General features: G+C 35.5%; 4 protein-coding genes, 1 non-coding gene and 1 pseudogene across 10 annotated transcripts; 3 read left to right on the top strand and 3 right to left on the bottom strand.

Moving 5' to 3' along the window:
* Positions 1 to 12,424: 12,424 nt before the first annotated feature.
* Positions 12,425 to 13,254, bottom strand: LOC106661946 (annotated as a pseudogene).
* A 10,123-nt stretch (positions 13,255 to 23,377) lies between these two features.
* LOC106661945 lies at positions 23,378 to 48,158 on the top strand. The gene is made up of 21 exons (XM_014385713.2): positions 23,378 to 23,487; positions 28,273 to 28,353; positions 28,429 to 28,539; positions 28,900 to 29,050; positions 30,552 to 30,673; positions 30,773 to 30,857; positions 30,924 to 31,199; positions 31,277 to 31,452; positions 31,527 to 31,696; positions 31,949 to 32,222; positions 34,563 to 34,616; positions 36,931 to 36,988; positions 37,057 to 37,133; positions 38,147 to 38,215; positions 38,273 to 38,423; positions 38,491 to 38,615; positions 43,839 to 43,923; positions 44,044 to 44,319; positions 44,380 to 44,555; positions 47,207 to 47,376; positions 47,446 to 48,158. Exons 1-21 carry the CDS (start codon positions 23,432 to 23,434, stop codon positions 47,685 to 47,687), a joined length of 2,985 nt encoding a protein of 994 aa, XP_014241199.2. The 5' UTR covers positions 23,378 to 23,431; the 3' UTR covers positions 47,688 to 48,158.
* Positions 48,159 to 48,224: 66 nt separating this feature from the next.
* On the bottom strand, positions 48,225 to 55,170 carry LOC106661940. Its single transcript, XM_014385707.2, has 6 exons — positions 54,409 to 55,170; positions 52,410 to 52,450; positions 52,176 to 52,345; positions 51,679 to 52,108; positions 48,845 to 48,935; positions 48,225 to 48,783 (listed from the first exon to the last, which is right to left on the bottom strand). Exons 1-6 carry the CDS (start codon positions 55,047 to 55,049, stop codon positions 48,306 to 48,308), a joined length of 1,851 nt encoding a protein of 616 aa, XP_014241193.1. The 5' UTR covers positions 55,050 to 55,170; the 3' UTR covers positions 48,225 to 48,305.
* Positions 55,171 to 57,025: 1,855 nt separating this feature from the next.
* LOC106661999 (proton-coupled amino acid transporter-like protein pathetic) lies at positions 57,026 to 82,860 on the top strand. 2 transcript variants are annotated; one of them, XM_014385796.2, is made up of 10 exons: positions 57,026 to 57,127; positions 73,043 to 73,192; positions 80,500 to 80,586; positions 80,645 to 80,795; positions 80,889 to 81,013; positions 81,073 to 81,157; positions 81,228 to 81,503; positions 81,557 to 81,732; positions 82,169 to 82,338; positions 82,396 to 82,860. In XM_014385796.2, the coding sequence occupies exons 2-10, from the start codon at positions 73,116 to 73,118 to the stop codon at positions 82,635 to 82,637; spliced, it is 1,389 nt and encodes a 462-aa protein (XP_014241282.1). In that variant the 5' UTR covers positions 57,026 to 57,127; positions 73,043 to 73,115; the 3' UTR covers positions 82,638 to 82,860. The 2 variants fall into 2 exon arrangements, with proteins under 2 accessions (XP_014241282.1, XP_014241281.1); XM_014385795.1 differs by lacking the exon at positions 57,026 to 57,127 and adding an exon at positions 66,591 to 67,046.
* Positions 82,861 to 84,195: 1,335 nt separating this feature from the next.
* Positions 84,196 to 240,980, bottom strand: LOC106662035 (LIM domain only protein 3-like). Of its 5 annotated transcripts, none has more exons than XM_024228676.1 (7): positions 240,805 to 240,980; positions 173,288 to 173,341; positions 123,013 to 123,079; positions 105,967 to 106,107; positions 105,767 to 105,892; positions 84,755 to 84,899; positions 84,196 to 84,640 (listed from the first exon to the last, which is right to left on the bottom strand). In XM_024228676.1, exons 3-7 carry the CDS (start codon positions 123,069 to 123,071, stop codon positions 84,539 to 84,541), a joined length of 573 nt encoding a protein of 190 aa, XP_024084444.1. In that variant the 5' UTR covers positions 123,072 to 123,079; positions 173,288 to 173,341; positions 240,805 to 240,980; the 3' UTR covers positions 84,196 to 84,538. The 5 variants fall into 5 exon arrangements, with proteins under 5 accessions (XP_024084444.1, XP_024084445.1, XP_014241320.1 ...); XM_024228677.1 differs by having other exon boundaries at positions 105,967 to 106,104; positions 240,805 to 240,976; XM_014385834.2 differs by lacking the exon at positions 173,288 to 173,341 and having other exon boundaries at positions 240,805 to 240,978.
* Positions 184,604 to 184,676, top strand: Trnaa-agc. The gene has a single exon. It is a non-coding gene; the product is annotated as a tRNA-Ala (tRNA).
* Positions 240,981 to 288,358: the final 47,378 nt, after the last annotated feature.

The raw sequence follows: 288,358 nt of genomic DNA, 5'->3' as shown, positions 1-288,358 counted from the left end.
TCGTCGAGACGCGAGGTTTCTGATGTGCTGATTTACGATAGTCGGGAGGTTTTTATGAAATTTACCGTAACAGGAACGGATTTCATCTTGAACGAAAGAGATATGCAAGTCTGTGTGTGTAGTTAGGTTCGATACATAAAATGGCGTATCTAGTATTTTTCGTAGCATTAAGGACTGGGACGTTTGAGTACGGTGGATGTTGGAATGTTCGGCTGAACCCCACACTTCCAGTCCTTAAGTCCATACCGGCATAAGTATGGTGTTGTAAAACGGACTTTTATTTTTGAGAGGTAAATTAGAGCGTTTGTCAAGAAGTCGTGCAAGAGCTCTATATCTGTCATAACCTCCTGACGTTTCAGACGTGTGTGAGGATTTCACGTCATGCGTTTGTCAATGTACGGTCCGAGGTACGGCACCTTGTCCGCAGTTGGGAGGGGAATATTATTTAAGAAAACAAGGGGGGGAAGATCTTTTGCGGAGAGTGAAGCTAATGTGGGTGGATTTGTCTGTGCTAAATTTTATCCTTTTCTTTTTACACCAAGACTCTAGTAGTATGAGGTGTGATTGGAAGTTTCGAGTGGAAATGACAAGGTCAGAGTAGTTAGAGAGAATTGCTGTATCGTCTGCAAATGTGAATGTAGTGGTTTGGGATGTGATGGCTTGTCAGCTGTGAACACCTAGTTCTGGTGGGTGGCCAGAACGCTCCCCTGAGGAAACCAACATTGAAATATGCAGAGAAGGAATGGCCTTCGATGACTTGGAAGAATCGGTCAGTGAGGTAACGCAGTATGAAATAGTAGGTGGATGGAAGGATGCCCTTGAGCCATGAACAGCAGTCCCGGTTGCAAAATTCGATCAAAAGCTTGGTTTACGTCAAGAACCCTTAGAACAGTGAACCCATCTCAAGGGAGGAGGAAATAATGCCTACCACTCGGTGGCACTATTGGATAGTTAAGTGATGGTTGCTAAAACCAAATTGATGGTCTGGGACTATGTTTTGTGAATTTAGAATCGGAAGAATTCTTTTCAATGGGAGTTTTGCTAAAATTTTACCCATTGTGGGTAGTAGACTTATTGGCCTGTATGAAATAGTACAATACACCGGAAATTAATTTACAATAAGGCAGGCGCTGAGGATCACTCACCACGGTCTTAACCATCCAACCACCAACGTTGGGCTCCGGGTCAACAGCTAGGTCAATTCAACAACTAACAAGTTCCTAAATCCATTCACATCCCACTCCGCCTTAAATACATTCTCTGTTATTTACACACCATTCACTCAAGTATTCTTCCATCACCCTTTTACAACTATTGTGTAACTAGCTTAATTGAGGGTCCATGGGGTACTTAATTTCCGTCGTCGTCCCTGTAACACTTCCACGATAATAAAAACATTTACTCTCAACACATGCTAGGGACACAAACTACTCGTTGTCTTGCTCAGGTTCAATTCTCATATCGAGTGACAATGGTCTCAACATGTAGCCAAAGTATTGCACCCTTCAATCAGGTCAATTCGAGCAACCTTGTTCCGAATCCCGGACATTACGAGAGTAAAACCAGTTAATATTGTTGCACTTATTAATTTTATTTATTTCAGTAGTAATGGTAAAGCATCGGAGTATCTTTCGTCGTGAGTTCGAGCCCCGGCCATGACACTAACTTTTCATCTCAACTTTTTTCGTAATTTCCTTCGTTTCCTTCCACTAAATACCAAACTGCTGCAATTGGTAATGATGCGGTTTTATTTATTTGATTATTTAAAATTGGTTTTTGATGGATAATATCCAAGTTCTACATAAATATACGTTTCATCCGAGGAGGAGATTAAATTGTTATAAAAATTCTTTAAGTTTTTCATAGTTTAGATTGTAAAAGGCGACCAACTTGTGCAATGTGTAATCAATCAATGGTACAGTCATCAATCTAGTACTCTTTGATAATCTCTAGATGCAATTTAGAAGACTAATTTTCAAATTCATTCATAACCGCTTTGAAAGCTTCATTCAACGTTGTTCCCTTTATAGGAAATTTAGTATTTTTATATTTAAATAAACAACAAAAAGCTAGATATGCGATAAATTGTCTGTATTGTATCCAAAGAAATTAAGGTTCTCATGAAATCATAAAGTATTATTGGTCATTATTTTTATTAATATCCTTTTAACACTAAACAGAAAATAATCAAACCTTTTACTTATTCAATTCTGTTTCTTATTTGTTTATAATCGCATTAATTATTCGGGCGCTTTGCACTACAGATGTACACAGGTGGGTTTTTCTGTCCAAAACGGATTCTCGACGTGGTCGTGCTGCCGTTCAGCATTTATTTAGAGTTAATTTATTTAAATTCTCAACCATGTGTCACATTGAATGCACCCAGTGAGAATAGGGGAATTAGAGGAAAAAACGATTTGTTCAGCCTTGGCCTTGACTTTGTGCAAGTGTAACTGTTCAAAAAGTCTGAAATATTATTTAGCTTTACAATAGAACCGTCTATTGTTTGGGCAGATTTTATTCAGAATTCACATTTAGGCAATCCAGGCCTAGTGCGTGTCGTGAACAATTTTTTGTTCTCTCTTGCTGGTTTTCATAGGGCTAAAAATTACAATCCTAGAATCCTATCGTAATCGACTTTGTGTGTGTCTGTTCTCAAGAAATATATTACACTATTGTAAGACACAAAATAATAAACTATTGATTATTTGGAAATCGTGAGATGCGGTCTGGTGTGATGTAGGTTTCAGAAAAACATTTTCTTTATCGTGCCAACGTTTCGATCTTTATTGAGATCATCTTCAGGGCCTGGGATTTACAAACGTCGTTTAAATTTAACAAATACATGTAGGATGTGGAAAAAAAGTGAATTTATGCAATGCAAAAAAATATTCTTTTTAAATTATTAAATTCACTAATTTCGTGGTCCGCTTGACCAATTCATATATTACAATTAATTAAGGTTTTTAGTTGAGATAAAAAATCGAATCCCGCTCGTGACATTGACTTTTTTATCTCAACTAAAAACCTTAATAATTTTAAAATTATATTCAATCAAAATATTTCTACTCAAATAATTTGATTGAATATAATTTTTAAAAAATATATTTTTTGCATTGTATAAATTCACTTTTTTCCACATCCTACATGTATTTGTTAAATTTAAACAATTTTTGCAAATCCCAGACCCTGAAGATGATCTCAATAAAGATCGAAACGTTGGCACGATAAAGAAAATGTTTTTTTGAAACCTACATCACACCAGATCGCATCTGACGATTTCCGAATAATCATCGACTAACAGTCACTAATCACCACACATAATAAACTATGGAAACTTTTAAATTCTCTTTGAATTAAAAAAAATACATTCGAGAAGATCAGATGGTGTGAGGACGTGGCTTAACCGTCTGTTAAAGAAATACACAAATCATTGGCTAACATAAAAAAACTAATAAAAACTGCGATAACTAATATTCTGGCGTGAATCGCCTGACAGTTGGAATAATGAAAATTGTACTGACATTAACTTGTGAAAATTAAAACCGGATCACCGACCGTGTCCTTTTCCATTTTCCGCGGTTTTCCCTGGCAAGGTTACCCCGTTGAGCAGTTAACCATCAACCCAAGTGATGTTAAACTGGTAAATTGTTGTTTTTGCCTATATCTGGCCGTCGGATCTGCCAAAACATATAATAACGTTTAACTACAAAAACTAAAAGGCTCAAACAACCAATTATTAGTTCACCGATCCTTCGCTCCCATTCATTATATTGTAATGCCAGCCTTGGATCTCGATCCGTTTTGGAGTGGACAATTTTCTCTCGAGGCCTACAAATTGTGGCAAATTTGGTTGACCTCGAGAAAGAAAAATTATATAGGATTTTCACCGTCTTATTGAGTGCGATTCTGAAATCTAAGCCATTCGCTCAGCCCGAGAACTTCGGAGTGGCAAGCCACTCCACGGCTCTGTCATCGTGTGAGCCGCAGTTTATTAGTCTCAAGGCAAACTGGATACTCGAGTTCACTTCCTTGGTGAATGGTCTTCTGTTTAGAATTGCATTGAGACGGGATTTCACAGAACACAATGCGTTAAATTGAAAACTTTACATGGCATCTATGAAATCAGTTCAATTAACTAACAATAAGTGTTGATGTTTAAACATTAAAAACGTTGAAAACATGTTTTTAATTTCATCATAGAAATCTATTTTGGGCTACAAAAACCGGAAAAAAACTCCTAAACAGGTTTTCGACAAAAGGATCTTTTCTTACAGTTCCATTATGATAAATAATATAAATAAATGAAACAAATGCTAAGAAAAACTTATATTATTTGTTTTCAGGTAATAAAAACCTAAAAATTGTCAATTCCTTCCCAATCCCATATCTTTCTACTGACCCTTTAGCCTTCTATCTGTGACTCTTTTAAAACGTTTAATATAACTCATTCTGGTTATAAAATCATTCCTTCTCAACAATTCAGACCTTGTCCCTGTCATTCCATGATCAGGCAAGGTTTCGGAGACGTTGACACCATTTCCTCCACTCTGCAGACCAGAGTGTTTCTTGTGTGGATTCGTGGATGTGGCCCAATCTGGCACCCAGTTCTTATTACCTTATCCTGGAATTAATACTATAAGTATACCAGACATCAGACCAATACGGACCGGCGTCCCACAAGAGAGCATTCTTGGTCTCAACTTATACCGTTTATACTGTTGATTTTCCTATACATCGCAACATTACCACTTTTGCAGATGACTTCGCAATTCTTTCTAACTCAAATCCTATTCAACAACCACGTCTTGAGCTTATCAAAGACCTACGCAAAAGTAGGATGTACACAATATATTTTTATATTGATAAAACGATTTCAACCTCTTCTGTACAGGTTTCGACTTCCCTTCTAATCAGATACTTAGGATTATACCGAAACAGCAGACTTACACACTGCTTGAGAGACAACAACTTAACAGAAGTCTTGATTTGAATAGCTGGGTACAATTTTAGTACCGAAATCACTTTTGACCGACAAAACTCAACTTTCGCTTTACATGACATTTACGCGATATACTTTGTACTAGGGATTAAAACCGTTTCAAAACAAAAGGCATTTCGGAATCTTCTCGTGTGTATAAATCTATACGACGAATATGCATATCTCCCTTTTTATGCCCAGTTAATAATTTTCAGTGAAGTATCGTCTTATCAATTTTTCTTACTAACAAACGACTCCCGTCTCACAAACCGTCTCCTATGCATAAATTTCTCAACAGCAAAACTTTGTATCCTGCTTTTAAGTGCAGTTCTCCAAGAGGGAAACCTGAATGTGTCATTGGTTGTGGATGATACTTAAACTTAAATTTTTATTGTCGGCTTTGTCACATGCTGTTCATTGTCTCATTCCAGTCTTTGACCATGCAGGACTCTTAGCTTTTAACGACCTGGAAACCTAAATAAACATCTTGAAAGTGTATAAATCCTGCAGGTTTCTTAAATATGCTCGAGCACTTTACATCTAGTGCCAGTTCTCTGTAAAGTGCTAATGTTTTCAGAAGTCACCGCTGTTGAACCTGTTCTTTTCCTCTTTATACACAATGATTATTCGGAGGTCATGAGATGCGGTCTGGTGTGACGTAGGTTTCTTCAGTTTCTTTGTCGTGCCAACGTTTCGATCTTTATTGAGATCATCTTCAGGGCCAGGGATTTATAAATATCGTTTAAATTTTACAAGTACATGTAGGATGTGAAAAAATAAATTTATACAATGCTAGAAATTTTAGTTTAAAAAAATGAATTTATACAATGCTAAACAATTTTAGATTAAAAAAATGAATTTATACAAGCCTAGAAAATTTTAGATAAAAAAAATTGAAATTATACAATGCTAAACAATTTTAGATTTAAAAAAATGAATTTATACAAGCCTAGAAAATTGTAGATTAAAAAAAATTGAATTTATACAATGCTAGAAGATTTTTTACATCTAAAATCTTCTAGCATTGTATAAATTCATTTTTTTAATCTAAAATATTCTAGCATTGTATAAAATCATTTTTTAAATCTAAAATGTTCTAGCCTTTTTGTATAAATTCATTTTTTTAATCTAAAATTTTTTAGCATTGGATAATTTTTTTTTTAATCTAAAATTTCTAGTATTGTATAAATTCATTCTTTCACATTCTACATGTATTTGTAAAATTTAAACAATGTTTATAAATCCAAGGCCGTGAAGATGATCTCAATAAAGATCGGAACGTTGGTACGATGAAGAAAATGTTTATCTAAACCTACGTTACACCAGACCGCATCTCACGATCTCCAAATAATCATTACACGGTTTCTTAAAGTTTAAGAACTCCTCCCTCTATATTTTTCTTTCTACACCGTTAAAATCGTATGGGTCCTTTTTCTTTCTCACACTCAGCCAAAACTTTTTTAATATTATAGACAGTTAATTTTTTTTTAAATTTTTTTTTACCCACGTAGAGTCGTATAATATATGTTAAAACATAAATGACTGAAGCAACTGTGTACACCAATTCCGAAAGCTGGACTGAAGCAACAATTTTGAATTGGTTTCAATTATAACACCGTAATTAATTAATCATATCCGCTCATTATAGAGTAAAAAAAGACCTTTGAAATTTATGTTCTAACAAACAATTTTTTTGACGTCAAACATTGATCTCGAATGGAATTTCAGATTAAAATATCATGTTCAGTTAAATAATGGAACTGAATATCTTTTTCCCTTGATTGTCGTAAAAACGTTAGCTTTTAAACAAATACATTTAGTGATATGTCTCAAACCGTCTAATTGCCAATATTTTTGTTCAATTAACCTTTGGTACGGGAGAATGGAACACATCACTCTAAAATTTATCACCGGACTATTTCATACCTTTCATCAATGGATCAACGTTTCTTCGCGCTTTTCTGTGAATAACTCTGGAATAGTTTTTCTCAATAAGTTTATTACTAGGACAACATAGGTAACATTGGATTAAAAACGTGAGTGAGCCACAAGGGCCTTCGTTGGTTCATCGGCATGCCGAACTTGTCCCAGAGGGTCCGAAATTGTGCCTCGTCCTAGACACAGATTGACACCGCCGTGGACGCGTTATGTATTTGGGTGGGGAGAAAGTTTTTATTGAAAAAAAATTCCGTCCACTATTTTAATTATTAGTGAAGCTTTCACCTATTGACAAACCTTCCGAAACCGAACGCAAAGTCGACTCCCAGAACCCGGCAGGTGAATTAGTTCAGCTCTGAAAATGCCGACGAGGAAATCAACGACCGTGCAAAACCCAAGGTCGAAACATCGCCGATTTCCTCCTATGCTTCTTCCAACAATAAAACAATAATTAAAGACGAAACAAATTATTTTAAATGATTTCTTTGAAAACTTGACTCGTCAAATGAATAAATCAAGTCTGAGGTTTTTGAGTCGACTCCAAGCATAAAACTGTGAACTAAGTGAAACGGAAGTGAATATCGAACAAGGACACATTGAAATAAAACGGAACAGAGAAATATTTACCACGTTTTGTGTTAATTGACCGGGAAACTTATAAAAACCTCTAATTTTAAAACAGGTAAAATTTGGTTCTAATGTTTCCTAAAGGGTTATGGTCAGTTTACGTCAAAATTTTAAGGAACTAATTATTCAGAACTCGTGAGAAGCGGTCTGGTACTCCATCCACTAATGTACTCCATACCCGCTTTATTCTTAATTTATTTAAATAAATAATGACGTCGTAGATGACAGGTTTGTCTTACAGGTGCATAAAAATGCCTTTAAAACTTCGTCCTTCAGTCTAGACTCTGGTGACTCTCCACTTATGAATTTTATGATGTGTATTTATGAAGTTATACTATAAGAAAACTCAAAATAAGGCATGAGATAAAAGTGATGAAACAGTGAACTTTCCTTCTTTCAAGGACAAAAAGCAAGGAAATTACAGTATGCGTCAGATAAGCAGGAAGACACACTTCAACAGGTTTCTTGACGGGGCACTGGAAACTCAATGGTATCTTGAAAAAGATTAGCGTCAACTTGAATAGATGGATTCTGCAGATAGGAAGAAAAACCGCAATACATTTGCATACTTGAGTATAGTATCACAATAATTAGCCTCAGGTTTGAGACCTTCAACACAACTGTGAATCTGTGCTACAGGTTAAACCAATGAAATTCCTAGAAGAATCACCTGTGTACTACAGCTATAATTACAGAAAAGAGGATATTACATAAAATAAACTTGAATTTTTATCAACCATTCAGCTACTCCAGCGTTGCCATGGCTGGGTTAGATATCGGTCTTGTCCGTCTTGGCCACAGAAGGTAGACACAATTTGATTTACTTACATTTATCTCGTACTTCAGGTTCTGGGCTGATGTCCAAACATCTGTGTGCCCTGAAACCAAGTTCGACTACTGGGCTGATGGCTAAAGACCTTTTTCCACTGCGTCCATCAGGTTCGACTACTGGGCTGATTGCTAAAGTTCTTTTTGAACTGCGACCATCAGGTTCGACTACTGGGCTGATGGCTAAAGATCATTTTGCAATGCGCCCATCAGGTTCGACTACTGGGCTGATGTCTAATGATCTTTTTGCACCTCAACCATCAGGTTCGACTACTGGGCTGTTGGCTAAAGATCTTTTTCCACTGCGATCATCAGGTACGACTCCTCTCTATGGCTACAACTCATTATCTAGCTTTAGGTTTTTTCTAGCATCCATAATATTGATAGTGGTTTCTCAGTTATGCTTACTGGATCGATCTTTTGTTCAATAACAGAACACGATGTATAAACCCAAAAGACATGCTCCTAAAATTTTAATTTTATGAATAATCAAACTTATTTTAAGCAAGATAAAATGATATATGTATTTTCTAAAGATAAAAAGTATCTAAAATACGAAATTTTTAATTTATTGCACCGACTTTCGAAACTAAAAAACAACAAAAAGATAACTCCAATGCCGACTTATCAATGAAAGATAATTTTTTCCCCATTTATGATGTTCATTGAAGCATCTAGGACATGACGATATCGTATCACAGGGTGATTTGTGCAGGTGACTTCATCATAAAGTGCACTGTGATCTTTATCTGAACATTACTGGGACGCTTGAATTATCAGATTGTTTATCATTCGGTTATTTTCGATTATCGTATGTCACTACGAAATTTTTTCATTTTTGGGTTGCAAAGGTTTATATTATCAAAAAACGTTTATAGCAATCATTTTATTGATTTTTTGCCTAGCATTTGAAAGATCTTTATCTAAAATCTTGAACGTTCTAACTCATGAAAGATATAAATTGACCATTTTAAAGACGTTTCCTTTTTCGGGGCTTAATCGAAAATCTGATCAGTATAACATTGTTATTTAGCAGATGAAATGTTGTTCATTTTAATAAAAAACTTGTTTACGCCAAAGAAAAGAGTAAAAAATAAATAAAACCAGTCGACATTGATCATTTCCGCACACTCCACGTTGATTTAACAAAAGCCATTTTTTTAGAGTTTCAGAGTTCTGAAATAACCATAAACGAAAGTCATTAACCAAATAAATTTATCCAGTGTTCATTCTGGCAGGCCAATAAAAAACAAAAACAATAAAAAACATGTTGTTTTGTTATTTCTTAATGCCGGAAAAAGTTTACTTTTTACCGGCTGGAATTGTTCGTTTTGTTGAACGACGGAGTAGGTTATTAGAACAAGTAGTTCGTGCCATGAACTGGACGAACGGCCGGGAAGCGGAACGGAGCGGGCCCCTTTGATCTTATAAGCAACAAGTAGACATACTGAAAACTATTTTTTACGCACAATATGACCGTTCTTCACCCAACTTTAAAACCCAATTAACCATAGAAGTCAGGCTGACAAGCCGAACGCTTTACTCTGAAATTTAACTGTGTACTTTCCAGTTTTTAATCAACAAAACTAAGTACGTATTACGAAAAGTACATCACAGAATCGATTTCAAAGTTTCTTAAAGAATATTTATGTAATTTGTCTACCAGTTTACGAAAATCTGTATCCAGCTTTTGATCCTACGTGTCTGTTTTTTTCTTTGTATTTTTCTGAAGTATTTTGTCAATGAATCAGGCAAAATAAGCTTCTGTTTAAAATGTTAGATGTAACGACCACTTTTTTTACTCAAGAATAATCTGGATATGGATGAGAAAACAAATTCAATTTTTACTGCCAAGCTTTCGGCCTATTTTATAAGGTCATCATCAGGGCAAAACAATCTTATATATGTCTACACATTGAGCTACAATTAAGCTTCTAAGAGATAAATTAAAAATTATCAGTTCCAAAATTGATAAGGACTGTAAAAATAGTGCATGTACACTGTGTTATGCTATAGTGTTACATGGGGTCGTGAGTGACCGCAATGGTTAAGTGGTTAATATGATTTTGAGGATAATTTGGTTGGAGGTTGATACGATCTCTAATGTTGCGACCCCTTGTAAAATAATCATTTAACAAAAAAAAACAGTGATTATAGTGCAATGTAAATAATGTTTTTATATTATTAATTATATTATTATTTAATCATACTGTTAGCCTAATTATTAAAATACAGAGTACGTACTAAAAACTTTACAACTGCGTTTTTATAACTAAGCAATTATCTGTTAAAACATTTTCTCCTTGAATATATTTAAGAAAGATAACGTGTTAACGACGTTCAAAAATTGTTTTCTTCTATTAGCACAACAATTCAGTTATCCTGGTAATAAAAACCAAATGAATCATTTTTATCGTTTCACACCGAAATAAAACAGAATTGTCTCAGTGTCCCATATGACACCCAATTTAATCGCGTTCGCTTCTGAGAGCTCTTCCTGTACATAAAATTGTAATATTTCGAAACATCCTTCCATTTTATTCGTTCTATTGTCAACAAGGATTACGGTTTCACTGGCCTCGATGGTTTAGAATGAAAATTTCAAATCCGGTTTTGTAATAGAAGAGTAGAATGACAATTATTTATCGTGGACGAATAATCGAGAAGGCAATATTTACCGATAATTAAAGCGTCAACACGCTAATAACATAAGTTCATTAGTGATACGACTAAGGCGAATGATTCCAATCCACTTTACGACCATGCTCTTGTTTCTTACATCTTAAAAAAAAAATCTTACAAAGAAATTCATGAACCATCCCGAGTTCCCTGTCTCGTAAAGCTATTACTTCTTTGGCCGGGAAAAGCATCCAGGGATTTCCGTGGATCACACAGCCTATAATCTTTACGCTTATTATGTAAGAAGACGATATTTTATTCAAACCACAACCGGCAATTTATTTGGTACAAGAAGACGGGTTTCATAATTTTTTTAGGAAAATCGATACTGTTGCTTTACGTTACGAACGTATGGAGTCGATATTTCACCATCCTCCTGCAATCGAACCAATCTTACGTATCATCAGAGCTTTATGAATGTCCCGACTATTTGCTTTCAGATTCGTGTAATTATTCTTATTATGCAACGTACGATAATAATATGCTATTCGTTATTAAGAGAGAAAACGTGCTTAAATTGGGCGTCTTTAATTCTTTAAAAATACAACAGAATTTGACCTAAGGCGGATCTTGCACTTTTCGCACAACTGGATTCTGTTTCCTGTATAATAATTCAATAATTAATAAGAATTCAATAAAACAAGATTTTTACCTATTTAGGTACAAAGCTATTTTACTACTTGGTAAATTTTTATAGGAATGCTTAATCTCTTTGAAAAGCCAACTCTGCCCCTTTTTCGATAATTACACACATTTAACTCACGTTTTGGACTTTCTCTTTTTCCACGAGGGCCCAACAGGAATGCCAAAAATAGATCATTTAAACCCCTTTTTTGCTAATCGGCGTCGTTAGTTGCTCTTGCTAAGTCGCTAAGATCAACTAAGCCTTTAACATTTCAATTAATTAAGGTTTTTAGTTGAGATGAAAAAAGTTAATGGCACGAGCGGGATTCGAGCCCACGATCTTCGGCAAGATACGCCGCTGCTCTGAATGAAAAATGGCAAAAAGGAGGGAAAACTCTTAAGGTGGGGTTGAGATGGGAAGTTGGTGTCCGAGTGGATCGAGGTGGTAGAGCAGCGGCGTATCTAGCCGAAAATCGTGGGTTCGAATCCCGCTCGTGCCATTAACTTTTTTTCATCTCAACTAAAAACCTTCCTTCAAACTTAATTGCACAATATATTATTTCGGTTGGAAATTATTACTGGTACTAAATTTTATCAGTTTGCATTTTTTATTGTCGTATCTTTTTTCATTATCAGTCTTTGTCGCTAGAAAGAACAGAAGTCACTATACATAGACGTATCATGAAATAAATTGATGGTTGTATGGGTTGGTCAGTTGTATTAAAAGAGAAAAATGTAAAAAAAAACTTTTGTTCGATTAAAAATGGAGATTTATTTACCCCTCAATGAGAATCAAGTGGAAATACACTGAGATACACAACACGGCCCACTCAATTTCTCCTTGTGGAAGAATAATTATTCGACGTCTTCTTCGACCATGACGTTATCGTTCCTTTCTGATATTCTCTGGTTTGGATTGGGAATGCGTTGGAGAAGAGTGAGGAACAAATTGGGAGGGAGTGTCTGTTGTAAGATTTCGAGTATTTGGCTGGGGTGGCCGCAAATGGTGACTGCGTTGCAAAGGTGGTCTATACCTCCGTCCAAGTCCCCTTGACCCAGAAGCTCTTCTCCAAGCTTGACTTGGTTGAGGAAGAATGCCTGGATGTCCTCCTGATCGGCCGTGACCGGGCACCTGGGCTGGCTCCTCTGGTGGCATTTCACCTTGGTCGCTTTCCTCCTGTCTTTGATCTTCTGCTTGAAGTCGACGTCCTTTAACTTCTGCTTGTCGACATAGACCCAGTAGCCGACGAAGAGGATGCCGAATATGCCGGCGACGATCCCCAGCGCCGCCTTTGGAGACACCATAGTCATCATGTTGCTATTTTTAATAGTCTCGAGTAAACCGAGTGTTAAATGGACAGGTCCTTTTTGTAACGTTTCTGAAACCGAAGACATTGATCCTGCTTTTTCATTACGCTTTCTCAAATCGACCAACGGCTATTTATGTTAAGCTTTATTGTAGTAACATGGAAAATCCGAAACTCACTTTTTTTCACAACTTTATATGAAATTCTGTACGAAACTTTAATTCATTTTTTTTGTTTTGATTTTGTTTGAATAAAATCAGTTGTTTACATAATTTCGTTATTTTTTGAGAAAAAAGAAACATATGAGCCTTAGGATTTTAACTTTGCCTTTTTCTTTAGACTATACTACTTAAGATTAGCTCAAATATATTCTTAAATTGGCAAAGTTTTTAAATAAATCTTACACATTTAGGTATACAAATGATTTATTAATTTACGGCAATATAAAAATTAAACCCAAATTGATTTTCTATATTTTACTCTATTTAAATTATGCTGATAAATAGACATTTGTCATTTATAGACATTTGACTTCGCTTTATTTATTTAATTAATTATCAACATACACTAAATTTGGAAATCGGAATTTTATTGATACAATAATAGGAAATTTGAAGAAATATCGTACCAGGAAGAAAACATCGTATATTTGTCCACGTGCCCTTCTTGAATAGCACAGATAACAGGCAGATAAACAAAATTGTCAGCAATATTTTTTTTAAATGATACTCTACGGATCCTCGGATCTGATCGATCCTCAGTAATCAATGCTTCAATTGAGTGTTTATTTTAAAACTTGGTCACGTCGGGTGAAAGGATTTTCGTCCAAGGCGAAATCCAAAATAATTAAATATGAGGGTTCACTGGAATTGCACCTATGGAGCAATCCAAGAACCTGTTTCACTGAACGACAGTAAAATAATAAACGAGAATAAAAACAAGGACGACGTCCGAATTAGCTGCAAATTGAAAAGCGAATAGACATTTATGAGAAGAGGAAGATAGCGAAATGCACACTGCTTATTACAAGCAAAAAACGGCAAGGATAGGTAACCAGAATGATCGAACACGACCAAACTTGATGGAGGGCATTGCTCCGTAAGTCGGTAGACACACGTTGAACCGGCACTGGGTCTATACACTCGCGGGTTTTTCAGTTCCTCACTGAAGATGGCGCAGAGCTAAAACGCGATTGAGTTACATCAAAACCCGCGAGGGTAGACGGACCGACAAACAAAGTAACTAGGTTCAGCAATCCGCAGACCTCAAGACTTCACTTTGCAGTTAAATTTTTGTTATGCTAATATTAAACAGAGCAAAATATACATGAAATCAGCTAATAAATCTGACTACCTGGCATCATCCGTCAGACACATTTCAGAATCTGACAGAAAACCAGCAGCAGTTGGTAGAACAGTCGTTAATGAAATGAAAGGAAAATGTACTTTATTCAATGTAATTAGTTACAAAAAAGTTAAGTTATAAAAATAAATAAAAACACACTATGGCTATAGTTGACCACCGTCTGCCGGAAAAACGAGCAAAAGGTTTTTTTTTAATTATTGTTACTTAATAATTTAATAAACAAGCATATGAAACGTATTATTATTAAACTGATTTACACTATATTTTAACGATTTGAGCAGGGCATCTCATTAGTAATCTCTAGGGGAAAAAAGACCTGTTAAATATAACATTAAGTGACATAAACACCTCTTTAATAATTACAATTAATTAAGGATTTTAGTTGAGATAAAAAGTCAATGGCACGAGCGGGATTCGAACCCACGATCTTCGGCTTGATACGCCGCTGCTCTACCACTTGAGCTATCGTGACCTCGATCCACTCGGACACTAACTTCCCATCTCAACCCCACCTTTTTGCCATTTTTCAAATGTGTAATCGGGTTGGATTCTCGACGACAAATGAAATGGCCATATTTCGAGGTCCCGTTGACCAAATAAACTCTTTCAATTAATGAATCTTTATGTAAGGTATTGGTTGAAATGAAAAAGTTAGTGTCACAAGCGGGATTCGAACCCACGACCTTCGGCTAAACACGCCGCTTCTCTACCACTTGAGCTATCCATCCACTCAGACACCAACTTCCCATCTCAACTGGTGTGTCTCAATCTGAATTCTGCCAGAATCGGACATTCTGCTAAGAAATGGAAGGTATCTTCTCTGGCCTTTCTATTGCATAGGGAACACGGGTCGAGGAAGTTATGTCTTGTTGGATTATAGTTGAGAGGAAGCAACTTACATCTAATTTTTAAAAAAACAGCAAGCAAACGGGACAGAAGACATTCTGGCATCCTCAGGCATATTAAATAATTATTGGGATATCGTGAGATGCGGTCTGGTGTGGCGTAGGTTTTAGAAAAAACATTTTCTTTATCGTGCCAACGTTTCGATCTTTATTGAGATCATCTTCAGGGCTCAATAAAGATCGAAACGTTGGCATGATAAAGAAAATGTTTTCTAAATCCCACTAAACACCACACACATATTAAATAAGTTTCCATCAAGCGCAAGTTCCCTATACAGTAGGAATCTGGATGACTTATGGGCCTGTGCTAGACATTTATCAATGTGTACGGTTGTTGTAAGCAAAACTGGCCAATCTTTGACGTTTTCCCGTGTAAATTCAATGTACGGGTTGAATTGCTGCGTCATGTCCCTCCGGGCGGAAAAACCACTATATTTTGTGGCTAATAATTTCTACTGCAGTTAGTTTAGGTAACCGGTTGATTGCGAAAATTTAGAACACTGTGAACGTAGGAAATATGAAGTTTGAAAGAATATATAAAGTTGAGGTCTGTCGAGGATTCCAGATAAATCATGTAGCTTGAGTTGTACGGCGGTATGCGATAGACTTTTCGAACAAAATAACGTTGAATGGACTCAATTATATCATACCGTCTGTAGACCCACGCCTGACCGGCATAACACACTAAAGAGTGACACACAGCTTGAACAGTTTGAAATTACTGTTGACAGGTATGGCATTGTGCGATACGAAGTTCTGCCATATTAAATTCACAGCAAATTTAGCTGTTTGTGTTTTCCTTTTGAAATGAAGGTTAAGGGAAAGTTGGCGGTGAAAATTATGCCGAGATATTCATATTTATTTACTATTTCGATGGGCGTCCCTTTGAAATTTCCAACTATCATGGTCAGAAAGTCTGCCGCGCCTGACAGACCAAAACTGAGAGGAAATACGGACCAAAACGATTAGATACAACCGAAATACATTCGGTTAAACNATAATGAGTAATAATATAAATAAATATAAATATCAAAATCCTTAATTTGTTAATCAAATGCTGGATCGCGCCTGATAGACCAAAACATCAAGGAAAGACTCACCAAAACGAATAGTAATATAGGTGCATTACCCCGCAGACCTCAATGAGATTTCCAAAACTTTTGCTTTGTCTAGCGGACTATTTCATGTCGTGTAGATAAAATATTTTATTGTTGTATTAATTAGAAAATTCAGACATTGAGTCCTTTTTTTAAATAAATTCACGGTTTTACGTTCCGTGTAAGGGCATATTATAGTCACAAAAAACCGTACTAGCATGCTTTAGATACATACGGAAACTGTCAGGTAAGTAATAATTAAGGCTGGACACCAATTTTTACAAGGCAGTGTTTAAGATTGCGGATTTCTATGGCGGGAGATAGGATGTGGAGCGACGATTACGATTTAATTGTCATCATTGATGCGCGGAATGCGGGCTGATGGGCTTATTAGTAGGGCATGGATATGTCGGGCGACGAGTAACTTCGTCTCGTGATTTAAGTTTCTATTTCTCCGACCGGTTCTCTTCCATTCCGAATGGAAAAAAGTCAACACTGTACGGTAGAACATCGGTTCGTCGAACGGGCTAACCCACGAGTAATTGGCATTCATTCTGCGACGGAGAATTTGCACTTCAGACCAAAAGATGGAATAATTTTTACAAATGAGCTCTTAGTCTTCCATCACGTCCGGACCGCGACTTGACATGCAGAGACTACGGCCTGCCGGTTGACACGTGGTATGTAGAATTTTTCAAACTTGACGAATGTTTCTTAAAACATTAGGGGATTAGCTTCGCTGTACGTTCGTTACGAAGTCACGATGAACACGCAGGAAGGAGAAATTTGAATGCTAATGGGAAAAGTATGAAATAAAGGTTCAGTCATCTCTTGACTAGACGCCTTGTGCATTTTATTAATTTATTACGCTGTACGTTTACATCGCAATATATTTTAACATTCAAACAGAGGAATAAGTTTTTATTCCTTTGAACAAACAGGATTAGTTTCAAGTATTTAAGTTCATCACTTGATAGAGATACTTTCGAATAATATTTTTTGTAACTAGGAAAGGATTTCCAGATTAGAAAAGAACATTTTGATATATTTTGGCAATTTCTAATATTTCTATTCAAATATTTGATCTACAAAACTTACGATAAGAAACCAGTTTTTTATCCCCTTATAAAAAAATATTAGAAAGATAAATAAAAATTAATGAATTTTACTAAATTAATTGGACTGATGTGATAAAATATATAACGGTCAAACAAAAAATATGGTTAACCGGTTAAAGAATCATAGCAATGTTATAAAATAAAAAAAATAACACAGCTCTTTCTCAACATACAAACCACCCAAAACATATACCAAATTTTAAAAAACCCACACATTTTGGATTTCGAACTCTTTTAAAAGACAAATTCTTAGAATGCATATACATTACAAAAATAGTGAAAAAAAATTTAAATAAAAAACTGATTACTAACAAATTTTTTTATTATATTCCGATATTTCATGACTTTTAAAAATATCTAATTTAAAAAACTAATTCCTAAAATACATAATAAAAAAGCCAATAGTTTAGATTTTGGCGCAAACTATTGCAATAATATTAATTAATTGTACATACTTTTTATCTACCTTAAGGTTTTGGTTGATACGAAAAAGCTAGTGTCATGGGCGGGATTCGAACCCACGACCTGCTTAATACGCCACTGCTCTAACTTGAGCTATCGTTACTTCGATTCACGCCTAGCTTTTTCATCTCAACCAAGACCTTACATAAAAAGAATAATTAATTAAAATAATTAATACGGTCAATTATTACTACTAAATACATATATGGATCTTAAAATAATATTAAGATTTCTAAAAAACTAGCTTGGTGTAAATTAAAAATGATGAAAAAGCGAAAATAAGTGAAAAATGCATATTATAAAAATAGTATAAATACACCAAAAAATCGTTTAACTAAACTGCACATTAAAAAAAACAACAATAGTAGTTAACGGGGGCGTCGCGCCGGTGGCCGCAACGGTTTAGGAGTGACACGGCGCTCATCACTGTAAGGTGAAGGTCCTGGGTTCGAGTCCAGCGGCCCTGTATTCCAACCCGGTATACTTGGACATATTAACCCGGTATACATTGNTTGTATAAGGCGTCGGCTTCTTTGAAGTGAAAAGAGCCGACGAAGGGAAAAAATGTGTTGGTAATGGTTCGGCCAGATTATCCTTTCAGGATTATATAGAAATATATAATCACTACACATAAACTTGAATATAAATAAACTTAAATTATTGGTGCAAAATGGTCATGTATCTTTTAAAACATACCATACATGCTACGTGTTCGACAAATAACCATGTGGAATACTTTCATAAGCACTATATGGCCAGATTAAGTTAAATCGAATTATGTAATTTAAAATACCCAAATCGAAAATCTATTCTTTATATGAGGAAAGTTCATCCCTAGATGTTTTAGATCTAAGATGTTTTAGAAGTGCTGCAAAAAAATCAAATTAAAAATTAAAAAATACAAGCACTCATTTACTGCATAGCACTGCCGTTTGCCTGATTGGAAAATTTTAGGTGTTTACTTTTCCTCTTAAAATTGTGCACCGTGTGAAAAATGCACTGAAAAAATGCTATATATGTAGGCGGTTATATCAAAAAATACTAACGTTGCAATTATAGCGTTGGTTTTGAACATGTTTTAAAAAAAGTTGTTTTGCCTACCAAGTTACACCCCTAATTACATTATTCTCTTGGAGACGGATGTTAATACTGTAGTTAGCACCATGAGCTTGCACTTGAATAACAGTTTAAAAGTGGCTAATCTTGCAGATTCACGCCCTCCTAAGACAGTGCCGACTGAAGCCATAAAGAGAACATTATCTGGGCAAAATATTATACTTCTCTGACTGAAAGTATGCTAGTTCTAATAATTTAGATTCTTCCAAACCGAAAGTGTTACAAGTAGATGTAGAAAAGGTTATTGTCGGACTTCAAAGAGGAAAAGAAGGCTTCTTCAGGTTCAAGACCGGTGACTTCTGAAAACTTCACACTTTAGAGAGGACTTGCTCCAGGTGTAAAATGTGAGAGCATATGAAGCGAACATTCAATGGATTTGTACACAGCAAGATATGCTTGTTTAGGTTTCATGGTGATCTTGTCATGTTGAACGCTAAGCCTTATTCAACTACTACAGATAAAGAGGAAGATTTTTTGACCAAAAGATTAGACTATACCTACTATTTGCTGAAAGTAGTCTAGTTCCAATAATTTCGATTGTTTCGAACCGAAAATGTTACAAGTAGTAAAAAAAGTTATTGTCGGAGTTCAAAGAGAAAAAGAAAGCTTCTTCAGGTTCAAGACCGGTGACTTCTGAAAACTTTACTCTTTATTCTTTACAGAGAGCTGGCACTAGATGTAAAGTACTCGAGCATATTAAAGGACTTGCAGGATTTATACACCTTCAAGATGTTTATTTAGGTTTCTCGGTCATTAAAAGCTAAGAGTCCTGGATGGTCAAAGGCTGATATGAGGTGACAATAGTACAAGTTGGCACCTCGTTATAGAGCTACGTTAATGACCAAAATCAACTTCTTACTACCGCTTATTCAATAAAAAAAAATCAAATAAATAAATACATCTTCTAGTTCACGTGTATCAATCAAAAGTTTCTACAGTTGTTTACACTGAATCATGTTTCAGAAGATTTCCTAGCCAGTTAAAGAGAATCCTCTGAAGTTTTCAAACTGTCACCTGTAAATCTTTTCAGCGATTCCAGGGCATCCTACTTAGCAAAGTGCAATAGAAAGGAACATTACACAATACGTTTTCATCAGATAGCTCCACTCTCACCCGGTCAAATATTAATTGTCGCTGGCTCATTAATTTCGACTAAATACTTGTGGAAAGATAAAGGTGAGATAAATCGCCGGCCGTCGATAAAAAGTTTCACCGCAACGGATGTGTAACGTACTGTTACAGTTCCTTCATCACAGGGGCATATTTCCGATGGGCGACGTGGCAAAACTTTTGACAGGCCTGTACGCTTGGAATGTGATGAAGGAAAATCGTCTGTTTATTAAAATCAGTGCGTAGCAAACATAGTCAGCATAGTTCAACGCTAGAGCACCAAGAGAAAGGGCAGACCACGCACAGGTCGATTCAAATATTTAAGAGGTCTCAGGAAAAATACACGGACAAATGGGTTATAAATAATCTTATAATTTACTTTAATTAAATTACTAACATAATCTATATTTAAATTTGGTCAAAATTATTTTTTCAAGGTTTGTTGTTGAATGATCTACCGAATACTAAGCTAGTTTGATCGTTCTTCTTCTTTCTTGTCCTGTGATAAACAACTCTCCTCGTGAAATGTCAAAACGTGCCTGACCAACAATAAACGAAATATTATGATTACAGATAAAAATATGACAATTTTAATTATTTATTATTAATTATTATTACAGAATAATTTTTTTCCTAATTCGAAGTGTTGTCTTGTTAGTTATCATTCAATCAGAATCGAAGTGAACACAAATTTAATAAAATACAAACCAATATACTTTTCTATTATTTACAATGAGTCCTATTGAGTTTTCACTTTTTCCGACTAATTGAAAATTAGAGTGAAAGAAAGTAACTTTAAAGTACTACCTCAGAATATCTTCTGGCTCTGTGGAAATACACTAGTCAACATTTCAAAATTTGTTTTGCTTACAGTAATTTATAAAATATAGCTGCTTAAACATAATTTTCAATTAGATAATTTTAAAATTCTACCTTTGCCATTAGTAATCATGTTGTGATCTACATACACAGACTAGCAGTGGTATTTATACAAATATCCTAGAACTGAATTATAGACAACTTTTACATATAGAAATTGTGCTTAGAAGAAAATTATCCGACGGATAGTTTGATTCAATGTGAAAGACGAGACAAAAATGACAGTATAATGCAGTTTGATCGTTGCCTATTATTTCCGTCGCATATTTAATACTGACGATGGCGAAAAAGCAAATCGCGTCTGAAAGACCACAAAAATAAGATAGGACTTCGCTGGTTGGCGTCGGTTAAAAAACCCAACAAAATTGACCAAATAACCCTTAGATCGACCACTAAAGATGGCTAAATGCAAAAACACGTCAGGCAAACAGACCAAAACAGCAAGCTAGCCGGACCAGAAAGATTGTAAGTGGACTAATTGTCGATGAAGAAACCTGATTGGGCCGTGTAAACCGGTATTTATTTATTTAACAAATCTAGCTGTTTTTCATGTTATTTTGCATCAAAAACATAGTTTTTTAAATCAAAACAGAGTGAAACATATTTTTTTTAAACATAAATAGAAAAACTTGCGTGGACCATGATGCTCTTGGAAAATGGTTGTGATTTTTTATGTGTTATTTTGTCAATCGTGTCCTTTTTACACATTGATTGACAGACCAAACGGAAGAGAGTAAAAAGACGGACAAAACCGATTAGAAATGACCGAAATACGTACGGTTAAACACGTCGTATAATAAAATCGGAAGAAATAAAGAGTAATAATAAAATTAAATAAAAAATTCAAAATCCTTACCTTAATCCTTAAGTTGACAGACGAAAACGAATAGAAACGACCGAAATATAGGTACAACACCCCGCTGACCTCAATGAGATTTCTAAAACTATTTTAATGAACAGTACAATTATTTCAATTAATTCATCTTTATGTAAGGTGTTGGTTGAAATGAAAAAGCTAGTGTCACAAGCCGGATTCGAACCCACGACCTTCGGCTAAATCGATCCACTCGGACACCAACTCTCCATCTCAACCTTTCGAATTTTTCCTCCTTTTTGCGATTTTTCAAGTGTCCGAATGGATAGTACGAAGTCACGGTAGTTCAAGTGGTTAGGGCAGCGGCGTATTGAGCCGGAGGTCATAGGTTCGAATCCCGCTCGTGACACTGACTTTTTTTATCTCAGCCAATACCTTACATAAAAATTAATTAATTGAAAGATGTTATTTGGTCAATCGGACCACGAAATATAATGGATTTAATAAGTAAAACGAAGTATATCTTCGCTAAAGCTCCCCGTAGCCATTTCTTTTGTGGCCGAGAATCGAATCCTGATGATACATTTGAAAAATGGAAAAAAGGAGGAAAATTGAAGGAGGGGTTGAGGAATCGAAAGGTAGGTTGAGTTGGGAAGTTGGTGCATGAGTGGATCGAAGTCACGCTAGCTCAAGTGGTTAGAGCAGCGCCGTATGTAGCCGAAGGTCGTGGGTTCGAATCCCGCTCGTGACAGTAGCTTTTTCATTTCAACCAATACCTTACATAAAGATTAATTAATTGGAAAAAGTTATCTGGTTAATCGGACCACGAAGTACAATTACTATTTTTTAAGGTTTGTAAGCTGGGCTAGACTCGAATGTTCACAAATCAACCAAAATTTTAACAGAAACGTTTTGAAATGAAAGCACCGCAAAACTTCCGTTGCTTAAATCAGTTAGTTCAGATGTCGAGTCCGATGGGTCAAACCACGGTACCACACTTTTGTTTCGCTTAATTTCACTTTCACATCGAAAACTCGAAAGCCGCATAGAAAATCGGACTTGATCCGGGGTACGTGAACTAGATTCCGACACCTGAGCCCTTCTCGTGGCCACGAGTGCCCTACATCATTCGGGCGCACGTTCCGTCTCATTTCCAAGCTGAAAAAGCGCAGACCATGATTGCGGGTTGCAAACAAACCGTCATTAAAATAAAAGGAAATTATTCTACGTAAATAAAGATGTTTTTGATATAATGGTTATTTAAATTCTCCTATGTTGAAGTAATTAATCAACACAATAATGAAGACTGAAATCTAAGGAACAAATTTGTTTTCACGTGCCGAAATTTTAATTACATTCTTTCATACAAGGGGAAAATCCCAAATGACGTCTATTTATGTTAAACATTTCGATAATAAGTAATAAAGGCTGTTTGATTTTCGTGAGAGGTTGCCCATTGATAAGTTATCCCCGCCACTTCAAACAAAAGGTATTTCCCTATTTAAGATATATATTAATTAAATATCTGTTTGTGTATTGTCATTCTTCTTGTGAATCAGTCGTGAATCAATCAACAGCTCGATGCCGACCAAATCCAAAACTAGTGGATACTCGAGCGAAAAAAATTGCTATATATTGTAAGTCGAAAATTCAAAGTATATATAATCGTTAATGTTGTATTAAAAAATGTAAAAATTGTATTATTTAATTTAGGTATTTATAGCAGGGTAATTCAATTCAAAAAAATACATTAATCGTTATATAATCATTTATATGCATTATAAATCATTAAAGTACAATTCGACTTATAAAAACGGAACTTTCTTACGTTCTAACCCACTTGAAAGCAGGAATTATTTCTTAATTTATACGCGCAATGAAATAATAATTTTATGTTAGCCACTTTTGAATTGAATATTGCTCAGGTTCCTTTTCCAGTCCCTGATTAAGGTGTAGCATTGTCATTGCAAGTGAAAGGTAGGGACAATTAGACTTTTTCAATGCAGTCGATCACAGTGTTACATGTACTAGAATGATTTTAGACAGGTACTTACGAAGACTGGTCGACTTATAGAAGAATGGAATTGTCCGGGTTCATAATTCAACTATGTAACTTACAAATTTAAAAATAATAAGTAAACGCTTGTCAACTTATTTTTTAAATAATATATTTAGTGAATATGAGAACGAGAAATGATCCAAAATTGTAAGATTTCTTCTTGAGGGGGGATGAATATGTCATTTAGTCGTTCAAACGATACCCACAAAAGGAAGGACTAGGAAAAGGCGACCCAACTATACTCGCAGAATTATTTCATCAAAACTTTAAAAAGAAAACCTTTTCCGAAACTCTTGCAAAATATATTGAACACATATACAGATACATTTATGACATACAGCATTAACAAAACTGAACATTATAAAATGAAACATCACCGCATAAAAACTGACAACTCCAGTTGGTGTGAAGGTTGATGGACCTGTAATTTGATCATTTCTGATAATTTTTGCTTGTCAGATACTTTTCGCCATCATCAGTCGGTGTCACTGGGATATTTGTTGAGTACAGGACATTATATGTTTTTTTTTTTTTTTAAATGATGGCTATCGATAATACCGTCATGTCAGCCTCCAATTCGCTGTGAGGGCCATTGGGGTACTCGATAATCCACAATCGGCCATTTTACTTATTTACTTAAACAGACACACAACTATATACATAAAATTACATACTTACAGTGTATGTATGCATTCATTCATACAATAATACAATATTTACACTCTAAATAACACCTCTGTTTCCTTTAAAAATCAGAACAGGGGACCCAACAACACACTCACAAACTGCCTTAATAATAGGTGCTGTGCCTACTCGCTCCCTATAAGGACACAAGGCTTGGCACTCCTCGACCAAGTGTGACACGCTGAGCAACCTTTCTCTACTAGCGGGACACATACGCGGGTTTGCCCCAAATGCATGTGTACGTTCAGTTGCGTGCCTGTCCTCAAACGGGTATTCCTTTCTTGCGTTTCAGGAAATCTGTAAGTTATCGCTCAGTCGTGCTCTTGACCGCAAGAGATTCTAGGACGATCTGGCTCATTGATGATTTTTATTCATTATTTATTTGTATTATGAGTTTATTACGTTCTTTATTGCTCGTATAGTATCACCGGGCCGGATCGCGGTGTTTGGTTGGAGGACGAGACGTCCCAGCTTTCGCCGCCTCGACTGCACGTTCGTTGTCCCTCCAGCAAAACGTGCCTAGGTACCCAGAAGACTACCACCGTTTTTCCGAGGCGCTACAATTCAGCCTATCTTTCTAATAAGAGCACGACAAGACTAGGTGTAATTGTCTTACCAAGAATTGGCGTTTGGCGGACTAGGTTGTTATTTGTGATGAATCCGACTCCCCCAAGGAAAGCGTCCGAACGAAACAGCGAGAATATGCAAACCGTTAGGTTTATGACCACACAAACCTTAAGAAGAAATCTCACAACTCTTTTTGTGTTTATATTTTATGTCTAAAGGGGTTTGATTGTTTTAAATCAAGTATGTATTCAGCATACTTGAAAATAGTACGTTTTAAAGCCATGAGTGAAAGGACAGTCTTGTTACGACACTCGTCGTTAAGTGCTTTTCCGTTTTCGTTCCAGTGTCGATTCGACGACCGATGAAGAATGGAATTGCGTTAATAATTAAGAAAGTCATAATTCCAGAGCTCTGCACGGGTTTCTCGATGTTGCTTAATATACTGGATAGGCCACGAAAACGACGACAGCTTCAAATGACAGTGTAATGTGGCCAGCATTCTGGAGATTGCACGTCCAATTTGGACCATCGTGTTCATCAGCTGTTGACGGTAAAATGTTACCTCATACGTGAAACCTAAACGTAGTTACAAGGAGGTTCACATCACAAACAGGCTAAGCACGAATTCATTTTTGACCCAGTTAACAACGAAACCGGGTTTAAAAAAAAATGCTGTACATTACATCTAGGATTTAAAGAAACATAAATAGAAAAATCTCGACCAATCCGAATTTCAAAGAATCAATCGAAATATTCAATTTATACAGGTTTCAAATCATCGAGGGTTCGATTTAACGAGAATATTGATAATAAGATTAGATTTATAGAAGATTTATTTTAAACTTCACTTGGAATTCCCACGGCGTTTTCCCTTCTACTATCGGATTTTCAGCACCAAATGATTTATATTTCTTTTGGAACACATAACTGAATTTTAAGCGTGGACATGCAAAAAGTCCACTGGCTATTAATATGTTTGATAAATAGTTTTGTTTCATCTATGTACATTCGGTGAAACATACAATAGAGCATCTAATAATTTTAATTTCAGATTAAACTTATGAATTTCATTATATTTCGTGGTCCGATTGACCAAATAACATCTTTCAATTAATTAATCTTTATGTAAGGTATTGGCTAAGATAAAAAAGCCAGTGTCACGAGCGGGATTCGAACCTATGACCTTCGGCTCAATACGCCGCTGCTCTACCAATTGAGCTATCGTGACCTCGATCCTCTCGGACACCAACTCTATTACACAATAAAACGGTTGCGTGAATACTTTAAATGTAAAATTGCTAATAAGGGGTAGCAAAACTGTTCAGCAAACCCGCGTAAGCCTGTAAATAATAATTAACATACCGTTGTATGTAGATAAAATTCTTTGTAATAAATTCGAATTAAAAATACTCTCTTTGTAAAAAAATTATACAGTGCGCGTTTTGCACTTAGTTATTTAGTTTTTAAGTACTATTTCCTTGAGCTATGGCAAATGGTTAGGGCAGCGACGTATTGAGCCGAAGGTCATAGGTTAGAATCCCGCTAGTGACACTGACTTTTTTATCTCAACCTATACCTTACATAAAAATTAATTAGTTGAAAGATGTTATGGTCAATAGGACCGCGATTAATTAATTAATTTAATAAGTTAAACGAAGTATATCTTCACTAAAGCTCTCCGTGGCCATTTTATTTGTCGCCGAGAATCAAATAGATTACACGGCATTTGAAAAAGAGGGACAATTCAAAAGGTTGGTTTGAGGTGGGAAGTTGGTGTCCGAGTGGATTGAAGACACGATAGTTCAAGTGGTAGAGCAGCGGCGTATTTAGCCGAAAGTCGAGGGTTCGAATCCCTCTCGTAACACTGACTTTTTTATCTCAACCAATACCTTACTTAAAGATTAATAAATTAAACTTATGGTTAAGAACTTCATAAAAATTATGATTTATCTACTTTTCTCTTTTGGAATTAACAATTTAAGGCTATTTAGTTTCCGATTTTTTTTTTTAAACGCGATAAACAGTCATGTCGTATTTTAAAATAGGAAGCGCACAGATAATAAAATAGGTAAATGAGTAAAAATTACAATTTGTAAAAATGTTTGAAAATAAGAAAGGTTTTTTTTGCAATGTTATAATCTTAATTTTTTTTATAGGTAGCAAGAATGTTGAGAATGCGTTATATCCTGCCATTTTTATATATATATTTTTTTTTAATGTAAACATGAATTTTACTCAAAGCCACACAAACAAAAAACGGTTAAAGATAAAGCTACAGATTATGTAATAACTTGTGTAATACTGAAACCAAAAAAATCGTTGTGATTGATTACTTCTGGCCGTCCACGATGCTTAATGGTACGTATTACCCCAGAACACTCGAAACGCTCAAGAGGCCAGTTCGAGTGTTTTCTACAAACCGACCCGCGTTTCGGGTATTGACATACGTGAGTGAATGTCGGACACTTTCTTCCAAATGATCTCCGTATGTCGATTAGCGTCGATTAGCGTCGATTTGCTCGGCACCCGTACGATTCGGACATTTAACAGCCGCACAGTCGGTTAGCTGCGATCGCCTGCTTTCCCTTTTTCGATTTCCGACGCCAAGAACCGACTCAGGATCTAATTTAAAAGTGACGATGAAATTATCGCAGACGTACTGCACTGAATTAATTCGGGTTTTTCCGTTTCCCGTAACGGAAAATGTTGCGGCCTGGAACGAATCGTACTTTCCTTTTTAGACGAGAAAGAAAATTAAACATTCTTGTAGCCTTATCTCAAGAGCAAAGACGGCCGCCGTCCGCAACTCGACCTTACAGTTCTTCCTGGTCCGCCTATCCTCGCTAGGTCACTGTTTAAATCTTATAAGTAGTTACTATACATATATGAAACCGGACAAACTAATATCTACAATACAATACCACCAACAATTCTATGTAAAACAAATTTGCTTTTGTTTCACCCTCTTGGTACATCATTCAAAGACAATCAGAAGGATCATTAGCAATGATCTATTCGACCTTTGTAAGAGTCGTAATATCCACTCATTAGTTTTATGTTTTATACTTTTATTTTTTGATCATGTTAATTATAGTTGTGTTTCCTTTTACAGAAACATGAATAAGGAGATGGCGATGGAAAAAATTCCATCTGTGATAAATATGAACGGCGACCACCTCAACACGTCCTCAACGTAAGCAGCCCTGTTTTTTTAATCAATTCTTTTATTAACAATAGTCACCCTTTATAAAATTTTGATGTGTTTCAGATTGAAACTAGCTGACAACGATGTCATTCAGAAAAAAGATCTTAGCATGAATAAGTCAGAGACAGATCTTTATGATCCTTTCAACAACAGAGACAAAACCAATGCAACCTCGTAAGTTCGAAAATATATATTTCTTATTATTTCCTGACCATCGAAGATTATCTGTATTTTCAAACAGATATCGCGGAAAAGATCGGCAGGGAAAGAATTCATACTTGAATGTCCTGCCTTTCTCGAATCTCGATTGACATTGATATTTGGGTCGGAAAGAGCATTCCACTTTCTTACGTTCACAAATCTCAGTTGAACTTATTTGATGGACGTTTTCAAGAAACGCGATTTTTTACCTACTTATTACTTGCTTATAAGTCAAGCTCTTGTACACCACCAGACCGTGTCCGATAGGTTATTACATGAAATAATCATTACGGTCTTGCATTTTGATTTTTAAACAACTGAATTTCTTCTCAGTGATTCGGGCGCGTTGCTGCATCTTTTGAAAAGCAGCCTTGGGTCTGGAATTCTCGCGATGCCTGGCGCTTTCAAGCACGGAGGGCTCCTCTTCAGCGTAGTCGGGACTTTCGTCGTCGGCTTCATTTGTACACACTGCGTTCATTTGTTGGTAAGTAAGAAATTCTAGAGTTGATCATGGGTATTGGTCTGCGAGTCGGTGAACTCATGCTGAACCTGGTTTTTTGACTAACGCGTTTTTTGAATAACTCAAAAGACACGCGAGTGGAGACAGACCCAATAAGTAACCCTGAGCCGGTTCAACATAACAAATTCTAGTTACTTTCCCTATAAAATATACATATATGTTAAAAAAATTAATTATGAAGTAGTTTCTATTAATGGTATTTATCCGTCTGGTGATTTAAAAGTCTTTGAGTTCAAATTCCCGTAATACGTGTTTGAGCAGTAGGTCGCTTTTAGTATAAAAAAAGCTGTTATCAAGGACACATAAAGAGTAAAGGCGCTCACTCCTTTGAAAAATGAACAAAGGAACCTTGGAAATAGTCTTCGCTACCATTCTTAGATTTAACAAATTAGTTTGATAGATTATTGATTGAAATTAAAATTTAAACCGATAATAACTCATTAATAAAGGAGACTTTTTGGGTCGGTGTCATTATCACTTAGTCACAATTGACCAGGCTAGGTTTTTAACGTTGCTCAAGCTCATCTTTCCAATTGAGGTGAGCTAATGTTGCTCAAAGAGGTTGCAGCAACATTTGAAGGATTTTATTCAATGTAATCGCCCAATCTATTGAATCATTCATAAATTATTGACCCTGATGCTGATCTGGGCCAATCTTGGAAATTTCGACATATTCAACACAGATCGGTTTATAACGGAATCCATAATTTTTCGCACCTTATTTAGGATAAACCTGTTTGTTGAAATTTGGTTAAATTCATACAGTTAAAGCATTTATGAAAATCGTCGACCTCTTAAAACTTTTTTTTTTATTTAGAAGTTTTTTAAAAATATTTTTCTATGAAGCTTTAATTGCTAGAACAGTTATACTATGTGATTTTTACCTACTCCTATAACGTTTTTCAAAATTCTGATTGTTGAGCCTGTTAAATAATAAAAAATACGAATGATTTGGAATGGCCTTTCACTGGACTTGGTGGGTGCTGATATGAAATCCAACTTTAAAATTTCTTGTATGGGGGTCGGTGGCCGCAATGGTTTAGATGCTGACACAGAATTCAACACTGTAAGTTAAAGGTCCTGGGTTCGAATCCAGCCCTGCATTCAAATCCTTCATACTTATAACTGGGATTTTTATTCCAAAGCCACCAGTGCTCCAAGGGTTAGTATAACCTCGTAATTGAAATAACCTCTTTTAAAAAAAAAATCTTGTATATATTATTGATGTTAATTTTCCTGCGATATTATTTATTTTCATGCTGCACCACCAATGAGTCACTTATTTAGTCTGCCTTCACTCATGGGTTGTTGTACTATTCAAACATTTGAGGAGTCAACAATCCCATGAGTGAAGACGGACCCAATGCTCAATCATTCACCGATTCGCAGACCAACACTCAATATCAACTCTTATTTATTTTATTCTACTGGAATATATTTTGAGAAATAACATATTCACCTGCAGGTATATTGTTCACAACTTTTGTCTACAAGAGTCAAAAGGCCGTCACTGGGGTTTGCCGAAACAGCAGAAGTCGCATTTCAAACCGGACCAGAAAGGATGAGGAAATATTCAAAAATTGCCAAGTAATTATTTATTTATGCTTGAATTTATACTCTAAACCCTTTCATAGACTGGTGACTAAATAATTAATTTAAATAAATAATAAAAATAATTTTTTTCAGGGAGTTTGTCCGAGCATCATTATTTGCAACATACTATTTTGGGAATACAGTATATGTTGTTTTTATAGCTGCTTCCTTCCAACAGGTAAACAATTTTGTTCAGTTTATAAGACAATTTTTAAAATATTAAACAATACTTTGTTTCATACAGGTTATAGAAAATCATTTAGGATGCACGGTAAACATAAGACTTTACATTCTTGTGCTCGCACTGCCTCTGATTCCTCTTGGTATCATAAGGTCGTTGAAATATCTGGTTCCGTTTTCTGCAATGGCGACCGCTTTTGTCATGTTTGGCCTCTCCATAACATTGTACTACACATTTGATAAAATACCAAGTTTGGACTCTGTTCATTATGTGACTAAAGCAGAACACTGGCCTCTGTTTTTCGCAACTGTTCTCTTTGCCATGGAAGGAATTGGCACTGTATGTACTTTTTTCCTGCTTGCAAGTTGAAAATTGACCCTTATTGAATTACCCTTATTGTAAATAATTTTTTGTAGGTCTTGCCAATAGAAAACTCCATGCATAACCCTCATCACTTCCTCGGCTGTCCTGGGGTCTTAAACATTGCTATGTCAGTGGTTGTTGTGCTCTATGCAACTGTTGGCTTCTTTGGCTATCTCCGCTTTGGTGAAGCAACTGACGGAAGTGTGACATTAAATCTTCCAACCACGTTGTAAGTTGAATATACAAAATTATTATAAAATATCAATTATTTAATTTGTTGACTAATTTCTCTTACTGCATCAGATTGGCTGAATCTGTCAAGATCCTGGTCGCTCTCTCAATTCTCTTCACCTACGGCCTTCAGTTTTCTGTACCATCTGAAATCGCATGGAACATCATTGGACCACACATCAAAGAAAAATATCACACTTTGGGCTATTATTTCATGCGTGGAACAATGATCATGGGAACAGGTAAATTATATTTTTTACTTTGTTGTGAATATGAATCTGCTGCATTTATGAAATATGACTCGATGCAGTAAGTGTTTAGATAGCTATCATTATATACACTAACAGTCCTTTAATTCTTAGAACAAATTTTTGTTTTGAACAAATTTTTACCACATGGAAGAGGACTGTATAGAAAAATATATTTTGTGAATCATCTTTCCATAAGAGTTATTGTTTATATTGAAGTTGCTAATATTAATATGTTTGTTTTAGTTCTTATTGCCATCATCGTTCCCAATTTGAGTCCATTCATCTCGCTAGTTGGTGCTGTTTGCTTCTCAATTCTTGGCTTGTTTTGCCCCGCATTTATCGAATTGATAGCACTTTACGACGAAGGCTACGGCAGGTACAACTGGAAAAAATGGAAAGACATTTTCATCATTGTGCTCGCTGCAGTCGCCCTCGTCTCTGGCGCTTATGGAAGCATACTCGAGATCATCGACAGCTATGAGAATCCAAAACAGGGAAATTTAACAGTCTCTTGTTTTTGATTATTTTTATATCAAAATTTTGTGATAAGAATAAGATTTTATAATTTTTTTTATAAAACATAATCATGTTCCTGGATTGTTTCCTAATTGATATTTGTAAAATTATTTATTTTTTTATCAATTTTACAAAAAGATTCATGCAAAATGTGATTAGGATAATTTTCCTCTACCTATCTCCCACTATTTTTTTCCCTTCAATTTCTTTTCCTCTATTAAAATGTTCACTCTATGTGAATTTAAATCTCAATTTGATTGTTACAATTTTAGTGGAGGTTCGGCCATCTTACCAGATTTTAATTTACTCTGTGATATTATAATAATAGAATAGAAGCTTAGATTTAAATATTATTGTATATTTTAATTAATTTAACATTTTCACTTCTTTCTTAAAATTAAAAATAATTTTAATTTATTTTTCTTTTAAAGGGTCAAGTAGATTATGATGTACTTATAAATATTTAGTTACCACATTATCAAGTTACTTATTTTATTTAATTTTTCTATTTGTATTTTTTATTTTATTGAATTGATTGTATAGTAAGAGTATTCCAATTGACCAAAAGTACTACCATCCCAGATTTTTAGGTTTTAAATTAAATTGTAAATAAGATAATCTCTTTCTACATGTACATATGTCAAACATGTAAATAAACACAATTTGTAGAATGTTTTTTGTTAAAAATATATATATTTATATATTATTGAGTTCGTGAAATATCGGCAAATTGTGATAAACAGTGCAGTAAAGAAAATTTAATAAACAGTTAATTGTAAATGCTATGTTTAATTAATTCATGTCCTACCCTCTGTAATTATTAGAAAAAAATCCTGAATCTTTTTAACAATTTATAAATCTCTTTATAAATCTAATTTCAACTATTTTTATTTCTCCTATTACCATAGAAGAAATGTTATATTTATGTCACATGAACTACAAGGAAATAAATATACAATTAGATGTACTAAAAAAGGTAAAAGTAATTGATAGCACAGTAAACAGGACAACCTTCCTTCTACGTTTCAAAATATCCTACAACCTGGCAATTTTTTATATCTAATAGAAATGCTTAATTATTGATTAAACTAAATGGAATAGAAAACAAAAACGAATACAATTATTGAAATCATATCAATAAGCACTTATTGTACAAGATGTGCATTGATTTAAGCGAACATGTCATATTGGTTATCTTTCTTGATTTATCTCAGTGCTTAAGCCATTTAGTAAAGCAAAATATGGTGCCAAAAAAATTAGGAACCAATTAAATCTTACAAAATCAGCCCTAGTGTGTACGTAATAATGTATGAGACTGTACCATCATCCTGAATAAATATCAGTTACTTCTACAACCTAAATTGTGTGTCTCGACAAGAGACTTACAGGAATGAGCACATAAAAGCTTTATTACTAATGTCTGCAATAAAATTGAGGCATATTATTAAGCATCTTCTGCAAAGAAGTCTATTCACTGATTTGGCCTATGAGACTTTACAGTGGTTCAGTCCTTGGTGCCAAGTGAAAAATTAAAACCACCCAAAATCTCATTTTAAGTTTCATAACCCAGCGCTCAAGAAAGATATGGATGTAAAGTGACCACAGTTATCAAATAACCTGCGGATAACCATAAACCATTCAAAACTAGCCAAACCCAAATCTCAGAGGCATAGATAAAATATATAATATTCATATCCTGTACTTTTACCAATTTTTTACGTTTATTTATTTTGAATATTTTTTTAATTTTATTAAAATTATTTCTCTTCAACTATTTTGTACATATTTAGTACATTAATACAAAAAATTATGATTTACTAGAAAAAGAAAAAAATGACCATGAAAAAAACTAATAAAAGTTGTTCTTTTTTTTTATGTGGTGTTCTTCTGCCACGTTACTTCTCTATGTTTAATAGTTGTTTCTTTTTACAATTTAACAACATGTAATGTAATTGAGTACAAATGAAGCTTCAAATAAATAATAAACTTACAATTTTGTGCACACGAATATTGAGCATTGAAAGGATTTGGCATATTACTAGGTTCGTGATTGTTTGGGGTTAGCTTGTTTTCTCAAAGAATTTATCAAAATTTTAAGTAAATATTATGAAAATAAACGGAAATAGCTAAGTACTTCAATACAAGTACTTCTTTGATCAATTCATAGTGAAGTAAATTCTGATTGTTGTGTAAACCAACCTTTGTTACATTTATATAAATAATGGAAAAACAGAAAAATCATAGACGCCAAGAGGAAATAATTTGTTTCCCTAGAGAATGCAGTTTTTATTATTATTATTTAAATTCATTGGAATAGAAAATCATTTTGATTTGTTTATAGGATTTCACCGAGCTTTTTAGCAAATTATGAAGGAGACATCTTGGACCAGCTACGGTAAAATAAAATTTCTCCCAGATCTCCCCCCCCCTAAGAATTGATTCAATATTCAACTAATTAGCGGTTAGCGGTGGTTATAAATGAGATTTTTTAAAATAATTAGATCTAGATAATGATAAAAAAGCTCAGTGGAACTCAGTCTTATTGAGAATTGAATTAAACAACAATCATTAAGGAGATCCATAAGCATGGTTATCCATTTGGGGAAATTGCTGTTTGTGAACTACAGGGCAATGCAACCTGCTCCACTACAGCAATGGAAATTGCACTCAATCTCCCACCCTTACATGTTTAGGTAAAAAAGGTGGCTTTTGAGCTTCAACAGACTCCTTAGATATAAGGAAATAAACCAGATCTAAAGAATAGTCACCACAAAATTCTACAAAGAATTAAAATAATTGAGATGGCTACAATGGTGTCTGACAAAATGGGAGAAAAGCTCAACTTTGACAGACCCTTCCAAGTGGACATAGGGATAGGCGATAGAGACTTTTGGAAGAAAGCTGGACCCAAGTTTCAATAATATAGTTATTATTATATTATAGTACCCCCCTTTATAGTACATATAGTACACAGATGGATAAAATGGAACAGGTAGTGGGCATAGGGTTAAAAGGGCCGAATTACCCCCTAGCGAAGCCCCTTGAACTAACCCCAACGATTTTCCAAACTAAAGTTCATGGATTACAACTATGTGCACGCGAGCAAATAAAAAATATAAAAGGTGCACTGATATACATACTCTCAGACAGCCAGGCAGCCATAAAGGCACTAAATGCGTATGCTATCAACTTCAAACTTGTCTGGGAATGCCAAAACTGCCTAATGACTGGGAAAGCAAAACAAGAAAACTTTGGTTCCCAACGGGAAAGTTGGTTCCCGGAATAGAAGGAAATGAACAGCAAACCAAATACCCAAAAAAGGGCAACCCTCTCACCCATCAGAACTAGGTACCCCGGAATGTGTGCTTAAGTTGGAATAGAAAAATGGATTGAGACAGAAAAATTCAAACACTCCACATATGAGACAAGAGAGCTTTATACAGCTAAGAGATTTATAACCATTTCAAAACGGAAGACAAAATAAGACCTCTGTCTCAGCAGATAGGATTTGAGGAGGTTTATAAGCCTCTATATCGGCCACTGTCCTCTTAACTATCCACCTTAAGAAGATGGACAAGGCTGGAACGAAAACATGCCTGATCTATCAGGAGGAGCCAGAGACATCGTCACATTTCCTTTCCGAATGTAAAGCCCGTTTACGGTACAGCCATTTCGATGGGATATTCGTCATACCCAAAAAGATCCATGAAGGCGCACCAAGGAAAGTGCTCAATTTTATAAGGAATAGCGCACTTTCCAAGGTATGAGCCATAGGGGTTCCACGATAGACCTATTTAGATCGCAATGGAGGAAGAAACTCAATCAAATCCCCCCCCCCCAAAAAAAAAAGTTTATGACCCGTTTTCTCAAAACTCAAATGATACCTGTGGCAAAATGTCCACAGCCGTTTATTATACAACATATCGAAGAAATAATAAAACTGTAAAAGTAAACAGAGGAGGATTGGCTTGTATGAACGTTAATTATTAGCAGTTGTTAAAAAAAAAATATTTTCATTAAATCTTAAAGCTGGTCGAGATTTTGAAACATAGTTTTAGATGTCACCTACAAAATGTGATAAAAAACTCGGTGGAACTCGGGGATATTTTTGAGTGTTTATAAATGACAATCATTAAAATTTATTATGAAAGAAATTAAATAACAAATTGCAAAAATTACTATGTACTAAATAAGCCCTTTATTTTGAGATACCTAAGTTAAATTTTTTCTGGAATAAATTCTATTATTGGAATAAATTTTATTCCAGAAAAAATTTAAGAGTAAACAAATTGTAATAATGTATTTTTTTAATTGTTAAATTGTGGGCTCAAAATTAAAATATATTAAAAATTGATTTATCCCTAATATTGTTACCTAAAGATAAAACTTTACCCAAAATTTCAGTTTTTTAGTAGAAGGTTTGATATTGTGTATTAACTCATAATAGCGCGATCTGGCCTATTGGCGGGCCAAATTTTTTGAATTTAGATGCTACGATGAAGTCAGGGTAGACTAAACGCGTTTATGTGCCATTAATCTGTTCGATTGTCAATGTACATAACAATATGTGTTCATTTTCAATTTGACACAAATTTCTTTATCCAAATTTATTTTATTATTCTTTATTCTGACCTTCAACGTGCTCTCTCAAATGTGAATTCACCTACCCTTATCGGCTTTCTCTGGGATGAATACGTCAAACCGTTCAGTTGGCGTCGGGTTCCTCGCTATGTCACGTTGTTTGAACCAAGTGGTAGCCTCGGCCAAGTTAACATAGATATTCATAACAAAAAAGAAATTTCGAAGTAGAAATAATTTAAAATATTCACTTCCAGACCCGACAGGGAAATAAAAAGGCCATGGAGAAAACGACAAACGGCAGGGACATAAAAAATGTCGAAAATTCGTTCACGTAAGTTAGATTTTTCAAATTAGTGTGAATTCTCTGTGGCAGCACAAATGCAATTAAAAGGAAAAATCTGATTATAACGACCTGAGAAAAGCTATATTTATGAAAGTATTCCATCGATTTTTTTTAAGTTTATTTTTTTAACGAGGGTTCGCAACAGCAGAGGTCATATAAACCCTCAGGGTGCCGGTGTTTTTGAGAAAAAGCCCATTTGTAAGAATGCAAGGCGCTGGATTCGAACCCGGGACCTTTACCTTACAGTGATGAGCGCCGTGTCAACGCCTAAACCGTTGCGGCCACCGACGCACCCGAAATCGAGTATTCCACCGACTAATCAGAATTGGTGCAATGCACATAAGTGTGAATGTATTTATTTGCGCCACTGTATTATGGATGTTAGTTTTAGGCTGGATTATAGCTTGCTCGTTGGGGGCTGAAATGACCTAAATTTCGAAAGCTCCCTTTGGAGCTTAATCCCATTGGTTGGGAAACGATGATAGCTAATTATGTTTCCTGAAGTCTGATGTGTAAGGTATCAATGGGTGAGCCTTGTGTGTGATTTATAAAAACTCATTTAAACTGATTTGTTTAATTGTAGTTCACCGAGTGTTTAATACAACATGGCTTACCATGAGAATCAGCTTACCATCTTTTTGTCAAAGAAAAATAATAGCATGGGCTTTATATGATATTTGATGATATTTTCTCATGTTAAGCGCTTGTTAGGAATAGCAATGCAATTTAAGAAGCAAGGTGTTATTTTTTTTTAACACGTAGTAAATGTTTTTATTGGTTCATTAAGCAATTAAAGTTAATCTTTTGTTAGTACAACGGCTTGACTGTGAATATCCTTTGACACACATAACAGATCTCGCCCATCATATGTTCTTTTTAATCCTATTGATCCAGGCGAATTATAGAATTGCCTCAGGTTAAATTGCTCAAAATTCGTGGTTTCGTAAAAACCTACTCGACACCGTTTAATCAGTTCTATTACAGATATCGTTGCATTGCAGGGTGATTTGTTATGACCTGCCAAAAGAAAATGTTGCGGAAACGGCCGAAAATGACAAGCGTAATATTTCGTAAGATATTCGAACGTTTAGTCAAGAAAGGAAGAATTTGTAACATTGTTGTTATAGTGATTTTGTCAGTCTTTTACACGTCCTGAAAAGCAGTTTGGGAACTGGAATTCTCGCGATACCGAACGGCTTCAAGAACGGAGGTATTGTGCTTGGCCTCTTCGGCACGGCCATCATCGGATTTTTATGCGCTCACTGCACTTGTTTGATGGTAAGAATGTCCATAGATGTTTATCTCGTCAGTCTGGATTTTCTTCCTCTATATTTTTTTTTTCAAGGTGCGAACCTCGCAAGAAATGTGCAAACGACTTGGTAAACCGTTTCTCAGCTATTCGGAGACGATCGAGGCCGTCTTTGAAAACTGCGCTAACAAACAGTACAGGAGATTGACCAAAATTGCTAAGTATGAAAACCATGCTAAATACAGCAAAATAAGGATGATCGATATTCATAGTGTTCTAACAATCACTGAATTTCAAATTAAAGAGGGGAACACACTTCCCCGATGCAACGCCATGCGACGCTATCCGATGCTAATCCAATGTCCATTTTTCTATAAGATAGTCTTAAGCCCGAAACACACTTACCCGATGCTACCCGACGCAAATCCAAACTCCGATTTTCCATAAGGTTGCATTACCCCCTTGCACATCTACCCGATGCTATGCCACTGCCACGCTAACCTACCCGACGCTCTGCGATCCCCACTGTCCAGATTTTCCTCGGGTCGCATCGAGTACAGGCGAAGACAAAAGAACCGGACACTCATATTTTTATTCAAACTACATCTGTGATTAAAAATTAATTAGTTTTTATTTAAAAAATTAATTTTAATGGTTTGGCAGAACATTAATCAAAACAACGGAATACGATTTTTTGATATAATGAATTTAACTAACAATTTATTGTACTCGCTTCGGCGGTAAATATACTAAAATTGGAACAATTTATTACACGGTTTTGCTCAAAAATTGAATTAACAATTTATTTCATAAGAAGTCTTTTCAGAGGATCTTCGGAAGAGGTCAAACAGAGAAAACTTCCTTACGGTTTTCGCCGAGCTTTTGACAGTTTTATACTGTCATCTTCAGGGCCTGTTTTATTATCATATAAACAAACAATTAAAACATGAAAAAACAATAATTACAACAATAATTGGATATCTTACTTTAAAACCTTAATAGGAAATTAAACAACATGGTGTTTTGGGCACAGAAGTACATTATGTTTTTTTCGGCTCAGCATCTAAATATTAATTTAAATGGAATACATTAACAATTAAAAATTATAGCTAAAATTACAGTAAAAATAAAGTTAAAAAACGTGGTCGAGAAAGGTTACCTCATATAAGTCTAAAAAACCAATAAAATCCACCTTTTTTTAGTTTTTTTAGAACCTAAACCTTTTTAACCTAACCTTTTTTTAGAACCTACGACCTTGTTGGATTATATTGGATTATATATTGAGAGGAAGCAACTCACATCTAATTTTTTAAAAACAGCAAACATACGGGACAGAAGAATTTCTGGCACCCTTAGATATACTAAATAACTATTTGGAGGTTGTGAGATGCGGTCTGGTGTGACGTAGGTTTTAGCAAAAAACATTTTCTTTGTCGTGCCAACGTTTCGATCTTTATTGAGATCATCTTCAGGGCTCAAAGTGTTTGTTTTCCGTATAGATGTGTCATTCTTGTCTGTCGTGTTGAGAGTGCGCCTCGGCCTGAAAATGGGACAGACAATCCCTGAAGATGATCTCAGTAAAGATCGAAACGTTGGCACGATAAAGAAAATGTTTTCTAAAACCTACGTCACAACCTCCAAATAATCATTAAGTAAGAGTCACTAAACACCACACACATATTAAATAAGTTTCCATCTAGCGCAAGTTCCCTTACAAGTACATTAGGAATCTGGGTAACTTATGGGTCTGTGCTAGGCATTTATCAATGTGTACGGTTGTTGTAACCATAACTGGCCAATTTTTGCTCAAAAAATTTAACTAACAATTTATTTCATGGTTTTGCTCAAAATAATGTATTAAGAACAAAAGAGACGTTGCGATTGTGATATACGCTGTGTGACTATACGTGGCGTGCGCTTGACGTCCCAAAGATGTGCACACCCTACCAACACGTGACAAGACGTCGGGTAGCATCGGGTAGCGTCTTATGACGTTGCATCGGGTGTGTTCCCCGCTCTAACCCAACAGCAACATTAGTATAAACTTCACAAATTTTTGAAATATTTAATGTGTAAGGTAATTGGAAATAATTTGTACGATCAGTTCATGTCCATGTTATAATTGTTTAGAAGTGACCGAGCCTAAACTGTTTTTATTCGATTGAAAACCGTTTAACGTTTTCCTCATTACAAATGCAAAGAAACGATTCTAACTTTTCTTATTTGATTTTGAATTATTTGAATTGGATGGTATTGAGAAAATATGATAATGGTTTTCTTCCTTTCTATATTAATGGGTGTACTTGTACCCTGGGGTATTTCGATACAACTAATTTATGCTTATTTCCCACTTCTACCTGGTCTATAAACGTAATATTTTGCTTTGGATTGTCATTTTCGTGCGTATTTCTCATACATTGTGTATATAATTAATTTTGATGAAGTTATGAAGGATTATTTTCCAAATATGCTGAGTTTGACCAACGAGTTTTTCATTCTTGAGACAAATTAGAAAGAAATCTCAGGAAAAAAAACAGTCGATTTATCGAGCAATACATTCTCTCCTTCAGGATTATGCAACTATAATTTCTGATGATTTAGAGATCGTGAGAAGCGGTCTGGTCTAATGTGGGTTTAGAAAATCATTTTCTTTATCTTGCCAACGTTTCGATCTTTATTGAGATCATCTTCAGGGCCTAGGATTTATAGACATTGTTTAAATTATACAAATACATGTAGGATGTGAAAATGAATTTGTACAATGATGTTCACAAAATAGAAATTTTAGGTTTAATCAAAGTATCTGTATTCACTCAAAGTGTGTTTTTCTGTGTAGATGTGTCATCGTTGTGGCCACTGAAGACGATGTCAATAAAGATCGAAACGTGGTACGATATAGAAAATGTTTTTCTAAACCCACGTCACACCAGACTACATCACACGATCTCTAAATAATCATTAACAAATCAACTGTAAATCAGATCAACTTGACCAGTACATTCTATAACAAATATATATTCACCTCATATTTGATAAATGTAGGACAAGAAAATTATATTTTTTCATCGAAAAAGGGTGTTTTTAATATTTAGCATATTTCCCAATAGTAACATTTCAATTACCGATCAGCAGATCATATTCTTTTAGCTGTTTCTTGATAGTTTCAAAAGTTCCAAACGTATTTTCTAAGGTTTTGTTTTTTTTGTGGGTGGGAGTCGTTAGGATTGTGTGTTCTTGCAGTTAAACATTCTCTAGTATATTCGAACTCTACTATACTGCAAGATTTTCGTTACTTTTGTAGTGGGAACCTACGGTTACCACGTTACCCATTAGGTGCCTCTACCGGTTCTGGCATGGTCTCGCCCTCCATTCTGCAGCGAATCAGAGCAGATCCAATGCGTATATAAGCAGGGGCACTCACTGCCCCACTGGCTTCAGACTCCTCAACCATACAAGGTCTCACCATACCTCCAGACTCGTAAACCCGACGTGGTCTCACTCATACCCTCAGACTGGTCAGCCCGACGAGGTTTCACCAATCACTAATCAACAACTATAGCAGACTCGTCAATCCGACGGGTTCTGGCTTATCACTAATGAAGCACTTACGTCGATGGCAGGGTACTCTCAGCGTTAGCCTCGAACTCTCCTTCTCAACATAGCCGGCTTGGCTACAGGCAAACCGCTGCGCTGGAGTCCATTCAACCGATGAAGTCAGCCGACTGACGGCTCCGGAGCTCAGCCAACTGCTCTCTGCTCTGTCTACAAGCAGAACACACGGTCCCGGCCTCGATACACGGTCTCAACGCCACGCTTCCGAACAACACCGGCCACCAAAAAACTCCCAGCCACTAAAATTTAATAAACGGTCGGATTATTCCAAGGGATTTTCCAGGATCCTTTTCCTTCCTGTTGCAGCGCAGTTATGATCGCTCTGCTTCCTTTACCTTCACTAATTTCGTGGTCCGCTTGACCAATTAATATATTACAGTTAATTAAGGTTTTTAGTTGAGATAAAAAAGGCAATGGCACGAGCGGGATTCGAACCCACGATCTTCGGCTAGATACGCCGCTGCTCTACCACTTGAGCTATCGTGACCTCGATCCACTCGGACACTTACTTTCCATGTCAACCCCACCTTTTGAATTTTTCCTGAAAAACGGCAAAAAGGAGGGAAAATTCAAAAGGTGAAAAGGCAAAGAAAGTGTAAAAAGGTCATTTTTTATGTGTTATGACATTGCAGAGATATACGATGTCAAACTGACTTTCAATTGGCCTTGTCAGTCGTCAAGTTGACCAAATCAAGGCCAATCTTGACAACAGGTACATAATACTCACAATTAACAGAAACTAATAGATTACAAGGTGCAGTGTGTTATGTTTACTATTCTTCCAAAAACTACCAATAATTCGGAATGATAGGTATTTGACGAACGAATTAATATACATATTCACGTTAAATAAAATACACAGCAGCGGAAATCAAGTTGAAACGCAAAGTAATCCAATTTGTAAGCAGTCCTGTAGAGGGCACCGAGACTTATGGAAGAGGAGGATGGTGCCACGAACCTCTGAACTCCCAGAAGCGGGATTTTATATTTTACCATTTTTCCACTTTTAGAGAAGAGAACGTGCCATAAATATGCAAGCAAATTAAACACTAAACAATTTTTATAATGCCGTTTTATAATTACCCACTCGAGTCTTTTTCTTCGATGCCTTTTCATCCTCCTCATAAAATGTACAATGCCTGCTGTACTGAAAAATTAGTACAAACTAAATAATACAAAAAACTAGGCATTTAAAACATTTTATTCTTTACCACAGTCGTATATTTGTGTAGGATTTAGAGGAAAACTGGAATATGAAGATGTTGTAAATACGTACTTAAATAAATTGAAAACAAGAAAAGCATGTCGTAGAATGACATTTGTTACAAACACTATTGCTGGTCATTTGAGTCTTAGCAACTCATAGATCCCTGTTCAAATTTTCTTGGCACCAGGCGGAGCAAAAAGATAAATTATAGCTATAATATGATCATTTATGATCATTTTGGTCTGATTATCCTAGTTGGTTTGTCTACTAGCTTATCGCCGTCATACCCACGACCGAAAACGAGGCAAAGCTGAAACGTCTAACGGACCGAAACAACGACGAAACGACCAAAAAACAGGTTCATCATTCCGCCCATCCCAAAAAGGAAACACACTGTTATGATTCGGTATATGACTTTGCATTTATCAAATTAATCTTTAGTTCTTCTGATGATTTTTTTAAAATCACATTAGTTATGTGTTTTATTACTTACGATTCTTTTCAGTTAATTAAACGATTAAACTGACAGAAACCTCTTACCTACTAATAACTAATCATAAGCAGAATGAACTTATTGCCAATCATTAATTTGTATAAGAAAACTAAAAATATTAATTTGTTTCAGGATATCGGTTGATGTTTTTATATTTTTCACGTATTACGGAACTAACAGTGCATATATAATCCTAGTTGCTCAATCGTACAAGGAGGTAATATGATAAGGACAATGAGGGATCTCAAAACGCGTATGTACTTTTGAGTTCCCTGAATCCTCGATCTCTTCTTTTAGGAAAAGTTGAAGTCTTTAAGTTCTATTGAAAACTTTTCAGATTATCGAGAACCACTTTGATCTGAACCTGGACATAAGGATATACATAATAATTATCGGGATCCCGATATATTTCGTCGGCATTGTCAAGAGCATGAAATACCTGGCCCCGTTTTCCTTCATCGCCAATATTCTGCTGACAGTCGGATTGGCCCTGATATTCCATTTCCTCGTCACAGATATGCCACCTTTGGACAGCCGGCCCTACATCGCGCCGATCAGCAGGATACCCGTCTTCGTCTGCACAGTGCTCTTCGGATTGGAAGGGATAGGAACGGTAAGCAGAATGAAAAAAAAAACACAATCTATTAGACCATGAGCTTTATTGTTATTTTAGATGCTGCCCATAGAAAATTCAATGAGGAATCCGAAACACTTTGTGGGATGCCCGGGTGTCCTGACGATTGCCATGACCATCGTCGTTGTGCTTTACGTGACCGTCGGGTTCTTCGGGTACTTGAAGTTCGGAGAGGAGACCACCGGCAGCATTACCCTCAATCTTCCTGGCGAAGGGTATATCCTCATGTTTTCTTATTTAATTAAAAAAGTTTATATGTTCCTTTTGAAGGTGTTCTAACCGGTGAACTTAACTTATTTTAATTTATTTTATATATAAAGGCGTCAACCGACATAAGGGTTAGTTACACCATGAAAGTCTGGCATGATGTCACTCTTATGGTTAGATTTCGAATTTATATTTTTGAAAATAGATGAGTTTTCTTTCGAAATGTTATCAGCCTGAGAGACAGTGTGGCATATTATAACTTTTCCTATTTTCTTATGCTCTGCAGGCTTTGAGAATATGTTTCACAGTAATGGGCACCAGTAGCCACATATAGTTACCACTTAGATGCCACTACCACTTATGGAATGTTTTCGCCCTCCACTACGCAGCCAATCAGAGTAGAGCCCTTCCGAATATAAGCAGGGGCACTGCCTGCAGACTTCAGGCACGTCAACCCGACGAGGTCTCAGTTGTACTCAAGACTCGTCAACCCAACGACATCTCACCCATGACTAATCAACAACGACAGCACTCGTCTGGCAGGCACCTTAAACAGTCCCATCTTCTCAACCCCATCCAATCTGGCTTCCCCAAGGTTATTCCACCCAATCAGCACTAATAAAAATTACCAGTGACCTCCACTTAGCAATGGACCGACGGAAAGTTACTATACTTGTCCTTCTTGATTTTTCTAAAGCCTTCGATTCTGTCCCTCACTCTTCTCTCCTCTCTAAACTCGAATCTTTTTCCTTCTCCGCCAGCACCATCCGTTGGTTCCACTCCTACCTTACCAATCGCCACCAAGCTGTCTCCCTTCCCAATGGCCTTACCTCCTCCTTCCTCCCTCTAAAATCTGGGGTGCCCCAAGGCTCTAGCATCTCTCCTATCCTTTTTTCCATTTATATCAATGATCTGCCCGACTCCATCCAGTCCTGTAACTATCACCTATATGCCGATGACTCCCAAATATACATATCCTTCCACCCTTCCGATCTTCACTCGGCCACTCTCAAGATCCAAAAAGACCTAAACTCCATCAACGAATGGGCCCATAAAAATTCCCTAGTCCTCAATCCGTCCAAATCCACCGCCATAATTATCGGGTTCAGGCAACTCCTCAATTCCCTCCCCAGCATCCCACCTCTCATGCTAAATAACCATCCCATCCCCTTCTGCTCTTCGGTTAAAAACCTAGGAGTAGTCTTTGACCAAAACTTTTCCTGGCATTCTCACATTTCCCAAATTTCACGCCATTCCATTGCCTCCCTCAGCCTGTTTCGTCGGTCCTCGCTTCTCTTACCTTTCTCCACCCGCCAACTCCTTGTATCTTCCCTTATACTTCCCTTCTTCGATTGTAGCTGTTTGGCATACGGTGGTCTCTCGGAGGGGGAGAACGCGCGATTGAAGCGTATTTTGAATTGTCGCGTAAGATTTGTGTACGGCACCCCACGGGGATCCCGGGTGTCGGGGTTGTATTCCCAACTTTCCTGGCTATTCCCCTCCTTCCGTGCACAGTATTTCCTAGCTTGCTTTCTTTTCCAGTCCATCCACACTCGTCGTCCTCAATCTCCTCAACGAGCTCTCACAAATCTCTAAGGAACGCCGACATCGATGACGACGACATCAAGGGTACTTACAGCATTAGCCTGATTCTTGCTTTCTCAACACAGCCGACTTGGCTATAAACGCCAACTGCTGCTCTCGGCTAATTGCTGCACTCGAGTACCTTCGGCCTCCGTTGAGTCAACGGTTTACTTGGTCACAGACCACTAACGGCACCACGCTCACGGTCTCGGCCTATATCCACCGTCTCGACGCTACGAAACAACACCGGCCCTTTTCAGGTTCACTAAACTCCCAGTCACTAAAGGCACGTTACACACTACCCAGGTAAAAGGATCGTCCTTGGCCACGAGATGGCTATGTGTCCTCTTCTTAAACGAGTTAGAATGGCCTCTTCATGCCTTGAGGATCAAAAAGAAGAACCCGAAGATTTGACTTGGGGTTTAACCTCTCTCTTTTTAGCATTTCTATTTCCAATATTTTCATATCAAACTCGTTGCCACGCTAGCCATATCATTTCTTTCAAGTGAGACATGAAATTCTCATGGGGAGTAAAGCCTGAATGCCATGTTCTATCGTCAGTTTTGTGTTTTTATCCGCTTCTTCATTCATAACCATTCAGGTACTGCTGGACATGCAATGCATATAAAATGTTGTGCACAAAAGGATGGGGGGAAGATGTGTTAATTAACTTTTACGTCAACGGGAGTAAAAATTCGCTTAGAACTGCGCTCTTTTGGAAAAAAATAATGTAAAAAGATCATATTTTGCTTTAAACCAGGTTTGATAAAGTCGGAAACAACCGAACTATACAACCTCTTCAACCTTGACCTGAGAAACAAAACTGCTAATTGAGTTTTATTTATACATACTACCATTTAGAATAACCTTTCTATCCGTGTATAAAGTTTTATTTTACAATGGAAGATTTATTTTGCATAAGTTTTCCTTTAGGAAAATACAATATAATTTTTTAATTTTTGTTTGTTTTTATTTACTTATTTTTTTACGAGGGTTCGCAACGTCATATCAACCCTCTGGATGTCGGTGTTTTTGAAAAAAGATATGTAATTAATTTCGAAGTCGTTAATTTTAGGTTGTCAGAATGGGTTAAGGCACTAGTAGCGATAGCTGTATTTTTTACTTACGGGCTGCAACTGACAGCTTCAGTCAGCATAGTCTGGAGAAGGCTGGAAGGGAAATTTTCGACCGAAAAGAAAACAACGGCCTATTTTATCGTAAGATCTGCAATGATCGTGGGGACAGGTACGACAAACCTATTATGAACTCGATTCGTTGATAATATTTTCTGCGTGAAATTCGTTTCAATTTCAGTTTTGGTCGCTGTCGCCATACCGAACCTCGGCCCTGTTATCTCCCTGATCGGCGCCTTTGGCCTTTCCATGTGCGGCGTGTTTTTTCCGGCTGTTATTGACATCCTCCTCCTCTGGGATACCGGCTACGGCTTCCTGAGATGGAAACTCTTTAAGGACGCTCTTTTGGTCCTGTTGGCGGTTTTCGCCCTATTGGCCGGCACGGTGACCTCTCTCCACGATATCGCGAGGACATACGCATGATCGAGGCTCATAGTTAAAATCGCAGTTCAAAACCAAAGTTACTTTATGACAAATCTATCCTATATCGATAAAAAATATGTATATGTTAATTAACATATCAAACAAGATGATCCGATTAGTTGATGTGTTCATCAAGAAGTTTGTGTATGTTGTCGCTGCATCTTTCCGATGTTCTTTTTAATATTCATTAAAAAGATAAGATCAATATTGAAGTTTGAACTGAACTTTTATTACTCAAGGTGACTAATAAAAGCACAGTTCAAATGCATATTAAACAAACATTAACCAACGAACAAACTGCGGTTAACTAGTAGGCTAGAACCAGTTCGTCAAAAAACCACAATCTCCAGTATAACCTGAGTCAGCCTCCAGCATCAATTAACCCACTTCGTTGAAATACAATTAAGTAACCATAATAAGAGTAGGTCGATCAGGAATGCACTGTACATTATTTTTTTGATATTCGGGAAGTTAGCGCAATTTTTAAATCTTAATAATAAATACAACTATGTAAATATATATCTGATATCAATAAGACAGGCTATCATCAATCTGAGTTTTATTTCCAGAAACCCTCCTTTACGGGATTGTTCTTTTCCTACACGATTCGAGACTACCCTATTGGATCTTGATTGTCGAAGGGGCACGAGGAACGAGAGGGACGGCGGCCGGACCGGCCTGTCCGGGATTGGAGTAAACGTGCTTGATCTCCACCAGACGAAAGGACTTGACGATGTTCGCGAACGGCTCGATGAAAAATCCGAATGCTTTGGCGATGGGGTTGACGATGTCGCGTATGGAGGCGACGACGTTGTAGAAGCAGACGGAGACAGGCTGGGTGAAACCGTTGTAAATGACCGTCAACAGGGGTTTGATGAAGTAGTCTGAAAAGAGCTGGACGAAACCTATCATGAGAGGGCGGACGATGGCCGTGAGTAAGAACTTAAAGAATTGGAGGACCATAGCGACTAAGAATGCTATCACGATGTTCACCATGCCGAAGACTTCAGCCCAGAAACGGGTCGCTATCGCCTCCGTCGTCTCCACAGCCACATCGGAAAATAGCGGAGGCGGGTGGTCGGACGTACGGAAAAACCTAAGAACAGATATAATTTTATTAACAATTGATTCTAAATTCGTTTTAATATTTTAATTACCCAGTATTTAACTGATCGAAGCAGTAAACGTCAACTCTTTCAGGGATCGTATTCACTGATATATAACCTTCTCCTTTTTCGCCGAGAAAAGCTGGAATAATCGCCCATAAGAGTGTAAAAATCAGTTATTTGTACTTTAATGTCGGTCTTTCTTTAACACAGAATTATTTAACACCTCATGGGCAATGATCATGTGAGCCAGTGCAATGATCCTTGATAAAACAAATCATATAACATAATTCTTCATTCGTTTTTGTTAATTATTCTACTAGAAATTAACCATCTGCCTGCTGATTTTAAACTTTCACTCATTCTTTTATGGCTATACACCATCGTGGAATAGCAGGACAGTAGTTCATACATAGCACATCAGGAGAAACCTCTCATTTTAATTTTAGTTTTACTACAAAGCACATAAACATAAAATGCCACTAGCTAATTTGGTTCTTAGAATTTTGGTTTCTTATTAGGAAAAATATTGTACAAATGGGTAGACGACTATCGACTATGCGACAGTGGACGGAACGGTTTAGGCGTTGACTTGGCGCACATCACTGTAAGGTCCTGGGTTCGAATCCAGCGGCCCTGCATTCGAACCCGACATACTTACAAATGCGGCGGCACCCGGAGAGTTCATATGACCTCATAAAACAAACTCTTTCTGTTTCTGTGTTATATATGAACTATATATAATAAGCGAATATGCTGTAATGTAAATATTTCATCGCGTGAAAAGAAAGAATAAGGCCCCCGTGGGTTACGGACGTTAGCTGACCATCTAATTGCTGGGACATTGCTGAATAAAATTTGGCTTGAAATTTGAAATTTTTGGATGTGGCACTAGGTCTGGGACATAGAGAGGTTCAATCGAGCTGTGGCCCCAAATATTTACTTTTGTACGAGTGGAGATATAGGAGTTTGGGTTTACCGTCCCGTAAAGCTATAGTCCATACCTTGCTTATGCATATTTCATAGCAATTAGTGCTGTCTTTTCATGTTTTCTATTAGTATGCAACGGCTGTCTAGAAGATGAGGTACTCCTGCATATCAGATTACAATCTGGACATACTTGTCGTCTATTCTAATTGATGCATATCAGCTTACATAAGTCCACTGGAGGTAGGAGTAGAGTGGAATTTTTTTTATTAACCCTGATTCTCCAAATGAACACTGAGCAATTAAGGAGTGATTCGTAGGATCAATTAAAGCAGTAAAAGAACATTGGACAACATATTTAACGATCTATAAATAGGATTTTAGAATGAGGCAGTATTCTTTGCGTTTCTACAGCACTTCCAAAGCAAATATTTGGGACCTTGATGACGGTGGCATTAATTCAAAGGTGGTAGGGGTGTCCTCAACACCTTCTGCTTAGGATATTTGTCAGAATTTATTGTTTAAATAGCAGCTCACACCAAACGCAACAAAACGATGTCTTAAGTCCGAATGGTTTTTTTCTTACACAGCTCTGTTTGATGTGAAGTGTCAGTTCGGAAGTCGCAAAAATGTTTTGTAATATGTAGTTAATACCTGCTTTTTTAGTCTAATAGATATTGTTAGCGACGATGTGCATTCTTCTGGGCATCGATAAAGGCAGGTTAGAAATTCAGAAGACCGACTAGCAGTAAGAACTGCTATATTTTTTAAAGCTTCACTTGTTGTTCATTTATTCCAGTCTCGAGCAGTCTAAGATTCAATTAATTAAGGTTTTTAGTTGAGATAAAAAAGTCAGTGTCACGAGCGGGATTCGAACCCACGATTTTTTGCTAGATACGCCGCTGCTCTACCACTTGAACTGTCGTGACCTCGATCCACTCGGACACTAACTTCCCATCTCAACCTCACCTTTTGAATTTTCCCGCCTTTTTGTCATTTTTCAATAGCTTTTTCAACGATAGCTCAAGTGGTAGAGCAGCTGCGCATCTAGCCGGAGGTACCGGGGGTTTTCCTCTAGTTTATCCTATTATAATGAGGGAACCATGCAAAATATTTTTCTCGTTTTCAGCTATGGTCTCTAGCTTTACTGTAACCTGCTCGATGGTTAGGAAATTGCACCTTTTTACGATAATTAACGTGTTTTGACGGTAGGGTAGCAGGACCGTTTGGAAAAGTGTGAATGCGTCGGGATGGGTAGGGAGGTCAGTCGTATAAGCTGAATACAGAATACAGATACGGATACTAAGCCTTAACAGGAGTAGTTATGTTATTAGAAACAGGATTAGAGAAAGATGTTAGCTGGTTGACCTGAAAGAAGCTGCCAATCAGGTATGATCGGAGGATGAAGTATGAAGGGAGGATGTTCTTCAGCAAACACCCATGCCATACCCTATCAAAGGCTTGAGCCACTTGAAAAAAAGTACCCGAGTAGTGGTTTTTTGGCAGGTCAAGAAAGGAAGAGCCTACAACAATGGCACTGGTTGACTGTGGAATGGTCACCGAAGTCAAACCGGTGAGATGGGATAATGTTTTGTTCATCTAAGATGGAAAGAATTCTTATCAGAAGGTGATTCTCGAGATTTTTTCCTTCTCTAGATAAGAGGCGGTTTGGGCGATTGGATTGAGGTTTATGGCAGCTTTAGGATCATATTTAGAGAAAGTGAGTAGTTCTTAGAACAGCATTATAAAGATATGTTAAGAAGAGGATTTTTTTTTGTAGAAGAGGTTTACGTTTTAGGGAAAAATATACTACTACTTTTTCAATTTTCAAGTTTTAGTAACATCAGCTAACAGTTCTCTACATAAATCATATGTTTTAATTTTTGAATTACAATCGTTTTGAATGCGAAGAAGAAGGGTATGGTGAGATTGCATTTTCAGCCGTTAAGCCGACTTACCTCTCGCTTTTTCAGGGTCGACTTCGTAATCGACGGAATTGGGTGCAGGCATGGCCATGGCCTTCGGGTCCAGGCCCATGTCCACCTTCTGGCAGTCGTCGCAGATCCTTTGAGTGACCGCCGGCTGACAGCCCGGGTAGGATGAAGAAGGAGGAGGAACGCCGAAGACAGGTCGGTGAATGCAGGTGGGGTTTTGCTTGTTTCCCTGCATGCTCGGCTCCCTCTGGCTTGGAGCGGAGCACGGCCCAGCTTTCACGAAGGGTGGCTGCGTGATGAGCCGAGGGTAATGCTGCATCTGGGGGGCCAGCAGGAACTGGGACTCGTAAGGGTCTCCCGCCGGATATCGCCTGGCTCCGCTCTTTTGGTACAAGTCGTACTCTCTCCCCGAGAAACGGTTCTGCGCTCCCGTAACAGCCCTAAACGTAAATCTCTAAACAGAAATACCGTCTATTATAAATTGACATTCACTTTTTTTTTATATTCTGTTTTCTAGTTACATTCGGATAAGATCCAGTTCCGACATGAGCTTTGTAAAGTTGCGGAATGGTTACCCCCGAGTCGTCAGATTCGTATTTTTTGAATGTGACTTTGCTTTTCTGCTCGCTTGACTTCGGGAGGCTCGCTGGAACGCTAGGGAAGCTAGGGAGATAGTTGCACCATTTGATTCCTAAATAAAGCATTTAAAATTATTGCTGCGTTGTTAACATTGCTTATAGACTTATGGTATTTACTTCTCTTGGAATGACCGTGAGATCCATGGTTGCAACTGTACCTGAAATTTAAGTCTTTTATTTAAGAACATAACACTTCTTTATATCATTCCAAAAACGTTATTAAACGTGCACCTTTTATTGTTTGCTTTGCAATCAAACTATCGTCAATATTATTATATATAAGGCCAAAAAAGTAAGCAGGCATGTAAACTATTAAACTATTATAATTGTACAATTAAAGTATTGTTCTACTCTTATTTTTTTAAGTAATCAGTATGCAAATATTTATTTTTTTAAATTAACAAAGTTTTCAAAAATACCATTATTCATGGAAATAATGGAGTACCGACAATCAAATACATCGACAATACATCGAAAATCTAAGATTGTCAGGCCAGCAGTTAGAATGGCGAAGCTTAATAATTTACTTTCAAAGTACGGCGGACGTCAGTCTGCGAGTCGGATTCATGGGGCCTGGGTTATTGGGTCCGTCTACACTCGCGGTATTTTTTTATACTATTCAAATGTGGTTTGGCTTTGAGCCTTCAGTCCTTACATACCCCATGGTAACTGTCAACGCCATGAACGCAAATTCTAACCACCCACACGAACACAAAATTGCATCACTACGGCACGTGACCCACAGACTAAAAACACTGCCAACGCAGAACTGCAAACGATAAGAAAAATAGCAATAAAAAATGGATACAAAACAAATATCATTCATAAAATATTCAAAAACTACGTAAAAATGCAACATAACAACGACAGGCTGGCAATACTCACGTACAAAAAAAATTGCAAACTAAAACTTTTAATCAACTGCAAAGAATAATACAGTACTAAGGACGCAAGTAAATATTAAAGACAACTATAGACAGAACTCACCCGCTAGACATTAACTGTGTTTTTATCATCACATGTCCGTGCAAAGACAAACATATAATACATTGGACAGAATGGAAAGAAACTAAAAATCTTTTGAAAGGAAATCGTTTAGAGACAACGACGGGAAATCAAAATGTCGCACAATTAATACATCACAATCACGAACCAACACAGTAGAATAAGCATACTTTTACATTCAGCATAACTTTAATACACAACGAACAAAAAGGGCGAAATTTAACTTACTGGAGTAGTGTGTGGTGTTTAGTGACAGTTAGTCAATGATTATTTGGAGATCGTGAGGCGCGGCCTGGTATGAGGTAGGTTTTTAGAAAGTCATTTTCTTTATCATGCCAACGTTTCGATCTTTATTGAGATCATCTTCAGGGCTCAAAGCGTTTGTTTTCCGTGTAGATGTCATTCTTGTCTGTACTACTCTCTGGCAGAGGCACTCTCAACACGACACACAAGAATGACACATCTACACGGAAATCAAACGCTTCGAGCCCTGAAGATGATCTCAATAAAGATCGAAACGTTGGCACGATAAAGAAAATGTTTTTCTAAAAACCTACCTCATACCAGGCCGCACCTCACGATCTTCAAATAATTAATGGAGTAGTTAGAGTTATTCAAACAAATAAACTTACAAATTGATACCTAACATTCACAAACTATCTAACATTCACACACTACTTTTCACATTAAAAACAACATATAACAAATAACGCTGTTCAGATGAAAACAAATTAAAAAATATAATAATAATGTGTGGTGATTAGAGACCGTTAATCGATAAGTACTCAGAAATTATCACGGTCACCAGAACGCATCTCATGATTTCTGAGTGATTATAATCATAATAACAGACAAAGGTACTAACCAGCATCATCGATGATCGGCAACCTACGGCAGCGCCTCTAGCGACAACTAATGGCATATAATGCATGAACGACAATCAGTTCCTCAGTCAAGTTGACGCAAAGCCGAAACAAAAACACATCGAGTATAGACGAACCCAATAAGTATGTGAACATCACTTTTAATTGCGAATAACAAACGTTAAAATTTGAGCTTTATATTGTCTGGATTATCAAAACGCAATATAAATAAAACGGGAAGGATGTACCTGCCAATATTGTCTTGGTGGCCTTGAGAACAAGGCAAGTTAGTAGCGGAAGGGCACGTCTTTTTGGCATCCGGTTCGAACATTTCTTGTGCATCCGTGTGCCTTTTAACCGGGTTGGCTTCAGGAGGTTCGCATGGCGGTGGTATACAGGTGCTCGAGGTACAAGGTACCCTGGGCAGGGTCAGACTGTTCGACTCATCCGTCTTGCTGGACATCATCTCGATCGACGTCTCATCGCTCGTGTACAAAGACGACCTCTGCGGTGTCTTCGGAACGCTTTCAGAGGACGAGACGTCCGTCGCCACCTGCTTGTACTTTTTATCGACGTCGTGAGCAGCCCTTCCCTTCCTTTCGGCCTGCCCTTCCGGCTTGATTTCCTTCATGGAAAAGCATTTCTCTTTGTCCTCGATGGGGACTTTGATCTCGACGGACGTTCCGCCCTTTTCGTACTTGACTTTGCGAGACTGGCCGGGCGGCAAAGGGCCCAAGAGAGGGCTCAGCTTGTTTATTATCGATTGGAGATCGGTTTCTAAAATCGATCCCTCGGTGGTCGCATCCGTCGTCGGTATTTCGCTTCCGCTCGCCGAATCGGTCGATGTTGGAATCTTCGTCGTTTTCATATTAAAACCCGGTCTGTCCATCTCGAAAAACCGGAAATCAATACGATTGAGTATATATGGCAAAGGGAAAAACAATAAAAAATATCCTGTATAAAAACACACACTCACACACAACTTAAAAATAAATATGGTTCATATGTTTCATAATTAGGTAACAACGTATGTTACGAAAATACACCTGATTTCTCTATGAAATAAATCGAAATGCAAGAATAATTAATTATCAATCTGAATCTATTTTTCATATTTTACGATTTATGCCATTGCAAAAATAAATCGCATACTCTCATTCCATACCATGCTTGCAATCATATGCTTTTTCAGTTGCACAATTAAATATTTATTTTTGTGTGGTGATTAGTGACCGTTAATCGATAATTATTAAACAGGGCCAAAGAATGGCACAATTAACAGAAGACAAACACTTTGAGCCCTGAAGATGATCTCATTAAAGATCGAAACGTTGGCCCGGTAAAGAAATTTTTTTTTCTGAAACCTACATCACACCAGACCGCATCTCACGATTTCTGAATAATTAAATATTTATTCTTATATTGTTATTGTAGTCGGGTCGTTCCTGGAAAGCGAGATTAGGCGGATCAAAAGGAACTGAAATGACGTGTTCAAATCCGCAGACCCCATGAGGAAATCTCACTACATTGTAAATTTGACAAATCTTTTGAAGATACGTGAATTTAATAATATAATTAAGAGTATAAATTTCTTAATACATTTTAAGGTTCGTTAATCAACAATTCATCACTCGCCATTCTCAAAGTTTAACTAAGTAACGGACTATTATAACAGTCAGACACATAATTTTGAAACTCTTCTTCTTTTGTGAAGATATAAGAAGCGAAAGATATAAATTTCTTGGTTCTTTTCTCTCTAGGAAATTTTTAAATTATTTTGAGAATTTTGCTACAATAGATTTCAAACTTTTTCATCTACAATAAGCAGCTCAGTAACTGTATTATATAATTTCCTTCGGTTTTGAGGNAAATGTCTATTGGCGATCTTTAGTCGTAGCAGAATGGTGGGACATAATGCTACTTTTTCTAGAAACATTACAATAGTAAAGAAAGCATTATTTACTGTTTAATTTGACTAAAATAGCTTCTTATTACCTATAACCAACGTAGACGTATAATGGATTTAATTTTAAACTAAATAAATTCAGTGGTACGTTAATATTGTCCATGAGTTTATATGGATGAATGGGGAGAAATTTGAAATCCCATTCTAAGACAATAATTTTGCACCCTTAGGGCAAAACTGGATAAGTCCAAAAATACAACTTTCAAGGATTTTAAGGTTTAGACCTTTGGTACAAATTTAATTTTTTTAATAACTTTTTTATTGTGCTTACATTTCATATGCCATAAATAGGTATATCAGCTATTTGAATTTATATATATAAAGTAGAATTATTGATATGTTGACGTAACTTCTCAGTCTAAAAAGGCACATTGGGTTTAAAAGGAAATGGTTTCCTTCTCGACTTTATCGATTACTGTCTGTCAGTCCTAAATACTTATCTCGTTTTGCCAAAATTTGACATATCCATTTTTTCCCCGAGGATTCAGAATTAAGCACATGCTACAATATTTATAAATTGTAATGTTCGTCTTGCATATTCCATCCGAAAATGATGAAATTTATCGATTGGTAGTTGTAAAAAATTTCAATCGTTTCTTCGTCCGTTGAGATTTGAAAACAGAATATATTTTATTTTAACTGCAAATAACAACTATACAATTTTTGAACCAAATTTGACACTATCAGTTAAAGTTTTCAAGCGTCATTAAATATGAACGTACTGCACAAATATTTTCGTTTTTCCATAGTATCTTATCAGAATGTTACGAAGTCCTCGTGGACCAATGCAACAAAAATCCCAGCCGACTAGCTTTCAAAGTGAATCAGATTATTTAATTAAACATACAATCGCCGATAATTGTCATTTGAATTTCCGCAAGTTGATCGCAGGACACGGCGAGGGAGGACGGAAAGAGTGATAGTGGAGCAAGGTCACACCTATATGCCACACTCGGGAACATTCAGTATCAACTCAGTGGTTGGAGTGTGCAAATCTTTCGGTTAGTAACCTACTTTTGATTTGTGCAGGCTTCTGCTGTATGTACCGCTTTAGTTCTAAGATCATTATATAAACATTTGTGAAGGCAGGTTAAAAAAATGATACGCTGAACGTTCCAAAGGTTTGGTCCTCTAGTGTTTTTTTCTAGTCTAACAAAATTAATGTTTTGAGAAATTCTATGAGCAAAACAAATTTAAAGAATGAGTTTTAAATAGTTGTTGATTATAAGAATCTTTTCCTCTTCTTTCATATACTTTGTAAAAACTAATTTATTTTGTCTAAACTTTTTAATCAACTCTGTCCGATTAAGAAGTAACATTATATACATTTGAAAGAAAAGGCGCCTTCGCTTTCTGATGCTGACTTGATCAGAATGTTACATATTTATCGTTTAAAAAATAAACTATCTTTTACACGGCAAGCGGATTTTTTAGTCATGCATGTACTCAATACAATTTCATAAAAATTATTAATCACAAATAATAGTGATGTGCGTTTAAATACGCTAAATAGGCTAGATAGACTGATTAATCACTGTTAGAAAAAACTAATTTACACGATACACTTTAATAATTTGATACCTATAGAAAATGATAATAATTACGTTATATTAAAATTGTTTAAAAATTTCGGTAAACAATTGTCAACATTAAAAGAGCGATGGTTAATTTTGACCGAAATAGTTTTGTTTCCCGCGTGAAATTGAAGAAATTTTTATAACCATTAGAAAAGGCACAGACATATCGACACAATAGGCAATAATTTAACTGTTAAAGAGAGAGAGAGAGAGAGAGAGAGAGAGAGAGAGAGAGATCGGCGATTCCGTATGAAAAAAATGATAAGCTGAAAACTTCTGAATCGTGGACGATAAATTTTAAAATAATTTGTTGAAGTCGTGAGGAGCGTAAAGAATGATGTAGTTTAGAAAAACACATTTTTCATTTTTTTTGCCGACGATTCGCCCTTTATTTGGGTCATCTTCAGGGCATAAAGTGTGGTGCTATTCTTGTGGTGTCATATTGGTTCGCACACAAAACCAATATGACAACACGAGAATAGCACCACACTTTATGCTCCGAAGATGACCCGAATAAAGGGCGAATCGTCGGAAAAAAAAATGAAAAAGTTTTTTTTTTCACACAAAACCAATATGACAACAGAAGAATAGTTCCACACTTTATGCCTGAAGATGACCCGAATAAAGGGCGAATCGTCGGAAAAAAAATTAAAAAGTTATTTTTTTTCACACAAAACCAATATGACAACACAAGAATAGCTCCACAATGCTCCGAAGATGACCCAAATAAAGGGCGAATCGTCGGGAAAAAAAATGTTTTTCTAAACTACCTCATTTTTTTTCCTCACGACTTTAACAAAATATGAAACAACCTAAACAACACACATAAATTTTAAATTTTAAAAACTCTGAAAGACGTTTTAGCAGAGTGCCCGATTTATGAGTATATATGAGACAGGTCGATGATTTTTTTTAGAGGTATAATTTTTGTTAGCTCAGCGGTTTGGAGTTTTATCTCAAAGTTGCCCTAATTTACGTTAATCTCGAACCAATATGACAACACAAGAATAGCCCCACACTTTATGCCCTGAAGATGACCCGAATCAAGAGCGAATCGTTAGCAAAAAAAAAATGAAAAAGGCGATTTTCTAAACTACTTCATTCTTGACCGCTCTTCACGACTTCAACAAATTATAAAACAACCGGTCGCTAAGAAACACGCGTAAATTTTAAATTTTAAAAACTCTGAAAGACTTTTTAGCAGAGTGCACGATTTATGAGCATGTATGAGACAGAGGTGATGATTTTTTTTTTCACAGGTATAATTTTTGTTAGCTTAGTGGTTTGGAGTTTTATCTCAAATCTGCCATAATTTACGTTAATCTCTAAAAAATAACAAGAAATGAAGATTTCAAAAGAAATTCTCTTGACGCTAATGCTAATCTTTTAAGGTGCGAGCGTTTCAATGACTGTCATTTACGATAATTGTTAATCCTGACATTCTCGTATATGTTAAGGAAAGTCATTGCGTTTGACAAAGTAAATAGTTAAAGTCAAATAACTAAATGCTTTAAAGAAAATGAAATGAAACGTTTACTAATTTACTAATATAACGATGTCAGCACTATTTTATATTTTTGCTTTCTGCATCTTCCTCTCTTATATTATAAGGATAATCTTTTATTATAAATATTTGAACGATAAAAAAATGCTAACAATATAAGAATGCTGACTTTGTCGGTCATTTTATGCACGAGCAATCAATTAATGACCCCTTGAACGAGTGTTTGTTCGTCGCGTAGACTTGCCGAAGATGAAACTGGGCCTGAAGAATTTGAAATTTTCGCACAATTTCGTTGGCAAGTGACTCAAGGTTAAAACTATTTTGCCCGATTTACATTAGAATTCCGCCAGAACATGCAATAATGCAGATAATGTCGAGGAGGTGACGTCAAAGAACCTAATTGCAAGTGGGCCGTCTACCAAATCGCACCGCTGTCACTGGAAAATGATAGTAAAACCTTAGGTTAAAATATAGTTATGATTTAAAACAAAATAAAAGAAAACGTAAGTTTTTGTTATACAAAAATCACTTTACTTTTTTGTCGGCTTTTATCTCACGTTTAACATGACCCAAGTTTTGGTAGTGAGGTGTATTGGCTATTTCCGTGGCGGTCAGGTGTTGATGCCCCTTTGTTTGCCGTTTAATATTTATTGCGTGTGGGTCAAGCTAAGATCCCAAGTTAGCATAATGACAATTTCATTGTTCTTGTGTCTAATTGGCAAATATGTGAAAATTGCGCCGGGATCTTTTGGTTTTCTTCTCCGAATATTTTTTAATAGGCATGACGTGTAGCCTGTTTTCCATTACATGTATGCATCGTGTTCTTGATTAAGAGGTTTTAAATCGCGGGCAAACCGACCTTCGATCTCAAACAAGGAAATTGACCACCTTCCCCACAAAAAATTGCCAATCCCATCCTATTTTAATTTCTGGAGCAAATTACATCAATGGGCAGGTACAAAATTACAATACGTCAAAGACTGAAGAAGTGGGATGAGGAAAGCCAAACTCCGTTAAAACGCACTCCGGCTGATCGAAATATACACAGCCCATTAAAAAAAAAAAATAAATAAAATAAGATAAAAAATAAACAAAAAACTAACGTCCTCGGAACTAAAGTTGTACAGTGTAAAATTTGAGAAATCATGATGGTTTAAAATTTATTTATTCTTGAAAATCGGGAGAGAGAGAGTGATGGGTTTTTTTCCATGAGCAAGTAAAATGACACGTTTCCCCCCCCCCAAAAATCAAGAATAACTAGAAAAAGATTGAGAAATCGGGCAAGTGGAAGGTGACCAATTGAAAGCTTATTCAAATTTCCTATCGATCGCTGTAGGGTGGCGCTCGAGAAGAAAGATTTCCTGGTTCCACAGCTCAATTTGAAGTTTTCGTAAAAAGTGCAAAAATTAACATGTTCCAAAATTTTAGAATTTACTGATGAATGAATACGGCTAGGAAAACATTTAACAAAACCATCTTGTTTAGCGTAAAATGTTGTAAAAATTGAGACTTAGCGCAGTTTTGTGACTTAAAAGGCTGAGAAAATATGCATTTCTGAAGATGGCCATATTTTCGTGCAAAAACCAGGTGTTAGTTTTTTTTGACGATAATATTTATTTATGTTACAATAATTGGCTGAACTGAGACGCCGTAATATTAAAATAAGGGTTGTTACAAATATTTTACAAAAGGATTGTTTTTTGGGGAACGTTAAGAATAAACTTAATTTCAAAATATTGTATGATACATAGCTAAGTTTCATAAGTAGCTAATTCATTACTAACATTGTATCAGATTACATTTTTTTACGAGCTTTTATATTTTACAATCTGTACTAGTAATGCAATATACTTTGTCAAAAATTACGTACTATTCTTGCACGTTTTTATCTATACTTGCAGCCATTTTTTTAAAAAACAATTTCAGTGGTATTGCTATATTCCACGTTTTTAGTAGTTAAAACTTTAGTAAGTAAAAAAAATTCAAAGACTAGTATTTCATTCGAACTGCTGTACATAGTTAATACAACTCTCCTTGCCTTTATTTTAAAAAAAAGTTACATGTNTTTCTCCCTTTCTCCATAGCTCTATAGACGGTTTTAAACGTAAACTGCTCAAAACTGAATAGGTATATTTTTATTTATTCTTATTCTAGTTATTTTAATTAAATTAACCGATCTATTCTAGTTGTTGGAAAAAACAAAATAGAAAATAAAAAACAAAAAAATTTTAATAACGGATTTACTTAAAAATAGTAAACATGAAGATTACTCATTTTCTAAGCAAACGCCTTTTCTCGTCTTTTCTACATTTTAATCTAGTTGTATTCTCTTTAACCGTGGAAAGCCATCATTTTGATCCAGAAGTTCACAATATTATTGTGAGAATAGCCATCGTGGTTACCGGGAAGTGGATAATCTCGGAGGCAATTGGCGTTTCTCAGAGCTTGGTCTCCGGCTTTAGCCCGATTCCGAGAGTCTGCAAGTGTCAATAGCAGGCCTGGTAGAGCATCTCAGCGCATTACAACGCTAAGGAGGAGAGAAATATTGTCGTTGCTACAAGACGGAACCCTTTCCATAGTGCACGCTAGATCCAAAATGAAGTGCAAGATGTTTTGGCAAGGCCTTCATCAAACAAACGATTGTGAGAAGTTGGCCCCACATCGTATTTCCCCTTGAGACGACCTGCAGCAACTGCCCGCCATCATCAACTTAGGAGAATATGGTGCAGCGAGCGTCTAGAAGAGGACACCAATTGGAATGCTGCTATGTTTATTGATGAGTCGCACTGTCTGAATAGTGATAGCAGGCGCCGAAGAATCTACAGGGGAGGCGTACAATGCCCAAGTTCGTCTCGCTTCAGTGCAGTTCGGAGGACGTGATGTAATGGTCTGGGATTTACACTGGAGGCCGTAGTAGACTCCATAGTGTTGAAGTCTAACCGCAGTCCGTTATGTCCAAAAATTTATCGAGGAATAAATACATCACCATCGGCAGCCAGTTCACATCTATGGAGACAAATTCCTTATGAAATTAGTGACAATCTTATTAACAGAATGCCTAACGGGTCCACAGAGGTTTTAGCTAACAGAGGTCATTATATACGGTATTAATTGTTTAAAAAAAATTATGTCAAATAAACAAAATTACGGAATAAAAACCTTTTTTAATTTTTTTTGTAACGAAGGTTTGCAACAGGTCATATAAACCCTGAAGGTGCCGGTGTTTTAAAGAAAAAACCCATTTGTATGTCGGGTTCGAATGAAGGGCCGCTGGATTCGAACCTGGGACCTTTACCTAATACGTCCGTTGCGGTCACTAACGAAAAAAAAAATTCAAAATCACTTAATTAAATTTCACTTCCGAAAAACTTTATTAATTTATAATAAGTTTTAATGAAATTTCTAATAAAAATAAAATAAAAATGCTCGGGAAAGTAAATACTACAAAATTTGCAATATCCCTATTTATTTTTGAGCAGCTTAAATTTACTGAGTTCACAACGTTTGTAAACATTTACGACGCCTCGGTGTTTTATTAACAACCTCCTTTTTATCATTTACATTCAGTTTAGTTGTAAAAATCATAAACAATTGTCCAACGAGTGTGAAAATGAAAGGTTGTTGTAACGCACCTTTTCAGAATATAGAAACGACTGAAATCGAGGCACTTCATCGTTGTTATTTCATAAATTATTGGACTATTTTATTCTAACTTTTTTAAGTTAGTCTATACATTTGTGTAATCTTTGATACTGCGAAGTACCATGTCCTACGTATAAACGGAGGCAGTGAATGAAAATCCAAAATGCTGCTTGAAATTGTTTTTCAAAAGGAACGGCAACGCACATAACAGAAGATCTGAGTTAAACCTTAGTGTTATGTAATCCCGATGTGGAGTGACTAAGTTCTTAATTTTATGTAGGACAATATTATAAAAGCAAGCGGTAAAGAAGTCCTTTACGGTAAACAGAATTCTTATCACACCATTTCCATGATTGCCATTAGATTTTCTTCAAATGTAATTTTTTATTTTATTTTGGCAATAAACCTTTATCAAACATGCCGCGTGCCGGCTTTTTACAATTATTTATTCCTTAGGAAATTTCCACTGTCTTACGTGGATTTAATTCGAAAAGTCGATATCCGGCCGAATTAAATGTTCTTCTTCTTTTGTGCTCATCGACGGCGTTAGGAAATTTTCCGCAACGCGCCGCGCGTTTGACGAAGCTTTTCCCTTTATCTCGGTAATCTCTGTTTTCGTATTGTGATTGCTCTCGGGCTATTAAATCTTTTTACGGCGGCCCTTTGTGCCATTATAATTACCAATTGTGAAAGAAAACACAATTTCAGGATTAATGCCGGTTCAACGAGATATGGTGGATGTTTAACTTATTTTTTATTGAGGAATTTTCATTTTAATTTTTACATTTTTACAATTTAACTAGGTACATCGCACGACACGATTTTAAAAACGTTAAAATAGGAATGTTTTTACAACAGATAACAAATATAAGCGATATTTTTGATTTTATAACATTATGTACTAATATAAATATTGAAATTAAACAAACGCAAAAATATTGTTTTTGTTGTAAACAGAAAACCCTCATGGAAACGGGGTGTAGGAGGAACGTCGATAAAACGCCTAACTCAGAAACACACAAACACACTCCCACCGCCGGTGTACAAATATGATTTGTTGAATTTTCCAAAAAATTTCCGACCATCGTTAACCATCTGGCAATTTTTATGAGGACCACGTGCGTCCGACACCGCCTCGGCCAATATTATTTCAGCACCAATTTGACCTTAAATAAAAAGATTAAATTAAATTATCCCCCACTCGACCCGAACCCCGATACTTGCCAAGCTGACAAAAATAATATTGTCCTGTATTGCCAATGGAAGCTCCACCTATCGGTCGGTTGGTAGACAATTTAAAATATCAACTACCAGACGGTTTTTTTAATCGTCTATTGGGTCATTTTTTTTTGGCACAATTTAAAAATCCGAAAAATTTGGATTTTACATTGTCGAAACAGTGTGCACATTATCTAAGAAAACCTTGAAGATTTGATATTTAAAAATTATTTTTTGCTTGTTTATATTATAATAGTGGTACGTTTGTCATAAATTCGTTGTGATTTCTTCTGAACCTTTAGTAGATATCGTAAACTTAACACTAATAAACTTAACCACATTTAACAAAGTTGCAAACAACTGCAAAAACGCAACATACAATCAGACAACCCAGAACTTTATACAAACAATAGACGTAGAACAGCAAAGCGAAAGACTAAAAATCAATTAGTCACACAAAACGAGGTCAAAATGGCGAAAATTGATCAAAAAGTTGAAAAATATAAAGTAAGGAATTCACCATAACAGCAGGCGAAAAGTAACGCAACATTAACAATGAAAAAATCAAAATACTTGGAAGAAACTAAAAATTTTCCCAAAACTTTGACTACCTAAAAAAGTTCATGAAGTTCCAAAAACACACACTAAATAACTCACGCCAAATTATAAAACCCAAACAACCATAACTTGTACACACACAAACTCAATCTCACAACTCTCCCCCCCCAAAAAAAAATAAAAAAAAATATATATATAAAATAAACCAAGGACGACATGCTGTACATAATGATAAGTAATGACAAAACTACAATAATTTTTTTGCGTATTATTTACATTATCCTAGAGTTCTAGTGGTACTATCTACTATTGAAAATTTAGTCACAATGGAAGTTATGAGAATAAATGTTTTAAATTTGGTGTTTTTGTGCTGAAGTTTTTTCGACCATAGGACAGTGTTTTTTTATTTGATTTGTTTATTGGAATTGATAACAAAATGTGTGAAGGATTGGTAAATTGTTTCTAGTAAGATTTAAATAGGTGATTGATTATGCAGGGTGGCCAGCTCGTCATGTTAAAAAATTTTTGAGGTAACAGTACATCTAAAGAGGCATAGAATGCCGGAAACCTCTGGTCTTCCTCAATCCGTTCAAAAGGTTACGATTTTTTTTAGTGTTTATGCCAGAAAAACACGTTTATTTAGATAAAATAGGAATTTTCTCCGCTCTAACGTAACTTTTGATCCAATTTTTTGATTTTGTACCAAATTTCCTTTTAGGTTAATTCACTTTTGTTCTAGAAATGGTATGGCTTATATGCAAAATAGCCGCACAAACGTCAATAAATTTGCGAAATACCAATTTGGATCAACGTCTTTAAAGTGTAGCTCTTTTGCATTACATTTTTAAAAATGTCAATACTGCTAGAAACTTCAACATTTTATGAGCTTTCCAGCTGCATATTCGAAACCTCGATTATTTTGATTTTTTGATTGGTAATTGTTGGAAGTTGGGAAACAGTAATCCGGGGTAAAATATCAGGTTAACTTTTTTTAATTATATTAATTAATTATTCTTTTTATCTAAGGTCTTTGTTGAGATGAAAAAGTTAGTGTTACCAATGGAATTCGAACCCACGACCTTCAGTTCAATGCACAGCTCCTCTAACCTTCTCTTTTTTAATGTTTGTGTCACATTATTTTGTTTTTATCAAACTAAAGTAAGGAGTTATTTTTTAACGTGTTAATTTTTATTGGGAAGAACAGTATGTTTCTTTTATTAATAAATTATTTCAGAATGTAGTTACTAATTATTAATTTACATCCCCATTCAATTCTTGGGAGAAGTATTTAATACCCAGGATACGTCCGCGTTTTCCCAACTTCCAACCGAAATTGCCCATCAAAAAATCGAAATAATCTTGCTTTTGAATAGACCGTTAGCAAGCTCATGAATAGTTAAGTTTTTAGGTGGTTTTAGATTTTTAAAAAAGGGACCTAAGGGAGTCGATCCAAAATTACCATTTCAAAAATTTCTTGATTTTTGTAAGTAGACTGGCGATATTTAAAACAAAAGTGAAATAATCTAACAGGAAATTCGGTGCTGACTCTAAAAATGGGGTCAAAAGTTGGGAAAAGTTACGTTAGAGTGGAGAAAATTCAGGTTTTAGGTAAAGAAACGTGTTTTTCTTAAATAAATACTAAAAAAAATCGTAATTTTTCAACGGATTGAGGTAAAACAATGAGGTTTACGGCATTCTACTCCACTTTAGATGTACTGTCACCGAATTCTTTTTTCTTACGACCAGCTGACCACTGTTGTCAAATTATATTTTCTGAGCCAACTTATATAATGTTATTTAAAAAAATATGTTTAATAATAGCTTGTGCTGCTTTTATTCGATGTGGTTTCATTCAAAGAAGAAAATAAATAATAGATGTTTATTATGCAGTTAGGCTTAATTTACTTGTAAACTGACTGAATATTGATGATAAAATCGAACCTTTGGCCTACTCCGAGCAATGCGTTATATTCATTTAGCACTGAAAAAAATAAGAGGGACAGAAACGACTCTGATATTTTGGACTTGTGCCATCCGGCGTGTTTAAGGTGTCCAAAAATCCGTGGAGGCGACGCGGCGGGCTATTGCTAAATCCGCCGGTTTTGTAATTTGAGGGGCGTCGTCCACAAATTTGATTCAAATTGTCTGACCCGGGTGTGCGACACGAGAACGTTGAGGGGGACGATTTTTTGGCACGTGCCGTGACACAAATAAACGTTAATTGTATTAATAAGCCCCGATTGTGCGCCCTGAAACGGCATCCGTCGCTGTTTTTGCAACGTTTCCGCCCCAGGTGACGGAAGGACGGACGGACTTTCGCGAGTTCTCGACTTCTTGAGGGTTCTCGCGAATCCAGCGGCACATGCTGAGTGGAATTCTGCTGAAATCCGATCACCGCACCACTGGCGAATGTCCATCGAGGTGAGTGTGAAAACTAGGTTTATTTTCAACTCCATTTTGTTGTGTTAACTGCGTAGTTTTAAATTTATACACGTGGACGTTGTCACCTATATCGATTTTCAAACACAGAATAAAAGTTCGAATATTTAAATAACCTGTTTAATAAAAAACAAAACAAAAAAACAATGACAATTTTGAGTATTTTCCCCCGACATAATCAAAACAACTTGGGTCCTTTACCTCAATAATAAGGTCACTGTTAATTAACTATCTTATGACATTGTTGTATAATGTAGTTTTTCATTATATATTAAAAAACGTTCAGAGATGAGTTTTAGAAAGAACCCAATTCTTTCCTTTGAAAATATTAGAGTTCCCTTCAGGACTATGAAACTTTAATTAAAAATTTAAAAGTTTAACGTGTATGAACATCATTCAACCTTTTATAACCTTTGTTGACTGAAATTAACTGAGATCGTATAGCGCCAGTTCAAAGGAAACCAGTACATTCTCAATTCTATAAATATATTGCAATGTTTCACACTATAACATCATATATATTTAGAAATATATTTTGTTTAGAATCTTTACTCTACATATAATAATCTCATAATCGACCTATTTTCAACTCATACTTTCTATGTAGACTTTTGAGCCTCTGTTCTCGAGCAATTTCCTCTTTAGAGCAATATGCTCTAATTGCAGGTCACTTTGATGTATCAATGAAAAGAGTTTTAAGCAATAAAGGCCGCCTAGAGATTTAATATAAAGCTTTCCTTCTGTTTTTTATTTTTTATTTATTGTTTTATTTATTATTGGTTATTTTTAAGAACAGTTAGTGTAGGCGAATTAGTAAAAATAAGCTCACTTCTTCGTGGAGCTTGAGGTCAATATATCTAGCTCATCTGGTCTATGAAACTATAAATTCTGATTTAAAAGGTTAAGAAATATGAACATTGAATAGATGGAAAGCAATAGCATTATTAATGTTCATCGGTCTCTTTAACTGGGACCCGGACAGGGAAAATATTCTCTCTAACTCCTTGTGAAAATATTTGACTCGTTGGTCTGCTCGAACTCGTTTTATGGTTGCATGGCCTATTCTTCAGTCCGAAAAACGCTCCTGCAGAGGCTCGGTAGGCTCTGCTGTCAGGGTCTTTGAGCGGTCTCCGACGCGTTTAGAACAAGCCTTTCATGTCAGCTGGGGGTGTTGCAGCCTGAACTTCGGAGAGAGAGAGAGAGAGAGAGAGAGAGAGAGAGAGAGAGAGAGAGAGAGAGAGAGAGANTCGGCGAAGCCTTAGGAAGGGCAGGAATGACACTGGGAATATCACACAAGCTGGATAACCCAGTGACTCCACCATAGGTTCTTCCGGCCGTACATCTTGCCCTATTATTCAAGTCGCCTATTCCGACATAGATTTGCCGAGCTAAACTATCGGTACATAGACTACATAGACCGAGGTTTTCGACTCGTCTTCACGGATGGGTCTAGGACCAGCGGGGGGTGTGTATCGCGAGTCGTGGTAGCGTTTACACAGCAGCATTGTACGCTATTTGGCACGCACTTGAGGTGATTCGAGACAATGGACGCTCTACCTACCTAGTCTGCACCGACTCTCTCAGCAGTTCCTGCTACGTGTGATAGGTTCTCCGTCGACTCTCTCTTTGTGGTCTTGTTGGGGAAATACCATGGAGTGGAGCGTTTCGGCAAAACGGTGATTGTTGACATAGCTCTGAGGGGTACAAAAAGACGGACGAGACCGCTAAAGCCGGGGCGTCCCAACCTCCGGACTTAACCAACGCGATCCTGCCCTCTGTCACTAAAACATTAAAACGTGATTAAAAGAAACTAACAGCACGGTTGGGCAGGATCGGCAGAGAAGCTCTCGCGTACCGAAAGCACTGTCGATATGGCACTTGAAGGATCTGACTCGTCCTGATCTAGAATAAGGGGTAGAAATTTTAGAATAAAATAAGGTAAGTACTTTCTACAGCATTGGAATTTTTTAAAATGGCCAATGAAAAATTGTCCAATAGAGGCTCTCTATGATGGAAATAAAATGGTATTGGTAATGAAAAAGGAAAAAAGAATATAAAAAAAATTTAAAGACATTTTTAGGTTAACATGAGCACATAAATTTAAAAAAGAAAAACTAGTAGTGTTATTTAAAAGCCTTATTGTCTATTTCATTAGGCCACCTTACGCCAATTATTAACTGTTTACCAATTCTTGTAAAAGTTACATTATGGACCTTAAAATAATGTACCTTTATCTTTCCCTCTCTTGTTTACCATAATTACTTTACAGATGATTTAGGCAGTTACATGACATTCTGAAAAGAGTCTAAAGATTAAAGCTGAAATAATCCTAAAATTATGTTTTGTTTACGCCTTATTTTCGAATGTCAAAAGACGATTTCGAAGTGAATTTTGGCATGGAAACTAATTTGGCAACAACATCCTCCTCCCCTCCGACCGAACAACAAGGGTATTCCTGCCTGTGGGGGTAGAGCACTGACATTCAAAAAAGCGTGAACGCCAATTCCCACGAAAGACGCGAGCTTTTTAATTAAAGCATTGAATGAGATCGTCTCAATTGTGCAAATTCCTTTTCTAATTGTGGACAAAGTTCGGGTACCCTGTTAAATCCTCGATCGTCTACCATTTAAAAAAAAAACACTTGTACAATTTTATAATGAAGTATTTCTTTGCTGTATAGTATTATGGTAACTTTTAAAAATTATATTACTTACATGGTATAACTTGTAAGTTGTTTGCACAATGTCCCAATTTTTAAAAAAAGCACCTTTTATTGTCATTTACATAGACAGTCGGATAACCCTTGACATGGTAGAAGATTCCGCTAATCGCATGCATTTTATGGAAAGCCTAGGTTTTTTTTTCAGACGAGGATGTTTGGTTGATTCAACTAAGTTGTCCGGTTGATTCTTAACTAGTTTACTGCCATGTGAAGTCTCTTTCTTTGCTGGTTTCACACCAAGCAACTAGTGGAATCAACTCTCTTCCCAAATGGAGGTCAGTACGATGTTAGAACCCGAGGAAGCAGGAGCACCTTTGGTGCTTGCTTGCTCTTCTGCAAAAAGGGAAGCCAAAAAGGAGGAAACCAGCAAAATAAAGAGTTGGTTTATCCATTGTTATAAACTGGAACGGGTGCTTTCCATCAAATGTACTACCCTTCAAGTTTCGCTTCTTTTAATTTTGTCGCTATAATCCTCACACCTCATGACCCATATCGCGGGTAATACGAATATCTTCAATGAACTGAATATTGAAACTTGCAATTGCAATGCTTTCCATGGTGAACTCAGTTGACTCAACTAGGCAATTTAAAGGCCCGAGCATTGTCTTTTGTGTCAATCAGTGGGGATGAGAACATGAGCGGCACTTATGCCTGCTGGTCACCCGCCTGGGCGGACGAGTTGACTGCGTGTGAAGGGGTTGGGGCGATGCCCAAACATTTTGCAACCTGCTTACACGCCTACGCTATATTTACATCATACATACAGAAGGCAGAAAATGTAAAAGGAAGCAGTTACCGACATCAAACATCCCATAAGTTACTACAAGGTGCCAAAATCACATTTGGTAGGTAACCTGCGACATGTGAGGCTAGGTTGGAAACGCTTTTGTCGAGAAATTCTCCACAACCGTAGGTTATATTTTCAACTTACTTGAAACCAATTATTAACGTGCCATTGAAAACAACGTGCATAATTGAAGCGCTTTCACATTCTACAAGATGAGATTTTCCCAGGCGATGTAAATGAACCGCCAACCTTTGACCAAATTATCTAACGCTGTACATACTATAAAATTGGCAGATTTAAATTGCAAGATACATAATTCTAGAGGGAGGATTACGGCCTCCATTGATGAAAGAATTCATAAGAAATATGTAACTAATTTTATAAACTTTAATACATTATAAAATTCAAAACAATGTCAGACAATAAAATAAAATTAAATTAAAAATTAAAATCAATAATAATAAATTAAAAATAAACAATCTGATTGTATCAATTTAACCACATAGGCCTAACCTTTATGTTAAGTTATTAAGTAATTAATATCGTTAAGTACCTGTTTACTTTACAAGTAATTGTGTCAAATTACACTTAAGTTTAGATATTATATACTCAAAATTACACTGACAGGCAAAACATTCCACCCACTTGTAATATAAATTGATTTGTGTACATTTTTATACATTAATCAAAGTTTCACGTTTTTTAACGTTTAATAATTGAAAATTTAAAAAAGTAAAAAAAAATATAAATTGCCAAGGACAATGAAAAACAGATAAAATTTGTTTTAATTTTGTTTCCGAATTTTAATTAACATTTCAATATCACGTATTTCCTCCTCTTGCTTAAAGGTCTCGAAGACGCCTCGCATACTTTCTACCAGTCTGGAAATGTCTCTTTGCTGGAGGTTAGCTCATTCTTCATAAAGGGTCCTTTCAAGATCGTGGAGTGAATGAGGAAGTGATGGACGTGCTCTTATTCGTCTATTGAGGTTATGCCATAAATGTTCGATGAGGGTTAAGTCGGGAGAACGGGCAGGCCGGGCTAAGTCCCTGACGTTATGCTGTTGAAGGTACGTTTGTGTTATGCGAGCGACATGTGGACGGGCATTATCGTGCATTAGCATAGGATTGTCGCTGATTTCATAGAGGATAGGCAACGCATGATGTTCCAAAATTTCATCCATGTAGCAAGTGACCGTCAAAGCCCACGAACAACAATCAACTCTGTGCGAATCTCCGTTGAAATTCCCGCCCACACCATCACTGAGCTACGTTGGAAATGTTGGCTCTGGGAAAAATTCCAGGCTTCCTACCTTTCATATATACTCTTTCACGCCCATCTGGAGATTGTAGAGCAAATCTACACTCATCTGTGACAGGTACAGCAAACCAATCGTCTAAAGACCAATGGCTGGGCTCTCGAGCAAATGCGAGCCGCCCAACTCCGCGTGCCTGGTCAATTCTGGTCCTCTTAAGGGCCGAAAAGCCATCAGTCCATACTAATTAAATCTTCTTCCAGCAGTGCGTTCAAAAGTTTGGACACTTCGAACTTCCTGGAGCTGACGAATAGCTTGAACAACAGTAAGGTGCCGGTTTCGCCAAATTCTCGAAATCAAAAAACGGGCATCCTGTGGTTCTATTGCCCCAGAGCGTCCAGAACCGGGCTTTCTAGATACCTGGAACGTCCATCATCAATAAGAACCACACCATGCGCAACATCCTCAGCTCTAAGTGGCAATGTTAAGTTTAAAATTGAAATTAAGAAAACAATGATGAAAACTAAATAGTTTATTGCTTCAGTATTCAAATGATACCGAATAAACATTTTAAATCCCGTAAAACGTAAACATTGAAAATTCCTTTATCCTTCTTTTGGATTAAGGATTAAGTGTGTTTACCTATAATTGATATTCCCAATTTAAAACAGCATAAACAATATTTATTTGTAAAAACAATAAGACAAATTAAGGGCAGAATTTTCTTTGATCGAGAAAATGAAAAAAAAAATTAGGTGAAATTTTTTGCCTGTCCTTATATCCTTATATAAATCGTGTAGTTTTAAGAACATCTGCAATGATGTAGAGGGCAGATAGGAAATAAACTCCCTCAGGAAAAAAGGAGCACGTTTGCATAATGCACTTTAGACAGTGTAGAGTACAAATACAATCAAAGTGATTCCTAACATTTTTATGCATACCTACAGCCAAATTCTTCGGTAAATAACAAATGTTAGACGAACAATACAATTGTTGTGAATCAAAACACAAATGTCCCAACAATAGCCCATTTTTTCACTGGAATAAATTAATTCTGTAAATAAGCCAAGCAAACGTCGTAAGAAGAAAGTTAGGTCATGCCTCTACGATCGAGAACGAAAAATTTTTCCATTCGAAAAGGAAAAAAAAATTCGATTTGTAATTAAATGCCTGAAACGTCGCTTGTACAACAATAACGTTTACTCTTGTTACAGATAAAAGGACATGATGGTGTAAAGTGCAGCAGAAAAGGTTTTTGTAACGCCGTTCTGGGGTAAATTTTACAAAATGCTGTCCGTGAAGCACCCCAACGGAGTGGAACTGGGCGCCTCGTTGAGGAGTTTGGAGACGAACACAGCATCAACGTGAGTAAAAAACAATCAACATTTCCTTTTTTATTAAGAGACCAAATATAATAAATTTGAATAACTTTGAAACCTTGAAATTGAAATACCTTCAGCGTATCGTAGAATGAGTTTAACATGGCCACGGAATAATAATAAACTGAGCAAATAAATATTGGCTTTTTTATGAGAAAACTTATAACAATAGCGTTCATTATTAGCGACTTTCCTTTGTTTAATTCGATTTGTGTAACTATATCAAACTGGACCGACAAGATTGGAACTTAAATTGAATTGAACTTTTCAACTGAACAAAACGACATTTTGACCCCCATTGGTTGTAAATAAATAAGTGTTGACATCCTGTAGGGCCTATCTCGAGGAGGCATTTCCTAAACGAATAAGGGGCTAACCGTGAACTTTTTGATAGAACCGCCACGACGAATTGAAAAGAAGGCCAGAGTAACGATCAGTTTGTTTTTTTCAACTGGGGGGCCCTTTAAAGCAGGAAAAAACATATAAAATATAAGTGGTTTTAAATTTTTATTAAATTGACATGCGGATATTTTGCGTCCTGGAATGGTGTGCGTTATAAGATTCCATCCAGGACTGAAGATAGGATTAAGTATATCTTTCGTCTCGAAACCCAGGTGGAAAATATCTTTCCAATCCATATATGTTTAGAGGTCATAATTGACCATATCAATTATTTCAATTAATTATTATTTTTCTCTAAGGTCTTGGTTGAGATGAAAAAGTTAGTGTCATGAGCTGGGTTCGAACCTACGTCCTTCGGCTCACTATCCCGTCACGATGACTCAAGTGGTTAGAGCAGCGGCGTATTGATCCGAAAGTCGTGGGTTCGAGTCCCGCTCGTTACACTAACTTTTTCATCTCAACCAAGACCTTAGAGAAAAACAAAAATTAATTGAAATTTCTTTATAATGGTCAATTAATTTATTTTATGACAATTAAATCAAACTTCAACTTAATTACAATTTGCATGCTGTAATTTTGCACCCCCAAGGATCCAAAATGGTAGATTACTGCCAGGTAAAATTTATTTTCAACAATTATTTGGACAGATTGAAATTAAGACAACTTGGGCTCGCCTGTACAACATTCTGGCGTTGTTGAGACTCGAGGTACGACGGCTTGCCATAATCAGTATTTACCAAGCATATATGATCAATCCTGACAAAACATTAAAATATACCACTTAACCATCTTATTAACTTTTTCGTATTTTTTTAAATTTTAGAAATAAATACCGCAATGAAAAAAACTGTCTTTTTGATACCCAAAATTCCATTGCGTCCTGATACCCAATATATCGTTAGGTTGTTGTGTTTCCCAATATTTTGGAAATTTTGGATACATTCACCGACTAATTTTGTTGTTGTTTTTTTTTCTCATGCTAATGCTTAATAGCCGCTTGGCTGTAAGATCTTATAAGGATTTGTTTTGTCAGTTTAACCTCTTATTCGATTTTCTAAGGCACAAGCGTTGATGGCAGGTATTTCATCTTGAAAGACAGAGGTGTGCCCAGTAATGGATTTGATTGCTCATGTTTTGGGTTTATACAGAAAACGTCTGACCTGGTTCAATCATTTGTTTTGGATCCATCTGTATACCATACCATTGTATCATTAGTAGTAGAATAGCGAGATGAGGCGGACCGGATCTTCACTGCCAGCTTTGGGACTCGCATACCATTTATTTTGCTTATAAGTTATGACGTCAACAAACCGCATATTTTCTTTCGAGGGTTGCGATGTTACGAACGTTTGGTTTGATCACAGACTGACGAACCGAAATAAGCAAGGAGAGGCAAACCAAAAAAGTAACAGTAAAAAGCTATCACAACTTAAATTTTAGTTGAATTTACATAACATTGCTTTTTCAAGTTTAGAAAGTTTTTTGTTGAGGTTGATCGGCTGTGACGGACTAAGGCTAACATATCAAGAAGGATCAAGATCAAAAGAGCAATGATGTTTTATATTTTTCTTCAGTTACAAAACTTTCCAATAAAATTCTTAATGAAAATAACCGAATGCAAATTTCCAAAGAGTTTCATTTTTAATTTATTTTTATAATAGAAGTAGAAAATACTTCAATTCTCACTAACAGAGTTTTTCAAGGTCTGACATAAATTGTTACTTATTCAGAAATCGTGAGATACAGTCTGGTGTGATGTAAGTTTCAGAAAAACATTTTCTTTATCGTGCCAACGTTTCGATCTTTATTGAGATCATCTTCAGGGTCAAAGTGTTTGTTTTCTGGGTAATTGTGCCATTCTTGCGTGTCGTGTTGAGAATGCCCCTTGTTGGGCAAGAATCGTGCCAACGTTTCGATCTTTATTGAGATCATCTTCAGGGTCAAAGTGTTTGTTTTCTGTGTAATTGTGCCATTCTTTCGTGTCGTGTTGAGAATGCCCCTTGTTGGGCAAAAATGGCACAATTGCATAGAAAACAAACACTTTGACTCTGAAGATGATCTCAATAAAGATCGAAACGTTGGCACGATAAAGAAAATGTTTTTCTGAAACCTACATCACACCAGACCGCATCTCACGATTTCTGAATAATCATCTGCTAACGGTCACTAATCACCACACAAATTCTTACATTTTTTTCCAGAAAATTTCAAATTACAAAAGTTAGTTTTGACTGAATTATCATTTGGCGTTTATTTAAAAAAAGCCCTTGTTTTTTTTATCATTATAAATTTTAAAAATTGGAATTGTGTTTTACAGTGAATATATCAAAGACCCTGTTCTGTTTGGAGTAGCAAACAAGCGAACCGTTTTATTTTACGAGAAAAAAAATCTTTTGGCACTGAATCTCTTAGGATTACAATCTATAATAGCAAAATTATATTCTTTTGTTGAAAACGGCCTTCGTGATAATAATCAAATGCAGCCAATTTCTTTGAAGTCAGGTCGCGAAACAAAACGGAAACCCACCTCACGTCGGTTCAAAGTTAAATTCGTTACATGCCCAATTTAAATTATTGTTTAATCGGGCGGAATTCATTCATTACAGTACTAGGTCAAGTTTAATCTCGAACGGCAAGGAGGTTGACCTAAAGATTAACAGAAATTGACGTCCTTCAAACTAGTCCCTTTTCGTTATTAGGGAACATGAGACTATCTGGTCATTTATATCGATACTTAATAAAATTAATAAAATCGTGTCAATAACTGGGTATTTTATAGGACTTTGGCTTATTAAGTTATGTTTTCATTTGTAACAGAACGAAGAATATTATCCATCTAATAACTAATCTTAACTAATCCGTCACTATGTCAATGTTATATTTGTCAGCTAGCCATTAGTATGGGTAGTGCATAATTCTGACCGAGGGTGGTTGCAAAGTAGTTAAATTTTTTTTTAGAGAAACCACGTTTATATTCGTTTTTCTTACCCCAAAAACACCTAAATATAAATTTTATTTTTACAAATTTATTTATTAAAAATGTTTTTATTTTCTTGCTTTACATGGATCGTCTTCTATTTTTGTAACTTTTCGTATAACTAATCCGGCTTATTTCCTTATTCAACATAAGAAAACAAACCTAATGATATATAATAACGTTTAAATATATGCACAACAAAGGCAGAAAGCCAGATTTTAAAATTTTATTTAAATTTAAAAACAAAATTCTATACACGAACTAACCAACTAAGAAACTTTTTTATTTACGTGTGGTGTTTAGTGACCGTTACTTAATTTGGAGGTCGTGAGGTCTGTTGTGACTTAGCTTTTAGAAAAAACCTTTTATTTATGGTGCCAACGTTTCGATCTTTATTGAGATCATCTTCAGGGCTCAAAGTGTTTAATCCATCTCTAACTCAAAGTGTTTGTCTTGTCACGGCTCAACACGACAGACAAGAATGAAGCATCTACACATAAAACAAACACTTTGAGCCCTGAAGATGATCTCAATAAAGATCGAAACGTTGGCACGATAAAGAAAATGTTTTTCTCAAACCTAAGTCACACCAGACCGCATCTCACTACCACCAAATAATCATTTTTTATTTACGTTTGAACTAGTTTACATTGATGCTTATTTTTTTTAAAGGTTTAAACTTAAGGTTAACTTTAAGGTTTAAAATAAGTTCACTAATTTCGTGGTCCGCTTGACCATTTAATTGTTTAAAGTAAGGTTTTTGTTTTTAAAATTTTTAGTTTTTTACACCATAATCAATATCTGTCAATAATATGGATCAAATCACATCTGGGATGTTTGTCTCGCCAAACGCAACGTAAAACGAAACACGTTTGCCATGTCAAATATTTGTCAATAAATATTGTTTATCTATCTATTTCCCTTGACGCTAGTCAAAGTCGTCCTCGGGAACATTTAACAAAATGCAAGATAAACATAAAACTAAAAAAGCCTCCTCTTAGTACGAAAATAAATGAAATTAACAATATTTTAAGGGTTGTCGGTGGCCGCAACGTTTTAGGCGTTGACACGGCGCTCATCACTGTAAGGTAAAGGTCCCAAGATCGAATCCAGCGGCCCTGCATTCGAACCCGACATAATTACAAATGGGCTTTTTTTTCAAAAACACCGGCACCCTGAGGGTTTATACGACCTCTGCTGTTGCGAACCCTCATATAAAATAAAGGAAAATTATTTTAAACAAAAGTAAGGTAATTATTGCCAGGGTTATCTTAAATCAGTCGTATTATTAACGTAGACCTTCTGAAACACAGCTTTGGTATGTTAAATAATTTTTCAAAAAGTTAATTAAAAAGGGAAAAACAATCCTTGTAAGGAAACGTCGAGAGAATCCCTTGTTTGGTGATGGTTTTCACCGTGGTCGATATTCCCACAATTATTGAAGAATTCGCTTTGTTAAAAAATTCCTTCCTCTATAATAATGCGGCGTGAATCATAAACCATTATAATAAATTACTAATCTTGTTACTAATTCATTTTAAACTGTTGGGATGCAAAGGACAAAAGAAAAAAAAATTTCGGGAAAAGGTTTTAAAATCATCCATGTCCGCCTGTTCTCGCTGGTTGGGTCAGCAAAGTATCGGCGTTTTGTCATTTTAGTGAAAATTTGTAAATAGTCCAGGATGTTTGGAAACGGCCAAATTGTATGTTCGCCGTCCCACAGACTTCAATGAAGAATTTATCAATTATTAATAACATAAAAATTCCACGATGCGATTCCACCAGCCTTCTGCTAGGATTGAATGGATACTTTCTTACCCTTGTTTCGCACACATGTTTTTTTCTTCCAGAACGAGTTTGCCACAAGAGGTTCTGGAAAAGTCACGAACCTGCTTGATGGACTTGTAAAAAACATCTAAGTCAGAGGGGTAAAATAAAGTTTAAAGCATTCTCACGAGAAAAGGAAATCAGACTTGCGTCGGACTTCTACTGCTAGTGCAATTTTAAGGGCCTGGAAGGATTTAACATTTATAAACATTATTATAACAAAATAATAAGTTTTCATCTCCCGATTTAAATAATTGAATGAAAAAATTAAGTTTTGTGTAATGGGACGGAATCGGTTAATTGGTGCATTTTTAGAAACAATTCTTACTCCGGACGTCCATGCCTTATATTTTCGAAGATGTTCAAGTGTGAATCCTATACATAAACATGAAATTAAATTGAGCAGAAATGCAGCTCGTGTGTCCGAGAGTTGGAATTTACAATTTGAAAATGAAATTTTTTGAGCGTGACGGCGAATTTGTCCTCGACGGTTAACAAGGTCGAAATAGCTTAAATTAAGCTCAGATATTAACAAAGAAAATTCACTTCAAATTTGAATTATGCTTGGAAGCATTCACCATGCAAATGCATCTTGAAGCATTGACTGAATAATTTTTCATCTTAATTTGCCATGATTGTGAAAAGTAAATGAAGTTCGTAAAGGCAGGAAAAATTTTTTGTTTGCAATATTAATAATAATACCTAATTAGTTTTATTAATTAAAATAATCCTAACAAGGCCGGACCCCCTGGTGGCCAAAAATACTGAACTAGGAGATACAGAACAAGCTAAAAGTCTACAAAGTCGTAATGTATAACATGGATAATGTATACTGGTCACACCACAGCAATGGAAACTGCATTCGACTTTCCACCCTTTATTTTCTAAATGAGGCTTTTAAGAGTGCTAACAGACTCCTGAGATACAAGGAAATAAAGCCTGATCTCAGGAGAAGCCATGACAAAATTTTGGAGAGAGTTAAAATAAATGAGATGATCATAAAAGTACAAAATGTGAGAAAAACTCAACTTTTATAGACCCTTCAAAAGGATCGTAGATAATAGAGATCTTTGAAAGAAAGAATTTTTCAATGGTATGGTACATTGATGGATCAAAGATGGAAGGGAATAAGATGTAGGGGAAAAAGAGCCTAACTATCCAATAATAAAACCCTTCGACTAATCCAACAATTTTCCAAGCTGAGGTCCATGCAATACTGTACACAGTAGTTAATAAACAAAAATAAGAAAGGTGCAAAAATTTACTTATTCTCAAACAGTCGGGCAGTTACAACATCATTAAGGCGTATGCTTTCAGCAATCAAAGCAATCAGCTTCAAAATTGCCTAATGGCTCTAGATAAACACAACAAGATTACTTTAAAGTGGGATATGGGACATAAATGTATAAAAGGAAATTAATAGGTTGATTACCTAAACTAGCTACAAAAAGGCCTTTTTACCCATGGGACCAGAACCACTGGGGGGGGGGACCAATGAACCAAAGAGGCAATGAGGAATATGCTTAAAAAAGTAATCATTGTATATCATTAAAACAAATTAAATTTCAAAACTATTTATAGGTAGAACGATGGATGATTACCCAGTCTCACAAAGACAAATCAATTATACAATTACACCAAGGATATACTTATTCAAGATGCTAAGGCCTTCTCGCATTTGTCTACCTCCTGCAATTATCTTTAACTTTGAAGCTCTCTTTGAAGTTTAACCATTCCACAAATGATTAAAATGTTCTAAGTCAATTAAAATACTCATTCATACTACCAAAGCGATTACCTAATTTGACATGGTCTTTCTATTTAGAAGTAGAACAGTTGTTACAAATGTGTGGTGTTTAGTCACCGTTAGCCAATGATTTGGAGATCGTGAGGTGCATTCTGGTGTGACGTAGGTGTACCTTGAAGATGATCTCAATAAAGATCGAAACGTTGGCACGATAAAGAAAATTTTTTCAAAAACCAACGTCACACCAGACCGCACCTCACAATCTCCAAATAATCAGTTGTTACAAAAATGAATAAATAATGCTATTTTTATGATATTAATACAATAAATTGGTTTTAGGATAGAGCTAACTGGTTACAATTCATCAAAATCAATCGAAGCAGGAGAAGATGATGACATTTCATTTGTTAAACAACACCCAACTTCGTAAGTATTTATAAATACAATTTTGAATTCTTTGAGAACTAATTTATTTCATTTACAGCGATTTAGAAGCGTTTTTGCATGTTGTAAAGAGCAGTTTGGGCACTGGAGTTCTAGCCATAGCAGATGGTTTCAAACATGCAGGAATGGTTATTGGTCTCCTTGGCACCATCATCGTCGGAGTCCTTTGTGCGCATTGTACTTATATTATGGTATTGTTTTTATTCGCTTTATTATATAACATTTGTGCATAAATTTAGCCTATTTTTACCTGATTTATAAAATGTGGACAATTATTGTTCTAGGTTAATTGTTCTCAAGGGATGTGTGAATTGTTAAATAAGCCATTTTTAGGTTATACAGAGACTGTTGAGACTTCACTCCTATATTGTGCGAATAAAAGATTTAGCCATTATGCTGGATTTGTTAAGTCAGTTAATTATAAATAGTCACTTTTTTCATTATAATTTAAATAATTTAAATTTATAGGAAAATAGCAGAAGGATTTATGTTTTTTACATATTATGGGGTTAACACTGTGTACATATTGCTTGTCGCAGAGACACTTAGTGAAGTAATTAAGTTTTTTATGTCTTAAATTGTATAAAGGATTTTTTTTTTCAATGAATAAAAAATTGTTTCAGATAATGGAACACCACTACCAGCTACATTTCAACATCAGGGTTTACATATTAATGACTGCTGTTCCGGTTTTTCTAGTTGGAATTGTCAGAAATATGAAGTACCTTGTGCCATTTTCAGCAGTAGCAAACGTTCTGCTTTTCACTGGTTTATGTCTGACATTTTATTTCCTATTTCAAGACTTGCCTGAAGTCTCGAGCAGGCCAAATTTTGCACCAATTAGTAAGCTGCCCTTGTTCTTTTCAACAGTGCTGTTCGGAATGGAAGGCATCGGCACAGTAAGTTGCAAATGGTAAATTAAAGACTTTTTCAATTCAAACGCAATATTTAGATGCTGCCGATTGAAAACTCAATGAAAAAGCCACAACATTTCTTGGGGTGTCCAGGGGTGCTGACTGTGGCCATGTCCGTTGTAGTAACCATGTTTATGATGGTTGGATTCTTTGGATTCCTTAAATATGGCGATGATGCTAAAGGAAGCATAACCCTCAATCTGCCAGAAGATGGGTATGTAAACATTTGTTATAAAAATGTTACTGCCTCTTTTTAATTACAGTTTGTAGTCATCATTATGAAAAGTTATTTTTCAAATTTAAACTAATAAGTGGCATAAATCTCCGGTTACAAGTTTAAAATGTATGTGTGGTGATTTTTTAAAATGTATATTATATAAAAATTTTCACTGAAGATGGCGCAAAGCTGAAACGATTTGAGTAACATCACACTCTGTGCCAGTTCAAAACTGTATGTCACACTCCATCGACCTTTAAGAATAAATTAAATATTAAAGTAATATTGAGTCATATCCTATCAACTTCAAATAAAAATAATAATGAATGAAAGATTTAACAGATAAAATGATGACTTACAAAATGATGAGAAGGTTAAATATACTATTTTAAACAGTTGTTCTTTACTGTTGCGAATTGATCATTAATTTCAGATTGGCAGAGGCAGTTAAGGCTTTAGTGGCGCTTGCAAATCTTTTTTCATATGGACTGCAGTTAACCGCATCCATGGATGTTGTCTGGAAAAGAGTCGAATGTAGGTTTCCAGAAGAGAGCCAAGGCAAAGCGTACTACATCGTCCGCACCTTGATGATATTCGGGACTAGTAAGTTGCTCGTGATCCTTCATAAAAATCATTCCTTTAATACATTTCTATTTTCAGTTCTATTGGCAATAGCTGTTCCAAATCTTGCTCCTGTCATCTCGCTTATTGGCGCAGTTGGTTTTTCAATGTGCGGCTTCTTCTTCCCGGCCCTAGTCGAAACTATAATGCTCTGGGAAGCTGGATTTGGCCGATTTCACTGGAAGCTCTGGAAAAACATCATGCTCGTACTAGTCACCATCGTAGCAGTCATCTCCGGGAGTTTCACCTCAATAATAGACATAATAGACCAATATTCATAACCATCGTTGTTCCCTTTTAAACCAATTGCACTGTATAATACAATAGTTTGTATTATTTACAAATTATGGATATTTAGATAGTTCTGTTCAAAGAACAATTATAATTATTGATAACTTTGTTATTTTGTAAATAAAATTTATTTACTTGTAAGACGTTTGTTAAATTAAATAATAAAGTTATAAGAATGTTATATAAATATCAGTATTAAAGTTTATACAGCCAGCCTGATTATTATTCTTAATACAAATCAAAATAGTAATTTCACGCACATTTAAAACAAATTTACCAATTTCTTTGGACATGTAGTGTTTTCCAACATTAGTTTTTCAATATTAATTTAAGTATCCAGGAAAAAAACGATTAGGGTACATGTTTTTATCATTTTGAAATTTATGCACCTTCTTTAGCGTGAAGGATGCAGTTAATAAATATCTATTTAAAAATGGGAAGAACACTATGATTCAATTAGGTAACAATTTTGGTGTTAATTAATTAAGGTTTTTAGTTGAGATTAAAAAAGTCAGTGTCACGAGCGGGATTCGAACCCACGATCTTCGGCTAGATATCGAACCACTCGGACACTAACTTTCTATCTCAACCTACCTTTCGAATTTTCGCTCCTTTTTGCCATTTTTCAATTCAAAAAATTCAAACAATAAAAATTACGATAAGACTTTACTCACAATCCACATTCAGGTGAGATATGAAATATTAATTTTTAAATGTAGGAGAGACTAAAAATTAAAAGCCCGTATTCACGTGGTCGACCCAAGAAGAAAAGAGAGAGAATCCTTTTTTCATCCGAGAGGTTTTTTCCCGCGAAAACTCTCTATCTTTTTGTGGCGCCCTCTTTCAGTCTGGCGCCCTTTTCCAAAACTCTCCAATATATACTATATGTTATACCTGTAAAATTTAAACCATTAGACCTACATCATTTTTCCCTTGGACCCATCAATTATGAAAGACTAAAATACATATCTATTTAAAAATTCAAAGCTATTTTCTGATGTGAGCATTGGTGATGACTTTAAGCTTGTTGTGAATTGTTGTTCGTCCGGTGTCTGAAGAAACTTTTCAAAGGATTAAGAAGAAAAAGGCAGGTATAGATGGCAGGCAAAGAGCATTTCACCACAGCATAACTTTCTTATGTTCTTCTTAAAGCAGTGATTTTAGTAAAACGTAGTTGGCAATTCCTGTCATTAGTTAAACAAATAAAGTAAAACGGTTTTGAAAAATGAAAGGTACAACAATTTGGGTAATATGAATTTGAGAATAATTAAAACCTATAATGGTTAACATTTATTTGAAAATGTAATTTTATAATGTTATTTACATAATTTAGGTGTAAAGCAAAATGAAATAGTTACAAATGATTTTCTTCTTGAGAGAGTATAACTTATATTTATTATATATACAAAATTATTGTTAGAAGCTGTCAGACATTAAATATCGCATTCATCTAACAATTCTTCAAACTACTGTTCTTTATTTTTACTTTTTCTTCTTCTTTTCTTGTTTAAACCAATATTGTAAAAATTTCCAAGCAATGTACAAATGTTTATTTACAAAATGTTGTAATGTTTTATAATTTTTGTAAAACTAAGACATATACTTTTTTTTCTAAAATTTAATACTTATGCTTGGAAGTAGGGAGGTGGTATTTTTTTGGCTCAGTACCCTAGAAACACTTAAAATTACTATTTACAACAATGTCAATAACTGCGGGAAATAAAACACAAACAAAAAACACTGATTTATCACTCCATAATCTTTGTGTTTGAGAGAAAAAAATAACTATCACAAATATATATGCATATATATCCACAATAACAACTGTACAGAGGTAACTCAAAGGTAGACTTTAGTTCCAGGGGTGAATGAAGCTTGGAGGATTCTGCTATCAGCTGTTTGGTGCTTTGATGGCAGTTTGTTGTTGCGACATGTTGTTGTTGAGGTCGCCTGAGCCTATACTCCTTACTTGCGCAGGCGGCAGAGAAGGCGACTGGAAAACAAAACATATTGACAACAAACAAGACAGAATCAAAATGTTGAATAATTTAATAACAATATAACCGTGTCAATTTTTAATTAAAATTTATCATGACTTTTCCCTTACAGGTATTTGACCGTTGGCCTGCCGTTTGAGTTGAGCCAGTTGGTTGGGGTTGTAGGCCATGTTGGCGAACACAAGCCTTTCCTCGTAGTCGTATTCACATAAGATTTTATTATCGCACAAGTAGAATCGATCACCGACACAAAATCTGAAAAAGAAAAAGATTCAAATGAAATTACAGCTCAAGGAAAATAAAGTGGTATTGCATTTAGGTCATTTCCAGTACAATTCACAGTCATATGATCAAGAGGTTGTCTTCAATCACACAATATTTTTATTTGTATTTGTATTTACAAATGATTTTATTTAATTTATAATAAATGAAGATTTAATAAATAACACAACAATTTACACAATTTATAAACAAATACAGTAAAATATACAATTTGCTCTCCTAAATATAGTAAAATCAGACGTTTTTATGAAATAAATGGCATTGATAAGAATCATGAAGGTTGGGTGAGTATGTATTCACTTTTTTTTTTTTTTTTTTTTAAATTATGATCCTAATCACAGATTTGTTCTTTACAACTATACATGACTTGTCGTGTGACACCCACCCGTAACGTCACAGTGCCGTGACCGGCATTTTGGTCATATTCGTCCGGCGCGCGACCGTGGCCGTGCCAACGGTGAACAGTGTTGTCGTTGTCACCGGACCGTGAATGTGGGATTTCTCTTTGACGACATTTTACAGTTTTCACGGCCGTACAACATGAAGGTAAACTCATTGTGTTTAACCACGGGAGAGAGCCAGACTCAGAATTGAAATAATCAGTGAATATTTCTCGTACACGAAATACATCTGTCGTTACGTTTCCTCCCCGTAAATGTAAATTTTGTATTGTTCGACTTTCACTCCCCGATCCGCTTGGGAAGTAACGTAATTAATTATACGTGCATATATCGTATTTCTTAATGTATTAAAAAGTTTAAGTCTTAAGTTATGCAGCAAGTAAAATTTTGTTTCATCGTCCACTAATTACTTACATTTTTTGCTTGTGTTTCTCACACTAAACATAATCTAAAGTTCATCATCAGAAAACATGCCATTTTGGCCACTCAAGCCCTCACGGATGAAACACTGACCGTACAGAGGCCCTATATGATCACATTGGCCGGGAATAAGGGCGGTCGCGTCACTGTCACGTCACTGATATGTGTGAATCAGCCAATAGTGAACCCGCCGATCCCTGCCAATGAGAAACCTTTTTCTATGCCGCTCAATTTTGAAGGTACATGTTTAAAATAGGAGGTAATCAAAAATCTATTATATTATTTATACATTTATCTCCATGTTAATAATTTTACATTTTTTATTTCAAATTTCGCAAACCAATCTAGTTCCCTCCCTTTATTGACACTGTGTAACAGTTGTATTTAAATTTAAATTGAACTTGGGTTTTGTTTAATTTAAATGGGCATTTAATTCAGAAAATGTGTTCGATTTAGGCAAGTGTTTTTTAATTCTCGTTTTAATTTCTCTGCTGCTTTATCCTATATGTTCAATATCACAATTATTACTTATTACTTCTACTTTACCAATCCAAATCCAATCGTTTATATAAAAATAATTTAAGTAGGTACTGATTACCTGTAGCCAGACAATACCGAATATAATTAATTTTTGAACAATCTATGTAATTTTCCACGTTTGCCAAATTGAAAAGCGAAACTTTTTGAATAATTTTCTATTTGAAATCTGGAAAAAGCTGAACTTTATGTACTTTTTCTTATTGAACGTGGATTTGTGATTACTTTCTGATCCGTCTCTTGAAATCTTCAAGCTCGGCCATATTCACCTCGTCTAATCAGGAAAGGGTTCAATAAAGATTCTAGTCCTTTTGTTTTCTTTTAGATTATTAAGAAGATAATCAGAGCTTTCTTCGATAGGGTTTCTCCTGCCTTGGTCTCTAGGGTTTCTTGTCCTCGAAATAATCCTCCTTAGGAACTATTCAGAGTATACGCTCGAAAATGTCACTGGTAAATATTATAACAATTGCTGATAATGTTTTACGCAATGTTGGCAATTGTGGCTCTATATGTAGATTTTTGGAGAAACTCATACTCGAAAATTAAGATCTAGTGTTTTGATTTTTTTTTTTTTGTGTTTGTGCAAAACTTTTTATTTTCAGTAATGTCAAGGGTGAAGAAGGGAAATTGGCCTTTTGAAGGATAGTGGGTTGGATAAAGAATAGAATGATAACAGAGGCTGGTGAATGTGTGTCGGCTGTATGTGACGGAGTGTAGTATCCACAGGGGAAAGTGCGAGGAGTGGGTGGCGTGTAATACAAGGGATATCGGGTGCCGAACTGCCTGGTTTTCAATTTGAAGGGTAGCGGGCACTTTCCCAGTGTCAGGACGGGACTTTTCCTTGAAGGGGGTGGAGGGTGCATGTATATTTCAGGGCTGAAGGAGATTGTTTCTCTCGGAATAAGAATATCTGAGGACTGACAAAAGTGATATTAAACATGACCGGGGCCCGGGGTTTTACCGTTCTCCTGGGAAATCACTCCAGGCCGAAGGGGACACCCGGAGGGAAGTGTCCGGCCCTCTCATTACCTACGCCTCCACGCGCGCCCTCGCGGACCCACACACACAAATACGACCTTTTTAATATTCTCCTGATCCCTTCAAATACCTACTTCTTGGTGAAAAATCACTTCTGATTCCCTGATCATATTAAGGCCTTTCAACGATTCTGGAAACGTTTTGGACCCAAGCGGTCCTCCACGGCACGAAATGAAAGATGTGCGTGAAGCCCTTATTACTTGATTATTTATTTTCATCCACAACCCGTAAACAATGAGATTTACCAAAACGAAAATACATATTTTTTAAACCTCCTTAACATAAAGTATGAAATTTTCCACAATTTCACTCCCACGATGTCCCATTTTACAACCGTTGTCGTGAAAATAAACGTGTGTCAAGAAATTATATTTGTTCGCTAAACTAATTGAACCATGGACTTTAATTAACTAACATAAAATATTTTTCATATATTTGGACGAATTCTTTAGCTGTATGACTTCGTACCTACAGTCTGAAGAACATGTTCCAAATTCAATTTATGAGATGTGGAGGTGAGCGGGTTGATGAACTTGTAGTTTATGTCAGACGATTATGCGTTATTGTATTCAGCCGAGTTTGATAACACGTAATGGTCGGCATGCAAGATCAAACATTTGGATCAAACAAGTGTATTTGCGCACACCCACGGATTGACAAGTTGCACACATAGATTGTTCAAATCTGTCAGAAGCGAAATTACTTGCGTAAACACGCTTCCTTTGCAATCGGGTTTGTACCATAGTGGTTTTGACCCAGAAAAGCCATTTCAATGAATATTGTGATAATTTCTAACGGCTTACAATTTTCCTTTATCCATTCGAACATTTTGTAATCTACTGCTAAACCTATTTCGTTCTCTGCTATATATGCCCATAGGTCCACCAGGCGTTTACTGTTGGGTTATATGCCACTTATTAGCTCTTATTAGCTTTAATTAGCCTCAATTATCGTGATCTCGAAATGCAACAAACTACTGCACAACGTCTCGTCCTGTATGTCTCCTCGCCTCATGGGGAAGATCCTTGCAAAACTCCTCATGCAACGTCTTTATCCCATACTTAATTCCCTTCGAATAAACCCTGATCAGCAATTTGTTTTCCGACAGCACTTTACATTTTAACAATGCCACCGTGGTGTAGACCCGGCTGTCTTTCTAGATCGGGTCTGGCATGCTGGGTTGCTGGGTAAATTCAAAGCTATCCTCCCTACTAGCTACAACCTTTTCCTAAAGTGCTACCTTACCGACTGTTAATTTAGGGTAACGTACGATTCTTCCCATTCGCACATCCGTCCTGTCTGTGCAGGAGTCCCCCAAGGTAGTGTGCTTGGCCCAATCCTTTATGTTATAATGTATACAGCTGACGAACCTAATCACCCAAATACTTCCTTTTTCACATTTTGAGATGGCAATCCTGTCTGCTCACAATGACCCTTGGCTTAAAAAGTGGAGAATAAAAATAAATGAAATTAAATGCCAGTATATTAATTTCACATTACGGCGAGCAATCCTTCCTCCTGTATACCTCAACCGTATACCTCTACCCACGTGAAACTTTGCGCGCTAATTACGACTATACATCGACAAACGCCTCACTTGGGATCCGCATACTAGACTTAAACGATAAGCACTCAACACACGAAACTTCTTTCTCGACTTTTATACGGACAATCCAAACAATCCCTAAACAGTAAAAATTACATCTACAATACTCAAACCGACATGGACTTACTGTATTGAAATATAAGGCTCACACACAGAACTTCCTAATCCCTTAGTAACTTAACTTTCCTCTACCACACGTCCCGATACTGCACACTGTCGACTGAAACGCCGATGGCCTCGTGATCTTAACTGGAGGATTAGCGAGTGACAAGTGTTTAACTTTGGTTTATCAACATCGGAGTGTCACTACTGAGTGACTTATCCGATCATGAAAATACAAGACAGTAATTCTTTTTCAACATTTTATTTGCTGGTTGTAGTTAATTCTACTGTTGTATTTAATTCTTCAGTTGTAAATTTCAATAAAACGAAAAATAACTGTAGGGTTAAAGAAACAATTATCACGACGTAAAGAATAACATAAAATAATACTAATTCAGATATCGTGAGATGCGGTCGGGTGTGATGTAGGTTTCAGAAAAACATTTTCTTTATCGTACCAACGTTTCGATCTTTTATTGAGATCATCTTCAGGGCTCAAAGTGTTTGTTTTCTGTGTAATTGTGCCATTCTTGCGTGTCGTGTTGAGATTGCCCCTTGTTGGGCAAAAATGGCACAATTACATAGAAAACAAACACTTTGACTCTGAAGATGATCTCAATAAAGATCGAAACGTTGGCACGATAAAAAAAAATGTTTTTCTGAAACCTACATCACACCCGACCGCATCACACGATATCTGAATTACTATCGATTAACGGTCACTAATCTCTACACATAAAATAATACAATAATAAAACATCCGAGAATTTTGTGGTTATTGTTTGTGCGTTAGTGTTTTGATGTGTTTTTAATTATATACATTAATAAGTTAACTTTTGTTTTAATGAATTACTATGTAGTTTGGTTGTTTCTGATCATTCTGGTCTCATATCCTCCCATTTTTGCTTCGACAGACATTTTTCTGCTTCTCGCTATCTTCAGTGGTAGATTTTTGCGTTATTTTCCTTAGTAGAGGCCTTTTTATACGTTATGTTATTCTTTTAGTGTGAGATTTTTTCTTGAGTTTACGAGTGATGACCTTGTAGTCCAGTCGTTTCTGATCATCCCCGTCTTTTTCATATCGAACAATTGTTAGGCTGTGGAACGTTTTTCAGAATTTTACCTCTTCAGTGGTTCGTTTTTACGTTATTTTATTCATTTTACTACTTTTATTCGTTTTGTTATCTATTTAATACGAGATGTTCGGGTGTGCGGGATAATGAGCCTGTATTTCAGTCATTTCAGATCTCTGAATCATCGTGCAATTTTTGATCTATGAAATGTTTTTCAGCATTTTACCATCTTCAGTGGCTGGTTTTTTGCCTTATTTTACTCAGTTGAGTTTTTATATATTTTGTTACGTTTTTATTGCGACATCTTTGGGTCTGCGGGAACCTGTAGTATGGTCGTTTAGGATCAATTTTGTATGCCTATGCTATTTTGGCTACTTGCCGTCATCATTATTAGTGTATAATTAGTTTATATTTTTTGTTATGTAGTTTTTAAAATAGAGGAAAGGAAGGATAAGTGAGTTGTTGAGTTCATGAGTTTCTTCTCGTTGGATATGTTCTGCTTGTACTTTCCTAGGTTTCATATATGACACTTTTTCTTCATTTTGTATGTCATGAGCCAATTTTAAACCTGTGATAATCTTCTATGTGTCATTTATTTTCTTTTGAGACTGTCGTATGTAATTTTCTCTGTATTCGCAAGTTATTGTATATACACAGTTGTTTTCTAGTGAGTGCCTCTCCCTCTGATATTGTGCCTTAGATGTTATTCAGTTGTATTTGCTATATTTATTGTGTGGTGATTAGTGACTGTTAATCGATAATTATTCAGAAATCGTGAGATGCGGTCTGGTGTGATGTAGGTTTCATAAAAACATTTTCTTTATCGTGCCAACGTTTCGATCTTTATTGAGATCATCTTCAGGGCCTGGGATTTACAAACATTGTTTACATTTAACAAATACATTTAGGATGTGGAAAAGTGAATTTATACAATGCAAAATATATTTTTTATATTCAATCAAGGTATTTCTATTTATATTTTGCATTGTATAAATTCACTTTTCCACATCCTAAATGTATTTGTTAAAAGTAAACAATGTTTGTAAATCTCAGGCTCTGAAGATGATCTCAATAAAGACCGAAACGTTGGCACGATAAAGAAAATGTTTTTCTGAAACCTACATCACACCAGACCGCATCTCACGATTTCTGAATAATTATATTTATTGTCTTTACGTCTCTGTTTTTACGTTACCTTGTGCGTTTTCCCCCAATGTAGTCTAACTATCGGTATGTTGTTTTGTTTTTGTTCCTATCTTAATTTTATTTGTTCGTTAAGTTCGCCGGTGCTTAGTAGATTCAAGCTGTTTAACCATTGATTTAGTTACTCTTGCGCAATGATTGAGCTAATTAAATATACATATTTTATTTTCCAATTAAACCTTTAATCAGCTCGTTAGACATGTATTAGAGTTAAAGGTACCATTTGTTTAAATCGATTGAAATATCAATTAAGTTCTCTTTTGATATCTTTTCCAATTACGGCCAACAGTTCGCGGTAGCATTACTTTATTAGTGAGGGAGGTTTATACATTCATTGTTTTATTCATACATTTACAACCACTTAATGACTTTTTAAATATTGTAAATTGTTTCAGTTAATTAATCTTTATGTAAGGTATTGGTTGAAATGAAAAAGTTAGTGTCACGAACGGGATTCGAACCCACGACCTTCGGCTAAATACGCCAATGCTCTTATCACTTGAGCTATCGTGACTTCGATCCACTCGTGAACCAACTTCCCAGCTGAACCTAATTTTCGATTCCTCAACTCCTCCTTCAATTTTCCTCCTTTTTGCCATTTTTCAAATGTCGTGTAATCAGGATTCGATTCTCGGCGAAAAAAAAAAAATAAATGGCCACGGAGAGCTTTAGTGAAGATATACTTCGTTTTACTTATTAAATCTATTATATTTCGTGGTCCGATTGACCAAATAACTCTTTTCAATTAATTAATCTTTATATAAGGTATTGGTTGAAATTAAAAAGCTAGTGTCACGAGCGGGATTCGAACCTTAGGCTAAACAGACGTTATTTGGTCAATCGGACCACGAAATATAATGGATTGTAAATTGTTTGTATGCAAGTAATTGATTGATTAAGACTTAGTTGAAATTTATTTTTATGTGCAGTATAGTTAATGTCGTCTATTTTTTTTGTCGTGAAACAAACAAATGTTTTGAACCGTACAAAAAAACAATAATTTTTGGAGCTTTCAATTTCTTAATGTTGCCCCAGTAGCAAAATAGCCAATAAAGAAGGATTTCCGCCGAAAAAATCTCATAAACGCACAAATCCCGCTTTTTTCTTTTTCTTTTTATTTGGGATGGGGCGTGTTTCGATTCGTAAACTAATAAATACCGTCTCGCGGAAATTATTGTTCAGTCCGGCGAACAATGGTTTGAGAGAGGCTTTTCATGTAATCAAGCCGGAGTTAAGTGGGAAGTTAGGTCAGTCAATTCAATAAGTGATGGATTTTGGTACTATTGTACGATTGAAGCGGCTTATTCAGTTTGTGATTAATGTTCGTTACCAGTCCAATAAATGGTAATGGATATACGGGATCCCTAATACAAATCATAAAGAGTTACTTTCAACTCTTCAATGCCGGATTTTTATCATTTTCCATTCATTTAAGTCGTTGTTATTCGGAGAAAAACCCCTTTTGTAACCTATATCCAATAGTCAATATTGGTGGAAAACTATATGAAATTACTATTACTAACCTATTTCTATTAATCAAATATATTATACAACAAATGGACAACATTCACATACATAGGAAAAGACAACTACAAAATAACAAATCTGTTCAACAAACTCGGACTGAAAACAGCACTAAGGACCAACACTAACACAGGTAAACTACTAAAAAGAAACATAGACACAACTAACATGTCAATGCGGATACAGTTATATCGGATAGACTGGAAGGAAACTAAGAGATCGATTCAAAGGATCTTAGATCCTTCAGAGACAATGACGGAAAATCAAATTACGCCACACACTTAATACACTACAACCACGAACCAAGCACAATACAAACAAGTATGACATTAATACACAACGCACAAAAAGAACGAAAACTAAACATACTGGAGAACCTGGAGATATACAAACAAATAACACTTAAAGTCGGAAACTTATAAATGCACAAACAAACTCACAATCACACACCACCTTTAAACCACTAAAAACACTTCATAACAAAAAACGAAAACGTTCAGAAGAACAAAACATCGCAACCAACACCAGGAAAAAACAAAAAACCAACAACGCTCAAATAATAACTGACAATGGAAATAACCGCCACCAAGACCGACCAACGAGCACGGAGACCACGCCTCCTAACGCAACGCCCCCAGCGACAAGCGACGGACGCAATACTATATAAACCCTACTCAGACTAAATGACAGACCGTTTTTCACTGATGATGGCGTAATGCCGAAACGCGTTTGAATAACTCAAACAAAAAAACCCGCGAGTGAAGACAGACCCAGTAGTGCCCGTGTGCCGGTTCAACATGAAATATATTATAGTTATTATTGGAGTAGCTTTAGGTTGAACATTTTGAAATAGTCTCCTCTTTTTTCTACTGTAACCTAAAAGATCTATTGTGTAATTGACCCTACTTTACATCAATTTCCAGAAAGTGCATTACGTTCCGCGATCCTCTTTGCTTATTTCTCTAGGCACTAGTGTCGTCTTTCCGAAGTGGCTGTACCTACGATTTGCTTTTATATAAAACTTGTTCAGAAGTCTGCAGTTTCCTGGCAGACAGGTTTCTGTCTCAGTTTTAAATGGGCAAAATTGGCAAAATGACTTGTTATTCATTAATTGAAATGGATGGTATTTTGTTAAAGGATGGTTTTGCTACAGTGATGTTTCGAGTAGTAAACGTTCATCAGACTTTTTATTTAGAAATCGTGAGATGCGGTTTGGTGTGATGTAGGTTTCATAAAAACATTTTCTTTATCGTGCCAACGTTTCGATCTTTATTGAGATCATCTTCAGGGCTCAACGTGTTTGTCTTCTGTGTAATTGTGCCATTCTTGCTTGTCGTGTCGAGAGTGCCCCTTTTTTATTTTTTATTTTTATTTTTATTTTTTTTTATTTTTTTTAGGAATGATAGTTTTGGTTAGGTTTAGGAACCATTTATTTGTGTTAACAGATGTTTGTTTGTTGATTAAGTGCATTTATTATATAGATTTATTTTTTTATCTAAAATTTTCTAGCATTGTATAAATCATTTTTTTATCTAAAATTGTCTATCATTGTATAAATTCATTTTTTGATCTCAAATTTTCTTGCATTGTATAAATTGATTTTTTTAATCTAAAAATTTCTAGCATTGTATAGATTAATTTTTTATCTAAAATATTCTATCATTGCATAAATTCATTTTTTTATCTAAAATTTTCTAGCATTGTATAAATTCATTTTTTTAATCTAAAATTTTCTAGTATTGTATAGATTCATTTTTTATTTAAAATTTTCTAGCGTTGTTTAAATTCATTTTTTTATCTAAAATTGTCTATCATTGTATAAATTCATTTTTTGATCTAAAATTGTCTAGTATTGTATACATTTTTTTCACATCCTACATGTGTTTGTAAAATTCAAACAATGTTTTCAAATCCCAAGCCCGGAAGATGATCTCAATAAAGATCGAAACGTTGGCACCATAAAGAAAATGCTTTTTACCTACCTCACACCAGACCGCATCTCACGATCTCCCAATAGTTATGTCTACATTTTTATAGTTTTAATCCCTCCGTAACAGAGAAATGCTTTTGAAAACAGAATCTGGTATGATTGTAATGAAGCAAATGCGTAAAATGTTATCTATGATCTTTTCAATACGTTCCGAGGAAAGCTGAAAATTACCTAAGCCATTGTTCATAACCTAAGAGGTTGTTCTATTTTGAACAACAGGCACAATGTTGCTATAGTTATCGATAGTCTAGCCAAAAACATAGGCCATCAGTAAATATTCTATCGTCTTTTTCTCAACTACTATATTGGACCACTATATTTTTCTCGATGTTTCGAATTCAGTTTCGAAAATATTCAACAAAACCGTGATCGTCGCGAATCACTTTTGGCTAAAAGTCGGCCGATATAGTTTTAAACGAAAGGTTAATACGTCAAAACGGGGTTTTCGCGACTCGTGGCGGCGAGGCGGAGGTGGGAATCGATAATTCCAATTAATGTTTTGTAGAACAAAGGGCGGTACAAGAGGGTAGTGATTAAAGCCACCCCTCCCCGAACGCTTGTTCTAGATTACACATATTTCACGTACCGTTCGAAATGATTGGACTTAATTAAATGAGTTGTCATTCGTACAATGGGCTTAATTGAAGCGCATTACACCCAGCTCGTCGGTTTCTGCTCATCATGCACCGCGTATATGTCACAACCGCCAATGTCGGTTATCTTTCATTTTTGCTTAAACAACTTCCTCGTATTTAAACATTTTTGGGTTTAACGGACAGAAATCTACGTAAAGAGAAAAGGTTCGTTCGATTCTGTGCAAACATTAAAAATATGTTTAACCACTGAGATAATCTTAAAAACCCTCTCTTATCAATCTTTCACACCTCTGGCTTCTGCAGTTTTAATTGCTTTAGGTAACTACTGTTCATAATCACATAGTTAAACGTAACTGAGAATGAACCAGTTCCTCATATTTATTGCGCCATTCCACAGAAATCCATTCTTATTTGCATATACTCTTACTATCTTGCTCTCCCTTCTGCTCAATTTTTATTATTTCCTGACGATCTGAAAATCTATTCCAAAATTACTTCTCCTTCTGATTGCTTTCAATTACAAAATTCTATCAATAATGTGCTTATCTGGTGTTCTAATAACAAACTTGCTCTCATAAGAAACCTTTTCTTTATCTGATTATTCGGAGATCGTGAGATGCGGTTTGGTGTGACGTAGTTTTTAGAAAAACATTTTCTTTATCGTGCCAACGTTTCGATCATTATTGAGATCATCTTCAGGGCTCAAAGTGTTTGGTTTCTGCGTAATTGTGCAATTGTGTGTGTAACTTTACACTATGCCACTAACACAACCCAGGGAACTCTCAACACGACACACACGAATGGCACAATTACGCAGAAAATAACTACTTTGAGCCCTGAAGATGATCTCAATAAAGATCGAAACGTTGGCATGATAAAGAAAATGTTTTTTCTAAAACCTACGTCACACCAGACCGCATCTCACTATCTCCGAATAATCATCGTTGAATATATATAATTTTATTATATTTTTCGATTATTATTAAACATATGGCCTTTGTATATCAATGTTAAAAATTCTACAAAGTAGGTCACACCAGGCCGCATCTCACTATCTCAGAATAATCATCGACTAACGGTCACTAATCTACTTTTCTTTATCACTGCACTCTCCACGATTCTCTTTTAACGCGAGTTGAGGTCGTAAAGGATCTTGGTGTACTTTTTGATCAAAAGCTCAAGTTTAAAGGACATATTTCTTCAATAAAAAATAGATCTATAAAGATGCTAGGTTTCATCATCCGGAACACCTATGAATTTAAAAATCCTCTATGTTTTGTCCATCTTTATAAAGCTTTTGTACAACCTATACTAGAATACGCTACTTTTGGAACCCATAGTATCTAAATTATCAAAAATTTCTTCAATCTGTAAATCTTTTAAATTTGTACAAAACAAATTTTAAAAAAACTTTCTTACATAACTTACATAAAGATTAATCAATTGAAATAATTAAAATGACTTCTTTATTAAAAAAAAGGTATTACTTAAAGTACATTTTTTATTACATGAATATTTTGCTCTTTTCTCAATTAATGGAAGAAAGATAAAATTCCAACAATGTTTTTTAATATAGCTATAGATAGCATGGACATTTTTTCAACAACTCATATAATTTCCTTCAAGACTTAAAATGAAGGTAAAATAAAAAATATTTTGACTAAAACTATTTTTCAGGAAGAAAATAAGTTTTCTTTGTTTTTCTAAAAACTGGAAAATCGGATGCTTAACCTTGTTAAACTCACCGATTCAATCGCAAACTCGTATAAAATTTCAATTTTTTCCATTGTCTTGCAAAAACAAAATTACTATTTATTTACGTTTTTTGTGATAAAAGAAATACGACCGATAAAACGGATGCGTTTGCTTTCGCTGTTCGCATCTAGACAGGTAGTTTCATATACTCAGTCAGTTTTTGAAGAGGGCGCGCGCTGAAAAGCAGAGTAGACATACACAGTAGAGTGATCAATTGCCGATCACTTTAACAGGCGCTCACCGACTCGCAGTACAACAATTACTACAAACTTCATTTACACGAGTGTAAATTACCATAATGTCATGTTTTTGAGTACAAATACGACACCTGTTGTAGTTACGAATTGAGGGAAAGACATTTCAAAGTTTAAATGAGATTCACATGGTATGCAATGGCGAGTTAATTTTAAACATACTATAGAACACAAATAAACAGCCAAAGAAAAAATAAAGAAAGAAAGAAAACCGACTTCATAAATGTAATAACAGCAAAGAAGACTTAAAAATAGAATTGGGCCGGCAACGTTGGTAGCATGAAAGAGCGATGGGTTAGTACTCGAATCCGATGAACACCAAAATCTTAACATGAACACCAGCAAACAAGATGGAGGAGGAGAGTCAAAGAGCAAATAAAAATGGCAAAGGATGTAACTGTCCCAGTCGACTTTGTAAAAAAAATTTAATTCGTATAATTAAAATGTCAAAATTTTTGTTATACTTAAAGACAATTTTTTTTAACGTCGCGATGGCCGGTGTACTGGGGGTTCAGTATTGCAATTCATGTCGAGAGACGTGGTAGTAGAGCTCCTTTAACCTGATGATGAGCTGTTGGCTCGAAATCCGGTCGTTGAAAACAACTTAATGTGAGTAGGAACTATCTTTTTAAAAAAGGATTGAACAACACACTCATTCCACCATTTATCTTTCCTATTCTCTTATGAACTTTGTACCTTGCTAATTGTTTTTCTTTCCTCCCGAACCGCGAGAGATTTGAATTCGGTCTCTCGTTGCCGTTGCTCTTACGTGTTCCCTGTGTGACCTATTCTTTCGTTTCTACGTCTTCCTTTCACTTCAAAATTCACTCTTTCTCCAAACCACCCTCTTCGGCATACCACGGCGCAGCAGCCTGCATATACACGTCGCCTGCCTACCCGGAGCCAGAAGGGTAAGTACCCTTAATCTTTCTTCCTTTATAATTCGTTTCTTTATAATTTTTTACCGTTACGCTATTAATTAAGGTTTTGTATTTTCTACGTTACATGAACTAGTTATTTGGATTATCTATTTATTATATCTCTGCGTTAACTTATTAAATTGCTTGAAAAAGTATGTTAAAACTTAAACCTCGGAAAAAGTGGAAGACTGCCGACTAGTTCAAAGCAGTTTTTTGTAAACACAACTGATATTGCCGTACATGCAAATGCCAGGAGTCAGTAGCTCCAAATATACTACAGACAGACAAAAGTAACATCCAATCAATAAAAGAAAAATACCTTCAAATCAAGTATAGTACCAACAGCCATGAATTCTTTAAAATAGAATTGGTGTATAGAAGAAGCAATGGATTAGTACTGAAATCCTCAAGTTAAAAAAAGAAAAGAAAAAAAAAGAATCTAAGCATAACTGATATTCGGAAAGTGTAGAGTACAATACAACTGAACTTAAAAAATGCAGTAACAGCCATGAAGTCTTTAAAATAGTAGGTTGTGTACTGGAGCGATGGAACAGTACTAAAAAACCTTAAATTCAGAAAAATGGAAGACACCGAACCACTTGGAGAAGGACTTCGGGCATTTTATTAGAAAGGCGGCGAATCGGGAAAGTGACCGAGAGGAAGGGTTTAGTTCGCAAATTAATTATTATTACTAATTATATATATTAATATATTATATAATATCCTCTATTAATATATTATAATTATATATATTGATAATTAATTATCATTATTATTTTTTTAATTACACGTGCACAAATTTATTTAAAGTTAAAAGAAAATAGTTATGTGACTTAAGGCTTTAAATAGTCTATAAATAAAGATACGATCACGCTGCGCAATAGAGGTAGTAGTTGTACCATCTATGGCTATAACCCACCACACGTGGTATATCCCCTATCCCCCCTATTTGTATGAATATATTTATTTGCGTGAATGTCGAAGTATGCATGGGTGTGGCTATGACGAAATATCAACTACTCACAGACCCACCAAATTAGTGTAGGTATGTATATATATTTGTAGTATGATGTGAGGGACGGGTCATTGGCATTTCGTTGGTACTATACTTCCGAAGTGTAGTGGCCTGTCCAGAATGAATGTATTTATTAGCGCGAGTGGTGATGCGTGAAAGGACGTGGCTGTCGAGGAAAATCGAGTACTCCACAGGCCCGTCAAACAATTTAGATTAGGATAGTTTAGTGTATGAGTGGAATTTGTAAATACCGTTTGAATGTTTTTATTAGTGTGAAAGAAAGGAGGCCGCAAGATCACGATAATCTTCCGACCTCCAATTTAGTTGAGTGTAGGTTAGTAAATTAATATGAATGTGAATTATCAAAATATGTGTAAATATTATATCTATTTATTTTAATTTATCACGTGTGGGAGGGCAACAACAAACAAGATAACGAATCTCCTATAAGGTGAATTAGGTGAATCGGAAGACAACAGTGAGTGGTTTTGTTGGAGCATAAGAAGACTTAAAAAAAGAATGTACATAGATAGCTAAGAAGACAAATGTGAGGAAGGCTATATATGTGAGGCGTCGGCGATGACCCTGGTAGTTAGCCGGCAAAAAAAAATTGTACTGACAATTGGATGTATCTAGTTTTATGGTAGTTATACAAGAAAAATGACAAAAAATCAACCCCGAAAAAGTGGAAGACAGTCAACCAACTTGTAAGACCTCGAAGATTTTCTGAAAGCATTGACGAATGACAAGGAGAAACGACGAAGCATTCAAGCATATAGAATGCTTAAAATTCACTAAAAAGTTTAGCAACTTATTTAAAGATAAATGCTAATTGTTCTTTGGTCAAATAACTGTCAAGAAAAAGGGAAACGATCATTTCGCGTTGAAATACGAGAGTGTTGGTTTTAAGTCCTACAAGTCGGTGATGGACATCTCGTTTGATTCATACATGATGATATATGCCAGATAAAGATCTATTTAGTATGGTTTCTACTCAGTTTAGTACTTATAAAAAGTCTTTATATCATTATATAAATATTTATTTTGCCGTTTTACATAACATGGCATGCCAGAAATTCCAAGGGATGCTTTTTACGGAGTTGCCTCCTGTCCCTTACGTTTTTAACTTATGGTCTTTCTCTAAAAATAAGTGCCTAATAAAAGTGGAAGGACCTAAAAGGAAATAGTGATGAATATGGAAGCTCCCCGTTTAAGAATCGGCTCTACTCGCAGATATAAACTACGGGCGGGAATAAATGGTATTTCGTTCTTATTATATCCTCTCAGGCCGGCGGGTCCCCCCTGGAGACGAAGTTTGGCCCAATCGCAAATCTTAGTATTTCCAGACCAATAGGGCGAGGCCATTCCTCAGCCGAGGGGGACGGGACGACCCTCTAAAAAATAAATTGTCCACAAGAGTTGTAGTCTGAGGGACTGACCCTTTCTCAAACACACATCCCAGTTTACGGCTGACACTCGCTTACAAAATGGAATTTCTAACGCGAACCGTAAATTCGAATGAAAAATACAAAGAGGCTCTCAAAGTAAAAAAGGGGTGGCTCTCGCCCAGCGAGACGTGAAGAGGCCCTTTCATATAATACGGGGGGGGGGTGCGTATTTTAATTTTGGAAATTCATCATCGCCCGAACTGGATCACGATGATGTTAAGTAACAAATATGTTAAAATATTCTCGAAGCTACTGCAGCCACTGTAATTTGAAAACCTCAAAAATCTACAAGTGAATAATAACAAATTTAAACATTTCATATGGGACATAAAATTTCTGACAATTCTTGACGTATCTAAAGAACAGTCATGTAAAATTTAGTAAAGTACAAACTAAGGTATTAGTAAACCTACTCCACTCATCAAACATAATTTGGCATTATAAACTCAAGAAAAAGAAACATTTTGAATTTAACGGACGAGTTTCCTTATTTTTTTCCTCAATATTTTTCACATAACTCTAAAGGAAAATTAAAGTTGGAAATATTTTGTACACATGTTTCATTGAACAATTAAACTATATACAACAATTAGTACACATTTTTAACAAAAGAAAGAATTATTTTTAAAATCATAGAAAACAACGAAAACAATGAAAAAAAATGTTATCTAACCTCACTTCATACAAATATTATTTATTGTTTAATCATAAATAATTAATCTTAAGACGCGTGAATCGCTATGATATTAAGGCTATATTTAATTATAGACAAATAATTTTCCGATAATTCACAACACATTCAGCACAAGTGGACAATATATCACTTTTTTATTTGCCAATAATACATCTTGCAAATATTGCATGTCTTCTTGAAGGGATTAATGATAATTCCACTGATAAGGAAAATTCTCGTTTTATTAACAGTTCAAACACAACGGTGCTTTTTATTTTAAAAAAAAATTGCCTCGATTATCATTTTCGTAAATGCTTAAGCTACAAACAAACAGCCTAACAAAATCAAGGAAAAAATATATCCGACGGTGCCGAGGCAATAAAAATTCCGCTAATCGTGTTAAATAAACAATTTGGCAAATGTTTTTTTAGTAGAGCGTTATAGGTGTTTTATGTTATCACACACAATATAGTTAAAAATGATATCGCAGTAATTTAATTTTGAAAAGTACCAGTATTACCATTCATGATAACCGACATATTCTTCAACTGTGAATACATTACTTGTCGCGATAGCTCAAATGGTTCGAGCAGCAGCGTATCGAGCCGAAGGTCGTGGGTTCGAATCCCGCTCGTTACACTAACTTTTTCATTTCAACCAAAACCTTATATAAAGATTAATTAATTGAAAGAAGTTATTTGGTCAATCGGACCACAAAACATAATATATTTAATTTGTATTAAAATTCGATGCCAATTTTAAAATTAACTAACTTTTTAATTTCATGCTATTCTTCATTAACGACAACCCAGCTCTACCGGTTTAAAGGCTAATTCCTTATGATTTTTAAATGCACTTCATAAATTAAATTTTAATTGTAAGAGAAGTAGTTGTTGACTAGCGTAGATTCAGAATATTTGAGGATGAGGGTTGGAATGGAAGATGTTATTTCTCCGCGAATCTTTTGACTGTTTCATTCTTCATCATGGCTGGATACGTTTCCAAAAAAGTGAATCAAAACGTTGCAATATTTAAATCATACTTGTTTTTTAATATAAAATTAAAATTTGTCGCCGAGAATCGAATCCTGATTACACGACATTTGAAAAATGGCAAAAAAGGAGGGAACATTCGAAAGGTAGGTTGGGGTGGGAAGTTGGTGTCCGAGGGGATCGAACTCACGATAGCTGGTAGAGGAGCTGCGCATTTAGCCGAAGGTCGTGGGTTCGAATCCCGCTCGTTACACTAACTTTTTCATTTCAACCAAAACCTTATATAAAGATTAGTTAATTGAAAGAAGTTATTTGGTCAATCGGACCACGAAACATAATGGATTTAATAGAGTTAAAATATGAACACAAATAAAAAACAGATTAAGGGGGTTTTTCTGAAAATACGTGGAAAAGTGGAACGAGATCCTTGATCCTCAAAAATGATCAATCTTTTAATTAGCTTATTTGCAAGAGAAATATTAGGCAAATGTACATCTTTCTATCAAAACGATCACATTAAATTTCACCAAGTCACTGAGCCATGTTTGTGTAAAAAAAAATTGGGTAATGATGATGGAAGGCTCATGCATTTTACTCAGGTACCCAAAACAAAACTGCACAGTTCGTATCTTTTAAATAGAAAATAAGCATTTTAAGTCTAAGTAATTGTTTAACGGTGGAAGTGATTTTTGGGACGACTGTCGTGCCCAGGATGGGCGATCATTTTTCTCCTCCAAATTGCCCATCGCATCAACGCGTCGTTAGCCATCGGGCGGGGGGCCGAGGCCGGTTAAATTTGCTGCTAGTTGTTCTACCGGCAATTTATCGCCAATTCATCCTTTTCCTCGGGAAATTGTTTTTAAATGCCATGATTAATTGAAAGGATCGCTCGATTATCTGTGGCGAGCCAGGAATAGTTCCCCGCCTCCCGCACGGCCGGGCCGAATATCGATTTCGACGGGGAAAATGAGTCGAGTGCCCCATCCCACGGGCACATCACCCTGCTAATTACTGGTTTGACATAAGGGAGCCTTTTAATTAAAGAGGACTCGAGATTACGTGGCCTTTCGACTGATGAGTAATAGCGGCTCGTCCCCATGGAAACCCAAGTAAATTCCCCGACATATCACCACCCTCATGCCCTTCTCACCTACCTTTAACGGCCAAATGCCACTTTTAGAAACCTTTCTTCCATTATTAATTCTTTCTTTTGTAAGACCTTTTTAATATGGGCCGAGAGGAGTCGATTGTTTTGACTTTTACCGCCGCCATAGCTTTCTTCACTTTTCACATTGGGATTTATAGACGTAAAACGCTAAAACTCGACCAATGAGAATGATTTCTTTAAACACAAAGAAGTAGCAAAACAGCGGAGACGATTTATGAAAATTACAAAAATAATTTTATGCGGAGGTCGTCTAATCACAGATAATTTATCCAAGACATGAAATAATTATTTCGAGATCGAGAGATGCAGTCTGGTGTGACGTAGGTTTTAGAAAAACATTTTCTTTAACGTGCCAACGTTTCGATCTTTATTGGGATCATCTTCAGGGCCTGGGATTTATAAACATATTTTGAATTTTACAAACACATGTAGGATGTGAAAAAAAATGTATACAATGCTAGAAAATTTTAGATAAAAAAATGAATTGATACAATGCGAGATAATTTTAGATTAAAAAAATGAATTTATACGATGCTAGCAAATTTTAGATTAAAAAAATGAATTCATACAATACTAGGGAATTTGAGATTTAAAAAAATAAAATTATACGATGCTAGAAAATTTTAGATAAAAAATGAATTTATACAATGCTAGAAAATTTTACATCAAAAAATGAATTTATACAATTCTAGAAAATTTTACATCAAAAAATGAATTTATACAATTCTAGAAAATTTTAGGTAAAAAAATGAATTCATACAATACTAGGGAATTTTAGATTTAAAAAAATAAATTTATACGATGCTAGAAAATTTTAGATTAAAAAAATGAATTTATACAATGCTAGAAAATTTTAGATTAAAAAAATGAATTTATACAATGCTAGAAAATTTTAGATTAAAAAAATGAATTCATACAATACTAGGGAATTTTAGATTTTAAAAAATAAATTCATACAATACTAGGGAATTTTAGATTAAAAAAAAATAAATCTATATAATGCTAGAAAATTTTAGATAAAAAAATTAATTTATACAATCCTAGAAAATTTTAGATTGAAAAATGAATTTATACAATGCTAGAAAATTTTAGATAAAACAATGAATTTATACAATGCTAGAAAATTTTAGATAAAACAATGAATTTATACAATGCTAGAGAATTTTAAATTCAATCAAAGTGTTTGTTTTCTGTGTAGGTTGTCATTCATGTCTGTCGTGTTGAGAGTGCCAGTGAGATATTGCTGTTTTAGGTTATATACGATGGATTTTGAAGGGGTGGGAAAGGAAGTCGGGAATAGAACTGCATTTTTATATGAGGAGTCGGCTTCTTTGAGGTGAAAGGAGCCGACAATAGGAAAAAATGGGGAATGGTTCGTCCTGATTATCTTTTGAGGATTATACAGACGGGGATAAGTAGGGAAAAGAAAGCCCAATTGGCAATTAATTTTTTTAATATAAAATTTTCTCGCATTGTGTAAATTATTTTTTCATATCCTACATGTATTTGTAACAATTGAACATTGTTTATAAATCCCAGGCCCTGAAGATCTGAAAAAAGATCGAAACGTTGGCACGATAAATAAAATGTTTTTCTAAAACCTACGTCACACCAGACCGCATCTCACGATCTCCAAATAATCATTAACTAACGGTCACTAAATACCACACATTGAAATAATTGGAACTCGTTCCGTCGTAAAAGATGTTGAAACTCCGTTGGATATTTTCAGAATCTCCCAGTGGCCGCTTTGAAAGGGCTACTAAGTGTAACTGGGCCCACGTGAGGAAGGGCGCTCTTATTGCATCGGCTAACGCCCCATCTCCTCGTCCTGTGCCGACTTGATTGTTCCGACTTGAAAGACGATTAATTGAGGAATTGGACCCGTCCAATAAAAAGGAATTGTGTGGACGTCCTCAGACTCCTCTAACGGACCTCATATTGTCCTCGCTCCCTTCATTCACTTCCTCTCTGTGGGATGTTCGGCGAAGTCAATTTCAGGCTGTCATCATATCAGCCGGACAATTATTTGGCCTGGATCCGACTCGTTTTATTGCGGTGCCAATCAAAACGGCCTGTAATCCGCGACAAATTCAATTTATTTTTAACAAATCCTTGTACCGACCTGTGATTGCACTGCTGGCAGGCGAAGCATTCCAAGTGGTAGACGTTCGTCCTCGCCCTCATTACCATTTCGAAGGCAGGTATCACTTTGGAGCAAGCCGAGCAGTAACCCGTGCTTCCGAACAGTCTGTAATGAGGGGAATCCGTCATTAGATGTTTCATGAGATTTTAACTAGAGCTTTTAAATTTTTTATTTTATACCTGAGATAGTCTCTCCGGCAGAGTATGAGATTCGCTTTGGTATACAGTGTGGAGCCTACTTCGCCGAGCCTGCAATCGCAGCAGCCGCATTTCAGACAGTCTTCGTGCCAGTAAAGGTCCAGCGCCTTCAGCATGTACCTGCAACAATTGCAGACAAAAACAATTGACAGCTTTAGAGTATTTACGAACTTGATGGTGAATATTCTAAATGGGAATGAGTAAACTTTAACATCTATTTTACGTCTGCAATTAGTCTAATTTGTGTGTTTTAATTTACGATTGTTTATAGTTTTGATTGTGATCTGTGAGTAATAGTGGTCCTTAAAACAATTTAATTACTTCGAACTGGTTGCTCGGATTGTAAATAATCACCTTGTAAAAACTTTGTTTTTTAATTATTTTTGGGGGAAAAGAGCTGATGAGAAAACAATTCAAAAGGAATGAAAACATTTAAGACAATTGATGTCTGTCAATTTAGTAGATACGCCAGAAAGTTTTTCTTCTTTATTTTCTAATTTCCGAAAACGTACTCCGACGATATGAGAAAAGATATCCCGTCGACCGGCGATTTATTGGGAATTGACATATCCAAAGCTCAAATCCTGCGACTTTCTGGCGACGGGAAACGAAAACTTTGTCACCGATATCAAGGGCGTCATCGGGAAAAAGGATTTGCCGTAGGCCGCTCCCCCCCCCGCCAACGAGCGACGTCAGTCGTATTTTTCAAGAACGTGAGATCCAAGTATAAGTTTGAAAAGTCCCATAGAGGAAAAAACATACATAAACATGACAGACAGAAGGGAAAGGCACATCCACTAATGAAAGCGATCTCCTGAGTATAGGGCACAATCGGTATATTGGCCGAGAGATTGAATGGAAGCACTCAGGAAGATGTGAGAGCACCCTCTTTGTTATGTTCAACGGCATCCGTCCCGATGGAAAGACGGAGAAAACAATCCGTTTATTATCTCCGAGCAATTATTTTTGTTTTTCCAACATACCACGTGCAACTTTTACAAACAAGTACTTCTCACAAAATAGATACATCTCTGATCCGACTTAATAAAATACTCAGTGCTAGCATGTTCGCAAAAAATCTTTTACACACAGAAGCTTTTTTTTCATATATAATTTGAAAATATCTTAATTACTTATCGCATGAAATACTGCGGTGTTAATTTTAACAAAGTTCAGTAATTGGACCTAATAATTCCTTTTACGATTACTTTACAGTCTGTTTTTTATCAGATCTAAACACGGAGCCCAATTTATTAAAAATTGTTGGATGCAAAGTTTCATAAAACGCGAATATAATGCAAACGAACGAATTATTTTCAATTTTCCAAGAACTGCCTATGAAATACAAGAGTACTTTAAATTTATTAATTTTTGTAATAAAAAGAAGAAAACGTAGAACATTAGACATCTTTATCAATCGATGATGACCCACTTAATAAATTTCTTACACTTATCCTCGCTCAATGAGGATACAATAATAAATCTAAATAAGAACTAGTAAGTTAGTAAAAAAGCATCACAAATTCATCTAATATATCAGTTATTTATTCTTTCCATGTAAGGACTTGGTTGAGATAAAAAAAAGTCAGTGTCACGAGCGGGATTCGAACCCACGACCTTCGGCTAAATACGCCGCTACTCTACCACTTGAGCTATCGTGACTTCGATCCTCTCGGACACTCTCCAACTCAACCTACAACCGTTCGAATTTTCGCTCTTTTTGCCATTCATAAGTCGTTGAGAATCCAATACACATTTGAAAATAGCAAAAAGAGGGAAAATTTGAATGGTTGTAGGTTGAGTTGGAGAGTGTCCGAGAGGATCGAAATCACGATAGCTCAAGTGGCAGAGTAGCGGCGTATTTAGCCGAAGGTCGTGGGTTCGAATCCCGCTCATGACACTGACTATTTTATCTCAACCAATACATTACATGGAACGAATAATTAATTGAAAGAAGTAACTTGGTCAATTGACCACTAAAACGTAAATGATTAATATTTAATAAGTAAAAGAAGTAATACATCACTAAACAGCACCCAATGGCCACTTCATAAGTCGCCGAGAATCCAATCCTGATTACAGAAATTTGAAAACGGCAAAAACAGGGAAAATTCGAACCCGTTCAAAACGAAAAATAAAGAACTATGAAGATCAGTAAAAAAAACTAAAATTGATGATTCATAGAAGTTTCAATTCTTAAAAATTTAATGATGGCTCAATGAACAAATTAATCAAAATAAACAATAATTTTAGTCGTCTTCCAATTCATTCTTTTTTTAGTATAATATAGCAAGTAATCTTTTGTAACCTTTTACATTTTTAAAGGTTTAATTTGCAAGTATGGTTCACGGAGAATGGGCCAAATAAGGAAAGGGCTACACTGACTACGCATAGGCCATACATGAATAACTCACGGGAACCTTTTATCCTTTTAAGCGACCGCGTAGGTGTCGTTCTGCAAGGATAGACTAACAGTCGGGCAGCTAATTGTACAATAATTGATAAATGTAGGCAATATTTTGGCATATCGTCAGACCTGTGCGTAGGTGAATGTGTGACGTCTGGAGAGTGTAATAGTAAGTTATTAGCGAGAATTGGATTGGACCCCCCGAGGAATATCGGGTATTCTCGGGGAGAGAATGCGACCAGACTTTTATGTTTTGGTGATGTATTTTATGTTTTACATCTATTATGTAGTTGACAACCGGAGGTACAAATGAGAGGCTACCATTGTAGAAAATCGACGTAGTTTTCATATACAATAGAAGTAGAGTCAGTAACAGATCGAGACGCACAACTAGCTCCAGGTTGAAAAATACGCGTGAAAGACCATATAAAGAAGAACAAACACGTACGGGACAAAGACGGCCATGACCTCAGCTGTTTTTTCGGCCAGTAAACTTCCCACACATTAGTATTAAATCGCAAATATGTTGTTGAATTTATGCTACATTATTTCATATTGATGAGTTCTCTTTCCTGGTTCCGGCCAAATAACAAAATACTAACAAATTTGTCAACTATCGTTTATTAATTTACGAACATGACATCAAACGTTCCAAATATTATAATACATTGTACTAAGCCACAATTGGGCAAGTTCCAATAAAACTGATTCTCTGTTCTATTAAATAATGAATAACTATTCTCGTTTTGTGACTGCCATCCAGAAATATTTACATAACAACCCTTTTTTTTTGTATTATTAAGGATCAGAACAAGTGGTCCTATTGAAATCTGCCAACTGTGACATTAAATGTTATCTTTTTCTTCTTCTTTTTTTTAAGGTTTTTTCCAAATTAATAATGGGACAATGTGTGGTGATTAGTGACCGTTAGTCGATGATTATTGAAAATCGTGAGTTGCGGTCTGATGTGATGTAGGTTTCAGAAAAACATTTTCTTTATCGTGCCAACGTTTCAACCTTTATAGAGATCATCTTCAGGGCCTGGGATTTACAAGCATTGCTTAAATTTAACAAATACATGTAGGATGTGGAAAAAAGTTAATTTACACAATACAAAAAATATTTTTTATATTCAATCAAAGTATTTCTAGCAGAAAACAAACACTTTGAGTGAGTAGAAATACTTTGATTGAATGTAAACAATATTTTTTGCATTGTATAACTTCACTTTTTTTCATATCCTACATGTATTTGTTAAATTTAAACAATGTTTGTGAATCCCAGGCCCTGAAGATGATCTCAATAAAGATCGAAACGTTGGCACGATAAAGAAAATGTTTTTTCTGAAACTTACATCACACCAGACCGCATCTCACGATTTCCGAATAATCAATGGAACAATTCTTAATCATATTTCCTTTATGAACTTATGGTTCGACTGACTAAACCCTCTATACAAGAGTAATAATATTTTGATGGTATTGTTTCATTTCTATGAAACCTGTCAAACAGGAATAGCCATGCAATGTCTGCATTTGTACAATTTTTCAATTGTTTTGTTTTTTATGATGTCTATATTTCGACAATGTCCATCAAACAAAAAACCGACCACCTGGTTTTTGCACGAAAAAATGGCCTATTTTGAAAATGCAAATTTTCTTAGCCTTTTAAGCCACAGACCTGCGCTAGGTCTCAATTTTTAGAAAATTTTACGCTAAACGAGTTGGCTTTTTAAACGTTTCCCTAGCTTCAGTTATTCATTTGTAATTTCAAAAATTCGGGAGCAAGTATTTTGCAATGCAAGGTTACCAATTGAAATCTTATCATAATTTCCTATCTATTGCTATAATGTACCAATCCAAAGACGATTTCCTGGCCCCACAGCTCAATTTGAAGTTTCCCTAAGAAGTGCAAAAATTAACATGTTCCAGAATTTTTGAAATTACTGATGAATGACTGAAGCTAGGAAAACGTTTAAAAAGCCATCTTGTTCAGCGTTAAATTTTCTAAAAAATGAGACTTAGCGCAGGTCTGTGGATTAATAGTCTGAGAAAATATGCATTTCTAAAAGTAGCCATTTTTTCGTGCAAAAACCAGGTAGTCGGTTTTTTGGCCAAAAATGGCGAATAACTCGAAAACGGTTGAGATTTCGGGCAAAGTGGAAGGTGACCAATTGAAATCTTATCATAATTGCTTTAGTGCGCAGCTCCAAGGATGTGCAGGTTCCACAGCTCAATTTGAAGTTTCCCTAAGAAGTGCAAAAATTAACATGTTCCAGAATTTTTGAAATTACTGATGAATGACTGAAGCTAGGAAAACGTTTANGGTTACCAATTGAAATCTTATCATAATTTCCTATCGATTGCTATAGTGCGCGGCTCCAAGGATTTCCAGGTTCCACAGTTAAATTTGAAGTTTCCCTAAGAAGTGCAAAAATTAACATGTTCCCAATTTTTGAAGTTACTGATGAATGACTGAAGCTAGAAAAACGTTTAAAAAGCCGTCTTGTTCAGCGTTAAATTTTCTAAAAAATGAGACCTAGCGCAGGTCTGTGACTTAATAGTCTGAAAAATAAACATTTCTAAATTTGGCCATTTTTTCGTGCTAAAACCAGGTTTTTTGGGCAATGTATTTCCATTATTAAGCTTTTGTGATTTCATTAATTACCTTTAACAATTTGAGTTGCTTTTTGTGTGCAATCATCATGTTAATAACTACGCTAAATGTGTGTTTTCATGGCTTATTTGTTTTTACGTTTAAAATGGTTCTAGATTGCACTTAATAGGGCGAGATAATTAAATAGCCAATTAATACCGTTATTTGGGCTATTGTAAACTAATTAAAACATGAACTTGTCGAGCCCATTTTGATGAAATCGCGTGATAGAGAGGGTTTAGGGTTATTTTCGTCTAGAAAGGGGAAGGCTGAACATCTGATAGAAATGTTAAACCAAAACAAGAGAAAAAAGAAAAAAAAGCAACGGTAAAGGCATTTCTCCATTACTCCCCTCGACTGAATTCTTACAAATGACAATTAGATTACATTTGAAAGCGTCCTACGTGAAATAGGCAATTTCCAGGGCTCGTCTTAATAGAAGGAGGGCGACTCTGGGACATATCTCCGAGATGGAATCTGAAAAAATAGATGCTTTTATCGAGGCCGTTAGTGAGGCAGTTTTAAATAAAACGCAATCACGGACTCTCTTCCACTGCGGAGAGTGCATCCGAGCTCGGCTCCAGATAAGATGGCTATTGCCTCAACTTTCCCTATCCCGTCAAGTTTTCATTTGCCTTCGCGGAAGCATCGAGACCAACACGACATGGAATTTCAAACTTATAAATAAATCTTTCTCTTTTGCCGTTAAATTGTACTTAGCGATCTAAAAAATCTCTTTCAGGAGGGAGGTACTACTGGTCATTCGATAATTTCGGTGAAGTATCAGAATGAGGTATAAAAACAACATAGAAACTAGGTTATTACAGCTATAGTAATAATAGCAGCGATGACAGAGATTCTGCTTCAAAATCGCCACTTGAGTAACCACAAAAATTATGCAAGTTACCAAAAGAAACCGGAGATATGCACTGTCCCTTTAAATTCATGACCTCGTTTCTCCAATAAAAACGGATCTGGGGTATACGAGCAATACTAAATTTAAAATAAATAAAATAACAAGGCGGTATTTTGTAAGGTTTCTTTATGAGGTCTGCAGCGTTATGCAATTGCTTGGTCTGATACCAAAACATCGAGGCTAGGCGGACTAAATGACCGGAAACCACGGTGCAGATTCCGCAAACCCTGTCAAAGCAAAAAGCCGGAGTTATTTCAACCAGAACGAAAAAAAGAATGACTTCAGAAACATTTAAGAAATTGTATTCTTGCGTACTGCAGTAAAAAACGAATCGGCAATTTGTAAATAATGCATGTTATTTTTTTAAAGCGGTTAATTTTCCATGCCAATTTGGCACGTTATTTTCATCGTAAATCAGCCATAAATCAGTAAGCTTGAAGATGTCCCACGTGCATCGTTTAAAAAGCCTCTAAACATTATTTCTTCAATAATAGCAATCATTATTCTGAAAATTTTGTTACAGTTTTGTATATATCCACTAGTTAAAACACTCATTAAAAAATACATAATGGGATTTCATATTAAGTTGTTTGTTAATACATTTATGTGAATAATTATTAAAAGTGTAGCAAAATCCGATATGATTCTTTTTTTCTGAATACAGTACTAGCGATCTCGTATAAATTTATGTTTCCGTATAACAAATTAACATTTCCTTAGTATAAAAAAAATTTAATTAAAAATGAGAAATGGTTACAAATTAAATATTACTTCCAAGTATTCCACAGCAATTCATTGGCTCCGATCCATCCTATTCTAGCAGGTGTCCCACAGGGCAGCGTACTCGATCCTTTCCTTTACTCAATCTACCTACTCAACCCTATCACCTTCACCTTTGCGGATGATACCGCAATCACCTACCCATTCTAGAATGATGGCTCCGACAGTGGAGAATCAAGATCGACGAAACCAACATAATATTTACCCTAAAAAAGAAACGCTCCCATCAGTGTACCTCGACAACGTTCCCAACCCAATTGCGAACCATGTACCTCGGACTCTACGTGGACACTCGACTGACGTTGAACCCCCATACACGTCTTGTATCATACAATTTTTCATGCTTAAACGACTACTCGACAGGCGATCAAAACTCTCACTAACAAACAAAAGAAAACCTTACCTTGCCCTCCTGGCCCCATTTGGACATACGGACTTGAACTTTACGGAAGTGCTAAGCTTTCCAACCTCAATCGAATCCAATCCCTTCAACCCAAAATCTTCAGAACAATAGTCAACGCCTATGTTTCCAATCATACCATCCATACCGACCTAAATGTCCCTCTTGTTACCGAGCTAGCTCAATCCCGCTACAAAACGTTCCATTCCAAACCACCCCATCATCCGAACACTTCGTCAACCTGTCATCCAGCACATTACACAATAATCCCAACATAAGACTGAAGTTTCAGTGGCCCCGCGACAACCTTAACACTTGACATCGGTCTCCTAGGACGGTGTCCATCTCACTCATCGTGTTGATGTACTAACGGCTACCATCACTTGATGGTAGCTGTTCAAGCTTTCATGCTACTGTTATTTTTGTTTATGTGTAAATATTATATATTTTACTTGTTGCGTGGAAGAATGCAGTCGTAAAAAAAATAGAAGAATTAAAAAATTAAAAATACCCTGCAATATTAGTGTTACAGAAATACGGATTTCTTGAAATTACCATGGTTTTGTTTAAATCAGCAAATGAGAAGTTTAGTTGACGCGACGTACCGTTAGAAAATAAAACGTCGAACCCTTGCAAGGATAGAAATTGACACAGGCGACTAATTTACATATCAAACAACACAACAAGGGTCAATATTTGAAAAGGCAAAACAGTTAATTGGTATTCAGCTCTCCAGAGCGGGAAAATAATTGAAATATTGACCGAATCGTGTTTTCCAGACGTTACCGCCACTAACTACCGTCAATTTTTCGCATTAACGTGTACACGGCTAAAAACGAAAAAGGCCTATTAAATGTCCCGTGGCAATCGTGAAACTGCCTTACACGACACTTTTAACAAAACTGGGTCGGCCGTCGTTTCCAGTGTCGCGTGAGTTATATTTCTACTATTAACATATTAATAACATTTCTCTTATCGCGGCGATCTGACGATTTAACATCTCCCAGTATGAAAACCTTTTTATTCCAAGTGTTTCTTTTAAGAAACGGCGGTTTACCTCTGTGAAAATTTTCAAGAATTTTTATTTCGACGATTTGACTCGTCTTGTTGTTGACGGTTGGTTATCGTCGATTGAAGATTTTCAGATTTCTCCACGGCGACAGAGTCTTGAAATACCTTCGTTTACACCACCTGTGTAAATAACGTAAGAGTATGATTGATTGAAGCAAACATGCAATGAAAATTGTTTATTTTAATGATTAAATATATTTAAATTAAGATGACGCTTAGATAAAACGTGGAAAAATATAAATTAATGATCATGATCAAACACATTATTAATGATCGTCGTCAATATCACTAAAGATACCAAAAATTTGAGCGAAATTATAGAAAAGAAACCAGGATTCTGGTTGGACTCCTGACAGGACATTGCCAACTAAGAAAGCACATGCACCGGATAGGAGTACAGACTGAAGAAACACTGTGCAGATACTGCCAGGAAAAGGAGGAGACCGCAGACCACAATTTATGTTTCTGTGAAGGTCTACGTAGGTACAGGTTCTTGCAATTAGGAAAGAAAAACCACAAGCAAGATCCTACACCAAGGAACCACTGGCAAAGCTGTGGAGGCTGGTTAATAGCCTGAAGCAATATAACAACAGCAATATAAATAACAGAGGAGTACAATAGATCTTTTTTAGGTCGAGGTGCAGTAGGCCTTGTGGCCGCCTTTCTTATCCCTATCCCTAGAAATCCCTACAAAAGAAAGAAATAATATTAGTATCGTTTTATTTCCACAATTTCAAATAAAACATATTTATGTACAATGAAATGACGGGTGTTTTTTTATAACATGGGAAAAAATTACACGTGGTTTTTATTAAAAAATATTCTTAATTACTTATTTAAACATTTATTTGACGTTTCGGAAATTTATATCCATCATCAGTATTTTCATTTTTAAAAGACAGAAAAGGCAACACTGACAAAAATGCGCATCCCATCGTCCAAACATGGACTCAGGGGCACCTTTTAGGCGGACAGCGATCTAGTAGGTGAGGTATTATTATTATTATTATTATTAGGTCGAGCACCTTTTTAATTGTCGAAGGCTTGATATATGTACACATTATTTTGGGATTTCGTCAGACCTGTGCGTAGGAATAGTAGGAGCACTTCGGCGTGCACAGATCGCTATATCCAGGCTATAGGGATTTTTTAAATGCATATAATTGTGTCTTTATGTTAATTTATCCAGATGAATGTAATTTATTAGCGGGAAAGGAAGGGCATTTTGACCGAGTGCTCTGGGGTGACTGTGTGTGATGACTGAGAGAAAAAGTAATTTATCAGCGTGAATGAAGTAGGTTCGACAAGTATCGAGTACTCTGGGGAGCGAATGTGACCAGATTTCTATGTTTGCGATGATGTATTGCATGTTTTATTATTATTCTGTAGTTGACAACCTGAGTTGAAATGAGCAGCTAGCATTTTGGGTTATTGACGTAGTTTTTCTATAAAAGCAAAGAATCAGTAACATATGAAGGCGCTCAAATAGCTGCTGTAGAAAAATAACGTGAAAGACCAGAAAAAGAAGTACAAACATGCAGAGGCCCAGCGATGGCCTCAGTTCGTCGGCCTTTAAAATTATTACTAAAGAATTTTTATTTCCGTCTTTGAAAATTAAATTTATACTTTCAAAAGATCTATTATTAATAGAATCTATGTTGTGAAATGATTTAGGGTATATTTGATGACATCTCCTTTGTCTGTCTGTTAATTCACTATTTAGATTTTCTTCCAATTCTAATTTGTTAATTAATTTTTCAAACTTCCACAAATTTATCATTAAAATCATTCAAATGTATATCGTGTTGGGTACGCAAACCTTTCAAGCTATTTTTGGTACCTTACAATCTGAGAGCTTTGATGACTTTAATATGTAATTTTCGGTATATATAAATATATATTATATCTATATAATATGTATATATTTTTCATTCCAGGGATAATTATAATACAGTTAGAAGTTGTAGTTTGTATCCACGGGCAGTAATTTTACACAAAGTTTTCAGCAATAAAAAAGTAGACATTTAGAAAATTATGGATTTGTATAAAAAGCTGAGCCTTTGTGAAGTTACCCCAAGTAAAACAATAGTTAGAAGTTTGACTTGACAGTCGAAATGATTTTGCATAATTTTGCCGATAATGCATTTATCTCGAAGGTGATTCGAGTACGTCAATTTTAAATGATAAGGTTTCGAATTTGAACCAAGAATCGGCAGGGTTTAACTGTATGCGCACTACCACTAATAAAACAATAAAAATCATTGTTAAGATTAAAACAACACAAATTTTGTTAACATACGCAAACAATTTTTGCTCTTGACTTTAATCACCTGTGAACATTTCGACGGTTCCTAAGGATCCAAAGGTGAACCTTATTGTTCTCTTTTAATAGAAGATGTAATAATCGGGCAACTATTTTAAATGGGCAACAATCGTCTTTGTTCGCTAGACAATCTGCGAAAGAATGCTCTAGTTAATTGTTTATTAACTAATAAGATCTATTATCTACTCAGTGCACAGGACAAACAATGTCCAACTTGTTAAAAACCAAAAGGTGCCGATTTCTAAGAATCAATTTGAACATTTTTCCGAAATAAAAACACTAAGACAATACGTAAAGTTTTTATGGGAAAATGACAGCTAAAAAATAACGCTTACTCTCATATTGATAACTGAATATTTTGAATTTAGTAATTATTAATAAAAAAATTATTATATAATTATAAATAAAATAAAACATATTCATTGAACAGTTTTGGTCATTATTGTTTCTGATTTAAAATAGTCAATTATTGATGTTAAGGTCTGAACCAATCACGTAAACTTAATTATTTCTAAGGCTTAAATTATTTACCGTCTGTGTAAGATAAATTTTGCATTTTGTGCGATCTTTGTGAAAAAGGATTCTTCATTAAAGGATTCTTGAAAATAGCTTGGAAATTAAAAATCCTTGCATATTCTAGATAATAAACATCCCTAAATTTGCATTCTTGGCTGTGTGATTTGATTTATATCAATATGATGATTAACAATTATTCTTATAATTGGTTTTAACATACAATTAATTAAGGTTTTTAGTTGAGATAAAAAAGTCAATGGCACGAGCGGGATTCGAACCCACGATCTTCGGCTTGATACGCCGCTGCTCTACTAATTGAGCTATCGTGACCTCGATCCACTCGGACACCAACTTCCCATCTCCTTTTAAATTTTCCCTCCTTTTTGCCATTTTTCAAATGTCGTGTAATCAATTTGATTCTCGGCGACAAAAGAAATGACCACGGAGGGCTTTAGTGAAGGTGAAACGCCGGTCACGGAACTAGTGAATTTAATAAGTTTAAAATGAAGTATCCAGGGGGAGTGGTAGAGCATGGCGTATCAAGCCGAAGATCGTGGGTTCGAATCCCGCTCGTGCCATTGACTTTTTTATCTCAACTAAAAACCTTAATTTATTGTATGATATTAATTGGTAAAGCGGACCACGAAACAAGTGAATTTAATTGGTTTTAACACGTTTTTGTTTTTTAACTAAATATTTATTTTATATTACAGCTAGTAATTTTGTCATTAACTTTGTTTTACAGCTTTGTGAGGAGTTGCAAAAGGTTTCAACATTTTATTTCAGTTATGCTGTGTACACTATTTCATTTCTTTTTTTTTTTAGTATTAATTTTGAGTAATCGCGTGGATCTGTTGATGCGGTAAGGTTTTTGAACTGAAAAAATTCGACAGATTGCTTGGTAATAGGTACCAGATAGTTTAAGCCACTTATTCCAGGTGGGCAAAAACTTTATCTTAAGCTTCTTTTTTACAGATGAAATATTAATCTTACACTTAATATGTTATTGATTTTATTAATTGACCACTCGGTAGTACCCACTGATGTCTCAGTTAGAGTAGTTTATCTGAACTTATTATAAATCATGATATTTAGATAACAGTATTAAATTTCCGATCGAAGGAAATTTTCAATCTTCTGATAAGTCATCATGACCGCTGAGTAATGAGCAGAGACCATGTTGTTAAGTCCTGGCTTGTGGTGGGACTTTAGTCCGACATTTTTTTAGAAATTTGCAATAGAATTTTTGTCACTTTAAATATGTTCCATAAAACCACACAGGTTATATGATTATAGATTTCATTTATGTATGTATTTTTATTTGAATCGATATATATGTTTTTAGATATTACAATACGTTTTTTCACACGGTCACAGCACTAGCACTAATGCCAGCCATGCACTCGACGCACACACATGCCATGAGAATCCTGACAATGCTGGCACTCAGTGTGAGTGAGTAAGAGGTAAGGAGGTCTTGACTCCATGTTGATTATGGCGGGTTTTCGGGACGGGAATGTGTAGAGAGGGCTCGAACAGTAGGTTGAGGATAGATAGAAAGGTTAGTATGAAATATTCGGAATCGGGTCCTAATCGGTTAGTTGACAAAAGGAATGTTGAGTTCGTTGTGGATAGTGAGGTTAGTGACGTGGCAAGGAGCTTTGACGATTTGTCTGAATACTTTTGATTGGAAGGATTGGATGCGTTGAATGTTAGATGGCTTGGCACATCCCAGTAGGTTATCCTAAGTGGTCGCAGTAAAGTCTTCTATAACGTTAGTCTACTATTGACTGCTGTCCTAGAAGTCTTCGTTGGGGGTTTCACGTCAGTTTGCTCTCTAGGTATAGTCCTAAGTATTTGACTGACTTGAATAGAAGACGGCAACTCTTTGTTCTTGATGTACAGTGGAGGGCAAGACTTTTTAATGTGAACATTTTACATTTTTCTTCATTCACTCTTGTCCTAAACTTTTTCCACCAGCTTTTGATAAGTTCTTAAACGTTAGAGGTAACTGATAAAATTCGTGCTAGAGGACAAAATTGAGGTATCGTCCTCGTAGGTGGTGATGAGAGTATTGGTTAGGTAGATCAGAAGTATAGATGATATAAAGGATGGGACTAAGCATGCTCCCTTGTGTGACGCCAGCTTGTATCGGGCTGATTTCCGAGAATTCGTTGACACACTTCACTCTAAAGCAGCGGTTGGTTCGGTAGGATTTCAGAATGAAAAGCATAATCAGGAGTAGGCAGGAAGCGTTATTTGGTTTTTTTTTTTTTGGCGTTATGAACTATGCATATTAGCCATGTGACAAATTCGTATATGTGTGTTCAAATTTGGGGGGTTATTGGGAAAAAAGGGCTAGGGGCAACGGTGGGAATCGAACCCACGACCGCGGCGTGAGAGTCTCTCATGCTAACCACTCGGCTACCGCGGTTCCCGTTATTTGGTTCAGTGCTACAAATGTGCTATAAATGCTAGAAATGGGTCACCGGCATGGGTGGCCAATTGTAGGTCTGGGTGGCAGAAAGTAGGCAGTGGAAAAATTCAGATACAGCAAAAATTAATTAAAATTGGATTGTTAAGGCAAAAAGGGAAAATCCCGTAAATTTGTCAAGTACTTATTCACAATTAATTTGACTCGAAACTTTATGTAACGTTTAGCACAAAGATGAAAAAATACTCTTGAGACTTTGGAAACCCTCTAGAAAATTAAATAATTTCGAAGATGTTTCGAAATTCGCTACGGGCCGGCAGATGTCAGTAGTTCTCAAGGAAATGGTATTGGATTGAATGAGTAGGAACGATAGAAAAGAGGATTTCGTTTTGCTGTGCGGTCGACGGAGGGAGGTGGTGCGAGCTAAAAAGGTTTGTTGGGGGCGATCATCTCCCAATAATATAGCTCTTTTAACAATCGGATGGCGGCGCGGGGTTTATTCCTTAGACATCATCCTCCTCGGGAAAAGGAGACCTCTCCAATTTCCTTTCAAATATCAACCTGTCATACCGGCTCATTATATACCTCAACATGCTTTCCCTGTCTTATACCTTCTGGGATTGCCTCGGAGGATATTGGCCAATTTAATGTTCCCCCGCATCGTCCTCTCTCATCCCATCATCTATCCACCCCTGCCGTCCGCTTCATCTCTCTCCTTCTTTCCCTCTCGTACACGCTCCTTCGTCTCTCTCCCTCGCTCATCCCTTCCAATTCAATATTGATTTATTTTATAGATAACTCGAGAATGGTCTGATCTCTTTTAGGGTTGGAGCCTCATTTATTTCACTCAGAAATATTGTCCCTCCCTTCGTTCAAGTCCATGCTCCTCGCCCGGCTGCCTTTTAGAAAACATCCTTTCCCATTTTCTCATCAATGTCGGCCGTCGAGATTTTTTCCCTCCCCGGCCTGATAGAAAGACATCCAAAACATATTATTTACAACCTATATTGACCGAGACGGCCGGGCGACCCGGAAAATCTCCCGAATCTTAAAGCTATCCGGCCTTGTCCGCTTGTAGGGTCTACAACTAAAGTCGTTCGGTGTCGACTATGATGAAGTTTTACTCTTCCGTTTGTCCGGATAACAAGTAAACAAGGAGATCGAATCTGCCCCAATGTGCTTCAATTTAAGGAAAATTCTGCCATAAATAAACAAGAAACAGCTTCATTTCCCAAATGTGGAAATAGTACTTAAAAACTAAATAACTAAGTGGAAAACGCGCACTTTATAATTTTTTTACAAAGAGAGTATTTTTAATTCGAATTTATTACAAAGAATTTTATCTACATACAATGGTATGTTAATTATTATTTACAGGCTTAAGCGGGTTTGCTGAACAGTTTTGCTACCCCTTATTAGCAATTTTACATTTAAAGTATTCACGCAACCGTTTTATTGTGTAATAGAGTTGGTGTCCGAGAGGATCGAAGTGACGATAGCTCAAGTGGTAGAGCCGCGGCGGATTTAGCAGAAGGTCATGGGTTCGAATCCCTCTCGTGACACTCGTGTCTCAACCAAGACCTTACATAAAAAGAATAATTAATTGAAAGAAGTGGCTTGGTCAATTAGACCACTAATCCTCTAAAACATAAATGGATTATTATTTCTAGGAAATATGCTTTATGAGTTCTTATATTTAATTAATAATAAGCTTTTTTTTTACTTTAAAAGATATTATAAAAAGCACACTTGAAATAACAATANTCACGGCCATGTTTCTTCCTTCGTGGAGATAGTAAGAGATTACAAGTTGAAGAAAGGCGTAGTGATAAAGAATTGAAGTGAACAGTTGCCGTGAAGCTTTTAGAGTAAGAATTGCAGGATTCCTTTCTTACGATGGAGTGGTTATTAGAAACCTGGAAAGATGGAACTTTGTTCGCAACGTGTACATTGGTTGTTAGTACCGCAGTGTTCAAGTTAGGGATGAGCATCCATAAAAAAAACATTGATGGATACCATCGATTAAATATCGGAACCTCACCATCGATGGTGGTACGACCATCAACTCTACAGTCTACATATCAATGTGTGGTTTTTTTGAGTACTCATAACTCAAACCACTAATTATTTTCATATGCATTCATTATTTTTATGCGCCACTTTAGAAACATAAACTATTTTTTCAAACTTCGCCATTTCTGAACCTTTATTAGGAACTTTATGTAAGGTATTGTCGAGTAATCTATTTGATTCTCGGCGACAAATGAAATGGCCACGGAGAGCATTAGTGACGATATACTTCATTTTACTTATTAAATCCATTAGAGTTCGTGGTCCGTTCGTCCAAATAACTTTTGTCTATTAATTAAACTTTATGTAAGGTATTGGTCGGCCATTTCATTTGTCGCCGAGAATCGAATAGATCACAGGACATTTGAAAAATGGCAAAAAGGAGAGGAAGGTCAAAAGGTAGGGTTGAGATGAGAGGTTGGTGTCCGAGTGGATAGAAGTCACGATACCTCAAGTGGTAGAGTAGCGGCGTATATAGCGAAGGTCGTGGGTTCGAATCCCGCTCGTGACATTGACTTTTTTATCTCAACCAATACCTTGGCATTGACAAAAGTTATTTGGTCGTTCGGACCACGAACTCTAATGGCTTTATTATGAACTTGATTAATAAATTATGTTTATTTTTTTGATAACATTTATTAGGAATTATTTTTGCATTTGGTTTCATTTATAGTTGTACATAGATCTATCGGTCCATTTTAAATAAAAGACGTCTATTGTTAAAGTATTTCGTTCATTTGAATTGTATTGATGATACCTCGCTTTTTTTCTTCGATACTTTTGAAAATATCCACAATCCACTCAAGCCCAATTCCTGTCCCTTGCTCAAAAAAAGTAAAGGTTTAGTAAGTAACTAAATTCAACCATATACTTAATTTAATGGAATTAATGAATCCAAATTTTACAATGAAACACTATCACATCTTTTCCGGACCGCAATTAAAAAAACTTAGCTTTAAAGCCAATTTATCCTGTAAGTGATTTCTGGTTTTACAAATAATCTGTCCAGCTATGGAAAATAATCGTTCACTGGGAACAGATGTGCTACTAAGACAACAAATTAAACAACCCCTAACAGGTTCTGATAGGGCACTTTCTTATCAGAAGAATATGGGTCATTCCCTACTCACAAAAATGGAAATTAGGAAAAACTGAAAAAGTTCATAGAAACATCGACAGCCCACCATCGATGTTCAAAAAACATCGACACAGTAACATGTTGAAAACATCGAACATCGGTCGCCTGCCTTCGATGTTTTCTAAACATCGACCATCGACGGTCATCCCAGTTCAAGTCCGTAAGTCGAGATGATTTTCTAAATGTTTTTTCTGTCGCAATTTTTTTAGTCAGTATAGATTATGTCTTTTTGAATTGTATGGAAAAAAATGGTAAAACGCTTGTGACAAATTTCATAATTTTTGTGACGTGAAAATGTGTTGTTAATTTAATTTTTACCTTTCTGAAATTGGTTTACCGCAGCCTGCGCACTCTTGGGTACCAGTCTTTGTTTCCATTTTGTGACCTGCAACAAAAGAAAAAGTTTGAGACTTCCACGAGCCGGTTTCTAAAACAACGAATTAACAACAGTAATTGATTTAGCATGCGCCAAATAAAATTACACTCATTAAAGGTAACTTCCATAAGTATAATTAAGGGTGCGGTGTGGAAGGGGTCGTGGAGATACGAAAAGGACAAAAGCCCTACCTGGAGACAGTCATTTGGATTTAGAACTGACAGTACTTTCAATTAAATAATGGTAACGTCGACTCAATAGCAGGGCCGGGCATTTGTCTCATCCCGCCCAAAGTATATTTTTCGAATAAAAAGAGCCGCCGGGACGGCGTTATTTAGAGCGAGAGGGCCAGACGAGAGGGAAAACTTTTATCCTCAATAAAATCTCAAGGAGCTCCCCTTACAAGATTTAAAAAGTTGAAATTGGATTTCTAATCGAAGCAGATACGTCGGCCGGCCGGAGGGGTGGTGCAATTTTGAACACGTTTGACTGATCACGGAAAAACAATAAAACGAAAAAGCGAAACCTTTAACAGATTGGAAGACACCACCCAATGATAATGTTGGTTTTACGCAAGTGATAAAACTTATTACATCCATGTCGAAAAAAATATTTATTAAGATATAAATAAGAAATTCTATATTTTAACATACACAATCTTTCGGGCTTAGAAAAAAAAAATTATATTCAAAACGCCAAAAATATTGCATACAAGCATTATAAAACGACCTGTCTGAATGGTTGAAGAATAATGTACAGTCCATTTAATTTGTCTGCCATTTCGTCTTTCCCAAGATGTGTGTTGGGAAAAATTGGCCAGAGTTATTCAAAAAGTTCTACCAGTTAGTTCAGTTAGTAGGGGTATTCACGATGTTTGTAAGATGTTAACTCGTGTTAATTCGAATACAGAAATGTCCAGTAAGATCGTAAATACCCTCTTCTTTTCTTAGCATTTTAAACGTTAATTTTTCCGCAATGCTGCGCGTGGCGATTGATAAAACCAAAAATAAAGCTATAACAGTCCTGGAAGGGGTGAAAGTCCAAGTGAACTTAACTGATTATTAAATCCATTAGATTTCGTGGTCCGATTGACAAAACTTTCAATTAATTAATCTTTATGTAAGGTATTAGTTGAGATAAAACCTTAACTGATTATACCAATTATAATCGATTAAGTTGATGTTTAAAAGTCCAAGAGAATTTACAATTAAATTGTACAAATAGATATAATATGGAGGAAATAAAGTTTCATAGTACATAGAAAGAAATTGACAACTGAATTAAGATGATGTTTCGATTAACCTACAAATCATTCGGGGTGAAAGTCCAAGTGACAACCGATTATATGAATAAAGCATTTTTGAATTTATGAAATTGTAGAAATAGATATAGTATGGAGAAAATATAGTTTTATAGTAGAAAGAAAATGACAACTGAATTAAGATGATGTTTCAACTAACCTACAAATCCTTCGGGGTGAAAGTCCAAGTGAACTTAACTGATTATATGAATAAAAATTTTTTGAATTTATTAAATTGTACCAATAGTTATAAAATGGAGGAAATAACGTTTTATAGTATAAAGAAAATGACAACTGAATTAAGATGATGTTTCAACTAACCTATAAATCCTTCGGGGTGAAGGATTTATAGGTTAGTTGAAACATCATCTTAATGAAAGTCCAGGCGAACTTAAATGATCGTATGAATAAAACATTTTTGATTTTCTCAAATTGTACAGATAGTTATAATGATTATTCAGAAATCGTGAGTTGCGGTCTGGTATGATGTAGGTTTCAGAAAAACATTTTCTTTATCGTGCCAACGTTTCGATCTTCATTGAGATCATCTTCAGAGCCTGGGATTTACAAACATTGTTTAAATTTAACAAATACATGTATGATGTGGAAAAAAGTGAATTTATACAATACAAAATATATTTTCTATCTTCAATCAAAGTATTTCTACTCACTCAAAGTGTTTGTTTTCTGTGTAATTGTGCCATTTTTGCGTGTCGTGTTACCTACATAACACTAGACCGCATCTCACGATTTCTGAATAATCATCGACTAACGGTTACTAATCACCACACAAAAATAGTTACAATATAGAGGAAATATAGTTTTATAGTAGAAAGAAAATGACAACTGAATTATGATGATGTTTCAACTAACTTACAAATCGTTTCAAACGTAGAAATCAAGGTAAAAATTTGACGCGAAAGGTTGGTGTAGAATATAATAATGAACTTCACACTTTTGCGTTTAATTTTGGCTTTCAATAGGCGTGAAGCACAAATAATTGGAAGATGAGAAATCAATTTGGACTAGATTGAACCTATCGATACGCGGCGATCCGAGGTTTCACACACACACACACACACACACACACACACACACACACACACACACACACACACACGCGCGCGCGCGCGCGCGCACGCACAATTAGGTAATACTTATAAGATAAGTCTATTAAGTTTAAGTCGGCCAATTTAAATAATTTTATGTTATAAATTAACAATGAGAGTATTGTTGGGATTTATATGAAATACAGTTCAAGAATAGTATAAAGTAGGTTTGTAATACAGAAAGGCGTGGAGGTCTGTTTGGATGGGGCAGCGGCGGTTGACAATTGGGGACGGAGGCGGAAAGGTAAGCCTTGGGGGGCGGGGGCCGCCTCTTATCCCAAATCAATTTCACGGGGAACTGAGCTTTGTACACGGAGCCAATTGAGCGGCCAAGTCGCTCTCAACTGTTTCAAACGGCGGTCGGCCCGGCCCAAAAACCCTCAACGCACCTACCAATGACTGACTATAACCACAAACGCTCTTTCTCCTAACTCACATTCCAATCGGAACGGAAAAAACCCCTTACCATTTCTTTTTACACTGCTTTCACTCTGTGGATAATTCAATAAAAAGTCTGACGTGTTTCGCAAAAAATTGCTATAAGTGAAACAATAGTTGAATAAACTCAGGGTGGGAAGGAAAGAATGCGATTTACTTGAATCGAAAGTCCCATAATCACAATTCTTTACATATTTTTCTAAAATTTTATACCAAACAAATAATACTACAATGATTAATTCTTAATTGAAAAGATAAAAATGAATTAATTTCACCCACCTTTAAAATTCATTTGTGTTGCTGAGGGTGAAGTTTAGTTGATAGCGAAGCGTCTAGCCTCACTTGAGAAATGATCGTGTTATAGTTAAGTTAAAAGTCAGTTGTAGAACTATATGAGTTAATTGGTAGAAAAAATAGATTACACAAGACAAAGTTATCAACAGGCCGATACTCCAGGGTATATGCAAGGGTTCTTAAACAGAACCAGCAGGACAGGAAACCTTCAGGAAAAGTCCAACTGCCTTAAAAAAAAGAGGGAATTGCCAAGTAGGCCAGGTTAAATTTCATACTCCAGGATAGAGACAAACAAAATACATCAAAAAATCCTCAAAAAGTCTTTTTTTTTAATTTGTGGTAAATACAACTACCTTAAAGTAGGTAATAAGTAACAGTGAGCAAGGTAATTAAAACAAGACAAAATTAAAACCAAGAGTGGAGAAAACACCCACTCGCATTACTCCAATGTTACAATAATATTGTTTGTTCAATTGATACGTGTGTCATTATCACTTTCACTGTCATCACCATCACTTCCTAGGACATCTCGCGGCCATTGTCTCTTTAGTCGGCGGACAGGGTTTGAGAGGATTCGTCGGGATGCGAGGTTTCTGATGTGCTGGTTTATGTTAGTTGGGAGGTTTTTATGAAATTTACGGTAACGGAAATGTATTTCATCTTGTACCAAAGGAATATGTAAATCTGTATGTGTAGTTTGGTTCGATATATAAAATGGAACATCTAGTATTTTTCGTAGTATTATAGAATGGGCAGTTTGAATGCGGTGGATGAAGGAATGATTAGCTGAACCCCACACTTCCAGTCCGTAAGTCCAAATCGGCTTAACTATACTAAGCAGCCTTTTGTTTTTGAGAGGTAAATTACATCGTTTGTCAAGAAGTCGTGCAAGAGCTCTAAATCGTGTCATAACCTCCTGACGTTTCAGTCGTGTGTGAGGATTCCACGTCAGGCGTTTGTCGATGTACCGTCCGAGGTACCGCACCTTGTCCGCATTTGGGAGGGGAATATTGTTTAAGAAAACAGGGCGGGAGATCATTTTACGAAGAGTGAAGGTAATGTGAATGTTCTAACCATCCTCAAAAAGTCAAAATTATAACTATACCAAAGCCGGAAAATATGATATTTACGGGCCTGTTAGCTGCATATTGACGACTTGGTAAGGATTTGACAAAATTGCGTGTGGCAGTATATAGAGAATAGTTCGTTCTACCAACAAGCCCAGGAACCCGCATTACATATACGTTAGTGGGGAAAACACCCAACGTAACACTACCCGATGCAAATCCAATGTCCAATTTTCCATAAGGCTGTATTATCCCCGTGCATATCTGCCCGATGCCATGCAACGCTACCCTACTCTACGCTCTGCGACCCCCCACTGACCAGATTTTCGTCGAGTAACATCGAGTACAGTCGAAGACAAAAGAACCGCACACTCATATTTTTATTTCAAGCTATATGTTTTATTGTCGTTATGTACATTACAACATATTTATTTTAACATAAACCAAATTAAATGAGATCAAAAATAGATTAGTTTTTATTTAAAAAAATTAATTTTTATGGTTTGGGAGAAAATTTGTCAAAACACCGGAATACGGATAGAATGAATGTTACTAACAACTTGTTACTTAGTTTTGCTCATAAATGTAACTAACAATTTATTACATGGTTGTGCTCATAAAATTTAACTAACAATTTATTATATGGTTGTGTTCATAAAATTTAACTAACAAGTTATTACATGGTTGTGCTCATAAAATTTAACTAACAATTTATGACATGATTGTGCTCATAAAATTTAACTAACAATTTATGATATGGTTGTGCTCACAAAATTTAACTAACACTTTATTACATGGTTTTGCTCATTCAATTTAACTAACACTTTAACATGACATCAAAAATTCATGAGTTTTTATAAAAATTATTTAATTGTCATAGTTTGGCAGAAAAAGTTATAACAATACCGGAATAACTTTATTTAAAACGTTTGAATTTAACTAACAATTTATTACATGGTTTTACTCAAAATAATGCAAAGAGGCGTTGCGATTGTGATAGTGAGTTGTGATACGCGCTGTGTGACTGTACGTGGCATGGCTTTGATGCCGAACAGATGTTCGCACCCTACCAAAACGAGACGAGGCGTCGGGAAACGTCAGGTCACGTCGCGTAGCGTTGCATCGGGTGTGTTCCCCGCTTTCTGTTGGCTTAATAAGAATGTTTCTATCCACTGGCAAAGAAAAGCGCAACCAGTCAAAGTTATTGATGTACGAAAGTAAAGCAATTCCTATCTTACATAAGGGCTTAACATCCAACTACCCGTTGGGTGTCGCGGTCGAAGGTAAAACCACATACATTCCCATATTATTCACGATTAAAAATCCATGGGCTATGCCGGGATTCGAACCCAGAACTGATAGGGTGACAAATACGAGTGGGACACCCTAACCACTCGACCACCGCGGTCCCATAAAGAGTTACTATCATAGCCATGGAGGCTAATAAAAAGTCAGAAGCTAAAAAATGAGGTATAGGCAATACCACCAGGAGCCCAATATCTACAAAGAAATAAAAAATACTAAGGATTGGAGTGAATATATAACTTCTCTATTTGAATAGTGTATTCTACTCATTATCATGATCATCAAACTCTGCAAGTAATCTAAAATTTGATAGATTTGCAAGTCTTGTTTAAATCTTCGCGGAAAACTAGACAACGTAGATGTACTTGCAGTCAGATAGTGAGCACTTAAAGTTGAAAATCCGGATCAGCGCAATGCCAGTTTGTGAGTAGAACAATCATTTTAACAAAGAGGTTAAAATTTCCTAATTAGGATTTCTCTGCCTCTTCATGTCAGGGTTGGCGAGTTTTTCAGTTTTTACTCGGTTTCTTCAGGTAATTTAATGGATCAGTGGAGAGCACCATGATCATCGACAATACCTCCTCTTCTGAGCAATAGGCAGATTTTTGTTTCCTTTTTTCGTATAATTATACTAAAACCACATGACTTGTCCTTTCTCCACATAATTATTTTGTTTCAATTTTAAGCATATTATATGGTCAGTGGTGATTCTGGTACAACAGATGCGAGTGGTCCTCTTCTATTGCCGTTCCTCATAAAGTCTCTGGCTTTATGAACTCTATTTCTTTTTTCCATTGTTTGTTATACTTTTCTTTCGGGCAAACTACTACTTCGTAAGACCGGAAGACAATAAACATTGCTCGTAATGCACACATTCACTTTGCACTACATGGACTTGGATTTAAGTTAAATTGAACAAGAATGTTTAATGCGTTTTTTCGTGATTTAAAATAAACAGTGACTAGAATGATCAATTAAAAAATAAATAAATAGACAAAAAATAAGACTGTAAAAATATTGCAGTTATAGTTATGTTTGTTTATATTCTCAGCTAAAGTTGTAACATTATTCAAAAACGAAATCTATAATATACTTTTTACTGATAAATTTATGTTTTTTTCTAGCAATTTTATTGTGGTCAAAATATTTTTAAAAACAGTAAAATGAAAACGACAATTTTGAGTTTTGCAACTGTACTAAACTTACGCGCTACGCAGGTTTACAAACAACATATTCATATTTTCTTAGAAATTGGCTAACTTTTTTCCGAAAGAAAGTTTAAAATGTTGAATAAAGAAGAATGTATAAAATAAAACATGGTCCCAAATTATATTAGCTTAAACAATCTACTGAGGGAATATTGATACAGTATCACACAATCGGATCTGCAGGCGAAGTATGTACTTTATTATGCTAAGCATTGAAACATACTCCGCATATCAATGGTTGAGATTAAAAATTCAGCGTCACGAGCGGGATTCGAACACACGACCTTCGGCTAAACACGCCGCTGCTCTACCACTTGGACTATCGCGACTTCGATCCGCTCGGACACCAACTTCCTATCTAACTCTCTCCTTTTTGCCGTTTTTCAATCAATTTTTCGAATCCCGCTTGTGACGCTGACTTTTTTATCTCAACCAATACCTTTCATAAATATTAATTATTTGATAAAAGTTAATTGGCCACTCGGACCACGAACTATAATTGGTTCACATGAATTATAACAAATTTGTTCAATGATTGTAAAATGTTCTATGTTAACATGCTAAATTATTTAACCAGAAACTGTTCTCATAACTTCACTGTGCGATTCCCAATCAACTATACATAGCAAACATAATATATTTGTTGAGATAGATCGAATGTGATCATCCTATCCAACCTATTCTTGTCACTATTTCAACGAAAATTTAAGTAGTATGAATGAATGAAGAAAGAACTTTATTTACAAAAAAGTTAAAGTTAAAAAAAGAAAACTTTCTTCGCTTTCGGAAGAGTTGCAGAGTGAACAGCGTTCAACAAAATTATCTCTCACTGGGGAGAAATTAAGGTAGATAGTTCGTAACTAAGGATGAAGATCCACTGTTTATTACATGAGGACATTAGATTATTATTCCTTATATCATTATTAGTAAAAAAAGCTTTTAAACAGTAATATTCAAACTATAAGATTTTTCCAGCTTGACAGGTTCACTCAAAAACTTGACAGCGAGGACAGGCAAACTGGGATGATCAGAGTTGATGAGGTTTTTTAAATCGTAGATTTTAAAATTTATTATATTTTTATATATTATGTAAGGAATATACTGGCACCATTATTAAGAAGCGACAAGGTGTGCAGACAGATAATAGGACAAAACTTGGGACGTAGACCAGACACTCTGGACGTACTCCATGATGGTGAGACCTATCCTCAGATACGGCAGATTTTCTGAGCCGTTTAAGTAAAAGATACAAAACAGAAAGAACTCACAAAAATACAGAGACTCGCATACCTGGAGCGATAAGAACAAATTCCACAGTGGTATGGAGAAGAATTGGGATTGATCGTTTCACCATACGATAACAGCAGAAAAACCTACTATTAACGTTATTAAATCGAAACCTAAACAAGGTTAAAACCTATATGGAGAGATAATAACAGCCAAATGAAAGAATATCCGATACTCATAGCATTTTTCAGCATAACAGGATGTTTGAATTCAAGCAAAATTTCCAGACAAATCTGAGCATCAAAAAAAAATTTGAAAGAGGGAGTTGAGACCGGCACCATCTGTTGTTCACTGATGGATCTAGAACGCAAGAAAGCGTGTTGGGTCCTGAAACCAAATACTCAGAACCCATGGGAAAATACACCGGTATAATTCAAGCTGAAGTTCATGCAATTTCTTGATGTACTCAGTTCAACCTGAACCAATGGTACAAAAACAAGAATATGGTTTGTCAGACAGTCAAAAGCCATCAAAGCACTATAGGTCATTACCTCAAAGATAGTGCTAAATTGCAAAACGTACATTAGGTACTAAACAAATTAGGTATGCAGAATAAAGTTATTCACTGCTGGGTTCCAGGGTTTGTAGAAGATAGGGAAAGGAGAGAAGTTTGGAAGGAAAGAAACATCAAAACGCAATAATAGAAGTAGGAAACAACATCAAATCCTAGCAAGATCTTTTGCAGTCTAAATGGGTATTTCAAGAAGATTAGTACAATCATATCATCATATATGTAGTATCATGCATATTCTGCAAGCAATCAGAGTAAACATTAACACACCTACTATTAAACTGTTGTGCCACACTGGCCAGCAGGAGAAAGAGTTGTCGAATGTACATTATAACAGTAGAAGAAAATCACTCACTGAAATCGGGCCTACTAATCCAATTTCTTGATGGACAAGGACTCACCGGTGTGCTAAAGCAGCGGAACATTTTACTGCACACCCCGAATATTACATCTTACATTTTATTTTTTTTCAAGTAAATTAGTTTGAAAACTGATCTGCAACGATAAAGTACTCATTGTACGTTAGTATACATTTTTACTGTAAAACCTTGTACATCATTTCGAACATGTTTTCTCTCAGTGAATCTTACATATGAGTGGGGGTTTAATTACAGGTTGGAATCTCACACGGTTGACACTAAAATTGAAAAGTGTTTATTACTCCAAGCGAACAACGTGGAAAAAGGGGTGGTCGTTTCTCCTGTAAAAACTAGCGGGGAGGATGCAATTGTCCGCACTAACCCAAGGGGTTTAACCGAGGTAACCCTAATTCACTTAATTTCACGGCTGTTAGACCGTCTCACTTTCTCACAGTTGAAATCTAAGAGAGCCCGCAAAAACCCCCTCGGCGGAAAAACGGCGTAAACACGGCAACTTCTTGACTTAACAATCGTTCACGAACTAAAGTTGGAAAATTGTTTCGACTTCAGGAAACTATATTAGTAATCACAGCTTGCCAGCCAGCGGTACTAAATTTGATAAGGATGTACATCTTCCGTTTCCGGATTAAATGGTTGGCGTCATGGCAAAAAAATAATTTCTAAAAATAGTTTTTTTATTCAATAAAATAAACAAAAATTGAATTGATCATAGCGTGTGGTCTAAAATATGTCTAGACTTCGGTGAGGAAAACGTCCCCCTTCAAACGATAACGTAGTGAGTAAACATGGGAACCTAAATATTTGATGCTTACAGATAAATCCGGTTGGTCTCGCTTTTTGTTTGCTTCAGACGTCTGTTCCCAGGGCGATGCCGGTTTCTTCTATGCCTCGTCGTGTCCTTAAAACTGTTTTCGATTTATCATTTCGGCACGCGTTTACTATTTATTGTTTATGCAGTGTTATCTACATTTAGTGTTTTTATCAATCTGAAAAGGATCGAAGTTTGATTAATATTTCAAGTCTAAATTTTAATTACTAGGTCATGTATTTATGTTTCGTTTTCTGATGTAAGTATAAATTCCTCTGATATGTGACATGAAGGACGGTATGACTGGTATATGAGCAATTGTCTATCGCCTGACAGTGTTGAAATCGTAAGCCGCGATGTGGCTGGCTGCGGTTAATGCGCAACTATTATTACACCGATTCCTACGGTCCATTAAACCAGCCTTGTAACCTGTGAATAATTGACAAACCAAACCATCAAACGTTACCGATGTCATGTAAGAATCATTGGTGGGTTTACAAACATTTCATCCAGAGCTATTTCCACTCTGTAACATAATCACCGTTTAACGTATTCCATTTCGTATGGAATTGTGAAAAAATACACTTCTACTCGATAGAATTTTTCTTCGCGTTTATTTTTTTAGGAAAGTGTATTTTCTGAGCAAGTTTGAAAATCTAAAATTTTACGTATCAAACATTTTTAAAATTAATTTCAGACCAGCTGAAAACACCCTTTTTAAGAGAGCCCAAAATATTCTCATTGTTTGGTACCATTTTTTGCAACCACCTATAGTAGTGACCATCTATTTCATCTTAAAAAAAGATCAATTTTCCTCACTACTGTATATTTTGTCAATAAATTGCTCGTTACGATTTTTAGCTTATTAATAATAATGTGTTCTATTTTGAAACAATATAGAAATAATTATCTATAAATTTTGTTTAAACACTATTGATCATAAACATAAAGCCCGTCTGCCAAGTTGACTATGATATCGTCGTAATATAAATGTAAGCAATTAATTTATAATTTACATTAAACTACTGATAAAAAATACAATAAACGTATTATAAATAAAATAATAATAAAAAAGAAACATAGTACCAATTAAATTAAATAAAATGCTTTTTTAAAATGAAACACTTATTTAAGTTGCACATGTAAACACAAATAACCGTTTAGAAGTGAAATTCGTACACAAGTATTTTTCCATTTCTCCAAGCTTCTACATAGAATTTGTATAAACATATCCAATCCTTAAGGTTCAGATATTCCATAATTTCATAATTATGCAATTACAATTTTTTAAGCCATCGAACCTTAAGGCGGCTCCAGACATGCGGTATTTGCCGAATGCCGATTACCGCCGAATATTTGCCAAGCCTCTAGATGCTAGTCTTTGCATTCGCAAAATAGCGTGCCGAATACACACATGCGTGTTTTGTATAACCTCCTGGTCGTTGCGGAAACAGGGAATACGTATTTTTCAAATGCCGTGGGATTCCTCTACGTACTACAAATCGTAATGGACAGTGAAACTGTCACTATTTACCGCATATACCGCATATNATGTACACAAATGTTGAAAAATGATGAAGAGTTTAGGGTTTTATCGTTTATGTGTTATATCGAAATGTGTATAAAGGTTTATCGAAATGTGAAGAAACTTTTCAGTAGAAGTTTGATACATAGTTTTAGTTGGAATTGCAGTTTTGAGACAGACCAAATATAAGTAAAAGACGAGAGTCCAACAGCGTAACTGATGGAAGATGGGAAAATTGACCAAGACAAAACACACCAGAACACGTGATTCTCAACATTCAAGAAAAGAACGGAAATTTTTATTTACAAATATATTCATTAAATACAGTGGTTTAGTGAAGTTTCTATTTACACACTTCCCTCCAGCCGGTTAAGTTCTAACTGAATTATTATTAATTATATGATATTATGTTTTTATTTTTCTACTACGGGAAAATAATTAGATTAAAACCTCCAGCAAAAATGACCATGTTATAGGAAAGAGTTCTTTATTCTCCTGTGCATGTACCTTCAAACAATAATTGACATTTGTACTGGTACTAGCTTCGCACTGATTACAAAATTTAATTTTATCAACATTTTGAAGTTTCGATATATGCCTGCACAATCTACACCCTGGCGACATTAGTCCTGCTGTGAGACTCCAGCAGGGGTACGCATACAGAAGCATCGGCCTGATCTATCTAGTACAGGTGAAGTTTATAGGCAGGAGACAGAGGGAAAAGTATGCGGTTAGCCGCTTTGCTCTTGTTTACTTTAAATTATTTGAAAAACTTCTAAAATTGGAACCTGGTGAGACCAATTTCACACTGCACAAAAAAAAAAAAAAACAATTAAATTTATATCCTCAATTTATAAAAATTGGCAGTTAACAGTAAATTTGAGCAAATTATTTATTTTAAACCCGTTAGGGAAAGGTCAGGCGAGTATGGAAGGTATGAACGAATCTTCATACCCAGTTTTAATAGTTTTTGGTCGGTCAACCTTGAAACAGGAAACCTATTCCCTTTTTGTTTTTAAACAAACTTGAGTAAAATGTACACGGATGGTAAAACAGTACAGAAGATTCAACCATATTCCAGCGAACTTCAATCTGTACTTTTTTTGGGGGGGTTAGGATATTTTCGGGATNATTTCCGGTTACCATTTACACTCACGTTTCATCACAGTTGACCAAATTAAAATAATTAAATGTATTAATTAATAAAAAAAATGATTTCAACAACAAAAACTGGAGCGAAAGGCAACTGGACCTCTGTCAATTCATGTTGAGTTCATGTTTCTAGCTATTTGATTTTCCAGCCCTTTGAGATTTGGAAATAATCGTGGTCATCGTTCAAACTTTGCTAATGATTACTGAGCAGTCTGAGAAGTAGAAGATTCGATCAAATCTTATTGCAACTTATTCTCTTGCTAACAAAAATCTTTTTCACAATGTTGAAATCATCTGATAGACATATTGTCAAACTTCCTTTAAATATAAACATCTATGGATATAAGATTTCGACTCATTTAGAAAACGTTGTGCACTCGACCAAACGTCCCTATTCCAAAAAGACCGTCGGTGCAGTCAAAGATCTTCGTAAAATAATCAAAATTCGTTTTTCAAATGCCTGATCCAATCTTGTTACACAAACTCGATACGCACACACGTCAAGTCCAAAAATTAGCCTCCTTAGAAAATTCACGTCGGCAGTGGCCAATGGTTCTATTGTCGACGTTTTCTTATATTTCGACCTCAACAGTTTAACTTATGATTTTTCCTTCTTGAAGGTGGGATAATAGGTCATCTAAAAAAAAACCAAAACCAGTTTTTATCCACAACGTTCGGATTTATTTTAATACTTCCTCAGTTGAGTTAATGCAATGGTTAAAACAGTGGTCGTCAGTCATTAATATTTTATAACAGTTTATTTAAAAAAAGAGCCAGTGTGGTACATATTTAAGTCTTTCAGACTCCAAACACTGTTTTAACCATTGCGTTAACTCACCTGAGGAAGGATTAAAATAAATCCGAAACGTTGTGGATAAAAACCGTTGTGGTTTCTTTTGAGATGTCCTATTTTCCCACCTTCAAGAAGAAAAATCATAAGTCTATTGTCGACATTTAAAAAATATTTTGGGGATGTCGGTGACCGCAATGGTTTAGGCGTTATCACAGCTCTCATCGCTGTACGGTAAAGGTCCCGGGTTCGAATCCAGCGGCCCTGCATTCGAACCCGACGTATTTATAAATGGTCTATTTCACAAAACTCTGACACCCCGAGTGTTCATATAACCTCTGCTGGTGCGAACTCTCATTAAAATATATATATTGAATAATTTTTTGCTAACTCATATATAATTTGTTTATTCCAATGGAGGCATAGATTCCATACAATAAAAAAATTCAGTCGAGTCATTAACGGATAAACTAATTTTAACACTGATTTTAAAAAAAGGGAATAAACACTCTTGAAAACGTAATGCATAATATTGATCTTTGTTAAAATGACCTAATTCTTAGAAGGGGGTACCATGAAAAATAATGGATTTTCATTAAAATTAGCGCTAACAAGTTATGTATTGTTTTATTTTGACTCAAATGGGTAAGAATAAGAGCCATTATATTAATGCTGCTAGTCACCTGGTATTCATAGAGAGAAATTTGATTCCTTTACATGGGCGACGATCTAAGATGTATAAAACAAATTTCCTAGATTATTATCAAAATTAATTAGCTATTCCAACCCGATGTGTTAAACAAAAAATTTACTGGTGATCCTTTTTCCGAGAGCGGTATTAAAAAACGTTTTGTACGCTTGGTCTCCGGCCAGGTTGGATATCATTATGAGCGGAGGGTATATTGATCGAGTAGTAAATATCTAATCTTCAATGGAAACGTTTACCCAAAGAGTCCCTTGCAAGTGATAACATCAGAGAAGCAAATAAGGGCCGGTAAGGTAGGATGTAAATACGTTTGGGGGAGGCCTCCTATACAAACTGATAGCCGGGTAATCTCTCCTCCCTCCGCCACTCTCACTCACACAGTCTCTCGCTCTTGTTGACAAACGCAGAAAACGTTTCGGTGGGCACACAGACGATTACCGTCCAGGAAGTTTTATTAACGGAGACAAACGAGTTCAAGTTGGAACATTTTTTTTTTTGTTCCGCCCGGCACGGCGTCGGGATGTCGCATTGAAACGGTTGACACGGAATCCACAGGTGTATGAATAAATACCCGACGTTTCGGGGCGATGAATGGCCTGGAATACGCTTGGCTTCATTTCGTTTTGTCGCCCTTTGTAACCTTTGTACAGTCAACTCCCCTGAAAAAACAAGCTACCAAAAGCAATTCGGCTTTAATTATCCCGTGTTCAAAACAGTTTGAACGCCTCTCGAACCGATCTGCTTTCATAAACAACGGAATTTAAACTCATTCCTTCGACTAAACTCCGGAAATTGCCTTTTCTGTTAACTTATATTAGGCAAATTAAAAAGGAAATTTCGATTGTATATTGATGTCCAGAAAATATGAAAAATGTATATTTTTTTAAAATCCGTTGGAAGATTCTGTATTTGGTTTTGTTATCCCAAGAATAGGTCTATGGCCGGGTATGGCCCATATGATCGTGCAGATCCTCCTCTGGCCTGTGTGTCTGCTTTTTCATTACCCAAATTCACCCAAGATATCATCACGTTGTTGTGATCCTCCAGGTTTTGGAGATTTTGGATGAGTACACTGATTAGTTTTGCTGTACGCTAATACTTTAATAGATGCTGGGATATCCCATCTTATGAGGATATTATGCGAGCGTAACCTCTTTTAAGAGTTTCTAGGAGCATTGATGGCATGTATTTCTGCTTAAAGACCTAAGTGAATTCCCTGATGAGATCGATTGCGCGTGTTTTGGGCTTGTACAAAAAACACCCGATCCTACGTTTGTTTTGTAGTTATTTACACCTTAATAATAGTATGCCAATGTATCTGATGCCATCCTGAGTTCTAACTCTCCTTTGTAAATTGTTGAGATTTTATAGGATGTTGTAAAGAATATCCCAACAAATCTAACCGTGAAAAAATGGTCAAGTCCGTTATTTTTTATTCCATAACCTGAGAGACCTCAAAAGAAAAGAATAAAGGTTCCAGACTCCCTCCCAAAAAAGTAAAAACCTCAGCCAATCGAAGTAGTGATATCTATATTGTAGCCAGCCACTCGTCACTTGTACTTTTATGAGCAACACAGTTGTTTTATTTTTATTGGTTAACACCTGGCCAGTTTCTGAATGAGCAATGAGTAGTCTGGGACTTTTTTCTTTTCTTGGGAGTTCTTTCCCTTCCTTTCACTCACCTCCCCAGTGTGAGAAGCAAACATGATCTTGATGTTTTAATCTTTATTCGGAAACTGGCCAAGAGTTAACCAATAAAAATAAAAGAACAGTGTTGCTCATAAAAATAGTAGTGACGTGGAGTTGGCCACAACATAAATATCACTACTTTGATAGGGTGACATTTTTACTTTTTTGGGAGGGAGTATAGAACTTTTATCTTGTATTGTGACCTCTCTCAGGTTTTAATGAAAATTGATTTTTTTTTAAATCGATGAATGCACATGATTGCACGCATTTAGAACTACCCTCCCCTCCATAAAGCGGCACAAGTTTCAAGAAACCTGTGAGTTTCAGGTTTTTCCCTTTACTTACGATATAAAAGCTACCTTTGTACCAAATGTCACGTTTTTGCCTATAATTTTGATTATGAGACTACCTTCTCCCAGCTACCCCTCAAACTGCACTAATTTTAGAACATTGCAATATTTGCTTGTTTTCTTATATCTATACTTACAATATCAGCCCACCCTTTCTATTAAATTTCAAGGTTCTACCTATATGGGAAGTGCGTTTTACTCACTTTTACGACAATTTTGACGATAAGACTAAACCCTCTAAAGTGGCAGTAATTTTAGGAAAATTGCAATTTTCAGATTCTTACTTTTACTTATAAGACCTACATATCAAATATCGGCGGCCGCGGTAGCCGAGTGGTTAAGGCGATATCCTGCGGTCGTGGGTTCGATCCCCAGCATCGCCTCTGGACTTTTTCTGACGCATAAGGGGACCGGTGACCGCAATTTAATTTAATTGATACAGCACTCATCAATGGAAGGAGCGGGATCAGAGCTCAGGGACCCTGAATTTGGTCCCAACTCCCTTCAAAAATGAGTTTCTTCGATGGAAGAACACGGGCACGCCGGGGGCTCAAATTCACACTTGTGTTGCGAGCCCCCAAAAATGGAGCCAGGGATAAAGTACAATAAGCTGTACAGCTGCAGTGCTCAGGAGGGAACTCCTCCAGTTCCTGGTATCCATTAAAAAAAAATCAAATTTCTATTTTCATTTGCTTTTCAGAGTTCTTTCTCTCCTTTATAGTCTGTTGAAACTTTATAGGATGTTGTAAAGAATATTTCCTGATCATATTGTCAGTCCCCACTTCTAAGAATGAGTATCGAATCGTTTAGTTCCCTTCCAAATTCATTGTTTTTGCGACTTAAATCGCTTTTCCTAGCTTGTACTTGTTGAATGTTTCTAGTAGAGGTAGGTTAGCAGAGTGCACTCATGGGGGGTTGTTCTCGACAGGCTTGCCTAGGGTTCTTTTCGTGATACTAACGATATTGTACTTTTTTTATGTTATTGTAAGCGGCGACGGCGCGACACAAACGACGCTCGCCGCGATTAGCGTTTACAGCATCCCCAGCGGCTTTCCGGTTTTTCGACCGTCGATTTGATTAGATGGGTTGCAACAGCCAATATCGTTGGCTCTGGCTGGATGAGTCCCCTTGTTGAATCCCAGGGATTGTTGCTGCTTCTGGCCCTGATCGACTGTTCCACGGCTGGGGGCGAGTCATCTGAATAGACAGAGGACAATCTGAAGTGACTACCTCGGGTGAGTCTTTGGTCTTGACTGACTTTTGATTTCCAAATCATCCCTTTTTACACCAGATTCTCTACCGGAGCCGGGATGGAAAAGAAAATCAAATGTTGGGGGTGTTCCCAAGCCGCGGGTTGACCGGCAAAGACGGGTGTCGCACACCTGGTTGACGCGACCCCAATTTACGACGTCCCACATCGCTACATATTTCTGGCTTTGTGGCAACCTTTCAGCACTAAATAACTCGACGTTAGTTATTTAATCGGTTGTCCAACTGTTGCAACTTAATGTTTTTCAGGTCTTGGGAATCATCACGTGGCTCTCGTCTGTGACACCCTTCGACGTTCTTATTTGTTTGTCCGACTGTCTAATTAATGCAGGGCTATTTTTCCCTGATTCGTGAGGAACGTCACGTCGCTGTGTGTCATTGTGAAGGCATGAATTCTATTCCGAACTGATTAACTATGCGCACGGGCATGCAAAAAATATGAAGAAGTTTATAAGAATTTTTAAATAGAATCTCTTATCGCAAAGATATCTTTATGTAATGTTTTGTTCAACCCGTGCAGTCGATCTATTTTGCCACCGTTTTTTTACATTACATAGTTGTACCATTGTTATAATGAACTAAATAGAGTGAAAGTGAATAGCAAAATAATGAGCAGTATCTGAAATTATATTTTGCACACGTTTAGATATCAGTTAAGCACCAGTGCCTCATTTTCTGATAAAACACTGATCAAGAATCAGTTTCGGAAATGTCGTAAAGCTTACTACTTATAAAGCTGACTATCTTGTGCACTTGTCAAAAGTCCATAAAACCATGCTCGATTAAGTTAAAAGATAGGTATGATTACAATTTTAATTCGAATATATTTGTAGAAGTAGAAAAATGATTGCGTGTATCTTAGCTGTTCTCCAGAAATGCTATAAAAGGGAATCGATTTGAAAAATAGGGCTCAATGTTTTAAAATGATCAAGTAGAACCTTTCAAACGGACGATAATAAAGGCCGTTCAAAAGAGAAATGAATGATGACCAAACGTGATTGATTACCGGCTACTGAGGGTGACGTGACTTTTGTCAGCGACTTTGTCCATGCACTAGAAACGACTTCGATTCTTGAAATTGTAAATTTTATGTATACTGAATTACAACTTTGCCCAGGGCCAATTTATCAACTGACCATGTATCCTAAGCCTTTAAAGAAAAGGCATGCAAACGTTTGAAAACATCCTCTCTTCTATGTTCGTTGTAAGTGTAGCTATAAAAGTGCTTATAAATGGGTTAAATTATTTATGTTAAATTTATATTTGCGCCTGATATAGCAAATATTGTGGCGTTTCTCTTTGTAGTCTGGGAGGTGATTAACCTGTAATTTGACCGTTATCCATCATCTTGGTCTGCCTGACCTGACGTCTCTCCGACGCGTTTTGGCATTTCATTGTCTTAGATGACAGGTAAAAGCAAATAGAAAATATTTACTTTAATTTTTAATATTCATTGTCCATAGGGTCTGAGAATATCCGTTCAATCAAATATTGCATGCCTTTTCATTATTAAATGCAATTGGTCTCAATGCCATTTGCTGTTGACTCTGAAATTCGACAAATTGAAGGTGGATTTTTAGAAAACCGAACATAAGTTATTGGGGTTACTGGAGAAAGAAAGAAATCAGAAAATTGGTAATGTCTAGCCTAAGCGATTGATCGAGTGAATGAAATCGGAGTACCATTGACCCTAAGACCTAACCAAAGTTCAAGCATCGTAAAAAGAGCGCAAATATACATTCAAATATATGCCATTTTGGTAAACCCTTTTGGTGGTTTACAAGTGCCAATCAATTGGTATAGTCGAAGGCATCGTACTTATTTCGGTATTTCATTTTTTACATCTTGAAACCACCATGACTTAGGGGAAAAGTCAAGTGTAAGATTGCCGAAGAAAGTATCGAGGATTTATTTCCGGACTACAAAATCGATCCACCCTCATAAGTACTCTTCTCTTCCCAAAATGGTTATGCATAGAATAAAGTAATAATTTAAATTAGCAAAGGCGAACATGTCGAAAACTGTTTTGTAAAAGTTCATCCTTTAGAGATGGGAAAGGTAAAATTCATTTCACAACTTTAATTTTAAATTAAGATGGGGTTCGTTAATCTGATCTGAAAGTACTACAGTACGAAACGTCCATAAAAACATGATAGATGTGTTCCTTCTACTCAGTTCTATGCTTTACTATAACTAATCAGAGAAGAAATATTCTCCTCGTTCAACTATGCTGAGAGATGCTAAAGAAGATGATAGGTGGATCGTTACATTAAACATGATGTAAGTTGAAATAAAAAAGAAAAATGTAGATTTCACTATTTGAGGTGTTAGACCGGGGCTTGCGATCCTTTTCAGTCTATCAGCTGTTAAAAGGAGGTGGTTTTTTGATATCCCTGGATCCTGTGTATCTCGGGGTCATTCTGTAGTGGAAATCTTTGTATGGCTTTGGATGGCAGTTGATACGAAATGGATGTTCAGATATGCATGGATGGGCAATATGCCCGTACCCCAGGGAGCTTTAGTGATCAGTACACGACTTTCAGTATGTTTTCTCTATCTTATAAATAAAATTTGTTTTCGCTTTTTAATGAAACTGTTACTTTTGCCGAGACAAAGTGTCGAAATGTGTAGTAACTAGTACTTTAGTATATATTTAAGGTTAAGTAAACAATGCTGAAATATGGGAAAGACAGTAGAATCGCAAAACTTCGCCAGTCATTTTTCCCAGACCGATCTATTTACGGTAAGTCATAATTTTCCCTCTCCGCGTTGTACACCTTCCCATATCGATTTATATCGAGGCCACTTTTAACTTGTACAAAGTTAGCCGATATCTGGGAAGAGTGGCCGGATGGGTTATAGAAAAAGTAGTTGCCTTAATCCACTCTTGGGAAGTGGCACTTTATTCGACGAGGGAGGAGGCCGCCCTCCTTCTCCATTGCCGCCTCCTTCTTCTTTAACCCCTTTCCCACCCTCCGAAACGGTCCTTGAAGAAAATCTGCCAAGGCGAGTACTTTAAATCGCTCGGAAAGGGGTAATCGTCTCTTAAGACCCGTCAACACATAAGTCAAATAAGTATACTTTTCTAAAGAACAGAAGATCAGAAAAGTTCACAAAATCACAACGAATGAATTAAATATAGCAATGTAACTTAACAATGTCCCTTATTCACCTGTACTGTAACTCAAGTTATAATTTCCAAGAATTGCTCACTAATTCTGAAATTCTTTCAAACATTAACGTAAAGTAATAATTTACTAAGTTAATCTCTGTACATTTGTTGAAGTGCAAGATGCTGGTAATTAATAAAGCTTTGACTGCCAGGCATAAAGGCATGTTATCAAAAATAACTCAACACAAGTTCGTCAATTACTTAATCACTCTAATTGTAATTATAAATCAAATTACATAATTAATTAATCTTAATTTAATTTTAGGGAACTTTAAGAACAATACCCGAACCTTTTTACTTATATATTTTTTTATATTTTTGTTCGTTTCGAGTTTATTTCCCCAAGCTCAGCAAATAAAGTATTTTACAACAGTAACAAATTTACAGAAATGATTGTTGCCGGAAAGTTGTGTTGTCCTGAAAGTTCCCTATAATCAAATTAAAAAGGAAACCTAATTCGTTAATATCAAACATGAATAAAAATATAATTAGTTAGAACAATAATTCTATACATAAAATATAAACAATTTTTAGTCTTGGTAATGGGAACTCGACTTTTCTTGCAGATTCACAGGTAACACAAGGTTCTAAACGGCTTAAGCGGGGAACAGTCTTACCCGATGCAACGCTATGCGTCGCTACCCCACGACTTGTCAGGTTTGGGTAGGGTGTGCTACGCGACGTCAAGCACTCGTCACGTACAGTCATCCAGCGTGTATCACAATAATCAGTATCGCAATCGCAACGCCTCTTTTGTTCGTAATGCATTATTTTGAGCTAAACCTTGTAATAAATTGTTAGTTAAATTTTATGAGCACAATCATGTAATAAATTGTTAGTTAAATTTTATGACCACAACCATGTAATAAACTGTTTGTTAAACTTAATTGTGTTAAATAAAGTTATTGCGGTGTTTTGATAAATTTTCTTCCTAACCATCATAATTAATCCGGTGTTTTGATCAATTTTCTACCAAACCATTAAAATAAATAAAAAATAAAAAATAAAAACATGAATTTTTGATCTCGGTTAATTTGGTTTATATTAAAATAAGTATTTAGTAATTAATTTAACGACAATAATACAGTTAGTAATGTGAATAAAAATATGAGTGTTCGGTTCGTTTGTGTTCGGCTGTACTCGATGCTACCCGACGAAAATCTGGACAGTGCGGATCGCAGAGCATAGAGTAGCGTAGCGTAAGTAGTAGCGCGCACGGGATTAATACAATCTTACGGAAAAATGGACTTTGGATTTGCGTCTGGTAAGTGTATTCTCGGCTTAACATGAAGTTAACATCATATCCTTGAGGCGACAACGATTCTAAGAATACACACGTTCACTAGCTACGGAGGATAAATTTCTTCGGACAACAGATCCTATCCTATAAATCTGCTCCTTCTCCTCTTCGTCGAGATTGCTCTTGGGAAACATCCGACGAAGAAAAATTAGACTTATTCGACTCTTATCTTTCTGGCGTTTTCACTCCTCACCTTGGCCTGAATGATCCCGATTCCTTAGTACCAGACCAGGACCTAATATCTCCTCTACCTCTCTCCTTTTTACCAAGACCATTCACACCCAATGAAGTATCCTACACCATAAGCCATATATCTCTCAAAGCTTCAGGTTTGGACCTATCACTGCAAAAACCCGTAAACACCTACCTAAAAAGCTGCAGTTTTCCTCACCTATCATTACACTCCTTACCTACGAACTAAATAATTTCCATTTTGGTTGAAATTTTCCCTCATCCAAATGATTAATGATCTAATAAGTCAGTTGCTTATAATGGGCAAAATCCTAGAAAAACTGTTTAACCATATTCTCTCCATCCTGTAAGTTTATTCCTGGTCATCAGACGTTCTCAATACACTATCCAGCAGTGCCATCGGTTGTATCCACAATCACTACCGATCTTGAGCAAAAGGAGTATTCCTAGAAGGATCGCGAGCCTTCGATCGGGTATGGTACTCCGGGAAGCTTTACAAAGTCTTCCCTTTTATATACCACCTGTTCCTAAAATCCTGCCTAACTGAAAGATACTTTCAAGTCGTCAGAGGCCCAGGTCTATCAGCCGACTGGTGCCAAGATGCAAGAGTACAACCGGTCAGCATCTATCCATCTATCCATCCTCTATACAGTTATACGCAAACATTCTTACCATTTCTGAAACTATCCTTACCATGCGGATGTACCGCCAGCCTTTGCTCTCATCAAGATCCTGTCATCTCAACCAGAAACCTGCAAACCAATGTCACTTTCCTCGAACAGTGGTTCAAGCGATGGAAGATGACAATAAACATATAAAAATGTGCACTTTCTCCCTTTGGAGAATAACCACTGCTCCTATCTACTACATAGTATCCCTCCCCCTCAAGCTAATGTAGTCCGCTACCTTGGGCTATACACTGACAAACGTATACGGGATCCTCACACGCCACTCAAAAGAGACAAGAACTAAACAGTTTTCTTAAAAGATTGCTGAAAACTATCAAAACTGACTCTACAAAATAAACGCCTCATTTATACTACTATTTTAAGACCCATTTAGACATACCGCATCAAACGGGTTTCAACGTTCCAATCTCCAACTCCAGCATATCGAGTACCTACAATCAAAAATCCATGGACCATGCTCCTTTCGATACAGCCAATTTTATACGACGAACTTAATATCCAATATTTCCTTGAAGTAGCGAACACTGCTTCAAGAAATTTCATAAACGATATCCATATTATTCTGCTACACAAACCATCATGACAGAAACCTTTCATCTCGCAACCTCCCAAGTAATCCTCTGAAGAAACACTGAAGCGAAACTAGTCGACATATTAAGTGACAGTGAATGCGATTAACATGGAAGTGAATATTAACTAGTAGTTCCTCTTTTTTTATTTGTATTTAGATATAATTTTTCATTGTTTTTTTTATTTCTAATATGTTATCAAATGTTTAATTAAATAACTAAATAAAATTAAACTTAAAATCATTATCTATCCAAACAAGACGGAGACCATAGCGTTCATAAACGCGAAAATAAATTATGAACTAGTCGTGTGTCATAGCTACTATCCGTAAGATACATTTGTCCAAATAGTTCGACAACTAACTTTATAAATAAGTACTATTTTACTTTTAGAATTCTTCTAATGAACCTGTACCTTGGTGGATTTCGAAATTATTATGTTTTTTGTTAGTACTAATACCTGACAGACCCAAACATCACCGATAGGATGAAAACCACATGATTCACAGACTTTTTGCTCAATGAAAATAAACAAATTTATTTAGTCCTGGGCTAACATATGATTGTGCCATTTGGTGTTTCTTATGCTTTACCAACAACAGTAACTTCTTTTTTTTCATAATTTCCCCATTGTTGTGTCACAGGATGACAAACAGATGCAATTCGTGTTTTCCTATAAACTAGTTTTTTCGTGGATTTCGTTAGAGTTTAATTTTTTCCTTGACGAACTTCTGCTCGTGTCGAATTGTGTTAGCCTCAGATCGGGTTCGCTTCTAAAGACCTTCTCGCCGACCGCAGACGATTTAACACTCGCCTTATTCACGCTTCGATTCATCGCGGTATTACGGAGGAGGTTTTTTCCCCGCCCCGAGAGAATTGCAATGGAAAACAACCTTCGGAAATCCAGGACAGTTGGCTCATTTAGACATTTCATTCGGGAGAGATAGAGAGAGAAAAAAAAAATAGAATTGGCGGAAGGTCAGGCGTTAGGAGGATTGGGACACTTTTTCGGAAACTGTTGAAAACATGAAGATTGTCTAAGCTGTNATCTCTATATATTACATAGAACTGAAGACGGCGAAGTTTAGACCAAATCTGATACAAAACCAGCTAAGATAAGAATATAAGAATGATCTGTATCGATCGAATGACTGGTTCATAACAAGAGAGAAATCTCACAAATTTAAATTGTGTAAGACAAAAGAAAAGGAAAAAAACTATAATTATGGGAAAGATTAATCCTTGTAAGTTGGAATTTATAATGTGAATCGTACCAAATTAGACTTGAGGATTTAGCTTTGTTTACATGACAAGCACCTGCGAAAATAAGCCACATTTTCAAAACCTGCATTAATTTTGCACAAATCTAATAATCAAATTTAAGAGTTACACATAAAACTAGGTATATAGACATGAAAGTTATCATAGTTAACCAAACTTTATATCTGCCAAAATTAACTTGTATTTTAGTGGACAGAGATAGTTGATAGTTTATTTATCATTTTTTTACATACACATTCCAACCTGACTTTTTTTTATTTACGTTAGAAGGGCGAAAGACTGGGCTTTATAATCTTCTGCAACCTTAAGAAAATGATCATTTTGTCTTTAGTTTTGCCTGGTACTGCTTTTGCGAAAAAAAGAACCCCTCTGTCAAATTGTGCAATATTTTTGTGGTTGTGCGTATCAACAGGAGCGGAAAGTGAATAGTGAAACCTCGTTTAAAAGTGTATGTATGTGTATACATTTAATAACGTAAAGATTGTGAGCGATGGTTGTAAGGTCAGTGATTTGATGAAACTTTATTTTGGCCTTCTTGGGCAGCGTAAAGATTATTTAGACACAAAATTCTTAGGAAATTGTTGAAAACATGAAGTTTGTCGACACTGCGTGTGTGGTGTTTAATCACCGTTACTTGATTATTGGGAGGTCGTGAAATGCGGTCTGGTGTGACGTAGGTTTTAGAAAAACATTTTCGTTATCGTGCCAACGTTTCGATCTTTATTGAGATCATCTTCAGAGCTCCATGTGTTTGTTTGCCGTGTAGATGTTGAGAGTTTTGTCGACTCTATCGAATCTAAACATCTTGATCCTCTAATGAAAAGGCCAACTGAAAAGGCGAATCAAGTCTGAGACAACACCAGTGTTGTATATGTAGACTCAGAAGTGAAGATGGTGAAATTCACCCAGACAAAACCAGCGATGTTTTGCAGATAAAAAAGGGTTGTAACGAAAATTAAGACGTGTTATAAACATAGTGAAGTTTTAACATGTATTTTTGGTCGACTTCGAGAATCTGCCTATCATAAACCCACCGAAGATGACGAATTGCCACCAAACCAACGAGAATAGACAGGTCCAAACTAAATTATTAAACATTTTTGAAACAAGAGAGGTGGAAAGAAAAGCAAAAGAATAATTTTAATAGCATAACAAAACCAATATTTTTGTTGGTTAGAAAGATATTACAATAATTTTCATGAATAAAATGAGGTATATTGAAGTGTTTTCTGAAATATCAATTACATAAATCGTTCATAATTGTGAACAAATTGAATGAATTGATTATTAAATCCGCGGCATCGTTTAATTGCCCCTTGGGGCCTGCGGGGGTGGTTTTGTTTGGCCGAGGGCGGCGTGGGCGGGTGCGGCCGCCGAACCCACTCCATTTGAGGATTTGTTACCTTGCGGCTCCCCAAAGACATTAGGGCCCATATCAGAAGTCACATTAGTGGATTTTTTATAACCCCTCGCACCGGCTTCTTCTGACTGAGTGAATGCCTTTGCCTTTATATTTCGTTATTGCAGCTCAGAAAGAGATCGTCGAAACCATTCTACGTCGAAAAAGGTGTACCGCTAGTTTCGGTCTATTTCATCATTCAGAATATTTTTTTTAAAGAAGAATATCTCACCATTTTTTATAAAAGGCCATAACGAAAAGGGTAAATGTTTGTGCATTTGTTAAAATACAAAGAAAGGTCAAAAAATTTGAAATAGATATTTCACCATGAAACCTCTTGGTTCAATTCAACAGATGGAACTATGACAGATTCCTCTTTTAATACTGATCAAACTGAATCTAAGTCAACTCCGAGCTCTTGGCTGGTTTATCTCCAAATGCGAGCTACAGGGTTAAGGTATGATGTGACTGACTATAAAACCTGTGTATGGCTCGTCTCAGAGGACTGCTCCTTTGTGGTGTGCTTGAGATGCATTATGCACAGGGTAAGTTCTTTAGATAAGAACCCGTTCAAAAGTGTATTAACAACCTTTATTGCAGTAGTGACTATAATTTGTAGTTAACAGCAATACCACTCGGATAATAACGACTTATTGTGACCTAGAAGAACCATCCTCAATTTGGTCAAGACTCTTAATACCTGTCTTTCCCTGCAACATGATGTCCTCACATACTTCTCCCTTCTTCAGTATTTGAACGCTGTTCAGGTGGTAACGCATGGTATGGTATAGTATGGTAAAAAGGAAAGGGAAGCGGGGTTTGCGCTCCCCAGGCACTGCAGCCTTTTGGCTTATTACTTCCTAGTTCCTTAGTTCAGTGCAATAGACTAAATCCTTTTCCTTAGAAAAATCAGGTCATTCAGGTCAATTTCTGTCGCTGCTGCAATTTGATTCCCTAAGTTTTTTCCATATGTTAGGTTCAATCTCCATTGAACTGTTGCTTCGCATTCGAAGATGATATGGATGGCTGTTTCCTCCTCCTCATTACATAATCTGCAGATGGGATCATCGTTGTGTTTACCCATGTTGTGTAGATGTTTTCTTAGGTGCCAGTGACCGGTTAGTAGTCCTACCGCTTCTCTGAGTTTGGCCCTCTCTAATTGCAGAAATGATTTTTGCCGCTAGAGTTTATCCACTTCTCCATTTGTTTTGTTTGGATGGTGACAACGCATAATGAATCACAATATAATTTTTTACATTATAATAAATTATTTTTTTCTTTTTTAGGTTTTATTATTTTTTTACTAAGATTTTTTTTCTGTGATGAAAGCGTAACAATGCAGATACGCTTTGGTTCAATATAATGCATGTAATGGTTACATATTTGGGGGTAAAAATAGTGTAAACATTTGACATTGTTATGAAAATATTTATAAAAACAGAAGATAAAAAGCTAATGTACGTTCTGCCAAGAAAAGAAAGAATCCAGAGGAGATAACGTATGTTTGTTGAGTGGGTCTAATAAGAGGAAAGATTGTCAAACTATTGAAGATAGCGAGAAGAAGCCGGATCAGCGATGAAAGGCAGCACAAATACTTCTAATGTTCTAACGCTTGCAGAACTTAACAATTTATTGTAAAACTGCTAATGTTTAAAGAAATGAGTTTGTCAATGAATGCAGCGTACTACACACTTTGTATGTGGTACTTGAGGAAAATAATTTTAGTTATCTTACGAATGGCACAAGGTTGTCTCGAACATATGTGACGGTCAGTTTCATTTATACGATTGATTTTTCTTTTGAAATGTATAGAGAAGACTATCCACTAAAAAATCTGCCTTCACATATGCGCCCAGCTATGTAGGCTTGTTAATACAATGCTTTATCAAATCAAACTAAAGAAAAGGGAATGTATAATAAAATAAAACGTAATAGCGAAATTAGAAATGAAATTAAAAATGTACTCCTTTAAGCAAAGAAAAAATGTATATATTTTTTCAAACAAAATTTTTTAACTTTGGTCAAAAATTATAATTTTGAAATTAACTGGCTTTGACAAAAATCAAGGTTAAAAATACGACTCTCAAAAGGCATCTCGTGTAGACTTGAATTTACGGGATCCCAGGTTTGCCGCCCCAAGATGGACGCAAAATTTCTTCTTGTTGGACAGTTGTTACCACTTATTAACTGGACCTCTGATTGGCTATATTTCGAAAACGCCTCACTAAGTCGGCTGAGGAATTTGTTTATCCTGCATATCCCTTCTTTCCTCCACACCGCCTCCAACACCACATCGCACCTCAAACCCTTTCTCAGGGCGAGACGATTTCCAAAAAATGAATAATAACACTGCCATAGGGAAAATCCAATTTCGAAATTTGCCGAAATCCACTCGTACATATTAAACTGTAGCCTTTCAAATACCCTCTACTAAATCCTTCAGTACCATGTGTCAGAACGGTATTTGCTTGTCCGAAAAAGATCGGTTTATTCCGAATGATGCTCTTTGGTTGCGGGAGTACTGTAGGGCATTTTGCATAGACCAATATTGTATATCCTTTATACAACAGACGTCCCAACTATACTTATCCTCCTCGCATCTACTAAACTATTAAAACGTTACCAACCCTAAATCTGACTACGTTCGTTACCTTGAGTTTCAACTAAACTCACGCATAACATGGAATCAGCATAAAAAGACATAAACACATGCTACGGTCTACTGAACAAACGTATAAGACGATCATCCAAGTTATGACTCAAAACAAACAATCTAAAAAACGCTACATCAACCGATTTGGACATACATGTAGAATTAAACATTCCAATAACCAACGTTTCCAATCCTTTTAATCCAAAGTCTTCAGAATCATTTAAATGCTCCCTATTATGTCTTCAATAATACCGACCACAACTTTCTTAAAATCTATTTATCCAAAAATTAATTACTCAAAAATGTACCAAGCCTCACCATGAACTGAACCTAATAGTCTTGCCCCAACCTTGTCCAATTGATTCCACCCCCTATAAACCGATAAGGTGTGTCTAGAGGAAATAGCCCTGCGACCTCTTTTTTAATGAATAGATAGTGAAGTTTAGTTAGTAAAGTGGATGGAATATTATTGGATATTTCCTCCTCTCAATACGACCATGTAAATATGTGAAATTGGTGGCATGAATACTAGGACTGCTCTGCCTGCTCCTATCGGATTTCAAAAATAGCTTGTGATGAGGTTAATAAATTAAATGGGTTTTACTTTCTACAAAGGAAGAGATTTTTTGTATGTAGATGTTAAAACTTGACCGACTGGAATGGCGGACAATCATCACAAATGTCCAGATAAACTGAAGCGGAAACGTGATGATAAACAAATCCCCATTGATAAAGGTGGCCGTTGACTAAAATAAATCATTGATATTATTTTAACGGTTGGCTACCCGACTATTGAAACTGGTTGGGGTGTCCGTGCTGACTGGCAACCGGAATAATGAGAGGATCCCCGCATTAGAACACAATCGGGGGGAGGAAGTGAGCTCTGGGATCGCGTTTACAGGGCTGGGGCGAGCACAAAGGCCGAGGTGTGGATATCCCGGGAGGGAGACACAATGCGTATTGCTTATGAATGGACAGTCAGAACGCAAAAAAATGATAAAACTTCCTAACGTCATTTCAAGAAGAATGGGCTTTCACAATGAAAAAGTTTTTAGATTTTCGGCTCGGGTTGAATTTCATTGGAGGCGACCATCTCCAGTTAAAACAGCTCCTTCGAATATAACTTTTCAACGGGCCGTTTCTACTTTTTCGAGTCAATATTATTTATTTGCGACACACCATTGCGAGAAGGGGGAGAACGAGCAGGAAGCAATTTTCGAATACAATGGCTAGCAATTTATCTGACCGTTTCTTTCTGATAGTGATATCTTTTGGGAAGGGGTACAAACAGTTGTTATTTTAATATATTTTTACCATTCAATAGAACCAGATCCGTCTTTTTTTTTTATGAACTCAAAACATGATCAATCAAACTCATTAGGGCAGTACATTTGGGTCATTCAAGCCATCATTGCTTGTGCCCTAGCTCTTCAAAAAGATTTCATTGGCAAAAATATCCCCATAAGAACGGATAGCCAACCAGCTAAAGCCAAACATTAAAAAATCAAAACTAGGCAGTGAATGCATTCAAAATCTCCAAAACTTGGGGAAAACCAATAATCTGATCATAACTTGCGTACTAAGACACAAAGGAATTTTGGGTAAGGGCAGACCCATTGGCCAAGGGAGAATCTGCAAGACCATAAAAACGCACTTAACCTATTCTTGGGACAAAATGGAATCGTCCATCACAAAATGGTTAAAATAATGCAAAAGTGGATAAAATCTAGGGTTACTGGACACAGTAAACTTATGCTAAAACTACCCTAACCAAGAATGACAAATTCATAGCTCCAGTTAGGGAGGGCTAAATTCAGAAGAGTGATAGGGCTATTGGTCACTGGCTCCGGAGAAAACATAACATGGACATATTCAATGATCATCCTATTTGGAAATTATTCAATGAGGAGGAAGAAACAGCCACCCATATCATCTTCAAATGGGAAGCAACCCCGCAACATAACCTGGAATACAAAGAAGCCCCAGGGAAAGGATTGTAGCAACGACTATCAATGACCTAGAACTTCTTAGGAGAAGGATTTAGTCTATTGAACTGAACTAAGGGACTGGGAATAAACCAGAAGGCTACAGTGCTTGGACCACAAAAACCCCCAATTCCGGTATATATTATCATCACCTTCATTCAAATATTTATACAATAAAAAATTGAAATAAAATCCTTCAAATAAAAAAGTTGAAAACAAACAGGAAAATGTGTAATTTAAGTATTGTTTCTTCAATGAGTATATTTTCATTTAAAATTATGGCCCTCTCCCAAGCTTTAAAAGCTCGGTCTAAAATCAAACATATCAGAGAAAGATAAAAGAATGTGTTTTGGCATGTAAATTTTTATTTTAGGATTAAACATAAATGTAACATAAAACAATACTCTATTTTTAATTTAAATATTTCAACTTTTTAATGATTATAGACGCTATATTGTTAACATTTACGACGACAGTATAAAAGGCGAATCAAATGATTATAGTCAAGGAAAAAATTATAATTTAGTTATATTATGCGCATTATATGATATAGAACAGGTAAGGTTAGAGATGACTTTAGCAGTTAAAACGTCCTTTAAATTTAATATCAATAATAATTTATTTTATAAAGTTCATATAACTAATGAAAGCTGGATTTTTATCATTTTCCCGGGTCGTCCATCCTTTAATTTTATTTCGCTATAAACTTTCTTCTTGCTAATTAGTGAAATCTCGACTCGCATCTCCTTCAGCACAATTTTCCTCGACTTTTTGATGACCTCTTTTCTCAACTTTGTTCAGTATTCTTTTCTTTTCAATCCGGCACCAATTGTTTTTCTATTAAATTGTCACACTTCGTGCCGCTGGCGTAATTTTACCGACATTTCGGATTTTTATTTGTAATAAAAAATGTCTTACTATTTTTTTCAGGATCAGATCTCTCGTTTTATATAGCCAATCGTTATTATTGCATTTTCTCTATGCTGTACTTGATTACTGATTAGTTGACATATAACTTATGATATACATTTGATACGTGGAAATATTACATTATTAATAAAATGGGCCAATGGAAAAACTGGGCTAAGACATATTATGCTGAACGAGCAGAAGGTTACTTTTTGGGTCCGTCATCACTCGCGGGTTTGTTGAATTACTCGAATGTTTTTTCGACATTGTGCAATCTTAAGTAAGGAACTGTTGTCCGAGTAGGGTGAATTGGGTGTTGCACACTGACATAAACACCCTACTCGGAAAGTGACATACAGTACCTTACTGAAGATGGCACAATGTCGAAACGTGTTTGGGTAATTCAAGAAATCCGCGGGTGAATACCCAATAAGTGACCCTATAGCCGGTTCAGTATGAATTCACCAACTCGCAGACCAACAGCCATCAACAAATCTAAGACAATAATCGTTAAGTAGAATAATTACTACGTCAAATTAATTTTTTTAGGACTTATATTAAACAATATTTTTCAATTAAAGTGTGCTCGCATAATTCTTTACAAAGCGTAATATAGAAAGCCTTAAAAGAGTAGATTGTTGTCTAGAAGATTAATTTCAAAAAGAGGATAAGCTTACAAATGAAATTTTCTACGAGGTTGAACCCAAGATAAGATATTTTAATGTCTATCGACAGGTGCCTTTTGGTAATTGGAACGGAGGGGATAACAAAAGACGTGGAAGAGACGAATGTTTAATCTTGTGATTATGTTTTAATCCAATATGGCGGGGTGTGGCTAAGGCAATCTACCCTTATTGCCATTAAACAAATTGAAACAAACCCGGGCTGCCCCCACCAAAGGGGAGCAATTTCCTTAAAAGGAACAACTCCATGAATTATAGAACAACCCTAGTGGGTTAAGGGAAAAGGTTTCTCAGCTCCCACTCCCCTACAGCCTACCCCACAATCTACTCTAGAAGAGCCGTATAAAATTGCTAACATCATTTCAATATTGATTGGCGGAGGAAGAAGGCCGGGTGGGTTATTACACGGCTAATACCATATTGATGCCATAACCTTAGTATCTGGCATTAAAGGGAAGGGCTGAGGGTACATTGTGACCGCACAACTCACAATATCTCCCTGTCGGTTCTTTCATTATTATCTTTTGTTCGCCGGGTAAACAAGGGAGGAGTGGTCGCCATTTTGATTTAATTAAAATCATTAATCATGGGAGAGGGTTCATTTGATTTTACCAGAGGATCGATTCCAACCCCCATTCAAATCCTGTTAATAATGTTATTTAACGTCTCTCAGCAAATCTATAATCGGGGTCTTTAATAGACAAAAAAAAGACCAAAATTGGACAAAACGCCGGTTCGGTCTGTACGTAATACCAAGACGAGGTTTGAATTCACGGAAATTGAGTTTGCACTGTTAAAAAAATCCTATGATAAACCAAGCTGCAGGGTACTAAGTCCCCTTCAGATAAAGCCCACCCTTTAATTTAGGCGAAACAAAACAAACACGTTAAAATAAATACAAAAAAAGTTACTGGATAAGTAATTAAAAATAAATTTTCCAGTGATACTCTATCAATAAAATGTAAAACGCCTTAAGTAGAAACCAATTCGCTAGCATATGATCGCAACTAAGGGTATGAACATTACTCCTCATGGATTTATTTAAAGAAAAATATACGATACGGCTAAATAAAAAATAAAAAAATTAAACTGAATAAAGCAATTTTTTCTAAAATGTTGCTGTGGAAACGATGAAGAAAATATTAATTACAGTATAGTTTTTCTACCCCTTTATCACCGCTTTATTCGATGTGGCATAGGTTTTATGAGGTTTTGAATGTAGTGATGTGGAATATTTTCGTACCCTTACAACTGCGCCATTCTTAATTCCTGCAAATTCTCTCGCATCACTGGGCTACTTTCTATCCTCTTTGACAACTCGACCCAAAGGTGTTCGATAAGTGATTATTTGGAGATCGTGAGATGCGGTCTGGTGTGACGTAGTTTTAGAAAAACATTTTCTTTATCGTGCCTTTATCGTTTTGATCTTTATTGAAATCACCTGATCATTAATTGGCACGATAAAGAAAATGTTTTTCTAAACCTACGTCACACCAGACCGCATCTCACAATCTCCAAATAATCATTAATTAACGGTCACTAAACACCACACACACACACACACACACACACACACACACACACACACACTTGTTCTATAAGGTTTATGTCAGCACTATATGCTGGCCACTCCAAACATTGAATTTAAGCACGTTTCAAGTAATCACCAACGACCCAACTTTGTTGGGCCTAGCAGTGTCATGCATAAAAAAAACCGTCACCGATGAATGGCATATTAGGAAAAACTTCTTCAGATAACTCATCCTCAATGTGGTGTTGTTAGGAACCCAAAATGAAGATCAAATTTCCATAGAATCGCCTGGCAAAATCATAACACTTCCAAGACTTCTCCGGAAGGAAAATGTCGCGGGGTATCTCGCTTTCCTGCTTTTCTCCAAACACTCTCTCCGGCGTTGGCTTGATTAAGCCAAAAACAAGATTTTAGGACAATCTTGCTCAGACCAATTGATGTGATTTCTTACAAAATTTAGCCGATATATTATGTGCCTTGTCGGAAATTCTCGACCAGTGGCAGGCCTCGCACGTAATCCAGCTTCTCTTCGCCTTACAGTGCGTAAACTGACATTTCTAATTCTGGAAGTCGTTGCTTTATCTCAACAGCGGTAAAATATCGATTAGGGAGTACATTCGAAACAATAAAACGATAATCTTCTTTGAGATGTGGCACGATCGATGCCTTCTTGAGTAAACTCTAGTATCTTGGATGGAAGACCCTTTGAGCAGTCGTTCTGGGGATGCTAAGCACCCTGACCACACCCACTTGACTTTCTTCCGTCTTCCAAAGCTATGATTCTAGCCGAAACTGTATTAACTTAAAACAAAAGTAAGTTAAAACCATTACTCAAACAACTTTGAAATTTAATGATACAACTTTAAAAAACCAAACCACCTGAGAGTTAGGAAGAAAATTTACAGAAAACCAACAAAGCGGAGATTGACTATTCAAAGATTTATTTATCTTGGAGATTTTATCTGTATTTTATTTACCTCTAATGCTTTAAAACAGATCAAATATAGTTGTAACATAATCAATTTTTCAAATTTATTTACTTATTATTAGATGTATTAGGGACTTTTGGTTGAACGGAAACATCCTTTTCATGTCCTACCTTGGGTTCTATGGTGATATTTACCTCAACATAAATATTAATTCTAATATTGAGTTCAATTTTGTTTTGGAATTGAACAAATGTGATGACTGAAAGGGAAACTTGTTTTTAGAGGGCGAAATTGTGGTACGAAAGCAATTGCAGATATCGCCCGATTTAAAAAGAGAATCGAAAATAAAGGGTTTTAATGTAATAAGAGTCGTCCGGACATATATCCCGATTTATCTTTATATTAAATCTCGGGCGGAGGCGAGATTTAATTAAACGGAATGGGAAATTTTTTCCCCGTGGCGAAGAGAGGGGCTTGAGCCGGTATCAATATGTGTTTGAGAGGATGTGTGGACCAGGGTAAACAGTTACCATGACTACAGACTACTCCTAATGGATTTCTTATCCCGTTCAATGTTGGCCCCAACTTTCCAGCCTTTAATATTCGACTGACGGCGACCCTCCTGACATTCCCTTAAACTACGATATTAAATAAAAGGACAGAAGGGCCGGCCCTTCCTTGTATTTCCCCCTTCTCCTTATCCCGTGCCATTCCCGTTCTCTCCTGAACCCGACCTGCTCTCCCTCCCCCCGACCACTCTCTTCCCTTAAAAGCTTGATACATAATTTATGTGGCTCAGAAGACACTCTTAGCTTTCTGTTTATAAGAGTCGGAGTGCTTCGCTCAAAGCTTTTTTTTTCAAACGCCCTTTCTCTCGCCCCTTTTATAAATCCTTGAAAAACACGCACCTCTTTTGTACTCAAATGAAGCACAAATAAAAATCCCACTTACCTAACTCGAACCGAATTGCCATTGTCATGACCTCGTCTCTCCTTCACACGAATTCGCCTTTTTCCTTTTATAAGTCCCGATTAGACTTGTTATCAAGCCTATTCACTAAATTTATTTAGCCAAATTGAAAAATATATTAAATAGGGTTAACGCATTTTTCCTCATATGAGCAAACCCAGGTAACGATTTACATTAGACAGTAACAAATTATGAATAAATGTAAATTCTATAATCATATAGTTTATAAAACCAGTAATAATAACAGTAAAGGGTAATTATCCCGGAAAAATTGAGCGAAAGCTACATGAAGTTCAAACCAGACAGCAAAAAAAGTACTCCTGGAAATCTCTGCGGTACGGAGAAAAATTGCTAAATGTGATCATGTAGAGGACAGATCCGTGTGAACAGCAACAGGTTTTCAATGAATGGCCACAACTTGCTGAGCCGTCTCTTGACAGAGAGCGAGCTGAAACACAGCTCTCGACTTAAAGAATAAACACTGATTTCACTCTCATTTATTTCAATCCTCCGGTCGAGCATTGTAAAGAAATTTGATACCTTAAATTGGTAACCTATGTTTTCAGTTAAGCCTTGCCAACCGTAATTTTCACCTTTTGATTATTCCAGAAAAATCAGATATAATCGATTTATCGTAACAAAACTCGAATAAATTCATGCTAGAAACAAAAAATAGATTATTAAATTTTTGTTGTCATATATTTAAAAAAAACTTCTTATTGGCTTAATCGAAAAAACTAATCCCTGAGATCAATTTTCAATCTTTTGAAATGTTTGGTCATAAAAAAATCCAAATCATTACCACTTTAAGGATTTCTTGTATGTATTTTTGAACATTTGTACATTTTAATATTAATGTGTGGTGATTAGTGACCGTTAATCGATATTTATTTAGAAACCGTGAGAAGACAAACACTTTGAGCCCTGAAGATGATCTCAATAAAGATCGAAACGTTGGCACGATAAAGAAAATGTTTTTCTGAAACCTACATCACACTAGACCGCATCTCACGATTTCTAAATAAATAAATTAAATATTAATTAATTCATCTTTATGTAAGGTTTTGATTAAGATAAAAAATTCAGTGTCACGAGCGGGATTCGAATACACGATCTTTGGCTAGATACGCCGCTGCTCTACCACTTGAGCTATGGTAACTTCGAATTTTCCCTCCTTTTTGCCATTTTTCAAATGTCGTGTAATCTATTTGATCTCGACGACAATTGACATGGCCACGGCTATTTTTATCTCGACCAATACGTTACATAAAGATTAATTAAATGAAAGATGTTATTTGGTCAATCGGACCACGAAATCTAATGAATTAAATAACTTAAATGAAGTATATCTTCACTAAACATATCCATGGCCATTTCATTTGTCGACGAAAATCAAACAGATTACAGGACAGTTGAAAAATGGCAAAAAGGAGAGAAAATTCAAACGTTGTGGTTGAGATGAGAAGTTAGTGTCCGAGTGGACCGAAATTACGACAGCGGTAGAACAGCGGCGTATTAAGCAGAAGGTTGTTGGTTCGAATCCCGCACGTGACACTGCCTTTTTATCTAAATACCTTACTTTAAGATTAATTAATTGAAAGATGTTATTTGGTCAATCGGACCACGAAATCTAATAGAATTAAATATTAACTTTTGATAAATTTGTCTGTTCTATTATTTAGCTGGATAAACATCCTTAACAAATTAATTATATTTTTTATCTAAGGTCTTTGTTGAGACGAAAACGCTAGTATCAAAAGCAGGATTCGAACCCACCACCTTCCGCTGAATAATTATATATGAATCACTAAAAAATGTTGCATCAGTCTAGAAACTGTTCTTGTTCTCATGAAATTTAAGCAAGTTCCGCTTTCTCTTATCTATTCAGTTTATTGAGCGTCAATAATTACTTTCTGTTTTCTATAATATGTACATATTGCATTGTTAATAAATTTATATAATTTTATAATAGAATACCGTTGGGTAGTTACAGTAAATAGTGTGTAACGAATGATGGAAAAATAGCGAGTACTTCACTACTATAGTCGCTAGATATGTATTGTGTTATTTTTGTTTATATTGAGAGTGATTGTATTTATTAGAGTGAATGTGTAGTCTGAGACGATGGCAGGATGCTGACTACCCTATCGAACTTTAATTAGATTAGTCACAAATTTATATGGTATCCTGTGTAGACGTCTCCTTCTCCACATACATCCTCCACCTTTCTCATCGAGCATCGCAGTAGGGGGCATTAGTAACACTGAACTGCTTCGTATTGCGATAAGCACAGTAACATAAAAAATTGTACGTCCTTACTTGATAATAACATGACAAAACTATGTGTATGTCTTTCTTATGATCATGAGGTATCTAAAAAACTATAATCAAAATCGGGCGAGTAGATTAATCCAGGTCATCACATTTCGAAACGACGTTTATTAACTTCTTAAAAACCACAAGAGAGTAACCTGAAGCCATACACTCCAAAACTCACTTTCTATAAAAACTGTAAAAAGGTGTAGCTTACTCGTCTCAATTTTTGCAACCAACAACTGTCACATTTAAAATGCAACTTCTAACTCATCACGGGGCACTGACCAGTAACCCAAAAACTGAAACTGATGCGTCAACCACTGACCAGTGTTACTCAACTCCACACAACTACTGACTACCCTTTTGGTAGCACCTTTTGCGAATTTCCCTGAGCTCTGCACAGAGCTTACTTTCTCGTGGCACTTACTACTCTCTGGTTTCACCATTTTTCATTTCCTGAACTTTCCTTTGGAGGGAATTCTCGACCATCCAAGGAAGACAAGAAACGTGTTGTCCTGACTGTAACGTATTCTCATTCTAATCGTTCAAGACAATTAATGCCATAATCTTTACACAATTTATTATAAATTAGTTACCCAACTAATTAGTTATAAAAAAGGTCTTCACACGGTGTTTTTAAACAACCAAACAATTATTGCAATTTTGCATAAAATATTCTTCATTTTTTGATTAACAAATCATTTAAAACGAATTCTTCTTCTTGAAAAGATGTTTGAACAAAAACTTGGGAATGGGCTAAAGAAGATCGTAAGTAAAAACAATTCTCGATACAATATCAAGGAGTCTAAAGGAAATAGTTTTTGATCAATTATTAAGGATAAACTTTAATATACAAACCTAAATCTCAAAGTTTATACGAGTTAGATTTGTTTCTCTAGCTATAAAATATGTAGTTAAAATAAATCGTAAGAAAATTTTAGAAAGGGTAAATTTTAAGAGAAGAATTGTCAAAGAAAGTGCTTCCGAAAAAGGAATAAATTCCATAAAAAATAAGGCAGTTAAAGTATGATAAACTGATGTCGAGGAGTTTAGAAGTTAAATCGTTTTTGAATGAATCAGACTAGACAAAAGTGAGTTACAAAGATAAAAACTACAAAGTCCAATAAACAAAAACGATACGACTAACAGCAGACTGTATTTTGAGACCTCGTACGTAAACCGTAAATGATAAAACGAAACTCATCACTAAATAATGGGAAGGTTGATATTATAGCTCGTGCTTTTAGTTGAGTCACGAGTGGATTTGCGGGTTAATCATCAGGGTTGAAAATCAAATGTGACAGGAAGCGGATCGTTGGTAATAAGAGAACGTTGGGCGAGGGGGGGCGGCGGGTGCACTGACGCACAATTATCCTAAATGTTAATTAACACCCGGCATCGATGTTGGGTTCCTAGCGGTCCTAATTAGTTTATTATTGATGGCCCCGGGATGTTGACTACTGTGCGATATGTCGCAAATAAAGGCCGTCACGAATCAAAAACACTCGACGAAACTGGATTTAATACACCAATCGCTGACAAGATTCTTGGGTCAAATTATGTACACAACGATTCAAACGGTATGAAATAATCAAGAGGACGACGTATTCGAAATTACATCGAAGTTTCAATTAATGGTAATTAAATTAACAGGCTGAAAAGCACTTACGCAACACACACCCCTTTAAATCAGAGTTGATTAGAGTTGAACGGGAATGTGTTTTATGCTTGTTCAAAGTAAAAGCACAACGTGAGTTCCTTGAATTATGTGCATCAATTATTAAAATGAAATATGACAATTTTAAATTGATGTTTCGACAGAAAATTGTTTGTTTTAAGTTTTTGCGTTGAAATATCTGCTTCCGCATTTTTCACTTATCTGTAGGGTGCCATTGTATTGCTTGTACCAGATGAAAGAAGAAAAAGTATCGATAATAAGTTTTTCGGGCTTTTGTAAAATTTTGCTCTGTATGAATTTATTTATTAGCGTGCATGATAAGAGGTTGAGGTTATGAGCCGGCTTTCCAACTTTAGTTTTCTAAATATGTAATATGATGTATATTTTATATGTATTAGCTTGTTTTTTTTCCCATCCACCTCCCCGCCGTACCTAAGGGAGACCCCATACCGGCGGCATATGTATTAGCTTGAAGAGTTAGGCCATTTGTTGCAACAGCAAGAATGTGAATCGTACTCATGTACGAAATATTGAATTAGGTCCTATAGCCACCTGTGGAAATGTTGAATATAAATTACAGTAAGGACAATACACTAACAGCAGAAACTAGTTAAAAGTAAAAAACACGAGATGGAAAATATATGAAGAGCCAACAATGGCCTCAGCAGTTAGTCAAGAAAAAAAGGTAGTGCGACATTACATTTTTATGTGGTCATTTTAGGAATTTCTACAAAAGCAATAATTTTCTACAATACTTTCATAATCGAAAATCTAGATCCTCTACATCTAATTTTAGGAAATGTTGAAATATACTGAAAAATTTATACTTTACAATTTACAAAAGTGAATCGAAACATAGGTGCTACCATACTGACAGTTGATTCTTCAAAGAAGGTAGAATTGACGGTGGATTGCGAGAAGTGATAAACTCAACTTTGAACAAGTGCGTATGTCTGTACGTACAAGTGCAGATTTGAGCTTATATAACTGAGTAATTATTAAACCGAAATAACTGAAGGAGCACTGCATATTTGTTTTTATGTAGTTGGCATGTATCTGGACATTACCAGTTTTTTCGATTCAATAGACAATGGTCTTCTGATTAATATGTTGATGGTTAGTGACTTGTTTGGATCTAAACTAATTGAAAGTTTTACTAAATCTTATTTGATGGCATATTAAGAAGTAAAAAAACCCCTCTAAGCTGCTAAGTTCTTGTAAATGCAGGAGTTCCTCAGGGAACTGTTTTTGGTCAGTTTGGTTCTTAATATATGTATATATTTGATTTTATTAAAATGCAGATCAATGGTCGGCTATTTGGATTTGTTAGTGATACAGCTATTCTTTATTCAGAGAATTTATTTAATCTAATGTCAACATTAAACAGGGAAATTCATATAGTACAAAAATAGAATAGATTTTCTTCTTCAAANTCTATTCGATTCTCGGCGACAAATGAAATGGCCACGGAGAGCTTTAGTGAAGGTATATTTCATTTTAACTTATTAAATTTAATTATTATTCGTGGTACGGTTGACCAATTGATATATTTCAATTAATTAACGTTTTTAATTGAGAAAATAAAAGAAAAAAAGAGAAAAAAACGCTAATATCGACTACTCTGGGGTAGAATGAATGGTAACCAGAATATTTTTGCTTATAAAACATTACGTTGACTATTATTTTGTAAAAATCAAATGCCACCCTTGTTCTCATTCTCGGTTTTCACTGACCCGGTGAGGTGCGCGCTGCCAAAATTTTGAATAGTGAAAAGCAGTTTGATTTCCATAAAGCAGATTTCTTTGTTCCTACTCGTATTTACGCGTTTAATAATATTGAAAATTGGCAAAAAGGGGGGAAAATTCAAAAGGTGGGGTTAAGATGGGAAGTTAGTGTCCGAGTAGATCGAGGTCACGATAGATCAAGTGGTAAAGCAGCCGAAGATCGTGGGTTCGAATCCCGCTCGTGACACTTACTTTTTTATCTGAACTAAAAACCTTAATTAATTGAAAGATATTGGGACCAAGCAGACCACGAAAACCGGTGAACTTATTATTATTGATTCTTTTTCAAAATATAGTCAAACTGCTGATTGCCAGAATATCAACCACTACATTGATTGGAAATTATGTATCTGAGTGTGGTTTGATTGCAATCGTAGATGTAATTTCCATATTGAATATTTAATAACAAAATTTTTTAAAAAATAATGTAGCTAAATATGTTTTAAACCAGATACCATAAGGACGTTGCCCAGTCTATGGGTATCATAGGTCGATAATTGTAAATCACTTATCAAAAATTAATTCTTCCAAGTTTTTCGATCATACTTTTAACTCTGCAATGTGATTTTTATACAATTCTAATACAAGTATAAACACAGTTTTGATTGTATCTCATTTAAAAAGCGCTAAATTCAAAATTAGTAAAAATTGATTTTAGTAAGCCATAAAATAATTAGTAATTCTTATCAACATAACCGAGAATTTTTCAGTGTTTTTTCATCATTTTAGATCTAATTAGAGGCTGTTGATACTGAATCCCTGGGCACATTGATACTGGCCAGAAATGATCAGTGTTGATGTCGCGGATCGGCTCTTTCGGGCCTAGAACCCCAGCGCGACATCGATGAATCACGCACTTCTGATGTTTCAATTGACCGGATTCCCAACCAAGTTCAATTAGAGCATTGTCAGTTTTAATTCGACATCGACGAAAGGTTCACGGATTAGGTATCGCGTGAAGTAGGCAAACTTTAATATCGTGATGCTTATCTCACGGGATACACTCTGCACTGTTTCCCTCCGCCGAATCTTCTTTCAATTCTCGTTTCTGTCCATTCATAACACTCCACTCTTCTAATAAGGCTCACATTGAAATATTCAAGGGCCCTCTTTCAATTTCCTAATGTTTTTATCATTTGCGGGGAGGAAAAGGGTTACTACTTCGAATATAAATTGCACATCTGGTCCGAAATAATTCACAGCGCCTGTTTTATATCGTCTCCCTCGGAAACATTAAATGACGCAGGGGTGGAGTAATGGCTGATATACGAAGAAGACGTGATGGTAAAATTCTTATTTAAAAATCTGTCCCCTTCGTTTCAGTGAACTCTGGATGTTATTCGATGCAAATTCAAGTTACTTTTAGCATGTGAAACAATTTTAATTTACCAAAGTAATTGCCAGGCATAGTAATGCCGTTTGATTAATATTAAACAGGTTGTCTAACTGGAAACACTTATTTACATACTTTTAACACATTCAACATTTCTCCATATTTACAGAACAGGTATATTTTTCAATATTAAATGCCTGAAAGCATTTTAACCAACACAAAACATATTAAATACCTCCTTAAATTTACCTTTTTAAAAATCTTGGTTACAATTCATAACATTTGCTCAACTAGCAGCAAATAGGTATTGGAATATAAAGAATGTGTGGTGATTAGTGACCGTTAGTCGGTAATTATTCAGAAATCGTGAGATGCGGTCTGGTGTGATGTAGGTTTCAGAAAAACATTTTCTTTATCCTGCCAACGTTTCGATCTTTATTGAGATCATCTTCAGGGCCTGGGATTTACAAACATTGTTTAAATTTAATAAATACTTGTAGGATGTCGAAAAAAGTGAATTTATACAATGCAAAAAATATATTTTTTGCACATGTTAGTGATTTCATTATGAAATGTAAAATAATTATAAAAAAGTTAAAAATAGTTATTTTTATTTTATGTTTAAAATGTTTATTGTTTAAACTTCGATCCCTCCAGCATCTTTCGTTCAACCGGTCAAACAAGTGTCATTTTTATTTTACAAAGCGAGTTCTAATTGATTTATTTCTACCCCCCCCCTTCAAATTTACCTTTGCTCACGTTTTCGAACATTCAACTGTTATTTTTCAACTCTACTAGAACGTCATTTAAAAACCTGGATACATCAACGTAAAGCATATTAGATGAAAAAGTTTTTGTAAAATTTGACAAGTTGTAGGTATTTTTTGTAACCTCAGTAGAACGTGCAATCATGTCCAAAATTTTAAATTTTGTAATTTTGACATGTTCCAACTAATATTGGCTAACATTTTATATCATTCAGATTATTGCAAATGGAAGTATCTTACGGCAAATTTAGCGTTCTTTCAAATGGTGTAATTGGATTTGTTGTAGTCTGAACATTTTGGAAGTTGTAAGCGTTTTTATGTGGTAAGGTAGTGAAAAATTGAAAAAAACCTAAATTGACAAATATCTTCAAAATGGAGAACTTTCCGAAAATTTTCTCCTGGGCATTTTTTGCTCCAAATGAATAGTAGAACCGATTCCCTGAGTTTCGTCAGAAGGAACTGGGACACCCTGTATAGTTCATATCTGGATTTGCTAAAACGCCTAATCGCACGTCTAAAATTTCGTCAATACTTCTAATACAAAAATAATGTCTCTATTTAATGAAATAAAATGAGTAATAAATAATTGCTATCTTTCTTAATATGGACCATTTGCCACGAAGCGGCCCTGGGTTCGAACCCCGGCAAAATCCATGTTTTTATAATGTATTATGACATGTCAAATGTATTTCAAAATCGTCTGAGACACTCAACGAGTTGGACGTTAAGCGCTCCTGTATGGCAGGAATTTCTTTACTCCACTTTAGTAGTGAGTACTTTCAGAATTGAATCCGTTTGTTCAATCAGAAAAAAGAATCAGGATTGAATGTCAATAAACCGCTGTAAATATTCCAGATCATCGTTATTAATTTCGAACTCCTCGAGCAAACAGTTATCTTGGAATAAAAGAGAATAAATTAATACTGTTACAAAGTAAACAAGTTAACACGTTATTGTACCGTCAAATAATGACTCGACGGTTGACCGCGGCTTTAAAGGGCTCTGTAAACAGCCAAGTCTAAAATATTTCTACCGGGTCCAAGGTTTGAACTAACGTTTAACTTTCATTGAATTGAATTGAAAAGATAACATCCAACTTGCTGTGTTGAAGAACTTCGGTCAACACTAATTAAATAGACAGGCGTGTTCGTGGTCATGTTAATTAATTTCGATGGATGGCGGATTTCTGACATTGTTTGTTATCAACTCCAGCATAATTAAGACAATTAATTAGAAAAATATTAATTAAACGGCACGAAGAAAAACGTAATGATTATTTTCCAGGGAATGATAAGTGATTTACAAACCCTGTGGGGTTTAATTAAACCAAATAGATACCTGGTTTTAATGAGCCTTTTATCGAGATTTTATCGCAAGGCGTAAATTTGAGTAAGTGATTGACTGATTGAAAAGGCGAATACTCTCGTCCAAGCCCAGATTATCTTTACTTTCTTCACTTACTTGATGAGTGAGATAAAATGGAAATCTTCTTTCTGAAACACGAGACGTTGAAGTTTTAAAGAATCCTGTATTTTATCAATCGATTTTTTTTCTTAAAGTCGTTTTCGAACAATTTAAAAAACAAATCTAAACATATATAACGCGAAATTGGAAACATTTATTCTTCTTTCTCTCGACCCTCACTAAACAAGAGTTCTTTTCAAATTGCTTTCTATGAAAGAGGATTTTGTATTTTGTTAGATTTGATTTATTTGTAATAAATTTACATAGATTTAAATTTAAGTTTCAGGGGAAGTGGCAGGGCACTGTTACATCCCTTTACAAAAATTGATCTATTTGATCTCCAGTCTAAATATAGAGGTTTTTTACACTACTGTGCTCGTGGAAAATTACAAAAAAACCCAAAAAAGTGTATTTTGTTAGGCAAATTTAGCTAAAATCATTCCAATTTTTTGGCGTAATATTTTTACAAATCAACGTCAAAGACGATTAAGCGTAATTATTGATACTGACATGTGCGATTTTCAGAACGTACTCTGTCCCAGATGCAAATTCCCATGCTGGTAGAGACCCCGCATAACAAAAGTCATTTACATTCCATTTTAAATAACATTATACGTACTACTACACATCGTGTGTCCGTTAGGTACATTCTCACTTGTTCTTACGCAAATTCACTCGTACAAGTTCGAAACACAGAATATTGAACAGTCAAAAATGTGCACGTCCTCGACTAGTTCAAGAATAATGATGGTACCGTTGTCAGTTTGTAGGGTTATTTTCTCTTTATAAAGATTTGGACTACTTTCGAATTGTGAAATTTACAAATTTGAATTATATTGTACGTTTGAAATAACAAAGAGTAGTTTGATTAATATGGAAACTTTATTTGTTCATTCATTTATTGATTATTATAAAAAATCTTATTTGTTTTAAATTTACAAAAACAACTGAAAACAGTTTTACAAATTAAAATGCAAATTATTTGCTCAAGGAAAGATAGTTATAAAATCTACAGATCTGCACATTGCAAAAGGAAAAAATCAGATTGAATTGGCTGGCCTCTTAAGTTTCAAATAATTACCAAGATTCCAAGTGAAATTTCCGCATTTGCGGTATCATAAAGTCGTTCTGACTAAACCTTACTAAAAATAGCAGTTTTTGTAATAAAACCATGTGGATTTCGTAAAGGAGTTAAGACAAAGAATTAGAAACTTAATCTTTGGACGAACGTTTATTTATAAAACCTTTCGTTCTAAAAGCCCTATTTAACGGTTAGCTTCATTAAAAAAAAAAAAAAACCAATAATAGCAAACTTTGCTTCATATACTTTAAAAGTGTAAGGCCAGGACAGTGCCGAAGACTAGACAGTCTGACATGACTGTCATAGTCACAGTCCTTGGCAATGCTGGGACTGAATATGTCTTCGAGGAAATTGGAGATCACCTGTAAAAAACGTAAATATGTCATTCTGTGGACATATTTTAGATTGCTTTACTCTGATGATGACCTTAAAATAGGTCGAAAGCTCGGCAGTGACAACTGAATTTGCTTTCTTCTTCAAGACCACACCCTGATCCAGTGTTCGTGAGTGAAAAAGTGGACGATATTTCTAATACTACAATTGTAATTACAGCCCATGTTGAAAGCGAAGTAAACTTGACCAAAAAATAGATTAATTGAGGATTACCCTTTTAAAATTTTGAAGCAAGTCTCATCACAATTTTTTATAATTGGTTGCGACAAGAAGTAAATCTCTAATTACTTTCACGCTAATAAATTGCCCTCTTGGTCCTGTACCAAAAGTGACTGGAGAAGATGCAACTTCTGGACTAGTTTCCATGCCATAATAGCAAGCCTTTGATGTTAGTTACGGAGGTTTTTTATAAAGGTTGGTGTCTTGTTGTACAATTGTAAGATTTCCTATCTTAAATGGTTTTGGATATGAATTTATAAAAATATGACTACCATCCCTGATGTTTGAAACGTCGATGGTCCCTTGGTGGTCTGTCCAGATGAGTAAGGAAACTTTATAGGACGATGTCTTAAAGTCTTAAAGGATATTAGATTAAAATAGAGTTGAAAAAAACAAAAAACAATTTTGGATAAATTTTTGTTGTGATATTTTTTAGGCGGGTAAGCAACATCAGAATTCATATCAACCCTCCCCAGGGAGCAGATGTTCTTAAGCAACTCATATGTTATTATGCTATGGTCCCAGGTTCGAATTCAGAGCCGCTGGGATTCGAACCCGGGACCCTTTATGGCTGCTAAGAACTTGCGATTTTCAGTCCTGCGATTATTTAGTTGTGTGAACAGAACAAGCGACATTCAGTGAGATTCAACGCATATGCTACTAGAAAATCGCCTGAAACGATTCAACAGGTTCTATTTTTCAGACGACGCGATTGTCACGAGTAGAAATGTGAATGACAGAAATAGATGACCTTGCGCGCACCTGCTGCAGGACTGGTCACATTTCGAATAGACGAGTTCACCAGTGTCGAATTTCTAAGCCTAAAGGAAATCCTTGACGTTCAATTTGAAATGATTGATCAAAACTACCAGCAATCATTCTACAGTAGACTAAAGATTTCTTAGGGTGTTCCCTCGAAATAAGATGAATTTAGTAAATTTTCCTATTGGTTGTTCTCAGACTAATGAGGTGATGCAACCAATATTTTCTTCCCCATTTGATTTTCTTTTTCAGAAAACTGAAGCACAAAGCGACGACTGTACAACCGTTCTCGATGAGAAATTTTTGTACTATTCTAGTCTACTGCGCGCATCACTGTTTGCCGTAGCGATCGCCATTTTTCAGACTTGGCGTCTGAATTCACAAGTGCGTAGCCTTACTTACATTGATGAGCTCAACGTTGGTAATATTGTTTCTATTGTTTGACTACTAATTCATTGGGTTGTACTATCTAATGTAGACTAATAACAGAAACTGTTGTATCTCAGGAGTGATTGTCGACCAGTTTTGTAATATTTATGTTTTGGTATCAGTGATGAGATCCAAGACAGACAATTACTGCATTATCGCCAAGTTTTCGGCATTTATACGGATTTAGGTATTAGGTCAGTTCTTAAATTTATTGTACATGCAGGTACACTACTAAAAACATTTTATTTTTTACAAGGTACTCTTCTTGTAGGTAGTGTCTGTAAATAAATGCCATAAATTTATATAAAATGAAAATCAATAATTTCCATTCTTGGTTCACATCCCTAATCGCAAAACATCAAGAAATATTTGTTTTAACCCATTTATGTTTTAGTGGTCAATTGACCAAGTTACTTCTTTCAGTTATTCTTTATTTTATTTATTCAGTTTATTCTTTTTATGTAAGGGCTTGGTTGAGATAAAAAAGTCAGTGTCACGAGCGGGATTCGAACACACGACCTTCGGGTAATAACGTCGTATGCGCCCACTCGAGGCACTCTCGACACGACACAGACGACAAACACTTTGAGCCCTGAAGATGATCTCAATAAAGGTTGAAACGTTGGCACGATAAAGAAAATGTTTTTTCTGAAACCTACATCACACCAGACCGCATCTCACGATTTCTAATAAATATCGATTAACGGTCACTAATCACCACACATTCTTTATATTCCAATACCTATTTGCTGCTAGTTGAGCAAATGTAATGAATTGTAACCAAGATTTTTAAAAAGTTAAATTTAAGGAGGTATTTAATATGTTTTGTGATGGTTAATCACCACACATATATACAATAACTTATAATTTAATGATTCTTTTATTCCGAACTGACAGAATTAATGCGTTTTATGGGGTTACTTTACCTCGGCCGATTTTGAAAAGAGACAAGAATAGTAAATTTCGGAAATTGCCGCTTATTCGTCATCGCAAAGCTGATTGCGAGGTTGCGCAGGTAAGTGCTTAGCGCGCTTAATGTGCTTACTTATCAAGGAATGACGGCGGACAGACAGCAAATTCAAATAGGCCTCGAAAAGTTTCAAAACCAATTAATCAACGAAAGCCGAATCTACGGCGCTAACTAATGAACTGCTATGGACTTGTTTAATTAATATTCCTCCTCTAATTTGTCATCATCGCGTAGCACCATCACATCTGGACGAGAGCTGTTATTAAATACTTTTACAACAAAGAAATTACGCAGAATTAATTAATTCCGAGTGGGAGGGTGATTTTGTTTTACCTGGGATCCCTATTGTTTATTAGACCATAAATTTAATCTTTAATATCGTGTTAAAACGCAATTTCTCGTTTAATATTTCGGACCGTCGCTCTAATCTAAATGAGAATGTTTTTATATAATTTCTTCTGGCATTTAATTGCCATGAAAACCTATGTTCTATTAAGACAAAAGGGAAATTCGGGATTAACTTATGACGAACCGTGATGAAATTGTTACCTTGCATGCTGATGTAACGACCGTTGAGTCGGAAGAAAGGAAGCATCACGAGTCCTTTGCTTTACATTGGTAGGCGATGGTAAATGTTTACCTTATATTGAAAAAGGTGTCAAAGTCAAAAGTATCCAGACACCTCATGTGTTGGTAAACCCCACAAATAACAGTTACGTTAAACAGATACTCAGGAGGGAAAACAGGTTGCGACGAAATAATATACACAAAGCCCTGAATACAAAACAATGAAAGCGATCCCACTTTCAACAGCCCGAGAGCACGTTCCAAATGAATTGACATTTCCATTATTTGTCGGTCTATAAACGTGATGGATAACGCCTTGAGACGGAGCCGAAACAAATTTGAGCTTCACAGACAAAGAAAGGAACAGAACAGACATGAAATTTATAAATGAGCATGGTTAATTTCAGTTCGACAGTTTGATTCAAATCATTTTTAAAAATAACCAACCATATGCTAATAAGGCTCCCTCCGTCTGGTTTTTCTATTGGACAATACGAATGTAACATATCGGTGACAGATGGTGCACCGGATAGGCCTGGAGTATGCCGAGTGTTCCTCGCTCTGAGAGGGGCCGTCATTAAAAGTTGAACAAACAAGGTCCCAGGCGGTCGCTTTAAAATAATCAGGAGTATACGGATCATTCAACCGGCTCCGGAACCAAACCAATTTATCCTTTCGCATTCACGAGGCCCTTAGTGCCTCGGCCGACTATAGGGCAGAATTATTACTAACCGCCTCGTCAGGCACCCTTTTAGCCCAAATTGACAAACCCGTCCCACCATGGTAAAGAACTTTCCCGTCCTTCTACAATAATTATGACTGTTGTATAGCTGCTTGGTTTACTTTCTTTTCAGCGATGCTTACTGATTGAAGAGCACCCATGATAGATAAAGCGATTTAAAGCGTAAATCATTTTGATCACTGATTGTGGTACCGAAGATTCTTTAAACCTTTTTTTAATTTATTATCCGACTGTCAAAGGGTTTTCCAGTTTAAAACTTTTACCTGTCAACTGTACAGCATGCTTCTAACCAAACCATCCACGCTGATAGAACTTACCTGAAAAAAAGAAAAACAAATTGTAAGTATAGTACACAATAAGCCAGGGTACAAAAATAGAAGTGTATTTGTGTAGTAGTCAAGGTTTTATCAGTAAAATCAGTTAAAATTCAAAGCCGTAAATCAAGTCCCAATTTAAATGACTCTGAATAACAACGGCCAGTGAAGGCAGAGAACAACGTTTATACACTGTTTAGTTTACAGATTATACAGGGTGTCCCACGTAAGATGTTCTCCCCCCAAACTTCCTAAATTTTAATGCAATTTCGAAAAACATTTTTTTTCTTCTAATTTTTGGTATGAAGACTAGGTTTCAGATGCTTTATTGGTTCCTGAAATAACTTTATGGTTCATTGTTTTGGACATAAAATATGCCCTACGTACTATGTTTAAATGAGACCCCCATTGTTTTATTTCGCATTTCAAAACTAGGTCTCTTTTTAAAAAATTTCGCGTTAGTTCGGGTTTCGTTATCTTAATTATTATAGATTACCGAAATTAGAGTTTTACTACGTATTAACATTTTCAAGTCGGCCAGTTAAATTAAACAACACTCTAGGAAACTAGAGTTGCATATTTAGTGAAAAATTACCATTTTCTAGAAAAAATTAAAGGGTGTGGATGAAAGAAATGGTAGAAAAACAGAATGCCAGTTTAAATTAAACGTTTGAATGGTTTCCTTTTCATAACTTTTAACACATTTTTCGTAACTTTTTTTTAACTTCAATAGACGTTACTGTTTTGTCGATTGTCAACTAAAGTTTCCTTTAGTAGTGGCTATTGTACTGGCCGACGTCTACGTTTTAATACCTAGTAAAACTATCATTTCGGTAACTTCTATACAAATTAAAACATCGAACCCAGCCCAACGCGACAAATTTTTAAAATTGATTTAGTTTTTAAAACCGAAATAAAAAATGGGGCGGTCTCATTTAAAAAAGGTAAGTATTAGTTTATGTCAATAAACAATGAACCAAAAGTTATTTCAGGTACCAATGAAACTTCTAAAAACAAAACTTCAAAGATTTATCAAAATCGGATCAAAACTAAGCATGATAGGGAATGGACATCTTCAGTGGGACACACTGTGTGTTAAATTAATTTCACCGCAACTATGATCAAATATTAAATTCACTAATTTCGTGGTCCGCTTGACCAATTAATATATTACAATTAATTAAGGTTTTTAGTTGAGATAAAAAAAGTCAATGGTACGAGCGGGATTCGAACCCACGACCTTCGGCTAGATACGCCGCTGCTCTACCACTTGACTATCGTGACCTCGATCCACTCGGGCACCAATCGATTCGATTCGGTTCGAATCCCGCTCGTGCCATTAACTTTTTTATCTCCACTAAAAACCTTAATTCATTGTAATATGATCAAATATGTCGTCTATTTCAATTAATTTTTTCTATTTATCTTAGTCGTTGGTCGAGATGAAAAAGTTATTGTCATCTGGGTGATTCATATCCACGACTTTTTCATCTCGACCAACACCTAAGATAAAAAGAAAATTAATTGAAATAATTAATTCGGTCAATTATGACTGCTAAACATATAAGCATTAATATGTTGTTTATTTGAACGTTTTATTGTTGATTTTCTAATATTAATTTTCCTCATCTGCCTTAAGACTATTATATTTGTCTTATTAAACTTGTATTTTGACATTAATTGAGGTAAAATGTATTCAGAAATGAAATTCACAGTTAAGTACATGAAAATGTCAATTTGTAAATGATAGACATGATTGGTTTGAAATGAAGGATCAAATGAAGCAGTCTTCATATTTTCGTAAATGCCGAAATTAAATTTGTTCCAATCGTATAATTTTTTCTGCTTTCTGTTTAAATTGGTAGAGGTATCGACCACCTTTTACTCACGAATAATCTGCATCTTGGTATGGTCTAGATCTAAATGAAAAAACAAACTTTCACTGCTGAGCTTTAGAACTATTTTAAGGACATCATCAGGGCAAAACAATTTTAAAGATGTCTAAAAATTGACACTAAGTGTTTAATGAATGGTTTCAAATGTCTTTGTAGATGTACATTATTGGAGACAATTTTTTACTCATAGAAATATATAACAGATTGAAATACCTGATTAATTTAAGCAAGTATACTTGATAAGGAGTATACTTGATCTGAGGGAATAAATAAAAAAAAAGAAAACGCGTAAATTTTGAAAAAGCATCTTGACGTACGCTCCCAGGCTGATATTTGTCCTGAAAGCCGTCAAATCTTGTGCTTCTTGAGGATCCGGGGCGCTTTTAGAATATTGAATTCTCACCTTCCCAACCCTGCATACATTTCCCCCTCGCCTGATATATATCATAACTTTGGCATTTAAGCCGGGAAAGAAAAGAAACGGCTTCGCGAAAGAAACTTTTTCGGCCGAAAGAAATGTCCAGAGGGCATTGAAGAGCGCCCCCGTGCACTGCGGAGAATTAGAGTACAGGGAAACTACATTACACCCCAAGGAAGGGGAAGAATGGCTCAAAAGGGGTTGCCTGTCCCCGATCTAGACCAGACTATGGGATTTACGACATCGGAAAGCACTTCTTCACCCCACGCAGACCAAGACAGACGGCTCCCTTTACAATTAAACCCTCAGTCTAATTGACCAATTTGAATTTTAAGGCCTTGCCACGACACCGCGCATACCATAACACTCAAATATTCATACCTTCACAGATTTAAGCCTAACTGGTCTAGAGCCCGTTTAAACATGGTCAAAAATTAACGATTAACAAAAGGGAAATAAATTCGACCAGAAAATCTCGGCAAAAATAAAGCCAACTAGAATGGTAGTGTGTGTGTGTGTGTGTGTGTGTGTGTGTGTGTGTGTGTGTGTGTGTGTGTGTGTGTGTGTGTGTGTGTGTGTGTGTGCGCGTGTGAATTCGAGGTTAGTTGATATTTGGTCGTTTCTGGTTATTACTTGGTTATTTTTTCTGTCAGATGCATGCTGGTTTAAAGCATAATAAAATTACGTAAAATCTTCACATTATGGTACTGCAATAAATACGTCATAAATCCCGACCAAAATAAAACTTCCTCACCCCGCGATCTCAGGAGAAAATCTTTTTAAAATCATTTTAACGCGACAAAAGCAGGTAAAGCTAATTAATGTTCTGATATATGAAACAATGCTTATGTTTCTTTCATACACATATAAATGATTATTATGCAATTGCAAAGTCGTTCTGCTATGTTAGCTTGTTGTTATTTTTGCTGTTTTAGTTGTATAAACTTATGTTACCTACCCTTGCTGTTTTAATGTCTGTGAGAACTACAAGATCGCAGACCCTTGTAAAAAGAAGAAGTCTCACCATTTAATTATAAAAAAGTTCAGAAAACAAAATACATTTCAATTAATTAGTAATTAGATTCTTGAAATACGTCGGAGTTTAAATATTGCGTACTGTCTTAAAAACAAAATAACAAGATCCTTTCCATTTTGATAATAAATCAAAACTGATCTAGTATGATATTAAAAGTAGGCAAAATACCAAAAGGATGAAGGATACTAAACAAACAAACGATGAGTATCACATATAAAATAATATTATTAATTATAAAAACGAGATAATAAAGAACTTTTCGTGTTATATATAAAAAACAAGAAGTACATAATAAAATTAAAAACTTTTATTCAATGGTTGAATATTTTTTTGCATATCACTCCTATCACGGGATCCGAATGATTACACTATTTATTTCGACCAGAAACGTTGTGGTATTTTAAACACTTCGGCGTTTCATTAGGGGCTTGGGCTGTTTATTTATCTATCTGATGCTGACTGTTCGACTGTCCTCGTATTGTACAAGACGCGAATGAACATAAAGAAAATTACGATTAATTAAGGTTTTCAGTTGAGATAAAAAGTCAATGGCACGAGCGGGATTCGAACCCACGATCTTCGGGTGGATCACGAAACCAGTGAATTGATAAAGAAAATTTTTAAATATGATAAAACAACGTTATTTAAGACCTTTAGCTCCTATAGTTCGTTGAGTTTGTATATTTTGATTACAGTTAGGACAGTTTAAATACCTAATATTCAAAGTAGTAACTATCTATAACTGATATTTAGAGAATACTTAATAATGCCGATCTATAACAAACTCCAGAGCCACAAAATGTCTAAAATGATGTAAATGAAGCTGCTCTGATGATTATTGCACTTATTTTTCTGGTTCTCATTTTTTGAGCACAAAATCTGCCTGCACTAACTAAACAGAAATATCAAGATTTCTGTTGTTGTAAAAACGCGTTGTCTTACTTATAATATTGAGAAATATACAACAAAAAATAACAGTTTATCGTTTTTTTTATAATAGCAGATAGTTGAGAAAAGATTGTTTATTTAGAGGGACTAATTTCAGACATATGATACGCTTAGATGTCTTACCATTGACCTACCCTGACGTAGATCGATAATTAGTGATGTCCATATACATCGGTGACGTTGCCTGCCAGTTAAGTTGATCGTGTGCTGCTAGGCAGATGTTAAGTTTCGAATATTTTCATATTATTTTCGAATAATTTCAAAATTTTTGTAGATTGAGATGAGTTTCGATGGACTGAGCGTAGTTCGTCAGAATAGTTATCCCAAAGTCGTGATCTCGAGTCCCGCCCGTTAGACTAATTTGCTTATTATTTTCATAATAAAAAAACAAACAGCGTAAAAATTATTTGCGCGTTTTCTTGATCGATTAATGTAAAATGTAAATAAAATCTAAGCTTAAAGTCGAACTTCCCGTTGGGTGTCTCGGATGAGGGGTCAAACCATTTTACAATACTTTTTCATATAATGATCAATTAAAAAAGTTGTGAACTAAGCCGGGATTTGAACGCAGAACCCCTACGTGACAATAAGAGTCAGACGTTAAACCACTCGGCCATCGAAGAGGTAATAAAAAGAAATACATAAAAAATGCTTTGGTAATAGTAAACTACATTAATTAATCTTTTTATGTAAGGTTTTGGTTGAAATGAAAAAGTTACTCGAAGTAACGATAGCTCCAGTGGTAAAGCAGCGGCGTATTTAGCCGAAAATCGTGGATTCGAATCCCGTTCGTCACCCTGAACTTTTGACATAAAGATTAAATAATTGAAAGAAGTAATATGGTCAATAGACCACTAAATATAATGGATTAATCTAAATGTTAAGGTTATAAAAAGTCAATTAATTATTCTTTCCATGTAAGGTCTTGGTTGATATAAAAAAGTCAGTGACACTAGCGGGATTCGAACCACGACCATCGGCTAAATACGCCGCTGCTCTACCACTGGAGCTATCGTGAGTTCGATCCTCTCGGACGCCAACTCTCCATCTCAACGTACAACCGTTCGAATTTTAACTCTTTTTGCCATTTTCAAATGCCGTGTAATCGGATTGGATTCTTTAGCGACTTATGAAGTGACCACGGGGTGCTGTTGGTGAAGTGATACTTCTTTTACTTAAAGTACTTTTACTTATTAAATATTAATTCATTTACGTTTTAGTGGTCCATTGACCAAGTTACATCTTTAAATTAATTGTTCTTTACATGTAAGGTCTTGGTTAAGATAAAAGGTCGTGGGTTCGAATCCCGCTGGTGACACTGACTTTTTATCTCAACCAAGACCTTACATGGAAAGAAAAATTAATTGAAAGTGTGGTGATTAGTGACCGTTAATCGATAATTATTTAGAAATCGTGAGATGCGGTCTGGTGTGATGTAGGTTTCAGAAAAACATTTTCTTTATCGTGCCAACGTTTCGATCTTTATTGAGATCATCTTCAGGGCTCAAAGTGTTTGTCTTCTCTGTAATTGTGCCATTCTTGCGTTTGAGAGTGACACTCAACACGAAACGCAAGAATGGCACAATTACAGAGAAGACAAACACTTTGAGCCCGAAGATGATCTCAATAAAGATCGAAACGTTGGCACGATAAAGATAATGTTTTTCTGAAACCTATATCACACTAGACCGCATCTCACGATTTCTAAATAATTAATTGAAAGACTAACTTGGTCAAAGGACAACTAAAACATAACTGAATTATAGAAAATTTTGATATTTGTAATTTCCTTTTTAACTTTTAGTGTAAGTTTGATAAAGTCAGTAGAAATTACATAAATTTATGTATTTCTTAGTCAGCCATAATTTTTAAAATTCTTTTGCACCATAGTTGCTTTATTTTTCAAATAGTTCAAATTCCTTTCCTAAATCAAAGTCTTCTTGATTAAATGAAATAATTTTCAAGAAATGTTAACACAGCAAAGTGATTTTAATTAGGAAAAGGCCTGTAAATTATAGGATATTGTTAAAACTTAATTTGCAGATGTTTTTCTGATAATGAAAATTCTAAGAACCTGTTTTTCCGGATAAAACGTGGAAAAGCAATTGAGTTACAAAGAAGATTAAACCTTCATTTTAACAAATGGCTTCGATTTCGTAATTTGCTCCTATTTACGTTTCATACATCTCTCAGGCCCCTTGTTAATCCAATTAACCACTTTAATATTAATACGGACCAGGTGGGCAGGGACGTATTGACGATAAAATTTAATTGAGAGACGTCAATCCGTTCTTAATCAACCGTACTTACTGCAATTAATGTTAATTAGTCATACACGGCAATCTGCGAATCCCGTTTACTAATCTAATTGAACTATTGGCTATTCGTCCATTTGTTACGACCCATATCAAAGCTGGATGGGGAATTTACGTAAGCAATTCCGGTTGATTTTATCAAAGCAATCAAGAGACGTTTCGCTCTGCTGTAAACACCTCGATCCCATTGGGTTTACGTCCCCCATGCGGGTCTGAAAGAATGACCAGGCCAAAAGAAAACCGCTAACCAAACAATAAATACAACGAAATGTCACTGAAAATAAATTATTTCTAACATTATCAAGTGAATTCACATTGACAAAAGATTTTGTCTTAACTTACACAGTATGACTAATAATAAAACAGCGGAGTAAGACGGACCATCGTGTTCAAAACGACAGAACTACAGATTCATCACTCCACGGACCCCCAAGAGAAAATCTCAATATTTAACAATGATTGTTATTTGAACATTAACAGCCGGTGAAGCCATCGTCTTTAAATTTAATGCGTTAATTGGTAGATAAATGAGAAGAAAGATAAATTACAATAAGATTATAATTTTATTTAAAAAAATATTCTATTAAAAGGCATTGGCAAAGAGTGTCTGCCCAGTTGGCCTAGTATTTATTGTTTGTTAGAAAAACATTTTCTTTATCGTGTCAACGTTTCAATCTTTATTGAGATCATCTTCAGGGCGCAAAGTGTTTGTTTTCGGTGTAGATTCTGGGTAGATGCGTCATTGTTGTGTGCCATGTAAAAGAATGACACATCTACATTCTAAAACCTACGTCATAACAGACCGCATCTCACGATCTCTAAATAATTTATTATTAATATTTTTTTAACTTATATAAATTTATATTTATTTACAGCTTGGTTGTTCCGATTATTTTGGTTTACCTATCCTGTCTTTTTTAATCTTTTGGTATAAACTGGTAAGGAAAACTAATAAAAAAATTATGGTGCAAATAATAATTAAGTTCACTAATTTCGTGGTCCGCTTGACCAATTAATATATTACAATTAATTAACGTTTTTAGTCGAGATGAAAAAGTCAATGGCACGAGGCAATTTGAAACAGAAACTGGTAAGGAAAACTAACAAAACAATTTATGGTGCAACTAATAATTAAGTTTGTGTACAACTTAATCTATCTATAATTGTATGCTGTAATTTAAAAAAACTTTATGAAAAAAAGGCTAGATTGGACATTTTAATACACAGTAACTTGAAACAGGAACTGGTAAGGAAAACTAATAAAAAAAAATTTATGGTGCAACTAATAATTAAGTTTATGTACAACTTAATCTATCTATAATTATATGCTATAATTTAAAAAAAACTTTATGAAAAAAAGGCTAGATTGGACATTTTAATACACAGTAATTTGAAACAGGAACTGGTAAAGAAAATTAATAAAAAAATTTATGGTGCAACTAATAATTAAGTTTGTATACAACTTAATCTATCTATAATTGTACGCTGCAATCAAAAAACTTTATGACAAAAGGTAGATTGGTCATTTTAATACACAGTAACTTGAGCTAGATTTAGTGCGTTTTATTGAAAAAAGCACTTGTATGCTCAAATAATATTAGATGTTCAGTTATAAAGTCTCATTTAAAAAACAGTAAAACTAACAATAACTGAAATTTTAGATTTCTGTATGGATTGGTTTGCTTATTGAACATGTCTTCGCCATCGAATGTGACCAATCTGGTCCACATGATGTCACTATTTCAACCATGCAGTACAGATGATTGAACGCTTGATAAATAAATGGAACTTTTAGTTTTTTCTGGTCCAATTCGACTCTTGTATTACATAAAAATTGCTAGATCTTTATAACCAAAGGTTTAAATAAAACAAAATCAACAAAAATAGACGACATTGAAATGCATAGGTCACATTGGGTCCGTCTTCACTCGTGGGTTGGTGAATTATTCCATTCGACATAGCGCCATCTTCAGTGAGGAACTAGTGTGTGCTCCTCTCTGAAAATGGCGCAATGGTTCTCCGTCTCGCAGACCAACACCCATCATCAACTTTATTGTAATGTTATATCAAAAGTCAAAGATAATGCCGATTGGAAAGAACAGCTCCTGCTCAGCTCTCCAGGAATATAACTTTTTCATCATGACTTTGAAACTATTATTAATGATGGATAATTTGCTAAAGGCAATTCGAAGTTAAGACGACGAGGCTATATTCTTCCAACATTCAATGAAGTAATGGATTAATCCCTGACATTTAACGCCTAATTGTACAATCAAGCACTTTTATGTATCGACATAAAATAGATGTCAATTGTGAGATGTCAGTCAACATTTTTAAATTTTTTTACTTTTCTAGCGCATTTCTTTCTTAAATAAGAGTATGTGTAAAATCTACATTTTTTAAATTATTAAAAGGACCACCTATTAAAGTTACAGTAATAAAATTTGTAACAGGTTTTGAAAATTCTTTTTTGGAATTTGTCTAGATAAAGGTTTAAGTGAGCTGGTTAATTATGATAGATTTAGCATTGGTTCAACTGCCTCGTAAAAGTGCGACCTTGCTTTTCTTAATGCTCCGTTCAAATAGATGTCTTTTGAACGTCGCCGTAAAGCCAGATAATATGGTTTATAAATAAATGACAAAAAAACAAACAAAACTGTTTCCCGAGGTGATTCCGAGAGTCGGTGTTTACTGGGGGATTAAACCTGACAAACTTTACTAAAGGTTTACTCCCCAAATCTCCTCCTTCCACTGAACCTAATCCTCTAAGATTTACACATTCCTCCTTCAAAACCGGCGGGGTGGACGGACCGATGTTTCTCCAGGAGATTAAAGGGAGGGTATAAATATATTTTGTCCCCGTTTATTTTAACTCTTCATCCAGGGAGGTGGTTTAAAACATTATTATCGCTTGATTTGGGGTCAGCGTTCTTTTAAGTGTACAACATTAAATAAAGATATAATTCATAAACGAGTCGTCGATGGTGAAAATAGTACTGAAACCCAGTTATTTGAATAATCGTATTTTCTGAAAAAGACAAATAAAAACCACGTTTTGGTGAATTGACGAGGATATTTTGAACTTTAAATAAACTTTAATCTTTTTTCTCTCTTATCCTCTTTTATCTCAATAGGCAAGGTAAAAGTTCGAGAAAGCGTTCTAATTTTATAATTCTACAATTTGTCCAAAGAAAAACTGCTCAAGGAGAAAAAATAAAGTCCTTAAGTAAAATCGACGAATAAGTTGAAGTATTGATTTTAAACCTACTTACCATGAAAAAGGTATTTTTAAAATAATAATCGACGTTTTATTCTATTATTTTTTGGTAGATTTTTTAAAATATGTTGAAAGAAAAACTGAAATCGAGGAGAGAAAATAAAATCCTTAAGTAAAATCGACGAATAAGTATTGATTTTCAACCTACTTACCATAATAAAGGTATTTTCAATACAGTTTATTACTAATTTTAATTAACTCAACTATTAAACTTTTTTTTATCAGCTATCTTAAACAAATATGTAAAACAAAAAATATTCTCAAAGTATATTGTAAATTACTATTCACCGATGAGTTATTTTTTGTTTGTTTTGTGCTGTTATAATTATTTTAGCCTGCTATTGTCAGCATTTTTTTGCAATTTGCTTGTGCCCTCCAATAAATTGAAGTAGTGAACAAATCAAGTTAGAAAAAGTTCCTGTGATTGAAAGATTTTGTTTTTCTATTTGTGTTTGTTTGCTAAATTGCAGTTAAATAGACCGTGTTACTACAGAGGATTATTTTTTCAACTTCCTAAAAAGGATCATGAAGGATTTTACTCTATTACAAACCTGTACTAGTATCACGAAACGCCACTAACAATAAACCGGTCTCAATGCTTTACTTAAAATTTAAAAAAAATCAAATTGCAGCTTATAGTATTTGCAATATTAACTAGACATAAGCTGGGCATAGGCCATATCTAGATCATACACAGATACATTTTAATGGGGGTGAGACCAAATAGGTGTCAGTTTCTGTGGACAACCTATCACGGTAGGGCACATAATAAAATACTGCAAAATAACTAAGTATGCAAAGAAAGAAATACGACACCCCAAATGATGCCTTGGAGGATGGTTGCAGGCATAGATCTGATTCAAAATCTCGGGCAACAAATATTTGTTAATCGTATAAAGATCTTTGTAATTGCATTTGTAGGAAATGAGTAATTTATTGGAACGGATGTATTTATTTGCGTGAATGGATAGGCCCCAGTTACTCCGAGAAATGTCGAGTACTCTGAGGCAGAGTGAACCAAGTCTCGTGTGTGAATGTAATTAATTACCATGATTGACGGAGCTTTCATCCTCAATTACGCTAATATCGACTACTCTGTGGTAGAATGAATGGTAACCAGAATATTTTTGTTTAAAAAAAATTACGTTGACTATTATTTTGTAAAAATCAGTTGCCACCCTTGTTCTCATTTTCGGTTTTCACTGGCCCGGTGAGGTGCGCGCTGCCAAAATTTTGAATAGTGAAAAGCAGTTTGATTTCCATAAAGCAGATTTCTTTGTTCCTACTCGTATTTACACGTTTAATAATATTGAAAAATGGCGGGAAAATTCAAAAGGTGGGGTTCAGATGGGAAGTTGGTGTCCGAGTGGATCGAGGTCACGATAGCTCAAGTGGTAGAGCAGCGGCGTAGCAAGCCGAAGATCGTGGGTTCGAATCCCGCTCGTGCCATTCACTTTTTTTATCTCAACTAAAAACCTTAATTAATTGTAATAATTTAATAATATCATTGAAATATTATTTTCAATATAAAATTAATGGTCCATTAATGTTTATAATAATCTGTTAATTTCAAATCAATTAGTTAAGGTAGGTTAGGACTAAAAAAGTTGCATTTATTCAAGTTTCCTTTCACTTCCATCACTTTTCTGGCTGCGTAACTCAACTTGGTAGTTCCTGAACTTTTCCGGTAATAAGCCCGTTGAGTTTGGACTCTCTTGAGAGACTTCTCTGGGTATTTTTTATTCTAAACGACCTCCAGGTCATTGGTCAAACTGAATTAATAAACTGCACGAAATTCTGTAAATTAAGTATTCTATACCTATCTCAATTTTTTAGTAATTTTATCTAGTATTATTTAACTATCATTGTCTACAGAATTTTTTAGAAAACAAATTAAAGAAACCGTTGTACGGAGTAAAGTAGGAAGTTTCTGGGGAGACAAACAGCTGAGGTTATCGTCGGCCCTCTGCGTGTTTTCCTTCTTTTTTTGGTCTTTCACGCGTATGTTGTCTGAAACTACAGTCATTTGAGCGACTCTCTGCTTTTATATGTATATGTTGATATCCTAAAATGCTAGCCTCTCTGTACAATACATATAGACAGACAATACTTATATTTATATACATCACCACAGGCATAGAAGTCTGGTCACATTCACTCTCCCTGACTCGATATTCCTCGGGGCGGAAGTGAACCCTTTAACACTTTTTTTTGGATTAAAAATATATTGGTGTTTTTTTCTAAGAAATTATTATTTTAATATATTTTTAATGGGTTACTTCCAATTCAGTTTATTAATCATTTTAATTATATCACCCAATAAAAATTTGAAAACCTCACACTTCCAATTCTGTTACTGTCGATTCTCCGGTTTTGGAACTTTCAATCAGAACACAATCTCCTCTATTTTAATTAAATGTTAGATATATTGTTTTAATCTATGCTTGCCTAGAACTGATAATGGGAATATTTTACAGAAAGCTGAATTATTTGGTTTATTAGATTTTCATTTCCTCATTCCTAGAAGCAAGAAAGTAAAATGTAAGCAACGTAATCGGAAAAAAATTATTGATAAATTGATGTCCGTTCCAGTTTAAACAATGTTTCAAAAACCCTGTTTGCAGTGTGACAGGGGGTGGTAAAAAAAAGTTTTCTCCCCCTTTTTTCTGCCCAACCCAACACCGTTGTAATTCAATGTTATTATTTTCCAGTGGAGGATGAGAAACTGAGGCAGAGAGGATATGGGAGTTGTGTTGTTCTTATCCCCGGGCAAGGCTCTGTTGATTTTCCATCAGGGCCTTCTCATCAGACAGTCCGATGACCATGAAAAAAGGCCAAAAACAAACAAAGGGGGACGTCGTGGTGGCCGCAACGGTGCGGACACAGCGATTCATCACTGTAAGGGTCCCAGGTTCGAATATCAAAATAGGCGTTTTTTTCAACAACACCGGAAGCCAGGGTTTACCTCTGTTGCTGCAAACAGACAAAATTAACATTTCTGTGAAATATAAATAATTTTTTTTTTGTAAATCAGAATTTTGTTAGGCGCTTGTCAGTTCAATTACGATGAAGGGCTTGAGTGGCTGTTTCAGACAATATACAATTTTACTTTAAAATAAACGGGTTTTGATAATTGGGATACAAAAAATTGTATTAACAAAAATCCATATCATATCAAACCAAAAAGTCATTTTACCGAAACAATAATTATACAGATCAAACTCAAAAAGCTTAACTCTACCACTTTTTGATTTTATAGTTAATAAAATATTAGGATAAAAGATAATATTTATTTGGATAGAAATCAAAAACAAAAATAAATAAAAAGTTACTGAGGTCAGTAGATTAAGTAGATTATTTAACAATCAGGTAGTCTAAAATTTCAGCTCCTCGCTGATGAACTTACACTATTTAAGGCTATTAAAACATGTAAATTAATTTAACATTTATCATGTAATCATGTATGATGACGTCATACTTCAGGATAAAATTACTTCTCTTCATATATGGTGTTCTTTGTATGATTTTTCGCTTATTATCTTCAACTTCAGTCTTTTCCAGTGACAGATCTACTTACTTAAGCTTCAACTACTCTATTATTAACGAAACATTTACTAAATCAAAGATTTGGGAATTCACGTTAACAATCAATTATCCTTAAGAAAACATATATCTAAAATTTTCTCTAAAGCTCTAAAAACACTTGGGTTTTTAATTCAATATCCAAAATCTTTTTAAAATATAGAAATGTTGAGTCTACCCTTTATCACTTTTGTTCGACTTATACTTGAATCATCTTTTTACGTCTGGTCATCTACTCTTCTGAAATCAGCAGTATCGAAACGGTTCAATATCGGTTTCTCAGGTGCTGGTTTTTGAACCACAGTTTCAATTACAACTATAATCTCACAATGTCTGATCTGAACGTCGAAATTCTAGAGGCAAAAAGAACTAGATTTGACTGTGTTTTCTCAACAAATTATTGAATAATTTGATCTCAAGTCCTTCACTGCTCTACTAACTACCAGTTCTACTCTCCCATTAATAGAATTCAGTAAAATTAACATGAAATAAATTTAGATGTATTAAATGCTAGTATTGTATATTTAAAAAAGAATTTAAAAAATAAATTAAAAAATACAATATATAAATACAAAATAAGGTAAGATAAGAAATATAAACAAACAACACGTCCTTTAATGTTGTGATTAGCCTTACACACACACACACACACACACACACACACACACACACACNGATTGCTACTAATAGTTGCAATTCTACATTTCAATATAATCCTATACTAAATATATCCATTTTTACTTTAGTTTAATAAATAATTAAATTCATTAATTTCGTGGTCCGCGACGACATTTGAAAAACGGCAAAAAGGAGGGAAAATTCAAAAGGTGCGGTTGAGATGGGAAGTTGGTGTCCGAGTGGATCGAGGTCACGATAGCTCAAGTGGTAGAGCAGCGGCGTATCTAGCCGAAGATCGTGGGTTCGAATCCCGCTCGTGCCATTGGCTTTTTTATCTCGACTAAAAACCTTAATTAATTTTAATAAATAATGTTATTATTAAATGAATAATAAATTTACTAAACTTCCTTAATTAAATGACATCCATACATCTATCCCGTAAGTAGTTCGGGAACTCAGGTGTTTTATATCCTTTGGACGTACTTATTTGTAAAGGGGACTTGGTCGAAACGCACGTTTTCCTGGGGGTCACGCACGACGTCAACTTTATTTATATTTCCCCACATACTTTAGACTTTTTATTAGTTTATTTTGAGAGAGATGTATGAAATGTTCCCTTATCGTCTCACACACACGAAATAATGCAAAAAGATGCATTATTAAACAGTTCGCATTTGCCTAAAGTATATATTAGAGTAATATTTAGTTGTGTTATAATTCACCCTTTTCGCACGTTGAAAATTGAGCGGCACGAAAAAGTAGCTGACCGAAGGGAAAAAATATAACGAAGATTTTGCGTTTTCCCATGCCATGCTTTTCAGTGTTTTTCGTCAAGTATCCATGAAAATAATAGCATGTTTTTCAACATCACTCAAAAATAATATGTCCACCTGATCGTCCATATTGAAACACGCGAAACTAAGCAACTGGTTAGTAACTCGAGTCACTAATAAGTTTATTTTTATTAGCTCCGTGGGAAGACGATCCTTACTCCTTCCTGTCCATGCTACGTCTAATAATTTTATTTTCTTGGCGTATCTAATCAAAGGGTAGAGCAAAAAATTAAGGAAATAATCTTCTTATAATAAGCTGTAAAATATGAATGAGCTGCCGACGGTTTGAATGAGATACTTACGACCTAAATAGCCGACTGACGTATCATCATCAAACAAGACTTAAAAGACTATAACTTAACAAAAGAAATGGACAACTACAAAGACTTCTACGGTTGAAACCTGTTTTGACTTCAAAATTAAACAAACGTTGTACAAGACTTTAACTTACATTAAGACTTTGGTACGTTTGGAAGCACTAAGACATCGAATTTTTCCAATTAAAAGTCCTCAGCCAAATTAAATTGTCAAAGCTCTTTACTTTTTTAACGACGTACTACTAGAATAAAATCACGAAACTTGGCCTGGAGAAATTCTCGATGGCAATCCTATTTAAGCAAGGTGAAACCAAGCAATGGTACATTATGGACAGTGATAAAAGTTTCAAAAATCCGTTATCCAGTAACACAAATGACTCATTGATTTATGAGAGCAGGGAATATGTCTCTCCAGTAAAAAAAGCTGAAATTCTTGCTAAAACCCTAAAAACTGTGCACTCTGCACACTCCGGTTTAAATCATACTCGATTATTCAAAAAAAAGTTAAACACTATTGTGATTCAATAAATTAAAATCCATCAGACTGTAAATTAGTCACCCCAAACGAAATTAAAACTATCATAAAAAAGGGGGCAAACAAAAAAAACAAACCGCCAGGACTGGACATAATAACTAATATTATGGTAAAACGCTTATTAAAAAAAAGCCTAGTATGACCTATCTATTTAATTCTTTGTTATTACTCGGTTATTTCCCTGATAAATGGCAAACTACAAAAATCATGATATTACATAAACCTAAATATCCAGCAGATCCATTGTACAACAGACCTATCAGTCTATGAAGGGCGTTAAGGAAAGATTGTGAAAAAATTATTGATGTAACTTCTTTAACCACACAGGTCAAACTATATAGGATCGTAGATGGAATTACCCAAAACTTTAATAGGAAAAAGCATACAGAGATGGATTTGGTAGACATTAACAAAGCCTTTGACACCGAATGGCACAATAGCCTCATTTTCCAGCCTCGTTTTGTTGAAGGATGTACGTCTGTCTATCCTTTGGGGTATCTCAGGGGTATCCTTGGGCCAATATTATTTGTTATTTATATGAATAATTTAACTGTCTCCGAGGTCTGTACGGCCCTTTTTGCCGATGTCACTGCCCTGTTTACAACGTCATGGAGAGTAAGCGCTATTGCAAGTATACTAAGTAGACGTCTGCTGCAAATGGATAATTTTTTACAAAATGTAAAATTAACATAAATTTTGACAAAACTGAGGCTATTATGTTCACAAAAAGACGGCTTAACCTGTTAACCTGTTTGACATACAGAGACCAGACATTAACGTGGTCCTCTTCCGTAAAGTACCTTGGGCTGTGGCTGGATAGGAGGTTAAGTTTCAATATATATACAAATACCTTACTCGATAAAAGTAAGCAGTATATTTTAAACTTATTCCCATTACTTATTAAAGATTGACTAATCCTAATAAATTGTTAATCTACAAAGTTGAGGTCAGGCAGGTTTGCTTATGCGTGTTTCGCTTGGAATTTCACCTGTGACAGCAACATTAGGCAGATTCAGACTGCCCAAAATAAGTTTTTACACTTGTGCTTAAACGCACCAAGACATACAAAAATGCGTGATCGCACCGAGTTGCAGGCATTGAGTCCATCAAGTCTTTCCTCGATAAAAGTGTAGGGACATTCCTAAACACGTGTAGACGTAGCACTCATGCAATGGTGTCATACATTGATACTAAAGCACCAATGCGTCATTGTTAACAAACTATCAGAGACATGTTTGCCAGATTATTCGAAAACTGATACCATTTTGTAAATAATAAAATATTGTGAACATGTTTTGGATGTCTTGTATGCAATTTATATTTAACGATGTCAAATTTTTGAAAATGAATTAATGTCAAAAAAGTTTCAATTAATTAATCATAAATTTTTTATCCAGGTTTTTCGCTAAGTTATGTTTTTAATTGTTTACCTAAAAAAAAAAATATCCTGCCAGAAACAATATTGAAATAATCGTAAATCTAGTTGTTTTCAATAACAATAACACCGTTATTACATTTCAAACTTTGTACAAACTGAAATGTAAAAACCAACGGCAAATAAAAAGAACTATCAAAACTTTTTACTTAGACAGAAACATAACGCCAACAAACTGAACCATTCCCGCTTACTAAAATTCCATACCAACCTCGCGAGCCATCCTCTAACCTCAAGACTGTATACGTAATCACATCACTATAAAGCGGGGAACACCCGATGCAACGATACCCGATGCTACGCGACGCAAATCCAAAGACCAATTTTCCATAAGATTGTATTAACCCCGTGCCCATCTGCCCGATGCTACGCAACGCTACCTTACTCTACGCTCTGCGATCTCCACTGTCTAAATTTTTGTCGGGCTGCATCGAGTACAGTCAAAGACAAAAGAATCGGACACTCATATTTTTATTCAAACTACATGTATTATTGTCATTATATTAATTACAACGTACTTATTTTAATATAAACCAAATTAACCGAGATCAAAAATTCGTTAATTTTTATTTACAAAAAAAACTAATTTTAATGGTTTGGTAGAAAATTGATCAAAACACCAGAATACCATTTTTTGATATAATGAATTTAATTAACAATTTATTGTACTCGCTTCGGCGGTACATATTCTAAAATTGGAACAATTTATTGCACGGCTTTGCTCATAAAATTTAACTAACAATTTATTTATTTCATGGTTTTGCTCATAAAATCACACCATTTTCCTCGATTAAGCTACAGAACACTCGTATTTTTTGTAGTTTATTTCAAACAAAGTATACGTAATTTTGGAATTATATTAATTACAACATTCCTATTTTAATGTAAACCAAATTAAACGAGATCGAAAAGTCATAAGTTTTTATAAAAATTATTTAATTATGATGGTTAGGAAGAAAATTTATCATAATACCCGGAATAACTTTATTTAAAACAATTAGGTTTAACAATTTATTACATGGTTGTGCTCATAAAACTTAAAACACAATTTATTACATGGTTTTGCTCAAAGTAATGCATTAAGAACAACAGAGGCGTTGCGATTGTGATACACGCTGTGTGACTACGTGGCGTACGCTTGACGTCGCATAGATGTACACACCCTACCAAAAAGTGACAAGGCGTCGGGTAGCATCGGGTAGCATCGCATAGCTTTGCTTCGGGTAAGTGTGTTCCCCGCTTAACGCACCACGTCACTTTTAACAGCGAGACCTCCACGTTCCCTAATACTTCATATTGAGTGCCATCGTTGGCTGTTTGCTCCTTCCTCTTAAGGGATAATAAATTTGAAAAAAAGCCACTTTAATCGAATGCTAAAATACCAGATTTGGACAGAAACATTCCCTTCTTTCGATTTTGTAATTAGTTTACAAAATAAAACTGGTGACAGCTGTCATTCTGAAGGCGGAAAATGCCGACTCCCCGGATCCTAATAAGTTTTCAGATCCGAAAAAAGGCGATGTTAACATAAAGAGAGACGTGGGAACTTCTCCGAGATATAAATCAGAAATCAGTTTTTTAAATTAGGCTCTGATTACGTAGAAAGGCGGGGAGGGGCGAAGGCTGATTGCTCCACAATAGAATTCAATTAACCCCCTTCCCTGCCCGGGGCCCGACTCCTACGGGCTCCGCAGCGCAATTTTGATTGTCTACCCTTCCCCGGCCTCGCACCCCTGTAGCGCTTTGAGTATATTTTTCAATTAGCTTGAGTATATACAGACACTCAGTCAATAGCCTCTCCCGAGGCTTTTTTCCACCTTTTTTTACCCTCGGTGTTATTCTGAGGGCTGAGGTCGTTTTCATTTTTCCCCGCTTTTACGCGTCAATCAAAACCCCGTTTAAACCCGAGTAAATCGATTTTTGACATATTCCCGAACCAAACTGTTAAATGAAATTGAAAGAACACAATGCAGATATGATTATCTTTAAGAACAGATTTTCTTTCAAGTAACAGTCGCCTATTTTCCTGACGACTCGGTCAGAAGATTGCAGGTCTAAACGATTTTACCCTATGGCACCTGAAGAGGTCCACTTTGTTCTTCAACAATTCTTTAAAGATGTCAACAACACCTTTAATTATTGAAGCAAGCTTAAGAAGGTTTTAATTATTCTAAGAACATACCAAAGTTGACCCAATATTTGAAAGTGTTACCAAAAGAAAACAACAGATACACTGGTCAGCTAGGATCATTTTGGTCTATCAGCGCTTCAGCATTTCCATGCGTCTGACAAAATCAAAATTGCAGAAACGACCCAACTGCAGGTTCATCACTTCGAAGACCTCGTGAAGAAATCTCACATTTAAATATTTGAAACTGGTGCTTAGATAAATTCTGGTTCAAAATATTATTTCTGTTTGGGTAATCGCCATTTTTCTAGTTTTCCCAGCTCTCTGACAATTCAAGCTTATTCGGGCTGTCAACAGCAAGGCCATTTAATCCCACAGCGCATGCCGTTTTTGAATCTACACATACATTTTTCCTATTTTCATACCGTTCAATCAAATGGGATGGTGTACTCCGTATTCTTCCATCATCCCTCTCAAATAGTCTCGATGTACACAAACGGAAAAACAAAACGAGATATCTGTCAATCACTATATACAATAAAACTGCCCTGTTTCCTTCAAAAATCGGAGCAATACTTCTTACCATAATCGTACGTAATTCCCATACCGGTTAGCATTCTTACCCTCTTCCTATAAAGAGCCAAGGAATTTCACCCTTCAATATGTGGGACTCATCAAGCAATCTTTATGCCGGACACATACTATTGTACATAGTAATTATTATTTTGATCTCTTCCTCTCCCTCGTTCTTGTTCTCTCCCTCTCATTCTCTCTCTCTCTCTCTCTCCTCTCTCTCTCTCTTTCTCTCTCTCCTCTCTCTCTCTCTTTCTCTCTCTCTCTCCCTTTACTCATGTTGTTGAATGTCATTGGTCACTATTTGACCGAATTCTGCGATTATAGATAAAATCGCATTCATACTTCGTAATCGGCAAATTCGTGGAGTTGCAATAATATACTTTGCTGGCAATTGGTCGCAGCAAAATTTTCAATCTAAATGTTATAATTTATTGAATAGAGTAAATAAGTATTTACACCCAGCAAATTGGTGATGGTCGTCTGGGTTCACAGACACAGGTCAGAAGGGTAAAGAATATGCGGACGAGGCGACCCACGATCGGATCTGACCACGGCGACTCGGCCCTCATACGCTAAAAATTCAATAAAAATCTGATATAAAAGTAATGGCAGTCTCAGTGGTTAGAATCGGCAGAGAAGAGCACGGTCGATGAGTGACTCTCGGAGAATAAAAATCATACTAGAAGGGTTATGTTCAGCTGGTTAAGAATAAGCAATACAAAGTACCTTCCTTTTGGGCTAAAGACTGTATCCGGCAGTAGAGAAAGTTTGTTCCCACTTAATTGAAATTTCACATTTCTTGGCTCCTTATAGAAAGTGTGTAGGAATGCCATCCGATACGAGAATCGTGCTTGAACACAGCTAGTCTAAAGGTGGCCATTCACGATCGCTCCAAGCAGGCCAAACGGAGCGACGCCGTTCCAAAAACCACGTCAATGGCAAAACTGAACCGGCTGTGCCTTAAGGTGGCCATTCACGATCGCTCCAAGCAGGCCAAACGGAGCGACGCCGTTCCAAAAACCACGTCAATGGCAAAACTGAACTGGCGTGCCCGGCTGTGTCGAATATTCGACCGGTCCAAACTCCNTGGGTATTACGGCTTCTGTTCAGGAGCCACTTCTTACACCATTTTCTCTTCGATTTTTTGCTTTTAATATGTAAATAAACAGAAGAGTAGCACAAGAAATCGTCATCCATTTTGAGAAGGTAATTCACTGGTTGACGTTCGGAGCGACTGGCTGTGGAGCGGTCGTGAATGCCCCTCAAATTTCAGGCACTCCAAATGGAGCTGTACGGCTTGCCGCGGTTCCATTTGGAGTGATCGTGAATGGCTACCTTTATAGTTATTTCGTTTTGTCTTCCTTTTTACGTATATTGAATTTATTTATTAGCGTGAATATTTGTGGGAGGACCGTGATGAAATTTGAGTTCTATCATAACAATTATGTGTCAACGGTCATCACCCTAACTGATTGAACGGTAAATAAATAGACAATAATATGTTTAAAATGATACAGAGTGTAAGTGTGTCTAGGCCTGACCCGGGATTGGCAAACTCCAAGTCCCTGACTCTTCAAACTGGGGTAAATTAAGTTTTTTTACTAAACCTGACGAAATTTGCGTGATTGCTTAAGTTCGTGTAAGAGCAACCATGATGTTATTCGGAGCGGGTTGAAAGCGAATTTAATAATTTGAAAAAATGCGAAGCAAACCTGCGAGAAGACAGAACTTAAGCGATAGGAATTTAACTCTGGCCGAGTGGGCCGGAAACGCTAGACTGAAGTGGACACCCGGCAATTCACAAGTGTTCAAATCCAATTAAAAAGAAGAGCGCCCTCTCGAGAAAAAAGGTTGCGGCCCGGCTCTTAAAGGGGTTTTGTTTCAAAACGCTTAGGCTGGTTAAGCTTACCCTAAGGACTTCCCATCAAAGAGCAGGGCGCTTTTTGCTCCAGAAATCAGTTTCCCTGAGTATGAGGTTTTGTTTGATTTGCACCCAACAATAGTAGACAGACAGGCTTACAACGATTAGTTACGCTGAACTGAAATCAAGCAGTGGTTCTTTGGAAAATTCAAAAATTGACAAATCACGGAAAAAAAGAACAAACGAAATCTCTCGGTCTATAATAAATCTATCATCTCTAGATCAACAGTCATTTCTTTCAATCTCAAAATTACAGATGGTACGTCAAAATTAGGCGTGCAGTCGGAACCCCGAGGACGGTTCATGCTTGAAACAAAACGAGGGCAATTCGAAAGGGAAAAAATACTATGCCCTCTGTATTTTATATATTATATTTATTGCTCTTCGTGGACATTCCGGATTATATCAAGATAATTACATATATTTGTTGAGCTGTTTTAAAAACAAGGATGTTTTTTAGTTTTTGGTTAATAGAAAGCTTTATTACTCTGAAATACGCCTGATCGCACACTTTCCGATAGAAAAATAAAAGCTTGCAGAAATTAAAGAATTCGAAGGAAAACATACAAAACAATGAGAATGAAATTACGTAAATACAAAACAAAAAAGATTGGACGGACTTTTAGAAAATGAAACTGAATGGCCAAAGAGAATTTCCCAAGGTATAACTTTTTAAATATAGCTTCAATTCTAAGACTCAATTTGCGACGACCATACTGAAAATCACTAAAAAGTGAATACTAACGTATAAATTATAAATATCGTCAGTACCGGCGTTTTTTGTACAAATTTTCACCGCTAATTGTAAACTGTAAATAAAATGTGTGGTGATAAGTGACCGTTAATATCGACTAAAAATTTTTTTTTTTATATATTCGATCAAAGTATTTCTACTCACTGAAAGTGTTTGTACGCAGAAAACAAACACTTTGAGTGAGTAGAAATACTTTAATCGAATAAAAATATATATTTTTTTTTGGATTGTATAAATTCACTTTTTTTCCACATCCTACATGTATTTGTTAAATTTAAACAATGTTTGCAAATCCGAGGCCCTGAAGATGATTTCAATAAAGGTCGAAAGGTTGGCACGATGAAGAAAATGTTTTTCTGAAACCTACGTCACACCAGACCGCATCTCACGATTTCTGAATAATTACTGTAAATAAAATATTTAAAAAAAAGTTACAGGATAAAACCGATGAAGGTTATAAAAAGCCGCGTGGTCTTACGCACTTCTAAAAACATCTCAGAATGCACCACCATTGAAATGTAGAATTAATTGAATAACATTTTTTCCTTAAATCATTCACAAACTGCTAGCGAGGCTAGGCGGGCCAAACCTAAAAATCAGATCTTCTAGGCTAGGCCAAACGACGATTATTGCCTGTTGCCCATTCACATTGGTCTGGTGGGTGAAGGAAGCGTCTAATGACAGGACATCCTTTCCTCCAGACTTAACTATAAAAATATAATAAAAAGCATGATCAAAAGAATGTGGCAGCATCGGTGGGCCAGATCTTCAGAGAAGGTTTGGAGTCTAGTGTATCAAAAGCACTGTCGATAAGTGGATCTGATCGTAGAAGAAGGCTAATCTTCACCCGATTAAGGACATGCGAGGTAGACACACTTTTTGTCCAAAGTCCTCGTATGTGTCCGGCATGTACAGAAAGATTGCTGGATGTGGCAAATCTAATTGAAGCGTGCAACTCCTTGACTCTAACTAGAGAGCTCATAGGCGAATGAGTATTGGGCTTAAGCCGTTCAACGATTATGTAGTACATATGCTCACATGAGTCCCCTGTTTCGTTTCTTGGAGAAAATATGATTGCTTTATCGTACACAGTGTATACAAAATTGTATACGATAATTATGCATACCGAGTTTGTGTTAAGAGTGAATGTATTTATTAGCGTGATTGTGTGACGTTGGTTGATGGCGGAATATCAAGTACTCCATCGACGGTCAATTAGGTTAGCTTTATTGAATAGGTGTATAAACCACACCATCTTAATTAGGTTAATTATATATAAATAGGAAAGAAGGTATTTAAGAATAAGTGAGAGTGTGAATGGTTCAGGAACTGATTGCATTGTGGGTTGAAAGGATCTAGATGTTAATATCCCCTGGAGACAAACCTCGGAGGTCTGACCCCGGACTGCCAACATCTGGGTGATACTCCAGGCCTGTCGGTAAATTATTGTAAATTACGAAATTGCTGGTGATGTGAGAAGTGAAACGTTCATCTCTGTACACGGTATATGTGTATACGTGCATGTGCATATTTGAGCACATGTAAATCAGAAATCGGTCAGTATCGGTAATCAAACAAGGAAAAGTTTTAGAAATTTTACTTGGATGTCTCCATGTGATTTTGAAGATGCATAAAGATATCACGGAAAAAATACTACATTACTAGACAACATTGCTTTTTCTACAGCAAATTATTTAGCTATTTTCAAATCTAACCATATTTTTTATTTCTATTGCTGTAATAGATAATCAGCACTACAAGCATGGTACAAACAAGTATTTTGTGGTCAATTTTAATGATCTACAACATCTCTGAAACAGGTAAAAAGCAAGCTAGAAACAGACGAGCTTTTACGTAATAAACATTGTTTACAGTTTGAGCTTAGTTCTAGGTATGGCAATAAATCAAGGGTGGATCGGTTAAAAGATCTTTTGAATTTTTCTAACATGCTTCGTTTTAGTTTTAAATGTGCAAACGGAGAGGCTTTTTGCTAGAAAACAATGTCACTGCGGATGAATAACTAAATCAGGAACGGTGTCGCATCCTGTCGAGGCTACTAGACTTCTTATTGGACAAATTGGATTTATATAATTTTTTTTTTCATCTTCGCAAAGGAGAAGAAACGTGTCCCGTCGACTCAGCCTCCAACTGTCACCGCACGTTATAAAAAAGGTGGACGCCGCTTCGCTCGGTCAAACAAGAGGAAAAAGGAGAAAGGGATGACAAATAACTTCTAGGATATTTCGTCCCATTGAGCCCTGCCTAGTTTTGAATGCGGGGAATCGGTTTAGAACCCGGGTTGTTAGGGGGGGCATTCAAAGGAACGCTAAGGACTCGCTCATTTTAATCGGATCAGTGAGCATTAGAGGCACAAAGGACTATTCAACCGGAGTTTCTTGTCATTCAGGTGGCTCGGAGACGCGACACCCAACAAAATCAAAGCCTTAACAGTTTGTGAAAATCACCTTGATTTATGATTTTTCACGCGTAAAAAATTGTTAGAAAACGATTTCATTGACGCGGAGAGACCAAAAAGCTGAAAAAAATATTATAAAAGAAATTGAGAATCGATCAACTTTTTTAATTCAGCATTTAGACGCTGTCTGATTACCCATGTCCAAAATAACTACTACAGAGATGTAACTATAAAAAGTAAATTTTAGAAGAAATGCGAAATATTTTGGGCGAAAATTACAAAAAGGTCGTTACGACCTGCTAAAAACAAATCGCGAGAATAGGCCGACCAAATTTGGGCTGCAAGGTGCATTTAGGAATTATTCCAAATTTGATGCCTAATCTGAAGAAGTAGTACCCATAACAAGAAAGTTTTATAGGTATAAGTATAGCACAGATGATTACCAAGAACAGATTATGACAATAGACGGATCAGGTGCCATTTTACCAGTTTAGTGACTCTCATACCATTTTACTCCTTATCTAAACATGCAAAAATTGAGATATTTTGTTGTGTTTTACAATGAGACGAGCCATTAGTTTATGGTTTTTCGTTGTTTTTGCCGATCTCGACCATCCTGGTCTGCCTGATATCGGTATATCAAGAATTAACAGCGCGACTAGGCGGACCTGGTCGTCAGTTCAGTGACTCATATACCATTTGGTGTTTCGGCACTTAGTCTGTGTTGCACTAGTCGCCAGAAACAGGAAGATTTTTAAGAAAGATCCGTGATAATCCATAATCAATCGATAGTAACCCTACCAGGTCAGTGGCATCGAGACCTGAACGAACAGCTTTGGTCTGAAAGGCCTGGTAAGAAATATTTCAGATTTGGTGCCTAATCTGCGGCATACATATTATAAAAAGAAAGTTTTCAAATAGAAAAATTCAGCAAGTATCGCTCAAAACTCGGTGCTAACAACATGAACAAATGATGAGAAGAGGTGGATCAGACGTTATTACTAATTCAGCGACACGCATACCATTTTAGCGTTATTTATACATTTAAAAAAGTGAGATATTTTGTTCATTTGTTCAATGAGTTGAACTATTAGTTTATGATTTTTTAGTTCAACCATCCTGTCAGATATCTTATATTTAGAACGAATAGCGAGACTAAGCGGACCAAACCGTCCGTTCACTTAGACTTAGCTAAGCAATTTTTTCATACAGGTAGCAAATTACAAATTATGAGATAATTTATTAAACTCAGCCTTGTCATAAATCCAAAAATTTACGTGTCTGAACGATTCGGCGAGACCGCAATGGATATGGCCAAACTACTATCTCATGCCGAAATGAACTAGTACGTCACAATTTAAATTATTTTAGTTATTAATTTTAAAAAGTCGATAAAATACATTGTACATTAAATAATAACACAATAAAAATATATAAAATCGATCAAAAGAATTATTTTGGATGTTTAAAATTGAAACTAAAAATTCGACAGAAATTCAGAAAGAGGGAAATTTCAATCTTAATCGCGATTTATAAAACTGAATATTTTGATGGTGGCGAGTTATATTAAGGAGGGATGCTGGAAAATAACTTGCGTGAAATATTCATTGTGTAATCAGTTTTTGGCCGAATTGATTAAAGACAAATGAGCCGGGGGTATCGCGGAATGGGTTTAACAACTCCTACCCCCTTGGCTTTTCCCCATTCTCGGGCCAAACATTTTTTCCTCCGAGTTTAATTAATAACGGTTGGTGGTGTCCAATTTCTAATTAACTGCAACAGAGCGGATTAACAGAGGAGGAGGGATGGCAAAGACGGTGGTACGGGGTGGCTCTCTCTAAGAGAATTAAGAAAAAACGCATTAAAGCCTAATTTTTATTTTTTCCCCTTTATTTCTTAATTCCCTAAGGCCGTTATGACTAGAAAACCGCACCTTTCTGAAATATATAGCATGCTCAAGACAGCTGAAACTCATCAAAGGAAATGTTCTGCTTTTAAATATTAATTAAATTAATTGTCTAATTATATTAATATTAATTATATAATTAAATATTAATTAAGGTTTTTAGTTGACATGAAAAAGTCAGTGTCACGAGCGGGATTCGAACCCACGAACCTCGGCTAGATACGCCGCTGCTCTACCACCTGAGCTATAGTGACTTCGATCCACCCGGACACTAACTTCCCATCTCAACCCCACCTTTTTGAATTGTCCCTCCTTTTTGCCAGAAAGATTCAAGAAGAAAATTCAAAAAGGTGGGGTTGAGATGGGAAGTTAGTGTCCGAGCGGATCGAAGTCACGATAGCTCAAGTGGTAGATCACCGGCGTATTTAGCCGAAGGTCGTGGGTTCGAATCCCGCTCGTGACACTGACTTTTTCATCTCAACTAAAAACCTTAATTAATTCAATTATATTAATATTAATTCACGTTAAATCTGTGATTTAATTAATAATTTTTACGCTGGAAATGTAATAATACTGTAATAATCATAAACAAGCCCCTAGTTTATTGAACATTTTCATTATACTAATATAAAATATCTTTAAAGACATTAGTCTACTAATTATGTTACACTACAACTTTTGTATTCTATAGTGTACTATTACTATGTACTACTATTGTATATTCTACTTTTGTAGAATTTTTATCATTGATATACTAAGGCCATATGTTTAATAATAATCGAAAAATAGAATAAAATTATATATTTTCAACTATGATTATTCGGAGATAGTGAGATGCGGTCTGGTGTGACGTAGGTTTTAAAAAAACATTTTCTTTATCGTGCTACGTTTCGATCTTTATTGAGATCATCTTCAGTGCTCAGTGTTTCTCATTCTTGTGTGTCGTGTTGATTATTAAGAATTCAAATATTATTATTAAGAATATCTCACTGGCACTCTCAACACGACAGTCAAGAATGGCACATCTACACGGAAAACAAACACTGAGCACTGAAGATGATCTCAATAAATCGAAACGTTGGCACGGTAAATAAAATGGTTTTCTAAAACCTACGTCAGACCAGACCACATCTCACGATTCCGAATAATCATTTATTACTATTAAAAAATAATTTCCTATTATTATCAACGGAGCTTTCAAACATTAATTAATCCACATTATATTTAAATTATATTCGGACAATATTTGTTAGATGGCCACTTTGGAAACGCAGATACGGAGGATGAAATTTTTGCTAAAAATCTTTCATGAAAATGGTAGTGTTTCATTTAAAAATCTGTCATGATGATGAGTTGTTACAAATTATTTAAAACATAAAAACTGCTTATGTGCGTACAAAGTTAGTTCTTAAATTCTTAAACTTGTTCTTAGGTGTTGATAACCCAGTAAATGTTTTTCCCCTTAGATAAGGTTTTAATGGATTTTTATTGGAACGACATTTCCTGTTGTCATCGGGCTTAAACGGTCTGAACAACGACCCGTGGAACGAAGGGCGATTCCCCACTTAAGTACGAATAAGAGAAAATTGTTCACCCGACTCCGATATTTTCGTCTTGAATGAAAATTTGCATTTCGTTATTAGTAGAAAGTGATTCGGTCTCGGAACCCGCTTGGGAGCGTGTCGCACGGAATCGGCGATACTGCACGAAAAGGAAACGCTAGTTAATTACGAACGTAATCAGCCATTTATTCAGAAACAAAGTCGGAAAGAGAACGTTCCGAGGGGGAAAAAGTGAAAATTGATAAAACACTTCTGGAGAAAAATACCTGATTCGTCTAGAATAATTCCCAACAGCAGCGGCCCCGTCATGTGAACGTCACCATAACGCGAGCACTAATGCCTGGGGGGGTTCTTCATTTACAGGTGTAAATAAAAAAGAAGAGTGGGGATACAATAAAAAAATGCACCGCTTCTCCTATTTAATTTACATTATCATAGTTATTTTCATTGTTATTATAATCAGGGTTATTTTCATGATAACCTAAATTCAAAAGGCGTTTAAAAAAGTCCAGCCCGGACAATAGTCGCTTTCAACTTTATTCCCACTGCGGGCACTCATTAATTCAAACCCTTAAAATAAATTCGAGGTGAATTTGATTAGCATTATTGTCTTTTTCCCTTTCAAATAACACTTGCTTCGATGCATCCCTCGAAAACAACATAACTTTATGATACTAATACATATAATTTGGCGGCTTTTTTACCACAGACGAATCGTCACATTCGGTACAAATATACTCGGAAATCCTTCATAGAACCGGGCATTTTGCAAACTAATAATCAATTAAAAATGTTCTTTAATGGTAAATTTGTTTCTGCATTTTTTTAAACATTTTACAACTTTAACAACACCCTGTTAACGTTTTGTTATGGTGGCCAATTTCCTACAATTTCAAACTAGAATGGCCGAAAAAACGGGCATTCGCAGATATTACTGATTAGTGATACTTGTTTTAATTATTTGAAATTGTGGTGTAGATCCATCCTTTTTTCAAAAAAATTAAACTTATAATGAATTCGAGATAATCTTAAATGCTAGGTCTGCAGTTTTTACTTTGCTTCATTCTTTTTCAATAACAGCTATAAACTATTGTAATTCTTTGTTATTGAGGCCTTTTTATAAAATCTTAAGCCTATTTGTAGGTTTTAAGTTCCGTGACGTGGTTTTACAAAATTTAACCGCAGTTGACGACAAAAATAATGAGTATCAAGAGTAATTATTCAGAAATCGTGAGATGCGGTCTTGGTGTGATGCAGGTTTCAGAAAAATATTTTCTTTATCGTGCCAACATAATCCAATTTTCCATATCCTACATGTATTTGTTAAATTTAAACAATGTTTGTAAATCCCAGGCCCTGAAGATGATCTCAATAAAGTTTGAAACGTTGGCACGATAAAGAAAATGTTTTTCTGAAACCTACATCACATCAGACCGCATCTCACAATTTCTGAATAATTATCGACTGAAGGTTACTAAACACCACACATTTCTAAACCAAGAGTGATGATAAGTCATAATGGTGCATTAACAGGCGGGAAAGAATCAGTTATAACGAAGCAAAATAAAAATAGAACAGACTCATCTGCATTATTAAATATGGAGAAATAAAGTCCAAAACACGGAGGATAAGCGTACACGACCAAAGTAAAACTTCACAGCTTACACTTCAAGAAGAAATCACACAATTATTTCATGATTTAACACTCTTTTGAGAATTATCTTTATCATAAATACAAATATATCCTGGAATTTACTAAATAGCAGTGTTATCTTTTAATTTTCACCAATTTTAAATAAATCAAATCAAAATTATTTACCAAGTATCCAAACATAAGAACTCTGAAGCCCTGTTCTTTTTGCCACACGTTGGCTGTATTTATCGTTCGGCACTGCCAACACTGCAAAATTTTCAACACTTTCGCATTTGTTGGTTATTCTGGGAAAGGTAGAATTCAAGACTGATAAGCGCGTCGTAAATGATAGCGTTTATCTGCATGTTTCTCAGCACCTTGTTGCTCAGACGTAAAATTATACATGCGAGGTTTGACGGATACTCGTTTCCATGATTTTTATAGGACTTTTTTGTTTAATAGGATTTTTAAAAGAAAAAAGCATATTTATTCTATCAGACACAGCAAGAGTAAACGTTTGTCAATGTTTCATTACATCTATAATATTAATATTTACTTTTCAATTATTTAATCTTTAAGTAAGGTTTTAGATGAAATCGAACAGTCAGTGTCATGAGGGGGATTCGAACCCACGACCTTCGGCTAAATACGCCGCTGCTCTACCACTTGAGCTATCGTGACTATTAATTAATTGAAAACAATTTATTTGGTCAATCGGACCACGAAACATAATCGAATTAATATTTACATGGGAATCATGGCAGATGCATACAAATCAGCTTGAATTGAAAAATATTTTCTCAATTATCCTCAACACTACTCCCACTACAAACACGTACCCTACATAGAATTGTACTTGGACGATTAAACAGGAAAGCACACACTCCGGTTAAACGTGCAGAATGTACACAAAGATAATATGATCGGACGTCTGCTGTAGTCGTACTAAATTTAAAGCAAAGCTTGCACCATTACGTACTTATGGACTAAACCTCCAAAAGAATAGCCATAACTATTATCGCGTTCGATCATTCCAAACCACGGTCCTCCATACAATAGTAAACGACCCTCTTCTACCTAATGAATCAAACCGTTCACACCCATTTATACACCCCACCGAATGTCCTAGACCTTGCCAAATCCACATCGTTTAAATTCCATCCCAGATTATCTCTTCACTCTTATCCATTAATAAATACATGGTCTGCATCGTTTTACCCTTCTTACGAGCTAACCAGTTGAGGCGGTGTTCCACGATCAACTGGGTAGCTGGTTTCAATTGCCAGGAATGTCGACTGAGAAACTGTAACGATGGCACCACTGAGCGACCATCGTTCAAGTTATTTACGCCATTTTACCTCTTATAGCATCTTGCAAATATTAAAAAAAGATCAGAATCAATACATTCATAAATAAATCATTTCGGTCGCAGTTTAATCCTTTCAGGCCACTTATACCTTGTTGTACATATATTTATTAAAACTTTTCTATGTCGTTGGAAATATAGAAAAGAAAAATAACTATTGCGTTGTCCGGAAAATAATGCATGTTTATGATTATGAAATAAAAACAAATAAATGATTTTAAATTTCCATAACTCTCAATGCACTTCTCCCCATTTGGTGGCAACTTCTCTATACCCTCTGAACAGAATTTTGGGATTTATTATTAAAAAATGCTGCAAACGCATTTTCTAACGACTTTTCGTCAATACATTTTTTATGTTGTAAAACGTCGGCCAGGTTTCTGAAAAAAATGGGAGTCGGCAGAACCTCATAACCAACATGCAACAGTTTTCGTGTTGTCACATGTGAGACATGGGGCCGAGCGTTGGCGTGTAACAGAATTGACCGGTGTCCGATTGACCAAAGATGACTCCAATAATGCCACTTTCTTGCCCATTTGCTTCAATTTTAGAGCAATATATTTCGTCATTAATTGTTTCGCCAGGATTCAAGAAGCTGTCGTAAATCAGCCCAAATGAAGCCCGCCGAAGATTTATCACATTTTTTTGAAGTGTTGGGACTTGGGAAAATGTGCTGCTGATTCACCTTTGTCAAGCCACGGTCCAGAACGTCTGCTGTTAACGAAGAGAATCTAATTCATTCCAAGAACAATTCTATCCAGGAAAGATTCGTCTAAGGAAAGTATGAGCAAACATCATAACCTTGATTTTTTTGGCGGTCGTTTAATGCATAAGGCATCCAACTTTCAAGCTATTTCACCTTTCCAAGTGCCTAAAGTTGATCAGCAACGGTCGATTTGCGAACTGTAAGTTCTCGAGGTGTTCTGTGGGACCAAAGCTCGCAGAACATCATTACCTAGAGAAGAAATCCTTCCACGACCTTTAGGCCCATGACATACTGGGTGTCTAAACGCTAGACATCTAAAACCGCGTCTAAAAAATCGCTTTTCGTGTTTGATGACCCTAGGCGTTCTCCCACCTCAAAAGACTGTCGCTGAGATTCCGTGCGTCTAGCTAGACGCTCACCCGCCAACAAAAGGCGTCAAAAGTTTAGACGTCCACCCAGTATGTCTTCACACATGTAATGTACACAGTCAGCGATTTTCAATTCGGACGCTGTTACTTGCGTCTAGCGTTTAGACGCCTAGTATGTCAAGACACTTATTGTGTTCAAGACTAAAATTTCCCTCTCGAAATTTTATAAAACATTTTTGAAAAGTGCTCTCCCTCAAACCCCCCTTGCCATAGGGCCTGATAATTCTGGCCGTTTGGACACCGCCCGACCGAGTTTATACTCGTCAAAAGAAATCAAGCATTGATACCTTCCTAAAGCTTGAATTATTCCCAAGTAACGAAATCCTACTGAGGTAAACAAACGTTTTTGTTAGGAAGAGGGTTAAAATGTGTTGACATTCGTACTAAAGAATAATTCATCAAACTAAACAGTTTAATGTATAGAGGGGTAATTGAAATATAACGTGAAAAGATTGTTGTTGTGTACAGCATTAGATTTGTTGCCAAAAGGAGACATCTTTCTACAAGAAATATAAACAATTTTTTAATTGGATCGATCAGTTTTAGTAAATTCATTCTTGTGGATGTGATATTGCGTTTTAAAATAATCGTAAAACGTAAAAATGGAATAAACCTTAAAGCAAGGAGAGTGAAAAAAAACTATCAGACAGGGTTTCATGATTCATTGATCCTGGGGAGCGACAACAGCCCCATTGGTGATCCTTATAATGTCTCCTCGAACAATGTTATCTTGAATACATATTCCCTGTTTATGGAGAATATCGCTTCTAATCTCATTTCACATGGGGGGGGGGTTCCCGCCATCAAAAGCTTAACGCCGACCGGCTGTCGGTGATCGATATTAATTACGGACGAGATTTCGAGATTTGACCTGCAGCAGGGCCAGTTTTGGCGGTCGCATTTATAGGAAAAATACATAGAGGACGGACAATCTTTCGCCCCCGGCCGCCGTCTGAGCCGACACATAATTCAGGATTGAAATTAGTTTCAGGCCTGGGGCCGGGGAGGGTGAAATGGAACCGGCCACCACGCTTCCCATGATTGTTCCCAAACTCAATTTATATAATACAATGAAGGCAATTATTTTTCTCTGTTAACCGAGGAGGGGCCGGCCTTTGTGGGAGGGGGTGCGGTAAATTGGTCGGGGTTTTAATTCCTTCTGCGGCCCTGCTGAGGGAAACATAAATAGAATTTGTAACGAGGCCGGCCCCTCTCTCCTTCGGCCGAGAACGCCGGGGGGTCGGCAGGCCGACCGGTTCACCCCTATTCTCAGACCCTCGGCGGTGATCCGTTTTTCCTGGAAATTTGCATTCGACCGGCGATGAGACAATCCGCCCTGATTGGAAAGAAGGAACCGGAGGAAACGTAGTAGAACACGATCTAGGGTTTCACCTCCACCCTACAACATGAACAAACAACATCAAAAGACCCACAAACCAGCGATATTTTCAAATCATTTGACGTAATGATCGTACAAAATTTAATCTAATTTTAGCAACCAACGCTGTGCTTGTGACAATATATTTCGTCTTCTACAGAGTCTACAGGGGACATTCTTACATTAATTTTCGTACACGTACATACATACATCTCAGATGCTTGACAACTTACAGGTATTTAGTCACAGTGTTAAATTATTAAACAGGTTTGTTCTAGTTCTAGTTTTTAACAATATAACAAATCTTTATGTAAGAATGTGTGGTGTTTAGTGACCGTTAGCCAATAATTATTTGAAGATCGTGAGCCCTGAAGATGATATCAATACTCTCAACACGACACGCAACAATGACACATCTACACGGAAAACAAACACTTCGAGCCATGAAGATGATCTAAATAAAGATCGAAACGTAGGCACGATAAAGAAAATGTTTTTCTATAACCTACGTCACGCCAGACCGCATCTCACGATTTCCAAATAATTATTCTTTACTTAAGCTTTTGGTTGAAATGAAAAAGTTAGTGCCACGAGCGGGATTCGAACCCATGTCCTTCGGCCAAATACGCCACTGCTCTACCACTTGACCTATGCTATCGTGACTTCGATAACTCCCCATTTCAACCTACAACCTTTCGAATTTTCCTTCTTTTTGCTATTTTTATAACTTTTACATCTCAACCTATCTTTCGAATTTACCCTCCTTTTCGCCGTTTTTTAAATGTCGTGTAACCATGATTCGATTCTCGGCGACGAATGAAATGGGCACGGAGAGGTTTAGCGAAGATGTATTTTGTTTTACTTATTAAATCTAGTATAATTCGTGGTCCGATTGACCAAATAACTTCTTTCAATGAATTAATCTTTATGTAAGGTTTTGGATGAAATGAAAAATGGCAAAAAGGAGGGCAAAATCGAAAGGTAGATTGAGATGGAAAGTTGGTGTCCGAGAGGATCGAAGTGACGATAGCAAAAGTGGTAAGAGCACCGGCGTGTTTAGCCGAAGGTCTCAGGTTCGAATCCCGCTCGTAGCACTATCTTTTTCATTTCAAACAAACATTACATAAAGATTAATTAATTGAAAGAAATGTTTTGGTAAATCGGACTACGAAATTCAATGGATTTAATAAATAACAAACTTAACTGTAAAAATCATCCTTGTTGCCTATAAAATAAATTAAAAACCAAACAAAAAATGTTCCAGTCTCCGTGGGTAAGTCCCTTTCCTTAATCTAGGCTGTCTATAAATATTAATTTGCAAAGAAAAAATTTTATTTCAAAAAGGGTTAAATTCATTTGTATTTAAATATAATTTATTACTAATACAAGGAATATATTTTTGTTTCAAAGTTAAGTCATTGTTATAATTCGTTTAAAGTTCATTTTGAAATTATTTGTTCACTCATAATAAATCGTCTAAAATAAATTCATCAAATAATGGGACATGACATCTGTTTTGATGTCTATGAAAGAAAATCATAATTCATCTTTAAGAAACGCAATGAATGTACTAGGTATTTCTAAAGGCAGTGTGCACCAAGTTCTAAAACTTATGGAGTTCAATCATATAGGATTTCTCTCGTTGGCTTGCGGCTAACAAACCAAAGATTACTTTTATGGCATGTATGTTAATGGACAAATTCTCGATTAACTGATCAATATTTCTGGTCTGTTGCGTCCCAATTTATAGAATTTAAGAGCAGATAAAGCAAGTGATTAACAAGGACAATTAATTGGCCATAGAACAACACTGGAAGTGTTTGAAGTCTCAAATTTTTTTTGAAATGGGATCAAAACTTAAGCGTTCTTATTTGTGAGTAAAAAATTGTTTAGACCACTTATTTTAGATGATAGGAAGAGATAAAGGAGGTACCTATTAGATATTTCAACTTTTGTCCTATCACCCTTCGTTTTCAAGAAAAGTGAGTGTCACCTTGCAAATGACACATCTTTTACACAAATAGATTTTGTCGCAACCATTGTGTCGTGTTAAATTTGTTATCATTCCATTAGGACGACGCATAAAATCTAGATTTCAATGCCTTAAACGATCTTCCGGGTCTAGGAAGGTTTTTTATAAATTTTCTAAGATCTTTTTCCGTATTAATAAGCGATTAATTTGTATTGACAAACGTAAATTAAGACTGAGGACTGATGAAATGGGACTGGAGATTTCTAGACCATGACATGCTTAATATGATTAACATGGTTAGCACAGATCAGGTTAAATTATACAAAAGGTTTTCAATGCTAAGTAAATGACTTAAGTACAAATTAACATTTTTTTTATGGCCTTATGATCGACGCATCTTAGCCAAGGAGACGATTGGGGGGGGGGAGGTGAATCGTGAAAAAAAGGCCAGAGGCGACAGTGAGAATCGAACCGACGACCGCGGGGTCTATGATTCGAGAGTCTCTCACGCTAACCCCTCGGCTACCGCGGTCCCATAAAAATAATAAAATAAATATTAAACATATAAAATAAATAAAATATTAAAATAGTGAATGAACAAATCAATGTTAAAACGAGTTTTATCAAAGCTAGGTTATTATTTTTCCAGGAGTTTGTAACAATCGCTGGCATTAAGCCTAATCCAGACTGTAAACAACATTTCTGAACAATGATGCGCAACAGAACATTGTATCTGGCTTGTTTCCTCAGTAATGTTTTCGAGTTGTGAAATAAAAAATTATTTTCTTTGTTTGGTGTTTCCCTTTAAATTGGAACCTTGGCTGCGTTGAACACGTCGGGATGTGTTTACAAACAAAGTTCAACCAACCAGATCTGATTCTCGGATTAGTTTGAGATTAGTTATTACCAAAATGGAACCGCGTCTAATCGAGAGGGAAAAGAACTACGAAAAATTGAAAATTTACACGGTTCAACATATTTTTTTGGATGTAAAAGTTATGTAAAATATATTTTGAACTTTTTTAAATACATAATAATAGCATGGAAAAATCGCTATTTTAACCGTTTTCAAACACGCGCAGCAGCAGATTTTTGTCCCAAACGAAGGCGTCCAACAGTGTAATTCTGTAAGACATTCATGGATTGGGATAAAGGGAGTTTTCCTCCCCGGATCGTTTCATCACCATACTCCATGGGGGAACCCCATCGACCATCCCGGTTTAATCAACTGGCAAAACGTGTTCCCCCAGCAGGACACCGCAAAAAAGTTACATAGCAAATCAAAAAATTTCGCCTCTTCAAGTCATTTACCTTTGTATAAAGAGTGCCTGGCTTTTTATTTTTAATTAAACCGTGTAAATAATTACACCGACAATAGCACAAGTTTAATCAACGGTGTAATTTAAAATTCCTTGATATTAGTATCAACAGTCTTTTGAGATAATGTTCGATTCGATTCTAGATAATCGGATTGATTTTAAATGGCCTGTTTTTCGTTATACTAATTACAATCCAGGGGGATAGGGAATCTATGCTGAAGGGGTGGAAAAGAGTGCCGAAATCAAATGAATTTTCTTTAGTCAATTCTTATTGATGATTTTGCATCTTACTAGGCTAGATATGACTAGCGTTTTTTTAAAATTAAGTGAAAGTTAATTAAGGTTTTTAGTTGAGATGAAAAAAAGTTAATGGCACGAGAGGGATTCGAACCCACGATCTTCGGCTATATACGCCGCTGCTCTATCACCTGAGCTATCGTGACCTCGATCCACTCGGACATCAACTTCCTATCTCAACCCGACCTTATGAGTTATCCCTCCTTTTGCCAGTTTTCAAATGTCGTGTAATCGGTTTGGATTCTCGACGACAATTGAAATGGGGGTGGTAGAGCAGCGGCGTATCTAGCCGAAGGTCGTGGGTTCGAATCCCTCTCGTGCCATTAACTTTTTTTCATCTCAACTAAAAACCTTAATTAATTGTCATGTACTAATTGGTCAAGCGGCCCACGAAAGTAGTGAATTAATAACTTAAGTGAAATTTACACACATCGAATTATTTCAATAATTTTTATATCGGCATGATACTTATTTTACATTAAAAATCAATCTAACAATTAGTTGTTGTTTGTTGCAGGTTCATTACCATGAAGATCTCATGAAGAAATAACACAATGGTAGATGGGCGAAAAACTTAAATATAACATGGAAACTTTTTTTTTCAAATAAATTTATTTCAGTGATTTCCATGTTTGAAGTCGTTAATGCATTGATACAAGTTGTGGGCACAAGAAGATCTATGGACTGGTTCGAGTGGATCTATGTAAATGTTGTCTATTTAAAACAAGTCTGAATTTTTATTTTCAAAATGAAAGTAGATTGACTAATATTAGTTTGATTTTTATTTAGAAATCGTGAGATGCGGTCTGGTGTGATGTAGGTTTCAGAAAAACATTTTCTTTATCGTGCCAACGTTTCGATCTTTATTGAGATCATCTTCAGGGCCTGGGATTTACAAACATTGTTTACATATAACAATTACATTTTGGATGTGGAAAAGTGAATTTATACAATGGAAAATATATTTTTTATATATTCAATCAAAGTATTTCTTCTCACTCAAAGTGTTTGTCTTCTGTGTAATTGTGCCATTTTTGCGTGTCGTGTTGAGAGTGCCAGTGCGATTTTGATGCTGGGTTTATCTCTGTTGATATAAACCATTTCTAAGAAATTGCGTTTGTTTGTTATGTTCTGTGTGTAATACTTTTGAATTTTTGAAGTCGAAATTGTCTTGGTGTTCCAGATGGTGGGTAGCGAGTGCTGTAGGATTTTGCTTAGGTTTTTTGCAATATAGATATGTTGCTTTACTGTCTTGTCCAGATATTGGGATGTAAGACCAATGTAAGTTGCCGGACATTTTAGACAATTGATCTTGTAAATTACGTCAGATTTATTTGTTATTGGTGTGGGATCTTTAATTTAGGAAAAAAGTGTTGGAAATGTTTTATAATTTTTGAAAGCTATTTTGAAGTTCTTTTCACCTCAAAGAAGCCGACGCCTTATACAAAAATGTCTNTGTCGATCAACAGTCACTAATCACCACACATTAGTTTGATTTTCAAACTGAAATGAGGTATGTAGAATTTCAGAGATAAGCCACGCAGGAAATGCTCAACATGGAACTTGATTTAGTAGAAGGCCATTTCCACTTTTTTTGGAGTGTCACATTTTAGGGTATGAACGAAAAACTTGAATCCACCATGTCGGATGCTTGATAGGATTCGTTCGGGAGAGTAAGGCAATAAAATCAGGCCCAGTGCAGAAATTAAAATTTGTTAACGTTGTATTGTGCAATCAACTTAAATCGATAAGGCCAAGAAATTAACATATAAATGACGAACGAATAGCCACCGCAATGAAGTTTTATTATTGCAGTGAATTGCAAGAATTTGCGTTTTTCATAGACTAAAGACGAAAAAGATATGCCCTGTAATGTAAAGTATAATCCTTTTTTGATTAAATAAAATTCTTTATTAGTCTTGATGTTGATTTATAAGCAGTTTGAAAGCTAATTTTAGCAATTCAATTTTTGTGACATTTCTTCCTGGGGTCAGCGCCCGGTGAACCTACGTTTGGTCGATTCCGATCATTCTTGACGAGACGTTTTCCTCTTTAAAAAGCAACAATTAGGGTGTTTGCTGTTTGTACGTGTGTTTTCAGGTTGCATTAGAAAAACTCATTAAATATCTCCGAAATTGTCGATTATTGAGTAAATTATTTTCTAATGTCGCCTCCGAAATTGGACGAAGAGACGAGTATCTCTTCGCCTTTTGTCATTAGACAGCCGAGAGGGGATGTAGTAAACGAAGGGAGCGCCTTAGGGGCTCGTACAAATATAATTAAGGAAATTAACGAGCCCCTTAGTTGTCCTTCATTAGAGCCGGTTCACCCCCAATTTTCGTGACTCTTTCCCAATGAGGATTATTCTCGCTCGTTGCGCCTCACACTAGCTTTCTTGATTTGAAATTGCAACATTTTCAAAGAGAAAAACTTGCCAAATTAAGGGACAGGGTGTAATTAAAAAGGCACTTGATTTGGCCATTAAGATAATATTACGCTACAAACAATAGTGACGTTTTATCCTGCAAAAAGGAAACCACTTGTAATATCTTAAAAAATGGTATGGGAATTTCCATATGTAATAATATGCCATTTGAACGACAAAGTAGCATCTTAAATTGCTAGCATAATCAAAAATGTGCTAGCTAGCACCCCTTTTTCATTCACCCCCTAAGTTTTTCAAACAAATGAACAAGGCGCACATTAACCCAGCAGTAAAAAAAGGAGCGACAAAAATAAAAACAATTAAATTATTGAGTCTTCATAAATGTACGGAGTACGAAGAAAATAAAAGGACTCTCCACGGGCAAAAACATTATTAAGGAAAATAATTATCATTAAAATTCAAGAACAAAAGCACGTTATAGAGTGGATCGACAAGTTTTTTCAATGTTGCAGAGGATCAGGTGTATGGACTTGAATGAAGTTACACATTTATGCAAACAATTGCCTGTATTGATCAAAAACATCGATACATTAAACTTTGGAATTACATTTTTTAACAAATTTATAAAACTTTTATGAAACAATCAAACTGTATTAAATTTATAAAAAATCGTCGTCTTTCTCAAATATGTAATATATAATTTAGCAGCAGTGCAAGTAAAGGGGAATATATATTGTTATCTGTTTTTTATAAAAATAATTTAATACAGTTTAATTGTTTGATCAAAGTTTTAAAAATTTGTTAAAAAAGTGAAATTCCAAAGTTTAATGTATCAATATTTTTGATCAATACAGGTGATGATGCGCCTACATGTCGCGAAAGCTCGGAGAATTGTTTGCATAAATCTGTAACTTCATTGAAGACCATAAACTTTTTTTTTAAATAAATTAAAGGCTGCAACCTTATTAGTCATTAAGCCTTGGGTCTTTGCAAGTCAACGGCGCAGCCCGGCCCCCGCAGACCCCGGCGCAGTGGCAGCCCCAGGCCTGGAAGGAACGGAACCCCACGGATCTCTCGCAACTGATGCTTTTAGTCTTAATATTGCGCGCAGGACTTTATCGAGGAGGGGGTCGGTGTCTAGTCACCATCGTCACGTCTTCTAAGCTCGCTGGAGATTCCTTGACCTCAGAGTCCGGGGGGGCACCCCTCAATCCAGCCCAAGACCGACCAGCACCCGAGGCCCCGCACGGGCATCGCCAGAAGTCAGCCGCACAACACCGCCAACATGGGGAACCAGCAAAGGAAACAAGAGTTGAGGGGATAGGATATTAGATTTTATCAATTAGTTGGATGTCTCTTAAGAAGTTAAAAATTTTGTTTATTGATGTTCAGTTGTTGCTTAGTATGGATTGGAGGTCTTTGGGAATCTGATGGAGGGTTCTTTTGGAGGTGTATAAAGGACCATCTATTAGGGATAGGATGTGGGATATTGTGATGGTAGTTTTACAGAGTGGATATATAGGTTTAGGAGTTCTTTCAAGGAGGAATCTATGGGTGAGTCGGGAGTGGCCAATGCGAAGCCGGGTTAGGAGGGTTTCTTCTTTTCGGGAGGGTCTGGAAGAGGATTCCCATTTCTTTACGTCTTTCTTTATTGCGAGGAGCTTGTTTCCTGTGCAGGCACCCCATTCACACTTCCATGCCCCCCAGATGAGCCGCCTAAATTGACAGCAGAGGTCACTGAAGGGGACCCCTCCGTGAGGAATACCACTCAAGGCTGCCTCTCTCGCCAAGGTCCGCCTTCTCATTTTCAGTTATTCCAGCGTGGCCTGGGATCCATTTGAATAATACTTCTACACCTACTTCTTGATATTGCTTTAACTTTGGAAGAATATTGTAGATGTCTGGGTGAAGGGAGAATGTGTTTTTTAATGTGGTGAGTGCTGAAAGAGAGTCAGAACAGATAATTAGGGTGGTACGGGACACATTAATGATGTTAATTGCTTTGAGTATTGCTAGGAGTTCAGCATTAAAACTAGAGCAATGGTGATGTAGGCGGAAACGATATACTTGTGACTCACAGACAACAGCAGATCCAGTTCCATCCTCAGACCTGGATCCGTCAGTGAAAAAAACCATCAACTTTAATCCACGTTAATTGAAGTCGATATGAAACGAATGGCCCCGTGACATGACATAAAGATATTTTAATTTAAACAAAACCAAAAACGAATCCAAAAAGGATTATCTGTTGATATACTGATGATTTAAAGATGCTAAACGATACTGGGGTGGCACGATCATTTGATCACAAAATAAGTTCTCAGACCATGTACCGGAGTCTAGTAAAAAATAACGTAATTCTTGTCTTTTAGGAGGGCTTGACGTCCAACTACCCGTTGTCGCGGACGGATGATCAAACCACTTTACACTACATTTGTCATACTTTGATCAATTAGAAAACCATGGGCTCTGCCGGGATTCCAACCGAGAACTACGAATCGGACGCCCTAATTACTCCGCAGCCGTAGTCTTCCAAGCATGCGTCAACGCAGTTGAGAAATGTATTTCAATTCAATTTAAACATAGAAACACACGTGTGTGTAAATCAGTAAGGTATGCAAAATGGAAGTCAATCTCTACTGGGTCCCACGACATGTACAAGTAGAGGGATGTTAAAAAAAGAGCTTCTACACAACCGGCCGTCCCAAAACTTTTTGGTTAGGGATCCTTACAATCAAAAACCACCTGAGAAGAGAAGAGTTAGAAAACAATGAGAATCACTCGATGCAAACAATTCCAGAATCTCTTTGTGAAATTTTAAGGAATGAAACAACAGAATTCAATAAAGGAAGCAGGGAAAGACTGTAAATCTTAACAGGGTTTTTTACGGGGCCCTGCAGACACCGTGTGGGCATATAAGAAAGACTGGCATCGGCCACGTAGTAATCTGCAAAACAGCAGAGGAAACCTCAACACACCTGTGCGTTTGGATGTATAACAACCGTTGAACCATTACAAATAATAGAATTCTTCCACGTGTTAGGACTTACCCGCACGTAAGTACTGAACACAAGATAACAGCTCTTAATAAACAACTTATTCTGAATTGAAACAAGTTCTGAAATTTTAATTTATATATATCCCTTTTTTGCCGCGTCTATTCTAGAAATGGTGTTGATTTAGGTATTTTTACGTAAGTTAATTTTTCCGATTACCTAAAATTTACAAACACGGTTATGTTGTCTTTCAGATTTTTCTTTCCAATCATAATTTAAATAATTGTATTTGAAAAGTGAAATTTGACTGCAAAGTCAACACTTAAAACCTTTGTCAAATATACGGAAACACAACCCGGTCAATGGCTTTCCAGTTTTCTTGCTATTAGCTTAAAAGCCCGGCGAGCTGATTTTCAAAGAAAGCGTCGGACAAAAGATCCTGATTACACTATGCCCATCCTTCCAAACTTCGAGTTCATTAACACATATTGAAAAAGGCTTAAATTTATGCCAAATGCCCAAACGTGTGCAACAGTTCGTAATTTTCTCTTGGTGAAAACTCGAAAATCGGATTTTCTCAAGTCCAAATCGACAAGAATTGTGTCCATTTTCATCCTGGGGCGTAGTAATAAAAAAAACCTAAAATTATAAATCTTAATATAATAATCTTAATATAAAACTTTGCGGAAAGACATCAGGGGGATTCTTACGGTGCAATATTCCCCTTTTAGCGAGCCTTCAGCCTCGTCAAGCAGACCCTGCTGGACAAGCGACAAGATTTTTCATTACGCGGCAATTTGCCACTCCGGGACAATTTTTATATGTTGATATATTCAAGGACTGAACACTTTCTTTTTCCAAAGCCATGGCCGGTTAAAACTCCTATACCAAAATTGGGAAACATTGGACATTCTTGAATATAGAAAAAAGCTGTAGGTTTGATGTTATTCCAGGCACTGGAATGGACGCCATTCAGCAATTACTACATTTACTGTCCAATAATTAATATTCCGATTTCCTTCTTCGCCTTCATTTTTGGATTATAACAATATTTTTTCGATCCGTTAGGTTTCGTGATCCGATTACCCAAATAACTTCTTTTCAATTAATTAATCTTTAAGATTAATTGGTTGAGATAAAAAAGTCAGCGTCACGAGCGGGATTCGAACCCATGATCTTCCGCTAAATACGCCGCTGCTCTACCACTTCAGCTACCGTGACCTCGATCCACTCGGACACCAACTTCCCATTCAACCCCACCTTTTTTTAATTTTCGCTCCTTTTTGCCATTTTTCAAAAATGAAAATTCAAGATTAATTAATTGAAAAAAATATTATTTGTACTTGTTTCGAATTGTAAGTTAATTGTATGTTATACTTGGCCATAATTCTTCTCATTATTGTTCACTTTGTAGCATATTACTATTGCATTTGACGTTATTAAATTTCAAGGGGATGGAAAAGAGCATCGGCAACAATATTTAAAGTTTTTTATTTACACAGAAAACCATAATGTCAGTAAAATTGATTAATTTTTTTACATGAACCTTGTAATTTTTAAATTAAAATGAAGAATATATTAAAGATTTGGCTAACTTGAAAGTTGATCGACTAATATTTGCGGTGTTTATTGTGTTAAATTAAAATGTATACTTGTTATATTAATTAATGTTAAAAGAAATGTTAACACTCAAATCATCAGGTCATTATCTGAGTTTGCTTGAACTGGCATTTAGCCCTAATTAGGCGAGTTGCTCAAAGCTAATTGTGGCCTATTGTTCAATCACTGGATGACCTTTGCCAAAGCTCGATCCGTCTCCGTGTCAACCGGATATAAAAATAAACAGGACGAGACCGGCCGTTTTTGCCCTTCGAGTATCTTTTCAACCTGCCTGTCGGGAAAGACTGGGAGGAAGAGGAAACGCCATCCCCCGAGGTCCTAAGACAACAAACGTCGTCCTTCTCGTCACTAATTGCTTCTAAACATTAAACAAATAGAGTACATGTGAACGGAGCAGATGACAGCTTATATTTCTAGTTTGGGCCAGGTCAATTTTAAATAATTATTTAGGTTGAATGCTCTTGTGAAATCCCGGGTACGCCTTGCAGAGCGAAACTCATTCATCACTTACAATCTTAAAACCAAAAGAATAAAAAAATCCCCTTACGCCGGTTGAAACATGAGCAGTTTAACTGAAATGTAGCCCGATAAAAACCATGGACTCTTGATGGATTTTAAGAATGTTACACATGAAAAATTCTCAGCTATCATGAAAACAAAACTAAGTCGCGTGCACTGTTGCAATATTGCAAGTCCCATTCCTAATTTGCTTATGCTGCTTAAACCACAATTTTTTTTCTCTTAAGAAGAAAGAATATTAAAATCTACCGGCTTAAACATGACTCCGATCGTACGATGTGGTTCAAAAATGATAATAGGAAATATTGTGTTTAAAGAAAGTAACTCCATTATTACACTAACCACTTTTACAGTATATATAGAGCCCAAGGACCAGCCGAACAAAAATCAAGTAAATATTGACATTTCTCCGTCGTCCATGCATTGCACGTCCGTTAGCAAAAGGATGGCACCAGCGCCCACAGAAAGGCCGTTTTACCTCAGGTTTTCCGGAAGAGGTTTCGTACGTTTCCTCCTACCAACCTTAGATATCATGATGGACGGCAATTCCTAAATCCTTTAGGATTTTAACGTACTTAAGAAATATTGTATTTGCCTATCAGATTAATGAAGGTTGAAAACGGTTTTTACACTTACAATCTGACCCAGGAATCGATTAATAACTGTTCAGAGGGAAGTACACCTTCGAAGCCTCTAACGAAAGTCACCAACGACCATTTTCTTTTTTTTTGGGGGGGGGGGGTTGAATAAGGATTTTAAAACTCCTATCCTCCACCGCGACCTATATAGATCTACTGTGTAACCCCTGTAAATAATAGCCATACCCTCTAAAGTGCACTTTTTCTTATAAGCCCAAGCACTTTCTTCGGTGGCTCTTAGCGCACCTCTTTTGGTGTGAGAATTTCCTTAATTGGCTAATCCTTCATATTCACAAAGGATACGTGCTGATGTTTCTAATTCCTTTGACAAGTCGGCATGATTCTTTTGTTTGCCCATCTTCTTCCGCTGGTAGTTCCTAGGGCAGTGGTCGGTATAGAAGCCTATAATTTTCCTCAAATCCTGCTTATTGATCGAGCGGAGATCCTTCGCCTTTTGAGAGATTTCTAAATCGATCGTATGATCTTGCCTCATACTACATGTGGCCAGTGGTTGATTTTTTCTTTTTCAGGTCAATTTTTCCAGTCTGGACTTAAGCACACACGCTCCCTGTTTTTGTTGTCGTGTGTGTGAGAGCTGTGCCTTTTTTTTTTTGGCTGGTTGGTGAGTTCGTTTCTTTCTTTCTATCTATCTATGTTCCGGAACCCATTTTAACGTAATCTTGTCGTGTGTTCCTTGAGACATTAGGCAGTTTAGACATTCCCAGACACATCACATACTTTAGTAATCATATCCTTCAGGCAATCAATTTGGAATTTTTAGCTGTGCCGTTATTTCATTCTTAAGATGTTGAGAGATCGCTTCTTAGTGGAGGTGTTAATTTAACGAGGTAATGAATCCTTTTTTAGTATTCGAAATAAGTTGTGTGGAGGAGTGGGGTCGATACCTATTTCATGCTTAGAGCTGTGTTGTGATGTTTTATACTTATAGTTCTAAAAAAACTATTTTCGAAAAATGTAAATAAAAAAAGACGACAAAAAGTAGAATAAGGTAAGCTAGTCAAACAAAGCCAGCCTGCTACCCGTTTCGGCTTCCTGTCATCTTCATAAGAATTGAGGTTATGTGCGGAATGTAAATCAGCATGAATAGATGGATTAAAGGATCAGTGTCAATCGATTGCACATGTGTCATCTAATTGCAGACGAACAAACAACACCAACTTTATGCCATAGTATGGAATAATAAAATAAAGTATGGCCAAATAATTTAATTGTACTTTTTTAGAATAGGCATGGAATTTTATATAAACAAAGCGTTAATAAACCGAATCGAGGTTAAACGGATTGATATTAAGCAAATTGTAAAGAGACAATTTCTGGAAACGTTGCTGAAAGTAAGCGGTGAAAAAGTGATAAACCCCATGACCATAAATATGCTCGGGAGCTTTGTCAGATCTGGCAGTTGGGTTCGGAAGAGGGGTAAATTGGCGGTGGCGATGGTGGCGGAAGAGGCGAAGGGTGGTCGATTGCGACGGGAGTGAGGTAAATACTCGGCCCGATATAATTTATTGACCCTAGGATCCAATTATCCATAGCTCCAAATTATAACAATAAATTAATCTTTTAGAAGCCGGGTCGATAACTTGTTAAGCTATGTAAGCTCGGCCCTCCTCTTCGTTCTCGTCCCGTATTAATACAAATTAATTTGCTACAACAAACACGGACGACTTGGTACAAAATGGTGAACAAACAGGAACGACCGCGGCCGAATATATTAGCGTCCAAAGTGTAATCAATCAGCCTCGCTGTTGACAAAATATTAAAACCAATTTAAATGCATCCACTCTTCCCCGGAAGGGAAAAGGGGCTCCGCCGCGGTTGAGCGAAGAACCGGAGGGACCCTCCCGGGAGGGGCAGAGACGAACTGCGAACAATCTCGACTTAATAGAAGTAATCTTAGGCGTAAATTAATTATCGCCGAGAAATAAAATTAAATGTAAACACGGTGAGATTACGCTCTGCAGATTAAACGGTCGGGGTGATGGACCTTAAACTTCCCTGTGTCGTATCATTTTCTTCGTTACGCTTCATTCCGCCCGCCCACGGACGCGGGGACCAAATTTCTTCAGATTAAAATCCGTTTCTAATTTACATTTAAATATTTAGCGTCGTAATGGAAAAAGTTTTGATGGGCTGCCCTTAATTTCTCCACACCCCGGCTGCGTTCGGCACATATGCACATCCTCCACATTCAATCCCTTCTCCCTATGCTAGAGAAAAAAATCCATAAACGATTTAAGCCGTTTAAAAATTACAAGTCAAAGTTCGCTGTAATATAAAACAAGTTACACGAAAAAACTTGATAAGTGTGATCTATTAAGTTAATTAACATCATAATTTTAATCCACTTAACACAAATACTAAAGATAATCGTTAATGACTTTGCCTCATTTTGGTAAGATAGTTGAAACAATTATTAGTTAATTACTGACTGCAAACGACAAACTGTTATATTTGCTCAAATTTCAGTGATGACAGCATACAGACCTAAACATAAATAAAAGTAAGGTCCAAATGGTTCTCAATCACTAAGGCTATGACAGGGCTCTATTCGTGACGATAACAAGCGCATCGAACGCATATCCTGGGGTTCTGGATTTTTCAGAACGCACCCGGAATCAGAAATCAAATTATAGTAATCATCTATACTGCAATCGGCAAAAATCCTTTATAAACGATGTTACTATGAACCTAAAGTCAGAGGATGGTCATAAGCCTCGTTTGGCCATCTTGTTTCTTCGTTTGGGTAATGCCTGGACTCTTAAGATTAGACCTGAGGACTTTGAGATATTGATTTACACGAGAACGCTCCCTGGGTCGACAATGTCCCAACATCAATGTCCCCTAGAGGCCAGACTGGAAACCGCTTGCTACCATAAAATAAAAAAGATTGGTTACATGGAGAGGAATATTATGTACGCCAGAAGATCGTATGAGAGAATTGAAGGAGGTTGCGAGATCTTGACTGAGGAAGAGCAAAAAAACTTTTCCGCGGGTGCAAGGCAGAAAAACCAACATCCACGACACCAGACATGAAGACATTAGACAAGATCGGAAAAACTAAGAAAAGTACGAGACTTGCATAAACAATCCGTTCTAGTATTGATGTTGAATAAAAAGGTTTATTAATTTAGCGCCATAATTGGTTTTTTAACAATACGGTTTGTTAATAATAAATAACAATTTTTAATTTTTATTTAACAACAATACTTGCTGAATTCGAATTTATTTAAAGATTTTAGTCGATATTTTTTAATTTGTGAAATTTCCTTGTTCCCTAGGAAGTGATGAACCTACAGATTGGTCCTCTCACATCATACAGGTCCGCCCCTTTTCGCTGGTTTCGTCTATTAGACGTTTTTCAATATTTAGCTTATTCAGGGCCTTCTGTGTGAAACTAGTAGTCATAAAAAGAAAAGTGTACATTTTATTGTATAGTGCATAAGATTTCACAATATTGAAGTCGGTGACGTATATAATCAGTTAGACCGGATGGAGCAAACTGCAGTATGCTGCACAAAATAAGGTCGAATGAAATCCTTTTTTCCTGGCTCGCCAAGGACAATAAATCATTAAAACTCAGTTGAATCAAGTAGTTTCACTCCACTTCGACTGTTGAGGTAATAACCCTTTTTATGTTGTAACCGGATACGAATAACTTATGCCGTTGTGATCCGGCTGTTTTAATGTTTAGACTTTATGATTGGGATTTTTCTTTACCGCTTGTGGCCGTTTAAAACCGCAAACACAGCATCAAAATTCATTGCTGAATTTCAACTGTGCAATAAAATGAACGTGAATATCCGTGATTTGGATATTTTAGAGCTAAAAATGGAAAAAACCGAACTAACAACCGTATCTATCGTATCAAATTTGTTTTCGGATATCATTAACCCTTTTGTATCAAAGTTCTGTTTGGAAACTTGTAGTTATCTAATAATTTTTTTTTTATTTGTACGGGTATTTAAACTCTGTACAGTAAGAAATATAAAATGTAAATTTCTTTTCTTACTTGTTCAGTTTACATTTTAGATGTCTTGGGCCGATTAGGACGATTTTGTTTTTGGACATTTTGATATTTTGGATAGAATCAATAGGTTCATTAAAAACAGGAAAAAAATTTAATTGGATTGAGTTATTAATTTTGCGTGCGAAGAGTGTTTCTTTCTTGCAGGGATTTTAGTGTCGAAATCATTAAACTTACGATTTGTAAGAACACATTTGTATGCGTATTTTGGAGAAATTACTGCATTTTATTTTCAAACATGACCAGACCGTAGTTTGAAAATCTTCGACGCACTTCTGTACAAACAGCCTGAGCGGGGGAGACAAACGGAAGTTCCAATCAGGAGAAAATTAGAAAGATCCTTGCATTATCATTTGAAGGGGGGTTTAATGGAAAGGTTTTTACCCTTCATTAGTTTTTATAAAGAAAACGGGAGAAGTTCCAACGGATTCCAAACCCGGGACGGGCAAGACAATAACTGCATAATGAATTTCATTCCGCCCGAGTCGGCCAATAACGATTTTTCTTCAAAATCCGCGGCCAATTGGGAAACACAAGGCCTCATTGTTTCCCCTTTCGTGAGTGCAATTAGAGTTGATTGTTCCATTTAACGATTTAAGGGGGCGGCCGGGGAGGGCGGCCTGTGGGAATGAACGGGGTCTCAAAACCGGGAGACGAGAAAATGAGAAAATAAATTGGTTGACGGAGATAGATTGTTGTGTGGGGAAAAGGAGATGATATTGCTTTAACTACTTTTTCAATTTATCAGCACAATGGCCTCCAAAGAGCAGTGTTTGAATTTTTTTAATTTATTCTTTCCTAGATCGAATCCAATTTATTACTTCTTTAACTCATTGCAATAATTCAGTACAATCTATATTAATAAATCCACTTATAATTAATCCGTTCGATTTATTCTCTTTACCGATATATATCGGTAATTCAGTAAAGGTAGAATCCTCGTGATAAATGATATTAAAAACGTTATTGCTTCTTAATAATAAAGGACGCCCATTAGACAATAATAATTTTACTACTTGCTTTTACTAGTATTAAACATTTATTTGTTTTTTCTTCGCCTTTTTTGTTGGAAAACTTAGCATAAACTCGTGGGAAATACGAATTCTCTTATATTACAAACCGTTCTTAGAATCTTATCTTCACGTCTAAACTAAACAATTCATCATCAATCATATTGACAACTGTGCCTGCATATATTACTGCTCAGTATAATGCACCCGCTGTCTTTGTATTAGTTCGGATTGCGTCATGATTTCAAGAGATACTGAAATATTTCAGTCACGGCATCAGTGTTGCGAGTGAACGGTGTACTTGACGTGAAACTGTCCGTGTGGCTCGTGAGTGGAAGACTGTTGACTTCCTATAAAGATTTGGAACTCTTTTCGCAGACATACAACATATTACCAAATCGACTCAAACTGATGACAACTAAGAACAGTTATTCAAATTTAATCATAGCAATGAAGAGCTATTTGGCTGATAGATAACTGAAGAAAAGGCAGCTTGCCAAATAGATTAAGAGAAACAAAGAATGCCTAGGAAATCCCCCCTCGTCCGGAAAAGATGAGAAATTGAAGGAAAATTGAATGAGTCCGTCTGACCAGTGTTATAAGAGATTAGACTTTTGGCTTATGAAACGGCTCGTACAAATGAAGAGAACCGAGCCCGAGCCGCCCCGTCGGGAAAGAGGGTGATGCGGCGAAGGGCGAGGGAGAAAGGAGAATGGGTGCGAGAGGGATATTGTAGCCGGTTTGTTTGTGTCTTGTCCCCGGGTGGGGGGCAGTCTATCAAAAAGGGATCTGGCCCCTTCCAGGCTAGGGCTGGGGAAGGACGAAGCAATTTCAGGTTGAAAATTGAAAATGGATCGCGGATGTAGATAGGAAGCCCCACTCCGACCCAACCCTTCGGACATTATGGCTGAGGGCAACTTTAACTTCTTATAACCGTTTTGATTTATTTTATTCCGCGAGTTACCTCTCCCTCCTTCCATTACCCGACCCCCATTTCCTTTATAATATTAGTTTATAAACAATGTTTTCCTTTTAAATACCCCTATCATCTGATACGGGGACTTGTTTACCTCCAGACGCCATCGGCTCTAAACGAAAACAACGTCTCCTTTCCGTTCCGTTTTTTTTTCTTTCCCGTATTCTTTATGCGGAGGACGACGGTACGATACAGCAGGACAGTTTCGCGCTTAATGCAGGATCGCCGAATGGTCGCAAATTGAAAATACGGTTTGTTCAATCCGACCTCGTACGTTGAAAACAACAAATTTATCTTTCCTTCCAACATGCTGACAGGCCGGACTGCTTATCTGGTCGTCGAGACTATCGCGTCTTGGCCGCTAGAAGAAATACGGTCGTCGCCATGAACCCGTTTGGCGAATTGTGACGACATGCAAGCAGTAAGCAGATAACAATATTCTCAAATACGAACAAAACGTCCTGAATGTTAGTGCGGCACAAGTCGACCATAATCCGTAAAATGTGAAATGTGTCAGTAACAGCGGTCTCAATACGGATGTCTTGACAATCTATACAGATGGCTCAAATACTAATGGTCGCGTGGAAGCACCTAGTCAACAACATTTCCAGGCAGCTGAAGCCTCCGAACTTACGTTCAATATACACAGCCGAAAGTGTAGCATTCCTAGAAGCAGTACGTTATGCATACTTGATGGACGGGAGCACACAGAATACAATCTGATAGTCAAAGTGTGCTTAGGTACCTAAAATTGAATAAGCACCCTTGAAACCCTATCATACAAGACATTCACCATTACGCTGCATTGCTTAAGGCATAGAGAACAAACATATACCTTACATGGGTTAAGGGCCATAGGTTCAATAATTTTAATTAAAAAACAGATAAGCTGGCAAATGCAGCGCAAACTAGAAGAGAGGTAAAACATATCACGACCAAATAAAGACCACAAGCGACGATATTATGCAGAGATATAACCTGAAACATCCCCCAATCCATAGGTGGCACGAATTAATCGGCCTCAGCACTTTTTCACAACGTTATGCAGATTTTGCTTCAGTCATAACAGTACCATCCCACATGTACAAAATCGGAAAGGCGGACCAGAACACCTGCAGTTGCGATGACAGATTTGTCGTCGATGCTGATCATGTCTTTTTAACATACCTACCTTTTGCGGTGAAAGAGATAAATTGTACGAGGTGATAGTCAAACAAGGGGAACAGTTGCCCACGAAAATATCAATAATATTAACGAAAACGTCAAATTTACAATTACTACCAGCAGTTGTAAACATGGCCATTAATACTGACCTCCCTGCATAAAAGAAAAATTAATTAAATTATTACTTTAAAAAGATAATTATATATATATATATACTTTTAATGTATTACAAAAATCTAATGCAAACATGATTAAGTTCGCAGTATATTTATTAAATGTATTGTTAATGTATCAATTTATAACTATTTATTTGTATAATTTTTATTGTATTTACGTAAAATAAAAAATAGAACATTTGTAACGTGGCGGATGCCTGGCCGGCAAAGCCAATAATAAATTTAAAAAAAAATACATATCATCCCTTGTCCAAACATCACAATCGGAATTGACGATCTACACAACATGCACATTAATTTATGTGCATTTAATATTACGCCGATCAGCTACCGTTTTTATTCAATCATTAATGACGATTCAATGTAAAATTTTATAATTTTGTAAATAATAATACTCATCGCGACATTGTTATCTTTATCATACCCTATACCGTTAATGTTGTGCAGAAGCCTAGAAGCTGGAAAAACTGGGGATGCAGACGGGAATTCTGCTTTGGATGTACACCTTAATGGTGAGACCTTTACTCCCACATGGCGCCTTTGGCTCATAAAGTAGAACAAATAGCAAAACAAAGGAAACTCACAAACATACAGACACGTGCAGTAATCTGTATAACGGGAGCAATAAGAACATGTCCCTCAACTGGAATGGTGGAGATACTGGGGTTAACCTCCCTCCACCAAATGATAACGAGGATAGCTCAGAAAACTATTAATATTATCAAAGAGAAATCTCTATAGGAATAAAACTAAAATAGAGAGATAGCAACAGTTTAAAAAAACCTGGTACCCATGGCCCCAAGAGATGCCATGAACAAATGTTTGAGTTTAACCAAAATTTCCAAATAAACTGAGGTACCACAAAGGAATGGGAAAGAGAGACAAACACCTCCTTTAAGAATGGTACCATCAACCATGGTACAAAAACAAGAATTTGCGTCAGATAGCCAATCAAAGCGCTAAGTGAGCAAAGCATCATAAGCTCAAAGATGGTGCTGAATTGGAAAACCAAACTAAACAAATTAACAAATTATGTACGCAAACAAAGTCAGCCTCTGCTGGGTTCCAGGACAAGTGGGAGTAGAAGGCAATGAGAAAGCGGAAAAGGGACTGCTATACCGCTGATAGGATTCGAGCTCTTCTGTAGCATAGGAATCCACAAATGAGCACCTCAGACAAAAGAAGGGAGGTTAGAAAGAAAATGAGGAACAATGGAACTCACATTTTGGACACAAACAATCCCAGAATCTCTCAAGAAACTTTGAGAGAAAAGAGGTAACAGAATGCATTAAAGAAAGCAGTAAAAAGATTCAGATCATAGCAGGATTCTTAACAGGACCCCGCAAACTAAATGGACATCTGAAGAAGATTGCCATAACCCAACTCGGCAAGTGCAGACTCTGCAAAGAAGCAGAGGAGACACCAAAACACGTGCTAAGGAACTGTGGTGCTACACTTGCCTGCAGAAGGGAGTGTTTTGGGACGTACAACCGTTACCGTAGAAGAGATTTAACCACTGAAACTGGTCTACCAATCAAGTTCCTTGATGAACTGGGACTTAACGATGTGTTTTAAAAACAGAACGAGGGATACAATGATCTTAAAGAACGCACTTTAAGTATCTGATATTTTTCGTTATTTTGTCTTGTAAGTTTCAAATCGAGCAAATAAACTTTGTCGACATGAATTTGTCTAGGGACCGCGGTAGCCCGAGTGCCCAATGTGACAGACTCAACCCCGCCGGTAGTGGGTTCAATTCCTACCGAACTAAGTTTTGTGGAAACACCCTGGATCTGTAAATACACGTTTTAAATTTTAGTTATATTTTTGGGATATTAGTTAATATCTAGTCGTTTTAATGATATGTACGTTAAGTTCCAAGAGGAAATTCGCTTCTTTTGAAACTGTGAGAGAGAAGATTTTTCATGAATGTTTTAAATAAAAGTAATAATATTGGTGTAAAATTTTAAACAATTTTTTTCACTTCAGTGATCGAAGTAATTTTAATTTTCTTCTAAATTAAAAAAAGTAAATTAACCCGGTTAAAAAAAATACTCGAAAAAACTCAGATTCACAATGATTTTGTTTAATATCTTTAAGTCCGAATCTCTCGCCAAAAGGGGGAGTAGGGTATGGTTTTAATTAAAATTAGTCGGAAAAGAACAATTTACCCTTTTTTTATAATTGTCAAGGAAGAATACTCTCAAGGGGGAACGAGCCGGGCATTGATTAGCCATGGTAAAAGGAATCGCTAATTTTATTCCCCATGAGTTAATTAACGAATTAATAAATATTTGCAGAGGGTCGAAGGAGGGGCAGGTCGGTGGTGCTTTGACCGCACAATAAAGCCAGACCCTGCCGAAAAGCCGTAATTAATTGAGAACAGTTCGGATATTTATTCATGGGCGCAAGGAAAAGAGAACAGCGGTTTAAAATTAATAAAGTTATGTATTCATCGGTGAGGTCGGAAAGGGTAAATCACGGACCCGGAATGCATTCGACAGTCGGATAATTCCGGCGGAAAGTTAAAGGCCCATCCTTTTCATAAACGCCGGCATAAAGACAAATATTCAAATCATCAATAATTAATTTGACGTCGGTAAAGTTTAACTAAACTTTTCCTGCTTTCAATTGGACCTAACTTCATTGAGGAAATCAGTTGTAAAATATTGAGTGTGTCCTCTAGATACGTATTTTACAATAAAATTACAATAAACTATCTGATATCAAAGGTTGATAAGAAAATCCTACAATCAATAAGAAATGTTATAAAAATTGTTATGAACAATGCAAAAAAGTAAATAATTTAGACATTTTATTTATTCTAAATAATGAAATTAACGTTTAAAATATTGAATGTAATCGTAAGTTCAAATAAGTTCAATTAGTATTTTATGATAAAAAAACAAACAAATATATAAATTCGAGATTAGAAAGGAACATCAAGTTATCAAAAAAAAATGTTTTGAAAAATTGCACTTAGCATTCGATATTGTCCAGAAAATACATCTGACCCACTCCAGCTCATTTTTTGAACAATAAATAAATGGAGAAAATCAGGTATAAAATATTCGATGTAAACGTTATTTCTAAGAAGTTGAATTTTACGATAAAATAATCTCAAATATCTGATATTATAGTGATAAATCAAAAAGAAATGTTTTTTCAAATTGCATTTAATACTTAACGTGTGGTGATTAGTGAGTAGAAATACTTTGATTGAATATAAAAAATATTTTTTTACATTGTATAAATTCACTTTTTTCCACATCCTACATGTATTTGTTAAATTTAAACAATGTTTGTAAATCCCAGGCCCTGAAGATGATCTCAATAAAGATCGAAACGTTGGCACGATAAAGAAAATGTTTTTCTGAAACCTACGTCACACCAGACCGCATCTCACGATCTACAAATAATCATTAATACTTAATATTGTCCAAAAAAGCAAATTTGACCCTCTCCTACTTATTTTTTGTTCATAACTAAATAGAAAAATTTGGGTGGAAAATACTGAATATAAACGTTATTTCTAAGAAGTTGGATTTTACGATAAAATCATATTCAAATATCCGAAATTAGAGATGTTTCACAAATCAGCTCATCAAAAGAGGTTTTGTCATAATTGCACGTAATACTTGATATTGCCCAGAAAATCAAATTTCACATATTTCTTAATTAATCCAAACGTAAAAAAATGAGAAAAACAGTAGAAAAATATTTAATGAAATCGATAAGGAATGTTAAATATAAATGAAAAGGGATGTTTCATAGTAGTCAAAAAATAATTATTTGGCAATATTTGGCTAATTATGTATAGAAATTAATCATAAACAAATGAGATTACATCGAAACTTACATCAAAAAATACCCAGCTAATGATGCTGTTCTGATATTAAACAGTTACTTTTCTAATGGACAAAAGACATTAGGATGTACAGACGATTGTAATTTGTATAGTTTGGTAATATATACAAATTATACAGTCTCCCTCCAATTCGCATTGACAAATAACTGCTCATGAAGTACAAAATAGAATATTGGTTTTCTTACTGACACAGTTTACATTTCAAAGGTCTTGGTAAGATTAGGATAATTTTGTAGGTATTTATGAAATGTTGAGTATTTCCAGTATTTATGTTTTGATACTTAGCTTTTGGAAATAAAAGACAAAGGAATTCACATATAAATATTGGTTCTTATCAATATGATTACAATGAATCTTAATAAAAAAAGAAGAATGATGAAATTGTTTTCAGAGCATCTTTCCACAATATTCACTCCAGTCCATGATAACATCTGTTACGATGCCAGATTGCCCTGTCCCTTCGGTTTTCGGTTAGGAGTAGCCGAATGTGTGGAGGAAATAGTAACTGTTGATTATTTCCAGGTGGTTGTAAGGAGGTTGACACGCATGCTGCATGTGTTTAATTTTGTAAAATTGTCTACAGCTTTGTCAAATTCTGCAGTTTTTACAGATATGTGTAACATTTTTGTTTATTATTGTTTGAAAATTTTTCCAATCTGTAGGCCCAATCTTTCCAATCTTATTAGACAAGGATGTTTTGGTACCATACCAAGAGACACAATTAAGGATTAATTGAACTGGGCTATGATCAGAGAAAAATTAAAAGAATTTGAAATATCAAGATGGGTTGAAGAAATTTCGGATGTTATAAAATGCTCTAATCTATCAGGAAGTTTATGTTGACCTAGTAGATATTAGCCAATATGTTGGGTTCTGAGGTGTTATAACGGTGTAAGTGGTTATGAATAAAGACTAAAGGAAATTCCGTCCACATGGGTTAGAAACACCGCAACTGTGGGAACTTTGCGTTGAAGTCATCCCTAGTAATGAAATGAGGACCAAGTGATCAGAAACCAGGTAGGAATTCGTGTTGTGGCAACTCTTGGTTAGGAGGACAATACACAACAGCAATATTCAATTGAAAGGAGGAGGTATTACACGACAATGCAATGTTCACTGGTTTAGTTGGTGATGTATCAAAAATTGTCTGCTTATCCCGAGCAATCGAACAAAACTGCGGTTATAGTTGTTTCAAGACCAACTCTTTAGAAAATATGCTAAAACACCAATTGGCATGCTGCAACAACAAAACACTACAGATATAAACCACCAAAGGTACAGAAAAAGGTAACACTAGCACTTGTAACACAAACCGCGGCCAAAACAGACTTCACTTCACATAAATCATGCAGACCCAACACTACTATGGCAAAATTCTTTCCCTGACGTCACGTTGTCTGGCACAAAGGTCTTTTAAGCGCGCGCCTAACCCTGGAGTCATATCGGTCTATCGACTTCGGTGGTTAGGCTTCCGATCCCACACCTGATTTATCGAAGGAACCGAACATCTACATCTATACGCCTGGTCTACCCAAATGCTGCTTGCTGCCTTCTGCTGCCCCACTCCGAGTCGGGTGCCCAGAGCGAAATCATTGCCATGTAGGAAATTGATTACAAATCCTTCGTACACCACACGAGTCTAGAAAGAGGTTCTAACAACCCGCATCCACCAAAATGAAGCGACGCATTAGACGTAGCCGAGTAGCCATAAAACGGCTAAATAAGTCATCTCGAAATTAATCCATTTTTACACAAAGCTCACTTCGTTTTGGAAAAAATGAATTTTAAAACGGTTGAAGAAGTAGTTTTATTTCCATTTCCTCTTTTCAAACAGCCGTCCCTCTTGCATAATTATCTTGATAGCGTTATAAAAGGCTTCAACCTGTTATAATTAACTACACATGATGTGTTATATATTGATTTTTTTTAGTGCGTACCACGTGAAACATCCGGGCTTCCATTCCCGTGACAAAAGCCCAAAGTTAATTGGCTGTGTTTTCGGGAATGAACACCATGTTTAAACAATCTATTTTAAAAAATTTCGTATTCATTAAACCGAAGGAACGGCATCGGAAAATGGAGACGTGGAAGGGCTTCTCGACGGGCGCGGAATATATTTGGAGGCGGAGTAATTATTTGGGTTCAAAGTTGAGAGTGGAAAGGCGGGTAATTAACGGAACCTAGAGGAGACCATGTGACTCATGAATACACAATCAAGTGATTTACTTTGAAGCGTAATAAGCTCGGATGATGATTATAGTCTGGGAGCACGAGTTCTTGCCTCCTCTGCACGTTTAGTTTCATTAACTAATAAACATTCATGAAACATTCATGATCTGACATTTCTTTAATCAAGTTAAACTGTTTATCGTAGAATTTGAGTAATTAGATTCCATCGCAAAAGCTAGCAAACTAACACGCATTGACTGGTATTCTACAGTAACAGATCTGATCTTCATCAACTCTTTAAATCTTTTAAGTAAGTTAAATAACATTAGATAATCTAGCAACACGGAATCTAAATTTTGAAACGAGAATAGATAATATAATGAAAATGTATTGTTTAATTGGTTAAAAAAAAGAGCGGCACTATAGAACTAATGAAACGTACCGTTGCGGGTTTAACATAAAGCCTTTATTAAAACATTGCAAGTATTTTAAATAATTATACTTATTATCTAAAGTCTTGGTTAAGATGAAAAAGCTAATGTCACGAGAGGGATTCGAAGCCACGACCTGCGGCTCAATATGCAGCTTCTCTGACCACTTAAGCTAACGTGACTCCTCATCTCAACCTACAACCTTTCGAATCCAAGTGTAATTAATTATAATCTATTATGACAACTAAATACATATATGGATTCTTAGTATTATTTTGTTCAAGGTGAAGAATCTTCAGTTTGGTCGTAGTTGATCATCCTCGTCCGCCTACCATCGCTTGGTCTGTCAGACGCGTTTCGTCATTAGACTTTTTCATTGCCTAGACCTTGGCACTAGTAGCCATAAAGGCGGCGGACGATCGTAGTAAAACTTGATATCAATAAAAACCTAGTTCAACCGTAGAGTTGAAGATGTCTTACGTATAGCAAGAATAGGTTGACCCGACCACCATTACTCATTTAGTCGTTAATAATAAATTTAGTCAAAATATTTGTTCTGAGATATTGATTTGATATCAGCAAGGTGATGAACGTGTAGTTGATCGTCTTCTGCTCCGACTCTCGCTGGTACGGTCTGTTAGAAATTTTAGCCATCTTTAGTTCATGGTCTGTGTAGGCATTAGCCATAAAAAATTTATAAGGAAATTAAAAAAAATAGCGAGAACCGTCAGACCAGGTTAATCAAAGAACATCCCGAAACCATATTCAAGAACGAAAGTTGAATCTTGGCGGCCCAAATTAGTTTTATGATGTACATTTCATTTGACATAGTTAATAGGTTATTAATGCAAATGCATAATTGGTGTTGGCAGAATGATTTCCAATCTACCAAAGAACGCATATGATCGAACAAAATAGATAGGGTAGACTGGGCTATATTACTGGAGACGCCCAAACTTGAAAAAACTTATTTTCATTATTCCACTCACGATGTAGTGTTGTTTTGTCCCTTGTCCTTAAGTAAGAACTATTTATAACTCTATCTGTACTTTATGGTACACCGGTGCTTTTTCTGGTTCCACAGTCTGTCTTCGAGTGTAAAGGCTGTAACTTCTTTTCAGAATTTACATTTTCCTTGCATTTACCGACTACAAAATGCCAAGAGGTATCAAATCCAATCTTGCTGTACGTGACTCTGACGCTGGAATATTTCCCCTTCGAAATTAGTCCGAAAATGATTAGCTACACTAAACAAGCGCATAGGGGCAAAAGTTAATAACGGTTATTGTCCGAATACCATTTCGAACTCGCCATGTTTACTGTTTTACCGGACAATCCGTGATAAGAAATAGTCATTCGCCACTTTTTTTTACGACGGGAAAATAGACGAGTGTGTATGTTAATAAGATGTCAACGACTGGCTGCCCTGGCGTCGGCGATGGGGTTGTTGCGGCGTGGGCGGGGGGTGAAAGCTCATTACGGGACACACATCAACCCTTAACGGGGGCTGATTGGCGAGCTGCTGCCCTCCTAACAACCAACCCCTCGTTATATTGTTAATTACGGATCGTTACCCGACTCCTCTCCTCCTCTCCACACTACAATTCCTACTCTAATAAGCGGACTAATGATGCCAATTGTTACCCGACAGTTTTTTTCTTCTAATAAATTTTATGCCTCGTTGTACCTTGTTTAATTTTTCCGTTGATTGCGCAATCGGGGCTTACACCTCCTCTAAATGGCTTGAAAATCGTAGACATTGTCCTCGTTCCTTTTTACCTTTTTATAAAGAAAGACATTGTAAGCTGTAAAATTGTGGATTCACCTCGTTCATTCTGCTAATTATGACTCTACTTAGTTTACTTAGTTTATGAAACAGTCTAAAATTGACCAAAATGAATGGAGTCTAATTGAACTTCATTGTTCCTCTTTGTGAACTCGGTTCTATTGTTATTTGGCAGTAACAAACAGTTAGGCACATGCCCATATATTTCGTATGTATAACATCCTGTTTACTACAGAAAATCGGTCGCCTCCCCCCTGCAAAAAATTATATCTTTTATATTTTCAAAAATGTTATTAAAGACATGATTTATTTCCTAATATGAACGTCTCTTAAATAAGCAAACTCCTTTTAAACTTTTTCTAATAAATAATAACTAATATTTTCAAATAATTACGGTTTTTAGTTGAGATTAAAAAAAAGTCAGTGTCACGAGCGAGATTAGAACCCACGACTTCGCCTAGATCCGCCGCTACTCCACCACTTGAGCTATCTTGACTTCGATCCACTCGGTCACTAACTTCCCATCTCAACCCCACCTTTGAACTTTCCCTCCTTTTTGCCATTTTTCAAATGTCGTGTAATCAATTTGATTTTCGGCGACAAATGAAATGGCCACGGAGAGGTTTAGTGAAGGTTCATTTTAACTTACTAAATTCACTAGTTTTCGTGGTCCGCATGACCAATTAATATCTTTCAATTAATTAAGGTCTTTAGTTGAGATAAAAAATTCAAAGGTGGCGTTGAGATGGAAAGTTGGTGTCCGAGTGGATCGAAGTCACAATAGCTCGAGTGGTAGAGCATCGGCGTATCTAGCCGAAGGTTACATTAATTTTCGTACATATACGTACATACATCTCAGATGCTTGACAACTCAGAGGTGCCTAGTCAAAGTGTTAAATTATTTAACAAGTTTGTTAAATAATAACAAAACTCATTCTCAAATTATTCTAGTTTTTAGCAATATAAATAACAAATCTTTATGTAAGAATGTGTGGTGTTTAGTGACCGTTAGCCAATAATTATTTGAAGATCGTGAGCCCTGAAGATGATATCAATATTCTCAACACGACACACAACAATGACACATCTACACAGAAAACAAACACTTTGAGCCCTGAAGGAGATCTAAATAAAGATCGAAACGTTGGCATGATAAAGAAAATGTTTTTTAAAACGTACATCACAACAGACTGCACCTCACGATTTCCAAATAATTATTCTTTATGTAAGCTTTTGGTTGAAATGAAAAAGTTAGTGCAACGGGCGGGATTCGAACCCATGCCTTCGGCCAAATACGCCGCTGCTTTACCGCTTGAGCTATCGTGACTTCCAGTCACTCGAATAACTCCGCATTTCAACCAACCAAACCTTTCGAATTTTTCCTCTTTTCGCTATTTTTCTTACTTTTCTATCTCAACCTACCTTTCGAATTTTTCCTCATTTTTGTCATTTTTTAAATGTCGTGTAATCAGGATTTGATTCTCGGCGACAAATGAAATGGCTACGGAGAGCTTTAGTGAAGGTATACTTCATTTTAACTTATTAAATTCACTAGTTTTCGTGGTCCGCATGACCAATTAATATCTTTCAATTAATTAAGGTCTTTAGTTGAGATAAAAAATTCAAAGGTGGCGTTAAGATGGAAAGTTGGTGTCCGAGTGGATCGAAGTCACGATAGCTCAAGTGGTTAGAGCAGCGGCGTATCTAGCCGAAGGTCGTGGGTTCGAAGCCCACTCGTTACACTGACTTTTTTATCTCAACTAAAAATCTTAATTAATTGAAAGATATTAATTGGTCAAGCGGACCACGAAAACTAGTGCATTTAATATTTTCAAAGTTCCCGTTGGTCTAATGTGCAACGTATTGGGTACAACTGAATCTGAGCATATATGTATGTACAGATATTTAAACAAATAAATTTAGTACAGTCCATTAGGTTTTCTGTTTTGTTAACTGTCTATTTATGTTGTTGGTCACGTTGATCTGATATCAATCTCTTTATACGACAACTTATCAACTGAGGCTTTAGAGTCGGCTGCACATTTGCAACAAATGTCTACGAATATATGTGAATTATTCTATATTATATACTTCACTTTTGCTAATTTATTTGAAAATAATTACCGTACATTTTTACATTGAGTTTACACCAATTGCAATACTTTCTTTTGAGAATGATTTTTAATTAAAGCACAAAAGAAGCGGGCGAGTTGTTAAAGAAAATAAAGTCATTTTTATTTAACGACCTCAGTAATTTTAAAAATTAAAACCTCTTGATGAAAGTGTAAGACCGGTTTATATATTAAGATGTACTACATTTTTAATTATAGGTAACACTAAGGTGTGCCTAATTTTTTTTTTTTCTAACAACATTGATACAAATTGAGTCAGAGTTCTTTTACATTAATTTTGTAAACGGCTTAATTTTTTTAACAAATCCTATCTTGGACAATTAAATCTACAAGACTTTTCGAGATTATTCTGATTAACAATATATTGTTTCGAGAAAACAAACACACGATAACAGTTTGAAACAAACTGAATTAAATTTAATTGCCGGAAACAGATTTTTTTTTTAAACAATTAATCACAAAATATGTCATACATAGACTAATTTATATTGGAATTTTTACTTCCCAAAACAGGAGCAGAACAAATTAAATTAGGGTTTATTTGATTATAATGGCTAATATTGTTTGAAGTATGTTACGTAATATTTTTCTCATGATGTTCATTGACCCTTTAAATCACGAATTTAATGAAAAATGTTCAATTAATTTATTTTGGTAATCTAATCTTTATGAATGTGTGCGTTCTTTTTGTACAGAATGTTGTTAACGTGTTTCCTTATTGGAGGAAAACTTTACAAGTTAGAAGAACATATGGTTTTGTTCCGACTAAAGACAACAACCGATGAAGGTAAACAAAGCCGAAACAGCTAAAACAAAACGAAGAAAACGTCCAGACGTTCTAACAACAGTAAATCAGCTCGCGAATTCACACAATCAGCATTCGTTTAGACGAAATATGTAACAACTGTTAAAAAAGTGAAATATTTTTTTTTAACAAAACAAAATTTTAATCGAAACAAAAAATATATACATGACTTTAATTTGTATAAAACGTTTTATCAGGCTCAGTTTAATTACTCAAATTTACGTGAAATCGTTAATAAAACGTATTCTTCGTATACAGGCATACTTCTCCAAAAGATTTTCGTTCGAACAAAATAATTTTTGTTCCACAAATAACTCTAATCTTTTCAAACCTAAATATTTTTCATGCATATACAGATCAGAAAGTGTTTATTCGATACTTTCACAGTATTAAATCTCACTTTCGTGGATTTTATTAGTCAATGATCACTTGAACTTCCTGAATCCTTCTGGACCTGATTTTGATAATTTGATAATGTATGTTTACAAAAGGTACTGAATCTTTGGGATTGAAACGAAACCGGCCACAAATGTAATGCTATTCATTGTTATATTTCTTTGTTGTAAATGAAGGAAATGTGATGTTACTCTGTAGAATATGTAAAGAAACGTAAACACAATTTTGTCGTGTTTTTCTTATTGTGTCGTAATTTATAGGGAAAAAATAACGTCATTTTTTTGTAAATGTTGTGAATGTGCGTTTTATTTTACATTACTCATTATACAGTTAAATTTATGTGTCAATGATCACTTGAATGTTATCATCCTGGACCTAATTGTTAATAATTTGGTAATACATGTTTACAAAATGCAGAGAAAATGTCGAAACAAAACGAAACCAGGCATAAATGCAGTGTTATTCGTTGTTTTGTTTCTTGTAAAAAAAGGAAATGTGTTGTTACTCTGCAATATATTTAAACAAATGAAAATACAATTGGGTCGTGTTTTTCTTATTGTGTCGTCATTTATAAAAAAGGACCCATTTTATTTGTAAGCGTACAATTTGTTTTATCGTATATAAAATATTATACAGTGGATTTTAAGAGTCAATGATCACTTGAAGTGTATCCTACTGGACCTGATTGTTCATAATGTGGCAATATATGTTTGCAAAATGCATTGAATCTGTTGAAATGAAACAAAACCGGAAATAAATATAATGCTATTCGTTAGATTATTACTTTATTGTAAATGAAATGTTTTGTTATTCTGCAGTCTATGTAAACAAATGTAAATAAAATTGTGTCGTGTTTTACGTATTGTGTCGTCATGTGTAAAAAAATGACGTCTTTTTAGTGTAAATTTTATTTTACATTAAACATTATACAGTGGATTTTACGACTCAATCTCTTGAACTTTATTATCCTATAGCTGATTGTTGATAATTTGGCAATATGTATATGTTTACAAAATGTACTGAATCTGTAGAAATGAAACGAAATTGACCATAAATATAATGCTAATCGTTATTTTATTTCCTTATTTAGATAAAGGAAATGTGTGGTTACTCTGCAGTCTATCGAAGGAGATATAAATACAATTGGTCGTATTTTCTTATTGTGTCGTCATGTGTAAAAAATGACGTCATTTTATGGTAAATGATTGTAAGTGTACATTTTATTTTACATTAAACATTATACAGTGGATTTTATGAGTCAACGATCACATGAACTTTATTTTCCTGGAGCTGATTGTTGATCATTTGGCAATGTATATTTTTACAAAATGTACTGAATCTGTAAAAATGAAACGAAATCGGCCATAAATACAATGCTATTCGTTATTTTATTTCTGTATTGCAAATAAAGGAAATGTTTTGTTAATCTTCAGTATATCGAAAGTTATATAAACATAATTGTGTCGTATTTTTCTTATTGTGCCGTCATGTATAAAAAATGACGTCATTTTATGGCAAATGATAGTAAGTGTACATTTCATTTTATATTAAACATTATACAGTGAATGTTTTGAGTCAATGATCGCTCGAACTTTATTCTCCTGGAGCTGATTGTTGATAATTTGGCAATGTATATGTTTACAAAATGTACTGAATGTGTAGAAATGAAAAATTGTGTCATGTTTTTCTTATTGTGTCGTCATGCGTAAAAAATGACGTCATTTTATGGCAAATGATAGTAAGTGTATATTTCATTTTATATTAAACATTATACAGTGAATGTTTTGAGTCAATGATCACTCGAACTTTATTCTCCTGGAGCTGATTGTTGATAATTTGGCAATGTATATGTTTACAAAATGTACTGAATGTGTAGAAATGAAAAATTGTGTCATGTTTTTCTTATTGTGTCGTCATGCGTAAAAAATGACGTCATTTTATGGCAAATGATAGTAAGTGTACATTTCATTTTATATTAAACATTATACAGTGAATGTTTTGAGTCAATGATCACTCGAACTTTATTCTCCTGGACCTGATTGTTTATAATGTGGTAATATAAGTTAACAAAACACACTGATTCTTATACAAAAAAGGACGTCATTATATTGTAAAAGTTGTAAGTATATGTTTCATTTTACATCACATATTACACAGTGGCTTTTATGAGTCAATGATCACTTGAACTTAATTCTCCTGGACCTGATTGTTTATAATGTCGTAATATAAGTTTACTAAACGCACTGAATCATATACAAAAATGGCGCCATTATATTGTAAAAGTTGTAAGTGTAGATTTTATTTTAAATGGCACATGCTACAATTACTTAAAAAACAGAAATTGGACAGTAAAAACTGCTGATGCGGGTTCAAAATTTACCGTAAAATTATTTGTATGTAGAGAACTGTCAAAAGTACGGTGGAAAAGAATGGAAATGTGGCCTGGAGAGGAGAGCAGGTTAATTGCAGAAAACAAAGTAGACGCTGATTTGGCGCGTGCGGCACCCCCACTCCTCGCTGTGCCGCTGTAAACAAATCGTGTCTAGCTCTCAAAAGATCTCGTTGAAACAAACCGATCAGCGGGACGCTCGACAATTAAATCGCTATAATTAAAAATGGGATCGTAAATTGTCGGCATTGAGCCGATAATCGGCTGAACGAGGTTGAGCCGGAGCCGGCGTTCGCGATTTTCGCCGGGCTTCGAGTTGGGCCGACGAAGAAATGGAAACGATCTCCTTCCACTTTAAAAAAGAGAAAAAAGTCCATAAAAGCACTTACTAGGTTGTGAGACTTGCTGAGGGGCGGTGATCCGTGATTCTGCGGTCGTTATCATTCTCAATCACCAGTCACTTGAACAACACCTGTGAATCAGAGTTCGATCCTCCCGTTGGGGTCGGAGACCATGTCAGGTCGGTGCCTGGTCACTGAATGAGGCGAGATCCACGCTTGGGGTGTCGGGCCCGGAGGCGCGCTGAGAGCGCAAGCGCTTTCGGCTCGTGCCATCGGCGCCCTCCTAAATGAGATTACTTTTATACACCCCCAACCCCCGGCCACCGCCCCCGCCACCCGCCGCCGCCGCCAACCCTTCCGACACCCGACCCCGTCTCCCGCAAACCCCGCAGAAATTGCCTGGGTTAATTATAATTATGTTATTGATTTTCTAGATTGTCAGTGGGAGGATATTACTTTTTCTTATTGGCTCTTATTAAAAATATGTTTTCAGCCGGGGTAGTATGCCCCGGCGGTATGACAAAGCGTGTTAATTAAAGTGAGCATTAATTAAGTAAACTCGGGGAGATGTTTGGCGCAATTAGGCGGGAAAAACAGAGAACAAGGCCTTCTCTACCGGGGCGTTCTCTGATTAATTAGAGTTCTCCTGTTTGCCGAAAGGGCCTCTCTCTCGCTACCGTTTCGAATTCCTTTGAATCCTTTGTCATCCCTTTCATTACCGACCCTTTAATTGATCCTTTAAGGGTCTCCTGCGAAACCTTTTTCCCTTTAATCCGCACGGACCGTCCCGCCGGGGCCCCACCCCGCCCGTGGGTTTGAGAAAGCAATTTGTTTGCTCCTTTTATACAGTTTATACATTGCCCTGAGCGGGCGTAATCAACTTCCAAAGCACACATTTCAACCCCCATCTACCCTCCTCTCAACAATTTCTTTTTTGAATAAATGCTCTAATAAACCTTAAGAGAGACTCCTTGTCAAAATGCCTTTATAAAATTAATATAACGCCTTTCTCAATGACTTCTCTAATCCGATACTCTCTCCCTTTCAGTTTTGTTTCCCGAGACGTCTTGTGATAAAGGGCAGTTAGCACGCATTAACTAGACCTTTTCCACCCTTTTTCAATACACTTACACACAAAATATGCTGAATATGAAGCAACACTAAACAGAAATATATCAATTGATGGATTCATTTCAAAAAGAAAGCACTCAGGTCTTTTGATTTTTTAAATTATTTTGATATACACTTACAAGGGGACCAGGTTGGTGTTCACGGATTTGGACCAACCTTTTTTTCGAAATTCGACACTCCAAAATATCGGACAAGTATCCGCCACTTCTTGCGAATAATCGGGTTTCGCCAAAACAAAATTTCTGAAAGTTGAAATTTACCGTTTTTTAATATTTCCATTTCACCGATTTTCTTGCTATAATCAGCTATGTGAATATATCATTTTAAACCATTTTTTGTGTACATTACAATAAAAATATAGTAAAAACTCTGAAGGTTTACCAATAGTCAAAAAATTAAAATTAATTTTTTTTTCAAGTAACAAGGTCAAATTTTTTTCAAATACAAATATGTTTTTCGTAACTTTACACTCCAAAATATCGGACACGTATTTGTGAATAATTCGGTTTCGCTAAAAAAATTCTGAATGTTGAAATTTACAGATTTTTAATATTTTCATTTCACCTTTTTAATTGCTGAATTTTGATATAAACTTACAAGGGGACCAGGTTGGTGTTCACGGATTTGGACCAACCTTTTTTTTTTTAAATTCTACTCTCCAAAATATAGGAGAAGTATCCGCCACTTCTTGTGAATAATCGGGTTTCCCCCCCCCAAAAAAAAAAATTCTGAATGTTGAAATTTACCGTTTTTAATATTTCCACTTCGCCATTTTTCTTGCTATAATCAGCTATGTGAATGTATCATTTTACACCATTTTTTATGTAGTTACAATAAAAATATTGTAAAAACTGAAAGTTTACTAATAATAAACAAATTAAATTTTTTAAAAATTCAAGTAACTAGGTCATAATTTTGCTTTTTCTTAAAACAAATATGAAATTTTATTTTAGCACCTTTAGAGGGCCCCTAAATATAAATTTTTGTTTGAATTACAATTTATCGATTTTTGACACAAAATTTTTCCGATTTTTAAGAAGTTGAATATCTGATTTGAACGCTATAATTCAAAACCGACTAAAAGGATTTCAACGTCCAACCTACCATTTGAAAGAAAAGTAACGCAGCTTTTTTACGATGTATGTAAGATAAAAATATGTAAAAGAATTCAATAAGAAAATACTCGAAATAGGAAAATTATTTGTCAAGATTTGATCACTTTTTTAATGGAAATAATAGTCCGACTTTAATGTTTATGCATTTATAAAATGTACTTGACAATTCCTGTCAAAGGAATTATCAACTTCATTAAATGCACTAATTTCGTGGTCCGCTTGACCAATTAATATATTACAATTAATTAAAATTTTTAGTTGAGATAAAAAGTCAATGGCACGAGCAGGATTCGAACCCACAATCCATCTCAGGAAGGAGGCAAAACTCAAAAGGTGGGGTTGAGATGGGAAGTTAGTGTCCGAGTGGATCGAGGTCACATAGCTCCAGTGGTAGAGCAGCGGCGTATCTAGCCGAAGATCGTTGGTTCGAATCCCGCTCGTGCCATTAACTTTTTTTCATCTCAACTAAAAACCTTAATTAATTGTAAGAATTATCAACCATGAAAATCGGTCTTCTAGGTTTTGAAAAAGGTTGTTAAAACTTGCAGGAATGTCGGTCATGTAGAAAGGTCGTCGAAATTATCAATAAAAAAATTAATTTACACCGATTTCCCCGAAATTCGGTATCTAAGGGTTTTATAACGCTAGAATCACGACGATGAGGTCAAATCCAAGTTTCGACCTTTTTCTGATCAACTTTGTTTACTGAATGTTTGTTAACATACGCAAAAAAGCAGTATTTTGTTTATTTATCTTTTTAAGTCATACCAAATTATAATTTTCTGTGTCATAGAACATTTTTAATTTTATGTTTTTGTTTTATGTTATTATTCTAAATTTATTATAAAGGATAAAAATCACAAAACTCTCCAGCGCATTCTCAACAAAATTCCAATTCATTAATTTTGAAACAGGAGAAACCAAATATTATTCTGGTTGACTGAATTTATTTATATTGTATAAATTAAAATATTAAAACAAATAATTATGAAGTCAATTTAGTTAAATGAGCAAAAATCGTGTAATAATTTCGTTGTTGGTTAACATAAAATCAAGAACAAATAGAACGGCGAAATAAAAATCTTAAAAACCGGTAAATTTCTACTGTCAAATTTTTTGGCGAAACCACAATTTATAAGATATCGCTCTTGAGCTATTTCTCTGAATGCTGGAAAGTTTCAAAACTTAACATTAAAAACAATCCCGGTAAGCTTCATGAAATCCCTTCAAGCTACAGACCAATTAAGATTTTTGAAAATTTGGTAGTAGTATAAAATGAAGGCTTCTGGGATTTTACAACTTCATCGTTGAACAATGTCCAGATCCATTTTGCAATAAATACCGATGAAGGGTCGATATAGGCGATGTGTGCTATAACATTTCCGTGTTTCGATGGAATTCTATTGAAGGATTTGACTTAGGGTAAACGAACGATTTTTACTATTTAGCCTATCGAAAATAGAATTATACAAAAATGGTTTGCAACTCGCCTGGCTCCGAATCCTTCGTGACGAATCCAAAACCTCTTGCAGGTCTACCAGCTAAATACTTTACTTACTTAATTGTGATAATATACAGAGTTCAAGAAACAATGTAAGAATCTTTTTCTTTTATAATACTATAACAAATATGTGCTTATATCCGTCAAGATGACGAGGTAAAATGTACAAATATGTTTGAGTTCTTGGCAATGTTGCTACTGAGTCAATTTTGAAATCACCTGAAAAAGTTAAATATCTCAATCTGTAGACATATTTAAGTTGTTTTGCCTGATGTTGACCTTAAAATGCTCGAATACTTGGCAGTAGCAACTAAATTTGTTTTCTTCTTCAAAATCCAGAGTGTGTAAGTGAAAAATTGGTCGATACTTCTAATACTAATACTGAAAACTAAACAAATAATAATAGAATCATATTGTTCCGACAGTAATACAACTAATAAACTTGTCTTTTTTAAATAAAAATATTTCCAAAACAATCATATAATTTAATGAGTGGTGATTAGTGATCGTTAGTCGATGATTATTCGGAGATCGTGAGATTCCGTCTGGTGTGACGTAGGTTTGAGAAAAACCTTTTCTTTATCGTGCCAACGTTTCGATCATTATTGAGATCATCTTCAGGGCTCGAAGTCTTTGTTTTCTGTGTAGATGTGCCATTCTTGTGTGTCTTGGGCACTCTCAACACAACACACAAGAATGGCACAATTACGCAGAAAACAAACACTTGGAGCACCGAAGATGATCTTATTAAAGATCGAAACGTTGGCACGATAAAGAAAATGCATTACTAAAACCTACGTCACACCAGACCGCCTCTCACGATTTCCGAATAATCATATAATTTAAATTATCAATATTATATACTAACCGGCCATTAACTAGTGTCAGCTTTGTTTCAATCAATTCACTTATCTGTATAAAGAAGAAATAATTTTTTAACGGGTGTCTCGTGATAGAACGCAGTTAACCATCGTACACTTCTTCTTATCCCACCCTGCTCTATTATATTTCTATTTTCCCAAAATAATGGCTCTATAATCCCTTTAACGTTTTACGTTTACGCTTAAAGGAAATTGTCAATAAAAGGGTTGAATTAAAAAGAAAATCCCAGTTTAAACCCGTCATGAAACCTGATATAAATATCCCTTTTCCTAGACTATTTGTTTATAAAATGAATTCTGTTATTTCTAATAATATGGATTAATTTGGGGCGTCGATGGCCGCAACGGTTTAGACGTTGAAACTGCGCACATCACTGTAAGGTAAAGGTCCCGCGTTCGAATCCAGCGGCCCTGCATTCGAACCCCACATACAAATGTGCTTTTTTTCAAAAACATCGGCACCCCTAGGATTGATATAACCTCTGCTGTTGCGAACCATCGTAAAAAAATGGATTAATTATGGTAAATTTTAAATTTTCAGATTTTTTTCATTTTCTATTTTATATGATGGCTGGAAATACTGAATTTTAAATATGAAAATTAAACAAAATAAAGCTTTACATTGTAGAATCAAGGTAAATTTGTACCGAGGTATTAGCATTTGATTCGAAACCATTGGAATTGGATTGAAAAAGGCATAAAAACAAGGTTTAAGATAAAATAAATTTCTCTGTTTCAAAAAATATAAGAAATAAACCACCTAGACCGCTCACAGTTTTCTTTCTAGCAGGATATCATTAGAAGAAACATTGCTATTTAATCGCATCGCGAAGTTTTACTATTTGAATATTACTTTTTTCATTTACGAGATAAGCTAACAGGATTACTGTGGGTTGTACTGGAGTAGGTAGAACCAAATTGTGCGAGGTAAGCGAAATTTGAGCCGACGTCTAAATACAGCCATGGAATGCCATGAAGAGAACCAAAGCTGCAGAATTGCATTGTCACAGAGGAAAAGTTCTTTCAGCAATTCTTATCTGTCACGCCACTGCTGGAGACAAAAGTCGCCAAATTTACATTAGTAATTTTGAATTTTGTTTATTATTTCAGTTTATGATTGATTTTTGTCATTTTTTTAATTTCCAACTGTGCATTTAATTCGTTGTAATTTCGTCTATTCTAATTATCTCTAGAATCGATTAAATATAATGCCGAATAATAAATGTGAAAATCAGCGTTAAAAAGTCCGCGTTGACAATCTGCAGTTGATGATGAATCATTTTTAAACATTACCTACGTCAAAATGAACTTAACCTGCCTATGATTAATCGATCGTGAAAATTAGTTCTTTTCTTTAGCGATTCCTTTTTATCGTTCGGCTTATTGTGCTACTGTTCCCGTTTGTATAGCGTGACGGACTTAAATAAAACAGCTCACTCCGTTTTATTATTCACAGTTCCCATTAGTTAGTTTTATTGACATTAGGAAAATCTCGGTGAACTAATTGGGATATAGAGAAAGTAATACTTTTTTACGGGGTGCAAATGTATTTATAAATAATGAATAGATTAAAAGTAGATTATATTTTTTATATATATTTTCCTGCATAATAGCTCAAAGGTTGAACATGCTTTTATAAACTATGAATTAAACATATCACGCCACGCCATTAGTCTTAAGTGAAATTAATTTCCTTTAGAAATTAAAGAATAAATTCACTAATTTCGTGGTCCGCTTGACCAATTAATATATTAAAATTAATTAAGGTTCAGTTGAGATAAATAAGTCAATGGCACGAGCGGGATTCGAACCCACGATCTTCGGCTAGATACGCCGCTGCTCTACCACTTGAGCTATCGTGACCTCGATCCACTCGGACATCAACTTCCTATCTCAACCCCACCTTATGAGTTTTCCCTCCTTTTTGCCATTTTTCAAATGTCGTGTAATCGGATTGGATTTTCGACGACAAATAAAATGGCCACGGAGAGCTTTAGTGAAGTGTACTTCATTTTAATCATTAAATTCATTAATTTCGTGGTCCGCTTGACCAATTAATACAATACAATGAATTAAGGTTTTTAGTTGAGATGAAAAAAAGGATTGAAAAATGGCAAAAAGGAGGGAAACTCATAAGGTGGGGTTGAGATGGGAAGTTAGTGTCCGATTGGATCGAGGTCACGATAGCTCAAGTGGTAGAGCAGCGGCGTATCTAGCCGAAGATCGTGGGTTCGAATCCCGCTCGTACCATTAACTTTTTTTCATCCCAACTAAAAACATTAATTAATTGTTAAAGAATAAAAAATGCTAATAAGAATAGAATCATTAATATGCACTCCTTACAGATTAAATTTTATGAGCACAACCATGTAATAAATTTTTAGTTAAATTTACTTGTTTTAAATAAATTCACTAATGTCGTGATCCGCATGATCAATTATTATATTACAATTAATTAAGGTTTTTAGTTGAGACCGTGTTCGTGTTTTTACAGATCCATATAGTTTCGGGGGTGTTCGTGAGTTATTTTAAAGTGATTTGTAGGTGTATATGTCAATTTCTTTTCGTTTAAGTGTTTCTTGGAGAATTTTGTTTGTCTGTTTGATGAGAGTAGGAGTAGGGTTTGATTTGATTATGTTGTGTTTGTGTCTGTGATAATTTTGTGAATTTTTTCCCTGTACTCTTTCTTACTGATTGCTACTGCTTGTTTAGTCTTATCAGCAGAAAGAATGAGTGTGCCAGGATTATTTTTGAGAAAATTTTTGTTTTGATATATGTTTGTTGAGATAGGTTGTGTTGATTTGTAGTGAGGTTTTGTAAGTGATTTGTTATTGTGTTAATGCATTTCGATCGTGCTATGTCTTTTTCTTCCTCCGTTGTTGTGGATTTTTGGATTGCATAACATCTTGAAACCAACACAATTTCGACTTCAAAAATCCAAAAGTATTACGCACAGAACAAAACAAACATAAACGTAATTTCTTAGAAATGGTTTATATCAACAGAGATAAACACAGCATTAATTACAGAACAAAACAAACCTAAACGTAATTTCTTAGAAATGGTTTATATCAACAGAGATAAACACAGTATCAATTACAGAACAGATACATGTAAACTCAGTCGCAGCTACGCCAACATCATTAACCAAATACAATATATGCATACATATATCATTACATTACATTCCACACATCAAATACTTTTCACATAGTCTAATTTTCCAACAATTTAGCTTTCCTTTTCCTATTTATCCCTTTCTATATAATCCTGAAAGGATAATCTGGCCAACGATTACCAACACATTTTTTTCCCCTTCGTCGGCTCTTTTCATCTCAAAGAAGCCGACGCCTTATACGAAAATGTAAAAAGATATACAATACAAAACACTTATACAAAAATGTCTTTTCTATACCGACTTCCTTCCCCACCCCTTCAAAATCCATCGTATATAAACACAAAATAGTAAAATCTCACTGGCTCTCTCGACACGACACGCAAGAATGGCACAATTACACAGAAGACAAACACTTTGAGTGAGTAGAAATACTTTGATTGAATATAAAAAATATTTTTTTACATTGTATAAATTCACTTTTTTCCACATCCAAAATGTAATTGTTATATGTAAAAAATGTTTGTAAATCCCAGGCCCTGAAGATGATCTCAATAAAGATCGAAACGTTGGCACAATAAAGAAAATGTTTTTCTAAAACCTACATCACACCAGACCGCATCTCACGATTTCTAAATAAATACTGTTATTATTATTTCGTTGCGATTACTTTTAAGTAACAATCCGCTACACCTTCCGACAGATCCAATTGTCCGAAACCGTTGTCGGATACAAAAATCGGATCAGATGTGTTCGGTTAAGTCATATAAGTTTAGAATTGCGAGCTTAAAACATACCGAACGTTCAAGACAGTCGAAGTGTGCGGCCAGTGTAGTACGTGACCTGGTGACCGGAGAGCCCCGGTCGAGGAGGGGACTACCTCGACAGCCCATCGGATAATTGATTTGGCAAATTCACAGTAGACCTGTGAAGACAAATGCAATTGTTTCATAAAAAATATTTACGCTTTATCAATATATTTCTCATTAAAATCGAAATTCAGGATATACGGCTCTAGTAATCCAACTAATCAAGCAAGGGATCATTTATGAACTTAATGACTTGGCTGTAATCTGCACCCTCTCGGTTCTGAAGACGTTTATCTAATAACATTATCTAGTCAACTTTTGCCTATTAGATGATAAAATAGATTAAAAAATTTAAAATATCGGCAACCTAGAAATATTATATTTTTTATTTAAAAAAAATCCCAGCCATAATAATCAAGTTTTTCGTTGCATAAATGTATATAATTGCACCAAATGTCAAAGGTTAAGAATAACAATAATCTTTATTTACCTAGTAAAGACAATACATATTTACCTATGAAACGACAAATATAATGTCCAATGTATACGTCCTTATCATAGAGTGTCTTGTTATTTAAAATCGCAAAAACATGTGACGACTAAATGAAGAAAAATAAATATAATTTTATTCATTAGGTGTGGTTAGTCATCCTCATCAGATTACCGCCCAGTGGGATTGAGAGAGGTGAGAAAACGTTTTTCTCACACTTATTAAGTAAAATCGGTGTGGCAAATCCGCACCCGACTTCCGACCGGCGAAAAGGTAACCGGGGAAATCTAAAATAAATAAGATGGCAAAGAGCTCAGAAACTAATTGGAAACTTGGTCCGGTTCACTCCACTTCGCACTGGAATTCGGCGAGGAATGTAATTATGGGAAATTTCAGCCGCTTGGAAAAGCGATGTGTGTCGTCGGGAAACTGCCGATTAAATTTGTTTCTATCATTTTCCAGTCGCTGTTGTCAATTGGTCTTGGTCATAAAATGAAGAATTTTTTGAACTTACCTTCGGCAACCATAAGACGTAATAAAAGATGATCAAACAATTTACTTGCTTAAATACATAAAGATCATAGAACTATTGAGCGATAATGGTTCGTACCAAAATCAAAGGGTTAGGCACATAAATGATCAAATTATAAAATAATTTATAAGACAATTTCCAAAATCGCAAGAGCCGAAAAAAATTATGTGCCAATGCACAAGCGTTTTCTTAAATGTGGCAATGGCCTAATTATGACTTTATTATAAACAAAGTTAATTGAAAGCATATACAAACCAATAATCTTAGCAAGGCAAATTAATTGTAAATCGAGAGTTCGAAAAGTTCAATAATCCAGCAAAAGTATAACAGTTTTCGTATTAAACAAATTTAAAAAAATATGGAGTCCGCTTTATCTAATTATCAGTCTATTTATATCTGTTATACTCATTCTCTCTCTCTCTCTCTCTCTCTNTTATGTCTATCTTCGTATTATGACTATCAGGAGTTGTAAAAATCCAGTAATACCGTTTTACCTTGAGTCTATAACAATCTTGACATTGCATGACCTATTTTTTACTTGGAAGTGTACATTTTCGTACTTTTTTATTTTATCGTTTTCAAGGTTTAAACGTCGATAAATTTTGTATGTTGCCATTGTTCAGGGCGCACAGTAAGACTTGTGCCTTATTGCATGTTATCTTAGACTTATTTTTATTCTTTACATGTTCTCACCTGTATACATATACAGCTCGCATCGTTCACAATTCATCTGATAAACTGATCTGAGAGATTTGCTTTAGTCTGTTTAAGTTTTTCTAATTATGCAATCACTATCTTTTCTTATGTTTTCGTTTCGCATATTTTTTTATGAAGTAAGTTATTACAATACATTGACTTCCAAGAGTGAAAATAATATTATGATATATTGTATCATTTATATTTTAATCAAACTTAATAAACTCATGGGTAGATAAATATATTTGATTTTACAAATTGAAGTGTTAATATTTTCACTTTTAATTATCATAAATATTTTACTTTTTATAATTAATAAAAAGGTGTCACCACCATCAGCACGAAAATATCTCCTTGATAAGAAAATATTGAAAAAATTCCAAAATTCCAACACAACTGATCGATCTCGACATCAACGCTCTCGAAATTGAGGAGGTTTCAATACTGAGCAATCTAATGGAAATATAATTTAATCTCAAAGTGGATTGAAAGGTCAAATTTTACTCTCATATTCTATCTTTCGACTTGAACGTAGGAAATAAATTTGTACCAATGAGTGAGAATCGGAGGGATTCGGAAAAGGGCCTCCCTCCCTCCTTCTCGTACCCTCTCGACGGCCTGTTAGTTAGGATGCGCCCCTCTTCACCTCTTAAACACCCCTTTCCACCCTTCGGCGGTCCAGGGCAATCCGGGGGAAATAACCCGAGTACGCCCGATCGGACATGATGTAATTAGGGCTTGGGTCAAACCGAACCCTCCTCCCAAACAGGTAATTAATTGAATGAATGCTCGCTTTGATTGGGCCTCTCGGCTAATAATGAGCAAGTTCGATCCCCGACGTCCCTTAATCAACGGGCCCTCCCTTCATAACGCGGTTTAACAGGAAAACGACGTTGATATCTGATCTGAGAACTCCGTTATATATAGGAAGTGTCCGACCGTCTTAATTAAATTGTTTGACTTGTCTACTTCTCCATTACGACCGTGTAGCTCTGCGGTGTGTGCGTGTGTACGGGTAAGAGTGTGTGTACGCGTCTGAGAAAGAAAAGTCGGGATGAAAAGTTTCTATTAAGCTTTACCTCGGCAAAACGTCTTTTCTTGTCTAATTCGATAAGACCCAACTTAAAACCTTACTTTCGTCATTTTGTTAGCTTCACAACGGTTATCCCATCGGTTCTAATGTAATTTTCTGACAGGTAACCTCCTTAAATTAAATCGACTAATCCTAACGCAATAAATTTATACATATTTGTGAATATACATAAGTAAACTTCACCTTAAGAACTTATTTTATATCCACCATGTACGCTTGTTTCTAAAATTCCAGGTAGCAACATTGAATGACAAGGTAATGAACTACCCGACCGCATCTCACGATATCTGAATAAGTAATGAACTAAAGTTGTTAAGTGAATGCATCCTAAAGTAACACAAATGGACTAGAAATTGAAGCTCAACTGCTATTTAATAAGAAAAACCAAAACCCTTATACCTTTCGTTTTCTCACTCTCTCTCACTCTCTCTCTCTCTCACTTTCTCTTACCCCCTCTTCCATCCATCTCTCTCTCCCTCCCTCTCTATCACTCTCTCTCACCCCCTTTTCCAACCATCTCTCTCTCCCTCTCCCTCTCTCACTCTCTCTCTCTCTCTCTCTCTCTCTCTCTCTTTCTCTTTCTCTTTCTCTCCATCTATCACTCGTTTTTAATTTTACACTTAAATTATTACGTTTCTTCTTTCTCCCTTTTACTAACTTTCTTTCTATCTCCCTCTTGCTCATGCATTGTCTATGTCTATCCATCTACCACCCTCTCACTCTCTCTAACACTCTCTCCCTCCCTCCCTCCGTCTCTCTCTCTCTCTCTCTCTCTCTCCTCTGTTTCTTGATTCTTCTTCTTTGATCTACATATCTAATTCCATATCTACCACTCCCTTTTTCCATTTTCTCTCTTTTCGCTTTTTTAAAATCTTATTCTTAGCTTTTGATCTATTATTTTCCTCTTTTTCCTTTTCACTCACTTCCTCTGTCTTTCTCACACTGTCCTTCTACCTTACTGCGTGATTATGCTTTATAATGGCTGCTTAATTGTATGACTTGGAAATTTTTTTGTCATTATAACCTCTTTTAAGATTTTCTTAAGCACAATCATGGGTAGCATGTTTTCTAGCTTGAAAGAAACAGAAGTTTCATAAGAAAATGAATCATTTGGTCAAAATGTGATATGACAGGTACATAAAAATTTGCAAAAATCAAAAGCCGATTGCAGTAAAGAACGTAAAAAAAATTGTTTGTTTTTTGACAAGAAAATTCGGGTTAGTTTTAACTCCACTTTAAAGCCCTAATACACGAATTTTTATATTAAAGAAAAATATGGATATTCTTGGGCGAAAATTAGCAGTCGATAATTTTTTCCGATGTCCGGTGATCCGCCTATAAATTCGTCAATTCATTAGATTTTATGCAAGTTCGACTTTATTGCACCATTAGAAGACTGAATATCTCTCCTTTATCCTATTGGCTTAGATTGCATGTCATCATAAATCAGAAAAGTAACAGAGAAATGAAACACCACAAAATTTTATTTTACATTCCCGGTTCTGATTTATTTACAGTTTGTGTCATTCTTTGTCGTTTATGAAAGATCTAAACCACACTAAAGTTTTTGCAAATCATAGACCATTAACGTTAGTACCATTTTTGATATTGGTTATTACTACTCTTTTCTACTTAGTATCATAAAAAAATCAGTGTTCCCACGTCCCCTTGGCAGTTAAATCATTTCGATAGCAGTATCACCACATCGACAGTTGAAGTATTTGATGTACCCATTTGGTTTAACAAAAAATTGCACATTTGGTGAAATTTTTTTTCCATCTCTAAGTATTTTGTGTCATATTGAACACAAGCCAACCAAAAAGATGAAGAAATGCGTCAGATAAAACGAACAGCGACCATTGTCATGAAAATCACGACAATTTTATTTAATTGACTTTTTGTTTTTGTTATGTTGTAATTTTCAAGTTAAATTATTATTATTAACAATGAAGTAAACTTTATTTAATTTTCAAACAAACAATAATTTATTTAGAAAAAAAATCTTATTTTGTATTTGTTTAAATTGTTCAGTCCAGAAAATTTTATTAATTTGTTATTTCGATTTGTATTATATAAAAATGTAAATAGTTCATTTGCCAAACAAATAGTTAGAAAAACTAGCGCTGCTTTCGCCATAACGTGTAGTAGCTTGAAGGCAGTCGTAGAGTCTACTTCATATAAACTAACGTTAACAGGTTGGCAAAGGAAAATATTTTAATTCTTTTTTGTATGATTATTTTGCTAGAGATTTTTTATATTTTGTTTCGAAGATTTGAGTTTGTTTGTTTATTTTTTAAAAAGGAATATAATTTTTGTTGTAATTCGGATTTTGTTTTATTTGTATTATTTCCACTGCGCAGCAAGGATCTGCTGAATATTATTTTTTATTATTGTCCCATTCGGCAGTATCCGAATAAAAGATACCACATACCTTCATTACACCATAAGCAGATATGAGAAAACCAAGTTCCAGGTTCATCACTTTACAAACCTGAATAGAGCATTTCAAAAACATGACACGTAATTCGGTGATTGTAATATAATGATAATAAAAGAAGTCAGAACTTTCAAAAACCAAATTTCTGTCATTTTTATGTTTTAAATTTTAAAACAGGTAGAAATTGTTTCAGGGAACTTTTGTTGAAATGTGAAACTTATAGTTCAGTTATACCATTTTGATATTTCCTTTTCAGTATAGACCCTGGCACTTTTAAGGATCATTGCTAGCCGTTTATCAGGATTTGTGGTTTTTCCCCTTGTTCCGAGCGGAGAGGGATGCACCCTCTTCTTCCCTCTCCGGCGATAATCAGAAACAAATCTCTGTTGCGTCGGTTCATCACAGACAACCATTTAACTTCTCCCCTCTTCCATAACAATCCTCCTCTCCAACCCGTGCATGATCGATAATAATGCAATCTAATCAAGAGCACTCTGAAAACGCCAATTTCACGTCATCCATCAGCAATCACTCAAATCGTTTTTTTTAATAATTGCGAGGTTTTGTAATCAAACCTGCTTTAAAAAACCTTTAATCGCAATAGTCTGGCTTTTTTCGTCGTCGAAACGATTCAAAGCGTACAATTTATACTGAGGGGCGCAGATGTGCTTAACGATAAGAAACGATATAATTATGGTATAAACGTTTTTGTTTGGGGGATTTAACTTGGGCCTCTTAACGAGCTCAGTTTTAATTGCGTACTAAATCAAAATCATAATTAAAATATCTGGGCACCCGAAGAAAATCGCATCCATTGATATTTTAATCAATGTCGGCCCACCCCCTAACGAGGGCTGTAACCCGATACTGTATATTGCATTCTGGTTATGGCCGATTGCTACCCCTCAAAACTAATTTCATACCACTGCAATCTGCAACTCCCTTCAGACCCCTCGTTACTCTGCTTCCCCATGTTGTACTGAAGTAGTTCCCACGTAAGTGCTTGTTTGAGAAAGTTTTGTAATTTTAAAGCCGGTTTGATAAAGGTTGGATTTTTTTATGCTAGATTTTTGTTTTATGCTTGTCGGAGAGATGACTTTTCTTTATAAACAAAACTACACAGTGACGATAAAATGAAAATTTTGCTCTTGTCATAGTATAAAAATCAATACTTAAATTTAAAAAATGAGAGCGAAAGAGAGAGAGAGAGAGAGAGAGAGAGAGAGAGAGAGAGAGGGATGAGAGAGATATATTTATTCTATGCTGATTGAAAAATATGTAATACATATTATGTACAACATAAAATTTCTCTTGATTGAAAAAATCTGTTTTCAACCCCTCGAAAGCCTTATTTTTTTTAACCAGCCCTCGAAACAATAGCCTGAGTGAATGGAAAGATGAAAAGATATATGGATAGGTAGGTAGAATTAGATAAATAAATATATGGATGGACGGACAAATAGGTATATAGATAGATAAAAAGAGAGAGGAAAGAAAGGGAGAGATAGGAAGAGAGAGAGATCATAAAAAGAAAAGGAAATAAAAAATGAAATAAAAAAGAAAATGTTAGGAAAAGGGGTGATAAATAGACTTTAATGGTAAGTCTATGGAACTAGCAGTCATATAAATACAACCTGAGTCTAAGCTTTGTCCCGAATTTTTTAAATTATTGGAGCGTTTTTGTGCAAAACCCCGACCCACCTAAACTGTTATTTTTTTAATATAGTTTCCCATAAGCCAAAATGTATTGATCTAATTCTCCAGGATTTACGATTAGTGAGTTTACCTATAGGATAGGAAGCAATTCATCAATGCACATTTTTTTTAAAAGGCAGAATTCAATAGTGCAAACAGGTTTGAATTTAATGTAACCCATCTCTATTTATTTACAAAAATGTATTTCCTATATTTACTATGAACTATTTCGTAAAATCTAAATCTACTCCAACTTCTTCAATCATGAATCAATTTATTTATCGATTATTTTAATTAATAGTAAATTATTCGTTTATGATACTGAAAGATTTAATAAAAAATTTTCTCAAATAACATTGCTAAAATAACCCCCAACTCACTTAACATTGACCTTTTTTCACACCGGCATCTCGGGGGTTGATATTATTTTTGCTTTTGCCAACCCTCTATATAAAAAAAANATTGACCATATATATTTTATTTAAATAAATTACAATTTTTATCTAACTTCTTGGTTGAGAAGAAAAAGCTAACAGTTCTCTTCGTATTAGAAATAAAACAAGGCAAATTAAAGAGTTATGTATTGTAATTTAAAAAAACAAATTTAGATTTAAATGAAATACAATAAACGTCAATAATGAAAACAGATAGAGGACGACTGATAGAAGTAAAAATTTTCTGGCATTACAATCATGGTGAATGAACTGGTTTTAAAAATGTCAAACAACAAAAAATAAAGAACAAACTCCGATATGTTTTTCATCCAAATACTGCAGTAATCTAATTTCAAGTTGGTGAATACTTTCGATTAGTTGAACAATAGTTAATTCAAGCAGTTAACTCGTGGGGTGCTCGATTTAAATTACAATTTAACTTGAATGGAAGTTTGCGGGAGCCCCTTTTTCCGAGAAGGGGGTTGGACGGGTAAACATATTTTTAAAAATCAAATTTATTCCGGGCAGCTCTGAACGGCGGCCCCCGCACCCTGAGCGAGATTAAACTCGAAATTTATTCATAATCAAACAAGATCGCCCGGGTTTGATTACAAAACGGGCTCACCTGTGAAAATAACACCTAGTTAACAAGAGGGTGTCTTTATAATGACAGAGGCAGGGTAGCTGCGTGATGTAGGCCCTAATCAGTGAGCTCGGATCTCTCCCCTCAAAGCACTAATTGCTTCCCGGTGCAATCTGCGACTCCCTCCGTATTACCTCCACCATCCCTTATTGTAATGAAATCTACCCTCTTCTCTCTACCCCACTCGCCGCCGCCCTTATTCTCTTCTCCAGCCCTTTCCAAACGAGTCGAATCAACTCCGTTAATTCTATGCGGTCGTGTTGTCGACAAGAAAAGGTCTGTGCGTGAATGACAAAAAGCCCGTCGGCCGTTGGACGCCGGAAGGCCCGCCGCGATTCCACTCTATAACATAAAACCCACGAAATCCATCTGAATTATTTTTTATTCTTTTTTAACTAGATAAAAATACACGAGTAATGCTTAAAATTTATGTCAGATTCCCCTAAGCATTTGCCCCCCTTTTATAACAATATCCAACCCCAATAAATGTCATAACGGTTTATATTTTTCATGAAAGCCGTTCTAATAAATTTATATTATCGTAATAGTACGCCTATTAAAGTAGATAGAAACTGTTGTTGCTTTTAGAGAATGGCAATACTAATCGAATTACAAAGCAACATGATTTTTATGGTTTATTTCAAGCTCGGTCATAATAAAAAACATTTACCTAAATGCACAATAACATCAATAATGACGTTTTGGGGAAATCCATGCTTGTATTAGGCATGTTTTTAGGCTATCCCAATAGCCACTCATATCCACAGGTCATATCCATTCCTCCCGGTGTTTTTGAAAAAAGCCTATTTGTATCGCTGCCTAAATTGTATTCAAATTGGTTTCAAATTCAGGGCCGTTTGGATTCGAACCCGAGACGATTAGAGTGCTTAACAGCCGTATCAGTGCTCACCTTTGTGCCCACCCACGCCATGGTTATAACTGTTTTCTTAAAAACAAATTTTACTTTTATTATATCTTGTATATATACATACATAAATACATACATACATACATACATACATACATACATACATACATACATACATACATACATATATAATAATAGACTAGATAACTGTAATAATAGACTAAGATTTTTTATTATCCATTTTGTGCCTTCATGGACAATTTGGCTGAAAAAAAACTTAATAAAAAAAAGTTCAAATTCGTAACAAAATACCAGATACCAATATAAAAACAGGCACAATACATGAATCCTCCTAAAAAAATAAAAAAACATAGTATACAAATACTTGAAAATCATCTGAAACAACTTCACGATTGAAAATAAATCGACTTAAGAAGAAAGAAGATAAAAGAAGACTTAAGACGACAAAATAACAAACAAATATAAGTAATAATTATTCAGTTTTTGCCATCAAGGACAATTGTGCAAAAAAAAATTCTAAAAAACAATAAAAAAACAAAAACTAACAATTAGTTTACAAAAAAACAAATACAGAATATACAGAATTTCATAATAAAAATTACAAAAAGTCGTACGTCGTAAACAACAGAAAAATTGTCATCATTAAAAAATTCATCAATATAGTACAAGAAGACCATAATAAATTAACACTGTAAATACTAACTAAACTGTAAGAAAAATAAATAGTTATAACATAATTGGTGAATTTTATTTTTAGGCAACAATAAAAACACAACAGTGATGTAAAAAAATCATAATTTATTTTTCAAAATATATTTAAGTACATAGAAGAGCATAATAAATTAAGACTGTAAATGTTAAGAAAAGTAAATAGTTATAACATAATTGGTGAATTGTATTTTTAGGCAACAATAAAAACACAATAGTGATGTAAAAAATCACAATTTATTTTTTTAAATATATTTAAGTACATACAAATAAATAAAGAAATGCTTTTATCGCTCTCCTTTGCCTTAAATTGTGTGCGTTTTTCTAATAAAAATAGTTGAAAAAGAAATATTTAAAATTAAAAATTATAAGTAAAAAGAGAAACTAATTAAGGACTCCATTTTTAAAGCTCATTTTTTGTTAATTACACGATATAATTAATTTGTTAACATTTCACTAAAATATAGCGATGTACAATACATAAAAAATATATCATCATAAATTGATAATATGAAATTTTTTCTCTAACAGTGTTTTTTAATGTCATTATTTATAAAATTTCTCAGACGAAGACAACCAAAAACGAATAATCTGGAACTTGGTGTAGTCTTGCTGAATAACGAACGCAATATTGTTACCCCTGCTGTTGTTTTTCCATCAAGACAATACAGAGATCCAGATAATTCATAAGTAAAAAGTGATCGATACAAGATTTAAAGAGCTCAAAAAAACATAATTTATAAAAATCCCACTCCGATTATGTGATTTGTATTAGTTAACGATAGGGTGTCTTCGTTCAGCAGGTTACCTAAAGTGCATGACGCCTTTAAGCCATGGCCTGTAGTTCTTGTCCAGCATTTTACTACGTAATCAGATTAGTAGATTTTTATACTTGAAGTTTGTAACTTCAGACATGTCGTTTACTTCAAAATTCAAATTAAGGTTTCCTGGTTTTGGGAGTGTGTGGCTGAAAATATAAATTTCTCTTTTACAATCGTAATAACAGCGGAAAATAGGAGGGTCGTTGGCCACAACGGTTTAGGAGTTGTCAGTGTTCATCACTGTAAGGACAGGTCCCAGGTTCGAATCCAGTGTCCATGCATTGAACCCGACATACTTGCTTACAAAAAGGATAATAAACCATTAATTTGCTTTCTCTAATTTACACCCAACCGTTGTTTAATTAGCCTTAGTACGTATCAGCCAGCTTAGCTAACACGGATACCAAGATATTTTTTGTTTTATGGTTTCAGAAATTAATCCACGAGATAATCTGTACGTACAATGGTTTGACAAAACAATTATTTGTAGTATGGACGATTCCGATTATTTTATCACTTATATTCGCTGTTTTGCTTTGCCGGGCGTGTTCAAAATAATCAGAAACGATCAGGCTAATGAACTAAAAATACTTTTTTTAAAACGGTGATTTTTAAATGAATAATTTCCGAACTTTGTATTTGGGGTTGATTAGGTAAAAATTCAAATTTTGTTTAGAGCCGGGCGGGAAAGTCGCCGGCTTTCTTTGATTGAAGGAGGGGCTTAGCACGGGGCGAGTGATTGGACCGGGGCGAGGGTGAGTGCCGGCCGGCGGATTATCTCTTTTTACGACAGACGCTCTTACAAATTGGTTTTCACCCAGTGATGAAAGAGTCAGTAATCATAAAAAACCTGGATCACGTGGGCAAAGATGTTTAGTATTATTTCACTTAGATTAAATCTACATAAATAGGATTTTTCGAATCGGCGGTTTTTGAGTACGCTTATCCAGGGGATGTTTCGGTCGTTTTCCTCCAAGAGAATCAATTTGCAATTTGAGGGGTCAATTAATACGAGTCTCTAATGAATATTTAAAATCTTTTAGCTTTGTGCCGAGAAAAATAACAACTTCAACAATTTCAAGAGAAGATGATTAATATTTAAAAAGCTGTTAATGCACTTTTACCGGGTCTGCTGGCCGTTTGTTTTTACACAAAATCGACTGAAAACACAACTTTGGGAAAACGAAGTGTTTTTTTAAAGAATTATCGTAGACACTCACAATAAATTAATAATTAATATCACTGTCAAATATTGACTTATTGAAACGGAGAAGTGTTATTCCATCTCTATTTCACCAATCAGAAATATTAACGATAGGAAAAATAAAATCTTCACCATTTCTTCGTTTTGAGTACCCTTTATGCCTTTATGAGTGCCCTTAAGTAGGTTAAGAATCAAATGCCTAGAAAGGCCAATATTAACGAAAACATGGTAATTTTAACGTAAATTAAATGTATGTCGGGTGATGTTTGTATGTTTAAATGCAGGGCCGCTAGATTCGAACTAAGGGCCTTTACCTTACAGTGATGAGGCTCCGTGTCAACGCCTTAAGCCAGGAACACACTTACCCGATGCTACGCCATGCGACGCTATCCGATGCTACCCGACGCCTTGCCACGTTTTGGTGGGGTGTGCACATCTATCCGACGCAAGTACACGTCGTGTACAGTCCACAGCGTTTATCACAATAATCGCGATCACAATCGCAACGCATCTTTTGTTCTTAATGCACTATTTTGAGGAAAACCTTGTAATAAATTATTAGTTAAATTTGATGAGCACAGCCATCTAATAAATTGTTTGTTAAACTTAATTGTTTTAAATAAAGTTACTCCTAACCATCATAATTAAACAATGTTTATAAAAACGTATGCATTTTTGATCTCGTTTAATTTGGTTTACATTAAAATAACATGTTGTAATTAATATAACGACAAAATTACATGTACTTAGTTTGAAATAAACTACAAAAAATATGAGTGTCCTGTTCTGATGCTACCCGACATTACAAAATGGAGTATTTTTACGAGCAAAACTATGAAATAAATTGTTAATTAAATTTTATGAGCAAAACTGTGTAATAAATTGTTCCAATTTTAGTACATGTACCGCCGAAACGAGTACAATAAATTGTTAGTTAAATTCGTTTTATCAAAAAATCGTATTCCGGTGTTTTGATTAATTTTCTACCAAACCATTAAAATTCATTTTTTAAATAAAAAGTAATTAATTTTTAATTAGAGTTAATTTGGTTTATATTAAAATAAGTATGTTGTAACTAATATAACGACAATAATACATGTAGTTTGAATAAAAATATAAGTGTCCGGTTCTTTTGTCTTCGACTGTACTCGATGCGACCCGACGAAAATCTGGACAGTGGGGATCGCAGAGCGTAGAGTAGGGTAGCGTGGCATAGCATCGGGTAGATGTCCACGGGTGTAATGCAACCTTATGGAAAATCGGAGTTTGGATTTGCGTAGGGTAGCATCGGGTAGCGTCGCATGGCGTAGCATCGGGTAAGTGTGTTCCTGGCTTTAACCGTTGAGGCCACCAACGCCTCACTAAATTAAACCCCTAGCCAGACAAGTTTTATCAAAATGACGCCCCAAAAATGTTAAATTATACCAATTAAACCAATTGAAATATTTACTATTAAAAATTTAAAAAAATCTATATCACAAAGTACAAGTAAATGAATACAAATTTATTATTTGGAGATCGTGAGATGCGGTCTGGTGTGACGTAGGTTGTAGAAAAAACATTTTCTTTATCGTGCCAACGTTTCGATCTTTATTGAGATCATCTTCACAGCTCAAAGTGTTTGTTTTCTGTGTAGATGTGTCATTATTTGGTGTCGTGTTGAAAGTGGTATGTCTTGAAGCAAGTCCACCTGTCATCGTGACTGAAAAATCGCGCTTCTCGACGAATGGCTTTACCACGATGGTCTCCTTTTTCCTACATACTGTACCCGTACTTGTGTGTACTTTTTACTTTTATCGGTAGGAAAAATCCCCGAAAATGTCTATCAATCATTCACGAGTAAGCAGTTTTGAACGATGACCGAATTATTGGAGAACTCGCGTACCCTTTGTACTTTGTAATGACCTGTTCTGCAAAGGTTATTATGAACTACAGAGAATCTGCCAAAACCCCTTGCCCTTTATAAATAACGAAACTATTCCAGACGGTCATTTCAATTAGAAGGAAAATTATTTTCTTATAATATTTTTCATATCCTTTCAAGGATAGGATGAGATTCGCTGATCACAACATCTACCCCTCCCATTATATTGTTATAGCCCATAACTAATTTTTAACTAGTTTATGTCAAGGAATCCGAGGTATGCACAGTTGAGAGAAGGTCCTTCCACTTCAAAGCAAGACGTTTTCAGAATGCGTTCAGAATTGGTTTAAGTTGACATTCCCATAGTACCACTAAAATTTTTAATTAGAAAATGATATTTTATTTTATCTTTTTTTCAATAAAGGTTTAGCTAAAGTTAAGATAACTTACCAGCTTGTACATAAATCTCTGCATTCAGGTTCAAATTCGGTCTATTTTCATGTGTATAAAAAATTTTAGACGTAGTCCGCTGATGTCACAGCACAAATAACCTGATCCCAAACTTTGATAGTTTCAAGGGTATATTTTGAGCCCAACTCAATCGACCAATGTTGATCTTTTTATGTAATAAAATGAGTAATGGTTATTATTTATGAAACATCAGATACTGAAAAAATGTGAAGAACTGAAAGAGGTCATGGATGTATTTATTTATGGAAACAGATAGACCAACCCAGCTAGGATAGGGAGATCAAAACGACCAAATTACAAGTTCAACACCCCCCAGATTATACCAAGAAATCTCCAAAATTGTTGTGCTATGTCAGCATGTTAAATTGATCTGTTTTACATAATCTGAAAATGGTTTTGATTCGTGCCAGCTCCATAATTTTTCTCAAAATTACAAAAACGCTCGGAATAACCAGTAATTGAAAAGTTCTCTCTCATTTTCAGCCATAATAAAACCCGCTTTAAAACATGATTTGGTGCCTTTTTCATGAAGGGGCCTTTCTGTAATTTTCTACCCGTAGTCATAATTTTTCTTAATTCCATTCCCTCCTCCCAAGTCTAACGAACGTAATGTTTAATGAGGTTAATTTCAGTTAATTTCCTTCCTTCCGAGACCGCGCGCGTTAAATTAAAAATTCTTATTAGCATGACGCCCGTTGCGCGCTTGTTTCAACCGGGTATAACTTCTTTAAATGTCCGGATGGCCAAATTTACACTTGAAAGGTTTAATTTGGAGAAACAGCTGTGACGATCAAAAGTGTTTAAATGAACCGACGGACCAAGCCGGCAAAAGGATTTTTTTTTTCTTCATTGATTTTCATCTACAACTGTATATGTATTATATACAACCAGCAGATATAGAGAAAGCTACCCATTGACAGCCGTTTTGGATTAATAATATGATATTAATCATTCAAGTGGTTCCATATTCTTTTCAATTGTTTGAGTGGTAATTGTGAAAAATGGAGTCATATATACGTATATGTACATCTTTTGATGGATGAAAAAACATTTGGCAAAAAAATAATATAATATTTTTTGAAATAAATACATACGAATTATTCTTTGCATAAGATGTAAAAATGGCTACACGGACGATGACATCATAATCGATACAATCCCTCAAGCTGAATGTGCGAAGCACTTAAAGTGAATCCAGTCGCTAAAGAAATGTGCTTAATCACTGGTGAGATTATGGATGTGGATGGTTTAGTTTAAATTTAAATAAATGAGCGCTATTAATGTCTGCTATATACGGAGCATTTAATTCTCGAACAATTTCCTTACTAAAGAGGGAGTTGACATCAAGTTCATTTCGTTTTGCTATGGGGACGAGGATAAAGCCGCTTCTTCATAAATAGGGGTGACAACCCTCGATTATTTCTGGTTGGATGAGGTGGTGATTTAATGAATGCAGTGGGAAAGGTCAACCGCGAATTGAAAAAGGGTTCACACGATTACCCGACTAAAAAAAAAATCCGAACTGCCTAATGCGTTCAAAACCACCAAATTAATACGTTCTATTGATGAAGAAGAAAAAATTCCTATTTTTTCACTTAATTTATTTCTACTATAACTGCATATATATTATATACAACCGTCAGATTGAATTTCAATTTATGATTTTGGATTACGAGCCTTATAGAGAAAGCTACTCGTTGCCAGCTTTGGATTAATAATATGATATTAATAATTCAAGGGATTTCGTAACCATATTATTTTCAATCATTTAAGTGGTAACTGTAAAAAATGTATTCGTAGTTGTGTGCCAGTGTGATTTTGTAATTTACTGCGAACACGTCTGTAATATGTGTATGAAGATCTCTATGAAGTGTGTTATTGTTTACGTAAGAATGGGCAGAAACAATTAGTCTTAAAATTTTGGATTGAAAACTTCGTAATCTTTGAATATTTGAATATCAACCTGGCACCCGCACATCCAAATATGTTTGAGTAGGTATGTGTACCTCGAAAGTTTTGGTTTTAATGGTAATTTTGTTTGTCAGTTTTATAGGTAATAAAACATTTTAAATCGTTTGTTAAGTGTCTTTTGTAAGAGTGTGTGTGAATTCTAAGTTGATTTTCTATCAAATGTAAGCCTTAAATAAGTAACTTTATCGGAGTGAGGAACAGGTTCATCGTATAAAGTATACATGGTGTCCTTTTCAGATGGCCCGGATGAATTTCTATTGAACCAATGATGCTATAAAAAAAATTAACTTTTTTACAGTACAGTATACAGGGTACCTCAAACCCAGTCAAACTTCAAACTTTCAAATACGTCCCAATACATCCTGACACATCATTTTAAAGGAACTTTACGCTGAAAACAGTGGTGCAATCGTCAATTATTTTACGCAGTGAGCCAACAAACCGTTTTTACTTTTATTACGACTAATATTAATTTGTTTAAAAAAGAACATACATACATAAACAACTATGATTTAATTACATTATTAATTAAGAGTATAAGAACGTATATTTTTTTAAGAAATAAAATAAATATTTTTTTATTTTTCTAAAAACAAGAAATTTTTTACTTTTTGGATTTGTTTTTTGTAAAGCAATTCAAATAATTAAATTGTTTATAATTAATTAATCTTTAAGTAAGGTATTGGTTGAGATAAAAAAGTCAGGGTTACGAGTGGGATTCGAACTCACGACCTTCGGATAAATACGCCGTTGCTCTACAACTTGTGCGATCGTGACTACCAACTCGGACACCAACCTCCCATCTAAACGCCACCTTTTTAATTATTATTTCGAATTAGGTAGCTCTCATGTGGTAGAGTAGCGGCGTATTTAGCCTAAGGTCGTAGGTTCGAATCCCGCTCGTGACACTGACATTTTTATCTCAACCAATACGTTACTTAAAAATTAATTAATTGAAAAGTATTTGTTTGGTCAATCGGACCACGAAACCTAATCGATTGTTTATAAAATTCTATTTTTTATTGGGTTGGTGCAAAAATAATTTTGAAAAAGAGCCAAAGCTATTTTTAATTTTTATAAAATAAAGAAACTTATTCGAAATATTTTCCATCGCAATCTTTCCCATCGCTGCACGGTGCATTCTCTAATGCTTCCCACCGGCCAAACTCTATTGCTGTTTAGCGCGGTTTGGGCTATAACTTGAAATTCGTACAAATAATTTTGACGAAAATAAAGTTTGGGTATATTTAATTTCGTAGTTCCTCACTGGTATACAATTCAATATAAACTAAAATATTTTGTTTAAAAGATACCACGTGGAAACTTCGGGGAGGTGACAACAGAACAATTCTTTCGGTTTTTGCCGAGCTTTCGACGATTATATCGTCATCATCAGTGCCTAATTATTATAAAAAATCAGAGCAGTTAGACATATTATACAATTTAGAAACAAAATTAAAAACAATTATATTATCTTAAATATTCAGAAATCGTGAAATGCGGTCTGGTGTGATGTAGGTTTCAGAAAAACATTTTCTTTATCGTGCGAACGTTTCGATCTTTATTGAGATCATCTTCAGGGCCTGGGATTTATAAACAGTGTTTACACTTAACAAATACATTTAGGATGTGGAAAAGTTGATTTATACAATGCAAATTATATTTTTTATAATTAATCAAAGTATTTCTACTCACTCAAAGTGTTTGTCTTCTGTGTAATTGCGCCATTTTTGCGAGTCGTGTTGAGAGTGCCAGTGAGATTTTGATGTTTTATGTTTATATACGTTGGATTTTGAAGGGGTGGGGAAGGAAGTCAGTATAGAAAAGATATACAATACAAAACACTTATACAAAAATGTCTTTTTGGGTGGGAAGTCGGTATAGAAAAGAGGGTGGGGAAGGAAGTCAGTATAGAAAAGATATACAATACAAAACACTTATACAAAAATGTCTTTTTGGGTGGGAAGTCGGTATAGAAAAGACATTTTTGTATAAGTGTTTTGTATTGTATATCTTTTCTATACCGACTTCCTTCCCCACCCCTTCAAAATCCAACGTATATAAACATAAAACATCAAAATCTCACTGGCACTCTCAACACGACTCGCAAAAATGGCGCAATTACACAGAAGACAAACACTTTGAGTGAGTAGAAATACTTTGATTGAATATAAAAAATATATTTTGCATTGTATAAATTCACTTTTCCACATCCTAAATGTATTTGTTAAATGTAAACAATGTTTGTAAATCCCAGGCCCTGAAGATGATCTCAATAAAGATCGAAACGTTGGCACGATAAAGAAAATGTTTTTCTGAAACCTACATCACACCAGACCGCATCTCACGATTTCTGAATAATTATCGATTAACGGTCACTAATCACCACACATATATTATCTTACTTTAACTCGACGAGTGTTAAAATATGTCTTGAGGAAAACTGCATTTATTATACGATGATTTAAATTTGGTCATGCTCAGCATCTACATAATTTAAAAAAAATAAAATATAGAATGAATTGAAAACAATAAAAAACAACATAATATATAAGTTAAAAAAATAATTTTCGTTCTGATGTTACCTCACCGAAGATCCTTTTTCCACGTAGTTCAACAGCAGATCAGCAGGTTTAAAAGATGCCAGTTGAAAGTATAAACCGTAAATTAAATTTGAATGAAATAAAACACATTTTCCAAGCCTATATTAATTTTACACGAACTCCATTATTGGAGCCATAAAAATCGTCCAGTAAAAATAAATAATTTAATTTTGGAAATTTCAATTGTTAATAAATAAAATTAAAAATAATAAAAAAACGTACATTACAATTTTAAGTTTTGACTGTATTGTATCGTGTTTTTCAAAAAAAAAGCAAACAGAAATTTGGCAATGTATTTACATAAAGTCACTCTCAAGTTTCACGTTCATAGACAGATTTTGCATGTATATCACCAGATGGTCAGATAACTGATATTAATCCAGAAACTTCGTCTTGACTTACAGTGAATATCCTACATTGATCAAATGGAATTTGAATAATTACACATCTTTCAACAACGCTTTAATGCAACACGCACGTTTGCCGGCAATTGTACAGCAGTCTTATTAATCAAGGGGCTTCTCTTAATGTGAGTCGAGTTTAACAGGAGAAATAGAAGGGCCAAGACGTTAGAATGTTGATGACGATTGTTGCTATTAAGTTTGTAAAATTGTAATGAGGACTGGCGGGGTCCGAAGGTCGCTGACATTTAGTGGATAAGTTTGGTCATTAGAGAACCGTCCCGGTTCTCGGAGCCATTTCATTAACAGAAGGAGAACTTTTAGGGCAAACAGATTTCGGGGGAAAACGTATATGTGCATAATTTTATACAGACTTGTAATGAATTTCCCGTGTCGTCTTTCTGATTCCATAATAAATTTGATGGAAGAATAAATAACATGGATATTATAAAAGACTCATATTGCGGGGAATGATTTACCTTTCGATAAATAACATTGTCTAAGAAGCAAAAACAAAATGTTTAAATAAGGAGAATAACTGTCATGGTGTAATAAATAATAATATCGATTCCTATCCTGTGATGTCGCATTGTTTTGTCTTCAAGAAAATGTACTGCTTATAAATTAATTATTTTGAGCCGGAACGACAAGGAAAACATGATAAATAATGGAAAAATGTCACAAGTACAAAGCTAATAAATCGAGAACTCGGCGAATTGTTTATTCCGGACCTTTTGAGTTAAAACTCTCCGATATAATTGGAAGTAAAAGTTACCCTCCAGAAAAATTAATTAATGTTGCAAAAAAGAAAACCGAACCATTAATTATTTTTCATTTTTGGGATTATATCCCTCCTTCTTTACCACCTCCTAGACCTCCCGGAAAGTTTCAATTTCCTAATTACGCCGTTTAAGATTTCCCAGAAGTTGGTGAAAAAGAAATTAATTATTTTTTAATTAATGACACGCGAGGCGCAAGGCCCGGCCGGTCATTAGAGAGGGGTTAATGTAAAATTTATTCATAATTTGGGCGGCAAATTAGGAGGAACGGGGTGGTAGAAGGGTGAAATTAAAGCCCACCCGCCCCACCGCCATTTACCATCCCTCCACGGCCATAGCCACTACGACTAAATTACAGTACTTGTTACCTATGTTAATGAACTGTGTTTTGATCAATAAACTAGGTAATAAACGCTTTGACGTTTAATTGCCTTGATATTAATGCTACGAATTATGACCGTACTACACTAACTTTTCCAATTATGACTATTACAAAAATTAAAATTATTATTTATGTTATTTTTTAACTAATTGTTCTTATAATAATGAATTATATCAAACTTCATGCATCGTCTGCAAAGCGTTGTGTAAATGTCGTCTACTGATTTATATAAACCCAAATCTGAACACGCATTTACTAAATACACTGCAGGGGCTATCAACAGCAAGGTCATTTCAATCGACATTGCAATCAGTACTAAATTCGAACCTATTCACACTCTCATTCGCTTTGAAATACATTATTTTTCTTTACATACCATTCCGTTAGGGTGCTGAACGCCAATAAATACATTCACTCGCTGCATACGCTATGGACGCAAAACTACCGATTCTATATACTATCCTGTAAATCCTAGGCCCTGAAGATGATCTCAATAAAGATCGAAACGTTGGCAATAAAGAAAATGTTTTTCTGAAACCTACATCACACCAGACCGCAACTCACGATTTCTGAATAATTATCGTTTAACGGTCACTAATCACCACACATTTCTATATACAATAAAACAACCCCAATTTTTTAGACCTAAAATTGTCCATAATAAACAACCTAATAGAAATAGACGTATATAAAAAACCCACAACTACAGACACTATGATACCAGCGGATTCTTCCCACCCACGGTCCCAAAAGGCTGGTGGTTTCATTTGGCTCAAAGACCGTATGTTAAAACTTCCATTAACACCTGCTAATTATAAAAAAGAATTAGAAACTATTAAAACCTTAGCAAAAAACAACGGGTATCTTTTACAAAGCGAGTTCTACTTGATTTATGTCTTCCACCTTCAAATTTACCTTAGCTCACGTTTTTGAACATTCAATTGTTATTTTTCAACCCTACTAGAACGTTATTTTAAAAACCTAGATAAATCAACGTAAAGCATATTAGATGAAGTTTTTGAGAAATGTGACAAGTTGTAGGTATTTTTTTGTAATCTCAGTAGAACGCGTAATCAAGACAAAATTTTAAATTTTGTAATTTTGACATGTTCCTACTAATATTGGCTAACATTTTATATCATTCAGATTATTGTAAATAGAAGTATCTTACAGCAAATTTAGCGTTCTTTCAAATGGTGTAATTGGATTTGTTGTAGTCTCAACATTTTGGAAGTTGTAAGCGTTTTTCTGTGGCAAGGTAGTGAAAAGTTGAAAAAACCTAAATTGACGAATATCTTCAAAATAGAGAACTTGCCGAAAATTTTCTCCTGGGCATTTTTTGCTCCAAACGAAGAGTAGAATGATTCTCTGAGTTTCGTCAGGGTTTTTTGGGACACCCAGTATAGGACAAAGCGGTAGAGAAATAAAAACGAGAGTAAAAGAACACTTGCCGGAATCGAGCAAATTTTTGGAATTTAAGGACCATCTAAAAGAAACAAAACATAATTTCAATTCAAATTTAAATACAAGGGTGTTACATAGTTTCAACAAAGGGAAAGAACTAGATTGGTTGGAGAAATTTGAAATTAAAAAATGTAAAATTGAACATGGTGATAAATGCATTAATAATATAACAGATNAACAAAACATAATTTCAATCCAAATTTAAATACAATATTACATAGTTTCAACAAAGGGAGAGAACTAGATTGGTTTGAGAAATTTGAAATTAAAAAATGTAAAATTGAACATGGAGATAAATGCATTAATAATATAATAGATTTTGATCTACCTCCCATTTTAAATATGTACATAAATAATATTAAACATCCAAATAATTAAATTAATAATTTTAATTGTTATTATTTTTATAATAATTTAATAATATTAAGTATTTTCTATTATAATATTTATTTGTGTTTAATTCCCGCTTTTCGCACGTTCAAATTAAGCGCCATTAAAAAACCAGCTTCCCATTGGAACATCGCGTTGGCGGGGGTATCAGCGGGTTCACTTTTGCAATTCATGTCGAGAGACGTGGTTGTAGAAATCCTTCAACCTGATGATGAGCTATAGGGCTCGAAATCCGGATCGTTGCAAAACAACTTACTGTCAGTAAGAACTATCTTTTTAAAAAAGGATTAAAAAGGACAAAACAACCCTGTTTTCTCCAAGAATCAGAACAGGGGTCCCAGATACAAGTTGCCCTGCGCGAGTACAATTCTCATATCGCTCTCTATATGGAACCAAGGAATTGCAACCAATTAGGTGAGACAAATCTAAAAAATATATTTTGTTTTCACCTAAAAAATAAATGTACGTGTGTCAGCCTGGCATGGCCTATTTTAATCTGCTTTAAAGATGATTTCTTCTACGAGTCAGTTCGTCTGAGGGCCACCTATCATGTGATCCAGCCCGGAAAACAAAAATGACAAGATATAATATTATCCAAATTTTGCAGTTTTATGTTTTCGGCCATTCTCAGTGGTAGGACAATAGTAGGAGTACCTTTCCAAACCCGGTAAATACCATTCTTTCTAATCATGTATTATCGTTCAATCATCCAAAATTATACTTCCAAGAATCAATAAATTCTAACATATCAATGCCTTTATTTATTGGACTGAAATCAAACTGTTCACTACTATACAAAAAATCAAACTTTTGAGCCAAATCCTTCAAGATTTTAATTTGAATATTACTCATACAATAGAATACAATTGTGACAGCGTGCGTTATAGCACGCTAATATGTATATATATATACACATACTGATTTCGTATAAAATCCACCACTTAATCTAACTAGCAATGGACAAATTCTATTTGTGGTATGCCAGAGAGTTATCCTAAATTGGCTTTGGCATTAATTAGCGCTATAGAGGGGCAGCAGCTTTGAACTAATCACTTAAGAGGTCTCAGATCCATATTAAGAAAAGTGGGCTTTTAGGTTCACTTTCCCTTTCACAAAGTCTACAAGAGAGAATTGTGTGCCGCACGTCTTCATTCGTATTGCATTCGTGGCTGTTGGGCCTTTTAAATTTAAAAAGGTATGTCAAGAAGATTTCATGACCGATGAAGTATGCGTGGCCTAGAAATCCGGAAACTTCACTCGTGCCCTCTTCTCGATGTTTTGGAAGTATTCGTAGATACTTCTTCCTTTATTGCTGTTTTCCCACCTGTTTTCCCATGCAGTGCCTATCCAGTACGCTGCCTTTTAGGGGTGTTCATCAGCCTTTCTAGCTCAAGTAGGTTTGGCCGTTATAACATTTTAATTTGCTTGATGGCAACTTTGCTTTGAAGGTTTAAGTCAATCGGCTGGGCATAAGCAATTCGTTAGGGGTAGATGATATCCTGTAATCCTTGGTGCTTATTAGCAAGGCTATCCTCTTTGTTCCTGGATTCTTTTGCTCCGACTTTTTAGTGTTCCATGTTGTACCTCAGTATGTCACTAAACGCTTTTATAAAAACTAGAAATGTCTTTTGGGCTCAATCCCCATGTTGCTTTTGCAATTCCACTCTATTTGGAGAATGTGCATTGTGAGGCCTCTGTGATTTTTATGAATGATGAGAGGGGCTGAGTTTCTCTCCAATCTGTATCAGTAGATATTTAACTTTGTCGCTTGGTTTTATCGTCTTCTTTTCTATCTTGACAGTGGGGGTAGTAGCACGTTTGCCTTTGAGACTGAGCGCGAGCCATTTATCGGGGGATATTTTCAATTATGTCTCATTGCACCATTTAAATATTTTGCCTATTAAATTCACTAATTTCGTGGTCCGCTTGACCAATTAATATATTAAAATTAATTAAGGTTTTCAGTTGAGATAAATAAGTCAATGGCACGAGCGGGATTCGAACCCACGATCTTCGGCTAGATACGCCGCTGCTCTATCGCTTGAGCTATCGTGACTTCGATCCACTCGGACACTAACTTGAAACTTCCCATCTCAACCCCACCTTATGAGTTTTCCCTCCTCTTTGCCATTTTTCAAATATCGTGTAATCGGATTGGATTCTCGACGACAAATGAAATGGCCACGGAGAGTTTTAGTGAAGTATACTTCATTTTAAATCATTAAATTCACTAATTTCGTGGTCCGCTTGACCAATTAATGTATTACAATTAATTAAGGTTTTTAGTTGAAATAAAAAAGTCAATGGCACGAGTGGGATTAGAACCCACGACTTCGGCTAGATACGCCACTGTTCTACTACTTGAGCTATCGTGACCTCGATCCACTCGGACACTAACTTCCCATCTCAACCCCACCTTTTGCAATTTTCCCTTTTTTTTGACATTTGAAAAATTCAGCCGAAAATCGTGGGTTCGAATCCCGCTCGTGCCATTGACTTTTTTATCTCAATTAAAAACCTGAATTAATTATAATTTTGCCTATTATAGGTTTGGACTTTTCTTCGAGCTCTTTTTTAGTGTCGGCCTCAATAATGGTTATGAGGTCATCGACGAAAACCACAAAGTCTATCTCTAATTTCTTCAGGATTTCAAGGGAACTATTAAATAACACATTCCAAAATAGCAGGCCTTGACCAATTCCTGTGACCAACCTTTTGTAACTACTGAAAACAAAGAGGTGTGATTTGTCGCTCGTTCTGCCTTTGGGACTTCGAAATAGTTTGCAACGACCATGAAAATCTTCCGGGGGCAATTTTTTTTCTTCAGATCGTTCAAAAGAAAAGTCCATCCTGTGGGCTAGGAATATGCCATAATCAAAAGGTAGGACATATTTTCACTCGCTTTTTTCTGGACAATTTGCATACTGTGTCGTTGGTCAACAGTCCTTTCCCAGCTCCACATTGCTCTCCCGAATATTTAATCTTCGAAATCACAATTAGTGTCCATTATGGTTCTGAGCCATGATAGCGTGAGTTTTTCTAAAGAATTTCCTGTAAGAACTGGGTTCGTTTTTCGGCTTATTTCCCGGCTTTAGCTGCATCATAATTTGTGCTCTTTTCTGCTAATTCTCTTCTTTTTTTTGGGAGATGAACTAAAACTTGTTTAAGTTGTTAGTTTTAAACAATCGTTGAAGACCACTTTTAGAATCCGGAATATTGGTTTGATTTTGCTGCCAAACTAAGGTGCTTTGTTTCTATTTCAGGGAGTCAGCCTATACCTCAATAACTTAACCATGCTGAAAAACCAAGCATTTCCGTTTGAAACCTTTACTGGAATGCCTGTTCGCTCACGAGAAAGGATCCCAAAGCAGCATTTTTCCTTCTTATGGGAGCATGCGATGATGACTACAAGAAAATAACTTAATAAATAAAAAATAATTAATTTGTAAAAATCTTTAAAAACTACTTTTTCTCACTAATTTCATTTAATTTAATTAAACGTTGATATCAAGAAAAAACAAAGTTAAAGACTAATGGAATCCTCCTTATGAGTGTCTTTACTGTACATAACTGATACACATTATCGGATACATCAAAATTATCGTGCTGTCTAAAAAAGAAATAATTTTTCCAACCTATTTATGTGCCGTTCAATCCCGTAAGTTTTGCTATATAAAAGAGCTCCATTTTGAGGAAAGTAGGAGGCCTAATACTTAGGGAATGATTTGCAGTAGGAAACGCGGTTGCTCGGGGTGGAGAGGCGAGATTGGACGTGTGAAATGGATTTCCGGACGTTTCTAAAAGCTCGGTACTTGCCTGTCAACAAGAGCAGATTAGGGTGACTCTCCTGTTTACAGAAAAAGCCCAAAAAGAGAGAGGGCCAGACGCATTCTTGCCATGTGGAGAGAGAGGATAAACGGCTTCCGAACAATTTTTTTTTCTAAGGAGAAAATGGAAATATTTACTCAAATAAAAATAAAACCCGCCGTGGTAGTTTTATTAGATACTCAAAATTAAAGCATATGTCACAAGTTTGTTCGCATATCGTTTATTATGTATTTAAAAAAAGTTATTATTAGTTATTCTCGCAATAAAGTGTCAATGTATAAAAGCTACTGTTGTTAAATAGAATACTTAAGGGAAGCGAACTTTTACTTAATTTACTTCATAGCCTCACCGAAACCAGGAACGCCATACAAACGATGAATAATTTACAAGAAATTCTTTGGTGTCAGCTCCTTGGTTAGTAGAAATCTCCATTTTAGGTGTTAGATGTATGTGTTCTTAAAGGTTTAAATGTTAGATGTATTGTATTCTTTTCAAGGATACTCTGAATCATGGTATGGTCTTGATAAAAAAGCAAATTCAGTTGTCACTGCCGAGCTTTCGACCTATTTTAAGGTCATCATCAGAGTAAAGCAATCTAAAAATATGTCCACAGAATGACATATTTACGTTTTTTTACAGGTGATCTCAAATTTCCTCGAAGACCTACTCAGTCCCAGCATTGCCAAGGACTGTGACTATGACAAGACAGTCCTCGGCACTGTCCTGGCCTTTCACTTTTAAAGTATAAGGAGCAAAGTTTGCTATTATTGGTTTATTTTTTTAAATGAAGCTAACCGTTAAATAGGGCTTTTAGAACGAAAGGTTTTAAAAATAAAGGTTCGTCCAAAAGGTTGTTTTTAATTCTTTGTCTTAACTCCTCCTTTACGAAATCCACATGATTTTATTACAAAAACGGCTCTTTTTAGTAAGCTTTAGTCAGGATGACTTTATGATACCGCAAATGCTGAAATTTCACTTGGAATCTTGGTAATTATTTGAAAATTAAGAGGCCAGTTTATTCAATCTGATTTTCTCCTTTTGTAATGTGCAGATCTGTATATTTTAAAACTATCTACTAAACTATCTTTGAGCAAATAATTTTCAATTTAATTTGTAAAACTGTTTTCAGCTGTTTTTGTGAATTTAAACCAAATAAGATTTTTATATAATAATCAATAAATGAATGAAAAAATAAAGTTTTCATATTAATCAAACTACTCGTTGTTATTTCAAATGTACAATATAATTCAATTTTTGTAAATTTCACAATTCGGAAGAAGTCCAAATGTTTATAAAGAGAAAATAACCCTACAAACTGACAACAATTCCATTATTATTCTTGAACTAGTCTAGGAGGTGCACATTTTTGACTGTTTAACATTGTGTGTTTAGAACTTATACAAGAAAATTTGCGTAAAACCTTGTGAGAATTTACAAAACGGACGCACGATGTCTAGTAGTATGTATGATGTTATTCAATTGGTTATTAATTAGTTTTTCATAGACGATTAATTTCTTTGAAGACCGACATAGTCCCAACATTGTCAAGGGCAGGTTACAATACTGATCACTTTTAGATAAATCTAGTAATCAAAGTATAAATACATAAATTTGTGTGTTGTGTATAAATTTATCTCACTTATTTATTTTTTCCATTTATCTTGCTTATTATTTTTTATGAGCTTCATTTTTAATTAATACAAGTACGTGTCATTTTTCAATAAGACTTGAGTAAATATAATTATTCCAAGACAGTGAGATCACATTTCCAGTTAATAAGGGGCGGTGGCCGCAACGGTTTAGGCGTTGACACGGCGCTCATCACTGTAAGGTAAAGGTCCCGCGTTCGAATCCAGCGGTCCTGCATTCGAACCGACACACTTACAAATGGTTTTTTTTAAAAACATCGGCACCCCCGAGGGAGGGTTCATATAACCTCGTAGTTGAAATACAGGTAATTCTTTTTTGTTACTTTTTTAATAATTGTAGTTAACTCATTTACGTTTTCGTGGTTAATTGACCAAGTTCCTTCTTTCACTCAATTAATTATTCTTTCTATGTAAGCTCTTGGTTCAGATAAAAAAGTGAGTGTCACGAGCGGGATTCGAACCCAAGACCTTCGGCTAAATATGGCGCTACTCTACCACTTGAGCTATCGTTGAAGCTACTGACTTTTTTTATCTCAACCAAGACCTTGCATAGAAATAATAATTAATTGATTGAAAGAAGTAACTTGGTCAATTGACCACGAAAACGTAAGTGTATTAATATTTAAAAAGTAAAAGAAGTATCACTTCACGAAACAGCTCCCCATGGCCACTTCATAAGTCGCTGAGAATCCAATCCGATTACACGACATTTGAAAATGGAAACAAGAGGGAAAATTCGAACGGTTGTAGGTTGAGGTGGAGAGTTGGTGTCGAGGATCGAAGCCACGACAGCTGAAGTGGTAGAGTAGCGGCGTATTTAGCCAAAGGTCGTGGGTTCAAATCCCGCTCGTGACACTGACTTTTTTTATCTCAACCAAGACCTTACATAAAAAGAATAATTGTAGTTAACCTATCTATCCCCAAAGATTTCAGAGTCGTGTTAAAATGCAAAACCGCTGGATTCGAACCCGGGACATTTACCTTACAGTGACGAGCGCTGTGTCAAAGCTTAACCGTTGCGCCCACCGAAACCACTAAATATATTTATTTTTATATTGATCAAAGAAAAATTTGAGTGCCATTCTGCGCAAGTTAATATTTTCATTTTATGAGCAGAACCGTCCATTACAAAAAGTGAAAAAACAGAAAAGTATTTTTACTCGTTTCCTATAAAGAGGCCGTTGGGAGTCCATTGACGCAAGAATTAAGCTCGTAAACCTCGAAATAAACGGGATGAACACAAACAAGAAAAACAGAAAAATGCCGAGGTACTTTGTAGGTTACTTTGGTGCAATAAAAATCGCCTCCTTCACGAGTCAATTACTGCAAATATTACGTTCATACGACTCAAAAACAAGCGAGATAAACGTAAAACAAATTTTTAAAAAATCGTATTTTTCTTCGTTTTTTATTAAATAAACCTTTCTGGTTAATTGACGCAAGATCTAAAACAAAAAACAAAAAATGACGTATTTATACTTGTTTCCAATATAAATCGCTCCTTACGTGATTAGGGCAAGCATAAAGGTCGTAAACCTTCAAATAAAAAATAACAGAAAAAATGGAAAATAAAGAAGAAAACTGTATGTCTGACTATAGTGAGATTTAATAATATTGTGTTTTTTTTAATTAATCATTTAATGCTTTCTACTATATTTTTTAAGATAGGACAAGAAGATTTTTATTCTGGTGATTTTCTGGTGATGAAGTAGAAAACGAGTTTCTGGGTCGTGGGGCAGTTCTCTCACAACTTGAAAAAAGCCTGATTAGAGTGTTGTACACAGGGAACATATATACACATCCTCACGGCACACATGCTCGCGTCTCGGGTTAATGATCCCCCTATTGAGCCGGCGGACACCGAAAGTATAAATTTCGCGTTTAGAACTTATTTACTCGGTATTGTCGTCGACAATGTGACTGATTGTCGTCAACAATGGATAATCCACCAATCAGAGGTGGCATTGTGGACCGGGGGGGGCTGTGGGGTCGAATGCCCCCCTTGATTAACAATACCCTCCTAAATGGAGGAGCTCACACATAATATCTCATTCTGGGCCGCGACAGACACAATGATCCTAGTCTCAATGAACGATTGTTTGCCCACCTATTTATGTCTTCATTAACTCCCTTTACTTCGGGGCTGGACTACAAACGTCTAAAGAAATGTTTAGAAAAAACTAACTAAGAAAAACTCAGCCGCATAACATATAAAACTTCATATGCCACACCGGTCAAACTGATCCGGAGAAATGAAAAAGCAACAAATTTTAATAAAAAACCGAAAACAAATTACTAATTTTAAATGTCAGACTTGAAGTTGCATCTGAAGACCACACTGAAAAAAGAAAAACGTACTCTTCAAATAAGGACTAATGTTAATGTCTTCATCGACTGGCATAACCTTTATCGACAAAAAAAGGGACAAAAATTTAAAAAAATCCACCGTTTTTTGTTAGTTTTTTTAATAAAAAATTGTCACTGCTGAGTTGAACGGGAATTAAGCAGGTAAACCTCAAAATAAGTTAGTTAGGAAACGAAGTATACGTTTTTATAAATTTTCCTTTCCATAGAAATTAACCCTCTTGATTCGATTGACGAAGGTATTAAGCAGGTAAAAGAACAAATTGAGTTGATATAATTATTTTATATAAAAAGTGACTTTCTTCAGTCAGTTTAGAGAAGGATTAAGCGGGTACCCTAAAAAACGTTGTATAAAAAAATATACGTTATTATAATTTGTTTGCTTCGTGAGGTGGTGTCAAGAATGAGATAGTTTAGAAAAATATCTTTTTTAATTATTTTGCTGACGTTTCAAACTTTATTCGGGTCATCTTCAGGGCATAAAGTGTGTTGCTATTCTTGTGGTGTCATAATGATATTGTATGAAATTGTTCTCATAAAGGGCAAAACGTCGGCAAAAACATGAAAAAGGTTTTTTTAACTACCTCATTCTTGACCGCTCCTCACGAATCAAAAAATTACTAAACAACCGGTCACTAAAACATAAAAAAGCCATACATTTTGACTTTCGTTTTCTAAACTGCTGATCGTTTGACGGAAGAATGAAGCAGGAAACCCTTGAAAGAAGGTAGATCGAAGAAAAAACTGCGTTTTTATACTTTTTTGAAAAGAAACTGTCTTGAGTCGATTCAGAGAAGAATTAAGCAGGTAAACCTAAACAACGCTGTATAAAAAATAAACGTTTTTATAATTTGTTTGATTCGTGAGGAGGGGTCAAGAACGAGGCAGTTTAGAAAAACACCTTTTTTACCGTCGTTTCGACTTTTATTCGGGTCATCTTCAGGGCATAACGTGTGGTGCTATTCTTGTGGCGCCATAGCTAGATCGAAGAGAAAACTGCGTTTTTAAACCTGTTTGAAAACTGAGTTATTTGAATCGATTCAGGGAAGAATCAATCAGGTAGAAGGTAAAATAAGATAAATTATAGAAAAAAGGTAATAAAGTAAGAAAAAAAAATATTTACAAAATTTTGATCACAAGTTTGGGTTTAGACGTTTTAATTCCACTGTTCAGGAGTGCATCTAGTTGTAAACATCATCCTCTTAGCAAAAGGTACCTATCCGACAAATACTTTCAAGTCATCACTGGCCACTCTCTATCAGCTAGGTCCCATAAAGGGCCCGTCATTTCGTCAGAAACCTGCACCTCTCCCACCAACTAATGTAGTCCGCTATCTTGGGCTGTAGGTGACAGACGATTTACTACGTGGAAAACTAACAAACACGATTCAAACTTCTAATAAAATTGCTAGATAGGGCGTCCAAAACCGGCCTTCTTTGGTAGGATCCGATTTATAGAAAACGTCTAACGGCATCTCGCAGTGATTCGTATGGAAATCGGACATCAGTAGCCTCATACCTTATTACTTATTATTATTGTAGAATTAAGTCATATAAGATTTCTTTTAATTAATATTTATGTAAGAAATTGGTTGAAATAAAAAAGTCGGCGTCACGAGCGGGATTCGAACCCACGACCTTCGGCTAAATACTCCGGTGCTCTACCACTTGAGCTATCGTGACTTCGATCAACTCGGATAAAGATTAATTAATTGAAAGAAGATATTTGGTCAATCGGACCATGAAATCCAATGGATTTATTTTAACCATGAATACTCCATCAGGGTAAAATAATGTATAATAATCCGACTCCTAGATATAAAACATTATTGTATTCCAGACAAATAGACTAGCTATTTTTTGACTAAAAATTTCTAAAACATTTTCATTTAATTTTCATCTTTTTAATAACATTACCCAATTCAAACGATGTATTGATAACTGGATGCTTGATATTAGTTTCTATACAATTATTTATTCTGTTTATCAACACATAAACTGTATCAAGTAAATTCATCCGTATAATAATCTTAAAATAATGTCCACATTAACTTCAATATTATCTTCCTTAAGATCTTAAATAAATGTTATTTATAAGTTAATTACAAATATTTTTTGATATTGTTTAAAATTATATTATTACTCCGCAATTTAAGTGCAGGCAACTCCAGCTCTCCACTCAAATTTCACTTTTAGTTTGCTGGCATAAATTTTCTTGCATAATTTGTACCTTAAAGCTAATATAGTACCAAAATTTAGTTTACCACAATAAATATTGTAAAGTCATTGATACTTAAGATTTACTTTTTATGTACGAGCGTATCCGATACGAGGATTGTACGGCACGAGCGGGATTCGAACCCACGATGATTCGGCTAGATACGCTGCTACTCTACCACTTGAGCTATCGTGACCTCGATCCACTCGGACGCCAACATCCCATCTCAACCCCATCTTTTGAATTTTCCCTCCTTTTTGCCATTTTTCAAATGTCGTGTAATCTATATGATTCTCGGCGACAAATGAAATGGCCACGGAGAGCTTTAGGGAAGGTATACTTCATTTTAAACTTATTAAATTCACTAGTTTCGTGGTCCCCTTGACCAAGTAATATCTTACAATTAATTAAGGTTTTTATTTGAGATAAAAAAGTTAATGGCACGAGCGGGATTCGAACCCACGGTCTTCGGCTAGATACGCCGCTGCTCTACCATGAGCTATCGTGACCTTAATCCACTCGGACACCAACTTCCCATCTCAACCCCACCTTTTGAAAAATGGCAAAAAGGAGGGAAAATTCAAAAGGTGGGGTTGAGATGAGAAGTTAGTGTCCGAGTGGATCGAGGTCACGATAGCTCAAGTGGTAGAGCAGCGGCGTATCTAGCCGAAGACCGTGGGTTCGAATCCCGCTCGTGCCATTAACTTTTTTATCTCAACTAAAAGCTTAATTAATTGTAAGATATTACTTGGTCAAGCGGACCACGAAACTAGTGAATTTAAGTAATACATTTATGCAATTATAATTAGTAATTCTTTATCCTTTATTCCATTTCATAATGAAATTGTCATAAATTTCGACAGCTCTTTTCTCTGCGATTTCAGTTTCTCCTTTATTTAGAGAAATGCCAGGAAGTTAAGAGCTGAAGAAAATATAGGTACATGAGGCCTATTTTCTTTCGTTTGTAGTTTTACCTTTTTTATTCTGTCCGAAAATGTGTGTACATATGTGTAAGTCCAATTAACATTGACCCCGAATCGGACGATATATTCAAGAAAATACAATATCTTAAGAAAAATACTTCATATTTATCTTGTGAAATGTTTAAATATTATAAGGGCAATTTGTTTTATTTGCGAGGTAACAGCGCGTTATAGTTGTTCTTGGAGGGGAAAAATAGCCCGAGTCCCGAGAGTTTTTCAGAATTGTGAATTTATTAAGTGGTGAGTGAGGATGAAGCACAAGAGTTGTGCAGGGCAGGGAGCGTAAGGGCGTCTTCAATCTGTCGTTTCCTTCCAACTTGCATGAAACATAAATGCTTGAAATACGGCGGATCCTCGGACATTGTCCATGGCGGATAGCCGCCCCCGTATCCGGCGTAAAAAATGGAGCGGGTTTCCTCCCGGGCAGAAAATAGAGAAAGGTCTCGGCTATTTGGCTCCTGCTATTACAGCACACTTGAAAAGCACTCGCATGAAATATATATTGTAATGTTTTCCCTTTTGTGAGCTCCCGAGAATGTGGATGTCCGACAATCCGACAATAGAGAACTGCTTCCCCTCTCACAAACAACTAACACCAAAGGCAAGGGCTGCTACGAATAATGCCTTTTGGAATTCGAACCGTGACGCAATTTTCCTTTGGTATACCTATTTATTAAATTTTTAATAAATAATTTTTACCTGTCGTTCCATATCGTTTTGGTCTGTCTATACTCATTGTTTTTCGTATGTCAGACACGTTTTGATCTCTTCTGTGATTAACGTTTTGTCGAATATTTTACATATGCTCGTGAAAGTTCAGAAAGGAACGTATTATTTGGGTTAGTATTCCTTTTTGACTTAGGAATACAGTGATTTTGAATTTTCGCCGTCCTTAGTCTCTACTCTATAGCAGGGGTCGGCAACCTTTTTCGGACGGCGGGGCATTTTCAAAATAAATTTTTTTATGCGGGCCGCACATTCAAATGTAACTTACATAGTGTTTTTATATCATATACGAGTATAGATATTATTAAAAATAAATATAGAAAAAATTTATTTTTTATTGACATGCTATAATAACAATAATGTCAGAGAACAAAAATTTTACAATTCTTAAAAGAGAAAAAAAAGAAAATACAATTCCAATTACATATGTATAAATATGTAAATATAAAATATATAAATATGTAAATATAAAATATTAAGGAAAATAGTTTATCTTTCATTTCACTAAAATTCAATGCGCTTTTTGTTCTTGAATATTGTTTGATAATTCATTTAAGTCCGGTTCTGTTTGGGATACTGAGATCCTCAACAAGTTTTGTAAATTTTCATCCGTCAAACACGTTCTATATGTTGGTTTTATGAAATTCATTTTTGAAAATGTTTGTTCGCATAAATAGGTGCTTGAAAAAATACAAATCATTGATTTTGCAAAATGTCTTAAATTGGGAAATTTGTTTTCTGGTATATTTGAATAAAATGCAATTAAATTATTTTCATCAAAATTATTTTTATATACATTGTTAGATTGCAAATCAATTAACTCTAGTTGTAAATTGTCTGGTGCTTTTACAACATCAAATTTTAAAGGATTTTCAAATATTAATATGTCCATTTCTTTTGCATAAAAATCTTGAAACCGATGACGAAAATTTTCATCCAGTAGTTTTAGTGACTCAATAAAAATATTCGAAGGACACTATTTGTCGTTTTGGGTTAAAAACGATTGCAAAGTAGGAAAATGACAATAATTATTCTTTTCAAGTTGAGAAATAAACAATTTTATTTTAAGCTGAAAACTTTTGATTTTTGTAAATAGCTCGTTGATTCCTTTGCCTTGTAGTGTTATATTTAATTTATTGAGGTAAGTTGTAATGCCCACAATAAAAGCTAACTCACTTATCCATTTAAAATTTGATAATTCTGGTATATTATTTCCTTTTTCTGTCAAAAACATTTCAATCTCGTCTATCAACTCGAAAAATCTTTTTTAAACTTTCCCACCGCTGCGCTATCTTATTTCAGAAAAATAAATGATATCTTCATATTCTGCGTCAATTTCATTTAAGAAATTCCGGAATGTTCGATGGTTCATACCGTTTTTGCGAATATAATTGATGGACTTTAGTGGAATATTCATAACATTTTTCAAATTTACAACTTTTGCGCAAAGTGCATGTTGATGGATAATACAATTGAAGTTGTAGAGGAGGCTGTGTAATATTTAATTCTTTCAATTTTTTATTATTCATGCCTACCAAACCAGTATTGTGACCCGTCATGTTCTTTGCACCGTAAGTTGCCACATTTTTTAATTTTTCCCATTTGAGATCGTACATATTGAAAACATCTAATAGTTGCAAAAATATATCTTCACCTCTTGTATTCCTATGGAGGCTTTTTAATGCAGCAAGTTCTTCTGTTACACAAAATTATTTATCAATTCCACGGATAAAAATCAACAATTGAGCGGTGCTAGTTATATCGTTGCTTTCATCAAGTGCTAGTGAAAAATACTCAAAATGTGAAGAATTTTCTTTTAATTTAGGGTAAAATAGGTTTCCCACTATGCTTCTGTTAGCGTGCATTTTTGTCACCGGCCACATTTCGGCACGCTCATGCTCTAAGTTTGTTGATTTTTCCTAAAATTATATTGGGCTTTGGCGGGCCGCGCAAAAAGTTGCAAAGGGCCGCAGGTTGCCGACCCCTGCTCTATAGTTTTATAAGAATTTGTTCGTGGTAAGGATGAAATCTATTTAATTTTTAGTCTGTCGGTTGGGAGCAATCCAGGTCAATTTCTTTCCACTTCACTTCTTGAAGAATTAGTTGTACTATGAACAGATTGTTTCTGTGACAAGAAAAAACGAATAGATTTTGTACACATTCGTTCCGGGTGCCGTAACCGAATGGGTCAACTACCGACGTTTCTAAATCCTACCTACCTGGCCGCCCATAATACAAAAAACTGAAATTAGTTGTAGAATCTTGAATGATTCCAGATAAATTTGTAAATTTCCGTTTCTTTAGAACGACGCGTAACCTTGAATAAAATTTAATGTTCCTCTCTTTATGGTCAATTCCCTCACAGATAGGGCGGGATTTTAGTTGATTTTGATAGATTGTTTGGTCATTTATCACACCTTTCTGTGTCCTTCTTCTCTACAATATTAAACTGAAGGTTTATTATTTATTTCTTAACACCTTTTTTTAAATTATTTTTTTTACGAAGGTTCGCAACAGGAGAAGTTATATCAACCTTCAAGGTGCCGGTGTTTTTGGAAAAATCCTATTTGTAAGTATGTCGGGTTAGAATGCAGGCCGCTGGATTCGAACCCGGGACCTTTACCTTACGGTGATGAGCGCCGTGACAACGCCTAACCGTTGCTGCCAACGACATCTTATTCTTTATTAACACATCTTAGGATATCTATATTCTTGTTTACTAGCGGATTATCGAAATTAATCTTTCAATTTTTCTGTATTCAAAGTAACAATAAAGCCAAACAATGGAACTTACTTTAGATAAGATTTAACTCGTGTGATGATCGCAGGCAATTGCTACACTCAGGCCGCGACATTCTAATTCGCTATTAGAAATTGGCCTTGTTTCTGTCAACCACCTTGGAATTTTGATTGAAAATGAGAATAAAAAGTGAAACCAGCCAGGAGTATAACTCGGTATCACCTAGTGGGGTGATGAATAAATCGCCAGAAGGGTTGAAGGGTCGATATTCTCGATCTGATAAAATTTGATGTATCGCCCTCGTAGAAAGCCGGATCGGCCGATGAATTGGAAAATTCGGTGTCGACGCCAATATAGTTTTCGCACGGCTGTACCTGCTAATAGTTCACGTACGCCGACTTTGCAAATCGGATTTGGATCGATGTTCAATCATTGGTTAAATAATATAAAACGTATGAGAAGAAATGTAAAATAAACAACGATAACGGTGTTTCGACCGTTTTTATGGATTAATTTAAAAAAAAAAGCGTTGAGAAGTAATACAAGTTTAGACATTAAAATCTAAATTCCAGAATTATATATATTAATGCTGACAAATGGATTAATAACTTTTTATTTCAAGTCTAAATAATGTATCATAGATATTTTTAAAAATTAATTTACATTAAATTTTGCCTCCGAAAGCCATCACGCCCGCTTAAAGCGGGAACACATTTGCCCGATACAACGGTATGCGACGATACCCGATGCTACCCGACGCCTTACCACGTTTTGGTGGGGGTGCACATCTATGCGACGTCAATCGCACGCCACGTAAGTCACCTAGCGTGTATCACAATAATCAGTATCACAATCGCGACGCCTCTTTCTTCTTAATGTACTATTTTGAGCAAAACTGTAATAAATTGTTAGTTAAATTTTATGAGCACAATCATGTAATACATTGTTAGTTCAATTTAATTGCTTTAGATAAAGTTATTCCGGTGTTTCGATAAATTTTCTGACTAACCATCATAATTAAATAATTACTATAAAAACTCATGAAGTTTTGATCTCGTTTAATTTCGTTTACATTAAAATAAGCATGTTGTAATTAATATAATGACAAAAGGACATAATGTAGGTCGAAATAAATTACAGAAAATATGGGTTGCTGCTTCTGACGCTACTCGACGAAAATGGTGTAATTTTATGAGCAAATCCACGAAATAAATTGTTAGTTAAATTTTTATGAGCAAAATCGTGTAATAAATTTTAGTTAAATTTTATGAGCAAATCCATGTAATAAATTGCTAGTTAAATTCATTCTATCAAAAAAATGTTATTCCGGTGTTTTGATCAATTGTCTACCAAACCGTTTAAAATTAATTTTTTTAATAAAAACTAATGAATTTTTGATCTCAGGTAATTTGGTTTATATAAAAATAAGTATGTTGTGATTAATATAACGGAGTGTCCGGTTCTTCTGTCTTTGACTGTACTCGATGCTACCCGACGAAAATCTGGACAGTGGGGATCGCAGAGCGTAGAGTAGGGTAGCGTAGCATAGCATCGGGCAGATGTGCACGGGGGTATGCAATCTTATGGAAAAATGGACTTTGGATTTGCGTCGGGTGGCTTCGGGTCACGTTGAATCGGGTAAGTTTGTTCCCTGCTTAAGTCAAATACACCTTGTCTCGCTTACCAAAGCGCAATGCTACTGGTTTTGATCTAATTAGATCCAAAATTCTCCAGCTTTCTCAAAAAGCTATTATATTCTTCACACAACTTTAAACCCAGGAAATATTCGAACCCAGGAAAAAATCTTCATGATTTTTCTCTGGAAAGCCTAATCACATCGTCCAAATAGTTTATTTCTCATTTTGTTCGAATTAATCTTCTTAAAAGAATGTTACCGCAATGACACTCATTATGGAACTTAAATTTCCTTCATCTAGGTTAGTTTTTCGTTCTAAACATACCAGTTCAGCGAGTTTTTCACGTTGTAGACCGCATTAGTTACTTCAAAGTATATTGTATTGGAGCCTTTTTACTGTGGTACAAGCATTTGACCACCTGTGTCACAGGGATCTTCTGAAGAAATTCTGTTCTTTCCAATACCCTCTACTTAATTCTTCGCTCTTAACAGTCGGAGCGGTTCTTTTGGGTCCGACATGGATCAGATTACTCTGTCTGTCGCTCTTTAGAAGCGGGAGTATCTCAGGGCAGTGTGCTTGGACCTCTATATTTTTGATAACGTAGATATCTCAACTAAACCTATCACTCTACTGTATTCATTGGCGATGACTGCAGTACTATTTTTTAACCATGATCCTAATGTTTTTGTACGGTTTTAGATAATGGAAAAATTGAGATAAACGAGGATCGGTGGTGGAGTGGATAGAGCGTCAAATCGTATTTCCACGATTCAGGCATTTTTTATCGTGGACGATATGGAGAAATTACTGAAAAGTAGCTTGACCCCTTCGTCCCAACGGGTAGTTGGACGTAAGGCCTCTTGCATACATGGATTACTTTACTATTTACTGCTTTTAAGATTAGTGAAAGCAAATGAGACCATGTCACTTTTTCGTGCA

This window comes from Cimex lectularius, unplaced genomic scaffold, assembly GCF_000648675.2.
Source record: "Cimex lectularius strain Harlan isolate CLEC.00 unplaced genomic scaffold, Clec_2.1 scaffold268, whole genome shotgun sequence".
Taxonomy (NCBI): domain Eukaryota; kingdom Metazoa; phylum Arthropoda; class Insecta; order Hemiptera; family Cimicidae; genus Cimex; species Cimex lectularius.
This window is presented reverse-complemented; position numbering and strand designations above follow the sequence as displayed.

Bases quoted from the DNA above. Each gene is read 5' to 3' on its own strand.
- LOC106661940 (XM_014385707.2), bottom strand. From the start codon at position 55,049: ATGGACAGACCGGGTTTTAATATGAAAACGACGAAGATTCCAACATCG. The intron at 52,346-52,409 runs GTAAATACCATA...TGCTTTATTTAG, and splicing joins TCACGGTCATTCCAAGAGAA to GAATCAAATGGTGCAACTAT. The intron at 48,936-51,678 runs GTAAGTCGGCTT...CGATTATTCCAG, and splicing joins CGACCCTGAAAAAGCGAGAG to CTTTTCTCGGCGAAAAAGGA.
- LOC106661945 (XM_014385713.2), top strand. From the start codon at position 23,432: ATGCCGACCAAATCCAAAACTAGTGGATACTCGAGCGAAAAAAATTGC. The intron at 28,354-28,428 runs GTAAGCAGCCCT...GATGTGTTTCAG, and splicing joins CACCTCAACACGTCCTCAAC to ATTGAAACTAGCTGACAACG. The intron at 34,617-36,930 runs GTAAAATAAAAT...CAAACCGTTCAG, and splicing joins GACATCTTGGACCAGCTACG to TTGGCGTCGGGTTCCTCGCT.
- LOC106662035 (XM_014385834.2), bottom strand. From the start codon at position 240,859: ATGATAACGACCGCAGAATCACGGATCACCGCCCCTCAGCAAGTCTCA. The intron at 84,900-105,766 runs GTCGGTACAAGG...TTTCTTTTTCAG, and splicing joins TGCCAGCAGTGCAATCACAG to ATTTTGTGTCGGTGATCGAT. The intron at 84,641-84,754 runs GTAAGGGAAAAG...TTTGTTTTCCAG, and splicing joins AGGCCAACGGTCAAATACCT to TCGCCTTCTCTGCCGCCTGC.
- LOC106661999 (XM_014385796.2), top strand. From the start codon at position 73,116: ATGCTGTCCGTGAAGCACCCCAACGGAGTGGAACTGGGCGCCTCGTTG. The intron at 81,014-81,072 runs GTCAGTTAATTA...TTAAATTTATAG, and splicing joins CATTATGCTGGATTTGTTAA to GAAAATAGCAGAAGGATTTA. The intron at 81,504-81,556 runs GTAAGTTGCAAA...CGCAATATTTAG, and splicing joins GAATGGAAGGCATCGGCACA to ATGCTGCCGATTGAAAACTC.